The sequence below is a fragment of the Clinocottus analis genome, unplaced genomic scaffold, assembly GCF_023055335.1.
Source record: "Clinocottus analis isolate CAN_PGR_092001 unplaced genomic scaffold, fCliAna1.0.p SCAF_21, whole genome shotgun sequence".
Taxonomy (NCBI): domain Eukaryota; kingdom Metazoa; phylum Chordata; class Actinopteri; order Perciformes; family Cottidae; genus Clinocottus; species Clinocottus analis.
Genome location: NW_027175943.1, coordinates 10502196 through 10790553, shown reverse-complemented (window position 1 = coordinate 10790553; position 288358 = coordinate 10502196). Strand labels below are relative to the sequence as shown.

Below are 288358 nucleotides of genomic sequence, written 5' to 3'. Positions count from 1 at the left end.
TATAGAGAAGAAGAACTTAACAGAAGTCTAATTTGCTCAACTGCAGTCATAGATGATAAAAAGCTCCTCAGTGGGCCCTTCTGGCGTCATCTGTCTCTACTGCTGGGAGTCATTCTTAGGTTTTCCTCCTCATATTTCCATATTGATCATTTTCCAGTTTACATTCTCAATCACTATAAACTGTTAATTATCACCATCTTTCTCTACAGCCCTCTCAGTCCTCCACCAGGGCATCATCCTTTTCTCTTAGTCTTCTATCTTCCTCCCTCCTGCACCAGACCCCTTGGCTCTCCCAATTCCCTCTCCTGCCACCCATTAATCCTGGGTTGTTATGCAGAGATGCCAGCCACCAGCAGGCCCCAGACCGAGTCCCAAGGCTTCCGCCACTTTTTCTGACTCTCAAACAAACAATGCGACGTGTGAATGTGTTAGTGCAGATATGTGCCACTGATTCCCTGCCAATTGGTGTGGAGTCCAGAGCGAGCCGAGGCTGCAGTCTCCACGTAAATCAATGGGTTTTAATTACAGCAGAGCTCTACCCTAATTGATGTAATCAAGTATTAGGAGGATGGAAATGTAATGATGGTGGCGTATAAAAGGAGACCGAAATCTTTGTAAACACAACCGCATAGATGGCTGGGAGACAAGGAGGCTTTTCACTTTTTATGTACCACTCTCAGACTTTAAACCTATTTCATAACACGTTACACTGACGCCACTACCTGCCCACCTATATCAGGGTATTATTTATGTTTTTTTCTTGTTGGTGCAAAAAAAAACATTCTTTGCAGTATTAAGACTAAGGTACAATGATAACCTGGGTGGTCGAAGGAATCACAATGACAAAATTCCACTTTGAAAAGTGACATTTTGTTCTGTTCTGTAGTGTGCTTTGTCGCAGTACAATGAGTATTGCCTTATTGACTTCTTGTGAATAATATTTAATAGAGTTTTCTAAAAACAAGCTTACATAAATCAGGGATTGAATCACAACAGGAAGGTAACAGGAAATATATATTGTGTTTTGAAAATGCCAAAGAGTTTGGATTAAATAATATATTATATATGTAAGGGTAAGATAAAATGAAAAAAAAGTTGATTGTAATAGATACAACAGTTCTGTCTTAACTTCTTGGACGTCCAGATCAATACCGTAATAATAAAATCATTATTAATGTGTAATAGTTAATTCCTTCAGAGACAATCCTAAAACTGTTTTAATTATCAATTTTCTTCAATTCATTTGAAAATAGTGAAATTAAAGAGTAGAATAGTGTGTTGTATAATCTATTAAACCAATCACACGGCTGTCTTGTGCATAACCATGTTCCTACCCGCCTTTGTCTTTACTGTCAGGTTAAAAGGAACGCCTGGGGTACAACCAAGTACATGGAGCTGTACATAGTGGCTGACAACACACTGGTAAGCTGACATTACCTCTACACCGACTCATCCAACTCCACAGCAGAACATTTCTGTTCATTAGCGTGAGCGCCACATTTGTCCCCTGACGTCAGTCAGCCATTAAATGACGCACCAGGCCTGAAACACAATCCACATCTTAAATAATTATCTCATTTCATCAAATGGAGCTCTTTCATACTGAGAGCTCTGAATATGCTGATAGTCACAGTGATGCCGGAAGCATGTGGAGACGAGGCAGAAGGATTCGTCTGCTTAATGGCATGTATTTAGGTGGAATCTAAAGGTGGAAGGGCTTTTAAATAGACACTAAGCTGGAGTGATGAGAGGCAAAAGTCTTCAGGTTTTTTTTATGGGTTTTGTCTACTCTATTAATGCCATAGTAATGGCACATGGTAACAGCACATGGTAACAGCACATGGTAACAGCACATGGTAACAGCACATGGTAGCAGCACATAGTAACGGTCTGGTCCACTCTTCCTGTAATTGGTATAATTATAATAATAGAGCAGGGTAGAATTGGTAGAGCAGGACCAGTTGCGTTATAGTTATGTTTTCATGGGACATTAGTCTCTGCAGGGAACTTCAGAAAGAATCGTCTTTCATATTTTATTTAATTTTCTGACCACTGACCTCATCCATGCCACTGATACTTCCCCGTCTTCCCTATCCTGCAGTTTAAACGGCAGAATAAGGACTATGAAAAGACCAAGGCGAGGATAATGGAAATTGCCAATTATGTGGATAAGGTAAGGCTGATGGGTTCTCTTGCTGCAGTCTGCAGTTCTCCATTCAACAAGATAATAGATTTGTTGTACAGTGGGCGCATATCTTGATGTCATCTATTACTAATAAACTCTGAGGTCTGTTGACGCGCCAAATAAATAATTAGTGGTTGAAAAGTACACACAAATGTCTACTGGTGTATGAAGCCTCATCAGAAATCAATCAATAGTGTCCTTCAATAGCCCTTAAAGGGAGATTGGAGGGAAAATTGCCTTGTGTGACCAGACTCTGTTATGGGAGCTTATGACAAGATTGTGTGTGTGAGAGAACGTTGTTTCGTTGTGTGTGTTAGTTCTACAGGGCTCTGAACATCCGCGTGCCTCTCATCGGCTTGGAGGTTTGGACCGACAGGGATCAGTGTATTGTCACCGAGGAGCCAAACGCCACCCTCTGGTCCTTTCTCCAGTGGAGACAAAAACTGAAGTCCCGCAAGAAACACGACAACGCCCAGCTACTGACGTGAGCACTGGACATTCACACACAATCACACAAAAGCTGCAGCGGCCATATCATTCTAGCATTTGCCAACACGTTTGCTATATCAGCTTAAAAGGTCAATGCTCTGTTGACAACTCAATTCTCTGCTCTGAAGTGGCAAAAAAAGAACCAAATCCTTTATTGCAGGTCTTTGCTCTGAGTATATAACAGTAAAAGTAATAGAAATAATAACGAGCCTATAAGTGGGTGTCAAGCCAGGCCACGGCAGCAAGCACACAATCCAGCTGTAACCATGATACAACGATACCTGCGAGGCTAGAATGTACTATTTCAATTTATCAGTATAGCCTAAAATCACAGATTTTCCAAGGAGTTCTTTATACAGCATACAACGTCCTCTATCCCAGAACCTTAGCATTAGAAAAAAAAAACTTTAACGAGGGGATGAATCAATGTTGGTACTATACAGATGGAGAGGAGGAGAGAGGAGCTCAGTGTATCATAGGAAGCAGTCTAGGTCTATAGCAGCATTCCTAGAGGCTGGTCCGAGGTAAGCCTGATAAACCTGAGCCAGCCCTAACGCTAAACCTGAGCCAGCCCTAACTCTAAACCTGAACCAGCCCTAACTATGAACCTGAGTAAGCCCTAACTATAAACCTGAGCCAGTCCTCACTATAAACCTGAGCCAGCCCTAACTATAAACCTGAACCAGTCCTTACTATAAACCTGAGCCAGTCCTTACTATAAACCTGAGCCAGCCCTAACTATAAACCTGAACCAGTCCTAACTATAAACCTGAATCAGTCCTTACTATGAACCTGAACCAGTCCTAACTATAAACCTGAACCAGTCCTAACTATGAACCTGAACCAGTCCTTACTATAAACCTGAACCAGTCCTTACTATAAACCTGAACCAGTCCTACTATAAACCTGAACCAGTCCTTACTATAAACCTGAACCAGTCCTTACTATAAACCTGAACCAGTCCTTACCTTGAACCTGGTCAGTTCTGCCACCTGTTGCTGTGCTGTGGCAGGTTCAGGGAAACCAACTCTCTTATGTGACTTCATCTCAGGGACTTGCTCAACGATACTTGTAAAACATATCAAATTAAATATGTATTTAAAATCCTAATTTATATTAATCTTTATAAAGTGGAAACTTTAGTGGAAACTTAGCAATTAATTGTAAATTCTCTCCAGATTGCTCTTGAAATGCACGGCAGCACTGTGGCTGACTGACAGGACTGCAGCTGTTGCAACAGCTGCCTCCACTAGCCGCTGAACTGCTCATGCTTTACATTCTTATCTGTTACTGTAAACATTTTGAGTTCTGACTCAATGTAACTATTCAGCTGCTGTAATCAAGATGTTAGACTCAGTGAAAAACACAAACATGAACCCTGCCCCCGCCGTAGAATTTGGCCCTCTATTTACATTTATAAACACCTTGTTACATTTACATTTTACATCTTTGTGTCCAATCCTGACCGATGTGTTACGGAGTCGGTTCTTTGAGAAGGGCTTGATGGACATACTTAAACACAGAAAAGGATAGAAGTTGTAGATTCACTGCAAAATGCTGCATTAGAGTCGGAACACGGAGATAAAAATTAACATCTGTGTCTTGATGGATCATGCGACATTAAACACAGGGTCCATCTGAAGCTGTAAATGTGTCAGTTCTCAGTTAATTACAATTCCCACTAACACCAAGGGTGTACTAACGAGTTATATTTTCTCCTTTTTTGGAGTGTTTTGATTGTCAGAGTAGTTTTAATGCATTTTACTCTGACTTAAATTGAGCTTTAGAGAAAGAAAATCCTGACGTTTACTTTTTTACAGTTACAGATACATCCACTGCGCTACTTTTATTGATTTATTAATGTACGCATTCATGCACGCTCTATAAAGACGCTGGTGGTCTGCAGATCCCAGGTCTGCTACTGCTCTTGTGGCTAAACCCGCAGACGAGACGGAGCATCCGAGGCTTCGCTGTGATCTTTTTCCAGTGTTGCAGCAGTTTATATGAACAGACCACAGCAGAGTCTGGCGAGCCTGGATGTGATCTGTGACGGGAACTGGAAGGAACATCTATACGGGAAATGTCCCAATTTGAAGGACACTATAACATGTTGACACTCTTGATTTACTTGTTGATATAATAGACATGGCCCATGCACATCTGATTCAAGGATTTATTTGCCAAATCAGAATTTAATATTGGAGACAACAAGCAACGAATGTCATTTCTTTGCGTAGTGGTGTACTTTTAATACTAGTATCATAATAATAATATCCGCAATATTGTGGTGTGTTTGTAGCAGACCGGATCGGTTAATGACGTGATGTTTCATCACATACTGTTGTATGTTCACCACTTTACTATTGTCTTTGGAAGAATAATTTAGTGGCAAAGAGACGGTAATTTGCAGGTATTTTCTCTGTTACTTGCTAAGTTAGTCGCTGTTTGTAACATTCTTTCCCTAAAAAAGGAACAGTACTTACTTACTTAATACTCTACCAACCTCTGACTACACATGTTTTTTGTTGGGAGGGAGAATCTCCTGATGTTAACACACAAGTTAGTGAGTACACGGGTACACAATCATCACTGTAACAGCTCACAAGAAGGCTGATAACTCCACATCCTCCCTAAAACACCTCCTGTCCCCTGATGAGCCTCTGTCTGGCTCTGGTGGCAGAAACACTCCCAGCTCTGGGGTTAGGTAGTTTCATATTTTGTTAGTGTATAAATTGACAAATGATTAGTTAAACAGGGATTTTATTTAGCAAAAGATCTCGCTTCAGCCGGCTTTAATTGGGCTGAACAGCAACGCAGTTTGACTGCCGGCGTACACACACTAAATTGTTGGCCCCTCTTGCTCGATAATTAGATGTGCTGATACCAAAGGGCCTGTTTTGTTTTGATTCATCAGACAGGGCCTGATTTTGTTTTGGGATGCTAAGTGACAAGTTAACTGCCAGGAGACCACATGGGGAATCAGGGTTCTTAGCACGCCCTTACCCACATCCGACTGAGGGATTTTTCTTTATGTGTGTGTGTGTCTCCAATAGCGGTGTGATTTTCAAGGGGACCACTATTGGGATGGCACCGCTGGAAGGCATGTGCAGCCTGGAAAACTCTGGAGGCATCAACGTGGTATGTGGGAATATGATCCATCATTTCCTCTTCGTGCTCTGTTCATCAAAACTCCCTCTTTCCCCTCAATACTTCCTCCCAGCTTGAATTCATCTTCTATTGATTGTCTATGCTTTTGTGTCTGCAGAATGTCCTTGGAAATATAGACTTCTGGTCTCCACTTCTTTATGTTGTATTAGCTTTAGGTTTATATTTGGGGTCAAAGTTCAAATTGAAACCAGTCATGTTGATGAAGTTTGAAGGGGATCAAGCAGTGGTGAGAGGTTAAAGCTGCACTGATCAATATAATATAATATTAGTTTATTAATCGTGGAAGGGGTCAAAGCCACAGTTCCGTGCAACCCAACTCAGCCTTGTAGCTTCTTTCAGCTCCTTGTTTTGGTTTGAGAGCCACAAACTGGGCTGTTCTGGTTCAGTCCCACAGCTCTCATCCACATGCAGCTGTGTTCAGTTCAAAAGTTCTGACAAACCCACTGAGCAGTACATTCATTCCATTTTATTTCCATATATCAACAAACATAAACCAAAGTTTGAGTAAATCTCTAGTGACCAAATAATTAGCATGCATAAGCAAATAAAAAAAAAAAACGAAACAACTTCAAACCCCGAGAGGGAAATATGCCCAAAACTAATCAGCCCATGAAGTAGTATTCAAATGATCACTTTGAACATCGGCTACGCAGCAAACATTTGTCAGACACAGTGAAAGAAATGAGCTCAGCTGCTCAAGGACTTCATCTATTTTCTCATAATTACAATACATGATTCTTGTTTCACTATGACTTTACATAATTAAATACTTAAAAATGTGAAAAACCTTACTATAACACTACTTAATGATAATCTAATAGACACCACTTAGGAAGATAATAAAACAGTCCTCTGGTCTTCACTGACCCGGTCAAGAAAAAGACCTACAACGATGACAGCATTTGTATTGTTGTAAATAAATATAAATATATATCGAAGTCTACATTCTTATGAGATTACTTTTACGCAGCACCCATTTATTATAGTTAACTAAAATCTTTTGCAAACTGTAAACAACATGTTGCTGAAAAAGCAAGAGATATTTGCAAATATCAAATTATTAATGTAGTTGTGTTGCTGGAGTTTTGACCTCCTAACTATCAAATAAATAAAAAATGTGCCAGTGGACATACAATCGTCACAAACGGTGTACTCGACCGACATAGTGATAGTATCCATAATCTTAACTCAATCTAGCAAAAGAAAGTAAATCAGCATATTTTCAAAAAAGTCAAACTGTTCCTTCCCGAGCTGCCTTACAACGTAATAATTTTAAAAAAAAGTTGAACTAATGTCTGTGGCTGAACAGTGAAAACAGATTTAAGAAGACAAATCATTACCTCACCTACAAATGATGTCATAATATTTCAATGACTGTGATTAAAATATTCTAAAATAAGATGTTGTGACTTGTGTTTATGTGGAATCTATTGCTGTCTGTCTTTACTGTCAGCTTGTTTACAAGCACCTCAACAGAGCTTCAATCCATCTGAGTTGAATGGCTTTGTTCTTTTATCTATAGAACCACAGTGAACAGCTTTACACATCAGTAAAGGTTTAAATATTCTTAGGATCAACATATATTCTTTTTACCCAGAGGCAGCACTGCCTCTGGGTAAAAAGGACCGAGCAGCCGTCTTGTTTGGTGCAGGATTCAGATATTCACACGCTGTCCTACATCCACGATGTCGTAGCGTGCAGCCCGTGTAACTACTACTTCACGTGTGCAGCAGACTGAGTGGACGCAGCCGGAGAGATCGATAGCTTTTCAAGCTTGATTAGCTACTAATGGCCCGGCAGCTCTCCTGTGAACAGAGGACGTCTGTGGAATCCAGATGCGGCTCAGCAGCACAGGACCAGTACAGGCCGTGCGGTTCGGCCCCAGAGCGCTCAGTTGGATGTGAACGGTTGCACTGCAGAATGTCGGCATTTTCAGACAGTTAACGCGCCCCCGTTTCATACAGTATGCATAATTCAGAAGCAGAGCTAAGAGTGAATGACAGCTGTCAGCGGATCAAAGAGGAGCTAAATACATCTGAAGGATGTCTCTGCGGCTGTGTGCTCATGCAGCTCTGTGCTTGTGGGTTTGACCTTTTCACCTTCGTAACAAAGACATGGTGGAGTTTAGCTCCAACTTCACATCATGTATCCACTTCAAACACATGTACTCATTATGGGCTTCACTCATTGGGGCCCAAAGGACTCAAAATGATTAGAAAGTTGAAGGAAATAAAATAAAAAAGATCTACATAAAACACTAAGAAACAACAGATAGCAGAAATGTTTCCCTCCAGGTTCAGTCTGAGGCAAATATTATGCTAATTTATAATTGAACTGAAATTTTATATAAAACTGAAGTAAACTGACAATAAATGGAGTTTCATAAATCCTTTGCCAAGGGCAACATCTATATGGATGACAAAACTAAAGGCTGCGCCCACTTTTATAAAATAAAGATTTAAAATGTATTTATTTTATTCCTTCTGCCTGCTGATGTCTGATGAGTTTACCTATGTTTCCCTCTCTTAATTTGTGTTTGTAATTACATTTTTTGGTCTGTAGGAGGAATTTGACATCTTCTATGTCACTGTTTACTGTTAACTATACTGATTCAAAATACATTTTAAAAAACTAACAAATTAACCATATTTGTCGATACATTTGGGATATTTCTTCTCAAAATGTAACCAAAAAACCTTCTTTGCCTTTAGGATTTTGGTTGTGGTGTTGCGTTGTGCAAATATTCTAAATAGATCCATGTTTGATAAAGTTACCAAAACATTACTGCAGACTAACTAATACATACGCTGGAGGAGAAAGCTCCTAATTTGCCTGGCATGAATAAAAAAAAACATGCTCTGGTATGAAATATGTACCTAGAATGTGCATGTGTGCACCATCATGATGTGGTCAGTCCTGTAAAGTGACCTCCATCCACTTCCACTTCAGGACCACTCGGAGCTGCCCATCGGCGCCGCGGCCACCATGGCCCACGAGATCGGCCACAACTTCGGCATGAGCCACGACCACGACGGCTGCTGCGTGGAGGCCAGCGCCGAGCAGGGAGGCTGCGTGATGGCCGCCGCCACCGGGTGAGCCTCCAGCTCAGAGCTGCTTCCTCTCAACCGTCAGCCTGACATATGAAAGGGAACAAAACTAAATACATATTAATGTGGCTGCCTAGAGGACTTGTCTTGTCACTAGAAATATTTAATTTCTCTCAGTTATTAAAGCACAAACTGTAGCTTTATTTTTTTATAATCATCATAGATTTTTAATCACTAGTTTTCCCGTGTTGTCCTTTACAATAGCGCATAAATCCAACGTCAGTGAAAGCCTTTGTGTGTTGTACGACAGTACTTCAATGTGTCTCAATAGAAACACAAGGAACTAATGTTGCGTCCCAGCAAAGCAGAGCAAGAGAGGAATTTTCTTTAAATTTGGTTTCTGAAAAGTGAAAATGGCTCTTTCCAGGCATCCATTCCCACGCGTCTTCAGTCGCTGCAGCAAACGTGACCTGGACAGCTACTTCCAGAAGGGAGGGGGCATGTGTCTCTTCAACATGCCCAACATGAAGGACCTGGTAGGGGGCAAGAAGTGCGGTAACGGCTTCGTAGAGGACGGAGAGGAGTGCGATTGCGGAGAACCGGATGTGAGCATATTTATTTATTGAGTTGTCAGCACTAACCTGACTATAAATGACCACTTGGAATGGAATGATTGATTGCTGACCATACTGCTGTCTCTGTATGTTTTTGTCCATTTACTACATCCGATGGTGTTTTAGGTCTTAACATTAACTACCTGATACTCTGTTGAGAGCAACTTCACATCATTCTAAAACATAAATAAATACATGAGAGTGAAAGTTCAGTCCTGGCCTTGGAAACAGTCGCTTAATGAAATAGTTTTCAAACTCCATTTGGTGATGAAGACAGTGATGTGGTTCTCTGTAAAAAAAAAAAATTAAAAAATGTAAAAGCCAGTAAGCGGAGTTGGTGACGTTTACTCCCTGTTTGCATGACTCAAAGCATGATGGGAACTGCACAAAACATGGACTAAGTTCATCAGAGATAGAAAAGAGAAAATTAGTTTTAACATCAATGAAAGCTTCTCTTGTATAATATACAGTGTGTTAAGAATAACATTAAGTAAACAATATTCATTAAATCATGTTCTAAAGTCCCTGCAGCAGTTTTTACGCGTTCAGCTCAGGTTACAGGTGATGAAGAGCACTGTGGCGTTCCAGACTGTGAACTAGACGCAATCTTCTTTCTCCGCTTTCTGGGCTTCTTTTATTTTTTATTTTAGAAAGGATGTCAGAATCCATTCATAAAATGCACCTTTGAAAAAACAACTGGCATTATTTGGAAGTAAAGCGAGGAAGGCAAAGTTTATTATTTTGAAAATGTCAGTGTTGTCAGGAAAGTGTGTTTGTGGGAAGTCACAGAGAGACTTCACGCTTCACACAGGCCTTTTCTTGTTGTGTTCTCCCATCATCTCTCCGCTCGCCCCTCTGGCATACTTGGCTTCTTGTCTCTGGCTTGAGTAAACTCCCACATTGGTTTTGAGAAGCTTGGCAGAGGGCGCCATGGCAACAGTAGATGATTTCTTTCCGGATGTGGTGTGACAAAGCGTCAGAATCACATCTGCAGATTCTTCAACATCTGTTGTCAATGCAGATGATGGAGCTGCGGGGCATCTGGAAAGAACGTGTTTAACATCTACAACTAGACTCAAACCTTGTAACAACTCTTTCTGAATAACTTAATAACTGCTGCCTTAATGTGTTGTCATCTTTTATTTAAACCTCAATATTGTTTATTACCCTTTCAGATGACTTAGGAACATTGACCATCTAACTAATGTTCATAACTGCCGACTTAATTATTCAGTACTGTTTATTTATAATTTAGAAACATCTATAACGGCTGCGTTAATGTTGACTTGATATATATATTTATATTACTCGTCATAAGTGATTGCAGTCTATTTCATTTATTCTATTTTTTTTTTTTTTCTCAATTGCTGCAACCCTTTAAAATGGCTAACTCACATGTATAAATGTTAGCAAAACGGTTTAATACTAATTAATGTTTTAGCTTACTTGTTTGTTTTGCTAAATTAATTCCTTTCAAAAAGTAATAACTGCTGACTTGATGTTGGATTAATTTATTATTAGCATTCATAACGGCTGACCTATTATTAGCCCTTATTAAAAATGTACAAAGATGTCTAACTGCTAACCAGATGGTTTAATAACCTGAATTAACTGTTCCTTTAAATGGCCTCCACCGATATATGTTATTAACACTTTATAACCATTACATAACATATAAACCTTTGGCAAAGAGCTACATATAAGAAAGTGGTACTGTTTGATGTGTGATGCACTGTGTGTGCGTGCGCGTGTGTGTGTGTAACTTTAGGGCATTCTGCGTTTGATCTGTTTAACTTACTTGTGATAACACACATGTTGTGTGACAGGAATGCACCAATGATTGCTGCAATGCCAATAATTGCACCTTGAAGGAGGAGGCTCAGTGTGCTCATGGAGTGTGCTGCGAGGGCTGCAAGGTAAGAAACACACACACACACACACACACACACACACACACACACACACACACACACACACACTCACATGGCATCTCAGATCATTAGCTCCATGTCATTCAGCATGTCAGTGTGTTGACATACTGTACCCACAGCTTGTGTCAGGAGGGCTCACACCCCCTCTTCCCGCCGTGTTCTCGTCTCACTGTTCCAATGCAAATCCTGACATCCAATCATCAGACCCACAAGTGTGGACCCAAATCCTGCTGAGCTTGAACCTGACAGAATAGTCAAAATGCTGAAGATGGAATTAACTTCTGCGCTGTCTGCAGAAGAGGAGCTGCTCTTCCTCTAGTCTGCGTTGCAATATTGTTTATCTTTCGACACACATTTTGTATTGGCTGTTTATGGAATATATTGAATTAATAGACCTTTTCCATATTATTATATTCAAGAATATTTTTTATATTGTGTATACTTCAGTTTCAATTCAGTACTGCTATTTTACATTACATACTAATGTGTTATGTTTTAAAAGGCCTGTTTTGATTCCTTTAAAAGGTCCTGCACTCGTTAATGTTCAAGCATACATCAAATGACTATGACTAATAGGAAAAGTGTTGGTCAGAGTTTTTCTTTGCCTCCTTTAAATCAATGTTCTCTGATCGACCCACCGTCTCCACTTGCTCAGCAGCTAACTCAGCCAGAGACCAGCTGGTGAACACAGTGGAGTGTTTAGCAGCTAAAGAGGCAGATATAATCTCAGGACCAAACTAGAGATACCAGAGATAATATTGGACTTTTATTCGTCAAATTGATGTGGGATCAGTCAATTATGTCAATGTTGTCTGATTTGCTGCCACCAGGTGGTCAAACAATCTATTTTGCAGCTTTATGTTGGTTTAAGTTTAGTAAAAACCTGTGTGAACTGTACAGTATAACAATATTATATAATGTATGTTGTTTATCTATCTACCTAGTTGAGTGTACAAATAGAAATATACTAGATGTTTGAAAATCCTGACATGTTTAGTATCTTTTGAGGCTCTTTAATAGCTATTAAAGTTGTGCAAGGTTGAACAAAGCACAGCATGTGTAAGTTTGTTAAGAAATAACCAGCCACATAACACAACAAGTTGTCCTTTCCACAGTTCAATACTACAGTGCTTCTGTTGTCTCAGTTTTGTCCATATATTTCTACTTATGCTACTTATGTTATTTATCTTTGGCCCTTTATGCTCTGCCGTCTCCAAAAACATGCATACATGAGCTCTGGGGCTCTTATTGAGCCACTCCTTCTGCAGTAGTGTAGAATTGATCTTCATTTAATTTTGTATGAAAATTTCAACCAATAATTCTGTCCTAGAAAAAGACATTGTAATATCATTACTTTGCTCATTTTGAGCATTTAGTCCCTTTCTTCATGCACTATCCCTGAGATTCACCACATCCAACAGGGTCTTCCTGTTAAGTCAGGCGTCTTGTGCCCGCCCCCTCTCACTGCTTGTTCCCTGTCTCTGCCAGCTGAAGCAGGCGGGGACCATGTGCCGGGGGCCAGCGGGGGCCTGTGACCTGCCAGAGTACTGCACCGGGGCCTCTCCTTACTGTCCCTCCAACGTCTACCTGCTGGACGGTTCCTCCTGCCAGTACGGAGTGGCCTACTGCTACAACGGCATGTGCCTCACCCACGAACAGCAGTGCCTGCAGCTCTGGGGCTACGGTAAGGAACGCCTTCCAGCACGCAATGAGTCCACCCGCAGCCCATTTCCTCCACATTACAGGCGTGCATGCCCTCATCCCAGTGCTAAGCCTTTGTTTAAACAAAGCTTTACCAGGCCAGGGCTTTGCTTTCAATCAGTCTTGGTAGAAGCTGCTTCAGACAGCAGCAACAGATTCAAGGCAATTTTGGGGGAGCGTTCGTCAGAGTCTTAATACAGTAACAATACGAGTCAATAAAACACTCATCAAAGCCAGACGGATTTGTTCTTTATTATTACAGTGTCTGTGCTGCACAACAGACCAAAGCAGCACGTTGAAAATTCATGTGCATCCTCATATTTAATTGTTCTGCTCTTTTATTAATATGAGTTTTTCCCCTAAAGACTAAAAAAACACTATTATTAATGAATAACATTAATGAAGAGTGAGTTATTTTATTCCCAAAATAGTGCATTTTTTATTTTAAGATGACAATTTCTTTCTCACAATATTATTTTTTCAGCTTTGTTTTTGAGTTGTCAGATGTCTCCTCTGCTCTCAAACAGCTTCGGTGTGACCTCAGAACCGATCCCACTTCATCTTCCTTCATAACCACTCCTCTGTCGCCTCCCCAGGCTCACAACCTTGGCGCGATCCGTGATGCTACCCGCTCCCTGGAGCCCCATATCCGCCAAATCGTCAAATCCTCCTTCTGTCTCCTTCGCAATATTGCTAAGAATATTGCCCTCTCTCGCAGGGCCTGTGACCGTCAAACATTGATCCACACCTTCATTTCCTCTCATCTCGACTAATGCACTCGCACACCTTCACATCCAGGAGGTTGATGGGATATGTTGTGTTTCCAGGAGCCCAACCAGCTCATGACGCCTGTTTTGAAGATGTCAATGCAGCGGGGAACGCCTTTGGGAACTGTGGGAAAGATGAACACGGCAACTACATGAAGTGTGAGAAAAAGTAAGAGATTCTGCCTGTGACACTCGCACATCAAAAACATACCCCAAAAACGTTCTACTCTGTATAATTCAGTGTCGCATAGTGATTTTTGTTATTGCAGAAGTCATTTTCTAATAGACTTGTATACAACCAGAGGAGTTGCCCCCTGCTGGTCAGTAGAAAGAATGCAAGTTTTGAGACACTTCTGCATCAGCTTCACTCTGCAGAACTGGAGGTTGTTGCCTGGTTCCGAAACACATGGAACAACACACTTATGTATTGTTTAATAGTGTAATATAAAAGGTTGCTCCAAGTAATGAACCCAAAGGGAACAGAGCATTTAGTCTTTTTTAACTTAATGTTTTAGTTTTACGCACCACTTTACTGTTTGGTTTAGTCTTGTTGTTTTCATGTGAGAAAGCTGTGAAAAGCCCACAGTGCTCGATCTCTCAGCAGCAGACAGCAGACAAACCCCTGTAGAGACCAGCTGGGGAACACAGTGGGCCATTCAGCAGTTTAACAGAGCGAGAGTAGGAGGAGACCAAACCAGAGCTAAAAGTAAAGAGAGTGTTGGATTCTTAACATAGTGCAATTTTTTTTTCTTTTAAGATGACATTTCTTTTTCACAATATAATTTTTTTGGCTTTGTTCTTGGGATTTCTTGTGTTTATAAGGTTGATACAAATTCAACTCTAAATTAACAACAATGCTGGTCTGTGTTTGCTGGATGTTTAAATAAGCTGCTTGCTCACACATTAGCCCTCATGATTTTCTAAGGTTATATTCAGTTATCCGCTGGAGACATACGCCGTACTGCTGGGCCTGTCGGAGGGACGTAAGGCAGACTATCAGACCCTGCTGCAGGAGAATGGGAGGTTTTTCTCAGGCACGGGTCACTAACAGGCGGACCGGATCCGAACCCAGACACCGTTGTATCCGGAATTGGACCAATGACCGATCAATAATTGAGAATTATAAAAGTTGACAGAGTGCTAATATTTTAAGTGGCACAGCTTTTCCAGCCTTTACGGCAGTGGTACCCAACCACCGGGCCGTGGCCCGTTACCAGTCCGTGGGTCCCTTGATATACGTAGAGAAAGAATGAATAAAAAAAATAAATCAAGCTCGGAAAAAAGTTTTATTTTGAAAAAAGACTGGATCCATCTGTCTGCGCGTAACCTCAGACGAACCTCTTGACGCTTGTTACGTGATAGTTACCCCAAAAATGAAATTTAAAAGTTTCAACTTGGTGTTCTGGATTAAAATCATTGAGATCAACAAAATCCATTTTCAACATCCTGTCTTTGTGAAGCGGGTTTAAATTAAGCAGTAGAATGGACATAAAGGTCTAATTTACGGAGTTAACAGGAGTGTAAACACACGTTGGGTGACGTTTTCTCTGCTGCTTTACGGCACTAATTCAGCGGACCAGGAAACACACTGACCAATCACATGGATGTAAATCACATTACGTGATGTTACTCGGCCAATGAAATATGCGTATTCGGGTCAGCATCGCGGCTTGAATGAGAGACGGTCAACAGTCAGTAAAGTCAGCGAGACCAGAGTCTTTAACCAGAGTCTTTACCTGATTCTTTACCCACAGTCTTTAATCAGACTCTTCAACCAGACTCTTCTACATTCATTCTTCTTAAAGGCAGTTCAAAACTAGTATGTCTCTTATGTGTTCAGATGATTATTAAAAGCTCAATGTGAAGCTTGCTAGTAAGTGTTTGTTTCGATAAATGATGACACAATGATGGTGTGTCATCATTTATCTAAACAAACACTTACTCAGTCAGGCCCTCTGTACACTGTCAACACATGGCCTCTGAGTTTCCATGGCACCGCGCCAGAGATAATTAGGGAGCCAAATCAATGACATAGCTATGTAAATCAGGCTGTGGATAAAATGTGTTGACGACTGCCTCGTATGATCTACCAGTGCTCAAACCCATTACGTAGTCCCACAGGAGTCATTAGAGTGTTTCCTGGCCACTGAGATGGAGTTGATTAGAGGATATGCAAATGCACATAGACATGCACCTGTTGTCAAGACATCTACACAGAGCTGCTTGCTACCTGCCCACCATTTTGTTATTCTCTTCGTTTGTTTTCCGTTTCTCTCTGTGTGTGTGTGTGTGTGTGTGTGTGTGTGTGTGTGTGTGTGTGTGTGTGTGTGTTACTTACTTACTTACTTGAATCACCATTTTACTAAGACAGATGCATGTTAAGTCTTTTTTCCCTTCAAAGTTAAGGATGGATCTATGTTGGTTTGACAGTATCACCAAAATATAGACAATCCGCTCTAAAATGTTCTTTGTTGAATGCATGGTATTATTTAATTGAATTGAATTTAAAATGTAATTATTGCCATTAAGTGGAAATTAGGAAAAACAAATAGATTTTTTTTTTAAATGGACTTTCTAATCAAAATGATGCAACATCCTGAATATGCTGAAGTACATCATGAAAAAAAAACATAGATAAATAAGATAATGAAGCATGTGTCTATGCAAATTGATCAAGTTTAAACGTGAGTGACTCATCCCGTCACTTCATGACTATAAGTTCCTGGCTCTGAGGTCAGTAAGCTGACATTTGGACGGAAGCTACATTGGCGGTTATGGCCAGTAAATACTGACACAGTACTGGATGAATGCAAAGCGCCTTCTAGACACCTTCAGGACTATGTTAGTGATACTCGATGGTTTTCTTATTTCTAACCTGCTTGTGGCTCTCAGCTCCAAGCCCCTTCCGGTTCCTACTGAAGATCTACATCTTCAGAAATGCCTCACATTTAATTATGTTTGTATCATGTTCCATTAGGCTTTCAGATTGTCAGTCTATTATTTACACGTATGGTCTGGTTTATTCTCAGCCTCTGGTATTTTTTTTCAAATTTGGCACAAACATCCACATGAACTCAAGGATGAACTGATTAGATTCTGGTGGTAAAGGTCAATGTCAATGTGACCTCACAGACATTTTGTTTTGTTGTTTCGTTATTCTAGTTTTAAAAAGGCTCATTAATTACCTAAAACAACTGGACAAAATTTTGTATCAAACGTAACGTAAACAGGAAAAAATAGTGCATTTGTTGGGAACTATTTGCAGCAGCAGATTAATCCACATTTTTAGCTCTTATGAGAATTTGTGAGACCAAGAATTTGTGTATGTTGGATGAAGGAACATATGACCCAGTGTGATACAACAGCGTGGTTTATTGAAGTGTTTTCACTTTTTGGCAAAACAGTCGACCTTTATGGCACAGAGGCAGTAGAAATATCATTTCTTTTAAATTATGAATTATGGTTTGTTTGGCCCTCTTTGATGAGTCGTATAAACCTCAGCCTAAATAAAATAAAACACCTGCCATCATGTGCCTGGCAGAAGTCAAACTGTAGCTGATACTTATTATTATTATTATCTCGATGACCACGTTTCTTTGTGTGTGCTTGTTGCCCAGGGATGCAAAGTGTGGTAAGATCCAGTGCCACAGTGCTGCCAAGAAGCCCAAAGGCACCAATGCCGTGTCCATCGACACCACCATCAAGACGGGCGGCATTGAGGTGAAGTGCCGCGGCACCTACGTCTATAGCACCCAGGACGGCCAGGGGGACCTGCCCGACCCCGGCCTCGTCATGACCGGCACCAAGTGCGGAGAGGGCAAGGTTTGTTCAGTCACTGACGTGATTTAATCCATGTACATGTCTACATATGAACAATAGTAGGACATATATCTGTGGTTCTAAATGAATAAGTTGGGTTCCCTGCACCACAGCAGATAGGGACCATAAGATTAACACTTGTCCCTGTGTGTAGAGGCGACCATAGCGTAGCGTGTGCGTTTAGGTCAGGGCTTTGGCATGTGTAGACGTATAATGTGTGCTGTTTCCTGGTGACGGTTCCAAAGCCAAAAAAATCTATTGTTACATTTTTGTATCTCCCCCTCTGTGACGCAACACAACGCTGTTTGACGGGCATGACGTGCTACAACTCAAACTGGAGCCGAGTTTAACCAATCATATGTCTTTGTGTCACCATTTTGTGTCCCCATTTCAGGATTTTTGCGACTTTTGTGATCGGTTTTGCCAGATTGGAACTCAGCTGTGTCCACATAAGAGTGTCTGCACATTTTCTCGAGAGGTTGGACCCACAGACAGACAGAACTGCGTAGTGACCGCAATGCTTAAAGGGAACCAATCCAAACAGACAGTGTCGTTATTCTGGAGCTTTGTTATTGGGCATTTAGCATTTTTTCCATTTAGAGCTGAACATCCAACAGGACGTGGCACTCTTGATTCAAATGTTGGCTTTTTTTGGAGCCACTTTTAAAGCTTAACTCCGACATGTTGGTGTTGGGTTGTGTGGAGCTCAACTCTCCACTATTCTGACCCTTTGACGTTTTCACATATTCCAAAAAGATAAACCTGTGCAGAAATAATTTGATTTAATCCAAGTAGAGATAGTGGTTACATATATATGTTTCCAACTCTATCAGTGACTAATATTCTCCTTCTGCATGAATGATAACCTCTTCATATAAAACTAAATGTCACAGGGACACAGTAGGTCTGCTCTTTTTGTTAAGGCATTGTTTTTCTGACACTGATTTGGTTGCGAGCCAGATGCTGAGTGGAATATAAATTTCTGAGCAAACCCACCTACAGAAACACACAAAAATCATATAAAATATGGACGGAATTATGCATGTGAAATATATATGTATAAAAACACACACACACACACACACAGCAGTATCTGCAGTCTCCAGCAGTAAATTTTATTTCTCTGTCTATATTGCTTTCCCTCTGCAGCACACTCAACCACTTGGATTCCAGTCCAGCTATTGTGCGGACGCGCTGAAAGGACTGAATTGTGCTGCATGAGTAATATATTATAAATAGGCAGCAGAGAATATTGTCTGCCATCCAGCGTGATGAATTCTGAGTCATCATATTGAACGGGCCTCTTCTTAGCAATAAATGCACACATGGCACAAAGCTTCTGCCTCTAATCACACAGTCACACATTCACTTAGGCTTAAATTGATTTCTGTGCAAACAATAGTGAAGCTACAACCACAGGCGGAGCAGAGATACAGTGCTAATGCAAGTACTAATACCAGTAGTACAACTCAGGGATGGAGTTCTACACAGAAAAGTGCTGAATTATGACCTGCAGCTTTCTGGAGAAGACTCAAACAGTTACTGTTGTTGTTTACCTCTAACGCAGAACAATAGGCACAACGCTTGCTTGGAGGTTCACAGCCGGGGAGTTGATTGTCTCTACGACTACACACTGCAAGGTTTCAGTCAGGGGCCTTGAACCCCAGTGGAAAAATAACCTTATTTTGAGATGAACAGATTCATACAGGGATAAAATCAACCAGACAAAATAGTTTTACAGATACAAATATGTAGTAACAAAAACACCTCTCAAATGTCTTATAATTATAAAAATAAAAAGTGCAGAGAAATAAGCTCTTAATTCTTAACTTGGCCATCATGTTGTTGATCTGCAGTCATAATGTTGTCTGCAGTCATTATGTTGTAGGTCTGCAGTCATCAAGACACACTTGATCCGTTTGGCTTTCAAATGGTTTTAAAAAGCCAAACATTAATAATTTCTGTAATTGTGTTCATTATCTGTTACGTCTCTGAGCATTTTATAATGATTGATGAATGATTGAAATGAAATGAAAGAATAGGACTTGTGCGTTTCAGACAACATCGACCTCCTATTAGAAAAAGGATTCAAAGTTTGAGTTACTTTATGTAAACTTGTGTGAATTCCTGTCCAAGAAGCAGGGTGCTGATGTCACACCACAATGGAAGAATGTATTGTATATGGTACACCATCAATTAAAACTCAATGTAAAGTATATTTGACTGCATTTCATGAAGATGATATATACCATCATATCGTAAATCCTGTTCTACAGGTGCATTTATGCCAAAATATGTCGCAAAATATTTTCTCATGTTCTGTAGAGGCAAATCTGTAAATGTGCCTCTACTGCTTGTTTAGTGTGTTTTTTTAAGTTCACACTTTCATCCAGCGCTCCCTGTTGTCTACAGACTTTTACTCAGCAAGACATTAAGGATGCCAAAAAATGAATTGATGCTTTCATTTCAAGTAGATTGGACTACTGCAATGTTGTACAGGTCCTCCTAAAGCTCCTGTAAGAGGTTGTAACTTGTACTGAGATCTTTTTTTGGCTCAACACCGGCTACATCACGAGCCCATAGAGCTCCTACCGCTGCTTTCTGGATTCTCAAAACAAACAAAAAAATGAGACGACGAGATGTAGATTTTTCATGCTGTGCTCCCAAACTGTGGAACAGCTGGGGCTCCGATGACATTTGAAGACAGCATTTTAAAATATATGTCTTTAACTTTTTAAAACCTTTTCTTGCACCATTTCCTACAATGTGGGGTCTCACATGCTTCGGAATGATGGTCTATTTGTCTTTAAATGTCTTTTCATTAGTTGTTCTTTTTAATTGCCCTCTTTTTCTGCTACGCTAAGCACTTCAACCTCACCCGTTTACTTTTTATGTAAAGCACTTTAGCCGCATGTCAAATATGGAAGGTCCCATACAGATAAAGCTTTATTGTTATTATTATTTATTTAATCGTTTTTTGGATGGTTTGGTTTTATTAATTGTTGGCTCTTTGTTGGAATTAGTGTTTTTTAAGCAGGCTCAAAATCTGTGTTTTAAACTTCACACAGATGAGATTGAAAAACAATGAGCATCAGCTCCTTTCCAACCTGTCAGTCTCTGGCCTCAGATCAGTGTCTCTGACTCACCCTTCACACCCCCCGGTCTGATCTACATATTCCCTTTGTGTCTGTCCTAACATCGATTCTAACAAAGTTAAGGCTCAAACTTCTTATCAAACAAAACACCACTAAATGGTTATTAAAATGAGTATCCATCCGAGTAGCAGTAGACTGAATGTGTTGGCTAAAATCATCTCAATGAACATCAGTACATTTAAAACAGGAAAGTGAAGCTGCTCGGCCGATCTCCTCCGGCAGCCACGTTGTTCCAAAGCCCAAGGGCACTGGAGAAGGCAGATCAAAGTGTGTGTGTGTGTGTGTGTGTGTGTGTGTGTGTGTGTGTGTGTGTGTGTGTGTGTGTGTGTGCGTGCGTGCGTGCATTTGTGTGCGTGCGTGCGTGCGTGTGTGTGTGTGCACTGTAATCTCTAACACAGTTTGTGATCATTCTGCTTGTGTTGCCACAGGTGTGCAGAGACCGCCGATGCCAAAATGCCTCTTTTACAGAGCTGGAGACTTGCATCGCACGCTGTCACAGCAAAGGGGTAGGCGCACACACACACACACACACACACACACACACACACACACACACACACGGAGCCGTGCAACAGACTCAACTCACTTAGCTGCCGGGCACGGCTCCCTAATCTTATTGTCACACTGTGTCCTTGGGCAAAGGTAGAGCTTTGCAGCGATGTCACCCAGACTGTCGTAAAAAGGCAGGAAAATAGATGGCTCGAGAACAACGGCACCTGGAGTGATGAACTATTCATTGGTGCAGTACAAGCAAGCCTGAGGCAGATAAGGAGAAACCATACATAGTTTATGAGCCAGCAACCAAGCTATGGAGAGTCGTTCGGAGGCTGAAACACTTGTTACTTTAGGAGAAGACGAGTGTGTAGATAGGGGGTATTCATCACAGAACTCTGACTTTGACCTCTTGTCAGATTGTGGAGCTCCACGTGAAAGAAGTAGTATGAGGGAGATGAAGTCTGATAAATGTCCTCAAGTGATGTCGGTTTGGTCTGAAGCGTGAATAAGTGTGTAGGTGTGGAGTTAGAAAAGAAGTGATCACACAGGACCCCTGTAGCTGCTCTCTGCAAAAGGCCATGTCACATTAGCTTCTATGAGCTTGACACACCAGAATCACTTGCATTATGTATTACAACATTTTGCTGTAATGTAACTATGGTGACGGGCCCTGGTCCTTCACGGCTTCACCATCACTGCCAATCACATGTTGGGTCACGTAGGATGGAGGCGTTTTCTAGAAAATGCGTAGAGTTTTGTAGCTTTCAGCCAAACATGTTACCAGGTTCCCCCCGCGCCACAGTCCTTCACCTGCTGAATATACAGCAGACATAAGACGGAGGCTGGAATGTGCTGGTTGTCCAAGTTCCAAGTTCCACTGGTAAAAGAGACACCACCAGTGGGAGAGAACATGATCCCTCACTGACTTCCCATTCACTAACAGCCAGTTGTGCCTGTTGAAGCTCTTGGCCGAGCATTGAGCACCACCAGTAGTAGAAAGGCAGGTTTCCGCGGCAGTTGGTAGGAACTCAGAACTGAGATTTTCTTTAAAAGAAACGAAAAGACAACTCAGATAGCCGTGTGTAAAGCTTTCTTCCGAAGCACAGTGATGGCAACAGACTAGAATCAAGGTTCCTACTCACACTTCAGCCGTTCTCCCACCGCTACCCGGGTGCATATTGGAGAGATACACAATCACACATCTGTTGCAGCTGAGGTTAATGACACCTCATTCTAGCATTGTTTCCTGAAGCACTCCCCATTCTGTCCCCTCTGCAGCTGAGCCTGACGCAATCTTACGTTATACATGTTGGTTGCAGCAATACAAAATATTCTACTCTGGCAGTGATTTGCACTAAACCTAATAAGTCAGGTGTTTTAAACAAATAAACTATGTAGATTAAATAGCTACATAGGGATATAGTCTGAATATAATTCAGTACACATACAATACACTGCATCTAAACTTGACAAGCCAGATTGTGATTTATTTTGTCATTTTTCTATATGTAGTTCCACTGGGCTCAGGAAGAAACAGCAGTGTAATGCAATATAGCCGTTTCAAGGATGTCTTTTCTATCGCTGAGGGGTTTGTCTGCTTTTGTCTGCAGTGTATTATTTATGGAGCCACAGAAAAATCTAACCTTAAACCTTCTCCAGCGTGAACACACATGAACCAGGCTGAGCCACGTAAAGAGTTCCCTGCTGTAGTAGAGCTCCATCACAACAACCAAACTCAGAGTCAAGACCTTCAACATTAAAGTCTCACTAAAGCCCCTCTGAGAGACATTTTAAATATGTATCTCCTTTATTCAATCTGCATGTATTATTGAAAGGAAGACAACGGGTCTCTGGAGATGCATCAGAAAAGGTCCTTCAAGGAGTGTTCGAACCTCTGAGTAGGGAGACTATAGTATGTGATTGACAGCTGAGCCGACCACTCCTTCTAGCTGTAGCTTACGAGGACAGACAGCATGTGATGTTATTGATATTGAAGAACTAGGAGCATTTAAACTGGCAGAGGAACTAACATGCTATCCAGCCTGCAGCCTGATGTTCACATTGATAACCATATAGTGTGACTCCAGGCCACTCTCACACGCAGTGTGTAGTCGTGACACTCGTCGGTCTGGGTTGGGTTGGGTTGTGACTGCTCTGGGGAACCCAGCGCCGACTAAACTTCCACCTGTCAGCAGTGTTCAGCATATCCACTGGACTGTACAGGGAACGGGCTTATCAGGCTTTGTTATTCGATTAGGATTTGAAATATTAAGAACGAGAAGGAAGACATCAGCCGTATCCTTTCCTCCTCTAATCCCTTTCTCCCTCCATCTTCCCTGTGTTGTTTCCTGCTGTTTGTCCCCTTTCTTTTTTCCAACAGTTGATAGATAATGGAAGTGGCTTTGAGTCAGGATTATTCTAAATAGACAGTTCTGCCTTCTGCGAGTTTAGGGACTCTTCCTGTTTTAGGGTGTGTTTTTTAATTCAACATTATCATATGATTCATATTGATCCTTGGGCTTTTTGGAGTGTGCTGGGTGTCCATGCAAATAAAGGGGAGTAATGAGCAGAGGAAGTACTCAGAGCTACACTGGAATGCTTCTTTTAAAAAACAGGAGATTTCCATTAAAAAAAGCTTTGAACATACTAGAAGTCCTGGAGATTTAGAGGGCTGAAGGATATGTTATAAAATAATGATGGTTCAAATCCAGGTCATTCCATTTCCTACTGACTCTACCCGGTTATCCTTTGTCTCATATAAAAAATGCCTTTAAAAAAGCCCTCCAAGGACTGAATGCATGTGTCAGAGAAACCGTGTCTTCTGAACCTGACGTAAAAGAGCTTTTAAGAATCAGTAAACAACTGTGAGCCCTTCATGTCGAGTGCTAATGGGCTAAAGGCATATTAATCACTGATGGATAATTACATCTAAATGTTATTGAAGCATGGATGTAGTTTCTCTTTTATTTCGGGGTGGTGAATTACACAAAATGTCTGGAGATATTAATCAAGTTTTAATGCTAATTTTAAAAGAAAAAAGTTTATTAAAACTAATTATTGGACCCTTTCCTTGACTATTAGAGAATTCCTAACACCTTCCTTTTAATCTTAAAAAACATATTAAATTATTGAATTGGTGGAATAGTACTTTGTGGCCTTTTTGCACAAACAGCAGCTCTGTTTTTATGAAGCGTTGTAAGCTGTGTGTCGTGGACCAAAGAGCAAACCTTTGACCTCAGTAAACGTCATCTCACTATTGCGTTAGACCAGCGGAGTTCAACATGCGGCGTGAGGACCAGAAGCGACACGCCAAATGTCCAATCCGGCCCACGAGAGGACTTTCCCAAGTGTGAAAATGACGGCGAAGTAAATAATTCCAAAGTCTCAATAAAATGTACTGCATTTGCTATTTGTCCACTGGGGTCACGATGTCCTCATCAGAGTAGCAGGTCCGATACGCTTCCACAGAACCACACTGTTGCCTCCAGGTTACATGACACAACACTGTCAAGAGCAGGAGACTGTTCGCTGGAGGAAAATGTCTTTGTCACAAAGGAGAAAAGTGGACACAGTGTCAAAGAAAAATGGACTAGTTCCCTTTTCTTCACAGAGGTAAACGAGCCGGTGTGACACGTGTCTTCACAGAACCTTTCAGCGCTCACACAATAGAACCTAATATTTGCCATCCCTCTCACAAAAGATAAGAACTTGCAAGGACGATAAATGAATTACCACAGGCTGATAATCTGCTTCAGTAAATGGACAATTCATTATTTGTGAACATTTTCAGAATGTGATATTACTTCTTCACACTTAATGAAGGAGAATTTGATATTGATAGGTTATTGTGCAGTGGTTTCACTGGCCCGGCTTACTTACGATTAAACAAGGCTGTGTGAGCCAAAAGGAGTTTGGCTCATACGATTGGTTTAGTTTTGCATATTAAACAAATTATTCAAATAATCAAGAACTAATTGGCACACAGTGAAGCTGTCGACTTTGAGGCCCTGATGATTTAGGGCCCCGGGTTGTCGACCGTTTTAGCCCAGAAGAACTTAAATGAAAACACAAAAATAGAAAGAAACAGGCATGTTTATCGTGATGTGAGTGTTCTGCAGTCTGCTCCTTTTTTAGGTAATGAGTGATGGTAGAGGAAGGGAACTCCCATTAACGTGTGTGTGTGTGTCTGTGTGTGTGTGTGTGTGTGTGCGTGTGTGTGTCTGTCTGTGTGTGTGCGTGTGTGTGTGTGTGTGTGCGTTCGTGTGTGTGTGTGTGTGCATAGATGTGTAACAGTAATGGAAACTGCCACTGTAATCGCGGCTGGGCACCACCCTTCTGTGAGAAGCCAGGACTTGGCGGTAGCGTGGACAGCGGACCTATCCAGTATGACAGTGAGTATACACGCACACACACACACACACACACACACACACACGGGTGTGTCCTGCTGTTGTGCCAAGCTGTTTCTCCACCTGCACACCAACGAATGAATTTGAAAAGGGGTGAATGTGTACCATATCGCAGCTTTCCTTTTTATGAAACTGTGATCAGATTATTTTTAAACTGACACCAGACTAGCATCATGAAAGGAACTGGATGACAGGCTGACGATGGGGTTGTGTGAGAAAGTGTCACCATCTCATCGTGGATGAGAGCATGTCTTAAAGTGGACTTTGTTTTATGTTTTTGGGTGTAGATTTTCGATGTGGGTCTAAATTCTTAGAAATGAAATTTAACAATTGCAAAAAACTAACATAGAACTGACAGATATGTATCTCCACAGACAGTTATTGAAAACCTGATATTATGGAAACCATTTACAGATGAGTGGAAAAGACTACAGAAGCGATGAAAACATCCTATGTCTTATCACAAACAGGATATGACTCACTTCATACTAGTGCGCATGCAAACACACTCAGTGTGTGTGTGTGTGTGTGTGTGTGTGTGTGTGTGTGTGTGTGTGTGTTTCAACAGGTCAAGTGGGGCTAGTGGTGGGGCTGCTGTTTGCCTTCCTGTTGGTCCTGCCTGCAGTGCTGCTCCTCTTCTACTGCTACAGGATCAAGACATCATATTACCATAAGTGGCTTTCCCAGAGAGAGAAGAACAAGAGCAACAAGTACTGTGTCTGTGTGTCTGTCTGTCTATGTTGTTGTTTTTTTGCAACCAATAAACAGAAGTTGACATTTTCAGGATGCAAAGGAGTGACGTAGAGGTGCTGTATACGCAGCAACCTGTCTATCACAGTAGCCAAAAGCATAAGCATAATCCTCTTTATGGTCTGTTTGACTCTAAATGACCATCATTTACGAAAAGAACATCATGCTGTATTGAAGAAGACTTGAACTAGAGATTGAGACATAAACTCATGTTTACAATGTTTAATGGGGGAATAAATCAAGTGAGAAGTAGAGTCATTTTCTCATAGACTTCTATACAATCAGACTTGTTTTTGTAATCAGAAGAGTTGCCCCCCGATGGTCAGTTGAGATAATGCACGTTTTAAGACACTTCTGAATCAGAGGTTGCCGCCTGCCTGAAACTCGGTTTCCTCTGTTTTTGTATCCAACTGGTTAACGTGGATATCTTTTTAATTGACCCACTATTGAGCAAGAGCTGGGCTCTCTAACTCAGGCTCACTCAAGGAGAAGTCTTGTTCTAAAACTTTGCCAAAGTTGACTTTCCAGCAGACAAAATGTGTTGTGTTGGAGTACAGATAGAGTATCTTAAGTTATTTTAAAGATGATCATTGTCATAGCAGAATATCTGGCTGATTTCAACGATACTAATGCCGAAGGAGACTTCTCCTTGACAAAGGACAACAAACAGACCGGCTCAAGCAAAAGTAAAATGTTTTATTTCTTTCTAGGGTTCTTTCTATGTTGTTAGACACTCACATTATAATATCAATCCGAGTCCCCCAGTGAGAAGAAAGAGCTATTTTAGGGGAAGTACAGTGATATTGAATAGATGCCGTAAACGATTGCATTACAGCCCATTTAGTGTCTGACGTCTGCAGCCTACTCCCTCGATACTGGACTAAGTTTAAAAACTGTTCTCTAGTCACGTAGATGCAAAAAAAACACAGAGGTTAGGAAAGAAAAAGCAAGATCATTTGTGTAACTCTAATGCTTGATCCTTTCTCTATCTTAGAACTTGTTTGTTTGTTTGTTTGAAAACAACAGTGTATTCTGCAGTTGAGCCTTCACATGTCACACCATCTAAATGGGAAGGAAGGGAAACAAAAAGTAGAAAGGAGGGAATGAATTATGCATTGTGGGAGAAAATATTTCCAGAAAAGGAAGGAGAGAGAAAAGTAGAAGTTTAGTAGCAGAATGGATAAAAAAAAAAGGTCAAAGTAGGGGAAATAAATAAATGAGAAAGGGAAAGGAGGAAGAAAGGTGTTGATTCACAGGACTGAAAGAAGGAAGGAAGGAAGGAAAGAAGGAAGTGGGCACTGCCATGTATGCCAGCACTCCAAGCAAATCAATTCATACACCAGAACATCTTTACATCAGCATAAATGGCAGCACTTTGTACTGCAGCTCACTTCCATCGGAACAATATTAAAGCTGTCCCTCCTTTGTAAAGCTGGCATCTTGCGCACATGAGAGACGTCCTCGGCATAACACCGGCTGAGTTAGTGCCTCAGAAAATAGTCAAGCCTTCCACAGTGATTTACACAAATGTTTCTGGAAAGGATCCAGCTGTGGAACAGCCTTTGAAAGGCCCTGACCTTCCAAATAAAGACCGGAAGAAAGTATTAATATTGGTGAAATTGAGCCTCAGCTGGAATTTACAGTAATTGCAGCTAAACGGAGACAACTAAATGACTGGCTCATGCTATAGAAAACTGAGCTACTAAGATGATTAAAAAGACTCCTAACAGCACGAGCTGCCCTGCAAACCCTCTGCTTTTGTCTTTTTTTTCCCGTGTCCAATCTTTTGGGTTCATTTACAGTTCAACAGTGGGAGAGCGGGTGGCTCCAGCTGATTTAAGACCTCTCTAAGCATACAGTATAGACATCCAGTTTACTTGGAAAGCTGTCCAAACAGCTAAGAGCATGCATTACATACATACAACGACTTTACTTACCAGTTTATGAAGTGCAGTACACCTCCACGGTTCCATTTAATCCAATGCATGGACCCTGCAGAAAAGGCTTTCTTTCTGAAGCTTGTTGGTTGACTGTAGTCAGCGTGTTGTTACTCTAGATCACATGTGTCTGCAAATGCATGGTGGAAGGAACATGTACAAATCAAAGTAGAGGACTGTTGACTTTTAAAGCTGTACTAATCCATATTCCACATAAAAGAAAGAATCCACAGAGAATTGTCCCCATGGCTGCAGTCTTCTATCTTACTGTTCTCGTCAGCCTGGTTTCCAGCAGCAGCAGACAACTGTTTCCACTGTCTCTACCTGCTCAGCAGAGAGCAGACAGACACAGCTAGAGAGTGGAGCATTTGGCAGCTAAAGAGATGGATGTGTTTCGGTTATCCCATCTATTGGGATCACACCGGCGGCCGGCACACCAAAATCGGCCCCGGAGGAAGAGTTCCACTTCCAGCACTCTCGTTCAGACCACACCCATCTCCAAACTTTTTTGAAAACCTTCATTTTGATCTCTGTACGCCTGTGAAGTTGTGTAAATGCATCTTGTATGCCTGTGATGCTACCACAGTGACTCGATGTGTCGGACAGATAAAAAGAACTCACAATCTCTTCTGTGGTAGTCTCTGGTAGTTCCTGATAGTTCCTGATACGTGTCCATCATGACACTCACACACAGATTCAAGGGGAGGAAGCAACACCAGCATCACATAAAAGATGGTAAAGAGAGTGAATGTTGGATTTACATTCATCAGGTTGACACAACACAACTCCAGATGAATGTCATTGTTGCGTTGTGTGTGCTGAACTCCATGAGGTGACGCTGTGCCAGCTTCCTCCTCTCACTTCCTCCTGGATGAGAAACATCATGTTGACTTCTCTTTAGTCTCTTTTCCCTCCTGGCCGTATGATTAGATCAACATTTGGAAAAGCGATGGCTTATTGTCTGCCTGCTGTCATTTCTCTGCTCAGGACGGAGGCATTGGTGGAGAAAGGGAAGAATGGCCATCTGAACCCTGCCTTTCACCTAAAGGTGGTCGGACCAATCAACAAAGCCAGCATCCACAAGGGGGTGAGTGGTGTGTGTGTTTGTGTGTGTGTGTGTGTGGGGGGGAGGGAGGTGTTGGGTATAGAAATAAAATAAATGGAATAAGGGGAGAGAATGTAATGGTGGTGACTGTTTCTCTCGCTGTGTTTTAGTGAATATTAGAGCGTCCATGTGGTTGACCTTCATATTTAATGGCCTCATTTTACAGCAGCTTGTTATATTGTGTGACCAATTAGAGTCTGCTTCCTCCCACGTTCACAACATTCTCAACCACTGGTTTAATGTGCCTTCAGCATCATTTCATCATGTCGTTGTTTGCTTGTTTTTTTTTTAGCATTTATTTAATTGGATGTTAGCAGCTAAGGGTTATTGTCATTGGCATGAAAATATATACAAAAATAGAGCAAAGTAGAAGTCAGAAGATAAATACAAGAAAGAAAATAGGGAAAAAGAGAAAAAAGGGGAGGAAATAAGTGTTCAAAACAACAATAAGAGTAATCATTACTCATCCTGCGTCTTTATAGACAAATAGAGCTCAGTGGTATTTACAGTAATAGTAACTAATGACACAAACACTCAACTAAATATATAATATAAAGAGAGTTTACAAAAAATGTAAATACTCTTGTTTGCAATCAATTATTTGTTGTTGAGTAATGACCGAAAACATTACAAAAGAAAGAGCACACAATTTAATCAACAATAAAAAAAATCATAAAATCGATTAATAAGTAATTTAAAAATGATTGTTAATTCCACAATTTAGTGTGTAACAAGTAGTAGTAAGAAGTTGTAATCATACATTCTTAGTAAAAAGCAATTCTAAAGAAATCCGAGAATCTGTCAAGAATACTAAATTGAAGCTTTTTATAAGTGGCTAAGTGTCATAATGAGTGTCCAAAGACTGTAAACAGGAAGTGCATGCAGTGGACTGTGCACTGGGACCTTGAAGCCTCAAGATCGCATTTTGGCCATCGCCATCTTGTTGTTTTGCAAACAGAAGTGACAGGAGAGGGTCGAACTAAGTACAACCAAACTCTGAATAAGACATTGTGAGGCAAGCAAAATGTAACACTGTACATTCATAAACTGAACACAATGTGAAAGGGTGAAAGTTCTAAGACAAAATCAAACAACTTCCAGACTGGACAACAGTATGGTAGCAAACTGCCAATCACAAGGTCACCACAGCCCGCTTTAATGTCTATTTAACTCTACATGCTACATACTAAATTTACATCATTCTATATTGATAATATATTATATTATATACTACTGTTAGGGCATTTTCTAATAGACTTCTACAAGATTCAGTTTTTGAGGTAGTAAGGGCCCTGTGGTCATCAGGATATTGTTTTGCTCAAGCTTTCGTTGTGGTCTTCGTTGTGATTCCAGCTGCCTCACACCAGCAAAGAGGTCCTGCCTCTCCGACCGGGCCCTTCGCCGAATGGCACCCAGCCCGTTAACATTGTGCGGCCTCTGAGACCTGCCCAGTCTCCCCATGGTGGTCCTCGGGATCTCAAGGTGGTTCGTCCGCCTCTGCCAGCTGGCAAGCCCCCAGCGGCCCCACCTAAATCCCCCTCAACCCCACAGAGACTGAGCCCGCCCAAGAAACCTCTGCCCCTCAACCCGACACGGTCTCCACTGGTAGGGGCTCTTTTGACCCTTTTCTGTGCTGTAATTGACTATAATTAAATTGTAAAACTATAACATAAAAATCATCTCAGATGTAAAACGTAAAAGCCAGAATAGAGTTTAAGAATCCAGGCAGGGAGCCACGAAGGATACAAGCTTTAGGAAAGTAGAAAGGAATACTGATCCCGTTTCACATTAAACAAGAGACAGCTGCCTCTTGATATTAAGTGTAGAATGGAGGAAAGCCATCTCCATTTATATTGGTTTAATGTTCAGAGAAAAAAACTTCAGTTTTATTTCCATAATTTTGCTCACCAACACGACCTGACAGGCAGCCAGACAGTTGTTAAATTAATCCCCATTTCATCAATAGCTTCGACAGTGAGAGCTTCTTAAAAAGCGACTTCATGTTGTGAGCTCAGGTATAGCTGCACAGCGTGCAGGATCATTTCCATGATCTAGGTCTTGAAACAGCTCACTAGATGGGATTCAGTCAGATTCATACTGGGAACATTTGGGAATATGTACAGAAAAACATGATTTAAACTCTAATTGGATGAGATTGGCATAACAGGTGGGGTGTAAGATATGCACTGTTTTAATACATCACAAGGTTACAGGATGTGGGCTCTACTAGACTTTGTTGTTCAACAGGACGAGCCAAGAGAGAGAAGCAGAGCTCTATCTCTCTGCATTTCCTTTCTGTCGTCTTATCGGTTTCTAAAAGGCCTTTTTGTGTTTCTGTCTATCAGAGTAACACAAGCATTTTCCTCTATATTCATACAAAATAAAAATTTCAGAATGAGCTGATTTTTTTTTTTTTTTTGTAGTACAAGCAGCCCTTCATGCAGAAAGAAACTCAGAGATCCTCTTTGAAATAATTGGATGACATTCTGGACCGGATTTCACCTCCAGGGCTCTGTTCCTCATACCTGGTTCAACAAAGTCGATCAAGTGTTCTATTATCCATCTTAAGTTATCGAGATGATTGACATCAGGCTAACTCGGTTCCTCAAAAGCTGATGCTGCCTCAAACAGCCTCGTTAATTCTAACCAGATGTCAGTCATCTGATAATTATTATTAATAATAATAATAATTATTACATATAGTTTTAATTATAAAATAGCTATAACTCTATGATTCTGTTTTGGCCAGCAGAGAAGGCCGAGCTGTAATGATGAGTGGGGTGGAGGGGAAACATTACACAGATGTGCTTTGAATGGGATTAGAATCCCTGCCCAGCGCAGGTGATGTCCAAATCACTCCACCTCCTCTCGACAAATACATCCTTTCCGAATGGAGCTTGGATGCCAAATTCCTGAAGCACATAAACATAAATAGGACGACAACATCACGGCTTCTGTTCTCCGGTAATTTTCTCCAAATGAAATGTTCAGTGTTTCGAGAGCAGCTGCTTTACTCAGCAATCAATGCTCAGAGTAAGAACTCATCTTTTTTTAACTGTTTGTTCAGCTCAGTTCTAACACAGAACCAACATCTGGAAAACATCTTCAGAGCTTAATACACCCTGTGTTTACACAAATGAGGGACCTCTGCCTCATGAGTCAGTTCTTTGGTAAGAGAACTTCTCCTGACTTGTAGCTGATAGCTCATTTGGACATGAAATTCAGAGAAGTTGCCACATACACAGAGCGATGGAGGAAACGCTGGACTCTCTGTATCAGATACTTTATAGATGAATTTGATCTGAACCCTGAAGAAATAATGAATAGAAGTGTAGTGTGTTTCTTATCTGAATGCTTTCTTATTGATCTATCTTCTCTAATCAGTGCTTCTCTGTGAAGTGTAAAATGCCTTTAATACCAACTTCTGAATGTCATATTGCTTTTTTTCTTGTTTGTGTCAAATATCCAATATTTCATGTGAGTTGACTTTGAAATCTGATCGCTGTGCTATTGAGGTGATTTTACTCTACTGCCCCCGTGTGAAGTGGGACTTCTCTTATCAGCGCGCTGAACAGATTCTGAAGACCGCCTGGATCTAGTACAGGATCTTGAATGGAGTTCTCCTCCCTGCTGTGTCCATGTGCCAGGAATTGAGTGCTGCACACCGTGCTGGATAACCTTTTCATCTTCTTGTTGTGTCTCTGCCTTCTACTTTATCCTTGTTTTCCACAGCAGTTTACAACTGTATAATCATTTTGTTGACACCTAAACTGTTTGGTATGTCTTGGTGTCCTGTTGCATCTGAATGCTGAATTACAGAAAGGTCATCAATCCGTATTTCTGTTTGTTCTCTTTTAGTTAGTGTCTGAGCTCAGACCGTCCCCCTTCCCTCCCCAAAGGCCCCTCCCCCTCAGCCCAGCCAGAGGGGCCTCCCCCACAGTGAGTCCAGCCAGAATCCTGGTCGCCAAACCCTCCCCGGGTCTGCTGGTCATGATTCCCCCGGCAGTGGGACCCAAACCTGTGGGCAAAGTCTCAGCCATCCCCCCTCTCAGAGCTCTCAGGTGGGCCAACACACACACACACACGCACACACACACACACACACACACACACACACACACACACACACACACACACACACACAGAGTGTAGGTGGGTTAGGGGCTTCTGTTCTCTTTCATTTCTGTTATAAAATGAGAGGCTTTTAATGCAGCTGCTCAGGGAAAAGTGTCACAGAGGTAGAAAAGGGTCACATAAATTAATTGCTATGTAACACAGTTCAACAACAACTTCAATGCGTTATTGCTCTCTAGAGCAATTCACATTAGCAACAAAAGCCCCTTTCAGACCAGCTCACCTTTACAATAACCTGTTAGTCTCAAGTCTAAAAAAAATACACCGGTCACTTCTCTGGTCAACATTTCATCATCATTTCAACACGGAGAAGTTCACCCTAACCCAGCCCGGTCGCTAAGAGAACATGTTTGCATTGTACGTCTACAAACCACAGACACGGTGAATGTTACGAGAGCATCGAGCAACATGCCGAGCAACTAAGCAGCAGTGAGCATTATTGAAAGTTCCATGGCGTTAAAACGAGTCCAACCAGCAAGAGAGTTATTTATTCACACTAGTTATGTTACTTTGTTACGTTACTTTCTTACTTTGCGTTGATATATTGTGTTGTTATGTTACGTTGTTACTTTACGTTGTTGTGTTGCATTACATTATATTGTTACTTTACATTGTTGCATTGCATTTTATTATGTTGTTACTTTACATTGTTGCATTGCATAACAGTATGTTGTTACTGTCATTGTTATGTTGTGTTACGGTGTAACTGGAGGTGGGGCTGAGGCTTATGAAACGTTACATGAACAACATCAGGCCTGAGACCTCACCACACCCAACATCACACCAGGGTGTGAGCAAATGTGGGACCACACCGAGCTAGTACACTGCCATCACTGCTCAGGTTGAAGAGAAAGCGTGTTGCAGCAGCAATGAGGGCAAAATAGATGAGGAGACTCTTGACTGCCCGATTGCAAAAGGTGCAGCTAGTAGAGAATGCTTTGTATAGATAGATAGATAGATAGATAGATAGATAGATAGATAGATAGATAGATAGATAGACAGATAGATACACCCTCACAGTATTTTTATCTTTTCATTTCATGCTGTTTTCTGTTTTTTTTTGGGCGGGGTGGGGGGGTTTGGCACCTAAACGGTCTTAGTTTACAAACCATGTAATGCAATGACTCAGTTCTCCATCAGCAACACATTTTCATTTTATTCATGAGTTACATGACCTCGGTCGAAAAGACTGTCCTTACCTGTTTGAATGCAGAGTCTTCTTTCAATGCAGCTTTTCTGTTAATGCAGTAAATGTCGGGCAAGGAAACCTCGAGGTGATGATCGTTCCCCAGCTTTTTATGGTTACTCTGCTCCTGTAATCTAGCAGATCGATCAAAATGTCTCGACATCTGGTCTCCCTGGCAAAACCAAGATCAGACCTCACATTGAACGCCAGCTGCTGTTAGTTCAGACACTTGAGAGAAGAAGCAGCCCACATCAGACTTTACAAATCCCAAGCAAAGTGTGTCTTTGTGTTCAAAGTAGGAGCTAACTGTTTATGGAAAGCAAAAAAATGAGTTGAAAATTAATATCTTCGGAGCACACTGATTGATGACTGATTTGTGCTTATAATAACTGTTGATTATGATTATGGTTATGGGTATGATTATTTTAAGCCAGGACATTCGTTTGTGACTTAAAAGTCAGTGAAACGGCACTTTCCTGTTCTGTTCTCTGGGATAAAACAATCTTAGATGCATACTTGCATTTAATCTCATACAAATATTACATTACATACATTACATGTCAACCAAATTCGTCGCCTCCTGCTGGACATTACAGAGAACGCAGGTTTAAAGGCACTTCTACTTTGGCTTCACTCTCTGTCCTTGTTTCTGGCCTACCTCTATTCTCTCCTGTCTAATCAAAATACTGCCTCTTGTTCTTTTGAATATGTTATGTTTTCTTTGGATTTTGGACGGTATATGCGGAGTCAAAATAAACGATAGGTGTGTTCACGGTGAGGAAAGAACGACCCAGTGAAACAGCTTGGCTCATTGTTATGACTTAAGACACAGATGGAGCTCTATGGCACAGAAGAAGAACGCACGCATGCACACACACACACACACACACGCACAAACACACACACACACACACACACACACACACACACACACAATACTTGTTCTTCCCGATTCCAAAAAATGAGAAAGTCAGTATGCTGCACGAGTGTGACATTAGAATCTTTTCTTTTTGTCCTTCTCCTTCCAGACCGGTCCCAGGCGCCAAAGCAAACACAGCCTCGCCTCCGCCACGAAAATGACCTTCTCCGCCTCCCTCCTCCCCTTACCCTCTCTTCCTTCCTGCCTCCTCCCACCACCCTCAGCAGCTGACAGCCTATTTGCACTAAAGAGACCTTGGCCGGTAAACCACAGATCTGTCGCACAAACCAGAGGAGGACAAACGCAAAGTTAAAACCTGAGACACGAAAGAACAAACAGGAGTCTGTTCCATTTCAGACTTCAAAATGAACCCTCCCTTTGATTCTCTCCTTTGAACCCGCCCCCTCCTTCCTCTCCCTCCCCCCCTCCCAGCGCGCTAACATTCACCACAACGACGCGGTTTTGCACGGAGGCCTTGCAGACTGAGACAAGTGTTATCGCTGGGGGACGGTCACATTTGCCAAATGAATTTTTTTACGGATTATTGTTTTTGTTTTTTTAATATGTTAATGCTGTCTGTGTATAAACGATACATTTTGTAATGACTGTTGTTCCGTTTACAGTTTGTGTCACGTTTTATGATTTATGTTACGTACCAAAGAGGTCTCTTCATACCTGGGGTGTGTCCCGAACATTTGCAAATCTTCTTATGTCACCTTATGTTAACCTCAAGTCAACTCCTCCATACTTTTAGATTTTATAATTTATTGTGTTGTATGTGGAACGTGTAACGTACAAATCTGGAGATACAGTGGCCTATGGGGGGAAGGAGAGCCAATCACACAGCAGCTTCTTTTCAACACTGTTTACATGGTGGAGGATTTGACGGACGCGTGGGACTTGCAGGACACACCCCCCGGTCGCTCATGTTGATTTGAATGTCTTTCGCTATGTGTTATGACTTTTAAATTGTTGCATAAAATATTTTTACAAAACTATCAAGTTTCTTTCATTCTGTCTTTTTTTCATTCCAACTTCAACAACATTGAATGGAAATCTATTGCATGTGTGATGACATCTTCAGTAGGAGTGGACTACTGCCAGCTAAGCGAGCACAATGCCTCAATAGGTCACGCATTCTTAAGACCAAAGTCTTTCCAAAGGAGCACAAATGAAAGTTGTGAGTTTTTCCCACAATGGACATTAAAAACAAATTCTGTGTATTATGGGAAATGAACAGTGTTTTCTGAAATGTGACCGGTACTTTGGAATAAATAAACTCCCTATCCTTACAGAGTAACCTGACGCCAGGCTGAAAAGCAGCGTTTTGCTGCCGCTATGCCTGAAAGTCTCACGCCTGTTAACCTCTGACCCCAGCCAGCAACACTGTATGAAAGATTGGGCCATTGTTAAAATAAATCAGCTCCTGGTGAAACAAACATTCTGCATTCTCCAGAGTGTGTACCGCCTGTACCGGTGTCACAGGAAAACAGCAGAATGTTGGCCATTCAGAAGCGGCAGGGTTTTTATTGTCGTAATTGGGTTCAGTGTGGACAAATAATATGTCTTTAATAATGCAATCATCAAAATTAGTCTAAAATATAAAAAATCAAAATTTGATAAATTGGGATCCTCAAATTTAAACATAGCTTTTGGACTAACTGTGAAACAAGGTTTTTTTCTTATTTTGGTAAGAGTGACCTCGACCACCTGTTTTCTTACCTAAAAGAAGAGCAAACATTAAGAAACGAGAACAAACTAAAATTAGAGGGAATTTGTTCTTTTGTGCAAATTTCTGGGTTTGTGCCTCTAACCACATCCAACAGAGATGTCATGATGTACTGGAGTACACCTGTCCATCACTGCAGCAAGGTGATTAAACCACACATAGGTTTTAGTTGCTCTTTAGGCCAGAACAGATTAAAGAGGACAGCCGTTGAGTGATGAAGTACTGAACACTACCGCACTTTACTCAAAGACATCGTCCTCAAATGCAACTTTACTCAAAGACGTCGTCCTCAAATGCAAACCACTTTCTATTATCTTGTGATTGACATTCAAACTAACTAAACATGTTTTAAAGCCCTGAAACTTCAGCCGTGACAAACACAAGTAAGCACCATTATGTCATATTATGGACATGTTATGTAGTATGTTGTAGTATTTACAGGCTGTGAGGTGGCATGTAGCGTCTTCCTTGTCCTGAACACGTTTGCTGTGCTTGACCTCTTGAGTGTTGCCTTTTTTCTGACTTTGTATTTTGTAAATGACTCACGTTGCTGTTGATGCCGAGGTTCATCCTGTAGAAGCACACCTGTTGTCTGAGTTTAGAGGTCTGACGTGTCCACGTTGGGGAAGAGGTCTAATGAGCTCTGAGGAGCGTGGGCTTTCACTGTCTTGATCTGATCTTGTCTCACTGCCAGTGATTCTGATGAAAACAAAAAAATCCAATGTATTTCATGTCACAATGGTGCCACGATGATCTTATGTTTCCTGTCTGACAGGGCCGGTATGAAGTCTTTACACTCTCACCTGCCCGTAATAGATTCCACTAATAGAAATGAGATAGCAGCTCTTGTCTCACTGCTAATGCGTTGGGAGAGTGCACAGTTGGCGTGGAACACTCTCGGACAGCGAGGAGGAACGTCCTCGTGGGGAGACGTATGGATGGAGACATTTCCCCAGGACATAACCAGCGAGGGCAGCCGGTGTCCGACCAAAACCTGCAGGCTGAATTCTGCACCGAAACAGAGGACGTGATCGAAATGAAGAGAACTGAGTTTTTCCAGGACCGCTGTCTATAAAATCACGTTCTGTGCAGCCACAGGCCCGCGGGCGGTGAATACATATGTTAATGTCTTCCCCCGGGCTAGCCTTCGGTGGACCAGCTACATAAATGAAGTGAGGTTTGTAACAACAAAAGCCATTTTGTGTCGCCTTGGCTCCAACGATAAACTCCAGACAGCCACGGTCCATGGAAACTTGAGGCAAGGAAGCACAGAGGCTCCCGGAAAGGAGTAGAATTAGTTATGTGCATTGGAAGACAATAACTTATCCAGAAGGAGAGAAGAAAGGAGAGGGGAGATGAGAAAAGAAAAGAAAGAAGAAGAGGAAAGGGAGCTCAGTGTATCCTAAGATGCCACGAGCAGTCTAGGCATATAGCAGAATATCTAGGGGCTGGAGCAGGGCTAACATGAGCCAGCCCTAATTATAAGCTCTGTCAACACACTCATTTTTATTTTTTATTATTTATTTTTTTCAATTTTCCATTAACTTTTACAAGGCAGTGCATATATTAACCACCGGAACCAAAGCTCTCTTGTCACGTTTGAGCTGTAATCGCTGCGTCCCCGGACAACCTAGATCTTATGATAAAATGCTGTTTGCTAAAGCAGTCGTTTAGTATTTTGAGGATTTTGCTTGTTGACTTTCTTGCCGAGAGTTAAAATAGGAGTTTGATACCTCTCCCATGTCTTTGCGTTACATAGAATGCTGCTGGTGAAAACATTATTCCTCTGGGGAGCCCGTTGTGTAAATGTCACAGGTTTCTGCTTCTTATATTTGCATATTTTCTGTGCAGATCTGATCAATAATGGCACAAGATGAAATATTCGGGGTCATCAAAAGCTTTCATTACTTGTGGAGCATGGATATCCACAGTATTTTACTACAAGCATATTTTACTACAAGCTGGCCTGTAAATGTCAAGAATACACTGAGTTCCTGTCATCTATAGGCTTCAAGTATTGTTTGCAGGGAGACTAGCTGCCCCTTCTGCAAATGTATTACTCCATTGTAGTTTAAGGTTATTCAGTCTCTGCTCCATCGTGCTGTGCTCTTTGATATCACCTTTGAGTATGTTGGAGGAGCACCTTGCAGGGATAGGGTTCATGGTGGAATCCCTCACTGATTAAGCTGCTCGTGGGCCGAGAACGCTGACAAAGCTCCAAACAGAAAGTCTTTTGAAACCCACAGTCGCTCTGATTTAGATCAGAACAAAGACAGAAGCAGCTGCTCCAGACGTTTTTTTCTTTGCTTCTAGGCAGTACAGACTTCGGCTAATGCGCTGAGTGCACACGGGCACACACACAGAGCGGCAGCAAGCCGCCAGAGAACGCCCAGCACTTTCGTGAAACTGGTGGGATCCGCAAGAATTCCTCTCTGTAGTCGGAAACATTATAAAGAAAAGCTAGTTCTGGGTCATATGCTGGAAAACAGATGCTGGACAGGTGACAGACCGGGAAATACTGTCTGCCTCTAACTTGATAGAGGATTAGTTTGACATTCTGAGAAATTGGCTTAATTGTCTATAGTAAGATGAAAAGATTAATAAAATAACTAAGATTACTCAAATTTAGAACAATAAATCCAGGGCTAGCTACATTTGATGAGACTAAGGTTCCCATCATGGCCATTTTCATGAATATTTAGGGTTTGAGCAACATGGACGGAGTGATTAGATTCTACAGTAAAACCAACTCTTAGTGGGTAATTCCAGTATTTTCTTACACTTAATATATTTCACTCAGGAGAGACTTGTTCCGAATTAACCATGCATTTATTACATTTGATACAACCATGAAAAGTGCAGAGTCTTTTTGTTTGGCGATTGGACTCTATCCTGAACCAGGATGAACAGGGGGCAGTGACCTGGAGTTCTGACTCGGCAGAATCCCCCCTGGAGTCCGGACACTGGTGGTGGTGGTGGTTAAGAAGAGAGTTGCTGTTGTCCATCGATGACTGAGGATTATGACTGGCTGCTGCCTGGTGGTGACTGGGGTGGAGGAGGGTCGCCTTTGTTTGCTGAGAATGACAGCTGACAGCAGCAGAGCAGAGCACACATTTAAACTTTGACAGCAACGATATGATTGGCTTAGAGACAGTGACGCGTCTGGTTGATTGCTTACACGGGGACCAGCTCAGCTGCTACGTCATGCGATTCAACTGAGATAAATGAATAACCCGTAGTGTAGGGTATTCCTTCATGAACTACCGCTTAAGCTCCATTGAAATTTTAGTCCAGCAAATAAAAAACATTCACTCAGTACAGTTTGGCTCCTCACAGTGAGATTATAGCTTTGAAACTGCATTTAGTGAGTAATTAAAACCAAATGACCCTCATCATAGCTGCTCAGTAGCCAGAGACCTTTGAATAGACACACAGCTGTTAATAATACAAGTCATTGCTTCTGCGTGCCACGCCGCCACGCTGTGATGGCTCCCTGGGACTCTTGAATAGAATGGAGCCATCTTTCATGTTATTAGTAACACTTGCACATTTTCTAGTCAAAGTTTCTGCTGTGGGAAATAGTTTGACGGCTGAATAATTGTGAAAATAAAAATTCATACACTTTTTGGCGTTCGATTGAATTGGTCAGGGGAACGGTGCACATCTGTATCACTGCGACCTATCCGACGATGCAAACTCGTCACGTGCGAACTCGTCACGTGCGCCTCATCTCACCGACTGCTTGGCCTAGTGCATGATGGGAAATGCCTGGCTGTTGCCACATCAGAAAGATCATGATCTCTTAGATCTGACAACACCACGTGTTGTAGAAAATCCTTATTTTATGTCTAGTTATAATGCTTAACGCCTCTCAGGTTTAAAAACATATCTTGTGTGGTTTATAATACAAAATTGTATTTATACAACACCTATCAATACCAGTAGTAATGTATTTATATTTATAATCAAATGAATAAATCTTTAAACTACAAGTAGCCTGAAGAGCGAAACTAACAGAAAGTTGTTTTTTCTGTGACTTCCTGTGTATACTTTGACGGCAGCTGAAAACTGTCCGACTTGATTGCAGTTTTTCAGGAACGCCTCCTGCAGCGGCCGCCTGCTCTCGTCTGGGTTCCAGGCGAGGCGCAGCTCTAACGAACGAGCCTATTTTAACGAGCTGCAGAAGTCCATCAGAGCAGCAAAAAGAGCTCACTCACAAAAACTTGAAAGCTTCTATCTCAACAACAACACACGCAGTATGCGGCAGTGAATCCAGTCTGTCACAAACTATAGGAGAACCACAACAACCACAGAACCCGAGATGCCACCCTGCCAGACATCTTCCACGCCAGGATCGACAGGCTGAACGCAGACACACCCTCAAAAGCCCACTGTGATCCCACGGACATTGCTAGCTAGCTGGTGTGCATAGTGACATCTTCAACCTGTCACTATCCCAGGCTGTAGTCCCCCCCCGCCACCAGTATTTTTAATTCCACCATCATCATACCAGTCCAAAAAAGACCAGACACACCCACCTTAAATGACTTCAGGCCAGTGGCACTTACGCTATTTGTCATGAAGTGTTTAGAAAAACTTGTCCTCAGACACATCAACCACAAGGTCTTGGACATCGTCGACCCCCTCCAGCTTGCCTACCGCTTCAACCGATCAGTGGACGACGCGGTGGCAATAGCTCTACACCACATCCTGGAGAGCAGTAGAAGGTACGTCAGGATGCTTTTCCTGGACTACAGCTCTGCCTTCAATACCATCCGCCCGGGCAAACTGATCGAGAAGCTGTCAGACCTTGGCGTCCCAACTCCCACCTGCACCTGGATCCTGGATTTCCTGACAGAAAGACCACAGGTGGTGAGAATGGGAAGACGGGTGTCCGCTGAGCTCACAGTCAGCACAGGATCCCCACAGGGCTGCTGCCTCAGCCCCAAACTCTTCACCCTGTACACCCACAACTGTGCCTCCACCCAGGACAACACCATCTTCATAAAATATGCAGATGACAAGGAATAATACTGGACTTTAGGAAGAATTCTCCCCCCTACAGTCTCTTATCATCAAAGGGACTGAGGTGGAGAGGGCCGACAGCTGCAGATTCCTGGGACTGCAGGTTACAGCTGACCTAAGCTGGACTCTTAACACCACAGCGACAGTGAAAAAAACCCAGCAAAGGCTTTAGTTCATCAGGCTGCTCCGGAAAGCTGGTCTGAACCATCGCCCTCTCACCCAGGCCTACAGAGGACTGATGGAGCGCATCCTCACCGCAGGCATCACTGTCTGGTATGGTGACACCACACAGGAAGAGTCATAAAGACTGCGGAGAGGATCCCGGGTACAAAACTTCATTCCATGGACTCAATGTATGTGCAGCGCTGTCAGAAAAGAGCAGAGAGAATTATCAGAGACTCACTCCACCCAGCTCACTCCCTGCTCAGACACAAGCCTTGTACGTACAACCTGAGACGCAGCAGAGCAGACAGCATCATAACCCACAGAAGCCGCTTCTTCAACAGCTTCTTCCCTGCCACAGTCAGACTGATGGCAGAACAAAACTGTTGAAAGATGTGTAAAATACTCAAACACTACCTCACTTACTCACATACTATATGTGTGATATATATATATATATATATATATATATATATATATATATATATATATATATATATATATATATTGTATGTGAAATCTTGTCATATAGTCTATTTATTACTTATTAAAAATACAAAAATGTAATAATAAAAAAATGCACCTTTCATGTACCCTTTGCACATAATACCGTATGTATAGTGTTTTTATATGTATGCATTGTGTTTTCATATGTATGTATAGTGTTTTTCTCCATAGTTTATATTCTTTCTCCTTCTTATTATAGTGTGTTCTGACTCAGAGAGCCCCTGCGAAAAAAAATCCAATGTGTCTGGACTGTTGGTCCATGCACAAACAGCAAAATAAAAAACCTTGAACCTTGAACCAGTGTCTATTTGCTTTCATGCAAGAACAGCCACGTGGCTTGTACGTCAATTAAAGGCGACGGCGAAGACACTCATCGACTCGGCACCAAAGGTTCAGACAACAGAAAGTAGGCCACATTCGCAATGACGAGACCGTCTGCTCAATGGTACAATACAAGTGAAAATGGTCCAATCCACAGACTAGTTTTATGGTTAGCCGGCATTAACCAAGACCAAACAATAATATTGCTAACTTGCAGAAACTTAAATGGTAATACATAGATAGACACTTTATTATTCTCCCAAGGGGATTTTTTTCCCTGCTAAAAGTAGCATTTGTACATACAGGTTACGCAATAAAAAAAAATTTAAAACGCACAATACATTTAAAAAAAATGAACTACTGTATATCACTTTTCTTCTCTTCTGACCACTCAAAGCGCTTTAACACTACTTCTCATCATTCACCCATTCATACGCTGATGGCACAGTTTTACAGAGAACGCGTAACAACAATTTAAAGGTTCTGCAGATCCAAGTCTACAAGCAAGAATTCTGCCCGCAAACTTGACTGCACCATTGTTCGTAACATGTGCTGCTGTTGGGCATCAAGCTGCCCCTGGGTCACACGAGGAGAGCGCTATTATAACGGTGGAGCTGGAATACTCTCTGAGGCGTCCTGTCAGCTACAAAGGAGAGAGAGAGTTGGTCGGTGTGGTCAGGTCCATTTGGAATAAGAGACGGCAATCGCATAAGTTGTTATGGTTTAACTTTTCTTTCACTAAAAAATGTACATTCTGGTATCCTTTTTTAAAGTTGATGATAATTACAGATATTGGTGGTCTTCTAAAATATAGTTTAGTAGCAGTGTATATGAATTCACTCTTTGATCGTAAAATGTTAAATTGTGTACTTTTGATTAGTGCCTTTGCTAAACATCATGGCAGAATGCACCAAATTGCACTATTAAGAAGAAATTATCTAAAATAAAGTTGGAAATTATGCATCTGTTACACTTCTATATTTCAATTGTTAGCCTATGGCTTTGTGGTGTGACTTTTAATAGATATTCTACTTTAAAGTATACACATACACACTCAAGTAGCTGCAAAAAACAGTGAAGCTACAATGTGAACAAATGCTGCAGTGATAAAAGGTTTGATGATGCCAACAGTAAATGTGACTGTTATTTCCCCTTCTTCCCCTCCCATTCCTGTACACGGGCCGCAATGCAGCCATAAGGCCGTTTATAATGTAGAGTCAAGCCAGACAGCTTCTCCACAAAATGTTTGTGGTGGTTCTCAGTGACTGGGTGAGAATGAAGGAGAAATTTAATCTCAAACACTTCCAAATACAGTTGTACATCAAACGGTTAGCTGAGTAAATGTTGCACATAAACGGTTCTCCCAGTTGTCTCAGTATGGAGCTTTTTCCCCATCTTTTTTTTTTAAGAGGGTGTTCTTTCTGTTTGAGAGCATGACTAATTGATTTCACTTCAGATTTTCTTCATCCTCACACTGTATGTGTGTGTGTGTGTGTGTGTGTGTGTGTGTGTGTGTGTGTGTGTGTGTGTGTGTGTGTGTGTGTGCGCGCCATGCTTTTTTCTTCTCCTACAATAGCTAAACAGCCTTCTGGTCGTTGAAGGAAACCGTCAGTGGCACAGCAAGCCGCCGCATATGTTGCTGGTGGGGAATGACCAGTCAATCCAACACTTGCAGTTTTTTGTAGTTCATGAACGCAGCACCATGTTAGTACAGTAGTCAGTAGGAATACCACTGATGATCAATAACATTGTACACTACAGCACCCAGACACAAAGAAGAAAATGAAATCAATAGAGGGTCAACATTCGCTCTTTAAACTATTTAGGTCCATTCTTTTCTGGTCCCTTAATCCCTTGAATGCTATCCTTTTCTCCCAGCGCTGCTCATGGGTCCTTGATTTTAACCTTAGAAAATGAGTCATTTTTTCCATATTGTCTATTTCCTCAACAATGTCCAGCCACTGTCCTTGGCTTAGCTCCTTGTGATGGCCTTTTTAACTGCCAGTATCAAGATTTTATATAGATAGATGTCTTTCTTGGGTATTAGATCACCAGGTATTAGTCCCAGATAAACGGTCCGTGGGTCCCTGGGGATCTTATAGTTTAAGATCTCCTCCAAAGTCTGAATGACTTTGTCCCAGTATGTTTGAAGTTTTTAGCATGGCCAAAAAATGTGTGAGTGGTTGGCATTCATCTGCCCACAATCTCTCCAGCATGGCTGCTCTTTACCCAGTTCTTTGTATTTTGTGTGTGGTGTAATAAAAAAGCGGATTAAGTTCTTCCAACCAAATTCCCTCCATTTTCTAGAACTAGTGGAAGTCTGTTGCGTTGTACACATGGAATGCCAATCACTATTCGACAATTTGATATTCAGTTCTACTTCCCATTTCAGTTTTACATATAGTGTGTTACTTCTGTTTTGTTTTTGTAAACTATTGTACAGTTTGGGGACCAACTTTAAAGGGGTTTGTTTGTAGGCACCTGTCAACACTTCGATTACTTAATTACCTTCTGCTGATATTCCTTTTTTCATTTCTGTATTGTAGAAGTGTCTGAGCTGGAAATATCGGAGGAGGTCCCTGTTTCCTAAATTACATTTTCTTTTGAGTTTTTCAAAAGTTTTAAAAGTGTTTCCCTCTCTAAGTGTACATACTGCCGTTATTCCTGTTTCTCTCTAGCAAAGAAAAGTACTATCTATCTGTCCAGGTCTAAACCTGGGGGTCATCGAGGGCCAGAGGCAGGGATCTTTTAATTAAATTTCTATTGGTTGGGGAATTTTGGCAGGTGTGTTGCATCAAAACGATTAAAGAAGAGAAATCTGAGAGCAAAATTCACAAACTCACAGAATCAGCCTGAGTGTGAAGAGGAGGGCTGGAGCACAAGCGGGCTGGAGCACAAGCGGGCTGGAGCACAAGCGGGCTGGAGCACAAGCGGGCTGGAGCACAAGCGGGCTGGAGCACAAGCGGGCTGGAGCACAAGCGGGCTGGAGCTGGAGCACAAGTTTAAGTGAGGACAGGTTTTTTTTTCGACAGCTTTGCAAAATCTGAACAGAAATGAATAAGTCATGCTCTCAAATTGAACGAACACTCTCTTAAAGTGAGGGAGTGAGATCTCAATTGTAAAAGGTTTCTTGAACTTTTTTTCGGAGAAGGTGCCAGCTTGAATTCAACATATTATTTATCAGACACAGAATCTTATAACATCTTGTCAGCTATCTGCACCCATTAAAAAGCCCACTGCTCTTTTCTCTTTCAAGTTCTTCCTCATCCTAATTCATTGAATTCTTTGTGAGCTTGTTGCATTTGTCTGTTTGATTTCAGTGCGGTGCTCCATGTACAAAGACCTGGTTGTGCTACTTCAGAGGGATCAGTACTTGACTCTGAACTCAAATCCAAAGTAAATCTTTCCACAAGCGTTTCATTAACTAACATACTCCTAGTCCTTTTTTTGTGTCAACTACAAAGCATTTTGCTCAGTCTTTCTTCCGTTGCATCTTTATGTAAGGGGAAACATAAATGTCTGTCAATGAAACAAAGGCTGTGATGTATGTACACAAAAACTGTCTATACTTTGCTTTTCTACCATGTAAATAGAGGCATATTCTTTCATAGAGTATGTAGATATCCTCTGGCAGTAGTTGCCTATCATGGGTCACATGATGTATCAGAGGGATGAGTAAAAATGAGACTGTTCTGCATCACAATGTTCTGTGAAATACTGAATAGTTCTACTTTATATAAGGCTATTGTCACAAAACATCTACAGACCTTTTTAAAGGTAGTTCTGAACTAACTGAGTTTGTTGAAAGTCCCTAAATGCCCTCCTAAATAAGGAGTGTCTGTTCTTGATTTAAAAAAGTAATTGACAAAGCATTTAGGGCTGTAAAATTAGCTTTTGAATCAGTTAGTCTGAGCTGCTAAAAGTGGCAGCCATCCGCCAGCATAACTCACCAGACCATTTGCTCCTATTTGACCTCAATTATTTTGAAAGTTCATAAATGCAGCTATCAATATTTTTTACAACAATGGATGAAGGACATTGTGAAAACAAGGTGACGATGTGAAAGGCATTCCTCTTCGTGAAGAACCAACAGAACTATCATCTGCGGGTACCCTTGGCTTCACTGCGTTTTAGAAAATAGTTTATTACCTTGACTCTACAGTTGGATGTATAAAAATGTCATAGTATCAGTATGTAGAAGGTGTCTGTTATAAGATATTATCGAATTATACTATTAAATCATACAGTTTCATGTTTAGAACTCGACTTTTAAAATGTATAATTGGCTCTATCAATCAAACACTTAGTTGAATATGCATTCATATTGACTGATGCAGACCTGGTCACCTAACTAAACGCAGTGTCACGAAACGTGATGTAATCCTTAAGACTGGGGTTTATTTTTAGTCTAACCGCTTACATTTCTAATAAATGAAGACATGTGCTTGGGTTTCCTGAAGAAGAACCTCTGGTTTCCTCTGCTGGCACAGCAGACCTTAATGTCTCCCTTTCTGTGGTGTAGCGAGAGTTTTCCTTTGGAAAGGACGTCCTGGTGGAGGGAGCAGGTCAATTAGGATCCATGACGAGCAGCACCGAGTACAGAGAAGTCCGACAGTACCGCTCCGACCACCACCTGCTGTGTTTCTACTTCCTGACACGGATCTACTCCCCGTACATGAAGAGCATCCTGGAGGACTTCAGGCAAGGACTCAAACCCCATGTCCTTATCATCAGCTCTTGTTTATGGGACATCACCAGGTATCCAATCCTCACACGCTTTCTATTGTATTAAAAACTCATTGTAAGCATGGAACTTCAGCCAGGTAATGACAGATGGTTCTATGTGGAGGTAAATGGTAACCTTTGGTCAAAGATGGTTTCTGGTGTTGCATGTGACTGACACTGTGGTTGATGTGTTCACAGACAGCTGAGTAGCTGACCTTGCGTGTCTGGTGGTAAACGTGACAAACTGGCAAACTTGTCGCTCTTTCTCATCAATCACGTAAATCTTTTATAGAAGGCGACAGCAACAACTCCTTGGTAAATGTGTTACTCAGGGCTTCCACCAGTGTATGGTTAGCTAGGCCTGTGGCCTATGTATGTACGATGCTTTTCAAAGCTAAAATGTGTTTATACAAGTAGCAAACTCTGAGAACTCTTAAGTTGTCACCTGGTTGTTTTCATTGCTCACTTTGCAGCTCAGAGGTCTCCTTTCTAATGTACGTAGAATCAGGGCCTGAATGAGGCATATGCCTCTTCCTACTCAGGTTGACACACTTTGTATTCTGATGCACACATGAATATTGATGGCGTTCTCAATCATATATTATAATCCTGAGTGCAAAAATAGCCTCCCCACGTCTGCAGTCTGGACAGGGGCTCAGTGGGGGATACGGCTCAGAGGATTCGAGAGATGCTCGCCACAGATGCACGGCTCTTGGGATTTGTTCTGAAGTAGAGCAAAGTGAAAACAAAGAGGAAATAATTCTTTGAAAGCAATGGACTGTGGTGGTGGTGGTGCAGTTAATGTACTATAAAGGAATCCACTCACCACACAAACTCTCTCAGTCTTGGAAACTGCTCTGCCAGTGTCCTCATCTCAGCATCCCCATACTCTGCAGAGTTTGTCACAATCTGTCTGGCAGAGAGCCTTTATCTGACATCAAGAATGCATGGGTCTCATCCTGCAGAGGCTTCAGACCAGCATCTGACTGGAGCCTCGCCTGCCAGCATGCTGCTCTCTCAGCTGTGTCAGGGACGTCGTCAGCACTGACCTGAGGTCAAATGTGACAGCTCAGCTAGGAACATTATTCACTTAACTGTGGCATTGATCTCATTCCTCCTGCTCCACCCAGGAGAAGAAAAGGTTATCGTTCAGAAACCCAAAACCTGCAGGTGAATTGGGAACAGAGGAGGGGAATAACTGATCCTCAACAAATAATATACTCCTCATGCTGTTAATTTGAACTATAAAAAGATACATTTCATGTAACTCCACAGACTGTTTCATCGATTATCTGACTCCTTGTATATTTGTTGTTGGCGCTGACTGAGCGCCGGAAACGTCATTAGGATGGTATACTTGCTAAAATGATATAATGAAATGGAATTATTTCAAAGCATCAAGATAAGTTCATCAACTGGGCTACTTTAGCTGGAGGCATTAATATGACTACAGAGAGCCCTGTGGTCTGTGTCCACATGTGCAGCTATGTAGTGTTTTCCCAAACCACACCATGAAATCATTCTTTTGAAATAACAGGTTATAGATATTACATCTTTGTAACTTATTTGCAAAGCATGTGTTAAAGTGGTAGCTTCTTTGAAGCGTTTCTCCTCTTCTTCTGCCGGTTATGTGATAGCTGTCATAACGTTTTAAAGCATCCAGCCTGTGGTCTGTGGCCGAATGTCTCTGAGAGCCAGCAGCCAGCTGCAGCGTGGCGGCCCAACGCTTTTGGCATGTAACATGTCATCCACTAATTAGATACATTTGTTCAGCAGATGTAGGTCAAAACCACTGGCTCTGAGCTTTCAGAAAATCTGGGAGGATGAAAAAAATCTGGTGTTAAAATTACATAAATTATTTTTGCATTAACCTCCTTTAATGATTTGGCTACTAAATGCCCTCGCCTTGACTCCTCGTCCTGCACGGCCTGACTGATCATCTTCATCACCGGCCCCTTCTACTTACTGTGCTTGTGCACTACTTTCAGACCTGACAGATTTACAGCGTCTCGCCAGTAAGAGGAATTATTACTCTTTAACTGCCTGTAATAATCGGATGACTGCACTACCATCATGAGTTTTCTCCTCACAAACTCGCTTTGTAAAGTAATCGCTAATTCCACGTGACTTATCTGCAAAGCTGAAAACACAACACACTGATGGGCTGTAACTTAATTTTAGGTAAACTATCAAGAAATTGGACGTGCTTGGATGCAAAAATAAACTACATTCACCTGCTTGAACAACCATGACATTTTAGGGCTCTGTCAGACACATTTCAGCAGATGCTGGTGATGCACGGATTGCCGTTAAAACCACAGCCCTGTGGTTGATCCACAGGGTGGGTCAAAATAATGTACAGTTCTGATTAATATCTTGTGGGTGGAACGATACATAATTAATGAGAAAGCAGTTAAACAATGGCTTACAAGCTTTCCTAAAAACAATCCTTGTGTGTGCATAATGTCGCACTAGAGGCTCGTTCATTCCCAGTTCAACATCTGATTGTATCAGCCACACCACTGTCGTCCCACTGGGGTCCAGCTGCAGCAGCTGCGGCAGTTGAACGGAGCGCTCTCTGTTGACACCTTGTTGCCACTTGTCTACTCTCAAACAGACAATAAACGTAAAATGTGTCGCTAAATAAACTTGCGGTGTTTGATATATTTGGGTGATATATTGGTGTAATGTTTTAATCAGTTACAAATGATGGAAGTGATAGCGTGCAATGCTTAGAAACTGATGTTTTCCACGCGGTGGCTGTGGCTCAGGGAGTTGGGGACTCGACACAACAGGTGGTCTGGCTCCTGGCGGGTCCAGGCGGACTCTCCTCAGTGCTTAGTCTGGCAATCCATCCATGCTTTGTAAGTGACTTTTTTGATGTGTCAACATTAACATTAACCAATGTGTTAATGATTATATTTACGAGAGAACAAAGTATAATATTGTAAAGTAAGTCCTGTATTTAAAATATTAAAGTAAAAGTACAAAGGTTTTGGCATCCAAGTAAACTTTAAGTACCAAAAGTAAACTCATCATGCAGAATGGCCCATTTTAGATTTATTTGTGGTAGGTGTAATAATTGGATTATAATTATTGATGCATTTATTGTTCATAAATGTATGAATACAAAAATAAATATGGTTTAATATGTAATTAGGGGTGGGAATCACGAGCGGTTCCACGATACAATATTCACGATACTTAAGGTGCAGTAGGATAATATCACAAGACTGGGATATTATTAAAATACTGAGACATTGCGATATATTGAGTTTTTGCGATTTATCACCTTTTTTCAACTGCAAATTGTTCCCGAAGGAAAAATGTCAACATATTTCATCAATTCAATTTTTTTTTTTTGCAGAACATGGGACAAAACTGACCAACACTTTCATAAATGTTGCAACTGACAAACTGAACTGTTTGTGTTACAGTCTAGTCATCGTCACGTCATTCGAGCTGGACGTGCCGGAGAGGGGGCGGGGATTATCTCTGTGCTTTATGTCCGTGCAAAGAGTTTTCATTTCTGCCATCCACCATTAAAAAAATAACCATACAATATCTGTGGTGTCGTGATTCTGCATTGTTAACTTGTCAACTCGAGTCTCGAGAAAATTGTGTGCATGAAATCTCCTCATCCTAGTCACTAACATAGAAAACTGTAAAAATGTCTGAGAGAACCGACATTGCATCCCTATAATGCTTGCTCGTCACCGATCCCTGAGGATGTTATGGCGAACAACAAATGTGTTTTGAAATGTTCCAGGGAAGCTAGTAACGTTGTCAACGGCTAACAGTTGTAACCTACGACGGTTCCACTGAGTTACAATATAATTGCGTTTATGCTCCGCTCAGTCAAAATGTATATGTATATGTTGGTATATACACTACAAAGTTTTGGGGATATTTCACCTCATCAGACAGGGACAGTCTAAAAGGAATCCAATATTTCTTTACATCTGAAACATAAGCAATATCTGATCAAGTCAAATATGATTACCAGCATGAGTTCGCTCACACAAATGTTAAAAGATTGAGTCTAATTAAACATGAATGACTCTAACTGTTATAAATGTGGACTTCAGATAACTCATCACCACTGATGAATAAAGAATATTTGTTTTGTTTTTAAACTGTACTTTGCCGTATAATTAAAAGGCAAGTATATTTGTATAGCACATTTTAACAACAAGGCGATGCAAAGTGCTTCACATAAAACCATTAAAAGCAAAACATGCAGATTCAAAAACAGTTAAGAGAACATCAAAACAGTCACACAAAAAGAATAAAAGTTGCATTGCAGTTTAAGAAATAGAATGCAGTAGTGAGATGCAGCAAATGAGTCTGGTTAAATTAAAGGCAAGAAAGCAAACAAAAGTCTTCAATCTGGATAAAGGAGCTGAGGTTCTCTGAAGACTTGCAGCTTTCAGGAACCTTGTTCCAGATATGTGGAGCAGAAAAGCTGAACGCTGGTTCTGCATGTTTAGTTCTGACTCTTGGAACAGAAAGTAGACCAGAACCAGACGACCTCAGGGGTCGGGATGGTTCATAAGGTAGCAGCAGAAACAATTCAGTGCTTTATAAACCAGTGCAAAGACCTCAGAATTGAAGCGACGTGATCCACTTTCCTGGTCTTAGAACTCGAGCCGCCCCGTTCTGTATCAGCTAAATTCATAGAACCAGGTCAGACTTGGGCTCCCAGCACCTAATCAGACTCATGCCTCATATGAGCTGGTGAAGCACCACAGACTTTGTGAGGTTGGTCAGGCTATGGAATTTGGCTTGTTAGCTGTGCCTGCCAACGACTGCAGAGGGCGGACGAGGCCTTTTTCATGTACCTTGCAAATTGGTTAATAATCATGAAATAAAAATATACTGTTGTAACATTCTTGTTCGGTGGCTGGAGTATCTGCAGAAGAAAACACATGGATATATTTGCACATATCAGGCTTGTGAATAGCAGAATAATAACAATTGATTAGGAAATCAACATTTGCCTCCTAATCCCCTCCATATCCTTTTGGACGGGGATCCAATAAAAGATTCCTGTGCGTGTGAAAAAACACCCCCACAGCCTGAAGCTGTCAGCAGCACCATGCTTCAACAATGGGATTGCGGTAATAATGCACATGTTAGCAGTTCTTAGTTAGATCGCTCCATCACCGAGCTTGGATTGTTTTGCAGCAGATCTGAGTTGTCGTAAAATGTTAACGCACGTCACAACTTGTGTCCATTTACTTTGCTGCCATGTCAGACACAGTGCAGCAAAACTAGAGTAAAAACAAAAAATGTAAACGCAACCTTGCTCAAGCAGTGATATAAAAGCACTGTAGGTAGCATGCGCTACCTACAGTCCAGTACAGTACAGTATATAATATATTATATATACATATATATACATATATATATATATATATATATATATATATATATATATATATATATATATATATATATATATATTTGTATATATATATATATATCAAAATTGAGAGGCTAGTTCTATAAAGTACGTTCCTCTTGTACACACTTTTGTTTTGCTCTTACAATTGTGAAATGTAACTAAGTACATTCAGTACTGTACTTAACAATTTTGAGGTACATTTTATATAACTTTGTCCACTATTTCCCAGAGGTAAATATAGATTGAACCTAATTATTATTATTTTAAAATTGAACTGGATGAATTATACACGATATATAATCTCATAATAAATAAATGTTCTCTCATTTTAAGTAAAATAAGTGATGCATTAAATAATATATTCCATAATAAAGTTGTTTTTTATAATAAAGTACAAAATGTAAGAACAATAATGAATTATTTGCCCTGCAGTTTCAAATTCTTTTAAGGTGTGAAGTGATGTCCCCCAAAAAAGCCACGGTGTACTCTGAAATTTGTGAAATTTGTGAAATCTGGTTATTGAAAACACTTGCTTCAGCCTCATTCTCCTCTGTTCACATCATTATTAAAAACAGTGAATTGTTAGGATTTTGATCATATTGGGCTCTTGGGTTTATTTGTCCGAAACAGTATACAGAGAAAAACTAAACGTTTGTACTTTTTAGTAAAGCAGCGTTATTGTAATGAAGCATCACAGGAAGAGTGACTCGAAAAAGAAAATCTTTCACGGTCATGTTTGTCGAAGCGGGCGATGACTGCATATGGACACAGGATTAGTCCCATCCATATCTTTGTATTGCATGTTCAGATTTGCCAATTGTCTGACCCAGTATCGCAGTGATCTTTGCTCTGAAAAGCTCCTGGCACCTCTGCAGGCGAACCCTCTGTCAATCTTGCCATTTTTTCAGCAAGTGCAGCACCACCGCCTTGTTCAGATTTGCAATTGATCTTTTCTGTATTTGTGCCCCTATGTGACCACTGGAGATGCAGCAAGGCTGGAATGACCATGAGGCACACCAGACAGCAGCTGGAGGATTATGGCGGGTTCATTTCTGAAAGAAAAAACTTTGTCAAAAACATAACTGATAAATACTTGCATTTATTACTACAGCAAGGCATGTTCCATCTCTTATGTGAACGACTCCTTCAATATCGTCTGGCTCTTCCTCGAGGCAGGAGTCACCTGAATCTTGATAGTATAAATCTTCATCATTTCAGAGTGTTCTGTGTCTTTCACCCTTTGTTTTCCTCTTTTTAGATGATAAGGCAGCGTTACACCAAGACCTCCTGAATATGAGGTAGCTTCTCCCTCACAAGTTGTCAGAGGACAGTATTTTGTTTATTTTTTAATCCACACTCCCGAAAAATGCTTCATCAAATTATCCAAACCGTTACTTCCTCTATTGGACTTGTTGTAGATAAGGCGGAACAATCCTTGCAAAATTGATAATTCCCAGGCAACCGCTGGATCTCCTTCAGTATAATAACCCATCCGTTGTGCATGTGTGTGACGGGGAGGTCTTTTCAAGAGAGCACTTTTTGGTCTTACTCTGCTTCATGACTCCTTCCAGGATCATAAGGTTCTCCGAGCAGCAAAGGGAGGCAATGAACCGCTTCTGTCGCAGGTGTATAGGACACACTGTAGTCATCTTACCTGTCAGAATCCTCAGAAAAAGTCTCAAGATAGTAATGGAGCGCCATTGATTGATATCCCCATGTCTCGCCGTGTCTGCACTCTTGGGTATCAGTGTCGTCCGATAGGCAGGTCTTCATGTCAGCGTTTTGTGGCGCTTTGCTGACCGTGGACCTTTTTTGTGGCCATTGATGCACCATCACCCAAACCTTTGGGGCCCATTTTGAGCTATCTGCCAATGTAGAAGGATGTGGGCTCTGGCTATGCCGCTTGTCAAGAAGATCACAAGTGAATTCTTGGTGCCTCAAGTCAGTCTCAGTGGCAGGTCTTCATCCCAGCCGATCACCACACCATCAGATGTTTTCACCCAGAGAGCCGGGGGATGAGCAGCTTCACGTTGCAGTTGTGGAATTGGAATACAATTTCTTAAATATATATTTCCTCCTATGTAGGTTGAAATATATACCTCAATTGACATACGTTAACTGGATCACACAGAAGATGGACACACACATACAGACACACACACACACACACACACACACGCACACACACACACACACACACACACACACACACACACACACACACACACACACACACACATGGATTAAGCATATAAAGATATTTTCATCACAAAATATTCACCTTTTACCCTCAACTGATCAATTTCTTCAACATTTAGGGTTTCGAGTCATGAAACATATTTTTATGGCATGAGCCCACTGGCCTTGATCAAATGAATTAGTTGTTTTTGACCGGATTCATAGAAAATACAAACCGCCTCTATATATCGCTCCTCGGGGAAACAGGGGCTGGCGGAACGTAGCTGCTTCATCGAGAACGCCTTAACATGCCAAACTAAACCTGTGGTCTAGTGTTGGGCCGGGATTAAACGGGCACTTGTGCTAAGTATTAAAGAAACTGTAGTATTGATTAGCTCCAATATTATTGGTTCTTTTGTCAACACTCTTCAAAGGAGCTGTTCGTCATTCTTCAAATGACTGTTAGCTCTGTAGAGATATGGTGGAGTGATGTCACCTAAGCAGATAGAAAAAGTCACACTCCTTACTTTGATGACATAGCCAGTCCGGCTGAACACGCTTTTAGTGCATGTGACCGTGCCCTACTGGTTAGCTTACATCTGCCGCTCTGCACTGCGCTTACAGCTGATAGCACTGCGACTACCAACTGAAAACGTAGCACCCGGTCAGCACATTGTAATCCTGTTCAGAACCTAATCTGTTTAAAAGAAATGTATTAGGGCAACTGTGGCTCAGTGGTAGAGCAGAGTCGTCCTTCGATCAGAAGATCAGTGGATCAATGTGTCCTTGAGCAAGACATTTAAACCGTTGCTGGGCCTCGGGGGTGTGAATGTTGCATGAATGTTAGTTAGTCCTGATGGGCAGGTGGGGCCTTGTATGTTAGCTCCTCCTATCAGTGTGTGAATGGTGTGAATGATAAAAAGTAGTGTAAAAACAACAACAAAAAAAGTGGTTGGAAGACTAGAAAAGACGATACATGTTAAGTCCATTTACCATTTGAAATGCAATTTTTTAATGAACCTAACGATACCCAGCCCGTCATGTGGGCTCTGCAAAGCAAATTTTAATCACCTCACGACAGGTTTCACCCTCTGGTTGTCAAAATCAGTAAACTTGACTCTTTAGTAGTACCAAACTACTCTGACTTGTATGAAGACTACAAACCCTGTAAAGATTTATATGAGACGTGAGTTTACAGATCATTCCAATTTCTCCTCAGCATTGTGAGGGTTGCATTATATTTGTTTGTAGGCCTTCTGGCGTTTTGGAGAATACTACAACGATCAGCGTGTTGAGTATTAATGTCTTCGGACATGCTTGTAGCTTGAGTATAAACAATATACTTTCTTCAATGCAGGAAGAGGTCAGTGTCCACACAGCTGTTAGATGTCTCTACAGAGTACTGACTTGTTATTAGTCTTTGATTTTAAATGCACCATAGTTCATTTCAGTGGCTGCTGTTAGGACACAGTTTATGTTTACTGTGCTGTAACTCTGATCAGTGGTTCTCTACAGGAAGACTTCCTGGAGCGGATGAATTCATTCAACACAGGCTTCATACATGTACATGCATGTGAATATTTCTTTTTCATGCCTGTGCTCCTAAATAGTTCGAAAAGCTTTTACACCAATCACACTCAATACTTTCACTCCTGAAAACAGTCTGAACTTCCCAGCTACTCTCTTTGCAGCCAGAGTGTCAGGTTTGTTTTTATTCGGCGTTTCACCCGATGTGTCCTTGCAATGATAAAGATGTTTTTTTCTAGTTCTGGAAAAGCATGAAAAAAAAGATGATGCCAGCTACTGCAAAAAAGCATGTTTCACCTGCAAGAGGAAACGCAGAAACGGACACAAATGGAAAATGTTTGAGTTAGTGTGTGTGTGTGGCTGTGTATGTGGCTGTGTGGCGTAGTGCCTCAGGGTTACAGAGGAGACTTTGATCACTACCGGTTCAGACCTGAGAGGCCCCGTCTATGGCCGCTGCGTTCAGGTTGGTAACATCAAGTTTCTCCTTGTGACTGTCCTCCGATACTGTATACATATTCATACAGTGCTGTTTTTATCTCAGTACCTGTCCAGAGATGTGACCTGGTCCAGCACTAGCAGACGAACAGATCAGACAGTCTTCATTAGGGTAACAATTGCTCTCCATCTTTTCATGGTCCAGCGTGTGTTGCTCTTTGTGAACATTTTGGTTTGTGAAGTCACTACTTTGTACCAGAACATCAAATACATATTTGAAGCTGTACTTCTAAATCAGCAGAATTGGGCTTAAATATGAAACACATTTCATCAGCAGTGCTTTATATCTGTTAAATGAACTCTGCTGACTTATCCCACAATGTAAACATGTTTGGAAACGCATTCCTGCAACATTAGAGTGAAGGAAAGGAAAACTTGAAACTTGAAAACAGTTCACACTTCTGAAGTTCAATCAGTCTTTCAGTTTGATTTTTTTGCTGATTGAATATAAATAATTCATACTTGTTCACCATTGTGTGCTCCCCAATACACCCCCACCCTGCTCCACTTCCCCACTAGAGTCCATCTCACTAATTCCACAGAGACGCCTGGATAAACTAACGATTTCATTAATTCCCTCTAGTAACTGTTTCTGAAATACACAAGCTTACTGAAACTAGAGGTCGTCTAACTTTCACTTTACTCTGACTTCAAGTTTAGACTTCAGGCAGTTCAGCGCCCCCACACAGAGCACTCAACACACTGTTCCTGGCCTGTGAGCTGCCTGGCTGGTCACATGGTGGGTTCCAGTGTTGTCAAGTTCCTCAGAGGACTAGTTAAACACTGTAAACAGAAAAAGACCTAGAAACTGATACAAATTGAAGAAAAAATATGGTGTTAAACAATGAGCTGGGCAGATGGATGTTGGAAAAGATTCCTTGCATATTAAAAAGAAAAGTGGTTGTGTTTCAAAAGTTTTGGAACCATTTATTGTTTAGTTTTTTATTGTTTGTGAAGTTAATTGCTGAAATAAAATGTTTGATATATATACGATATGAAGGCCTTAATATGTTTATCTAAGCAATGAATGATAAATGTCAATTGTGGATTGCCGACCTCAGGCTGAAGCTTTGTGTTTTTGTCTTGTTTGTGGACGGTAGACAGAGCGGCGGACGCCAGCCCCCTGCTGCTGCCGACACAGCCGGCCAATCAGCCTGCATAGACCGAGGTGACTGATTGAACACATTCATGTTTTCCTCATCATGCTCTCCAACTGTGAACTCCTGCCTTTACAGACTTTCCCATTATCAATAAATAGCAGATTGAGTCAGACTTTTGAAGCTTTCTAGCTGTCTGCTGGTCTCCGCCTGTAATGCCTGACATTTACTGTTCATTTTTCTCTCCACATTACATCTCCAGTCCAATTTAATTTTTATTTGAAGCAAAAAGTTGTCTGTTTCTTTTCCATAAAGAGACACTCTTTTTCAAAGTAATCTATTTTCTAAATAATGAGATGTAGTGAGTAGGGACATCTGGTGGTGAGGCTGGAACACTTTCCAGCCTCACAAAACACCATAGCGTTCATTCCAGACTGAAGGCTCAAATAAGTGCTGTTTCCTCCAGCTCACCTGTTTGCATGTCATTTACAGATGAAGTTCCTGAATTCACAGTCAATGTCTGAGCAACAGAATCCTGCTCTGAAGTCCAATACAGTCTGTATGAGTGTGGACAGACTGTCGAGCTGAGGTTGGGTGATAGCCTGAAGGTTAGAGTTGTGTGATGAGATAGAGAGATGACTGAAGGCTGAGCTCAGTGGACAGGTGATGGTAAATGGGGAAGAAGAGTGTGTTCTTCTTCTCCCATCAGGAGAACAGTGTGGCAAAATACAATCTAGTTGGTTTACGTTGGAGTGAAGTCCATTAGTCAGCTGAAGCAGTAGAAGCCGAGAATCAGACGTTTGAATGAACGAGAGCGTAAAGAATCTTCCGCTAATCTTCATTTACATCCCCTGTCAGCCAAGATCAATCTGGATGTGGAAAGTGACAGCCACTGGCTCACTCCCACCACTGAAGTGCACATAATAATCTGCTCTAGTGGAGCCACTCAGTGGCCATCAGATCAGACTGTGCTTGTACTGGGCAGCTTCCAAGTGTGAGTACAGTCAGGGAATCCCTGTGAAAATGGGGCTTAGCTCTGGACTCCCTTAATAAATCAGGGGAAAAAACACAGACCAAGAGTGATTTCACAAATCCTGGTGGGAAAAGTTAGTAGAAGTGTAGTAAGAGAGACAAATAGCAGTCCTAGAAAATGGGGACTCCACAAAGAGCTGGTTGTTACTGCACAGCCACACTGTAACACACTCGGGTTGGTGTGTTAAATATGGTTCATCCAGCCAGTCAGCCCAACAACTAGCGTTAGACTACTATATATACATTGCTGAATTAAAGGAACACTTTGAAAACACATCAGATCTCAATGTGAAAAAAAAAGATGTTGGATATCTATACTGATATGTGTAGTTTAATGTCTTGGGAATGAAAGGAAGCCACATCTTTTAATGGAAATACAAGTTTCAGCCCACAGAGGGCTTGATTTCATAGATACCCCTGAAATCAAACTAAAAAAAAATTATAGGCTAGTCTTTTTTGGCAAAATTCAATTTCTGCGACTCAAAATGCTTCTCAATATCTTGTGTGCCCCTCACTTGCTTGCATGCATGCTTGACAATGCTCCCAATGAGACGACGGATGGCGTCTTGTGGGACGTCCTTCCAGATCGGTCTAAGGGCATTAGTGAGCTCCTGTTCAATTTAAATGGAATCATGACTCATGATAGAGCTCCAGAGTTCTTGGTTTGTTCTCAAAGACCTAATGAAGCATATGTTCCTTCATGTGTTTGTTGAGCTTGGTGATAAATATCACATTGCTAATATGCCTCATAGCCTGGTACTGGGCTGTTTACTCTTCCTTGCCATTTTGTTCTCAGAATTGGTCGTCAATTTTTGAAGGTTTTTTTTAAAGAGGAAAAGAGCTCGTAGCCAGTAAGGTACGATGACTACAAATTAGTGCATCCAAGTTCAGCAAAACCTTCTCTTTTGGCTCCCACCAGTAAAGCTGAGTCCCTCCCTGTGGAACGTACGGCTGCAGTGCCTCCGGTGATCGATGCTAATAAAACGGCTAATTTGTTTTATCTAAAAATGCTGCTGGAATGTCTCCATATGGCTTTCACCACAGCAGTTAGTTTTCTTGTAGACAGAACTTTTATGCTATTGGTCAATGAAGTACAAACATGGAGACATATTTTTGGTATCTCTAGACATTTGTTAAATAGGAATTCAATACATTTCTAAAACACAAGGCATTTTATCAACACGCCCCTCGTTTCCCACAAGCCCTGTGTCTGCTGTTTCCCCTCAAGCGTTTTATATTTTTTATTGCTGCACTTGCCGATCAGACACGTCAGCCCACTTGTCAGGGTCCACTGATTGCATCAGAGCAGTATTCAGCCCTCATTCAGAGCCTTCACCTGCTGGCCAACTCACAATAGCTAATAATGAGCCTTTAAGACTATAAAAGCATTTAATCAGCCAGAGGGTCGACTGGACCGACTCACGCTCTGATTTCTCAGCTGCTGTTCGAATTGTCTTGTGTTTTAGTATATTTTTAAATATTACTCTCTTTTTTTCATACATTCCACAATTCCACTGTTGCTTTTTTCATACATCTATCAAATATTTCCATGTTCCTGCTTAAGAAAGATAGATGAATAGAAAGATAGTTACTTTATGAGTGCCGCAAGGGGACATTTTTTCATGCCAGCAGCATTTATACATCCTACTAGAGAGGCACTAATTAAAAGCAAAACTTCTTTGAGCAGCCTTGTTGGAATGGAGTCCAGCAGACGAGTAAAAGATTTAGAAGTAGAAACCGTTAAAAACAATTGGTCAAGGTTGATGGGAGAAAATCCATCCAAAATAAATGTGCTAGTTGTGTTGGTGGTCGAGCAGTCAGCCCTATAAATTTTATCAATTCCTGTTGTGTTTCTCTACTCATTTGTATTTTAAATGAAACATTCATAACTTAATAATCAAAATCAAAGTTTTAAGGAAATATATTGCAGCGATATTTTTTATCGCAATATTTTTTATCCTCCTGGACCCCATTCTAACGAGGCTGCTTAAAGACGTTTTGCCTTTAATTAGACATCTATTTTGGTACAGACACACAATATTTGTAGTCAGAGGGGATTCATTTTGGGGAATCACACTACTAGGTATTATCAATGGGTCTTTACTAACGGATTATGTAGCACAGTTTTTTAAAGTAGCTGTCATTAAACATCTTCTTAAGAAGCACACTCTCGATCGAGAGGTGTTGGCTAACTATCAACCTATCTCTAACCTTCCCTACCTCTCTAAGATACTGAAGAAAGGTGTTTGACTTTCTTCATAACAATAGTTCATTTGAGGAGTTTCAGTCAGGATTTAGCAGTAGGAGCAAGCTGAAATTGTGGCTCTGGCTCCAGACAGCAGCATCTTAACTTGTCTCTGTACTTGTCCTGTTAGACCTTCAACATTAGACCTCCGTCATTAGACCTTCGTCGTTAGACCTTCGCCGTTAGACCTTCGGCGTTTGACCTTCGTCATTAGACCTTCGGCGTTAGACCTTCGGCGTTAGACCGTCGTCGTTAGACCTTCGGCATTAGACCTTCGGCATTAGACCTTCGTCGTTAAACCTTCGACACAAGACCTTTGTTGTTAGACCTTCGTCGTTAGACTTTCGACGTTAGACCTTCGACCTGTCCTGTTATACATTCGACACCATTGACCATGACATCTTATTACAGAGACCAATCGATTGGTATTGAAGGTACAGCAATAAGCTTGTTTAAGTCCTATTTATCAGATGTTTGTATAATTATGTAAACGATAAAGCCTCGATGACCACCGCCGGTCGTCATGGAGTTCCAGAAGGTTCTGTGCTTGTATCAATTTTTATGATATAGTTTATGTAGATGGCATTGCTCTGGCATCCACCACCACCACCGTAAGGAATCTCAGAGTTATTTTTGACCCCATCTCCTTTGGCTCCCACATAAAACAAAATCTCAAGGACTGCCTTTTTGCACCTACGGAACAGTTCAAAAGTCCGGCACATGCTGTCTCAAAGCAATGCAGAAACGTTGATCCACACATTTGATACTTTAACACTGGATTACTGTAATTCCTTATTATCAGGCTGCTTCGGTAAGTGCCTTGGGTCTCACCAGTTGATGCTGCAGCTTGTGTACTAATGAGGACTAGGACGAGAGATCACATTACTCCTGTAAAAGTTGCTCTCCACTAGCTTCCTATAAGATCAAGAATCACAGGCATGTCTTTTGTGTACAGATTGTAAAGCTCTCTGAGGCAAATTTGTCGTTGTGTTTTTGGGCTACATAAAATAAACTGAATTGAATTTAGTTTCCTTTTTAAAAATGTAACCACAAAATATAGAAGCCGGATGCCGCAAAGAGAACTGGAATATGTATGAAAGTGTGGTAAAAGAGGTACATGTAACACTACGATTCACATGAGCACAAGCACAGATACAGGAGATTATTCCTGCTGCAACAAAATCCCCTCCAGCCAATCAATCACTCAACTATAACATCGTTACACTGTTAGTTTGTCTACATCTTGCCTCGGTGGCCTTGGCCCTGCTGATGCCCCTCCTCTTCACCTCTTCCGCCCACATGGACTGTGGCTATTTGCATTGTGGTCCATGCCTACTACGGTACTCATTATATGAATAATTTCATATGAATGAATGTCATATTCATGTAATGTGCTGTAACTCTGTTACATTGCTCATTTTGGTCACATGACATATATTGCTTCTGTCCATCCGGGGAGAGGGAGCCTCCTCTGTTGCTCTGACTCCCTTTTTTCCCTGTGAAAGGGTTTTTATTATCTTTGTTTGTTTGTTTTTTCCTTCTCCTATGTGAGGTCCTGAGACAGGGATGTTATGTGTACAGATTGTAAAGCCCTTCGAGGCAAGTTTTGTATCAAGAGAGACAATGAGTGATTAGTAATTCATGTTTTTTATGCCAGATGATGCGTCATGGGTTACACAGAATATATTTGGCGCTTGAACTCCACGAGGAGATTGAGATCGTGCTGCGTTGCCCTGTGCGCCAGCAATCTGTAGATCCCCCGAGGAGTCCAGACACTGGTGGTGGTGGCTGAAGGTTCTGCTGAGGGTGCAGATGGGGTGCTGAATCTGAGAAGGTGGATGGTGCTGGGGAGGCGGAGGGTCGCAGGAGACAGCAGCAGGACACTAGAGGCGGGAAGACAGCATATTTAAAAGGAAACAGCATCAGATAGGCTAACAAGGAGGGCGTGACTCTGCACTGATGACTGGGGGCCGAGCTGTTAAACAGCTAATAGGTCAATGACTCTTCTGGTGATCTCAGGTATAGAATATGTGCTGCATGTAGGCGGTTCTCCTCCTGTCTGAACTTACACTAGAGCTTCATTTGTAATTTTGGGCTATACAAAATAAAATGAATTGAATTGAATTGAATTACTCCCCTCATCTTCATCGGTGGACAAACTTCAGGACTCACCCGTACCCCTTTCATCTTCATCGGGGGACAAACTTTTAGGAAATAAAGCAGGATCAGAGGAAAAGAGGTTAATTGACTTTGAAGTCGCAGGCTGGTTCTGGATGTTGATGGGATCTGTAACTGAGGTTGTTTTGACACATTCAGTGTTTCTACATGTTACCAAATCTGGTTTAGATTTTAGGTGGGTGAAGTTTTTACATGCATGTTTTTGACACACGATGGTTCTAATAACAAGATTTACTCTCTCTGGATCCAGCCACCTGTACACGGGGAGTCTGCTCTCCTGCTCTGATGCCGCGTGTCTCGCCTTGGGCAGCTGGCAGCCCACATCTGTACCGTGTTCCTTCTGCCAGCAGTGCAGGCAGCGGTTGACCCAGAAAAGCTGCTCACATGATCGCTCTGCAAATTGACACATTTTTATGACCAGAGATGAATGGTTCCAAAATGGTAGAAAAGGTGATTCTCAGCTTTCTCTAACCCACATTTGAATGAGGAACACAACAGAAAACCAGCAGAGGTAAGTGCTCGTTTCTTATTTCTGTAATTCTTTTTCTCGATCAAACTTAAATGATTTTACGTCATAGTGACGGAGAAGTAGTGTGTTTTCTGTGTTGTAGACACTAAACTACAACCGTTGGTCACATGCTTTTATTGTTGCCGATAGTACTTTATACATTCCTTTCTCCCCTTTCAGTTTTTTTTCCTGTTAAACATTTAAACATCTTAAAGCTAATTTATTTTACTATATTGCCACCAAATTTCACTTTTAATGTTTTAAACTCAACTCAGTGTCAATATGCCACTCGTGGTTATAATAAATAAATTGTTTATTAGTTAGTTGTGATACCTGTAAGGGAATCTTGCTAAACACTCTGTCACCCATGTCACCAAACAGTCAAATGCTTTTCATTTTAATTTTTCTAAATACATTCTTGTTCACTCTTCAGTGTCTATTTTAGTAGTGAGAAGCCTTTTTTACAAATATTTTATAAAGGTACACTTAGTCATTTTGAATAAAGTGCACTTGTGTTTATAAAGATCCGATGTTCATCTGTGCATTAGTTTTATCTTATGATAATGTGTGCCATACATTGTGAAGCAGTTGCTTATCACAGAGTCACAGATGTGTGAGTGGAGCCTGTGACCCCGCCCACAGTAAGTCACAGCACACTGACTCAGAGCCCAACTGGGAGCTTGTGTTTTATCAGTAGCTTCCCCAGTTAACAGTCACCTTCTCACCTCTTTCTCAGCCTCGTCTCACCGCGGGCTGATGGAGCAGGACGGATCCGCTGCTGGCTGATATCCATCTCTGTCGGAGCGTGGGGGTTCATACCCATCTTCAATTACATCCCATAAATGTCAGGCTGCCTCTTCAGTCGGTTAGCGGTGGGCCTCGCGGGGGCATCAGCTCGGACGTGACAGGAATTGGACCGCCGACATTTCCATGCACAAGTGCGAGCATTCATTAAGTGTGTGTCTTATCAGGAAGTGAGACGATAAGCCACAGCAGACGGTTCTCGAGGCGGCGCGGCATGGAGCAATTAAGATGATAGTCAATTAGGCCGTGCTGCTAATTGACTTGTGATTAAAACTGAGCTGATTAATAAAAAGGAGGCTGCTCTTCCTCCCGGCCTTGAGGAGGTGCGATTGATGATGCATAGAAATAATCAGAATAATGTCAAGTCATGTGCTGGATAGTTTAGATTATTTGCTCCCTAAAACAGTGGAAGTCAGCACAGTATTAACGTGACATTTTAAAAAGTTCCACAGCAACATTTCTCATTGACAATAGTGCTGAAAGCTGGGACACCAAATCATCTTGCTTTACAGACCAGGAACTGTAATGAAAATGATCTGATCCCTGGGCAGATACGACTGTCTGCTCAGAACAGCCTTCAGTGAAAAGTCACAATGTTGCTCAATGTACAGGGAGGTCTTTTCCCCAAGATGTTGACAAAGTGGGTAAGGTAGGGTCAGACACCTTTTCTGGGTTCAAAATACATTGATTTATAATCAAACAAATTGCAGTCCCCTTCAAACCTTACAGGTGACCAGTTGCCTGAGCAGGCAATTTCCTTTAAGCCTGATTTAAAATCTGCAAACTTCAAAAGTTATTTTTATTCTTTGGTGCCAAGTTCACGAATGAAATGTTTTATCAACATCAACTGGTCTCTCAGTCCCACTGTGTCCGAGCTGGTCGCCCAGCTCGTGTGTCTGCTGCCTGCTGCATAAAGAAGTTGCACTGAGCAGTGCCTCTCATTCATATCCTGCTTTGCTTTGCTACGAGCTAGCTTACTCATTCAACTTCACACAAGTAGTTCAACATTTTTTTAAATGCATAAACTGTTACTTTTGTTTTTGATACAGCAAAACCAGGTGTTGACTTTTGGGTTCCCTGCATTCTTCTGGTCAAAACTGGGCTCCTACATAACAATGCAATTTTCAGAGAGAGATTTAGGTGTGTTATGCTCGGCCATGAATTACATGACGTTTGTCAATTTAAATGATTATTTTGCACATCAAGAAAGTCATAGTATCATTTAGTTTTATCTGACTTGATGTGCCTTTACTGTGCGAGCTGTTTCCACCTGCTTCCAGTTTTTATGCTAAGCTAGGCTAACCAAGATCTGGCTCCAGCTCTGTACTGACTGACCCCCATGAGATGGATGTTGGTCTTCTCATTCAACTTGCATGTTGAAGTCTTCCTTAAGGTGTGTCATTAATTAAACTATGCAACATGAACAAAGACACAGCCAGGCCTTGAAGTCATTTAGTCTTTATTATTCTTACCATGTGTTTGATCTTTTGACACAGTATGTCTGACTGTACAGTCAATTTAATGAACATGTTAAATATGTTAAAAACAAAACACTGGCCCTAAGATGGATCTCTTTGGTGTGATACGGTTAAATCTTTGCAGGTGCAGCTGTGCTGTGTTAGCATTGTGTTGAGCCAGCTGACCCAGACAGTTCCGGTTTGGGGACACACTGGGAGCCGCCGGCTAGGTCGGCCAACACTTGGACAGTCTGGGCCAGACGAGTCAGTCCCTCGTCCTCCATGATGAGCTGGGGGGAACACAAGGAATCCTGGGAAAGAACAAGACATAGAGTCAGCAGCTAAGATACATTCATTTATGGCAGTAAACAGAATTTCAATAAATCAGATTAAAAAAGGACTTATTGATTTGGTATTTGGTTCCTCACAGTTGTCTTCATTGCCTTGTTTGTATTTCAGCCTAAATTGGTAGATGTATTTTTAAAAAAAACTTTAAACAGAAACACTTTTATGCTAAGCAAGGCTAAATAGGCCCCAACTCCAGCTTTGTATTAAAAGCTAGACTAACTTTTGCTTGTGGTACTAATCACAGGATGAAGATGTAGAAAAACAGACTGTTTCTAAAGTTGTCCAACATTCGCACACATCCAGCAACGTTACCTGTAATCTGGAACAAAATTGTAATAGTGTTGTCTTCTCTCCTGAATATAAAGGCCAACCAAGTGGCGAAGGGTTAACTCATTTATAAGACATGCTCACTGGCATTCTGTCTCACAGCAGGTCATTCCATTCTATAGTGGAATCAGAAAACATCCACACAATTTTGGAGTGTTTATTGCCTCCAGGGCTGAAAAGAAAATCTATTAAATCTGACTTTTACTTTCCCGTGGAACAAGCAAGCAGGCGCATCCGAATAAAAGCATGCACACAAAAAATTGTGCAGTAAAGAGATGTGATGTTATCCAGCTAACCTGTTAGCTAGCTAAAGTTATCTATTGACTTGTCTTTTATGGCTCATGTTACTAACAACAGTCGCCATCTTTGGAACCAGTCAAATGGCCACAGCAAATTCTGCAATGTTGCTTCTATGGTCTACACAAAGGAGGACATTTAAAGCCCAACATCTAGCGTATAAAGTCGTAATAAATATGTTCAGTCTGAGCACACATTTTGACATGCGACGCATGCATGTCATGTATTGTAATGTTTGAATGACGCATTTTTTTTAACAACGTGAATTCTCATCAGATGCAGCAGCTGTTCATATGTTCACATCAGGCCTTTTAAGAAATGGAGATTTACACATTAAGTCAAATGTGTTTTTATTATTAAAACCTTTGTAATGGATTTAGTTAGGTGTGAGCCAGAAGGCTTAGTTTTATTTAGTTTTATGTAGTAGTCTCGCTGAGACTGTCTTTGCTGAGGGAACTCTTTCAATGATCGTGAAGTAGCGAGAGCTAGAGAGACTATTCCTCCAGTGTCCCCCTGTGAGTGGTGCGGGATACAAACACACAGACCTGAGCTCCTGGTCCCAACACTCACCTGGTCCAACACGGTCAAGCTGAAGGTTACCGTAGTAAACCTGCTGTTTGGATAGCACACAAGCTTTGGAAGTGGTTAAAGCACATGGACAGACAGAGGATATCAGGGGACCTGCACGCCTACTCAGTTTGACCACATTTCATCACTTCGATTGTGAAATTGATTTGAAGTCAAATCAGAGTTAGTTAACTCGTGTCACATACTCCGTTCGGTGCTTATCTGTGAGTCGAATGTGCAGGATTTTCTTTCTCTCCAACTCCACTAATTACTAATAAGGCTGGTGTCATTCTATATTTGTCTTATTGACAACAAATCCCATTTTGTCTCTTATATGTCCACCCTGAACACCGAACAGAGAGGGGAGCAGTGGCCTCGTCACTGGCCTCGTCGCTTGTAAAACCAGAACCTGTCGTTTGAAAACAAGTCCTTGTTTCACCTTTTTGTGGCTTTACTAAGCTCACTACTGCTACCTTGTGGATGGTGAGGGGAAGACACTCCTTCAGTTGTTTATACAAATATACAGAGACTTATACTGTAAACATAGAAAACTACAAAAGTTGGTTTTAACAGTTTCCTTCACCACACCCCACATTTGTAAATGAGTTTTCTTCTCCGTTTGTTGTGCTTTGCATTTCAAATTGTGCAATTTTGATTCCTTTCTACCTGTCTGACTTAAGCCCTGTTCTAACCCTAAATAATAAAGAGAGAACTCCTGTCAGCAGGATGACAGTAGAGCTTAATGACATAAAGATTAATTTTATTTTGGTTCTGCACATAGGATTTGTTGACAAATGAAGAATATCACCAGACTTATCCTTTAATCTACTTTAATTTGAAAACAAAATCTAACTTGTCTTGACATGTTAAACATGGAAATATTAGCTAAATAAATATAATATTGTAATACATTGTAATACTTTACAACATGGCAAACTCAATATCCTTTGTAGAGCATGAGATGCGGTTGAAAGCTCCATAAAAAGCAAGTGGACCTTGAATTGATTCTCTCGTGGTCAACATGAGAGGAACGGCTGCAGGGGCCATGATCACATGACGTTCTGGTCTCATTAAGCAGAAGCACAGCAGACAAGCAGACGAACAGCACATGGTCGAAGATGGTTTTTAATGATGTCTTTACAGCGGGATGGAAAAAACTTTACATATAGATTTATATAAACTCAAAGAAAAGATTTTCAATAATACAAGGGCGTCATATAAATATAAAATACAACTGTATTTCTGTTCCGCTAACATTAAAGAATATAGCTTTGTCTAAACCAGTGAATGAATTACTGTTTGTTGCGTATCCAGTTTCATTTATAAAATATACATTTTGAATTGAAACGATATAACATTTCCTTTTAAGAGCAGGCTAATAAAAAAAAAAACTTGACATGGGACGGGAAACTTTGGACATTCAGACTGCAGCAGAGATCAACTGGACCAGTGTGCTGGTCATTTCAACAGATTGTGTGGGGCCTCAAAATGTTATATTATACAAACTAAACCCAATATAAAATTATATTTTATATTTTTTATGTCAGTTTTACCTACAATGTAAACTTTAAAAAAAAGCAATTTTAATTGTGGCATTATTTTCAAGTGATGCTTTTATTTATTTTTTTAGCGTCTGCAACCAGGATGCTAAAGTCATTCTGAATCAATGAACTGGAGAGTAGATGTACTACTGTAAATAAACAGTGCATACTCGTAGTACAGTACTTGTTGTTAGTTTGTCTTCAGAGAGAAGAGCTTAAATGAACAGCAGCAGCTAACTGGCTAACAGACATCCCTCTGTGCTGATGGAACATGCTGCTCTCTGGGGAACCGCTAGTTTGCTAAAAGCTAGCTATACATTTTCCAGCTATATGGGAAAAGCCAATAAAACTGCAACTGTGGGGAATTTCTTGATTCAATTTCCCCGAAACATTTTAAATATGAATAATAATTACGAGATTATAGTTTAAGTAGAAAGCTCTTTTGTCCCACTCTGGTTAAAATCTGGTTTGAGGTCGAGATAAAAGTAAAAAGAATAAATGATCTTAATGCAGTTTGAATCCCAAAAAGCTTTTAAATCCCACGTCCGTCCCATGAGCATGGTAATCACATTTAAACGCATTTCCCCGTGTAGCTGACCACTGAGCCAGACGACGTAGAGAAGCAGCAGGTCTCTGATGCTTTGCTAAACGTGGAGCCTCCAGGGAATCCATTGTTTACAAATCGAAGGAAGGGGGGAACTTTTAAACAATCAATGTTATTTGAACTCTGAATAATTGAACATTGATCTGATTTGCCTGCGTGTGCGAATTAAAGCACATACACTGACTTCACAAAGCCTCTGCTGCTCCACCTCAAACAAAACCGAACAGATATAATAAATTAAAAAAAGAAATAATTTAATAGCCTGTTTACATTTGTACAAACATGAAGTCAACTGGTCGAATAGACCAGACTTCAGAACCTCCTTGGTGGCGTACCGTTTGGACAGATGAAGTGTAGAGGGAGATTGAGGCAGCGACATCACTCCCCGCTTCTCAGTTAGCATAGTAGACGTATAAAAATAGGAGCAGTCTCTGCAGAGGTCTTAGCCAGCGATCAGTAAGAGGCACTGTGTCACTGTTGTGATCGGCAACGTCCAGGTTTCACATTGAGCAACGTGCACTTGTCTCAAGGCTAGAATTGACATTCACAGTTACGTCTGGGCTTTCCTCACCCAGTTGAACATTTCTCAGAGAGCTGATTTGAACGCAGAGAAAATCTCAAGTTAAAACTTGGGGAGCAGAGCTAAAGAATCAATCTGGTCTCATAACGTTCTCTCAGATATGGAGCTGCTTAGCTTTACTGCTGACATCTTTTTTTTTTTTTTACCAATTCCACCCATATAAAACGTCTGCATGTTGCCATTTTAGATATAAATATTTGTCATTTTTTCAGTGTACAATACATCGTACACTAACACTTCTAATATACTATCAATGAGTCACATCGATGTTTGCGGTCACTCATGGTGACAAACCCACAAAGAAATGAGTGCACATTGAAAAAAAAAAATTTGTTACAAAGGCGTAGCACATAATTTGGTTTGGGTTTCTTTGCTTCGCCCATTTAAGTCTCAACCAACGAGAGCAGCGCTGCCTCAGACAGTTAAAGTTCTTATCTCATCTAAATGAGCTGTAGTATACGCGTGAGGCTGAACTTGGCTACGCTCATGTAGTATTTATCAGTGTAGTGCTTCCTATTCCTGCTGTAGTGAATTTCTTTCTTAAAAGGTGCTCTATATGGCTCAGACATCCAACCAGCGCAGCGGTCGAGTGTCAACACACTCTGGAGATCTCGTGACATCGACTCAAAGGCCATTGAGAACACACACATGCGCACACGGCAAAGCATGGTCTGAGATGACGGCTGTGTGTGAGTTCAGAAGTAGAGCAGTTCATCAGTCACGTGGATTTCAAAAGTACTGAGCTGCTCCTCTAGAGCAGCAGGTAGCAGTAGAGGACGTAGAGCAGGGCCATGGCCACACAGTAGAAGAGCAGGAAGTCTGTAGACAGCAGTGAGGAAGATGACGGCCACGAAGGTGAGGAGTGGCTGGGGGATCGGTCCCCCCCACTGGCGTCCAACAGCGCCGTCACACAGCGCAGCACAGCGGCGAGCTTACACAGAAGCACATCAGAGCACGCACACACGTCCGTCTGGACAGGAGACGCAGGACGGACAGACACACACACACACACACACACACACACACACACACAGGAGGAAAATACAAGTAGTTATCCAGGAGACAAGAGGAGGACACAACAGTGTTAGGGTTGGACTGGTAAATTGTGTTAAAGCCAGCAGCTGGCCCATATGTATCAGTCCAACCCTGACAGGAGTAATGGAGCAACACAACTGAGCTTAAAGCACATGGAAAATTATATTTCAACTGACTACTAAGGATGCCTCCTGAAACCAGCTCTAGAAGAGTAATCCCCGAAGTATTGATGCAGTCCACAGCAGACAAAGATCAACAGAGCTACCAACTCTCACGGTTTGGCCATGTGACACACGCTCACACGCCACCCAACCAATATCTCACGGGGAAAAAAAGTCTTAGGTGCATTGGTTCCTTTTTAAACTCCCCGACAATAGATGGCGCTAAAAAGCCCCCCCACCCCCTACCCTCCTCTCCCCTCGACAAAATCTCACTGCAAGGTTTCTTGAAAAGTTGGCAGCTCTGGATCAAAGTGAGGCTACATGTAACTTCAGTAGACGCTGAGGACTCTGTGTCTAATAAAGGAGGGAGGAAACAGCAGCAGCTCTTTTTAGTGTTTGTGGAGTGGCCATCCGTCCTCGTCCACTGCAGGTAACGTAAGTGATGTCATACGGAGTTGGATCAGAAGAAAAGGATAAGTAATAAAGGAAAGATAATTACTCAGCTTTAGTTCAGAATGTAATTAAACGATTTTGGAAAATCTTTTCGAAAAAATGTTTTATCTCACAATAAAATCAAGAACCGATGAGCACACAAAAACGCCACCCCTCCTGACTCAAGTTATGAGAGAACTAGTCACACCATTTCTCCCTCCTGACTCCCGTATGAAAGAACTAGTCACGCCAACCCTCCCTCCTGACTCCCATATGAAAGAACTAGTAACACAACCCCTCCCTCCTGACTCTCGTTATGAGCATATCAGAGTGCACAAATTGAAATGAAGAGAGACGGCGCTTTACCTCAGGGACTCCCAGCTTGCGACAAGCAGAAATGAAGTTTTCCACGTTGAGTCGACACTTTGCTGAGCTCAGTTTTGGCTGACAAAAAAAAAAAAACATTTAGGGAACTTCTTGATGAAGCTGCATTATTGCTTTGCTTCGTGTAAACAGTTGTTATTAGTTGGGATTAGGAATTCTCGAATCATGTCTTTTTTATTAAGGTGAAAAATACTTTTGATCAGTGGAGCTTGTTTTGACTATTGTGGAACATGGACTTCATGTTGAGCAGACTTGATACATTTCTGTGTACATTTCCACAGATCTAATTAAAAACGAGTCATGTCAGTGGGCTGAAAGTCAAGAATTCCAAGTATGCTAAAATATGGCAATATAATTTAACACTCTTTTCAATGGATTTATGCTCACAAGCTATTCGTTTGAGTGAAATACCAAGGTTTTTTTGTAACAGTTTAAACGCCAGCTTTAAAATAGACATAATAAAATGAGATGTGACAGGACTCACCACTGCTGGGGAGGGAATGTGGATGATTGACACAGAGCGGGGTCGGATGTGATTGGCCAGCTGGCAGAGGACGGTGCCGTTGGATAAGGCCTCGCCCAGGTCCTCCGGTAGACTGATCTTCAGCCGGGATTCCAGAGTCTATAAATAAAGAACATTGCATTTGTTTTTTTAGATCAAAGTCTGCTGTATGGACACATTTGACATCGATTATGAAATACAGGTTTACCTTGCGTAGTTGTGTGATGTCGGCTCTCTCTTCTCTAGGAGACCGCAGCATTGTGCGAGACTCACTTCTGCCAGTCTCCCCAAGAGCAGAGCCCGACCCTGAAGAACAACAAGAGAGTGTTGGAACGTCTGAAGCGCTGAAGAGTGCAGTCTGTTGTTGTTGTGTTGTTGTTGTGTACCTGTGGGTTTGACCTGGCTGCGGGAGGAGGTGCGGAAAAGGAAACTGTTGGGTCTCTGGGCTGGACCGGGTGGAGGGGACGTCTTCGGGGAAGAGGGAACATCTGCAATAAAAATTCAGGTTACAGATGCGCTCGCACATAAACACATTTAGTCAAATGACACGACGAGACAGAAGATGAGCATTGAGGGTCGGGGGGAGGATACGAAGCAGGTTGAAAGGAAGATTGTGTCACATGATCACAAGCTACTGTGACTTTGTGATGACAACAGCAGTTTCCAACAATAATAGTTCCATATTTCTGTGATGTAGTAAATAACACAGGAGTTCGGGCACCTCTTTTAGCTCCTGTATTACGGAATGGAATGATAAGTAGTAGTAGGCTGATGGGAATTTGGATTCCTTCAGGCTAATTCAAGAGGTTTTTATCTCAGAGGTCTTCTCTCCAAAAACAAATGCCGATTAAAGCAGCATCATGTAAAAATCATGGATGCTATTTGGTGGACACAGGACTTTTCCGGGGGGGTCGCTAGCCAAGCTGACGCTAACATGAGCTGGTTTCTATGATAACTTAAGTTCCAGACATCTGATGACTGAAATCTGGGTTGAATACAAAATTTAAAAAAATACCAAGATCTAAAAAGTGCATCTTAAAATGTGTCTGAAAATTGTATAACAAGTCAGACAACCACAATGCTGGCACATGAATAAAGAGGATATGATGCCGCTGACAGGTGCCCAAATTAAACACATAATTACCATGAACAAAATTGAACAAGATTCATCTACGTTTAAAAATTGTTGGAAATATCTGGGATAATGTGAATAAACACCTCACCAATATTCATCCATGCATTATCCACAAGCGTGCAACAACATTGGGCGACACCCTGCACGGGTCACTAGACTATCACAGGGCTAACACATTCACATCTACGGGAGTCATCCGTTACCCTAAAGCACCATGTTTTTGTACTGTGGAAGAAAGCTGGAGAACCCAGAAAGAACCCACGTTGTCACAGGGAGAACGTATAAACTCCACAGAAGTACCGTCAAGCCCGGGAACCGAAAACCTCATCCCCTCTTGCTGTGAGGGGACCGTGCTAAAATAAGTCGATGAGAGTTATGTGTGTGTGTGCGTGTGTGTACCTGTTTTGCTGTTGCAGCGTTGTAGAAGTGTATAGGGAGACACTGAGCTCATCTGATCAGCACTCTAATGAAAATAAAAACAATTAAATAATAGAAGCACACAGTTCAGCTGTGTTCACTGGAAGAATAAGGGTGCATTACTCACTGCACATCGCTGCCGAAGACCGGCGTGGGAGCCGCTGTTCTCTGGAGATGCACCACTAGGGGGAGACACACATCCATGATTACTCCTGACAGAAAAACAATGCTTTCCACACCCTCAAACTTCTTTCCATTTGTAATTCACAGAGACTGAGGAAACATAAGGATGGGTGAGTAGAATTTGGAGAGTCAGTCTAAGTCACATGTCTCTGTGTTATTGCTCTGCTGCGTGTGCTGTTCTACAAGACCCACTTACGCTGAGCTGCTTCCTGTCTGTGGTGCAGTGGCCACAAGACTTCCTGCTTTGCTGGACGACTTCAGCAAACTGCGAAATTAGAGTTTTGACATGGAGAGCATATAATTAGAAATGACAGACAGAAGGGAGTGGCCTCTCACAGAGCTGTTCCTGAGTATTTATGGAATACACAGCTTTACACATGACAACTTATAAAAGCTCATATTCACACTGAAAGACAGAGTCACATTCATGTTGTTTGTCATGTGACCTGTGTCCAATCCATTCATGCACTTCCTCTGTCTTGAAGGACTGAAAGCTTCATGACACACTGCCCACAAACTTAAATGTAAATGGTGGATATCTGAAGAATAAGAATGAGTATTGACCTGGCCTTCTCTCTCTGCTGCTGCAGACGCTCCCTCTCCTGCCAAATGAGGAGGGTGCCCGGCCTCCTGCGCTCCTCCAGGGTGGGACTGGAGGGGGACAGGGGACCGGAGGAGGCCGATGATGATGGGGGATCCACCTCCACATGGAGGGTTTTGCTGGAGAGGAGCAAGAGTTGGACAATGACAATAAGGCCAATTCAATAATAAGATTCAAATATGAAACAGTTTAGAATAGCCCATCCTTGTCCCTGCAAAATCCACAACATATTATGAGATATAAACGTGCTGAACTTGTTGCACCTTTCAGTGACATGCCAACTACAATCAAAAGATTAATTAAAAGTTACTGTTGCTAGAGTTGACCGACTGAATACAGCCTCAAACACAATTATGAACTACTTAAACTGTATAAACTATTCAACGCAGATCAGGAACTTATGGTTATGTTATTGTTATGGCAAGGAAAAGAAAGCACTTTGTCCTAAGACACCCTGCCGGTTTTTCCAGTATAAGTTTAGATGAAACCAAACCAGTTACAAACAAAAGCTTTTCATACATATTGTCTCAGAGCCAAGTTACATAAAAGTGAAATACAATTTGGAAGTGCGCTGTCAATCTCTTCTTCTTAAAAGTTAAAGCACAGGATTGTCTCCGTCTATCTCCTTTCTACTTTTTTCACAGGGCTGTATGTCATCAAATGTGTTGACGGGAAACAGTCAGGGATGGAAGAGACTGATCTTGTATCTTTAGAAGCACTTACTTTTGGCCTTCTTAAAGAAATTCTTGTTGAAATTCTTGTTGTGTACTAATGCACTTATTGTAAGTCGCTTTGGATAAAAGCGTCAGCTAAATGAAAAGTAATGTAATGTGTACTTGTGTTGCTCTTCAGTTTGGGTCCAGCAGGGGTCTAATCTGGGCCACTCAGATATACAAACCCAACCTTTTTAAAAGCCAATGCCAAGGGGCTTTTTTAAAATTATTATCAACACCTTTCAATTCCACAGAAATTGCCAAACTAAGAAATTGTGGTTTGTTTTGTGTAAAGGATGCAGGGAGTCCAACTGGCATTGACTGAACACTTCCATGAGCCCAGACATAACATTCATCTTTATCATACCTATTCTGGGCTCTGACTCATGTGAATGCAATCTTTCACTTTTCACTTTTCAGGGGAAATAAATCACCAAATGGTACAAACGGAAATCAAACTTGTCACAGAAAATATCTTCACAATCAGGTAAAAAGTAAACAGCAAGATCACAAGTTATGGATGTTTTTGTAAAATGGGCCACCAAAGGGTGAGCTCGATATCAAACAATCCATTTGAGCAAATGTACATAAGGTTAGGGTAAGGGTACCATGAGCACTTTGTGTAGATTGTACATGAGCTAAATTCAGGTCCAAAGCAGATTAACAACACTAAATGGGTGGAGAAAACGGCTCCATACTCAAGTCTACTAAAACAATTTGATTCCTGTAAAATCATTGCATCACTCAAATGTAAAAGTCTATTTAAAAACTATGTGTTTAGTTTTTATTTTCAGTCTCAGTTTTCTAATTTTAGAAGTCCCAAAGGAAGTGTTGGAGGAAGATTTAGAGCATTCGTTTGTTCACGCTAATCGTACAGTGTTCGTAAAAGGAGTAACAGCACTGTGCCACAAATTATATCTTCCTTGGTACAGTTACGGGATATAAATCATGCCCTCGACAAGACATGCTACATGAATATTAGACATTTGAGAGAGTACAGTTAATAAAACTCAAAGTTTTAGAATGAAACCTGCTGCTCCAGAAGCTGGGAACAATGGCTCAGTGTCACATATCCATTTGTAGCCAATGGGACTGCTGAGACACAATGTAGTCCTCTCGGTAACAGAACAACAGAACAGCGTGATGGGAGCTGCCTGCTGGCTTCAGCACAGACAGCCGCATAAAGCCACAATAAGCTGTATGAAATATGCTTTTATAAGTCGCCATCACTGAGATTTTATATTATTAAGGAGTTTATAAAAGCTACAGGCTGACTGCGTAACTATCTCTAAAATGTCACTGCCTGTCGAAGATTCCCCACGGAGACCACAAAGAACTGTGGTTCCTCACATCTGTGAAGATTGAACCACAGAATTTATTTTTTTCTGGATAATTAAACAACTAATTAGCCTAATTCTAATAACTAATTCCCTCTGATCAGCTTTGTTTTACATCAGCTCTCCAAAGAGACAGACATTTAGACAATGCTGTTTTGTTGGCATAATCAGGCAGCGAGCCCCGACTGGGACGTCACCAGATAACAGCCAACCAACACTTAACATGCAGAGTTTGACGGGCATTGCAAGTTATGGGAACAGCAGTCTATTGACTTTTCCAAGCTCTTCAAATACAAGTGAAGTGACCTTGTAAAACAAGGATGAAACAGAGAGAAAAGGTGATAAAGCATCGTCTGTCTTTGTCCCTTAGAGGGACTGAATACATAGTTTCCAACCAGGGAAGCCGAGTTGAGATGAATAATTGTGAAGGAAACAGAATGAGTAGAATGAAAGGCTGTTCAAATATACTGGAAGACCTTGGCACAAGAACTGTAAACAAATGAGACCTTGGAGAGGTCATGATTGCCAGCTAACGCCAAGCGTGTTACAGGAAGCTGAGGTGCTTCCCTAAAGCCTCTGGCTTTATTCTTTACTCCCTGAAGAAGATTAACACACTTATTAAAACAAGGTGATTGTTTTGTGCTTTGCTCCAATATGTTTTCCTCATTTGCTCTTTAAACCAATATCAACATTTTGGGCTTTAAACTGATGTTCCAAATTTGCGAAGTAAACTATTTTTCCAGTTTTCACATCAAACTAATATTCCAGCTTTTAATTCAAACTGATTTTACAGTTTCAAACCAATATTTATACTTCAAACTATTAAACTGAGCATTAAAACAATATTTATTTTTCTTGTGCCACAAACAATATTTCTGTTTTGTGTTGTGAGCTTACTCAAAATGAGCAGTGCCATACAATGTTTACACAACCATTTAAAAGTTTGGGGTCACTTAGAAATGTCCTTATTTTTCAAAGAAAAATCTGAAATACACTCTATACATTGTTATTGTGGTAAATGAATATTCTAGGTGGAAACGTCTGGTTTTTAATGAAATATCTACATAGGTGTATAGAGGCCCATTTCCAGAAGCTATCACTCCAGTGTTCTTACGATACATTGTGTTTGCTAATCGCCTTAGAAGTCTAATGGATGATTAGAAAACCCTTGAAAATCCTAGTGCAATTATGTTAGCACAGCTGAAAATAGTTCTTCTGTTGAGAGAGGCTATAAAACTGGTCTTCCTTTGAGCTCGGACGAGTATCTGAGCATCACATTTGTGGGTTTGATTATACTCTCAAAATGGCCAGAAAAAGAGAACTTTCATGTGAAACTCGCCAGTTTGTTCTTAGAAATGAATGCTATTTTATGCGAGAACATGCAAACAAACTGAAAATTTGAAAACTTTTGAACGGTAGTGTATATTTTACAGTAGGTTTTACAAAACGTACCTGCGTATCAATGTGTCCTGGGTTTGGGATGATGAAGAGCTCTCTTTCTGCTCCTGAAAATCAAACAATCAATAAACGTGTTACAAAACAACATAGAAGGCAAGATGTTTAGCAACAAGACAATCTGACACGATTGCTGATCTGTCTGAGAATGAGGTACCAGAATAGTTGCTGTATCCATTCTGATCCCCTCTTCTTCGGTCACACTGCTGTCAATGAAGTCCACATGCGCAGCATCCCCATTCACTGCAAAGAGAACAATAGTCTTAAGAGTTCCTCTATATGTATAAACCAATCTATCTACATTTTATACAGAACAATACACCTAATGGCATGACAGACAGATTAGATTATGTCTGTTCTTCCTTACCTTCAATAGCTTTCACAGCAGATCCAGTCTCCTCTTCATCCTCCTCTTCTTCCTCCAGGTTCCTCTGGTCTCTGCTGACCTCAGCCATGCGAAGGGAACGCTCTGAGAAGTCGTCTGCTGACTGGACACAGATAGAGCAGGTCTGCTGCATTTGTAGCATAGGATGTTTTTTTTCACTTGTGAGTTAACGTCTCGAACGGTTCATGAGCATCATTTCATCTCAAACGCAACATGAGAACAATTACAAACTTCTGTTTGATCAATGTGCTTACTGCAGTGTAGAAACGACAAGTGTTTTACCTCATTCCCAGACCAGCGCTTGCTGCCACTGTCGACACTATTGAAGCCAGAATCCAATCCTCCGAACTGACCTGTAAACAGCTCCTGGTCTGACAGACTGCAGGGAGACATGTTGCACACACATTAGGATAGATAGATAGAGAGAGAGAGAGAGAGAGAGAGAGAGAGAGAGAGAGAGAGAGAGAGAGAGAGAGAGAGAGAGAGAGAGAGAGAGAGAGAGAGAGAGAGAGAGAGAGAGAGAGAGAGAGAGAGAGAGAGAGAGAGAGAGAGAGAGAGAGAGAGAGAGAGAGAGAGAGAGAGAGAGAGAGAGAGAGAGAGAGAGAACGCACCCACTATCTTTGTCCTTGGTCCTGTCTATTGCATGGAAATGGCTCACTAGGTAACTGAAAGGGGTCTATTCAAGTTTACCAATATTTGATAACCCTGCTTCCTCTCAGTTAACACTTTCAATTTGTATTTGCCTGGTCTACATGTACTGTGCCTCCTGCAATTCATCCATTCACCTCATGGCCACTTTGTTCCTGTTTATGTGTGTGTGTCCTCAAGTGCATTTTGTTGTGGCGAATAATAGCTAGTACCTCAACGGCATTATTCTCTAAAGACTAGATGCAGCAGTTACCGTTATCAGTAACTGCACTTATGTCCAACTGCCACTTAAATATATGACAGCACTGCAACAAGTTGCAATTACTGTCAACACTCTTTCTGAACTCTGTTCATGTTGCCGCCAGGTGTCAGCCACCTGTTTTACAGTAAAACACGTCTATCCAAATTAAATACAATACCTATAATACTGAAGCCACTTTCATTTTCATCATCCGTTATTGTCTGGAGCAGAATAGTGTGGACAGAAACGCGTCTCTCTAGAAACTGGTTTCTAAAGGAAAAGCTCAACTTTCTATGAACAAGCTTATTTTATTTCTGTTTGAGAGTGAGATGAAGCAACCTATATAAATGTATGTTACGTAGAGTGCAGGATAAAGTTAGCCTAGCTTAGCATAAAGACTGGAAGCATTAGGAAACAAACATATAGCTACCAATTCCTCTAGCTTCCTGATTAATACGTTGCTTCTCAGTTTTTTGTAATAGAACATTGAAGTAAAACATAATAACTGTGGTTGTAGAGGGAGTTCAGTGGGAGAACAGTTTACCCATTCATCCAGCTATAGTGCAAGTTGCAAGGCAGATTCTGTCCATTGGTTTGTTCTTTGAGAAGAACCCCCCACCCTCCTCTAGTTATTTGCTCCCTTCCTCCAGTCCTCCTCACCAGCTGTTGAATCCAGTGGGTCTCAGGTGCCTCTCCATCTCCTCCTGGCTCCTCTTGCAGGCCTCCATATTGAGGTACTTAAAGATGTGGTATTTGCCCTTGGAGCAGATTTGCGCAGGCGGCATTTGCAGCGGATTGTTGTCCAGCAAGATGCTCTGAAGGTGCCGGAGGTGGCGGTAGCACAGGGGCACGTGGGAAATGCGGTTGCAGGACACATCAAGCCGAACGAGGGGGAGCTCGGATATTTCTGGGTGGTGCAGAGAGAAGGGAGGGGTACGGTTAAGGCTCAGTGTTGTTTGGGCTTCAACTTCTTGACACTTAACACAAGCTTCATGTCTTTTACACAAACATAAAACCTTACAATCATGACGACACTTGACTCATCTTATTTCTGTGATTACACTCAAAAGAATATAATTTTGTTAATCTATGGTACAAATGGAATATATTCTCCATACCTATGTTTTCATTAGTGTATAATCACCCAAAATGAAGAATCATGGTTTGTTGAATAGAAGGAGCCCTTCACATTTACATAGCATAGGGAGTTGGTCCTATTCTCATGCTGCACCACTGTTTCGACAGTAGCCCAGAAAGGATAAACCGAACATTGACTCTGGAGAGAGCCTTTTACGTTTCTATGCTACCTGAAGGCCTCTACTACACACACAAAGGGAGGGATGAGCTGAGGGGTATTCTGCAATACGCAATCTGTCGCCTCACCACTCGATCACACTAAATCCTACACACTTCTCCTTGAAAAAGGTGAATTTTGGAGTTTTCTTGTTCACGAATAAAAGTTCTATTTGAAGTCAGTGTCTCACATTTATTGTGTATGCTTCAAGTTTAACGAAAATGTTGTTCTCTTTCAACTTTCCTACAGTGTTAAGTACTACCTGAGGAGGTCATCCATGATTAATAGAACCTCAGTTACATCAGATAACTACTTTTTCCTTCCTCATAAAACCTTTGCAATCTTTTTTTCCTACCTTTGCTGGCTCATTGCTACATTCCTTCGGCATTTATTGATCAGTGAAAAAATTGGTAACAGCCCTTGTGCACGATAAAAAAAACAACATATAAAACTTAAAGTTGTGCTGGTAAAAACTCTACAGCTTCACTTGAATTTTAATCTTAATTTCAATCTCTTCTAATAATTGTTCCAGACACTCCTGCACACGTTCCACATTAAAAGTCTTAAAAGTAATTTCCAGGTAGCCTAAATTAACAGAGAGGGTTGAGTTTCATTAACGGCAGCCGAAACAGGCAATTCTACTGCCCTTAATTTTTCATCACCTTTATTTGTATTTTAAGGCCTATTAATTTATAGAATTTTCCAACACGTGTCAGGTCAGATATGTCCAGCCTTGTACACAACACCTCTTAACATTTCACTTTGAACATGAACACATTTGTCTGGTGTCTCATTAACATTCCCTCCTCATGAGCTCCTGAGTGAGGCACCAATTGGGCATTAAACTGAGTAAGCCAGAGGCACTTCAATACTTTTGCATTTAAACAACTTTGAGAGGTTCTACATCCTACAAGCTACGGGCCTTTTTCTCCCCTTCAAGGGTTTTTTTGGGTAGTTTTTCCTGAGCCGATGTGAGGTCCCGGGACAGAGAATGTCGTATGTGTACAGATTATAAAGCCTTTTAAGGATAATTTGTGATTTTGTACAAAATAAATTTAGATGAATTCTATTTTTATTGATGCACTGACTCAATGATAGGCTGCGTTGCAGTGACGGTCCGTCAGGGCCTGCAAAGCCTTCTCTGCTGGCCTAAACAGAATCACAAAGTTATCATTATTATTATTATTATTTTATTATTTTTTTTTATAATTGAAAGTTATATCTATTTTATAATGTAATTGTTTTTCACACATACACTACATGTATATTTATACAATTAATGTATTTTTACCTATTAGCTTATTTTCTCATTGACCAGAGCAGGCTGCTCTTCAGCGCACTGCTTAACGGTCTTTGTCCAATGCACCTCTGTTTCTCTCTATGTTCCTCTCTATCTTTCTCCTTCTCTCCTTCTCCCTCCCTCCCTGCCTGCCTCTCTCCCTGCCTCCCTCCCTCCCTCCCTCCCTCTCTCTCTTCCTCTCTTCCTCTCTCCCTCTCTCCCTCTCTCTCCCTCTCTCCCTCTCTCCCTCTCCCCCTCTCTCTCCCGGTTAAACACATGCTGATGGCCGACTAAGAGGCTCCTGTACTGTGATTCCTCAAGCGCACGCTGAACAGCTGATCTGGTGAAGACGACGTAAGTACAATTTTAAGGAGCAATATGAGCCGAGTTGGTCACAGTGGGGGTTTTAAAGACATAACTAGCGCAGGTTTGAGGCCAGTGGATTACCTTCAGGCAAAGTGGTGAGCTGGTTCCTCCTGAGGTTCAAGTCCCTCAGACATTCAAGCTGCCCGAGTTCTGCTGGCAAACCCTTTAACTCGTTACAGCTTACATCCTGGGAAGAGGGGAAGAGAGAAAGATACCTGATGTTGCTGATGGAGTTCTATACACACAAAAGAAATATAGTGTTGATGAGAAACAGAAACTTGTGTGGGAGTGTGTGCATCCTACCAGCTGTCGGAGGTGTGTGAGGGCATATATGGAGGCGGGCAGTGAACACAGCTTGTTGTTGCTGACTATGAGAACCCGCAGGAGGGGAAGTTGAAACACTGACGAGGGCAAACAGGACAGAAGATTACGACTGTGGAGACAAGAGCACAAAGTGATGTCATTTACAAGGTCACATCCTTCTGGGTCGGATCCAATTAATTCATACTTTTTCAAAGTGAATTGTTTGAGATATTTTCTCACAGAGCTAGCCTATAAAGAATGTGCAGCTACATCTAGTTTTTGTTATTGCGCAGTGTATTTGCTTTAAGCCGACACTTTTGCTGCCTGTATGACCAGCCACCTGGAGGATTTCTCCGGTCTCCTAGCAACAGTGAAACGATAGAAACGTCAAACAGTGACTGAAGGATTTTTTTATATTTAATTTTTTTTTAATGGGTGTTTTTTTGTATTCTTTGTTTATATTTGTATATAAATTGCCAGTTGTCAGCTGTCGTAAGACAGTTGGGACAGGGTTTGCGTGGCCTCTCCTAATCTCCACCATAAACAAACACTGAAGTTCAGAGGCAGCTCTGGAGCGTTTGCAAGATGCAAACTGTGAAACTCTTTGCTCAAGTGCAACGTTTAAAGGAGAATCACATAGTACAACTTGTAATTTATTCACCTGAGTTTTTACTTTTTTACAAGTTTTTAAAACTATGACCTATATTTGGGATGAACTCATTTTCAGTTTTTTCAAGTAAAATATACATCCTACACTAGTCAGTCCCGACCACTTGCAATAGAACATGAACCTGGTCTACAGGGCCGTGCCCAATTAGAATTAAATAATAAATACCAAAACAAGTATAAGCTATGATTGTTTCTTTTTGTGTAAGTTACATTAACGAGGGTCTGTTGCATTTTTCCCTTATCATTCTCCACCCCACAAGCGCCAATAGAAAAGATGTGTGTAAGAGAAGTGGAGGAGAGTGTGTGATATGATGCTAGCTCTGGATCTTTTCTGTAACTACACACATACAATAGCACGAGGGGAATAGGCCTGGGCCGTGAGCATGGTGTTGAGTTACCTGAGGTTGAGGTAGGTGAGGGCCTGCAGGTTGCCCAGGCTGGACGACAGTGAACGCATCCCATTGTGGTAAAGGCTCAGCGTCTCCAGAGAGATGAACTGACAAAGCTCCTCCGGCAGTTCACACAGGCGGTTCTTCGACAGATCTGATGAGACAACAGGACCAAACATTAGACCGGTCCATCAGCATTAGACTGGTCCATCAGGGTCTCTCCAGTGTTCATATTGATTTTTCACAGTAAAAAAGAGACGTGTGCTCGTGGAAACTAAAGCGGAAAATAAAGATATCTAAAAAGGTACCAGCTCACACTGATTTCTGGTGATGGGAATTACCAGAGCTTCTGAACATAATTGTTTTGGGCCAGATTGTTTGCAATATTACCATTTTATATTCAAATTCTGGAAATAATTTCTTCAGACAGGGTGAAGCTGAAAGTGTTCTGTGGTGATCCAGCGGTCTGACGCACACCATGCCCAGTATATACCGTTTATACTTTAGTTTTATATTCTATGCATCCTCATGCTTAAAATGACCAAGCAGCTCGGGGCGAGGAACCCACACTGCTGTGGTAGAATGTTGGCAACATGGACACTCATCCAGCTCTGACCAAACTGGGTGTGTTTCAATGAAGTAGCTGCTGCTTCCTGTCTGCAGAGACACTGTATGTCAGCCATTCTTAAAGGAAACATGAACACCAGTCAACTGAGGATCAAGATGATGCACCGCTATGAGAGCAACAATTTCCCAAACTACTCGAACATGAGACTTTTGTTGGGAGAATTCTTTCCCTTTCTCTCCCCTAGTGGATGGTTTAAACCAGATCATCTGGGGAACATATATCCGGTTATGAAGTATTCCTTGACAGCCCTTATAAATTTATCAGACTCAGGTTTTTCTTGTTTGAACAAATTTAGAGATTTCATTGGTTTAGATGTTATCATAGTGAAATAATTTCTATCAACAACAATAAAGACCACAACAATTTGAGAGCAAGAAACATTTCCTTGCCTCGGCTACACAATAAATTCTATTCTACTCTATTCTCATTTATGATTTGGTGAATGCAACGCACTTTCTTACAGATCTGGAGTGAATAGTTAAATGCAATGTGACTTCAGTAAAAATGTCAGACGAAGTGATTGGAGGTTTATTTTCTGCCATTTTATACAGTTTGATTATTTGATTCATTAAGAAAAGTACTGAATAATGCTATGATAAAAAATTGTTTGTTGCAGACAAAAAACTTATCACAGAAATTGTCAATTTTGTAATTTCTTTGAGTTCAGTACTAAATCACTTCAGACGCAATACAAATTCTCTCTCGCTCCCTCCCTCTCTCTCTCTCTCCCTCCTCCAATAAATGTTCTATAATCTCTCAGTTATGCTAGATATATGTAATAACATATTTTTTCTCTTTATATCAATAGTTGTTCAGATATGTTAAATGGCTCCGATAAAACAATTCAATCAAATGGATGTGGGACTTCTAACAATGCTCAACATGCTCCTTAAGCCACACCTACTTTTGAACAATCAAATCCATGCCATTTTGATCAAATATCATCAAATTCCGATATTTCATTTCATAACTTTGCTAAAGATAAAAAGGTTGTAACTGCCATTGTACAAAGATTGTAATGTTCTCTATCTGGTTGATGTTGAACATCATCTTCTCTATTTTCTGCCCCGTAATTTTCTTTCCTCTCTGCCTCAACATTCTTCTACCTTTCTCCTCCCAAACCTCCCCCCTACGCTAATGACACTATTACGGCGCATGCTCAGTATTGACCCGTCATCAACATTTCCTCTCTGTATTATTTAAACTCTACTTCACGCCGCGAGTGGCAGAAAAGAGTGAGCATGGGGCAGCAGACACAATGGAGCGTCAATAGATCATCTATAGAGCTACAGAGATTCCAAAAAGCCCCATTAGCACCAAGCGATCACTGGCAGCCGGACGAGACACTAGTCTGTCGATGGCAGACAGCCCAATGGCTGTTTATTGATTGCTGTTGGCTGCAGGAGGAGGCACTTCCTCTCTTTGTTGGAAAGCACATATGGGGCTTTTATTTTGGAAGACTGAAGCTGATGAATTCACAAAGAACGAAATTTGTGAGTTTTGTTATCTTACAGTTAGATGCGCTGATAACTATGGGACCTGAAACGACTTCCAGAAACTTGGTGCAGGTTCATCGTAGAGATATGTATTGTACAGTCGAGTGAGCATTATCTCCTGTGTTTAAGTATTCTGTTAACTACCTTTTACATTTGAAATATATTTTCTTTGTAGCCATGATCCGTCTTAACAAGATTTACTCAGGATTCAGAAAGTTTCATCAACACTTTCCTCCGGAGTTATTAAGTTGTTCTTCATCAACGTTAGAGCTGAAACTTTAAATCCTTTAGTTGATTGACTGGAAATAAATTTGCATGTATTCTGATAATTGATTGATCGTTTTTGTTTTCTTTCAGCAAAAACGCCAGTTACAGTTAAATGTTCCTTGTTGTTGTTGTTACTGCTGCTGCTGCTGTTGTTGTGTTTTATGATGCACCCTCCGCCAAGACAAATTCCTCGTTTGTGATAACTTACGTGGCAATAAAATGTTTCTGAGCAATCTGAGGACATTTTGGGAATTATTCTACCTATTTCCTGACATTCTTTTTAAAAATCTTTTTATTGATTTTGCAAATACTTTATACAGGAATGGATTTCCTAATACAAAAAAAGAATCCAAAAAAGAATCAGCCGATGATTAAATAATTATAACGACCAGGTTTTGTTCAAAACTAAATAATGTGAGACGGAAAGGAGCGAGGACAGCGGATAACTTAATACTAATCCATGTTCTACATTAATGTAAGAGTGAATAAAGAAACCAGACCAAGAGTTCACATGGTCTAATAAATACAGACACGTGGTCTAATGTGTGTGTGAATTGGGTTTTGTGTGCAGTAAACGAAACGTGAGCGGCTGAATACTTTACAGTAGCTCTAAAGCCGGATCTCCCTCCTTCTCCACTGTCCCATAGCTGGAGGGGAGCCGTCTGAACAATAGATAGGGGGTGGGGGTGGAAGTAGTCGTGAGTGAGTGAATGTGTGCGCACATTCTGGGGGATGGAGATGTTATTTCTTGAGCAAAAGCAAGCCAGATATCTGGGAGCTCCAGTTTGGTGTGAAAAGGAATAGATAGTTGGGATAGAACTTATTTCTGCTGTAAAAATATTTGCTGCACAAAACGTGCACACACACACTTCTGATCCTATTCCTATGGGCACCTTCCAAAGTTTTTAGTCAATATTCTCACTTTAACCAGAAATCATGAATACATTTGAGCTCTTATCTTAACCATAAACCCATGCGTAACAGAACTGGTGGCTTACATTTGGTCTTAAAAAAACTATAAGAATGCAGCAGGACGCCGGCTTCAAACAGACACAAAACCGCATGAACAGGTAAAGAGCTGACTTACACGGGCCATTGCGTTCTGAGATTCACAGATTGCATCATAGCAGTGACGAACCATATGCAATTACTTTTGTGTTCCATGGCTTTGTTACCTCACCTCAGGTACTCTTCAGAGCCTGCTTTGGTTTGTCATAATCAAAGCAGGCAGGAAAATGCAAATATACAGGCTACTTGTTATCGGCTGAAACTATGGCCAGTTAAATGAACGAGATTTCCAAGAACTTGACTCTTATTCAACAAATAAGGGTGATGAAAACAGTCAAATGGGATATAGAGAGAGAGAGAGAGAGAGAGAGAGAGAGAGAGAGAGAGAGAGAGAGAGATATCTATCTATCTATATATCTATATCTAGATATATATATCTAGATCTAGATATAGATATCTATATCTAGATATAGATATATATACACACACACACAAACAAACACCTTAAAAGTTTTTTTTGGGGGGGGGTTGATGTGAGGTCCCGGGACAGAGGATGTCGTATGTGTACAGATTGCAAAGCCCTTTTAGGTTTTGTTATTTGTAATTTGGGGCTACACAAAATAAATAGAATTGAATTTATAAAAGTAAAACCCAAGATCTTAGAAACAGAAAGGCTGGAAACTTACTGGCCTTTTCCAGACCTTTTGCCTGCATCTCCAGGTCTTCATTGGGAATGTTCAGTTGTCGTAAAGAACAGCTTGAGCTTGCATATCAACGCGTTCATCTCAATGACAAATGCCCACTGATGACGCCCGTGCGATAAAGGAAAAAGTAAATCAACCTTGTTATTGGTGAGTAAAAACAGGAAAATGGAACTGATCCCACTGCAGATCCAACTGCCTCCTCTTTTTTTTAACCTTAAATGTGCAACCTATACAAACTGAAACCAACTGAAGGTGTATTAACCGTGGCAGTGAGAGCAGCTCATACAGCCTAAAAAAGTGTTGCAGGATTTCAAAGGATCAGCGATGCAAGCAGGATTGGCCCATCAGAGCACGGCACTGTGTTTAATTACAGGTCAGCATGGGATGGAGGAGGATCCACTTCAGCCACTTACGTCACTGCTGACCCAGTGACCCCAACATCTACACACGGGTAAGTAGGACTTTAGCAAAGTCTCTTAACAAGTAAGGAAACCCCCGTTCAAACCCGTTGGACAATTATGTGTAAAAACAAAGCAGACACAACAAAAGCAGTCTCATATTCCAGATTGCAGTGTTTCCCCTACCATTATATTAGGGAGGCGGTGGGCCCCTCTGAAGAAACCCCCTGCACCCTTGTAATTTTCTCTATATCTCCAGATTACAAGAAGTCATTTAAGGTTCTCTTTCCTATAGAACAGGTCTACACCTTGTTCAGTTATTAAACAAACTAAAGGCCGTATTTTATTGACGGGATCTACGCGACAGCTTGTCATCTATGTCTCTACATGGTCCTGCGTAAACACTTCTCCTCTGCGCTGCTGCTCTCTGTATCGTTCCGTTCCGATGCACAGAGACACGTGCGCGCACACAGGTGAGCGTTGAGCACCCAGCAGCGGGCAGAGAGCGCAGAAAAATATGTCGCGTGAAAAGCAGACAACTATATCTACGTTTTAAACGCTTCCAGGTTGAAGATGGCAACAGTAGCTTTCCTGCAAGGAGCACCGGAGCAGCTCTCTGAACCCAGAGCAGCTCTACTGCTCCAAGTGAAACGAGCCAAAGTGCTGGTGTCTTGTTCCAACAATGAGCTGCTGGCTTCACACATTACAAAGTACACGGAGATCAAACTAAGTCATTAATAAATACATGGAGAAATGCCCGTACTTTCGGGTAAATGTGCACGGTACATTGTTAACAGGTTACGTTGCGCATGCGCGACTCGGCGATTTGGGGCGTTTTGCCAAAAGCCAATCTCCGTAAAGTTTCCGTGAAGTCGTCTTTTCTGCTGTTTCGTCTCTCAAAACCGGAAAAAGATCTCATCTCATCATGGAGCATGAACTGAGACTGTCCGTATCAAGTCTACAACCGCGTTTTAAAAATATGTGTCGAGTAAAGCAGCTCACTGCAGCCACTAATACTGATACAACCTGATGCTCACATATCTACTCATTCTGTTTTGTTTTGCAATTTGCTTTTAGTTTTCCAAAATGAGCTATTTAGTAGTAACTACATATTTTTATTTTATTGTTTTAAGTGATTGAAGCTGTAAACCTAGGGGAAACACTGAGATTGAGTTGCATAAACTGGGGCCTCACTCAGTTCAACACACTGACAATCAGTCTTCAGCCTACTGCTCCCGAAGTCTCACTTCCGTCTGCAACCGAGACTACACATGTACAGTTTCACAAGTTTGAGGATTCTTTGCGTACTTATTCTTCCAGTTGGACAATACGTAGACTGACTGTTTAGCACTTGTTACGCACAATAACACAGAGATTATTTTCTAAAAGGAAGCATCACAAACCCGCTGTGTGCCGTCGAGACGATGAACACACTAACATGTCTGCAAACCTTATTACTTCCTTTGATTTCATGTCACAAGACTGCTCCTGTGAGCGGCCAACGCCATCAGAAGCTACAGTCTTTCTGTCTCTACGCGTCTCTGGAGGCCAATACAGACGTTCAACGGATCAACACCTTGTTGCCATGGTGTTGTTTGTGATTGGGTGTGGCTCAGTGCATCAACAGACACACATTGCATCACTGACACATTGCGGTGCTAATCAAGACACTTTAATGACCGAGCTCTGTGCTCACATATCTGTGTCATTGGGAAACATAAACTGTCTGAATTCACTAGACGGTGATCGGCGCTACTCCTCATCAACCTCGACAGAACGAGTCTGCTTTTAAATGTCCCCATTAGGCTTTATAGGTCTGAGCAGAGTCATTTAATATCTGATCATACCAACGCCGGTCCTATGTGGAATTAAATGACACAGCCTCACAATCAAAGTGACAACCTGACAAAGTCACAAAAAGAGAAATCAAAGAAATAGAACCCCAGAGGCTCAGTATAGTCAAATAATGATATACTGTACATAGCAGGACAAGATATGCAGTGTTGATTCAGATATTATCTGGGACATTGAAATAACATAAGATCAAATTGTAGCTGCGAGAGAGAAGACGTATCACTCTGTTGGAGATGTTGGGAGTACAGAAGCACTCGGTCAGCACAGAGGCTGCAGAGAGATCTTTAACTCCACAACATCCTCGTTGTATTTACTTCCGTCAGCCCAATGGTCGTTATCAGTCGGAGCAAGTGGAGGTTGGCTCCACTAAAGATGAGAAACTGCAACCTGAACCTCGGTACGCTGCTCTTTGTGGATGAGAAAGACAGAAGGTTCCATCATCACATCAAACTAAAAGGACATCAGCTTTGAATAGCAGTCTAAGGTTCTCAAGCTCTCTTAACACTACCTAAAATATACTGAAAATCGCAAGCCTAAAAAAAAGTTGCACTGAGCGGTGAAATACTTTGGACTGTTCTTGTTTGTCTCCTTTCCCCCTTGTGTTTTGCTGATTTAGAGTTCTGTATAGTTGTAACAGTTTAGTTTGTCTAAAATTTGACTGCACATAATTATAATTGACTGCAGTATAATAAATACATGTTTAATGTGTATATTACAATACATGAGAGGGATATGATAATTAATCTGGGATAATATGAAGAACATAATGAAAGTTGTAGTTGTATGTACAAGATGGTCACTGTATGTTTTGTATTACTGTATGATGATTTAGGAGTGAATGGATTTTAAAGTAGTAAAATTATTACTGCATGTGTTAGAATTGTATTATTGTAGCTTTAAGTGGTAGTACTTGCGACTGTAGAGTATTGAACACGGTGCAAAGCTTGGTGCTTTGCACCGTGCCTTTTTTTCTAAGACAGTTAACTGCTTGCAGGCTGTGGATTCTGACGAAACTTAGAGTAACTTGATAAAGTATTGTAATCCACAGCCTGTCATCACCTTTTCGTAAATCTTTTTTCTTTTTTTGTTATAACTCATTGGATTGTGGACGCCCACCTGGGATTTGGACATAAACCTTTACTGCTTACCCAAGAAATGGCATAAGAAACAAGAGGGTATCAGGTTTCTGAACGCCTCACCTGCTTTAGGGTTAGGGCTGACTTCTAAGGAGCCTTACGAAAACATTAACTGTCTGTATTTTTCCATGAAAGACAAAAAGGTAAAAGGAAAAAAGAAAAGTGACAAAGCGTGGGTGGTTTATGTTACATGCGAGCAGCTGATGAAGATCTGACCAGAACTGGAGAAAGACAAAGGGAAGCAAAGCCATGCTGCTAAACTCATGCTTTTCTCTGTCAACCCTGAAATGCAAAGAAGAAGAGGAAAGGGGACAAAAAGACAACCTCAAAAAAGACACCCCAAACCACAGGGAGCTGCTTACAGCTCCTAGCTAGAACGTGTTTGCACTTGCAGATTTGAGTACTCACTCTGTGATTTATCAAATAAAAACATTTGAAAATGACCTAATTTGGGTACGTTCGTCAGAGTTCATGAACTGAAAAAATGAACATGAAAACAAAAAAAAGACATGTAATGTAATTGTACCTCAATCTATCCTAATAAACGGTGGTGATGACGAATTTCAAAAGCATAAGCGTGAAAGTGTATTTCATGTCTCACTCAGCATGACTCTGAAGGAACAGGGGCCACGGGCCTCCCTGTGTGCACTGAGGCAAAGAAATGAGAAATGAGACTCCTATCCCGTTTTCAGAAAGAGGGGTGAGGTTCAGAGAGAAGAAGGCAGGGAAGGTGGGTGTGGAGGGAGAGGGGTGGAGGGGCGTAACGAGCAGATAATACCAGCAGGAGGGGCATGGACAATGAAGACATAAAAACACAAAGAGGCCGACCGAGAGGACGCCTAGACAACGAAACCCCCGAGAGCAGTGACTCAACAAAAAGGAGCACTTTTTCCTGGTTTAAATCCACAAGGCTGAAGGGGTTGCTGGGAAAAGACCCGACTCTGCAAAGAACTGAGTCACAAGGAGAGTGCAATAAGCGGCCGTCAGACACAGCCTGTCCAATAGATTCTGTGATAATAGGTAACATTTTTCAGATTCAAAACAGGGATGCACCGATTCCAAACTAATACCAAACCGATACTGTCTCAAACAGCTGGATCGGGTAGCTGTGATAATAGGGCCAGGTTATTACATTCATTCAATGTTATATTATATATTTTGAAGATGTTCTACCTAGTTAGATTTTGTGGAAAGGAAAGGAGTTAATGAAGCGCATATGCAGATCATTCCAATACCCTTTACAGCAACCATCTTTGTTCTGTTAGGACAAACAGCTTATGGTGGCAAACACTAGTTCATGTTAGATAGATATTGTGTCCACTTATTTAATTTACTTTGAGCTCATCATGTCGCTGCTAAATCCTAGTGTGTGTCAACTAAGGCTGTCAAAATTGCTCAAAAATGACATTCAAATATTCGCTTTAAAAAAAACACGTATATTCGAATATATTCAAATTTCTGGTTGTGCATGCGCATTACGCAATAGGCACGTCAATAACAGGACAAATTAATACAAGACTTAACTACTTGTATAGGTAATTTAATTAAGTTTAAACATATTTAACAACATATTACCGACACAAAAATAAGTAAATTAACTAATGGCCAAGACAGCAGACATTGGCCTCTCACACACACGCACTCTTTTTCTCTCTCTTTCTCTCTCTCCCGCGCCATCGCATAGCGGTTTGAATGAACGACAACAATAAACAAATGCTGATCAAGAATTTTGTGAAAGCAGACAACGAACTTGTGGCGGACGGCGAAAAATACGTATCCAGACGTGTTTGTTTCACTGAAGTTTCACATTTTATGCCTTGTTCTTTTTTGGGCACATTCTAGAGATGTAGCCTCACGTTGCTTGTCATTGAACAGTAAGCTAACTCTAGCTTACATAGTGAGCAGACGTCCTCTTTTTCCCGGACATGTCCTCTTTTCGAGACCTAAAAATGCGTCCGGCAGGGATTCCAAAAACATCCGGGATTTTGCCACGTTGGATATTTGTGTTTCCCTGAGTCTTTCACTAACTAGTTATTACGCCAAATACAACCATTTTGAGCCTTTAGTACCATACTACGCCATCACCAATCTGGCAACACTGAGCACCTTGTCACCTCGTGGTGGCTGCGGCGGGGGTTGCCAGAGTCACGATAATTATCCTCCAAAATACTTTTTTTTAAATTTTACATTTGAATATTAACTTTCATATTCGAAATTCGGTTTTTAACAACTATTCGATTATATATTCAAATTTCGAATATTCGTTGACAACAAGCTGGTTAGTAACAGCTAGCTGTCCGTCTGCTGTATGATCAATGCAACAATACAAACATGTTTGAAATCAGCATCTTTCACTTACCTGCCACACCTTAACATTACCCTGGCTCATTTCAAAAGCTGGAGGACTTCAGCTTGCAATGCGGTCTGAAGCTGTTTGGATTTATTTCACAGTGTTGCCAATGACAACACAACTCTGCGTGTGCTGTAAGACAGGATGTGGCGGTGTTGATTCCTGTTACAGTGTTAGTAATAGCGAGTGCAGATGCACAACAGTAGACAGAAGCTGTGCATGTGCGTGTGTGTGTATACGTGTGAGTACATTGGTGTGTGTGTGTGTGCAGGTGTGTGTTGCATGACCAGGCCTGAGTGAGAGAACAAGTGATGGCGATGTAGCTGCTGCTGGATACTATGAGATAGTTTGCATTTTAATCCGAGATACAAGTCGCCACTCTATATTATGACTTACAGATTGTCCCAATTCGATTAAAGGAACATTTGGTGAAATGCATCTTGATCTGATCAATGCCTTGATTAGACAATTAACATCAACGCAGATGCTGATTCTTCATGGAAACACATTATGCAACAGGAATTCAAACATTCAAAATGTAAAGTTCAAGTGGTATCTCATCTACCAACTCATGACTAAATAGAATACAATAAATAGAAAACCCTTTACATGGCTGGACTGCTTGAACATCTAATGAGTCTTACAGGTACCTCCCACAATCTATTCAGCACCTTCAGATCTCTGCTGGTTCGCAGCCCGCTGACTCACGGAGGTAACAAGACCCAACATGTGAGGGAGGAGGTTGGCGAATGTTTGGAGGGACATTCTATCAGTTTTGGTGGCAGATTCCCCACCCTTTGTGCTTAGCGCCGCTAACCATCTCCAAGTCTTAATGGTTGCTCACTTTTCGAAATGCAGATGTGCTCCTTTATTTCTTGATGCAGAGTATTGTCCAGCTGTCATGTTTGTTAAAACGATGGCATAAGTCTTTCTCCCAGCAGGTCAAATGAGTAAAGATGTTTTCAGGACAGATTAATTTCCTCAACAGATGATAGGGAATATCCTCCTCTTCCTCCTCATCCTCCAATATTACTGTAAGCTAGCAGCTAGCAGCATATATAACGGGATATGGAGGGATAGTCTGGAGCTGAAACTTCTCCAACTCTAAGCGCTACGGAGGGAGGTGAGAAACAGGCAAACACATTCAGCAGATGGTACAAGTGAAAAAGTGTTCAAATCGGCATGGCAACAGCTATGCATATACATTGCAGCAGTGTCAAATCCAGTTACAGTAAAAATTAAATAATACAGTAAATAGGCCTATCTACGCAGCTTCAATCAAATACAACACATTTGGTTTGGCAAGGAAAGGCAAGGCAAGTTTATTTGTATAGCCCATTTCAACAACATGGCGATTCAAAGTGCTTCACATAAAACCATCAAAAGCATAAAAACAGTTCAATGTTTAAAAAGTAAGATAAAAACTTGCAGTGCATTTAAAGAAATACAATGCAGTATTGAGATGCAGACCTGCAGCTTTCAGGTTCCAGATATGTAGAGTAGAAAAGCTAGATGCTGCTTCTTCATGTTTAGTTCTGACTCTTGGAACAGAAAGAAGATCAGTCCCAGAAAACCTGAGTAGCCGGGATGGTTCATAAGGTAGCAGCAGATCAAACATATTAAGGGCCTAAACCATTCGGTGCTTTATAAACCAGCAGCAGGATTTTAAAGTCAATTCTTTGTTTGACAGGAAGCCAGTGCAAAGACGTCAGAACTGGATCCACTCTCCTGTCCTGTATTTTCCTGAGGACTCTGGCTCCAGCGTTCTAAAACAGCTGCAGCTTTCTGATTGACTTTTTACAGAGGCCTGTTACAGTAGTCAAGTCTACTGAAGATAAATGCATGGACTAGTTTCTCTAAATCCTGTTGAGACATAAGTCCTATAACCTTTCATATATTCTTCAGGTGATAGGCTGATTTCGTGATTGTCTTGATATGGCTGTATTAGGTTGAGGTCTGAATCCATAACTACACCTAGATTTCTGGCTTGGTTTAAGGTTTTTAAAATCAGTGAAGCGGAGCACTCACTTTCAATCGTTTATCCCTGGGAGAAAAAACAATTACTTCTGTTTTATCTTTATTTAATTGAAGAACATTCTGACACATCCAGTTGATTTCTTCAATGCATTTAGCCAACCCTTGTATGGAATTATAGTTGTGTCATTATGTGTCTTATCTTAATTATGTAGTGTCATCTGCATAATTATGATAACACACTTTGCTGTTTTTCATAATCTGAGACAGTGGAAGCATGTAGATGTTGACCAGAAGTAGTGAGCCTGGGTATTAATGGTGAGATAAATAAGTTTAGTAAAACATTGAAATGGGAACCATTAGTTAGGTTATAGTTACAGATCAGTGCATTCTCTATGAGATATACGGGAGGCCATATGAAGTGGATTACATTGGAAGAGTTACTTCCAATTAAGTAGGAGCTGTCCCCTAACTAGGCCAAACTACACAGAAACATCCGGAACAAGATATAAATATTAAAAGAATCAGTCATCTCATCATGACACAAGCTCCAAGGGACATCATCTTAGGTCATCAGACCTAAGACAGTGAAGTTTGGTTTTAACAGCTAAGCAATGTACTTCATGGCTTTCACTAAGTTAAAAAAGATAAAATCATTCAACATCAAAGTGTCAGGACAAAGCAATTTTTTTCCCCACGATAAATTATGGTTCAAGCTTTTTTGATGATTTTTATAAGACCTGGTTTTTGGAGGTGCTGCAGCCCCCTCAGTGCTCCTACTTCCCACATTTATACTATATAATAATAATGAACAATGAATAATAACCATGTGCGCAGTATCGCTTTTAAAAAAGTCATAGAAAATAAATTATATTTGTATTAAACCATATTTGTATATGCTTCACACATATTTAATTCGTACCTGTACGTCTCGTGCTACAATTTTGAGGCCGGTGCGGAAAGACTTTTTTGTAACCTAAAAGATCTGAATTTGTGTAGTCAATACTATTGTTATAACTACTTAGTTAGTACTGCTAGTGCCCCTTCATACAGCTTCCGCACACAATGTAGGGTAATGAACATGCATTCAACTCTCATTTGACCCATTTTAGCCAGACTACCGTCATGGGTTAATCCCTGGTCATCACAGTTCCCACAAGTCTGCGCCACACATTGCTGCTCTATACCTTACCTTATATTAATTTATCATTCACATTTTTCACTTCATTCAAATGAGTGCCTGGACTTTATTTGGTATGTTATAGCAACATTGTCCGTCATCTGAGCCCGAGAGGAGCAAACTGTATTCACTGAAACGGTACAGTAATCTAATGAGCACTCTGAAGTAACTAAGTACATGCAGACAGAGACCATGTCAACCCCTTCGAGGCCTCATGCCTCCTGTATCGTGGTCCGACTTGCTTGGTGAATTGGCCATCTGGACACCAAACACTGAGGGACTTAATGGAACTGCTGGGTTACATAAGACAGGCAGGGCCTGGCCTTTCATTATTCACCAGGCAGTCCACTCCACACCATGGGATTATTTACACACACACTCTTATAGTGTTACATTGTGTTGCGGGACAAACACAGAGCCAGGAGGAATGGGATTGAGGCCCATTAACTAATGGCGGCCTGCTGAGCCTGGAGCACACAGTATCTACCAGATAAAAGGAAATAAAGGACGTGGAGCCCCTTTCATCCAACCATGTCCTGGTTTCAAACCCAGCCTGGGACCTTCGGTGTGGGTCAGCTGTTCCCCACCATCTCTATCATCCTTTCCGTCTACGAACCGTCAAAAGTTTATGACTGTGCTGTTAGGCTGGATTCCCTCACACATTATCCTGCTGCCAGACATTCTCACTAGACTAGAGCACCAAATGTGGATTGATCCGCTGCTGAGAGTAGTCCCAACGCGTGTTCAAAGCTGTAGACAACGACTCATAAGCCATGCTACGACATGCAGCTTTAATGATACCAAGAGCTCCGTACGTACTGATGTGGTTTAGTTTCATAGGTCATGTGGCCCTGGCCTTGCATGTGGTTCCCCTGCTAGTAATAGAGATAGAGAAGAAGCTAGCTTGTATCGGAACATGGAGCGTCTACACAATGTAACTATAGTTCATTGAATTCTGGATGTTTATTCTTCCCAGGTTTTATTTCCATGTTTTATTAGCAGGCCTAGCCCCTCTGGGAAATTGTGATGAGCAAACAATGACTGCCAGTGCCGAACCAATCTAACAGATTACAGCTCACTGCTTTCGAGGGTGATATTGAATGACGATATTGCTTTAAGAAAGACGAGGATTCAATTATCATTCCAAAAGCAAACAGCTGAAGAGGGAGACACAAGTAGATATAGTGCTAGAGTAGTAGCTAGTGTAGATAAGTGCTGTGTTACACAAACTGAACCATTTCTTTTCCTTGTACTTGCCAACTGCCCTGCCTGGCCGTATACTGTTGGATGGTGAGTTTTAAGACTGGAGCGTAGACTTGTGGTGCCTCCATCTTTAGTCCTAACTTGTTTATTGCACAGCTAAAAATAAAAAGTAAAGCACTTCGCTGGCTCTTCTTTTTTGTTCGGTTGAAAACCAAATAATCGTCAAAAAGACACATTTTCATTATTTTTGCTTACGAGAGTGAACATCTCTCCTGCTGGAGTTAGGGCTACATGGGTATTAAAGGATTCACGTGACATGTTTTGTTTTTTTATGCACTGCAACCAAACAGTGAAGCGCAGAGAAAGCAAGAACACTAGCAAAACAATCCCAGGAAAATAGCTATTGCATAAAACAATAACATTATCATAACCACTGTGTTGAAAGATCCATCCATCCATTATCAGCCGCTTATCCAGGGTTGGGTTCCAGTGGCAGCAGGCCCACCCAGACTTCCCTCTTACCCGCAACACTTGAAAGGATGTTGAAAGATAATTGCTCAAGCTCACATCCAGATGCCTGACAACATGCTAGTCACCTCATGACTTGCAAAAAACAACTGCTATGGCAACCGTGGAGCATCTTCTGGGCCATGGTCGCTCCTCCATATACATTCAGACTCCCAACCAGGCTATGTATGGCCCAGTGCATGTTTGTCGGCAGACTGGTCGTGTTGTCCTCCAGCCCGTCTATGCCTTCTCTCTGGTTACCTCCCATGGGACTGAGGAGGGATTCCCCCTCCCCACCAGCTGCTGCTGTGCTCCGAGAGAAAAAGAGCTTTTAGACGGAGAGAGGAACGCTCAGACATGAAACTCAACATACTGTAAATTACAGCGTATTGCAGCCTCATTTAGAGGGACTGGTCCCTTTTAATGCAATAAAGCATGAAGACGTACTACAACTTACTATATAATTACAAGCCGCATTAATTTGCTGACACCAACAACGTGTCTTGAATTTATCGGGTCATTAAGGATTCCTGATGGCTTCCCCATAAATATCTTTTTAGAGGAAATAGATTCATCCGGCATTCTATTTTCTGTGACATTTATGAAATGGATAGAATCGGGTAGGAACATGTTGGCTGACAAAGTGTGGGGCAATCAGAAAGTACTCAGAGACGAACACAGACAAAGCAGAAGTGGAGGCTGAGCCAACAGGCAACACCACATCCGCAGCAGAGAGGAAATAGAACACACACACACACACACACACACACACACACACACACACACACACACACACACACACACACACACACACACACACACACACACACACACACACACACACACACACACACAAGCAAAAGAAGGCAACAGCCTTATGCACAAGGGTGCGCGCACACAAAACCAGGGCTTGTTCAACCCGGTCATTAACTGACAGAACAGTGTAGTTGTGTAGTTTCTAGAAGCCTAACCAAAGACCTTTCCAGCAACAGACTTAAAACCAGGCCATTGGTTTAAATGAGGGGACTGCACAGGTCACTACAGTGTCTACAGATTTTTACCATTATTAAGGTAATACTATTAACCCACAGAAATCGTTCAAATTTAAATGTGTGTGGAATGTAGATACGATGAAGATGTATTTCCTTTAACACAGGAAGTCTCTGACTAACTTGGTTTCAAAACGTTACAAATTACTCGAACATTAGAGAGCAGGAAGGAGGAAAAAAGACTGGAGGCCCCATATTACACACAGCAGCGCAGACCATTTCAGACTGGCACAGTTGTCACTTTAACGCACAGTGCGAGTAGCAAATGTGCTTGGTTTCCAAATAAGGCGTGGTCAGCAGCATACAAGGTACATTGCTATCTTGAGGTAGCAGAAAGCCTTTGCAATATTGACCAACAAATTCTAGTCCAAAGTCAATGGTGCAGTACTTTCCTGTAATATAAAGGTTGTGTTATTAAGATTAATATTCAACAACAAGCTAACACTCTGCTTGTAACCCACAAAGTCGCACAGCAGCCCTTTCCTCTTCAGATTAATATGTTATTGATGTTAGTCCGATTGTTTTTTTTGTTGATTGGACAGAGGCTTGCTGGACAGCTGATGCAACTCCTGTAGATGGATGGCTTGCATGCTTTCACCACGTGTATAAGCAGATCTGCGTCATCAGTAGAAACCCACTTCTCCACTAAGCAGCATCTGCTATTTAAATAGTAATAAAAAGGGAATTGAGGGTGACATTGAGTGGTTTAATTCACATCACACTTACAAACTATGATCAATCAAGGGACTAAAAAAAAACATTGTGCATTACTACTATACCATTAACTACTATTTACCTAGTCGGACATGCCCTAAATGCACTTGCTATGATAGCATGCTAACATGCTCACACTGGCTGTGTTTACATGTTGATGCTCAGCAGCAGACATGATGTTTACTATCTTCACAATCTTTCTTCTTTCCTTCCTCTCCTTTATGTCTGGAGGTTTTTGAGTGTCCTTGTCCTTTGGGCTGGTTCCCTCACTAGCTCCACTGTTGGCCCAATCATTCCAGATTGTTAAATTACCGTAAAGACAAGCAGCTAACTTGGATGCTAACTAGCACTAAACACAATTACAGATGTGGCTGATGGGAATGTCATTGGTTTTTCAGGTATTTGGTCATAAATCAAAATATTGGAGAAATTGAAACTTTGCCCTGATGATTGTGTAAAAAGTCAGAGAAGGATCTAGTTATGAGAATTCATCCTGAAGTGGTTTGACTGGACGCTAGCATGGGTCAGATGTACCACAACAGCACACGATAAAGTGCTGACAAACTCACATGGTGACATTAGAAACTGGCAAAAAAAGAGATTCAGTCTACCATCCCTGTTGCTGAGGCTAATTTAATCTGGAAACATCACCAAATGTAGACCTCAATAAGCATAATCCTTGAATCAAACCGTAATAAGTCACAAAGAGGAATGAAGATGGAAATTGCATATACTCGCGACTAGCTTACAGATTTTGAGGGGGCAGTCCTGTCTCTTGGTTCTCTGTTGTCAAAGCTCTATTATGCATCATGTTTCCGTTTGTTTGCACTAAACTAATCTCTCGTCTCAACTACAACAGAACAACACATTTTGCCATGAGACTTGTCTACAACTTGAATCCATTGTAGCAGCTGAGCACAGGGAGCTGCACGCTTTTCAGAGCAACTTGCTGCTGAAGCGGTCATTAGCTACAGCTTTTCTGCGGAACTGTGGCTAAAAAGCAGCAGGAAATGATTTCTTTTTAGTGTTTTGTGCCATGACATTAACAGAGCTACCGTTGTGCGCGTGCGCGTGCGTGTGTGCGTGTGTGCGTGTGTGCGTGTGTGCGTGCGTGCGTCTCCCCTCCTGCTCCCAACAGCAAGTTCTTGTTTCTTACATCTCCAGAGGTTATACGCAACTGGAGGTCAATTTATTAACTTTGTGGCCGTGCAACAACAATTTTCATGCGGTTGGTCCCGGCCGTCCTTCTTTTATAAAGGAAGAGCTCAATATGTAGTTTATTACTAAGAGAGATGTGCCGATTCCAATGAGAGTTCATTAATATTGATGATGTAGACCTTTATTTTTCTCGGCCCAATTTTGAATTAAAAAAAAAAGAAGATTTAATCCATGAAGAGAGGAAGCAGTTCCATCATTCCTTTACAGTTTTTTTTTTTTTTTTGCTCTTAGAGTCTCTGCTTGCATTCCACCCGGGATGCTGTTGACGTATCATGAACTCTACGTTATTTTGTGTGCTCTACACTTCACTTACTCACAATGCATTATTACAGCAGATGCTCCCAAAGCTAATAAACAGAGCTGGACTGGGCTCAAGATAAGAAAAAAGACTGAAGCAACTATGTCAGGAATGAATAAAACTGTGTGAAGAATGAATAAAAAAGGAGAAAGAGAGGAGCTTAAACCCCACCTACATTCATAACACAAATCTGACCAATCAATGCTAAAGTGGCTGTCAAATTGTTTTGGAAAGTCACAGAAATCATAGGACACAGCATCACTTGAGGATCCTCCTGTATTTGCAGCTGAAAAGCCATTAAAGCTGTCATTAATAATCCACTGCCGACTTATCGTTTTCCCACTTAGAGAACAAAGCTCAGAAACTGGAGGCAACCAAGCAAAAAACAAAGAATGTCAATTATTGTATTGCAGGTAATTAGCAGTTAAATAGATTTTACAAATGTGGTCAAATCAATTATTTATATTAGTTAATAATTATAACTAACAGTCAATTAGATGTTTAAGTAAAAAAAAAAAGGAACCATATTTTAATATTGTTTATTGTCAATGCACAACCCCTCACAGTCCTCTTTGACTGTTTGACCAAACTGTGGACATTTGAAGTAAACTTTAAATTTACTGACTATGTCTTCTTTATAACAAAGCTTTCTCACATACTGTTAATAAGAACTCTGGACACAATACAGAACATCAACTTTACTGTACGAAGACACTGAATGTTTGTCAGAGGTTTTGATTCTTCTCTTATCGTAATTTTTGTAGGTCTGTTGTCAACAAATCATCTTCTAATTCATTGCATAGAGATATTGGTCATTTTGCACACTTATTAGCATCACTGGACTAAATAAGAAATGCAATGAAAGTATAAACATTTAAAGATGCAGAATATCAGTGCTCATTCCACAGCTTTAATCCAGTAACACAAATATCACTGCTTCAAAACCCATACTTGGCAAACCGTATCATTGAAGCAACGGCCTCAGGGTGATCTTTGTGTGTTCACTTGTGAGTCCACAAGGTGCACAGCACATACAATAGCTGGGCTTTGTTCCCCTCAAGCGCTACCGGGAAACACTCTGGGGGAGGCGAGCCAAGTCTCCTTCTTTGTGTGTGTGTGTGTGTGTGTGTGTGTGTGTGTGTGTGTGTGTGTGTGTGTGTGTGTGTGTGTGTGTGTGTGTGTGTGTGTGTGTGTGTGTGTGTGTGTGTGTGTGTGTGTGCATTTGCGTGTGTGTGTGTGTGTGTGTGCATGTGTGCGTGTGAACCTTTGACCTTCCTGAGGGAAGCTGCTCCAGTGGAGAAGAAGGGGGGCTGATGTTATCATAACACTGCTGGGTCTCCACAGGCTCATCTTATCCCAGTTCAACTATCATATGTATGTCTGTCTGTAATATCCTGCCCACTAAGACTCACTCTGGAAATAAAATAAGCAGTGTCTTAATTCGTTTCATATTTATTCATTTTTTTAATCCCAATTATTGACTGTTTGACCAAGTTGTGGACATCTGAAGTGAACCTCTAATTGACTGACCTTGACTGTTGTGGCTGCGCTGAGATTAATTATATCAAATTAACATGACCACGAGTACATGTCTGTAAAAGGTTGCTACAGCTCAGTGGTGTAGTTCTGTGGAATGCACATCGATGATGTCGACAGAGTCAACATTAACATCAACCCTCCCCACGGACAACCAGTTTTCATCCAACAAGCTCAGACAGGCTGCCTGTGTGCGTGCTGCCTGCGTGCGTGCTGCCTGCGTGCGTGCTGCATGCGCTGCCTGCATGCGCTGCATGCGCTGCCTGCATGCGCTGCATGCGCTGCCTGCATGCGCTGCATGCGCTGCCTGCATGCGCTGCCTGCGTCCTTCCTGTGGAGCACTAAACACCTGATAGGCAACAAAAACAGGTGAAGGTTGGAAGGAGAACATTTCGATAGATTTAGGGAGGTTTTCCTCAGGGGTCTGCTACAGTACTGGACATTAAAAAGCCTTAATTTAATGCCGTTGCTTATGGCAACAATTACTTTAACTCAATGTTACTAAAAAGCAATAATATCAAATCCATGTTCTACTATGATATAAAAATAACTGATCACAAGAGCAGGACATCCTGTTTACACTTCCGGTTTCCATGGACATGTGACACATGAGGTCATGAGGACGCAAAGTGAGGATGCAAAGACGGCATTGTGAGGAGCAGCTCTAAACAAATATGTGTTCAAATCAAAAGACATTAGGTTTGGGTGTTTTGTGTTGTATGATAGTAAAGTGAAGATTTTTGGATTGGAGAGAATGAGACAAAGCAACAAATTTGAGAATGTCATTGTGGGCCTTAGGGAACCCGTAACAGCCATTTGTCCACCATTTTATATAAACAAACGATTCATGATTTCATCAAGAAATGAATCAAAAAATGAATCAATACTTAGAATAAGGTTGCAATGATTCAAAAACCGCTAGCATTAACCTTCTAATGCTAGCTAGAACTGTTCTTACTACACCCATGGTTGGCCCAAGTTGAGCCATCTACTTTACTGCAGCTAAGATTTGGAGACAGGTAAAGAGTAACTGACCACCAGGGACACTCCTCAACGTGGCGGGGTATTTCATTGGTCAACATTACACCTGGTAGTCTATTGGTTGGGGAATTTTGACAGTGTTGTTGCACAAAAACAATCTGAGAGCAGACGTTTTCACAAGCACACAGACAAGTGTGAAAAGAGGGGCTGAAGAACTGAATATTTGTGAACAACAATGTATTTGTGGGGAGGCATACAGCTTGAGCAGAAGCAAAGCAACTTAAGGCTGAATTATACTTCTGCAACTCCAACTCCGGCTGGCCACGCAGTCGGATTGACGGACTCGTTTTGATTTTTAGTTCCCCTGCGTTTTTCATACTCCAGAACAGCAGGTGGCGCAACGACCGTTTAAGAGTCGACCTGCACACCGGCGTTCACCGATATCTCCCTCCAGGAATTCACCTCCATCTGCGTGTCCTTATACTCCGCCAGACGGGTTTTATAAATGCTCATATTAGTGGACCTCTTCAGCCAAACGTTCTTCAACAAGATCCATTGTTCGTGTTTCTGCTGTGGCTTATAAAAACAGCGGTATTATGCTATAAAACCGGAAATGAGAGGCTCATAAAGGATGCGGTTAGCGGACCAATCACAGCCTTCCGGGCTGCGCACGGCTCACGTAGCTTTGACGGATAGTCAGAAATTTGGGGTGACGCACGAAAGCACGCAAAATGGCCGATTTGACCACGCATGGTCGGCCATGCGTGTCTTGCGTGCTTATGTCTGCGTAAAACCCGAGTATGAATCAGCCCTTAGAGTACACAGACAGGGCATTACAAAATCTGAAATACAGGAAAAAAAAGCTCCATATAAATGGAAATAACATTAGTTGAGGAATTCATAATGTTTGCCGTCATATTGTCCAGTCCCTGTTATATTTAGCAGCCTGGTTAGAAGCTCTTCAAAACTTTACATTTGGAAACATTAGATATAGAGATGGTTAAGCCTATCATATTTAGCCTCAATGCAGACTGCACCAATGGAAACACAAAGCATCAAAGAAGCTACCTGCGCTCCAGTCAGACCAAGACATGACCATCCCTGGAGAGCTGATCCATTACCCAGCCTGCTCCTGGCTGAGGTCTGCCTACAGGAGGTGGGTCTGGATGAAATAGAACTTGCCTAGATCAGTAGACCAGACACTGATGAGCCTAAATCAAGCAGCGAACTAGCTCCATCAAAGCATCCCGGATTGCCGTTCCGTGAAAACAAAGCAGTCCATTGTTTCAAGAAATATATGCTTCAATTGCAAATTGTCTCCTGTCCTATTTTTAGCAGTGTTATTGTTTTAGGTAATTCAGGCTAACCACTGACAGCTTTTTTAGGTAAGAGCTTGATCTAATGTTATGCTCTTTGTTCCGTTCCAGCTCCTCTTGCCATCTCCCTAACTAAAGCAGGAGAAAAATAAATCACATCAAGACTAAAAGGACACTTTGTCATTACTAAATATCAAACTGAATGTAGCTAGCCCAAAACTTAAACATTATCTTCAGAAACAATAAGAACTTACGATGAGCTCGTAATGCGTCAGATTCTACTCAGGACTCTGACAGGTTAGCTGTATGTCGGAGGTGATATGATGTCTGCCTGGCGTAACGAGCAGGTATCTCAGAGAAACTGAGAGCACCTCATTACTCATTCTACATAGACAGCCCAGGTGCTGCAAAAACATGTATTCAAGACTAAATGTCTACAATTGTGGCCTATAGAGGAGCACAGACCTAGAATTAGAGCGGAATGAATAACGGATGAGTCACGATGAGGCAGTGTGAATGTCAGCCACCGCCTGGTTCAATTTGCAGAGGTAAAGCCAAGGCTGAGCAATAAGATAAACACATCCCATTCGGACATTTTTGTATGAATTCATGACTTTTGCTGTCTTTAAATTCAAATTCTACTTGAGAATACAATGTCCAGTGAAAAGCCTGGGCCAACAGGATCTGGTTCTTGTTGAAGACCTTCTTTTAACAATATTTCAACATGATTATTACCATTATTTTGATAGTCAGTCGTTTTTTTCAGTTTAAAACTAGTGCCTCAGTTGGGACGTTTTATAAACAAACATTACGTGATTCCGCGATTCCGGTTTGCATAAAATCTAAACTGATTAAAAATGTGTAAACTGGAGGAGCCAATCGAGAAATCAACCCAACTCTCATGAGTCAAGTTTAAAAGTTTTGGCTCCTACACTTCCCATAATTCATACCAAAAAGGCATCATTCCACCCCACAAATTCACAATGCGTCAAACTCCATGTCGCGAGTTTCTGACGCAGGTTTCCTAGTTTCCCTAATGATCTCAGTATGACATCATCCAGGTTATTTTGTAAGACAAAGCTCCTCCGCAGCCACAGATGACGATAAGCAGCCATCTCACAGGCTGAGTAATACACACAGTGTAGGCAGCTGTAGACCTCACTTTGAGAACAGTTCAGTTGTTCTTTTCCAGCTTGACTTGCCATCATTAGTTTATCACTGAACCTGCACTTGGACACACAACTATGGAAAGTATTCATCACCTTCATAGTTATTAGGGGTGGGTCGCTCCAGTGGCAGGTGCCTGTGTGTGTGCGTGTGCGTGTGTTTATGTGTGTTCAATGCCTTCTCATCCCACAGGGCCTGGGTTGTTATGAGCAGATGGTCATAATTACCAAAGCACCGAAAGCAGTAGCAGAGGATAGGGGGTGCTGCTTTAAAGCTCTGCCTAGCCAGATTGATTTCAGAAACCTGGATGGGGTAATCCTCTTTTCAACAAGGAGAGGCTAAGGTAGTTCCCTTTAATCCACACCTTTCTACAACGTCCTGCTCAGCCAATGAAGTGACTGACACACTCAGAGGCAGTCCAGGAAGCCGCTTGCTAAAAGGTTGCCATGTTGTTACACTTATCCATCAAACACAGAACAATACGAAGAGACACCAAAACCACGGTACAGGCCAAAACAGTACAAGTGAGTTCAACCCCACGCAGTGACGAAAGCTCTCACGTTAAATCCAAAACGCTTCACCCCTAAGTCGAGGTGTTGAGAAAGAGGAACTCTTTTTTGTGGCTTACTTTTTTCCTTTGAAGATCACTTCAAGAAAGAACGTCAAGCTTATTCTAAAAACTTGGAAATTCATGTGGATTTGCTTAACTAGAGCAATAAACAGCCCGTAAAAGAAGCCTCCACTCCAGAGAGTCCACGAGCAGCGACTGTAGTGTTAGAACTAGAAGTCTGCTGCGCACATGCTAACGGACACACTGCGGGTAAAACAGACTAACGGTATTAGCCACTGTGATGCATAATATTCTGACTGATTTAAGGAAATGCTGGAGGGTCAGCCACGTGCCGAAATAAGAGAAAGCTCGTGACGATTTAAAAGAAATCTTAAGTCATTATTTCCGAGGTACACAGTTGTGACAGTCATCGGGACCTAACTTAAGTGCGGAGTACTTGGGGGAGTCTTGTAAAACGTGTCGGGCGGAGAGACGACGTGCCTCCTCCGTTAGAAGAAAGAAGCAGGTGGCGAGAAAACAAAAGGCGGTTATCGTAGGAACAGCTAGCTCGGTCGCGCCGCTTTGAAAGTTAAAAGGGAAAGGGTGAAAAGGAAAACAGACCTGCGTGCGTAATGTCGGACAAGTCGTAGTTCCTGGCGCTGCGGGGAAACTCCTTCAGCTTTCGGTTGGACAAGTTCAGAGCCCCGCTCGCGGCAGCCTCCTCGAGCGCCTTCTCCACGCTCCGGCTGGCCGCTACGGTGGCAGGCAGCTGGGCTCCATCCCCAGCAGCCATCAAACGTGCAGCTCTACCACCTCTTTTACTTTGTTGAGGGCGTCCGCTCCACTCTCATACCCCGAAGATTGTTATGACCTCCACAACTGGCTTCGCTTCTCGTAAACTTCTTTCAAAGTCCAAAAGTAAATCCGAGGGAAATCAGTTGCCGTTGTGATTGTGTCTCTCAGACAACGGGACCTCTCGTTTCCACTAGTCAACGAGAGCGGCTCAAGCTGTCAATCTTTCAGGAAGTTACGTCAAGCTGGCAAATTTACGGGAACACTGTGGCCGTCCTTCAAAATAAAAATGCAAAACTTCAGAAGAACGTCATAGTTTTGATCACACTATTCCGAAATATTGACTACAGCTATGTATATCGGCATCTTAGGTAAAGCAGATGAAACATATGTTGATTTGGTTATATAGTACAACTTGATTCAACATATTGTGACCCAGTACCTAAAATCATGTTTGGTATTTAATGCCAATGCTGCGTAGAGCAGATTTTAAACTTGTTAAACTGTTATAATACAACAGGCAGGAAGGAAGAGGTAACTTTTTCTTTGTGATGTCCTGTGATGCACTACAAAACGTCTTGTTGGGTCAGTGTTTGCCTTTTGGTAATCTTTTGGGATCTCTCTAATGCAACTATTGCATTTATCCAGGATTTCTAATAATTTCCAAGGAAGTTTCCTTGAAATAACTATGTATTCTGGTACTCGTTATTCAAGTCAATTCAGCCCAGAATCACAAATTTGCCACAATCTGTATATAAGACATCCCTGTTCCAGGACCTCACATCAGATCAGAAAAAAATGTATATAATTAGCTAAGAAATAAAATTTCTCGGACAAAAACTAAAATGAATGCAATTTTAGGAAAATATAATCCGACAGTCGACTCAATGAAAAAATATGAAAATATGTCCTTACTTTCTGTTTCGCAAGTTTTGTTGCCTATTTTAAATTTTATTTTTGTAGTTCCAACCGGAAGTTGTCCTAAACTACCAGTTTTTTTATGTACCTGGCTTTCGGAAGGGTGCAGCCAGCGCGACGGAGCAAGTAAGAATGGGCGTGGTCACAACGCGAGTATTTTGACTGACGCTCATGGGGGCGGGGTCTCTGCCTGCATTTTTATTGAAGCTTGAATGTTTGGGAGAAACGGCGCTACAGACATAATTACCACGTGAACCAATCATGAAGCTGTGTGCATGGTGAGGCAGCGGCCAGGTGATCCAATCAATGTCTCAATTATATCAATGTCTCACGCTGTGTTTGTGTGTCTGAATACACGCACGTGTCTCAACGGACGAGTTCAAATGCAGCATCAGCAGGACTGCATGCCCCCTACCCTCCCGTGAGGTTTAAAACCCTTATTCGTATTATTCCATTCTTTCAGGAACAGCTGACTCCTCTCCTACGCGTGCGCACACACACACACGCGCGCGCGTTTGCATCCATTTGCATTGTCCCCTCCTCTCCATCCTGCATCCATCGTTTTCCTCAGCTCTTGTGTCCTCCCTCCCCTCTCCCAGTCCCATTGGACCATCTGTCAAAGTCGCACTAGTTGTCCAGCTGCGATTGGGGCAGTGTGTGTGTGTGTGTGTGTGTGTGTGTGTGTGTGTGTGTGTGTGTGTGTGTGTGTGTGTGTGTGTGTGTGTGTGTGTGTGTGTGTGTGTGTTGGAGGTGTGGGGGTTAACTTTCACCACATGCACTTGTAAAATCCATTACCATTCACCAGTTAACTCAATCTGCCCACTGTATTTGTCTGAGATTGTGGTGAAAGCATAATACCTCCCCCACCCAGTGGGATGCTGGGATATTGCCTGGTCGGCTGTTTGGTGTTCTCCTTTGTTTGTTGGTTTTCCATCTTATGAACCTAAGACGGATGAGCAATACAGGGCAGCAGATGCTGTTGTTGCTGTGTGTCGGGTAACTCATAATGCATATTCATTATTAAAGAACATTATTAAATAATCCATTAGGGCATACATATTGGCCATACATGGTAATACAGCACCATGGCAAGTACCAAAGGAAATAAATTGCATTGCTCAAATGACTCGTGTCATGCTTGAATGTTACAAAAGAGTTTGCCAGGTTTTATTATATGGGCCTCTGTTGATTGTCTCTTGATTTGCGTTGTGGAGGTATTCCTGGCAGCAGTGCTGCTGCTGGTATGCCACTTTTGTTGTTGTGGCATGTATCAAATCTGAGTGGTATGTCACTGTTGTCTTTGGTATGCTGCTGCATAAACCGACCAGATCTCACATGTGGTCTACCCAAGAAGAGCAAACAGCAACAGTGGCGGCAGCAGGATGATCCACCAACTAAATCAAAAAGAGCAGCAGTACATGTTTCCTGGACTTAACACTTCAAGCCAGGACCCACGTCAATTCACACACACAGAATACATGGATCCCACGCGGTAAGATACATTATAATTTGGAGGACACGGAAGAGAGAAGACTCACAAGGACCTCCAAGCCGTGTTACGTCACATTGTCTTTTCTGAGGTGCTTCATACTAGCATTTGGCAAAATACTGAAACCCACACAATTTCATTTTGATTGGTCCGTTTCCAAAACGCAGAAATGACCAACATCTTGTTTTTGATAAGAGGAATATTTTGTACAGATTAATCACTCACCTATTTCAAGTTTTCCAAGGGCCACTGAGCACTTTGGGAACCAAATGGTTACAGTATATATAACGACCGAAGAGTCCAGGGTTTGATTCCTGACATGCCTCTCAACTCCCCCATGTCTACACTGACCTCTGTCCAATGAGAGACAAAATGCCCCAAATGAAAAAAACAAAAAACGGTGACCTAGCACTAGCTGCATTAGATGGATAACATAAATTATAAGGCAACGCCACATGTGGAGATTTAAGATAGCAGTTACATTTTGAATGACTGCAAATCTTCCTTGCCGTTCGTCAGTAACTTTTTTTTAATAACCGATGACTGTAGATGTTGATTGTATGGACCCAGTAGTAGAGGTGAAGGCATGCCCCTTTTATTTATTTGGAGCATGTGACCAGTATTACACACATCACCTTTAAATACACGCATAAATATAAATAAATAGCAACCTTGCTAACTTGTTCATGCAGCAGCTGACCCGTTATTTAGAGGGTATGAAAGCCACTGAGAAGGAAATGCTATTGTTTTCAAATAATAATATGTATGTCAGAGAAAGACTAATGTTGGAAATGTTTGATAAAAAAATGTTTTGTTCAAGTCACAGAGGAACATTGTGAGTATTACATGTATTAGCTTAATTAAGAAGAGATGAGAAGATTAATATCAATATTATGCATGTATGTTCAGTGGTTTCAGGATGTGGTTAGCCTAGCTTAGCATAAAGACTGAAAGTAGGTGGAAACAGTTAGCCTGGCGCATCCACTAACACCTCTTAAGATCCTTCATTAACACTCTGTACACAAACAGAGATGTTAAAATGTCCATTTGTGTGCAACTATTTTCTGACAAAGCATTCCAATGATTGCATTACTTTCATCTGTTTACTCCATCCAGCACTTTGGTCCAGCGGGGTCTGATGGACAGAGCAGCTTCTGAGCTTCAGCATTTCGTATCCTCAGGAACTTCCAGATGTGGATCATCTGGTTTGATACAAGATGACCCACACACACTTGATCGCCCTCGTCTGCGGGACTAGACCCAACCCACACACACACTGGTTGTCCACATCTCCGGGACGAGACCCAACCTAGACACACTTTTTGTCCTCGTCTCCAGGACGAGACCCAACCCACACACATTTGATCGTCCTCGTCTCTGGGACAAGACCCAACACAAGCTTACAACAAAAGAAGCACCACCGTAAAGTAAAGCTTGCTAATAAGTGTGAATATTCATGCTCTTCATTAACCCACATGCCTTTGGAACAAGGTCATTGGTTTACACTATGGTTTGGTATTCATATTCACTTGGATTAGTGGATAGAATACATTGTATTTATTAGGGAGCCAATGTTTTCATTTGTTTTGATGTCTTTGCAGACCAGTGACCCAGTAATCTCTTCTCCATTTGAACAGCTCTGGAGTCTTTTCCCACCAAACCTCTTTTTTCCTTCTGTTTTTGTTTCTACTTAAGTTCTGGCAGCCGGAGTGACATCGCAGTTTCTCATGCCCTTTGTCCATCCCTTCTTCCTTTGAGCTCTCCCTCTCTTCCTCTTGTTTTCCCCAAGTGGGCTGTAGAGAAATCATTGGTTTCCTGTCACTTCTCTCTCAGGTGCAGGCAGATATACATCCGCTGATCCTCTCTCAACTTCATAAACCAGAGTCAGAGCTGTCATGAACATGTTGGACAAATGTCTCTACTCCACTGAAACCTTAGAGCACATGGATGTACCAGGATGTCTTGACTTCACAATAGTTTGAAGCCAATCGTGGTCCAGTGAGCGAGTAGAAGCCAAGCCATCTCTTGTCAAGCAGTTCAACGTTTAAATACATAGATGGATTCTGGATGTTTAAGGGCTGCATGAAATTTGAAAGAATTTTTAACATGGTATTGGTATTTTTTTTTAAAGAGATAGCAGCCTTTTGGGCAATATGCCAGTTCTTTTTATGTCGGAGTGACATGAGAAGCTCATTAACCAGCTCATGTCTGTGAGCTAGAGTCACAATGTGGCAAGATCATGTCCAACAATATTTTGTGATCCACTTTATCTAAAGAGCCTAGTGACTAAGAAGGAGAGTGAGCGAGCGAGAAAGAGGTCAGGGGAGAGAGTGACTGCTGAAAGGGGAGTGCGCCTGGGAATGAATGGTATGAGATTTAGATGTGACTAGCCACCAGCTGTGCATGTTGTCCACCGCCCCACCCTGTCCACACACGCACACACACGCACACACGCACGCACACACGCACACGCACACGCACACACACACACACACACACACACACACACACACACACACACACACACATATATTGTCTTATCCAGTCCTGACACCTCTGGCTATATATGAACATAAAACACAAAAACAATGACAAGTAAAATATTACATTGCATCTCTGAATCAGAATCAGCTTTAATGGGAGGTAATACAAAAAACAATGTGAGAAAAGGGAGTCACAGTAAACAAACTAAGCAATCTCCAAGTAGCCCTCAAATAAATTTAATTCAGGGGACCCGAAAAGAGCTTAGCTCTGCACCTCTCGAAATATGGATTTTTCTTTTGATTGTTTGGCTTTACATCGTGAGGTTGCTGTTTGACACAAGAGAACACATCCCACCTAATTAAACCAGATGAGTGAAGAAACAAAGCGTTTTCTGCATCTTAAACTAACCATGATGTTTGTCATTGTGACTAGCAGTGAACATACAGTGAGGTCCAGTCGATGGCTTTAGAGACAATAATGCACATACAATCTTAAGCAGTCACTGCCTACATGTGGCCTCAGTAAGGAACTACAACAGGACAATAACTAAGCCACCAGTTTCATATCAATGGAAGAGTTTGTAGAAGTGGAAACAGATAGTTTGGTCTCAGGGTTGTGACAGCAAGTGGCTCCTTTCAGGAGAGAGTTGCAAAATAAATTGAGAAACACAGGAAATGCAATTAACCAGCAGTTTTTTTAATATATGAATGCTGCATTTGTTTCAGATGTTTTTTTGAAAGGACATTTGATGAAGAAACTTGGTTTGAGTGATACAGTAATTGTGATAGTTGATAGTTGCTGACTTCGACTTTAATCGTTAAAAGAAAAATATATTTTCATTATGGGACACAATGATGTATAGGAAATGAACCACATGTCTATTGTGTCGTTTTAAATATAATTGTGCAGGCTTCATCAAGTAGTTCAGGTAATAGGCCCCATACATGTCCACACAAACTGTAGTTTCAACTTTTCCTTGTTTCTAAATCAAATAAAGGAATATATTATATCTGAAAGAAAACTGTTTGTAGAGTTTTCAGAGTAGACTATGTGTTCTTTCATTACGATAAAGTCGACGGTAATAGCCTGTCTACACTACATTACCCACCATTAATGGAACGAAAATGTACCATATTTCCCGAAAAGCAAGCTCTTTACTCATTTATTGGCTGAACTCCAAGACAGGAAACATATGCCGAAATATCATTGGCTTGGTCGCTCAACTCAGTTACCCGGATGACGATTGGCTATATATTTACTGGACAATCGAGGGCGGGGATTGTAATTCAAGCCACCGGTCGGTAGTAGTTAGCGAGACACTCGGTTTTGTGCTGCAGCTTCAGATATTATTTGTGGATTTTAAATATGGTAAGTGTACAATGTCTGTTTAGCGGCATTGCGGAACGGTAGACTGTGACTGCTTTAGGGTCTGTTGGGAATACATGTAGCTGTTTTGTAGTTACTAGCTTAGCATGCTAGCTAACTTATAGTCACCAGCTGCAATGGGCGAGCAGCAGCCCGGGTACCGAATGCAAAGAGGATTCGTCTAATTGTCCACTTTTTAAGGGGATGTCATTTCATGGTAATATGTTCCGATGACTGCAACTGTATCGGTGTGTTGCAGGCCGGTGGTAAGGCAGGGAAAGACTCCGGGAAGACCAAGACGAAGGCTATCTCGCGCTCGCAGAGAGCAGGACTGCAGGTTAGTCTGCTGTTGCTCACTATGTTGACGCTGCCCAGCAGGACGACTCAGCTGGCCGTGGGGCCGGTGAACCCATTTTGTTTCCCCGCACCAATATCCGCCATCCTCTTTGTCGCCACAGTTCCCAGTGGGTCGTATCCACAGACACCTCAAGTCCAGAACCACCAGCCACGGCCGAGTGGGAGCCACTGCAGCGGTGTACAGCGCAGCGATCCTCGAATACCTCACGGCCGAGGTAACTTCGAGCTCGCTCGCTACTCCTATTTCCGGGTGCTGCTGCAGTTTTCTGGCCCCGTGTTGATGGCAGTTTGTTCCAGGTGCTGGAGTTGGCGGGAAATGCATCAAAGGATCTTAAGGTGAAGCGCATAACACCACGCCACTTGCAGCTCGCTATCAGAGGAGACGAAGAGCTCGATTCTCTGATCAAGGCCACTATTGCTGGCGGAGGTAAGGAGACTGTTCTGCTTTGAAGTACAGTTAAGCTTTGAGCTCTACACATGTGTTATATTTTAGCTATGCATGAGTGTGAATCTACCCATGGGCCATAGTTATCATAGACTAGGCACTAACAGCCCCAAAACAATTACATTAAGTTGCATAGAAAGATGTTCCAACGTGTCATCCATCAACGGACTGGCTTGTGTTGCTACCTACATTTTTTAATATTATCCACTAAAACCGCTCCCGCTTTACTTGTCTACAACTCTGTTAATGCTGACTCTATTTCCCAGGTGTGATCCCTCACATTCACAAGTCTCTGATTGGAAAGAAGGGCCAACAGAAGACTGTATAACCTGAAGTTGTCTGGAGTCGCGCCGTCTCAGGAGGAAGTCTGCATCAAGTGGTTTAAATGTCTTTAGATTAGTACACAGTTCCAGTTATGTGTATGGTTGCGCTTGCATTCACTCACCTGGGGTATTTTTTTAAAAAGTGGCTTCAGAGAAGCTCATTTTTTTTGCGTTTTGGCTTTTTTTGTGTCTCTTCAGTTTTCTGGCATTCATATGTTCAATGGTGTTTTAATAAAGCTCTTATTGGGCATTTGCAGTTTGTTCTTGCGTTTTGTGGGTTTATTCCCGTTACTTCTACGCAGTAGACCTTCAGCTGGGTTTATTGTGGGTGGTGTACATGTATTTTAGTAGTTTTAATCTTCCCAGTTTAAAAGAATTCACCTCAATCAACAATGTAAAGGATGACCACAGCCTGACTGTGGACTGGGTCATCGAGAGGGAGCAAACTATTTTCAGCCATGTACTTGCATGAATTGCAAAAAAATGTTTTGATTCTGTTTACTGTCAGACTGATGTGAACTGGGAGAACCCTGAAGTCATTTCTCGATTCCCAAATAAAGACTGGACTGACGCAGTACGACTGTATCGCATACTGTGGTGTCTGGATGGTCATTGCATGAAGGCAGTGTGATAAGCTACCGCAGTGTATATAAATTCATTACGGACATGTTAGTGGATTTTGGAACCATCTTCACGAAGTGCTCATGGACCAAACCATGAGCTTGCTCTGGAGAACAAACGGACGCCCTGTATCTACGTAACTCAACAAATGGTAAAACCAGAGACGATTGTTGTGGAGCGTCTTTGGTAAATCAGATGTTCAATATAACTTTGTTTTAAAGACATGGAATGAGAGCCTGTAACGTTTGTTTTAAAAATAATTTTTAATTTCTGTATCCCCAAATGGAATCTCAACTCTCAAAGATTCTGTGTTAAGGCTCTGGCAGGAAAAGGGTGAAGGACCAGCTAGTTAAGGTCTTTGCAGAAGGAACAATGGAGTCATTCATGGGAAAGAAAACATTGTTTTACAAAAATCATGCTTCAAAAATGTATTTCTTGGGTGATCTTTTTAAAAAAAACACCAAATATTGCCTTGTTTCTGAAAGCTTTGCAGATTTTCAAAAGCAAAGGCAGATTGATGGATAATATCTGGGCATCTGTTAAAGCACTGAGCTGTAATACTGATGAATGGACAGAATTTACAGCTCTTTTATGTTTATTTTAAATTTTGTAAAGCTTCTTTTAGAATTTTTAAAAGCGCTATGTAAATAGATAAGTATACAGATGTATATTTTATTCATCCCCAATGGAAAATGAGTTTGTCACTGTAGCAAGCATGGTTACATGAAAATACTCAATATATACAACAAATTAGCGAAGCGTATGAATTTAGGAAAATTATGACGATATTTATCTGACTTATTTTCTATCAGTTTCTTCCAGAAATGTGCTCACAGCAGGTTCAAAATATTAAAGGACATATTATGTAAGCATTATAATTCTTAAAAGGGTGAATCTTACCTTAACCAACGAAAAACAAGCTTTTTAAAATGTAGCACTTCCTTCAGATCTATCACAACCTGGAGCAGACATCTTGAAATACACAAAATCACATGACCTGTCACATGACCCACCAAGATGATCAGTAAGTGTCACTTCCTAATGTTATTATTATTGTCCAGATTGGATAACCCGGAACACCCTCCACCACCTACTGCAGGGACAGCGGAGCACTTTCTCCAACAGCTCTGCTGTCACAGGGACCGATACAGGAGTACATTCCGGCCCACTGCTAATAGACTTTATATGAAATCACCTCTACCCAGATCCTCCGTCAGTTGACTCAAAAGCACCTCTTTTGTTTTAGTTAGTCACTGTACATACTTATATACACTTTACTGCACATACTTTGATTTTTGCACTTTCGTTATTGGTTAATTTCCTAAATTAATACACTCTACTGTTTTGTTGTTATGTATTGACTATTTTTCATTTCCAACGTTTTTTGGTGTCTTCTATGTAAGTTGCTTACGACTGTGACAAACTAATTTCCCCTTGAAGATAAATAAAGTATACATCTATCCATCCATCCATCCATCTGTCTATCTTAGGGACTTCATGAATTAAAATCAAGGATAAAGCTGTATATGGGACTTTCCAGAACATTTAAAGGACATGTGACACCTGTGTCACCATGGGTCCTTTTGGGAGAGAGAATAAAGACAACTCTCAAAGTCAGTATCTCTCAGGTCATTCTGCATGGATGACTGGTACTGAGAACTGAGACTTACACCAGTCATGAATATCTCAAAGGATATATTAATGAGACAGTACACCCCCAAAAATACACATTTTCTCTCTTACTGGTAGATTTTGGGGTGTGCTGTCCCTTTAAGATTTGGCAACTAGACTTGAACACGTGGGCCCCTCTGGGTGAGACTTCGGATGACAATAACAACACTAGATCAGAGTACATCATACATTAAAGGGAAATATGTCAGCCTGCTGGTGTGTTTCTATGCTTTTTGGAGGTATAGAATTGTTTCGAGAACTTTAATAAAAAAAATGTCATCATAAAAACCCTGCATGGGTCAAGACAGGCTTTAGATTTCCTCATTAACCATACTGTCAAAGCACCACTAGATGACACTGTAACACCACTACAAAGCTACCAGATGAAGTCCCCACCGTGACCTCAGTTTTTGTCATACATGGGGCCCTTATCAGTCAAAGCCTGTCAGTCATGTTATGACCCTCAGAAGCTGAAAGAGAAATTGTGGGTATTCAACAAACAGCCTACAATATTCCATCATCCAACATCTGTGGTGTGTCTGTGGAGATTTGTGGGACATAACCATATCCAGCTTATTGACCTAGAGGACTTTGAGTGTGGATTTCTGGCCCATTGGAAACAGTACTTTGAATAGACACAGAGTCGTCCGTCAGTCACGCTGCTTTAATTAACACAGCACTTTAACGAAACGTATTAAATGTTTTAATATGTTATCTGTATGATGTGATTTCTTTCCTGTTATTGGAGCTTTCTTTATTTAACTGTGCTTTGAGATTTGAGCAGGGCACGTGGTGAGGACAACGTCAACATACCCAAAAGAAAACTGAGTTGGTCATTTAAACAATCCTGACACCTTCAGTACCCACAATGCAACATGTCACATAATACGCAAGAATTCCTTGGTCACATATCACACATAGATCAGAGGTGTTCTCATGTTTTTATAGGTTAGTTTTCACCTAAATCGCAAGCAGCTAAAGTTGTGCTCCCTCTGAAGCATCGTACATCTTGTAAATATGTTTTAAGACAAATAGAAGAAAAATCGTAAGCCCCTTGTAAAATCCTTTTTAAAGAATAAAGTATACAGCCATCCATCCATCTGTCTTTCTTAAGGTCTTCATGAGTTAAAATCCCTCCAGGAACTTAAGGAGTTTACAAAGTCAAACGGTTTTCTTTTCACCCTTTATGTTTTCAAAATCAAATGTGACATATAAAAATAATGAAGAAAACTCTTCAGCGTGACACCGACTTGGCAGCATTGGAACTGGGCTGGCTGACTTGTCCAAACTAATCAAACAGGCAGGAAAGGCCGAGGTCCTTAACTGGACAAATGAGTCCAAACATTACCTGGGTGCACTCATTGTGCCTCATTTATGTGGAAATAATGAGAGTAATAATTAGTAAACTGATCCTACATGTAGCATCAAAACTGCTTGGTCGTTCTTAATGATGGGAACTTCTTCTTGCTCACAGTTGCATGCATGTTCCCATCATGCATTGGATTAAACAATATGGGATATTTCTTTAGTCCTTTTTTAAAAGTCTAAAGCAATAGCTTAGCAACAGGTGAAGCAGAGATGGTTTGTTACACAGGACCGTAAAAACTCTTTGGAAAAGGTTAACCACTTCCTGTCAGCAGCTCGGTACTTTAAAAGAACTATTCATTTAGGCATTTTACATTTATTCAAAGATGAACAGAAGACAGGAGGTGAGGGTAAGTGTTGACATGATACAACAAAGGGAATGAGCATATGTACCAGAATGTTTATCAAATTGATTATCCTTTTAAAGATATGAATATTACCTCCAGGTCTCTGTTGAGCATTTGCAATCTTACACTCCGGGTCAGGTCGACACGCTCCACCACTGAGCACAGCTTGACTGTGGTGAAGATCCACAGACCAACTTTGTATTTGAAGTCTCCCCTACTGGACGTACTGAGGCATTACTCGTGGCACATCAGGTCTCCCTGTCTTCTTCCCTTCTACTTCAATGAAGTGCTTTTGATAATCTGGAACAAAAGTCCAGCCATCATTCCATCTTGTCTAATTGTCTAACTGCTGCTTTGTTTTAGAGATGTTGCCGTATTAACAGATGGACCTTTCTCTAAGTTCTGCCCCTCGAACGCTGACTGACCACAAAACCTAGCTTAGCATAAGCTAGCTCCGGCCACGGTCCAACAGCCGTCCGGTTCTGCTCCCTCAACTGCTTCAGATTTCTTTTCCTTTTCAGGCTGGTTTTGTGGAGCTTGTCTTGGTTAAATGTTGTGAAATAGTGATGCTCGTTACAAGGAGAGTTTGGAGGGACATAAACGTTTCTAAACTGTTACGCTTCTACATTAAAAACCGTGTGGCGCTAAGATCAGCAGAGGAAGTTAGCACGTCATTAACTAGCATTAGCACCTCTTTGCTTTCCTAGTTACTGAAGGTGAACTGAATGTATACATGCTGCTGTTGCTTTTTAATGATTGTAAAAGTCAATAAAGATTTACCAGCTTCACAGAAACAATGTTCATTTCATTGTCTTTGGTCTTGATCAGCAGGTAATGTGATGGTTCACTTTTGAACTGTGATCTGTAGCTTTAGCTTCTGTCTTTATCTTTTTAACTTGTTTTTACTGCTGAGTCTGTTTAATAACCTGGATATATCCTTTCATCATGTGAGTAGCAGGGGGCTTAGCCAAGGGTCAGTTGCTTTGATGAGGGCAATATTCTCTCAAATTATAGGAATAACAGATCTACAACCAAAGTTGTAATAAATTGGAAAAAATATCCCAATAATGAATGAATTTTAGAGTGTTTTCTGAGTGTGGAAGTGAAATATAAATCAGTGTGAGTGCATTCTATAAAGTGCATACTGGTCTTTGACAGATATCACAGTGATTTCCTGTAGCCTCTCATAAGCTGCTTTGTTTTCAGCCTCAGCACAAAAAAAGTTCCCAGCATGGAATATTCTGTGCCGAGCGACTGTGAAAGCTTGTCCACTCAGCACCAAGCCTGCTACAAAGCTGCTACAAAGCCGGGTTTGATAACACAGTTAGAGAGAAAATGAGGCGGCCGCCGGGAGGGCTGGGAATTCAAGTGTTTTTTTTTTTTCTTTCCTTCTTGTTCAAGTTCACACACAGGTCCGTCTGGTGGCAGGTGGTTCAGAGCATCTGAATAGGGAGCGGTCCAGACTCTCCTCCTCACCCATCACACATGGCTAACTTATCAGAACAGACACAATGAAAACAGTAATGACACTCACCGCGCCTGTAATCTCTGTCAGGGATGAGACTTTGATTTATAGACGCTTTCAGCACATTTGTCGAATTTTTTCTTTCTTCCTCCATTTTCCCCTCCTTTCCTCTTGGGTTCTGCGGTGGCTTGGCATTGTCAGTTGGTGTGTGTGTGTGTGTGTGTGTGTGTGTGTGTGTGTGTGTGTGCTCACACAGACGGGGTGGGCTGGCAGGTGTCACGGTTCGCTGGCCCGCCTAGATCCATCAAGAGGAACAAAGCAGTGGGAGAAGGAGCAGTGCCAAGCCCCCTGAAATCAAAGACCAGGTTTGGGATTGGGATTCGCTCCAAAAGGCTGGACCCATTTTGGTAGTGCAGGGGGTCCCGGGAGCCAGGGGGAGGGGGAGGAGTAGAGTTAAAAACAATAATCAAATCCACCACAGTGTCTGAGGAGCGGGCCGGTTGAGTGAGCCGGCTGAAGCCTCTGCGCGCCGCATCCTTCCCCGTCCCTCCTCTTTGAAGTCTGCTTTGCTTTTGTTCTTTACATAACTTGATCTGATATTTGAAAGGCTAATTTGTATGCATTCTGTGAGCGGGGGTGCCGGGTGGAGGGCAGAACCACCAGCCACCCAGAATTCCACAGGAGAACTGACAGGAAGGTCAATACGATTGGCCACAGGGGGAAACGGGGACACACAAGCAACCCAAAAGCATATGATAAGTGCCTTTGAATTATTGCAGCTCTGTGCAAATTTGATGACAATGGCCAACTGGTCAGGGGGCTGAAATCCCTTTGCAAACAGGGGCCACGTATGCTTTGATGGCCTTCATTTTGTCATTGGCTTCTCTAACAGAAGAGACAGCAACAGGCAAATATGAATAAACACTTCAAAGGAGCTTGAAAAGCATGGAGTTACATGAGCAGGACGCCCTCCAGATTTTGTGCCTTTATAACATCGTTCTAGAAGGTTTTCTGATGAATCGGAATGAATAGAAAAATGGAAACAGATCTTTATCTTCAGGAATGAATTAGAAATACATCATCAGACTATTTATTATAAAAGGTTCTAAGAATGGGATTCAAAATATTACCATTACAGCAAAGTGTGTGTAAATATATAGTGGAGTAATGTCTACCTGGGTAGATAATAAAGTCTATAAACTATAAGGCGTTCAAATCCAGACTGCAATTTCTTTAATTTAAATGTTTTCTTTTTAGCTCAGGACAAAGCGTCCCATCAAACCCACCCACCGGCCTCACCCGTTTGTACATTAATCATATTGTTCCTTTCATATTCAGGTTAGGCTTCAAAAAAGGAGTCTGTGCGTGATGGAAGGTGTTGTCGTTACACTGTCCCAACATTCCCAAGGTCACCTATTCAATCAGAACTGAAAGAGCTGATAGAACCAGAGCTACACGGAATTTGAATCCACATTGCAGTAAACCGTTTTCCTTCAATGCCAAGCTCTCTAGTTTGCGATACATATATAGATAGGAAATTAAGTTTGGAGAACTTACTGCTCAACGTCAGTAAAAGCAAAGAGCTGTCCTCAAACATCTGAAGAAAGCTCATAAACGGCTGTATTTATTAAAGAAACTTAAGAAGGCTTAAGTCATGTGCACAAACATTAAAAACATGGGATTTGAACAGATCAGGATCTGAACTACAGCAGACCTCTAGGCTCCTATAGAGGTTAGCATAGCTGCTGCAGCATCACTTCTATCACAACTGAGGGCCCTTTTCATTGAAAGAAGAGCAATAAACGTTACTGAAGGTTATTTTCTCGATTGAAAAGATGTTTTCGCTCTTCCTGACTGGCAATCTGACGATGACCTAATGTACAGACAAGGCATTCTATCACCAAAGAGGTTAATGGGGGCCAAGGGTTCTGTGAAACAAAAGTTGTAGCTACCATTTGCTATGATATCGTGAAAATCATCAAAAACTGTTGTTGGGAAACCCACTAGTAAAAGAACATGGCAGCATGTCTGTTTTTCTACATGTGGTTGCTCAGCCATGAATCCACCACAGACTTGAATTTGGATGAGCAACTTCACAGCATCCAAAATATTACCAATCACTGGGCAGCAATAGAATAAAGCAATTTAACAGCACGAGTTATTGTATGAGGGCTTCTCATCAAGGTTATACTTTAGACCAGGGAGCAGAAGCAGAGTTGTAGTTTTACACCATTCTCTGCATTGTCTTTAGAGCAGTTGCCCACCTTTAACTCTTTAACTGTAGAGACTATGTCTGTCCAACGGCCACTTTAATTAAATCAAAAGTAACCAAAAGAGGAGTTATAGAAAATAACCTCATAAACGTTAATATCACGAAAGGAGAGCTAAGTGTTGACTCCCAAATATTAGATATTTGTCTTCTAAAGCTGTATTAGTAAATGAATTAATATCAGACAAGCATATTGATTTGTTCTGTCTTACTGAAACCTGGCTGAGACATGAAGAATATGTCATATTAATATGCACATTCCTCGAGGCATCGGCTGAGGATATCGAGTAGGTTGCCATCTTTGACTCGGGCTTATTAACGGGTCTTAAACCTAGATTGAATTACAATTTATTTGAAAGCTTTTTTCTTAGTCTTTCACATCCTACCTGGAAGTGCAGCCAATTCTGTTTGTTGTAGTACCTGGTCCGTATTCAGAATTTATATCTGAATTTTCTGAGTTTTTGTCAAGTTTGGTCCTTAAGATTAATAAGGTTGCAGGTGATTTTAATATTCATGTGGATGTCCGCAATGATGGCCTTACTGCTGCATCTGTCATTATTGAATTCAATTGGCTTCTGTCAGACAGTACAAGAACCGAGTTACTGCTTTAACCACATCCTCAACCTTGTTCTTACATATGACATCGATGTGGAGCATTTAATAGTGTTTTCACACAATATATTTATCAGATCATCAGATTATCAGATTTATCAGATCATCAAATCAGATTATTTATATATTTATCAGATCCTCATAACTTTTGAGTTTATTCTACCAGATTGTACGCCATTAGGCAAAAGTTTTTATACTAGATGTTTAACTGGCTTCCTTCTGTATTTGATTCATTACCATGTCTCAATATAACAGAGGACTCCTGTGCTAATTTTAGTCCGTCCCAGATCAGTTTGTCGATGGTGCCATTGGCTCACTGAGAGTGGCACAGGACTCGATAGCCCCTCTAAAAAAGAGGATCATTAAGCAAAGGAGGTTCGCTCCATGGTATAACCCTCAGACCCTCATATTGAATCGTAGAAAGTTGAGGGTATATGGCTTTCCAACGGTCTGGAGGATAGTTTGATGAGTAATCAGACAAGCCTATTACTCATCTTAAATAGAGAAAAACAAGAATATCCCTAGTTTTCTTTTTAGCATGTGTCCTGGCTGGCGGAATGGCCGTGGAGGCAGCTGTGAGCCCTGATGTGTCTTTGGATGGATTTTTTTCCCATTAACCTCGATCAATTGTCTTCAATGGGTTCTACTTCTAAATCTTCTACCAGTCTCCTGGATCCTGTTCCGACGAGGCTGCTTAAAGAAGTTTTACCTTTAAGTAGCATCTCTCTACTAGATATTATTAATGGGTCTTTACTAATAGGTTATGTACTACAGTCTTTTAAAGTGGTTGTAATTAAACATCTTCTTAATAAGCCCACTCACTATAAAGGCTCTTCTATTAGCAGTTTGTATCTGATATTGTCTGTGAACCTATGTGTTTGAAATAAACACTGTTTTGTACTGGAACCACATCTCTACCTAATTCCGTATAATGAACCTGAGTGTCCTCTGGGTCCTAAATACTGTGGGCAAAACTTAAGCTTTAGGTGCAAATCATAGAGTGCCATTATCGTGCTCTGACGATTGGTTGATATCCAACTTTAAACTAGATAGCTTCCTCCTATTGCCACAATGTCACAGAGACGGTACTAGTGACAATTACTAATGACCTTCTAGTTACATCAGGTAGGGGACTTATCTCTGTACTTGTCCTGTTAGACCTTTGTGTTGCATTCGACACCACTGACCATGACATCTCATTACAGAGACTAGACCATCGATTGGTATTAAAGTTACCGCACTAAGCTTGTTTAAGTCCTATTCATGAGATTGATCTCAGTTTGTATCAGTTTGTATATGAAGCCTCGATGACCACCGCCATTCGTCACGGAGTTCAACAAGGTTCTGTGCTTGGACCAATTTTATTCACTTTATATATGCTTCCTTTAGGCAATATTATCAGAAAACACTCTATAAACTTTCACTGCTATGCCGATGATACTCAAATATATTTGTCGATCAAGCCAGATGAAATCCACCAGGTCGCTAAACTTCAAGCGTGTCTTAAAGACATAAAAACCAGGATGACCTGCAACTTCCTGCTGCTGAACTCTGCCAAGGCTGAAGCTATTTTACTCGGCCCAGAACACCTCAAAAAACAATCATTTACTGATATGGTTTCTCTGGATGACCTTGCTTTGGTATTTACCACCACCGTAAGGAATCGCTAATTATTTTTGACCAGGACCTGGGCCTTATTTTTTGTACATGCTTAAATTACCGAGATGATTGACGTCAGGCTATGTCGGTTCTTCAAAGGGGGAATCGCCCTCAAACGGTCTCGTTGAAAATAAATTGTGTGTGATTCTCTGTATTCTTCTTATAATGAGTCTACCTTAATCATTTTAACCAACTTATCCAGTGAATTTTCACTAAACCTGCTTGAGACCAGGTTCAGGGATTTTGATGTGTTGCTATGGTGATTTTTCTAAACTTGCTTTGAAAAAAACAAAAAGCCTGACATGCGTCATGTTATCCTCAAAATTAACCAGCTTAGTGAAAGGGCCCTATGAAAAATAGGGCCCTTTCTTTTGGATCACATGTAAAATAAATCTCAAGGACTGCCTTGTTGCACCTACGGAACATTTGTTGAAGACTGGATTACTGTAACTCCTAATCAGGCTGCTCCAATAAGGCCCTTGGGTCTCTCCATTTGATTCATATTTTAAATTCTTCTCATTACCTACAAAGCCTTAACTGGTGATGCACCATCATATCTCAAGGATCTTATAGTGTCATATTACCCTATTGGAGAGTTGCGCTTCATTGACCGTTGGCTTACTTGTGGTTCCCAAAGTCTTAAAAAGTAGTTTGGGGGTTAGAGCCCAGTTCTCAAGCTCCTCTTCTGTGGAACAAGCTTCCACTTTCAGTCCGGGGGGCAGGCACGGTCACCTCATTTAAGAGTAGACTTGTAGTGTTAGCGTTGTAGCTATCTCTGTTATTACAGTCACCAAAGTGGTTAGCTACTAGCTCCTAGTAGCTAGCTTTCACGGGAGAAAAAGGACAGACAACCATCATCTCTTTGGTCTGGGAACCCACTGACCGTTCATTCAGCACATGCGCACAACAGCACCACAGTGCACACATGCACACACATGTTACATTACTGCACAGGCTTTCTCGCCTTCTGGATAAATTATTGTCTCTTCAATGCACATTACTTAGTCTCTCCTCCTTTGTTGTTCTGTAAAAGGGTTTTTAATCTTTATTTGAGGGAGTTTTTCCTGATCCGATGTGAGGTCCCGGGACAGTTATTATGTGTACAGATTGAAAAGCCCTTCGGGGCAAAATTTGTATTTGTGATTTTCGGCTATATAAAATAAACTGTTTTGAATCTCCATCATGTAACTCTGGAGTTAGAAGTTCTCCGAGCAGCAGGAAGATGAGGAAGGAGAGAGTTTTCATTAACCTTGAACTTTAATGACTTCCTTGAGGTGCTTTTTGACTACCGTCCAGCGGCTAGACGGGAGAAGGGGGGCGGGGGAGGGGCGACGGGGGGGCGTGGTTCGCCTCAGCCTTGGCCTCGTGCCAGGGTGACAATCAATGTCTCTGTGTCTCTTCTGTAGGAGATTATTTCGAAGGTCTCCCCCTTTTTATTGGAGGACGTGGCATTTGGAAGCTCAAACAGGATGTCGTGACTGGACATCCTGTAGAGACCCCCCTCTCAGCTCCACTCTCTCAGAAGAAAATAGTGTAAATGAATCCAGGAGTCTGAGCAGACGCTTTATCCTGTTGTCTCCATTTGGAATGCCAGTGAAATCATTCACAAGTGATATTTGTCGTGCTTGTACTGAAGCATAATGTCTGCTGTCCAGAGGAGAGGATGCCATCTGAACAAATTAATATAGGATGGCTCCATTTAAAGGTGCAGATATAATTTTACTGTCCGATACCACAGATAAGGGATACTGCCCGTCGAGATGTCCATTATCAGGAATTAATGGGCCGGTGACGTCCGCTAAAGCAGCACCCGCTGAGAGGAGTCATAAAGTCAGCACAATAACTCAGTAATGTCAGTCAGCTGACACGGTGATGTCTAATGTGTATCTGAAGTTAGCCTGCAGCAGCAAAACCCCCGAGAGTATTATAGGGAGCAGGGGTGGGTTTTATAGTTTATGAATTGCTTATTTTAACAATAACCTTGTCTTACTTTAATATTGTAGATTGGAATGAATTGTACATTATAAATCAAGGTGCGATATGTTGCAGTGATGTAGAAGGATACAAATCCTGGTACTCCATGAGTTCACATATATAAACATTCACTTAGGAATTTGGGAAGAATGTTGAGAGAAAATGTGCAGTTCAAAAGTCTGGGAACTATTTCTTGACAAACAACAGCCAGGTGACTTGTGTGCAGTCTTAGTGAGGTTACCAAGCCCGGACTCCCTGTGTCTGTACAATGTCCTATGTTTAATTATTTATATTATCTTCCTGTTTTTAAAAATGTTGTATTTGTGCTTTTTTGACTCACAGGTTTCCATGGATCATGGTTGTGTCTGGAGCCTCCTGGGTCCTGTCTCCTGCCTGTTGCCTCCTGCGTCCTACCTCCAGTCCAAGATGACATAGTCCATTGATTAAAAAAACTGCACATAAACAGTGGAGCTGATTGGCTGTTACTCTGCTGCAATCTGATTGGCTATTTGCCGAAAAGCCTACTGTTGTCCCCTGTGCTTGTAGTGTAGTATTTTTTTTTAAAATAGAATATTGGAACTTAGGTCACCATAAACAATATTGGTGTGAAGGGTGTAAATCGCTTTATCATGTTTTGTGATACTTTATTGACTCCCCAAAATAACTTGATTTGTTTCAAGTTTGTTTTAACAGTTTGTGAAATAGTATGTGATGTCAGAATGTTTAGTGTTCTGGTTTTGCATATGTTCAAAGTTCCTCCACTGAAAAAACAAAAACATGAAAGCGCAGGTGTAGTTTTTAGCAGGTTTTTATTATTTACTGAGGTCTTATTTTGTTCTATTTAGTACCGTTTGCTGTTTGAGTCCCATTGGATTCTCAAGAAATAATTTCTCAACTATTTTTTTCTTTTCCTGTAGCTATTAGTAAGATTTATCTTTTTGAGATGACAAAGAAACTCAAAACACAGATTCCTGGAGCAGAGGAGGGTTACGGCTTGTCCTGAGGGTAATGATGATGGAAAGGTCATGGGGTCAATTCAAACCAAAAGGAAATTTCATGGGAAAAGAACGACCTTTTAGATTTTTATATTTCTAGAAAGACTGCATAAAATCCTGCAACAGCAACGATTTCAACGGCTTAATATAGACAAACAGTGCTTGAGCACCTCCGACTCCTCCACAGAGACAGTTTTAAACGTGCATCCTTCAGGCACCAGGAACAGGCCTGGTAAGATCTGTGACATGGAGACTGAAGAAAGCATCCTCGCCCACAGGAAATGGGGAAACTGGATGACTTCCATCAGACCACCCACTCAGACGACATAAAAAGAACATGCACGGCACAGGTTTTTGTAATCCACTAGAGACGGGAGATCAGCATTTCGATCCCACAGTGCAATAATGACCAGTTTCTGACCCTTTCCCCCTGTAATCCTGCTAGGTTTAATCAGATCGCTTGTCATTGTATATTTAGGTTTTAAGGAGCTGCACAACCTGCAATAAAGAAAGAGGTGATATTTACCAAACTGTAGCTCTGAGTTTCTGCTTAGAAATAACATTAGTATTTTTATTTTGAAGTCTCTCTATATCTTAGACAGTGCTGTGTTACAGTTTAGGTGCACTCAGTAAAGTGCAGATCTCTGCCAGGTGTGTGTGACTAACACTGCTGTAATGTGTGACCGCGAGAGGTCTTCATGGTTTGTGCCCCTTGATCACATATACCCAGCCTCTGACAAAAAATTATTTATTGAAGAAAAGCATGATTAAAGCTCACCCACATGTTGCTTTATAGCTCATCTGTACATCAGAATGTTTATAATATGTCCTCAAATATACAAGAAACCATATGACAGAATGCAAGGTGAGAAGAACCTTTGGAAAGAACCTCCACTGTTTACCGTCCTGAACTTCAGGATCACCTCAAGAGACTTCTAGTACCAATCAAACGAAGGCATTCCCCTTGGAAAAGTGGAGGCTGAGCTTTGATTTAACAGCGCAAACACCCACAAAATAAATAAAAAACTTGTGGGAATTTTCTTTTACACCCGTAATAGTACCTGTCAGCGCACTGGCTGCCTGTTTGTTAAAATGTACCAGAAATATTTGACACGTTTTAGAAATGCAGAACACAGGAGCCGTCCCCTCACAGGGGGGTCACGTCTGTTCTCTAAATAAATCTCCCCTGGTGGAATATTGAGGATGACTTCCCTTCAATAGTATTTTGTAGATAAACATTTGTGTCCAAAACCAACTGGATCTAGTCACGATTCTGGCACAAAGTCACAATGTGGAAAAACATTTATTTTGTATTATTACCAAATGTATGAAATAATGTGCGGCTGTATGCATTAGTCCAGTGAGCTTACTTTAAATCTTTTTGTTTGCAGTTGGTCAGATCCGTCTTTGTCACAACCACAGTGTTGTTTTCCATCTGAACACTGACGGGGAGCCACAACAGAATTCCACACACAAGAGCTTTAAGCACTCACCGAAGAATCATCGTTTAAGCACTAAATCCAGAGCAGGTTTGTAGTACCTCCTGCAGACTGAAGACCTCAGCATGCTTCAAGCGACGCGCTGGTCCAATGATTAGTCTGAAACACCCTCCTCCGACCCCGGCGGCTGTGATCAGCACGGCCAGCCGTGAGGAGGCGTGGACAGCTGAGAGCGACACAACGTTGGCTCTGGTTTTAGTAAGAGTCAAATCTACATAAGCCATTAGGGGGCGACTCCACTGGTTGTATAAAAGTCCAAGAAAAAATGACTCTACATCTCTCTTGATTAATTCCCTCAGTAAATATTGTAAACATGTTTTTTGTATCAAGCTCTAGTTTCAAGTCTTCTCCAAAACAGCATAATGTCCATTTAGTAAATTATCGTCTATTTTTAGAGTAATATAGACCATAGAGCAGGGTATGCTTCAGGGCGGGCTTCCTGCGATTGACAGGTCACTATCAGAGCAGTATACTCCACCGCATTCTAAATATAGTAACTTCTGTTCATGAGTTGCAAAAAAAATACAAGATTGTGATGGCCGTAATCCAAAATGGCAACAGCGAAGTGAACTTGAGACATCAAAACGGCAGTCCACAACCCAATGGATGACGTCGCCATGACTACTTCCACTTCTTATGAGTATGAGTCTTGCGCAGTAAGACCACAAACACGGACTTGTTGTGCAGTTTGCTTGCATCTGGGATGTTTTCAGACAATTTATTAGTAAGTAAGATAAGAGTTCAACCAGTCAGAACCCAGAACCACAAATGTTTTCATTTTTTGGACATCCTCAACTCACGAGCGAGGAGGGCTTTCTGGGAGGCTGCTGCTTAACGGACTGGAATATGAAGTTACCAGCGGCCTCTTCGCACCTGCTGCTGTTCCCATTTGAATGATTCAGAGGAGGCATTCCATTTAAATTCCTATCCAGCGTCCTCAGCAATGCTCGACTGTCACACAGATCCAAAGGCATGCTGTGGGGAAGTGCTTCAACAAAGTCTCATTCTGCGGTTTCTCTCTTTTAGCCATTTCTCACACACACACACACACACACACACACACACACACACACACACACACACACACACACACACACACACACACACACACACACACACTTCAATAAATAAGACTTACAATGTTGTAAGGCAACCATGCATTTGTCATGAACAACAACTCAACGAACATACATGGTGACAATAAGCACATTCATTAAGAGCAACCACTTTCTTTTCTTCCCTCTCTCTAAGAAGTCAAGTGAAGTTTGAAGGCTTTCTGGGTGATCTCCTGATCCGCATGGCTCATGACCCACAACACCTGGCTCTGGGTCCTCCAGCGGGACCACCTCCTCAATCAGAGGGCCCAGTCCGACAGGCAGGCCGGAAAACACAGCAAACCGGACCCAGCCACGGTGGGGCTTTTGCATTGCATCCAAAGTTGGAGTTCATTCAAGAAAAATCTAAAAAGTCTACATGGAGACAGAGATCCAGCAGCCAGCTGCTCAGAGCCTCAAGACAGTCCCGAGGTGTCCAGGTAACTCTGAAGCTTTCTCACTGTACTTCTGTCCAACGAGCAAAGGTCAAAGTCAAAAGTAGTGTTTGTGATGTGGAAGTGTCCGGTCTCTTCAATGAGGTTCACAATCTGGAGAACAGAGAACACAATGAGGTTCATTAAAGAGACAATGTCTGAACTGAAATCAGTGCACAGTGAGCCTCTCTTACTGCAGTTGGTTAGCACCATAACATTTCCTTTCATCTTTACATAAACAGAAGAATACAGATACAGAAAGAGGTCATGTGAAGGCAGTGGGAGGCTTTAATATAAAACTACCACAGGAAATCTTAAAAGGGAACACATCATAGTCATTATCGGGCTCATACATATATTTTTATTTCTACGAGAACATGTTTACATGCTTTGATGTTAAAAAAAAAACACTTTATTTTTCCTCATACGGTCTGCCCTCTGTATGAAACGCTCCGTTTTAGAGCCCGTCTCTTTTTAGCCCACCTTCCGGATCAGAACGCATGAGAAATATGGTGTGCTAGTTCTCAAGCTGTGGTTATGGCTGAGCCAACAGCGAGACATATCTATAAGTAGAGCATCAGGCAGTGGACAAGCCTTATGAGAGGAGCCCTGCAGATGCAGCATTTTAACCGAGTTCACACAAACAGAAAAGAATCTCACGGGTGTCAGTGTTGCATACCCTTTCTCAGAACTTTGCAAAGAATAATCTGGACTCTCCTTTTTGTCTGGTGGGATAACCTAAATGGACATTAAAGGATACGTTCTGCACGTGTTATCACTTTAAGACTTGGTCCCCCGCTGGTGGAAACGGGAGTCCTGGGGATTACGAGGAACACCAACCCATATATCTTGGTGGAGGTACAGTTCTCAAAAATGTGGGAAAAATTACAAGCCTTTTTTTACGATAGGTCAGATCAAAGTCAGACGCTCAAGCGTCACCTCTCTCCTCCTGCGTGGCCCATTTCATTATTTTCATTGCTGTTTAGGATTCGTTTAAACTGGAAACAGCTCCCAAACACATGGAACTGAGCTAGATTAGCTTGATTACTGGGAGTTAAAGCTGTGACAATGATCAGACCCGCTGTGTTTTGGTTGGTATTTTGTCTCATCAGAGCTAGGTGTCTTGTTAGGAGAGCGAGGCACAACTTGGCAGCTGCCGCTGGGAGGATCCACCAACACCGTCACGCGATAGGCCTCCAGAATATCAGCCAGAAACATGCAATCGCTCAGGTGGAGAGGCTAACCAAATAATTCATTGCTGCCAGATGAAGAAGCAGATTACAGAGGACTTGTAACAGATCACAGCTCCTTTTCTAATCCAATAGAGCCGACTAATAGCACTGACGTGGAGTGATATTACACGGGGGCTTGGCAGTTCAGTGTACCCTTTCCATGGAAATGTAAGTGAGGATATCAAAGTCCAAACCTTGAGTACATTTAAGGTTTTCCTGTTGCCACTGGAAATGGATACTAAAGATTTTGAGTGCCCCTTTTCCCGAAAATGAGAGAATAGTTTTTTCAAAACTAAAATTGTGTTAACTCCTCATCCACAAAGTCGATTTATTTTATTTTAATTGTTAAAGTACCGTAACTCTTTTGAGTAGAGGTGTGTGGTTTTACATTTTAAAAAAATTGTTAGGTTTTAATATTTCCGTAAGCTCCTTAACATGATTATAAAGTTTTTTACTAACACTTAAGTTTTAGTAAAACGTAAGTTTTAGTAAAACTGTAAAAATATAAGTACCCATTACAACAGCGGATTTCAGTCAAAGACACAACCCTGTGACCGTACGGGCCTGTGAGAGTCTAATAAATCAATCCAGATCCTTTTCTGATATGCAGCTTGTTATGGTGCGAGCAAGGATGAGGTCAAAGTTGGTAATTTTTCAATTTCTGAACCAAAAAACACTTCTTTTTTTAAAAACTGAATATGCTCCCTAACATGTCAATTTTTATTGTGTTTATTATTGGAATATTTAGATGCATTATTTAGATGCTTTAGGTCGTAATCCTTCTAAAGCTGTGCAGTATTAGTATGTGGGTTGATGGCACCGAATAATATAATAAAATACTTGGGGAGCAATTGAGTAGTCATTTTTCCTCAGACTCTTGACTTTTGATCATATTTATGCTGAGAATAAGTAAAGGCAAGGAGTTGCAGAATTGTTAGAGATCAAGGACAATAGGGTCTGGTATTCATATCAAGGTCATATGAGCGAGAGAACAATAGGGTCCCCCGTTTTTGGTCATGTCATTTACTTTCCATCAGTTCATTCTTATTTGCTACTGGCCAAACACAACATGACTGTGTGTAATGTTCCTCTGTAAATTTTACTGGCATACTGGAAGAAATACATAGGTGTGTACTTCCACTTGAGGAAGCTTTAAACAGATAATATGAAATGATCTTAATCAAAACAATTATAAAAGAAGACGCATGGTGAATTAGAGTTCGGATATCTTCCGTGTTCAAAGCGCAGGAGGAGTTTTTTTTTTAATCACAGTCGTTAACGTGTTGCTGAGAGAACAAACAGAAAAAGGTGGAGCAGGTTATCTGCCGGTACATACACACCTGTTGCAGTATATGACCTTCTCTGAGGGTCATCAGCCGTTTGTGTAGCTCCACTAGCTCGTCCAGATATGCCTTGGAAGCACACAGCCACACTTTGTTACCTCTCACACGTGTCATTCACACCAGACTCCTCCCACTTTCTTTTCACATATTACATTCTGTAATATAAATCTATTCACTACAAAACCCTTGTTGTCCTTTTATAAACTAAGTTCTTAAATATGACATGTTATCTAGACACAAGGAGCTACATCTTGTAAAATTAGCACTTGCTAACCTGCTAACCCGCTGCAGTGTCCAAGTGGTGTGTTTCTAAATGCTGTTTTTTGTTTCCCCAGTCACCTTCCATCCTGTGATCAGCAGCGTGTCCCCTTGTAGTCCCTCATATCAGTCTCAAATGCTCTTGGTCAGCTTGTTGCAGCTTTTAAAATAACCCATACGATGTTATAACCCAGTGAAATAGTCAAACCCGAGAATTTGGGATCTCCACTTGAATACAGCACAATTCATATGAATTCTATAATAACTTGTATCAGTTACTACAGGTGTTGTATTGGAGCCATGTTAGACTCTGACACGTTGAGCTATCAAAACACAAAGTCTGAATAGTGTGACATGCTGTATGAACTACTGATCTACTGGATATGGGTGGATTTCTAGTGAAAAACAAAAGAAAAGCCTGTTGTACCTTGTCACAGTCCATGTTTCTGTTCTTGTCCTGCTTGTTCTGCTTTGTGGGACTCTTCACTTCCAGTATCTGACAGAGGAAACAGTCACAGTTACTCTGGGAGACTAAAGCTAAACACATGTGGTGGATTGAATGATACAAACATGTTACCTGGTTAGCAGTAGTCTTTATCATGGGCGGGGCTTCATTGCGGGATGGGGGGGAGGGTGAGCAGCTGTCACTCTCACTGCCATCACTCAAACTGACCCTAGGTAGTTCATCAGAAGAGGGGAGGCAACAAAAGATGTGTTACACGTGTTCAGTGAAGTCGCTATGGGTCCGACCACCGCAATCGGCACACGTGTCCAACACTGCAGCGTGATGCTGTGACTGTATTTTCAGTTCAAGATAAGAAAACCAACATAGTGGAAGCAGAACTAGCAGTCAACGCAACATCTGACATATTACCTTATCAAATCAGATATGGCTAACATGTTAGCAATCAGTTGATTATTATAGTTGAGCATCCAGCAGACACAAAGCATGTGAATGCTCCACTTTGTTCAACAACTAGTCTGCTGGACTAATTTTAGTTGCTAGGCAGGTAGTGTCAAAGGACAAGAGAGTAAAAGCTCTGTAGAGCTGAGGAAACTGCAGTTTAGTGAGAATTCTCATCACCACACCTTTTTTACTACATTTGAGTGTGAATTCAACAATATTGATTAGTGTGGCTTTAAACAGCAGAAGGAAAAATCCTGAGCTCTGGATTCTGTGCCTCGGTGTAAACGCATGGCGGTTTAAACCAGCTGATTTATGCCGTGTCTATTTAGTCTACTTGCTTCAGTTGTACAGCCAACCTGGCAGCATAAGTGCGTACTAGAGTCTGGCGACCAATGCAGTGATCAAAGCCCTCCGCACAACTTGTTTTTTACTGCATGGTTACCACACTGCTTGTGAGGACATTCCAAAATGCACTCCCTTGAGACATTACGCAGGACAATCACTAAACTTCTCCATAACACCTCACACAAACCGACAACCTCGGCATCCTACAGGTACTCCCAGCCTTTGTCTGTGATTACGGCGTGGTGTGCTACATAGGTCCAGCAGTATGCTCACTAACCTGCGTTGGTGGTGTGTATGATGCGCGTGTGCTGGCCGCTCCATGTCAGAGTCCATGTCATTGTCGTCGTCATCCTCTGAATCGTCATCGTTGTCGTCCGAGCGCAGGTCCTGCATGACCGACTGCAGCGGGCCCAGCACTGTGGGATTGTGACAGAGGTCTTTGATTATTATGTCGAGACCCGAGTGAGAACATTCACGAGGGAAGCAGGCCATGCTTGGAGTTGGAAGCATGGTGGGATGGTCTGGTGGCTGTACAACTGGTCCCACTAGGTTGACGGACACTTTTCCTCTTTACTTAAACGGACAAGGCTTTTTCTTTCATAACTTTCTTATTGTCAGCAAATCCCAGAAAAAGACCAAAACCACCGATGTGTTAGTCCGTCTCTCTGACTCTACCCTGTCAGCGCCTATCAGCTCATTGGATCCTACTTAAGAAATCTTTAAAAATGCCGCACACATACACACTTTAAATTTATGAAAAGCAAACATACTCAAACAGGAAGAAATCGGGCACATTTGTATTGTAACATTTGGTGCTCTGGTGAGCATTTCTGGCAGCAGGACAGTGAATGTGTGATTAGATAATAATAAAAAAAACACAGTGGGTGTGTCCATGATCATGAAAAGGCTGAGACATCACAGAGTGCGGGAGGACATATGTGCACATGTTGCTGAATCAGCAATGATGGGTGCTCTGGGGTGTGGTATGGCATCCACGATATCACACATAACCCTTACTGACTGCAGAAAGATGCATGTGTTTTCATGCACGGAGACGAGCTAAAAAAGAGATTCTCCATGCAGATGTAAAAGGGGGGTGGGGGGGCCTCACAGGAACGTTACCTGTGTGGGTGGTGGCAGGAATAGCCAACCTTTTTCTGATGATGAAGTCCACCACTGCATCCAGAGAAAATTACAAACACACAAGCAAAGGTCACCCTTAGGTAAAAAAGAAGAAGAAGTCCCACATTCTAGACTCACCTGACCCTCTGACACTTGTTCCAGTCCTAAAGGATTTCTAGAGCAATGGAATCACCGGACCTTTATACAGACCAATTCTGACTGAAAGAGACAATAACCAAGAGACCCTCTGAAAAGTATGTGTGTTCCAAATAATTACCTTGCCGTTTGTGGTGTGTGGGAGCAAAGCCTGAACTGGAGCTGGAACTGGCTGGACTGGGCTGTTCGGACTGGAAGGAAGAAGACAAAACAAAACGTGATGAATGAAACTACCAGGATGAAGCAGCCTGATGCCGGGTCAATACATGTTTTGAACAGCAGCATCCAATCATTTTAAAGATATTTGCAATGTTGACTTTTGACCACTTTCATGCGATGATATACATTAAGAAACGTTCCACGTTCTGTCCACCAGAAGTCATAGTTCTCATGGCTGATTATTTAGTGTGCGACTGAAAGACAACCTGCCTGTCAAACAAAGAGGACGAGAGTGGAGAAGGTAATGGCCTGTAGACCAGACCTGCACATGGTACTTTGCAAATCAAGGCAGTGCCTTATTGGGGGATAGAGATCAGAAGATCCCATCAGTGAGAAGGAGCTCCAGGAGTCAGTAAGTTGGAGGGAAGCCGAACATCTGGTATTTACACAAACCACCCACACTGCAACAATGGACTCAGTGTTGTCTGTAAATAACCAGCCTGTTAATAGTCGACTGAATTTAGGCGGAGATTTAGTTGAAGATGATGTCCTGATGCTGGTATATTTATGGACTGGACGGCATCACCCTCCCACTCGAGCCAGCTATCCATCAGTAGTGGCTGTCATTAGCATCATTTAGCGCTTTACCACACTGTTGGTGAACATTCACATCTCTAATGTGTCTCATATCAGATCTGGATTCACCTGTTTATGTTTCACAACACAACAGCTTTTGGGCTTCTTCCTGTATCTCCCGTTCCTTTCTTTCGTTATTTTCTCAAAGATGTGTCCCAGCTTGGCGATTGATGATTCAATGGCAGAATGGTTTATGGTAATGAAAAAGCCTGGTGATGTCATCAGGGTCAGTATAACAAAAAAACTGCATAACAAACTGAATTTCCATGTTTCCCATTAATTACTGAGGCTGTGGTGGCGCACTAACGTCTATTTTTGTCTCATATAGTTTCACAATGAACCAAATTATTTATTTTTTTACTTTCCAACACATAGTGAAAAAATGGGCGCAGTTGCTCAGCAGTGGATCGCAGCGAGCGGCTCTGGGAAGTGAAAGTGGATTCAAGCACCCAGCACCGGATCAGTACTCGCTATTGTCCGATACCTAAACTCCAGGTATTGCTCTATATCAGGCCCGAGGTCTTTGAGGTGTGTGCTGCTTTAAAAAAGTCGAGATACGGTGCAAGTCTTTGTTAGCATTAATACTTTGAAGTCATCGTGGTGTGTCAGAGCCTGAGGCCGACGTCTAACAAATCTACACACTGCTAGTCTGCTCCTGGCCTCGCCTAAATAAGCCAGGCCTGTTTTAGTGCTCGAGCCTCAGAACCCCATCAAGCATCATAAATCACTGAGTCATCTGTGGAATAAGCGTCCACTTTCAGTCCGGGGGGCAGACACGGTCACCTCATTTAAGAGTAGACTTAAGACTTTCCTCTTTGACAGCGCTTATAGTTAGGGCTGGGTCAGGTTAGCCCTGCTCCAGCCCCTAGATATGCTGCTAAATGCCAAGACTGCCGGGGGACAGCTCCTCTTCTCCTTTCCCCTGTCTTTTCTCCTTCTGAATAAATTATTGTTTTGTTTTTTTGCACATTACTAACTCTATTCCTTGTTTGAATTGAAGTCGAAATGATGTGCCAAAAACATGCAGCAAGCTACACACAAACAGTGCGAGAAACTGCTCATTACATTGACCATCATGCGTGTGACTGCCCTCAGATATTCCACATGTCCTAAGGGTTTTATTCCTGCTCCTCTGGCTTGTTGGAGATCCTAACACAATGGGGACTTGTTACAATCTAGTTCCGTTTTAGTAAATGTTTGGCTCTACTAATATTTACCAAGTTTTTATGACAAAGTACATACTACATTATATACATATATTGACTATGATATGGCTTTTTTTTGGCTAGCAGTGATGACAGTTTGCTACAGGTCTGTCTGATGGGCCTCCTGCAGCATAATCCATTGTCCGATACCATTTTTACTTTATAGCTGTAGATGAGCCATATTAGACATAATTAACTAATGTAATGAAAAAATATTAAAATTTGAAAAAAAACAAAAAAACATTTAATACTTTTTGGGACTTTCAAGAACAGCAGATATTTTCTTGCATATTAAAAACAGTCTTGTTCCATCCACAGCAAAAGGAGAACACAAAGTGTGGATGTTTCAAAGCTCAAGAGGTAAAATGAGCTTTAAAGGGAGCAGCTGTGTGGTCAGCTCTTATCACTTTGAGACAGTCACGTGTTGCTCTCTGTCCACTTCAAACAGAGCTTCAGATGTGTGGGCAACTCGTAAATGTCAACATGGATGCTCGGGGAACAAAGAGCTCACATCAGCCGACACGTGTGCAGATGAACTGGACACACCCAGAAAGTCCGATTGATTATCTGGCCCTTGATTTGTTGAACCCCTTTGAAATTGACCATAATTCTCTTAACTTTCCCATCGATGAAAAAAAGGAAGAAAAAAAAGAAAGAAAAAAGAAACTACAGAACAATACGTGTTTTCACGTCAGGCTCAAGTTGGCAAATCGTCTGGTGAGGCTATGAAAGCGTGTGCACCAAGATTAATCGCCTTCAAAGTAAAAGCCCCGAAAATAAACAAATAAATGCAAATAATTAACGCCGTTAATTGATCGAAAAGTTAACGCAATATTAACACGTTAACTTGCCCAGCCCTAATATATATATATATTATATATATATATATATAATATAGATATATATATATAGATATATATATATATATATATATATATATATATATATATATATATATAGATATATATATATAGATATATATATATATATATATATATATATATATAATATATATATATAATATAATAATATAATATAATATATATATATAATATAATATATATATATAATATATATATATATATATAATATATATATATATATATTATATATTATATATATATAATATATATATATATATATATAATATATATATATATATATATTATATATATATATATATATATCTATCAACATGCCGTATCATGTTGATAGATATATATATATATATATATATATATATATATATATATATATATATATATATATATATATATATATATATATATATAATATATATATATATATATTATATATATAATATATATATATATATATATATATATATATATAATATATATATATATATATTATATATATAATATATATATATATATATATATATATATATATATATATATATATATATATATATATATATATATATATATATATATATATATATATCTATCAACATGATACGGCATGTTGATAGATATATATATATATATATATAATATATATATATATATATATTATATATATATATATATATATTATATATATATAATATATAATATATATATATATATATTATATATATATATATATATATATTATATATATAATATATATATATATATATATATATATATATATTATATGAGAAAATAGATATTATAATATATATATATAATATATATATATATAATATATATATATAATATATATATATAATATATATATATATATATATATATATATATATATATATATATAATATATATATATATATATATATATATATATATATATATCTATCAACATGATACGGCATGTTCCTGGTTATTTAATAAATAATAATTTATATGAAATAACCAATACCGAGTTTAATACCGAGGGAATTAACTACTTTCCAAATAAAAAGAACTCTGGATTTTCTCATTTAGTTAACAGCTTCAGTGGAAAATGAAAAAAAAACATGAATAATGCCAGCTATACACTAAGCAATGCAGAAAAAAATGCAGAATGCAGAAAAAAAATGCAGAAAAAAGAAAATAGTTTGATTTAACTGCATTTGTCTGAGAAATCAGAGTCAGTTTATGTTTATCACAATTATATTAACTTATTGTCAGGCAGTAGTGCATGAACGTCAACTAATAATTTCAACAGCATTTCTTTATGTGCATGTTCTCTGTGTTTCTTTATGCCTTTTCTAAATGCTTCATGGGCGTTGTTTTATTTATTCTGTTGTTTCTCCCCCGGGGCACCGGCAGGAGGTGGCGCTCAATGCTAGTTTCAGGAGCTGTTGGCCGGGATTGGTCCATGGAATTTAACAAGAAGGACTACAACAAACACAACAGTCACCAATATGTTGATACTGTTTTTCCCATTACAATGAATACAACAAATACAAATGAACAACAATAAAGTACAGCTGCAACCAATTTTCTATGAGTCAACTCTCGTGATAATAATAATTCATTGTTTTGAGTCTAAATGGGAAAACAGTCCTGTTGCAGTGTGTGAATATTTTCAGGTTTCCTTCATTCTCTACGATAGTAATCACAATATTTCTGGGTTTTGGACTGGTTATTGGGATGAATGGGCATTTTTTATTATTTTCTGACATGTTATTGACCAAATAACTAATCAAGTAACTGAGAAAATAGATGACAGATGAATGGATACTGAGGTTAATGCTACTTTTGTGTGAAAGAGAAACAAAGAAGCACAGGCCTCGTTAGTATTCGGGGAGAGGAAGACATTCATCTCCAGAGGAAAGAGTGTCAGTGTTCTGAAACTACACACAACAACCAGCTAAACAGTGCATGACACAGACTGAATGGATACAAAAATTAACAATCAAAATGCACACAACGAACAAACATCAGTCATCAGTTCCCTGAATTCAGCAAAATCGTTATTATGATCATATATTTGATTATTGCCACTTTGTTGAACCCTGAAAATGAATTACACTAACTGAAGAACCTGCATTAGTTTAATGTTTTAAATAGGGCTGGGCAAAGTGAAAACTTTTGATTAATCGCATGATTTTTCTGCGATTAATGCGATTAATCGAATTATGCGGCAAATTCAAAAATGAAGTAAAAACTAGTGTATTGCGCGCTTTAATTTTAAAGTAACGTTATCAGAACATTATAACAGGTATTCTCGGCGCAACAGCAAGTTAACATACATACATAGTATATAAATCCTTTTGTTTCTGAACAGGTACCAGAAGAAACATTTGTATTTTTTCAGGGGACAACATAAACAGTGTGTTTAGAAGTAATGGTCCCTGTGAGAGACAAGCCACAACTACTTTTGTCCATGTTCAGTTTGGTGCTTATCTTAAATAATGTTTAAGACCAGCAATTGATCAACTTTATGCAAAAGAAAAAGTGCTTTTCATGTTGTCCAGTTCAGTTCAGTTTTTCTTACTCAGTGAGAAAAGTCTAGACTGTGTTGACTTGAACAAGTGCCCTGACGTCTGGTTGAATGAGGTGGAGATGTGAAGGACAGCTGAAAGGTATCAGCGGCGGTTTTGCGCATGCGCGATTAATGTTTTAAATGATTAATGTTCAATCTGCCGACATCGCCACAGACCCCTGACGTCCTTTATGTGGGCCGATCCCTGCCCTAGCGACGCGACGCGGCTGAGGCGCACTGAGGACGACAGTCGCGCCGGGAGCAGGGGGCTGACACCAGTGCACCTTGGCGCGGGGAGAGGCCGCAGGGAGAAGCACCAGCAGTCCCAGTGTCAAGCAGCAACAACAGTGCTGTGGCTTGTTTATGATTAAATATGACTGCAAATGTAAAAAACAGTAACATAATCAGCATTCCACTCACCAGACGAACATAAACCTCTGTGGGAGAGGAGTCATTAGAAAGTCCTGAAATTCTTGATTATAGGTTCGAAGCTACAGTGACCAATCACAGTACATATTAATGATCACGCGGGCCTTGTGACCAATCACACGTCCAGACCTTCGAGAAGACTGTTTCATGTATTTTAACTAGGCTACTCTTTCATAAAAGAAGACAGGTGAAATGTGATTGCATAAAAATGCTGTTAACCAGGTCCAAAGAATCCATATCAGAGGAACAGATGCAGACAGCTGTGCAATGAGAAAATAAGGTAGTAGGCAAAAATAATTATAATATTTGTGACAAAATTTGTGTATTATCATATATATTTGTGACAAACAATTAGCTAATAGCTCTAACATTTAATTATACAATAGCTATAACTGTAATTTTGTTTAGGCCCCCGGAGAAGGCTTAGAAGGCCCTGACGGTCCGCCACTGTGTGTCAGTCCTTCAGAAAATAGATGACACACTTCAATATCATTCAAGTGCTATCTGATGGGTGTTCATAGTTAAAAAAAAGGAAAAAAGGAAGAGTAAAACGGAACATAATGGATTATGGCACAATTAAGTCTGGAGCACAGCCCGTCTGTCTGCATCTCCACAATATCAATGACTCTGGACAGTACCCTGTGAAGAAGAAGATGACCACCAAAAGCTGCTGATATGTATATGGTCCCGTAGTACGTGTGATAATATTTGTGGCCCACATCGATCGACCGGAGGTGTGGCTTTAAAGCGCGTGTCATTCTAACGGGAGTTTAAAATGTGGTGAGAAGCAACCAACAGAAGAAACATGAGAGAAAAAAAGAGACGCAAGGACAAAAGGTAGAGCGACTTCAATGGCCGTCAACTCCCGCCAACAAACACCACACAGCTGGTCTGTTGGTTTATGGGACAGCTTCTTCAGAGGGCCATAAATCTTACCAGTGCTACTTTTAAGGGCTTTTGTCCGGCTTTGCTCAAAGCTGCCGAAGCTGCCCTCCTCAAAGACAATAAATAGTCTCGAGTCGGCATTGATCTGGCCTCCTCTCTTAACTCTTGGCACAGTTAGGATGGCCAACAAGAAATGCAAGCAAACAAGAACAAACTGAGCAACAGCATTTGGTTTGCTTGTGTAATTCAGCATGGGCGGTCCAAACAAAACACTTTCAGTTTGTCACCGGAGATCCATTCAAACACAGCCTACTAATTTATACCAGGACAAATGTGTCGACTTATTGTCAGACTTGTTGTTCACCCATTCACGGTTTTCTCAGCTGTGAGGTGATTGTTGCAGAAACCTGTGCTGTAATTTCCTGCACCTGACGGAGCGTTCTCTGTTACTGCAGTGAGCCCACAACCAGAGACACCTGGAGACATCCAGAAACACCCCAACACATCCAGAAACATCCAGGTACACCCATATACGTCGAGAAATGAATGACATGAACATATGAAAAAAACAAATTTCCATGACTTTTCCAAAACTGGAGGGTTTTTTTTTTTTTAAAGGAATTTTTAAGGCCTGGAAATAAACATTTTAGAAGTTCATGACTTTTCCAGGTTTTCCATGACCGTAAGAACCCTGCCCAAAGACACACCCACAGACACCTTTTCAGTGCAAGTTAAGGTCATATAACCGAAAAGTTATTTGACCTATTTTTTCAGCTTTGAAAATGCTGAATGTTCACATGATAGCTGAAGTTATTCATAATTTCTCTCAATAAGAATCAAATTTTCTTTTCACTGCAAAGGTGACTAATATATGCAGATTGTTAATTTTTACATTCACTTGTAAATGTTGATTTTATGTTTGATAAAAGGTACAAAAAAATCAAATAAAATGAAAATCAAAAAAATGTAAAGTAAAAAAAATAAATGTTTTGCTGTCCAAAGGCTTTGAGAAATAAAAAATACAAAAAAGACAAGTTGTTTCTCAGTCTGAGTGAAATATATCAAACTCCTCATCAACCAAACATATAATCAATCATCTTCAATACCACGAGCCTCATGAAATACGTTTCACCCATCTACAAAGCATGTATCGGTGAAGAAGTGAATTCGATCATACAAGGGCTTTTTTTAAACACAGACTTATGCAGGTGACAAATCCCTCCTCCGGTGCTCACATCCAGAGTGCTAAAGAGGTTCTCGTGCTGACGCTTCAGCCGGCTCTCCCTTCATGTCATCACCTACTCCACATTTCCTCCTCTCTGCTGTTTCTGGTGCGGTGCTCAGAGGAAAACACTAAGATCAAACAAGTGGTCACATGAGAAATGAGAGCGGTGCTCTGTGTCGGCCCGGCGCTCGCCCACCGGAGTCGCTAGCCTGGGGAGGATCAAACACCTGGCATTTGTCAACCCACATCCCCTTTACAACCGGCCCGACCCCCAGCCTCGGTATGGGAAAACTTAAAAGGCATTTACATACAGCGCAGACAAAAACACGGGTTCTGCTTGTGCTAAGTAATAACTCCCCTGGCTAAACAAGCTGCCCCTAAGGAGAAAGATACACAAAGACCCACGCTTTATACAAGCTTTAGAGAATAGAAATGAAAACACCATCGCATAAAAGAAAGTTGCTCAAAGCACAGGGATTTAGACCTTTCTCCCACAAACGCTCGCCCTCTTTCTTCTCTCAAAAGCTAAAAGGATTAAAGGGGAACTTAGTGCTATTCACTGCCAAGTCTCCTCTTTCTCCTCAGGTGTTGTAAAACCATAAATCTTTCTCGTCGACTATTTGGCTTTAAAACAGCCTGTCTTTATGGGGAGCTTCTCCACCAAATGTGGGTGGACAAGGCAACCCAGTCAAACGTTAGCCTATTTATGAGAGCAGCCACTGTAGACAAGACGCTCTCTAATCAGGTCTTGATGTGGAGCTGGAGAGGAATACTTGAGCACATTCCAAATCCATATTAAATTTTGCAAAACACAATGTAAGTGTAGACCATCCGTCAATTTGCTTATAATATGGCAACAAAACTGCATCTTGTCACTATCCTACTACAGTTTTGGCCACTTCCTATTTGGCCACCCAGATGAATGCAGCTGAACTAGTTAAAGAGACCACCCCTTCTTCCCCCTCCCAGCCCCTGGAGTCCACCGGACCCCCATTACAGAAGATTCTTTCTCTGTTGGTCATTTGAGTTTTTATAGCACTCCGAAGCCAAGGAAGGACTGACGACCAACAAACCATCCCGTCACTACTTTTACAGTAAAAATGTCTTTTTAAGAAAGTATACCTTACTTTTTTTTGTTAAGATATACCAGCTAATTTTGAGCAAGAATGAACCAGAAACAGAGTATAAAAAGGTTTTACAATAAAACCCAGAGCAGTGACACGATTATTTCTCTTATTTTAAGAGTAAGACCATTTGCAGAAGTTCTCAATTTAAAAATGCCATGAAACGAAAACAATTACATTTTTTTTTAAAAATATTATTATTATCATTATTATTATTTTCATTGCAGGGCACAACCTGCTCCTTCATATCTGACATACACTGGATGGCCAAAAAAAAAGGCGCCACCAAAAAAAACGTTACACACTAATATTTGGTTGGACCGCCTTTAGCTTTGGTTAGGGCACGCGATTTATTTCCATCCAGTGTTGTTTCTATTTCTCACCAAGATCTTCTTGTATTGATGATGGTACAGTCTGACCGCTGCACAAAGCTTCTCCTGCACATCCCAAAGATTCTCAATGGGGTTAAGGTCTGGGCTCCATGTGTGAAAATGATGTCTCATGCTCCCTGAACCACTCTTGATGGAATAACCTGGTCGTTGCTGAACCTAGACCTGAGCAACTGCAGCAACCGCAGATCATAGCAATGCCCCCACAGGCTTGTACAGCAGGCAGTAGTAGTTAATTCCAGGTGGACACTTTGTTTTTGGCCAGGCTGTGTATTAAGATGATAGCGACTGGTCTATACAACACACAACATAATACAAATAACCATGCTGAAAGAAAACTGCATGGCCATTAAACAAAACAAAAAATGGACAAAATGATAAAACCCTTGACTCAATTGCATCGTAAAACACTGAACAATTGGAAGATCGGAGGTTCAAATCCTGGTTAGGACAGTCCTTTTTGTTGGAATTTGGCTTAATTTAAGATTTTCTGTCTACTTTAAAAGTCTCATTTTAGTCTTTCAGAGCCAAGAATTTTGGGCTTATTTTAAAAAAATCTTGTCAAGCAGAAAAGCTTACCCCATTGGCAGATTTTTTTGCTTGATATAGGATGATTTGATTGAATATAAGATGTTTTTGCTTCTTTCTAGAAGGGCTGTTTTTGCAGTGTATACTCTTGGATTGTGATAACAACTAGCAAGACTACTTACATCTGATTTGGTGGACTGGTCCTCCATATCTGAGTCATTGGGGTCCACCAGTTCCTGGAATGGCGGCAGAGTCGACACCTTCCTGCGGTCCCCCTCGTCACCTTCTGGTCGCAGTTTATTTGTTTGCGTCTGTGATCTATCCTTTAAGAGACTCTTATCCAAATGTTGAGATTCTGATCCCAATTGCTGCTTCCCTGATGGATCCACAAATCCTTTTTTACGTTTTTTGGTCACATGCTCGTCACTGTCAGGGGCGGACAGACGCTTGTTGAGCGCCGGTCCGTGGGTCGTCCCCTCAGTCCGATGCACCTTGGACAAAGACTTAGGTTCCTTGAAGCCCATTTTAGGATTGATATCTCTTAGGGGCTGGTTTTCTTTGGGTTTCCTGGAAGGTTCTTTGGGGGCTTTGCTGGGTTCCCAGCCAGAGTCTCTGAAGGCACTTTTGGGCTCTTTCAAATCTTTTGGAGGCTTGTCTTTGTGGTCCTTCGAGGGCTTGTGGAGTTTGGAGAAGCTGCTACTGTTGGTGCTGGTGGTTGTGGCAGTGGTGAGAAGGGTGATACCGCTTCCCTTGGAGCCGTCCTGTGAATCGAAGCCAACACGTGAGAAAGAGCCTTCATTGTACGAACACATTCTCCATCTCCAGAACAAAATGCTCAACAATGAGGAACAGGTTTAGATTCTGTGGTAGTCCAAATCACGACGTACAAACTGCAAGATGGCAAATTCAGTCAGGCCTGAAAAAAAAAACCACACAAGGCATTCTACCCAATATTTAGGGTGTTAGAGTAAAATTACACAGAATCATCTAAGCTACAGAAGAATAAACTTCAGCTCAAAAGGATTATGGTGCGGGGTAGAGGGAAATCCCACTTTAGGTCTGTGGGCAAACATAAAGGGGCAAGCCCATTATTTGCCACTGAGAAATTATGTTGTCTGAGGATGTTAATGGCTTTTTATTGCTTTGATAAAACTGATCACTCCTAGCTCAATAACCCCAGCATTCAGGAGGTAACAGGTCTCCTCAAAATGTTGTCCTGTGCTCTTTGTATTGCGTTGACTTTAAATTCCACTAGACTACATGTAGTACTTATAAAACGCATAGTACCAAACAACAAAGTGAGCAAAAAACAGGCAGCAAGGTCAACTGAAGATTAATCTTCTACTTTTTACACAAGAGAAAACACGCATGCCACCCTGCAGTTTGGCCTTACCGTCTGTGAAAAGCGGTCTATTCTTAAAAACATTTATGGGCTTAAAGAGCAAACTCAGGACTTCTTTTGAACCGTGCTGTTCAGTGGGGTGAGAGGGCCTTTTCAGCAGCCACATACGCACCCTTAAAAGTGGAGCGAAGGGCAAAGTGGAGAAAAAGAGGAAAGCATTTCTTCCAACGGTGGGGGCCGTTTGTCCCTGGCTCTCACCTCTAGCCCTCTTGTCAATATTTCATCAATGCAGTAAACCCATTAAAGCAGTCTAGACAACGGGGATGTGTCACATCTTTGGCAAACCACCTCTGAAACCTTTCATTTGGTGCGTTTGCTGGTGACCCCGGGATCTCAGGGCGTAAAGCTGTCGGCTCGTTTCTAAACTCCAGCGGACTCCTCCAATGCAGTGAACCCATCTCCCTCCTGGGGTAGCCCAACATGAAACTGCTTTAGTGCTCTGGAGGGGACGCAGGGCCTCTGCTGCCATCAACATGGAAGAGATCACTAAAGTGGCACTTTTTAACAGACTTTTCAGTACCATGACATTGGCAGGTTAGCAGGTGACCCAAGCTCATTTACACCACTAAAGGGGTTATAATAATAATAATAAATAATAATAATAATAATAATGCTGTCAGACCTGAAATCTCATCATAATTACAAACAGTTACTTCATTATTTTTTACTTTCTAGAAAAGCATTCCTTGCAAGTGAACAAGGGGTCTGGATATATTTTATTATGACTTTGCTACTGAGAATAGCAGTAGTTATTATTATTTTTAAATGACTTTGCTCAGTCAAATACCCGTGTGCTCACACGCACACACAAACAGCACACATCTTCCATGTAAAATGGGCCTCTTCTAACCTGCTCTTAGAGTTTAAAAATCTTTGAACCTGTCAAATGTGTGGAGGATTAGGGCCTGGATACTTCGAAGGGGTAGAAAGTTGCAGAGCTCGGTGGGGCCGAGAGTGGACACCGAGAAAACTGTTGACTAGCACCAGGCAAGTACATTGAAACAACACTGACCTTTGACCCATGGAAGCTTTTGCTCTTCTTTGGATCAGAAAAGGTGGATATCAGCGAGCTGTTTGGAAGCGTAGGCAGCTTCAGGTGCTGACCGAACAGGGAGGTGGAGCCCTCCTGCATTACCATCACCTGCCAGAGGAACAGCAGCAAACCAAAATTATCAGAGGATTCTTGGCTTTCAGAAACTTGTGATCGGGGTACAGTTTGAAAGCTGAAAAATGGGATAGGGTCTCGAGCTTAAAGATTTTTGGTACTGAACAAGATCCAAAAGGATAATAGTTATTATTGACTTGTTCTTTGATCAGATTGGTTTATTGAGAGGCAGTAGCAAAGACTTAAACCACTTTTGTATTTTATATTAATTTCTGACATTTCTCCTATATGATGTTCCAATTCAATTCTAAAAGGAATGCTTCAAAAATCTATGCGTATTCGAGAGTGAGGGAAGAGTTGATATTAAACTGTGTGTATGAATTGAGCTGGATTCAGGGTGTGGTTAGCCTAGCTTAGGATTAAGACTGACTCTTTAAAAGTTCAAAAACACATAGTACACCTCTTCATGGTAAGCTCTTCAATTACCATGGAACGTCTTTGTTTAATCCACCCAAAAACTGCTGTGTCTAACACTGTGCCCAGCACATAACTAAGCTAAGCTCACTGCATCTCGCTTCCAGCACTGTAATGAGCACATGGACGTGAAATTATTATTGATCTTCGTATCTCACTCTTGAAAAGAAAGCGAATGAAGCCACTGAGGCACACACCGGTAAGCCAGGATAAACATACTGGTATCATTACACAAAAAGCAATTTGTAGCCACTTTATCCATGAGCCCCAGAGCATGGTGGAAATCTTACTTTTGAGTCTTCTGAACTTCGTTTGTGAGGATCCCGTTGCTGTTAAAAAGGGGACGACAAAGGTTTACAGTTCAAAACTCTAAAATACAAAATCATTTTGGCTAAGCCAAATACTACATTATTAATATCCAAAACGGTGGAACAAGGTGTGGTCAAAAAAAATAGATTGAATGAAATTGCTCAAAGTAATGTTCTCGGATCTTTATGTGGTGAGACACGATAGAGAATGTGAGTTTCGAAATGGCCAATGTCAGCACTAAAGTCCTTTTTTAGGCTGAGAAGGGGGTGCAGGCCAATGTAAATAAAGAGCACTTAGCTCCAGTCATAAAACCTTCAACCTACAGGGGTCCTCTGGCTGAGGACCAACAGACTGACTGAACCCAACACTGAGGAAGCAACTAGGGCTGTCCTGAGCTGATCCTAAGGATCATACGAGGGCACATTTTAATGGATCGGTATTAGCTCAATTAAAGCCTCTCAAAACCTGATGGATCATTTCTTGACTGCACTCTGCTATTTTTTATCCACCTCAGCCTGCTAGTGTTTCAGCACTGCTCTCCTCTGGCACAGCAGCAGCTACACTGAGAGCTTTCCCCTTCATATGCAAGGGAAAATGTGAGAATGTGAAACATTATTTGGTCAAAAGGAAGCTTCAGTCGAAATCTTCTGATGTTATGATTTATAGACTAGTCTCCCTCTCTCTTTCCTTTTCAAACACTTTTTTTCTGCATATCTACACTAGACAAACCTTCCAGACCCACACAGATCTGCCTAAAGGCCCTTCAACTGAGCAACTCCACACTGCAAGAGCAGTCTTCTTCTCCTCCTTTAAGCTGCTACACATTTCAGCAGTGTTTTACCATGAACTACCAGATCCTCTTCTCCACCCTCCAAGAACTGGGAGTTTCAGACTTTGCACTCTCCCCTTTTCACATCATACCTCAAGGGAGGCACTTACAGGGAGAGCATCTGTGCTTGAACCCTATAGTCTCAGAAGTGGGGTCCCTCAGGGATACCTTCCTGGTCCCCATCTCTGTCACAGAGCTTTTCCTACTACAATCATGCTAATGGTTTCTTTCTCCGTTCTAAAAGACAGTTGACAGCACAAATCTTTGCGTGATTGACTGAATAACCTGCCTACTGTGCTGAGAATAGCTCAGGGCTATCGTAGATCAATGACATTTCTAAAACAGCCTTTCCAATACGCCATGCTACTAGCCCATTACTACTGAACCCCGACTGCTACTTAACAAAATTACCGGTTTGCTGTCCCGGCTCCCCATTGACATCAGGACAGCAAAAAACATCTGTTCACACGGCACGTTGAATTTTTGGATAAAATTGATGGATAAAATTTAGTTACAGCTGTTATCTAAAGGTGTATGAGACATATTTAATCCACATTTAGCATTGGATCAGACTTGGTATTGATAATATTATCAGGACATTCCTGGATGCAACTAACTAATGCAACTAATACTTACAACTACAGAGAGCTCTGTTGATTCGATCAGGTGATCTAAGTGATACTACATTTGTAGTTATCAATTCTGCCTCATATAGATTTCCAAAAACAATACTAAAGCAAGAAGATCATCGTGATTAAACAAACCACATATTGCAAAACAGTTTTAAAATCAAATGATAGCACACAAACATGTTCACAAAACAAAATCTTTGAAGCGTTTAAGAAGAAACGGCAGAGGTCCTTTTTTACACAACAAATACTACGTGTGTAATTTGTTAGACTGTCACCTGACCACCTTTCTTGAGAAATATCCTGGTGGAAGACTCTGGTAACAATTTACTTCCCTACAACATAAGACAGCTATAAAAGATTTAAAAAACAACCAGTGTACTGTATTTCACCCGTCGCCATCACCCATGGTTAGGTCATTTGAAGACAGGTTTGTAAAGTTTACATCTTGTCATGCTGTTGCTTCTGCTTCTTCTACTAGAAAAATGTCTTCTCCCCCTGGGGCTCCAATCAGACTTTTAGAAGTCAGCCGACATTGTTGCCTTGTTTTTCATTGGATATGTTGACGATAAGAATATTACCAGTCACATAATAACAATTACTGTAGTACAAGTTGCAGTATTGCATTGAGAAGTGTCCCTCAAGTCGCCATCTCCCCATCTGACTCTTACCCCTCCGGCTTTCAGCAGCTTCCTACGAAACTCCTCCGTTGGGTTGTTGAAGGTCAGCTTCTCGCAGCGGAGATGATTGACAGGCGGGTGGCCGTCCAAGTGGAGGAACAGGTCGTAATCAAAGCGGACTTTCTTCGGTTCTTCCTGAGGAGAAGTGGTGGTCCACCCAGAGAGGGAAAAGAGGAGAACGGTCACGGTTCTTGCATCAACACCACTATGCTGCACTGCTTGAAGGCTGCATTCAGGTCCAAACTACAATGTTGTTCTGTTCTACAGAGTAATTGAAATCAATGGGGAGACAAAAAAAAATTTAACAATGCCAATATTAGATATCTTTAAGCTACCTCTGTGAGATGAAAAAGGCCAAAATGACATGCTTAGATGTTCTAGATTTAATTTTTTTTTTTTTTTAACACATTTACAGCTCGGAAATATATTACAAGTGAAAATGTTAAATGGACTGTACTTGTATATACAGACTGTACTATAATACTTTTATAATGTTCTGACCATGCTTTACCACTCATCATTCACACACTGAAGACAGGAGCTACCATGCAAGGTGCCACCTGCCCAACAGGACTCTAAGATTTATACACTGCAGGAACATTTGGGGTTTAGAAAATAAATAAATACATTTATTGTTTATTAATCCCCTTGGGGAAATTCTTCTCTGCATTTTACTCATCCTTTGTTAAGGAGCAGTGGGCTGCCCTGTGAGGCGCCCGAGGAGCAGATCGGGGTTAAGTGTCTTGCTCAGAGACACTTCGACATGTGAACTATGGGGGGGACTGGGGATCAAACCAGCTACCTTGTGGTAACGGGACGACCACTCATCCCCGTAAGCTACAGCCGCCTCAAGAGTCTTGCCCAACGACACATCAACATGGACTCAGACGAGGATTGAACCGCCGATCCTCCGATTGCTCTACCACTGAGCCAGTCGCTCATGTATGCCAGTTGTGTTGCAAACACGGCAACCAGGCAATCCCTGCAGAGACCGACTGAATCGTAGATATGCTCTGAATTCAGTTAATAGCTTTTTAAATAGTACATCTGTGAATTATGTATAAACTATTAATAGTGCTTGTTAAAAGTGCTGCAATCACATGTTTACTTCAAGTCATGAGTAAAGACGAACATTATCGGCATAAAGTACTTAATGTCTGTTCAACGTGGAGCTTTACATTCTAATTTGTTGCTTGAGAGTTTCAATAATAATATATTTTAATTGTTATATTTTTTAAGTCATATCTGAATCTGCACCAGTAGCATTTCATTGTCAGATAAATGGAGTGCTACAATGTTTTCCGTGTGAAGTAGAAGTACACAGTAAGTAGAATAGAGTTTAGTTACATATCTCTCAAGTATGAGCTTATTGTGAGTTATTTTGGGGGGTATAACAAGTAAGAAAAAGTAACATAATTCCATACTTCTCACCTGTAACTAGGCGTGTCACGATACCAAAAATTCAGTAGATGGTGCCAATACCAGTAAAATAACATGATTCTCGATACTAATTTCGATATCACGATAAAAAAAAAAAATTACATGTACTTGAACTTGAAACATGAACTTCTTTATTAAAATATTTACAAAACACGCGACACGTTTGCTGCACCACACTTCACTGAAAGTTTTAGTTTATTTTCCAGATTTAGAATTAGCTAGGAGTGAGTCCCTTCCGCCTCATATTCACCTCTGTTGAGACTTGCGCATGCCCAGACCTGATGGTGACTAGGTCCGCCCACTTACTGTCAAAAAGAAAAGAGAGAGCGCGCAGGCAACAGACACGCAAGCGCAGTTTAAAGCTTCGCGAACAAGCAGGTTTTGCTTGCACAGGCGAGCGGGAGGGACTTTTGCTCGAGAGGGAGGGAGGGACTTTTGCTCGCGGAGTGATGTAAAAGTGCTTGTCAAAGTAAATTACGCTACCCTTTCTTGTCAACAAGTCACGGTGGGACGATCGCTGCAGCCGTCGTTGCCATCTCTGTTTTCTGAATGTAAACGTCGACTGGAACACTGAAGCATATACTGCCCCCATCAGTTCCAGAAGAGGCTCATGGTACTCACGGTGCTTCAAAAAAAATGGCATCGTCCGTGTTTTGATATTTTAGTATTGAAAGGTACGGTAAATATCGGTTCTCGTGACATCCCTACCTGTAAAATCATTCCATACTTCTCATCTGTAAGCACAATGATACATTTATAGCTGTTTGGGGCCCCAGGTCAAAGTAGAATAACTTAACAGCTAGGCTAACCGTTGTCGTTAGCTTGATAACTAGTCGTTCATTCCCCGTGTTTGAGCCGCCCTGTTGGGTTAGATAACGTCTTCGTTTTAAAATACAAAACAATGTTTGCTATAATTTCACAGAACATATCCTCATATTGCTCTTTCCAAGTGAATTGTCACTTACTTCTAGCTCTGATGACTGAAAATCAGGACTATCAAACTATACGGACCCTTGAATTGATGTAGTTCAACATATTTGAATTTAAATCATATTTTCCCCAGACCCATCGTGTCAGGGCTGCCTGGTGGTCGAGGTGATTCAAACTCAATAACACAACTGAGACGCAGGCAAGTAACAAAAGAAAAACAATTAAAACCCTGGGAATTTCTGTATGACAATTGCATCTGATTAAAGTTTGGTCAGTGGTCGCATAAGCATGTCATTCTACCGTCACACAACCGAAGCACACCCGGTGGAAGGCGCAGATTAAGGCTGTAAATTAACCCAGTGTTGTAACATACAGTTGACTGGAGAGTCAACATTTTTCAAATGTACCTTATTTTTGAAGTAAACTTCAATAGGCAAGATGAAGCCTGCGTATCCAGACTCCTCCACTTTGTACGGTGGATCCTTGCACACTGAAATGAAAGAAAGGTTTCCTGTTAGCGAGAGGCCATGGACCTTCAACACAAGGTGAGTAACGAAACAGAGGGACAGGCTGAAACCGTTTTAGTTCTAGAAAATCAGCTAACTCCATTCAAACACCGTTGCACAGCCGCGATGCAGAGTGTGTGTATGTGTGTGTGTTGGTGGTTGCTGGGGGACAGAACACACAGTCCTCACCATTATTAGAATGTTCACATTTTCTCAGAAAAACCCTGTTTGTGTATTAAAATATATATGCACCTCTGCTTCTGAAAGTCTCATCGCTTAATGAACTCAGCCACCAAACCTCATGAGATCTCATTAACCCCCATCTCCATTGTCTCTGTTGATATCGATGCAACAACTGTGGTTTGAATTAGGACCTGGGTCTTTAAATCTTGTGAATTCACCAAGCCCGAATTTGTGACAGGATGAAGCTCCCCCTCCCTCCCCCTATCCTCATGGGCCTTTAAAGACAAACAAACTACAAGAGCTCAGGTGTTCTTCCCTGGAGGTGTGTGTGTGTGTGTGTGTGTGTGTGTGTGTGTGTGTGTGTGTGTGTGTGTGTGTGTGTGTGTGTGTGTGTGTGTGTGTGTGTGCGTGCGTGTGCGTGTGTGTGTGTGTGTGTGTGTGTGTGTGTGCGCGCGCTTGTCAGCCTCTCCCTGTGGACTCGGCAGAGAAGTACCAATTAAGTGCATGTATGCAGAGACCGGAGTGTGTTTACAGTCAGAACAGAAGAAAGCAGGTCTTAGCGCAGTCCTTTAGATAATGCCACTCTGATGCAAAGCATGAATGAAGGTTATTTAAGATGTCACAAGACGTCTCTAGCAAACATGTGAGAAATGTCAGCGGGCTTTGCGAGCTGATGAGTTCTTTCTAGTTAAAAAAGAGAAAAAAAAGCATTGAGATTTGGATATCTTATTTTAAGATGCATGATAATATTGCCATAGCACCTTCAAAACATATACAGCCCATTATTATTATATTACTGTATCCAGGGAGCTAAGGCTATAAGTTAACACGATAGTCGGTTTCTCAGTTAAGATTCTCATGAGTCCTCATCTCATGTAGTGATAACACTTATCATCAGTGTTCGGAAGACTAGAAAAATGCTATACAAGTACGGGTCTACCACATAAAACAATCAGATCTCCAGCTAGTGACGGGCACCAAAACCCGGTGTCACACGAGCATCGTACTGAATTTATTAAGACCATAGTATTGACAGGCTCTAACGTTACAGGCTGTACTTTTGAACATTTTGTAGTCATTTAGGCGACTGTGGCTCAGTGGAGGCGAATGTGTCCTTCAATCAGAGGATTGGCGGTTTGATCCCCAGCTCCGCTAGTCCATGTCAACATGTCCTTGGACAAGACACTTAACCACCCACCCCCAAAAGTGCTCATATTAGCTGTGTCTATGGTGTATCAATGTAAGCTACACCTTTATTTTTACCCTGACAAGTCTAACTTGAGCTCAGTTTGCCACAAATATTAGAGAACAGAAGACAGGAGGAAAGAGGACAGCAGAACAGTAGACAGGATGACAAAGAACAGAAGAAAGAGCACAGGAGGACAGAATGACCAAGGACAGGAGGACAGAAGACAGAAAGCAGAGGACAGGAGAACAATTAAACAGAGGACAGAAGACAGAAAACAGGAGGACAGAAAACAGGAGAACAGAGGACAGGAGAACAGATGACAAGGGGACAAAAGGAGAGGAGTACATGAGGACAGAGGACAGGAGAACAGAGGACAGAGAACAGGAGAACAGAGGACAGAGGTCAGAAGAACAAAAGACAGGAGACAGGAGGACACAGAACAGGAGAACAAAACTCTGTTACGTTGTTCATTCTGTATACATGACATCTATTGCTTCTGTCCATCTGGGGAGAGGGATCCTCCTCTTTTGCTCTCCCACAGGTGTCTTCCTTTTTTTCTAAAGGGTTTTTACTATCTTTATTTGGGAGAGTTTTTCCTGATCTGATGTGAGATCCCCGGACAGGGATGTCGTATGTGTACAGATTGTAAAGCCCTCTGAGGCAAATTTGTATTTGTGATTTAGGGCTATACAAAATAAACTGAATTGAAATAAGACATAAGACAGAGGACAGGAGGACAAAATAACAGAACAGGATGACAGGAGAACAGAAGAAGGACAGGATGACAGACAACCAAGGACAGAGGACAGGAGAACAGAAGAACAGAGAACAGGATGACAGAAGACAGAACAGGAGAACTGAAGAAAGAGAACAGGATGACAGGAAAACAGAAGAAGGACAGGATGACAGACAACTGAGGACAGTAGAACAGAGGAACTGAGAACAGGATGACAGAAGACAGGATGACAGAAAACATAACAGGAGAACAGAAGGACAGAAAACAGAGAAGGACAGGAGGAAGGACCAATACTGACTGATGTCTGTGTTCTTCATTCTTTCTATGTTATTGACATTTTAGATTGTTTTCCAGAGAGATAAATTACTTTGTATTGTGACTTAGTTGTTGTAAAAATCAGTGTTGCTGCTTTAGAAATATTTTAGTGATGAAAAAAAATCCAAAACAGTATAAAGTACGGAACCAAGAGAAAGCAATGATGACATTTTTAAGATAACCATCCATAAGTGTTGCATCAATACTGATGGACTCACAGATATTGAGGCGATATGGGTTCTAAAACCTGGAATCAGAAACAATAAGGCAGATTTTTCTGTTTAAGTTTTGACCTGAGAAGTTGTTGCTGCATTAAAAAGGTTGTACACTTATTTTTTATTTTTTTTAACCAAGTTATTGGCATACAAATAATTATTTAGATAATAAAGAATCAATCCATCCATCCATTATCTTAACCGCTTATCCTCATTAGGGTCGCGGGGCGCTGGAGCCGATCCCAGCTGTCAAGGGGCGAAGGCAGGGTACACCCTGGACTAGTCGCCAGTCCATCACGAATCCAGTACGCTTATATTAGTGTATTTATTTGTTCTATTTTGTTTTACAAAGTTAGTAAAGAAATGGTTAAGTCAGGCCTGATGTTTCCTGACACAAAAAACAATGATTTCAGTAAGGCATACAGCTTGTTAATAAAACACTGGTATCAGGTGGATCTGGACTTGGTATCAGAATACACTCAAAACCCAGGTATTGCTATCGATACTGGGACTGTGTAAGTCACCCTACAATTGGTTTAATGTGTCGATACAAATCTAGTCAGTTGTTTAGTCAACACACCGAAAGCTGAATCAACTAATGATTTCACAATAAGTGCCCGGTGAAAGGAGGCATTCCGCCCACAATTCTCTAGAGTGTGGAAATATTTTAGACCCGACAACATAGTGCACTGTAAACTCTGTATATTGGAAAGCAGTAGCACCCTGTGGTGCATATCAAGTCTGATGCCTGCAGTGCGCCATAGGAACAACAACCGATGATCATCAAATGAGAGGAGCCTTTAATCGCTTTTAGTGCGTTTGGGCCTGAAGAATCTGACCAAGCATTATCTGTCAAACTTCAGTTCTGGACAGGTACTCAAAACGTGTTTGGTCCCACACTCCTTCCTAAAGTGGACTGGATATTACTGTAGCACGAACAAGGAATACAATAGAGGTCTCAGAGGAAATATGTTATTAAACTGACAACTTGGCGCTCTGTGATGCGGGAGAGACCTTGGAAATTCCTCGAGTCATCTTTAGCTTCGGCACAAATCTAATCATCACTGTGCTCCCTTGTGTCACGTTGGAGACCTGCCCCTTCAGAGAGCAACAGTGATTGATGGCTCGGCTGACTACGCTGAGGTTGACCTCACCGCTGGGGCCGAGCCATCCAAAACCCAATACCGCTGAACAAATATTATGGGTTAGAGGTAATTGTGCAAGTGGGTCAGGTTCAATTACAGGCAGCTAAAAGAGCCTATTCACCACCACCCTTTTATATAAACTGAGGTGGAGCGGGAGATGAGTCGAACCCCTTCCCCCCTCCCCCATACTGGAAAGAAAAAGGAGACCTGGTTTCTAACTGACCTCAAACAGATGTCGGGCATTTCTGTGTTGCCATTTTTTGGTTACTTATTAGCTGACATATCGGTTATAAGATGTAAAAATACAGGCACCCTGGTGGTAACCTGGTGCTCAGCCAATCATCAGTAAAAAATATGTGATCAGGAGATTGGCATCAATGCTTTCCAGTTGCTTTACGAGAGTTAATGGAGGTTCCATTGAGTTACATTATGATGCATTCAAGCTCTGTTCAGTAAAAAGGTCACTTATAAAGTATTCATGATGTGTTCAAATGTAATCTTGTAAAATTGAGGTTCTGGTGAGAAACTCAAATGAATCGGGATGCTTTCACAGTGACATAAAATAGATATTAGAGATGGAATTGTGACCGATTCCATTAGCATATCACTGTAAACAGATTATAATAGTTCACAAAAACTACTCATGCCAAGAATATAAATACAATCTTTTTATTCTAGTGGCTCGATGGCTTATAAACATTTGGCCATTGTATCGGCAGCAAACACTGTGATAGGGGCATCTCCATCTATGTAAAGTAGAAGCGGCTTTTATAACTATTTAGTCTCCACAGTGCTAAAGAAAGGTCTTGCTGCAAACTTTACCATTCTGGTAAAAGGGAAAACACTGTGGCTTGTTCATATTTCTCTAAACCAATCACAATTGTGTTGGGTGGCGTCAAGCCCAAGATTCAATTGAATTAATTTTAGTTTATTTTGTATAGCCCAAAATCACAAATACAAGATTTGCATCGGAGGGCTTTACAATCTGTAGACATACCATCCCTGTCCCAGGACCTCACATCGGATAAAAAAAACAAACTCCCCCAAATAAAGACAAAAACCCTTTCACAAGGAAAAAGGGGAAGAAACCTGAGGGAGAGCAACAGAGGATGCTCCCTCTCCCTGGGTGGACAGAAGCAATAGATGTCATGTGACCAGAATGAGCAATGCAAGTTACAGTATATTACATGAATATGACAGAAACTATTCAGGCATGGTAGGCATGCACCACCATCCAGATAGCCACAGTCCATCGTAGCATGCAGGTCCACTTCCAGACAGCCATGATCCATGGTGGGGGGCAAGTCCAGCTTCAGACAGCCAGATAAGCTGATTTTATTTATTTTCCATTGTTTTAAGAGGTTTGATAAACTAAACTTGTTGCAATATAACACTTTTATACAATAAAACTTTCACTTTCATTTGATATAGCAAAAGCAATATATTTAATGAGTTTGATTATGACTCAATATAAATTGATCTCGAGACAAAATGTCGCTTAACGCAGTAGGTGAACTATTTCCTGGGGGAAACCCTGCATGTTTAGCACTTCCCTGCACTGCCTTTTATTAGGAATGAAGAAAAAAATCAGCAGTAACACTTCAATACTAAACGCTGTCTGAATACTGTCCAAACTCTCCACAGATTTTAAGTGACGGGTCAAGTTATGGTTGAAACGAGACAGAAGCTGCTAGAGTAGTGTAGTAACGTGAAGGTAAAGTCAGGACAGCATCTGGGCTGGGGTTCAGTAGTTCAGTTTGAAAAGGTTACCATAATCCGAAGGAGCGTCTGAGAGGCAGAGATGCACAATGCGACCACTGACCTGTAACCGAAAACTTGCCTGTGGTCAAAAGCTTTCAAAGAGGGACAGAGCCATGCCGTTTATGAACGCGCCCGTGGTTTAAACCAAGATGCCAATCACAGAACAATGCCAGTCACTATGTATTTGCCCTTTCTACACAGACTGCTTTGTAATGAGGCCAGGCCAGACCACAGGCCGGACCATAAAACAAAAGACTGGACGTACGAAAGTCTTTAGCGAGGCTTGTGGTTCACTCGCCGATTTACTGTTAATCCCTCTGTCTCCCCTGATGGAGACATTTATCTCACCATCACTAGTCCAAAAAACGCCACATGTTTGTCCACATCTGCTGCATAGAAAAAGAACAAATCCTGCTTAACAAACCCAAAGACCGTCACTGTGATGAAACAAACAGCATGCCGGCCGCGTTCGTCCGGTTGAAAAGTAGCACGGCCGTTATTGTGAAAATGCAAAGTCAGGAGGCTAATTTTACCCCCGTCTTCCTGTATTGTTTCGGGAGATGTGATCAGAATTGACAAAATCAAATGCACACAAAGGTTGATATATTTATAAGTACTATGAAATATATCTGTTGACCCTTCTCATGCACAACAGCACGAGCTCCAAGTGTGCTTAAATTCAGTAAACACTCTGCATAGCTCAAGGTTTTGTCAATACTTGTAGTGGATTGGCCTCATCTCTGAAATATTTGTCCCCTGTATTAGATGAAATACATAGTGATACAAGGAACATTGCAAAGAGATAAAGAAACAATTATTTCCAGCATAAATCTGATGAAATGGTCTTGAAATACAAAACCAATTTGCTGAAACAAACCACAATCATATGACAGTGTATTACTCTCAAAACAGAGTGGCTATGATATAAGCTGCTCTAACAATGGCGGGTGGTTATTAGCAGCTCAGTAGCGTCTCTGCTTGAATGAGCACAGTCCCTTAGAAACAACGTCACACTCGAGTTTTCTTCAAGAACTCGGCTGACCCAATCGACCTCTCACTAATCGGCTAACAACAAGATCCTAGAACACAACCACGATGAAGATTAATCTGCTGAGATTAAAGAGCAAAACGCAAGAAACATTCAAGTTTGTGTCGTAAGCCAACGCACTAGATAAGTGGCCCAACAGGTGGCAGATCTGTGGCAGTTAAAGGTTAAACAGGGGTTGAATATGCACGCCTCACTTCTCATCACGTCTTCTCTTGGCTAAATCAGGTTATCGGCAGAATCCTCTTCCCAACCCACAAGCACCCAAACCAGCAGAGAGCCAAGCACAGACAGAAGCATGTTGGTCGAAAACAAAAACAAATTATACACAAACACCATCAGCACATCCTAGACTCAACCCAAATAGGTGTGCATGACCACAGTTTAACAAATTGATCCACTGGGCCGATTTAATAACTATTAGCTTGGAGTTAGTGTTGATTAGAGTTGGGTACCGTGAACCAATATGGCACTGATGCCTACACGACTGGTGCCTACCTCAGTTTGTAGAATCCAACCAACCGTTTCTGAGTCGAGTTCTGTACTTTTGTTAGATATTATTCATAGTTTAAAGTTAAAAAGTTTGAAGCTGTAGGTTGAAGTCGGGTATTTTGTATTTATTTATATGCATACTATACTTCAAACAGTTAATATATTGTTTAATTTGAAGAAGAAGAAAAAAATGCCATGGCGTTAAAAAAAAGCCTTTCTTTAATGTCGTCAATCTTCGTTTTGTGCACCGGTATCGTTTTAAAAGTATCGTTTTAGCACCGGTATCGGAGAAAACCCAAACGATACCCATCCCTAGTGCTGATTGGTCAATGGTGCTCAGGACATTACCCAGCTGTCCACGTTTTACAGCCAGAATGCTTGGTTAAAGTATTTCATACAAAAATGTTAAAAGGAACAACTAAATTTGTCTGTTAATGGAAAACGACAAACTGACCAGCTGAAAGAAATCTTCAGTGTTCTCTGGTATGCACTGGCGCTGATCTGGCTACAACCAGAGACAAATGACTTCATCAACTACTCACTTAATGAGTTCTCTGTCGATGGACTCATAGATTTGATCAAGCTGCTGTCACAAACTGGTACAGTAACAGCAAAAGTCTGTTGTGGTAAATTATTTCCTCTTTATTTTAGCTCACTGATGAAACCAACCAGAGCTCTTTTAGTGATTCCTGACTCAAATCCTCCAGCGCTGGTGTGTGTAGAGGTGCTGTAAATAAAAGACAAATGTTTTATGGCAGGGGCGAGTGAGAAAAGGGTGAAAGAGCCGCCGACAGACAGCCCTTATAAACCATGCTTCAATAAACCACTTCCTCCGACCTCCTTTCATTGACTAAACCAAGGGAGAGCCGGCATTTACAGCCCAGTTCCTGTTATTTGGTGGTCTATCTGCACCTCCTCCACTTCCCCGTCCTTTCATGCCAGCAGCAGCAGCCAGCCTGCAGCTTCCTTTGTGTTCAAGCAGGTATGATTGCTGAGAAATCGTAAAACAATTACTGGCAAATTCCTGCAGCTCTTTGGTTTCTGCCAGACACTGAAGGGGGGTAGAGAGGGCGAGGAGGGGGTCTTAGGAGTCTTTACCCAAAATGTTAGTTATTTTTATTCACATACAACCTGACGATGTTTGTCCCAAATGTACCCCGTCCAAGTGACTGCTGCCACTCAGAAATTATCTCAGAGAAGGCTCACAAATCTGCGTTTTATAGAAATTTGTTAAGCATGTACCATAAAAACAATTTTAAATCAGAAACACAAATCATACTTTGTCGTTAAATTTAGTTTGGGCCAATTGATCACTTGATGAACTCTTCAAATGAAAATTCTCTGACTCATTCAATATTTTAAAGTTGATGAAAGCACCAACTATAATTCCTCTATACATTTAAAAGAAACCAAAATACTCTAAACTATGAATATAAATATCTAAATAATCTGCATATTAATCAGTAGTGTAAATAATTGTTTAGTTGCAGTCCTCTTCTACAAGCCAAAGAAGGAGAAAATCTGGTTACTCTACTCCCCCATCGCACACAGAAAACATGTGGTTTTCGAAATCGCATATTGGCAGAGATTCATTATCAAAATGCACGTAAATGCGCTGACTTCTGCTGTTTATTGACCAGAAACTGGAAGAAATGAGCAGGAAAAAAATGCAACTCCTATCCAAGTTTCACTTTTCAGATAAGAAAATAAAAAGAGTGTGGATCACTTTTTTTGGACGCAGTCAGTCCTTTAACATCGTGTAACAGCTGATTCAGAATTGTCTGAACAGTAACAGGAGAGCTAATGGTGGCAGGAGAGCTAACGGTAGCAGGAGAGCTACTGGCGGCAGGAAAGCTAATGATGGCAGCAGAGCTAATGATGGCAGGAAAGGTGATGGTGGCAGGAGAGCTAATGGTGGCAGGAGAGCTAACGCTAGCAGGAGAGCTACTCGTGGCAAGAACTCACGGTGGCAGGAGAGCTATTGATGAAAGGAACGCTAACGGCTAGTCTAGAGGTTCAATTTAATTCAATTTAATTAAACTTTGTTTAGTGAAAGTGAGTATCGGGCAAAGGTACATTTTTACGTTAAGAATCTTAAATGAATATTGCTTGAAAGAGATTTTTTCACATAAATATACTAGCCTTAAACACATTAGCATACAGTATTAAAACTACTCAATTTCTTATTTCCTTATCATTTGAGTTGTGGTTTTAACCTTTTAGGATCAGCCCCCCCCCCCACCTCCTCCTTCTTCACCTCTTTTTCGAAGAAAAAAAAATTGTATCTTTAAAAAAGAATTAAACTTAATTATCTCTGCAACCACAACGTTTATTAAATTGCTACAATACTGTAACCCTTGTGAGAAGATACCTATATTCAAACAAAAAAATTAAGTAACTGTTAAATTTAGGTACTTACATAACTCTGTGAACTTGCTGCGGCAACCATAACGTTTCACTAAACTTTTGATGCGTACCCCTTACAAAGTCGGATTTCACAAACAAACACATCCACGTAACCGTACTGGCTTGTGCAAAAACAATATCTATATCCTTATAAATCCCCTATTTGTACCTTAAAAGTCACAAAACGGGTGGAGCTTTTTTCCTTTAGCGGCAGAGTTTTTTGAGGGCTGAGGCTTCCCTGACTGGCAGTTTCTAAAAACAGCATCACACAGCACTAGTGGAAGCTCCTGAACATTTCCGCAACCAACATGCCTGAAACGGACAATCTTTTCCCATAAAACAAGGATGCTTTCCATTTTTGAACCGAACACGCTTTATTAATTGAAACTCCCAATATGCCAAAGCTTTGTTATATTGTGATTTCCACCTCTATGCAGATTCCAAAAGTAGGTCCTAATCTTTCCAAAAGAAGCATTATTAGTATGTGGGATGTTGTTAAGGCCCTGAACTATGGTGTTGGATAAAACTTGTGGACCGCTCGAGGAAGGAAAAACAACCCCAATTGGGGTCTATGGTTTTCAAAAGATGAAGAAAAAAGATAATGAAGTTAAAAGGACAGTGGCAAAAATAAATATAAAAGAGAGCATCCAGTAATGTCAGAAGAAATCATTACATTTTTATGAAATATCACATCCGGTTGCTGCCCGTTTCTACAACACATGGGATGTATTGATAACTTTGTTAGCAAATTAATACATTTAGAAATGAAAAAACAGAAAGTATGTGGCAACCCTTCTTTAAAAGTTATGACTTCACCATCGTTACTGTATTCAGGCAAGACAAAAGTAACCGCATGTGCACACATGCAGTGGGAAGCATATCAATACTGGTATCATCCCAGATCACATTAGCAAAGCCACAGCAAAGAGCACAGGAATGCACTGCCGCTTGTGAGAGACAGTCAGCCTGAGGATGTGAATCTGATGTGTAGGTCACTGCAGTGACTTGACTTATGTGGTATGTGCACACAAGCCACAAATTAAGCCTGAGCAGAGTATGAGGGGAGTTAAAAGGCTTCATGGGAGCGTTCCACGGAGCCAGGGAGATGGCCAGAGGCTAACATGTTGGCCCAATCATTAAGGCATCAATCTGTGTGTGTGTGTGTGTGTGTGTGTGTGTGTGTGTGTGTGTGTGTGTGTGTGTGTGTGTGTGTGTGTACAATGTCAGGGGCTTATACTGTCGCCAATCTGGCTCACAGAACAGAACGCTCTTTCTCTAAGGAAAGGAGATACTCTGAGTAAGTGTGAGTGTAAGGAAGTGATTTTCTGTGTCTCTGAGAAGGCGTTTTGGAAAACAAGAGACAAACGTGAAGCTTCAGAAAGCCTCGTAGGGAAAAGGTTGAGTCACAGGGGCAGAAATGAGAAGTTAATGAGGTCAACGCGTCCACCTGAAAAGCAGCACAGAGCAGCCTCCCTGTGTGCAAGTCCTCTCATAAAATAAGCCATACATCAGATAATTTTCAGGGGATCACATAAATAGATCACAACAAACATCTTTATTGGGAAAACACACAAGGTGATGAGATGCGGCTGTTCAACAGATGTGCCTGAAGGAGAATAATGATATAAATATACCAAATACCAAATATTTACTGTAGAGTTAACCTCATGCACTCTAACTAGTTCTGTGACTTGCCACTCGTGGAACACATTTAAAAGGGAGAAGACCGCAGCTTTGGCAGTGGGATAGTTGTGATCATAACCATGTTGGGTTTGCCTCTGGAGGTACAGCTCACATGGAAAAACCTCTTATCGTAGGGTAGATGCCATTGTCTTAAGTTACAGGGGTGTGCTGCCAATGTCCAGAAATTATCCAGTAAAGTACAAATGAGCAGAAGCCATTTGTCGTACAGGAATTACACAGTGCCTGCATGCATGAGGACATGCTACTTCGGGTGCACCGTTACACAAAGCCACAGTTAGGTGGGGGCTTAGTACAGTTCTGGCGTTTCCTTTAAGCTCTCTATCGTGGGACTGACTCGCACACTAACTTCAGCACATGTTGCCTACGCTTCAAATTTCAACATAAATACTGAGTATTGTGCACCACACCGTGACTGAGGTGAAGACCCTGCACACAAGCACAGTCTACAGCAGAGGAGAAATCATCCACTGACCCAACAGTGGCTCTCACACCGCTGGACTGACGGTTTAATTTGTCATGGACCCTTAGCCTTTTGTTTTTCCTGCTGAACCAAAAATACACCAAACTGTGGCTTTTGTGCATCCTAGCACCCCTAGTTTAGAATAGTAGAGGTTCGCAGGTCCAGGCCAGCTCAAACAGCAACCCACTAGAAGCCTCTCTCATCTTCTCTGGAACAAAAGAGCACCTCGGTCTCCACCAAGACACAAAAAGAACCCCAGCTCGCGTGAATCTTTCCTGCAATGCACCGAGCGCAGATCTGAAGCTCTTTTCACCACCCTGGCCCATTTATTTCCCATTACACTGTCTGTCCATAAAAGCGCCAGTCCCCTGAAATATCACAAACATCTTTAAAACGACGCCGTCTCCGGAATAGATTAAATGGCAGCCGAGGCTCCAAATGAGGTGCTTAAGCAGCGTGAGCCATTGCCTCCTATTTCTGAAATAGCAGCCCCCTTCACTGGTTCCAAAGAGCTCCTTTACCTCCATTTGTTCAGACGGTGTTGCCATCGGGCTGTCACCGTGGTAACGCCGCGCAACGCTGGCCTGTTAAACCGCGTGGCCATAATGAAGCGCGGTGGCAGCTTTACGGACTGATTCGTCATTAATCTTAATGTGTTGTCTGGCAGCTGCAACAAATCACAGAGAGTGGGAGGAAGTTGCGCTCTCACCGCTCTGTGTTTTGGTGGCTGCAGCTCAGGCGATAGGAAGAACAGTCTTTGGAGCGACAGGCTTTGTGAAATCCTATCAGCGGGCCATGTGAGCCTGTCAGCATCGTTACAAGAGCAAATCAAGCATGGCTGACACTAAACTATACAATAGACGCCTCCTCCATTCGACCTGCGAGTGAGCCAAGTGGTGCTGACACATTTCACTTTTTTTCCACAGGTGAGGTTGATGTACGATTAGAGGCGATCTCTGGTCCACATAATAAAGCTGCCGGCACCCTGCTGGACAGTGTCAAACACAACTTGTTCGGGTCAGATGAAAAGTCTTGTGAACCATAATCATCGTTCCTGGGAACGATGTTTGATCATCAACTCGATTGAATGGTTAAAATCAATTCGGTTCAGTTTTATTTGTACACCCTAACCTCGACTCAAAGAGCACTACAATCTGTCGTATGTATGTAACATACGACATTCTCCATCTCTGGAAAGGAACAATGTTTTGTCAGTGTGATAATCTAATAATTGTCCAAAAAGGACAAACAATAGAAATAAAATGAATCTCTGGAGCATTTACAACTTGCTTTAACCCACCAAATGTCAAAAGAAGAACACCTGGACTGTAAAGTGTTTTCAAACAAGATATGTTTTCAAAAAACGGTAGACTTCACCTTTGAGATTCTGTATTCTTTTTTAATCTGGTCAGAGAGTAGGCATGTGGATGACTCTCCTGAACAGCTGGAACAAATGAAACCATCATTCCCTCGAATCTATTCCACTTTGGCTTCGACTGATCAGGAAACACTTTGGCTCACAATCTGTCGCCGTGTAGAAACACTCGGGGCCACGAAGGCTTCACAGGTCCTGGAGGGATCTCATGACATGTGTCGTGGCAGAGACTTATTGAGGGTTAGTTCTGTGCTGCTGGCCTCAAGTCTCCCAGCCACATATCACATTTATCAAGAAAGGAGAGGGAGCGGGATAAAGCCAAACCTCATCTGGTCACATGTCATTTAAAGGCCTTTCAGAAGAAACTTTACGCTTTGAAGGGTCCATATCAGCAGAGAGGAATTTGACTTCTTGTAGGCTCTGTGGTAAATTAATACAGGAGAACGATTCCAACTGCCTGTAAGCACAGAGTCTCAGAACACGTCCTCTTCCAAAACCTTTCCACAGCACAAAGGCCCATCAATTTGGTGATAAATCAAGGGGTTATACCGTCGGTGTACTATACAACGAGGCTGCAGGTGTTCACAGCAGCTCGAGTTGAGCCCTAAAATAGGTTCCGAAATCTTGGAAACCATCCGGGCACCTTAAATTTTGTTCGACGTGCTGATATTTTACCATACACAGTAATACAACTTGACTTATCTATGTATTTCATAAAGAGACAGGTTCAATGTGAGGGAACCCGCTTTCCTCTCCTCTTTCTTGAAAATGTACATTTTGCTGATGGGAAACAAATAACTCTGACTTTCTGAATCTTATAGTTTCTTTTTTTTATTTTTTTTTGAGTCACAAAGGTCTGTTTTGGTTTTAAATCAGCAAAGGATAAAAGTTATACAGACTGTATAATGAAAGTATTTAATTACATTTTACTTACATGCTTTATTGCTCTTTTGACTGATGGTTTATTCTATAAAATATCAGAAACTAATGGGAAAAATATAATAATAAAATAGTTTCAGCTCTTTATGGAATAACCAAACTATTCAAGTTGTCGACCAAAAACGCATCAATAGAGGCGGAGGTCAGTTAAAAAGAAGCTCCTGGTCAGCAGCAGCAAGACAAACTAGACTATAAAGATAATTTCAGTGTGATTTCACCAATAAAAAAACTTGTATTTCAGGGACACTTCCATGCAAACAGTGACGCGTTATGTTTTCCTCATTTTATGTTAGTATTGTGGAAAAAGCTGATGAGTCAGCATGACAACCATGACACGACAACATTCCCCACTGAAGTCAGGCTAATGGCTTTTTTTAAGCCAGACGCTGAGTGGATGCAAAAACGATTCATTAATAAGTTAATTGAACACTGTTTTCTTAAAACAAAGAGTTAGAGAAGCAGCCTAAATTGATAATGAAAATAAGCTGCAGCTCTAGATACATCTGTGTCAAGACTCATCTTACTGCAGATGTGTCCAGCATGCATTACTGACTTTTTTTTCTTCTAAAAAGGCATAAATAGACAGACATATTGCTCCTAATTAAAAGAAAAATGGCAGAGAGTTATTATTATTGGCAATGGTGGACTATAAATCAAATGTCTCTGTGCAACCTGACTCTGTAACTATGTAATTACACAAGGAGCAACAGGAGAACTCAACATTGGCTCGATGCCAAGCGTCAGTCTCATCCAACAAACCCCTGAACTCACAAAAGGCTGAAGTGGGGTGAAAAAAAATCCTGAAGCAGAGGAGATTTTAATTGATCCCTTCCGGGCCAGATGCTCCATTAGGACTCCTTCAGCTCACACGGCACGATGCATGGTTGACCACAAAGACTAAAGGCCCTCCCAGCACACCGTGTGGGCCGTCCGACAGGAAAGCTCACAGCCACGAGAGAAGAGAAGCATGGCGAAAAACCTCGGGCCTCAACCCAAAACAGCAGATTCCTAATGGCGGAAGGATTTAGAGCTGCATCAAAGACCCTAGCTGAGTCAGAAATGTGGTACTGAATTCACCCCATGTGACAACAGCGACAACCCATCTGTGCAAAGCAACCAATCAGAAAACAGCAGGAGGTTACGCAGAGTAAATTGTTGCATTGAGAACTGTAACTTCACAGTGGTGGTGCGATTCATTTCGGATTCTTTGAACACGCTGTCCCAGATCAGCCCCATCCAGAGCTGCAGTGATTTGTCAATTATTAAACTAATCTATCAAATTAAAAAGAAATCTGCAACCATTTTGGTAATAGATCAAATGTTTTAATAGACGTTCTCTCCCCCCCCCCCCACCCTCTCCTGCCCCGAGCAAAAATGACAAGCTTCTTGGATCGAGGACTTGATGCTTTGTCTCGTACAATTGGAAACGGGAGAGCTGGGAGTTCAAACAAAAAGATCTCATTGGGCTCAGGGACGTTGCATAAGCAGAGTGTGTGTGTCATGATGAACTGCAAATCAGCGGTCTAACCTTGGCTTTAAAGACTCCCTGTTTTTGTTTGCTTTGTGTTCCAGGCTCACTGGCTAGTTAGCAGAGGAGAGCCGGCAGCCAACCAACACCAACCTCCCGGGTCTCTGCTTCCTCTTCATAGAAACCCAAATCAAGGCGCTCTCACACCTAAAAGTAGCAACGGGCATCGAGCACATCTGTACAAAGTGGTGTTTTGAGGACACACTTAAGTGCCATTACGCATTGTACAGAAACGCAATGACATCTCTTACCTCTTTTTGGTTTGGGGAAGCTCTCGTGCAGGTGAAAAACCACTTTCTCCACGAAGTGCTGGATGTTGCTCTGTTCCGGTCCCCGGACAAACACCATCCAGTCGTGGGTGAAGCCTTCCACGGTGGGTTTCTTTCTCAACTGGGCACGATGACCAAGCTCTAGTTTCACTTGAACAGCACCCTGCCAAACACAGTGATGGAGGGTTACTACTCAAGATTAGTACAAGTTGAATAAAACTAATAAAATATACAGAAAAAATAATCTAGCTATTTGACAGAATGAGAAAATAATATATACATTAGGCTTCCATACTACACAATAATAATAAAAAAAGGAAAGCCGACTTTAAAATAAACCCTCTCACTTTCTTTCTTGAAGCGGCTCGTTATATATCCATGTAGAACTCCACAGAAAAAAAAACCAGCTAATTTAATGAAGCGTCTCTTTTCGCCACGTTTACTGCGTGAATGTGACTTTGAATGATTCCCTGCAGCAAACAGGTACGTTCACGACTGATAGAACGTTACCACCCATGGAGACACTTAACATTTCCAAAAACTTTATTTACTTAAATTTGCCCCCACTGTTTTCTACCATGGGGTATGGCTGTTAAATGATATTGCAATAAAAACTTAAAAAACACTTGAAAGTTGACCGATTATATCCCCCCGTTTACGTGCCACATTATGCACCGCGTGTAACATTATGCCGAATTGAAGAATGGACTGTAACCTTAATTGGAAATTGCCTTAATTTACGTAAAAGCGATCGCGTTTTTGGTGGGAAGGAGAAGCATAATAAATGCGCCAGGATTCTGGGGGAGGTTTGCGTTGCACTGTTCAGTCAGGACATAGCGGCACGTATCGGCTCAAGCTAGCTCTACGGCTTGAAAATCCTCGTTACGGAGTAAAAAGCACCAACTCCTCTGGTGTGCCAAACAGCAACATGTCCAAAAAAATATATACTCCATGAGACCGGACTGGCAAGCAAATCCTCCAACTGTCTACTCACCGAGTTGGCCATCCTTGAGGCCCCGCGTCACTGTTATTTCATTGAGAATTCGTTTTAAATGAGAGTAGAGGTGCATTCAGTTTGCCTATGACGGCAGACATGGTCTCTCCTGGACTGAAGTCACACTCAAGACTTTCAAAGCCTCGCCGGCTGTCAATGGCTATGTAGTACCCTGAAGAAGTTCCGCTGCAGACTTTCAAAATAAAAAACTCATCGCAGTGCGGTCATTCTGAGAATTTAGAGAGACCCATTGAGAAGTCTTATTTGCTCAAGACCATGGACAGAGTTTTTAGAAATATTTTGGTCATGAGTAGTCAGAATGCATGTGTATGTTTCCTAATATTGAATAACCAGCAGGGTTGAATAACAACCTCCTAAGTTGGTCAAAAGGCATCTTTAAGACAAAATGTGTTTTCTGGCCTTGCTATTGGAATTAATTTACATTAAATTATATTAATGACACATAAAGGAAAACAAGGATATTGTATCTGTACAGAACGACTGTAATACAATAGCTGTTTTTATGTTGCGCTCATGTAAATCAGATAATCACATATAATCAGTCACTTTACAACATCTGTCAGCATGTTTAAATGTGAAATAATTGAGGAATTGCAATAAAGCACATGTTTATTAGTCTACCTTACAATTCCCCAATGACATAATATATTTTCTGCTCTTTATTTTGACCACAAAATTCTCTCGCTTCCGTTACCTCTTTGCCACAATTCGGCAAACCTAACGATCTTGCGGGTTAAAGCGCACGCGCAACTAAGCGTACCCACTAGGGTTTGTCTGCAGACAGAGCCCGAGAAGGAAAGAGCCAATAAGAGAACAGCAGCCACTCGGGCCTCCAATTGGCAGGGGTGCAACTATCCTATATTTATGTTGCCTTCAAGTCCCAAGGGAAAACTGGCGAAATATTTTTTTTTTATTTTTTTTAAACAGTTTATACGAGATGTTCAAATCCTTTGAAAGCAGTCAAACGCAACGGTTAATGTACGACTGGTGTGATTCAAAATGTATTGTGACAACAATACATCTGACTTTCAACAAACACACTTTTTATGCTATTCTGATGAATATACAACACTTTAATGGAAAACATTTGAAATGGAAATTGAATGATCACACCTTATTGTATTCTAATGTTCACAAATATATTCTACTCAGGACACCCTTGACAATGCGATAATTATGACTAACATAATTGTTTACATTAAATGAATGAAGAAATCATATGCAATAATAATCACATTTGTATATCGGCATCCTCCATGTCACACTCTGTATGAGTCCATATATGATCTCATTATTATCACAGCTGTTATTAACACAGATTAAAAACTCTTGTATATACGTTTGTATACAAACATTAACAATAGAGTAAAGTATTAATTGTTACTTGAGGTTATTACAACATTATTTACAGCAAAAGGTTATTTGTTTTGCGCGTGTGACTTCTCGGGCTTCCTGAATTTCGGTCCTCGATACATGCCGTAGTTTTTCGCGGGTTCGCAAGATGCAGGATGAATAAGGTAAAGTTACAGCAGCAACATGCACAACTTTAATTTACTTTGAACCAAGAGATTGCTCTGCCCCTCAGTCTGCTGTCGGAGGAAAGGCACTTGGCGTCATTGTTATAAATGCTCGGCCAGCTGAATCTCTCCAGCTGTTGTGTTTATGACCCAATTGTAGCTCATATTAGCCGGTTCAGCTAGCTGTAACTTAATTTACTAGCCGGTATGTTGTATTAAGTTTTATTATAACTACATAGTAGCTTTTTGTCTCACAAAGGTTTGTTATGAAGTTGCCCTACGTGGCTGGTTATGTACGACACGTAGCCCGCATCAGGACCACAACTAAGCTTGAGATAGCTCGATACAGTAAAGAGCCCATTGACAAATTTTTCATTTCTATTTTCACAAACATACCAGACAAATATTGTATCTCACAAAACACAACTGACAGCATTTTCTAATAAAGCAGCACGCGTCCTTTAATTCGGCACAAATATGATCTACCGCGCGGCAAAACTAAAAAACTAAAACTAACTGACTGCTAAAATGCACCACTGTGTGTGACAGCACAATCACAGACGCGACGCTAACACCTGCTGGACGGTATTGCAAAGTAACTATAATGCTGAGTAATGGCTCACATGGTGTGGAGGCAGGGCAGGCATGGAGGTAGAGAATGATGTTGATCATTATAGTTTAATATCTATAACAACTACACGTTCAGCAGTAGACAGACCACAGTACTCTGGTTTGATCTGAAAAACCCTCTAATTGTTGCATTGTTCATGGCTTTCTGTTGGGATAGTACTTTAGATCCTGATATGTATATATATATATGTATGTATGTATGTATGTATGTATGTATGTATATATATATATATATATATATATATATATATATATATATGTATATGTATATATGTATATGTATGTATGTATGTATGATTAGAGCCTGATTGAAGTGTGTGTATTGCTCTTAGTGAGTAATGAGAAGTTGGTATTTAACACCTTGTAAAATGTCAAAGACAGTGAAAAGTACCCATCAAAAAGCCCACGGTAGCATTCTTAAATAGCGTGTTTTGACAGTAATCAATCAAAGTCCCTCAAATCATTAATTTACTTAAAAAGCATCATATTTTAGCAATCCGTTATGAGCAGCTGCAACCAGACGGTGGGACCAGATTTGCTTGAGTAATGAAATCGTTAATGCATCATTAATTACTATGACTGTTGATCAAATGTCTTTTAATCGATGAGAATAAAACAATAATTTAATTATTGTTTCATTGTCAAATTAAAACTAGCTTCTATGGTTTGATATCATATGAGGCCTTCCAACATGGCTGTGAAAGGGTGTGTGTTGTGCCACCTGAAAAAGCCCATCAAAAGTCCCACGTGCCTGTCCGGCATGTGCGGCCTGCAGCGGCTAGCGTCACTCAGTAAAGCCTGAGTGGTGTCTTTTCTAAAGCACTGTTGGCTCAACACTGTCCACGCATTGTCCTCCCTTCTATCGCTAATGCAGACCTGGCAGTACAGGCCAGCCCATATTGTTTTTCTCCAAGGTACATATGCCATAGAAACCACTGGAACAGTTTGGTGTACAAACAGTTTTTTCTCAGTTTAGCTGAGCATCAACTTATCTTTTAATTAGAGAAGAAGCTAGCTTCTTCTAAATTATACCTGTCACTCAAACCATGACAAGTGATGACCTAGTCGTTATGAGTTTCACTGAAAAGTAAACCTGTCTTATACACTCCTGTCAAACTCCTCACACTCATTTTAAAGAGTGTTTAGCTAAAGTATGATAGGAGCACATGCCGCTATTCCATTATTAGCAGCATCGTTGTCCACAATCGTCGATAAGTATTCCCTTAATCGTCAGCGTAGTTGTTCAGCAGTACTCACCTGCTTATGTGTCAGTGGGAACCAGTGGAGAGCGAGCCAGAGCAGGGTGGTGGACAGTACAGCAAAGCAGGCTGGCTTATCAGTGAGATAACAGCAGGGGGTGGGCTGGGTGTGTTTGGGGTGGGGGTTGTAGAGGTCAGGCGCATGAGACACATGAGGTTCGTGTTCCCTGTGTTTATAGTAATGTTAAACCAATATATCGGTTTACAGATATTGATTAAATGAGAAAAAGAGGTGGTGGGAAGGAGCTACAGTGTTCCCCGTTAGGACCTCAAAGCTGTAATGTATGCTGTTGTCTCTCCTCAAGTTACGTCTACTTCATACTTTTTTGTTGCTTTTTTTCTCCCCAGATATTTAAAATATACCCTTTAAAACTACTTAAGATGTGTGAAAGGACAAAATATTACTGATCATAAAACATTCAGCACATGTTTCTTACAATATATATATATATATATATATATATATATATATATATATATATATATATATATATATATATGTTTTTGTTCTCAAGCATTAAAAGTTAAGTGGTAGTTTTCAGAACTAGCCGTCTTTCTAAAATCAGAAGTGAATCCATGATGAACCAAATTACAATCGGACCATTCAGAGCCAATAATAGTTTTTGATACCCAGCGGAACCACAAACATATATTTCCATAGCCAGCCCTAATTCATAAGCTGATATCTAAAATATTGACCTATAAAAGTGAACCTGCTTGGTGCTAGAGAGCAGTTGTGGTCTGCGTGCCTCTGATAGCTGGCAGTCAAAACCTGTACGGTGTATCGCAAGGCGCCATGACACAACCCGAGATGGGCCACTCGCGGGTTCGAGAGCAGAGCGGTAAACTGATGACTTGTGAATAATTGAATGCAAAATGATGTGCTGGCTGCGGTTCAATGATTTAATAACACATGGTTCCGGATCAGCTTTCAAAGGGACCGGGCCCCTGAATAGCTCCAAGCAGTGCTTCACCCTGGAATCGTCCTCTGCACTCTTTCTCTGAAGCAACAGGGGGCCGCAGCCCTTCGGTTCTGTTTCAAAGGCCGACTTCAGCACCATCGATATGTGATATTTCTCAGTTTCTTTGGCATTCTCATTTACTCTAATGGAGTTTCCTTCTGCTCTCAGGCTTGACCAGCAGATATGACAGAGAACTTGAAGATACGCTTTGACTTCCACAGCCCCGTCGTACAAGCCCAGGTAAGCCACTGACTCATCACGATGGACGGCACCGAATAAAAGTAGCAGTTGCCATGTGCGGGTGGACATTTGCTGTGGCAGATGAGGAGTTCAGCTCACCTGCCGGCATGGCAGATAGGTGTTCCTTTCAACAAAAAAATAGTATCTTTAAATCTATTCCAGAATTTAAAAAAGTCAGGAATTATAACTCCATGATATATTCCATTTTCCTACTGTCTGGTATCTTCGTATTCACTTCATTTATTTGCATTTCCATCCTCCCATCTCACAAACAACTACATTTACCAGGATGCTCAACGCTCATTCTAATGAAAATTCGTCGCACCGATGTTCTTGTCATGTCAGCCAATGAGTGAACTAGGCCAGCCATTCCGACCAATGGGAAGGAACATGGGCAACGGGCTGCTCACCTTTCAGACCAACAGAAGGGGATTGTTTGATACTGAACAGAGAGATTTAAAGAAAACCAATAGAACGATCTCTCTCAAAAAGACGGATCCTTCCTGAAATCAAACATGTACCAGAAGGCCTGCTGTTTGTCTTTCAGACGGTGAGACTTCTTGTTGCTGCGGTGCTCAAAGAGATAGGAGTAAATGGGAATATCACACAGTCCTCCACTCAGGTGAGTCACTGAAATGGTTTTGTTACTGCTGAATGTGTTTGGGTGTGATTTAACTAAGGAGGGTTAATTAGAAAGTGCGGACCAGCGAGCAGTCGTTGAAAGAAAGGTGGCTATTTGATTGGAGACGTGGGGATGTGTCGGAAACATCAGATGGTTTCACTGGTTGGAGTTTATGCCTATTAAGAAGGCTCCAATCACAGATCCATTGCCGCTGGAAGCAGTATCACCCAATACTTCTATTTATCTGTTCATTATTTATTCAACTATTGTGAACAACATTGAAACATAATATTAAAACATAGCAATATGTGCAACGTATTCCACTCTAAATTGGGAGAGGCTGTTGTAGTAGTGTACAGAAGAAATGTAGAGGCCGACACAAAATTGTGTGTTTTGCGTCATCTGATCTGCGCTTCTGATCCACCTGAACAGGGCACAGCTCCGCAACTGTGCAATGCATCAGCTGGCCTAGTTGTCTGTGGCCAATCCCTGCAGCAAACTGCGTGAGACGTTTTGACCAGTTGTGGTTGGAGGACTTCCCGTGGTTGCGGGGACTCTCATTTTCTTAAAACACCCTTTATTGCCTGTTTTTACTGCCGCTGCCTGCCTGCTGGCTCACTCACAACTGCTAACTGGCTTCTGGGCCCAAAGGGGCCGCTCGGTCCGTGATGACCCTGCTGAGTGCATCGCCAATCCCCAACGGCAAACTCTGAGACCAGAGACACAGTGGGAGAAACCCGATTGCACACTGTTATACCTTTGAATGGTGTGTCCGGCTAACAGCTAAAAAAACTAGCAGTCCACACACTGCTGTCCCTCTGTTTTTCGTTCCAGCATTGGTTGTATTCATCGAATCAAACACTCCTAGTGGGGAGCTGAACTCTACTGAGTGCACCCAAATCTGAATATGGTTTAAAAATGACATTTGGACTGTACATTCAGCACCTTCTTTATCATTGTTTAACAGTGTGTAAGTCCTATTTCATGAGACCTCTGAAGCCGAATCTGGATCCAGATCTTGATTTGTGTGTGTTGTCACTGTGTGCTAGGGCCCGGCGCTGGAGGCCCTGTGGCAGCAGTGCTGCAGTGACTGCACTCTGGTGCGTTCGGCCTGCTGCGATGCCCTCGTGCTGCTGGTGGACCAGGGCCACACAGACCTGCACTACGTCCTAAACAGTGTCCTCAACCTCTTGCCCTCGGCCAGGTACACCAAACACTGGGACGGCGTTCAATCACAGATGTTAAAGTAGAGTATTACTTAATCTAACACAGCATAGGCTTTCATTTGACCTATTTTATTTTCTCTACCATTCTTGTACCTACCCGTGACAATTCTGTCAATAGTAATAGGATTATACTTACCAAGCTTAATACTAAGTTCTGAGTCATCACCTCAGATGAGACTTGATCTCTCTAGGTGTTACTTGTATTTCCTAAGCAGACATCCAATAGTTTTGTTAAATTAGAATGTTCCCTTCAGTAGAAAACTAGCCAGATGCTGATGCTCCTCATAATTCACAATCCATGGTTCTGTATCATTTACGGATGAGACATTTACTGAAAAGTGCAACCAAATTCAAGGTTTAGCTATTATCCTCAGTCACTTAAGTATGTATATATATATTCAATATACGGTATATAATTTTTACGTTTGTGTGTGTGTCTTCTCTCCGTGTGGTTTGTAAATATGCAGTGGTTGAGGTGTACCTCTTTGTCTACTCAAGCCTTGAAAATCCCAAAATGTTGGACAGGAACAAGCAATAGTGTTCATTCTGTACCAAAAACCTAGACAAAATATATATTTTTATCAAAATGTTTCTCTTTGACAAAGACAAAATGATTACAGGCTTTACAGAAGAAACACTCTGTATAATATTTAATCTAACCCTGCGAGCTTTGCTACCTTCTCCTCTAATGAGTGAAAGACATGACTGCCTCGGCTTGATAGATATTATTCATTTAATGTAATTGTTATTATTTGTTTTTATAATGTATTTGTTGTTCTTATAGTTTATGTTCAATAAACATATCATTTTGTTATAGTTTGCTCCTAACAATTTCATCCCCTAAATAGCTCAAACCATGTATTTGGCTTTTCTGAGGGTGTATAAAACAAATGGCGCCATGTTGAGTCTGAGGTCCTAATGTACCTACAATGCTATATATACATGACCACAGAGCACCACAGTGTGATGTTTTGAAAAGTCAAATGAGCTTCATAGGGAAAAGAAAAAAATCTCAGATTTAGGGACTGCCTCCAACATGACGGTGACTGAGTTGAACTAACAGGGCTAATGCTGCTTTATTTGCCTCAACCAGGCTGAATGAACCACACCTTTTTCACATACATAACATTGGCATTGACATTCTCTCAATTATGGAATCCAGGGATGAGGCTTCAATAATCAGGCAAATGCGTAATAGCTGAACACACACCATCAGTTTATATTGATCTTCTTAACTCTCAGAAAGCAGAGAAGCTTATTTTTCTGTTTTTGCTCCTTCCTTGTGTGGTGAGTCCTTCTTGGTTATTTTCTGTGTCCTGATTGTGATCTGTGAACAGAAATGTCCAGGGCCTGATGAAGGTCATCGGACGGCTGCTACAGATGCAGGCAGACCGGAGAAACGGAGACGCACTCTTCACCTGCCCTTACTCTATCAGGTCCGTCTTCCTCACACACACTATACACAGCATGCATAGTGTTAAAACATGTATATCTATGTCTTTGTCCTTCCATGTGACTGTCGTGTATAATCTATCATACTATTAGGGTTATTTTTACAGTTGGTGGTGCTGAAGTCAGTCTTTGAGGACTCATCGGTCCTATTTCATATGGATTCTAGGATTGTAGGTTCAACTGTGTGTTCAAATGAATAGCAAATCACGCTGCTTCTATCTGCCTCCTATTGATGTTATCTGGTCACATCAAGACAGAAGAGATCATAGAATTGAGCCGTCATTCATGTTATCATCCGGTTTATTAAGATTTTGGAATCGAAAAAGGGTTTGTAGTCCAAGCAGTATTGACCAATCACGTTTGAGCAGCCTTTGGCTAAATGCAGGTAAACGGTCCATGTGGAGAACAGGTGGAACTCATTGGTGGAAATGTTAGCTGGGAACCCAGTGACCGTGCAGACTGGTCATTTGTGAAACAAGTCGGTTGGAGATGTCACCTCTCAACTCCATTGTCTCAACTCAGGTTTCTAATCGGACCTTGAGGAAGTCTTGGCTCTGGCTCCACTGAAACCCCAGTAACAAGAAATATTGTCCCAGAGAGTTATCGTCACCAGACCCATCGCCGATTGTGTTCTTATTAATTCTTATTAATACTGCCAAAACGTCCTCAATGAGTGGTTATCATCCACATTTTCGGTGGATTAGATCGTTTGGATGAACTGCTGCCTGATTGTCTCGCTGCTTGTGTGTCTTAAACATTTTCATAATTTTACAAAATCTCAGTGGAGATGCAGGTCAAACTTACGTGGAAGTTTTTTATTAGATTTTTTATTAGATTTTTATTAGGTCTTGATTTAATAATGCTGACGATACGGTTCCTATTCAGAAGACCAGTCCTCTGTTGTCCAGGTCAGTCAAACCGGTTAAATGTCCCCAGGCAGATATAGTGTCGCGCTGTATAGGGAAGTTACTCCTCCTCCTCCTCCTCCTCCTCCTCATCTTCCTCCTCCTTCTCTTCCTCCAGTCTTAGACCTGCACCTCTGCCAGGACCCTGGGGCCTCCTTAATCAGTTACAGCGAGGATAGAAAAGACTGTGGCGCTTTGTTGTTTTTTTCTTTTTCCTTCATGTTTCCCTTCCTTTTTCCCGCTCTCCATGTACCTTGCTCCCTCATAACCTCTCTCTCTCCATCGCTATCCCTTCTCTCCTCTCCGCCTTCCCATTGTTTTCTTCTGTCTCATTCTGTCTTCGTCGCTGTCTTTGCTGTCTGCGTCTGTCTGGCGGCCGGCACCTCCCCGGTGGGAAGATGAATGTGCTGAGGGCAGCAGGGTGGCGCCGTTGGCCCGGCGGTCTGGCCCTCTATTGGTCGTCGGGCCTGGCACCGCTGGGTAACTGTAAGTGCTGCAGGATTAATGGAGGATGCACACTGGCATCCATTGTTGACCGTCTGCTCGCCGCTGCCCTGTGCAATCTGCCACGGGGACTCTGAGCCACTTCGGCCCCCAGCAGGATCAGGGAGGGCTCTTGTCCACCACATCACCCTGTTCCTCATGGGATGTCTGGCTGTAGTGTAATCTGTCCTAGATGTCCCCACAAGCTTCCTGCCTGCTCAGGTAATCAGTAGTATGAGTCTATGTAAAACTCACATTGGAGGGGTGGTGATGCAAAATGAGTTAGCAATGAGTTAGCAAAAGGTCACAGACAGAAAGTCGACTCATCCGAGATCTTCACAGTAGCTTAGTTAGTTTTCAGATGTTTGAGGCCGATATCGATATGTAATAGTTACTGTCACAAAACGGTAAATCAGCTGTCTTCTTCTTTAGTCTTGAGGAACCCCTGAGAAGGATGTGTTCTAAATGATAAACCCATTAGTCAGTGCTCTATGGTGGACAACAACAATGTTTCTGAAAGACGGATCGCTTCTAATTATGATCACTCGGAATTGAGACATCAGTTGCCGCATGACAGTAACAGTCTATGCAACAGACCTGAGTGGAAACTATAGATTGAAAAAAAAAAGTGAAATATTGAAAAAAGGTTTTGTATTTGGCACTGAAAATAAAAAAAAAGATTCTAGTACCTCAAGATACACTTTGAGGTTATAATATCTGTTTCTGCTTCCTCTACTTGAAATGTCACGATGTTTCAGCATCATGGTGTCCGATTCATTTTTTGATCTTGTCTCAACCTTAGAAGTACTTTATAAATCCCTCTCTGGAACATTACATTCTCGCACTTCATTACCAAGGAAGTACTCGCAGAGTGATGGAGCAGCCACACGTCAGTTGTTCAAAGTGGTCAGGGGTTCAGTGCCTCGCTCAAGGGCACATCAGTAGCAACTGCTAGTCCACACATTTGTAATCATGGTCAATGCTGGACTTGAATCAGACATCTTCTGTCCCCCAAGCCATGTCCCCTACAGGCCCGTCTCCACACAACACTAGTCCACTAATGCCGACTCAGTTTAAATACAGAGTGATGTTTTGAGCCTTTCTCACAAATAAGAACTACAGTACTGGTAAAGTTCTGTATTGTTTTAGTCTACATTCAGTTTGGATTTTTCGTTTCTGGCTTATGGCTGATTCTTCTTAGCTTACCAGGGTATTCATGTCACACACAAGAGTCCTACACAAGAGACCGCCTGCCGCTTTCTCTCCACACCACAACATTTACCTTTTTTTTGACACCCTGTGATGTTAGTCTTGTCGTGTCACCCTATGTTCTTATTCTGGTCTTGTTTTCTTGTCTCTCTTATCTTGTTTCATTGAATAAAGTGATTAAAGTGAAAAAAAGATCATGTTCGATCCGGTAATTCTGGCAACACAGTTGAACGGTTGTTTGTAGTCAAGAGTGTGTTCAAGTGTTTCACTAGGTGCTGCTATGATACATGTGTCTTAGTACTGATACCAGATGTATACTAGATGAAACATCAGCATGCTTTTCTTCATGACAAGTAGTATTTCTCTAAAGGAACTAGAGCTTCTGGCCTTAGTTGAGCTTATTAATTACAGTCTGTGCATGTTTGGACTGCTGCCAGACACCAAACTGTTAAGTTACGAGAAGTGGGTTTATTTTTAACTTGTGTGAAAGCTGTCATATATTATCTCTTCAAGACAGCTTCAAAAGGAAAGGGATTTCTGAAAGGTAAAGTTTTCATGACGTTTGCCTGCCGTGATGCTTTCAGGTGGTAGATGAGGCTAACCCAAACTTCCCCTCAAAGGTTGGTGGATCCGGGAGACGTTCCCAAGGAAGCGAAGCATTCCAGCTCATCCCTGCCCATTCCTGCCCGTTTGTCTGCTAGCACTCTGAATTACCGGTGAACTTGGAGTTGCACTAAAAGGAGGACGGTCTCTGCCTTGACTTCCTGCCTCTCCCCTTTTGCGGATGTTGGAAAGCAGGGAGTACTGTGGAGGCTGATGGATGGGAGAGTGTCGAGGAGACAGACTCAGGGAACTCGAGAAGGGCAGCAGAGATGGTCACACAGATTATCAGAGCATGTGGAGGAGGGGCAGGGCCTCGCTCCAGTCTGCCACATGCACAGACATGCTCAGTCACTGAACTTCCTTCCTCCACTTAGCTATGTGATGGATGGAAGGTGCTGTTGAGTTGACCTCCGGCCTGTCTGTGGGCTTCACCTTGGATTTGACCCCGGTGTTTTGTCTGGACTTAATGGCTTTGCAAAGCGAAGAGTGATGGAGACAGTGTGTTTGCACTCACAGGACAGGACAGGTGGAGGATGGGGGAACTCGGTACCGAGAACCATGAGGCTTTAAACTGCTATTTTATGACAAATCGCAAGCAGAAGATATAATTAGAATATGAGAGATGGAGGCGATCCAGGCATATTTAATATGGATCTGTACTGCTGCTCTCCTTAATGACAGCCAGGCTCTCGAGTTGCAAACTATCATTCTTTCACTCTGTCATGAGCAGAAAGAAATATGCAAAACCTTCATGGTTGAAGTTCTCTCCGCAACCGGTTTTAGTGTTCGGCCAAAGTTCAGTTGTCAGGAGAAGAAGCTCCTGCTTTGTTTCCACACTGTATCAGAGGCTGCCGACCAGCGGCTTCACAGAATGAATCGTGGACCCTGACAGCACCATGAATTGCACATCAATTGGTATCTGTCTCAAGGTCGCAAACATTCCTATAAACTTTGCAGCTAAGTGCAAAAGGTGGATTTCAGTCTATATTTTGAGAATTACACGGTTCCTTTTAGCCTTTTTTTGTGAGACGTCTGCTTGACCAATTTCGGGGGTCACATTCTCCAAATAAACTCTGTCATATCTGTCAGTTGCTAAATATAATAGTTTGGAACCTGGACCTTCAGTGTTTGATTTGGAGTAGCTGGTAAAGAAATCCGGTCTTTGAGATGAAGTCGTCTCCAGCTGTTGTTTGACGTACTTGAAACACACAGAAGACCTGGGGCACAACTCCACATCAATGCAGCAGAACATTGAATTTCCCCGCTGGTTGGTGTTCAATGAATTGAAACCATGGCTTTACGGACAAAAATAAGTGATTGTTAAACTAAATCATAGAATAGTAATCATGAGTACCTTTAGCACGTAACATCTGTGTCACATCTGCGTTGTGAACTCTGCCGGTGTTGTCTTGCAGAAGCAGCCCTCACCCATTCATCACTGCGCTGGAGAACCGCGTGGACTGTTGGCCCACTCTGCTGCTGGAGATTGATGACTTCATCGGGCAGGCTGCTGACAGGTTAGCATGGTGACACAGAGGCCTTGAACCAACCATCCAATCCCCCCCCTCGCGCCATGAATTATAAAGCCATCTGTGGCATGCACCCTATACCAATAAGTCATCTCAGCACTGTCAGCTGTTATTTTGATGATGACAACACGGACACACAGCTTTCCGTTCAAGCCTGACATTGGATGTTTCCGCTTCACACCTGGTGTGGACCTTGTCTGTCTGCAGAAATGAACCGGCCTACGTCACCATGCTGGCCCCCTTTCTGCAGTACTTGTACTGTGAGCCTCAGAGGCAACCCCAGCACACCCTCCTGCGGCATAGACTCCTCAGGGTGCTGGTGCCCGTACACCCAGGGGCTGGATCCGTCCTCCAGGACCAGGAACACACCTCCCCAGTCTGTGACAGCCTGCTGCGCTGCCTTTGTCAGCTGGTGCCACACATGCAGGTGACTCACTGATTTTAGGTGATAAAGCATCAAAGGTTAGTGTCATATGGAATTTAATTTAAAGGGTGACCATGTGACTTCTAAAAGAAGGAACAGCGAATGAAAAGTTGGAACGTATAAGCAGTTAAACACACTTAAAAGCCTTGTGGGTCAGGTATGACCAGTAGCGTTGGGAGGCTAATGTTAGCTAGCTTTAGATAGATATCACTAACATCCTTGTCAGTTCAGTTGCAATAAAAACATTATGTACTTGTGCTAAAGCCGAGTTTATGGTTCTGCGTCAAGTCGTTGCCATACCTATGCCGTCGACGTGACGCCGTCGTTAAGCATTCGAAGTTCTGCGTCGAGGGACCGCTTTGCTCTGCAATTCACTGCCATGCCGCCAGGGGTGTGTGGCTGTGTGGTTTCAGGGGTTATAGAGTCGGAGCTCATCAATATTGAAGAGCAAATGCTTATATTGCAAATGTTGAAGCGCAGGCGACAGAGAAGACATTTGCGGAATTGGTCTGTACGACCACTAAAAAAAAAAGCAACTGCCGGAAATTACGTTCTGAGTGGACCAATCACAGCGCTTGCGGTCCACGTCGACGCGTAGTTAGGATTTTTGGGAAGTGCACGTTAAGGCTGAATTATACTTCTGCAACTCCAACTCCGGCTGGCCACGCAGTCGGATTGACAGACTCGTTTTGTTTTTTAGTTCCCCTGCGTTTTTCATACTCCAGAACAGCAAGTGGTGCAACGACCGTTTAAGAGTCGACCTGCACACCGACGTTCACCGATATCTCCCTCCAGGAATTCACCTCCATCTGCGTGTCCTTATACTCCGTCAGACGGGTTTTATAAATGCTCATATTAGTGGAGCTCTTCAGGCAAACGTTCTTCAACAAGATCCATTGTTTTATGTTTCTGCTACGGCTTTTAAAAACAGCGGTATTATGCTATGAAACCGGAAATGAGAGCGTCAGAAAGGATGTGGTTAGCGGACCAATCACAGCCTTCCGGGCTGCGTACGGCTCACGTGGCTTTGACGGATAGTCAGAAATTTGGGATGACGCACGCAAGCACGCAAAATGGCCGATTTGCCCACGCAAGGTCGGCCATGCGTGTCTTGCGTGCTTGCGTCTCTGCGTAAAACCCGAGTGTAAATCAGCCTTTAGGCTACGGCGTAGGGGTCTGCGTCAACGGCGTAGCGATGGCGTGGCGATGGCGTGGCGACGGCGTGGCGACGGCGTGGCGACGCTGTTGACCTGACGCAGAAGCATGAACTAGGCTTAATGCTACACTGTATTAGCTGGTCAGAGACACATAGTCACACTTTAAAAAAAAAAATTCAAGTCAAATATCCCTATAGACTTTTTTAATTTTCTTCTTTTTGCAGTGTTGTTGGATCAGTCAGTTGAACAAAAAGTAAAGTAGATGCAAACAAATACAAATAATGAAGTAAAGTATATTAAAAGTATTTACAACTCATTGGGTTCAACTGCTAAAAATGATAATCATAAAAAGTCTGTTATCACTTAAAGGTTGTCTAGATTATGAACATTAATATACCATCAAACAATGATCATTTCAGTAATCATTTCTATGTGTGAGATTTGAGCAATTTAGATTCTGTTTTTTTTTTTTGTCGTTTTAGAGAAACTAATCTTAAAGCACCACTTCCTCCTCTCTTTGCTGACAGGTGGACAGCGCGGAGGCTGTGCTAGAGCTGTGTGGTTTTGCCGACGCTCTGCTTCAGGGTCTCGTCCTGGCCCCCGAGGAGCGCTGGAGGGCCGAGAGAGTCGGGCTGCTTCTGCAGCTGCTCTGCGCCTGCCAGCGATGCTTGGAGTTAAATGGAGACTGCCGCCCTCTCCTCTGCGTGTTACAGCGGCTGCTCCCTGTCGGCCAGGAGGTGACCAGAGCAACACAGCCTTGTACTCTGGACAAGTTCATCATCAGTAGCTTGTCTAACCGTCACTGTTTATCCATGCAGGCGCTGCCATTGGACGAGCTGCTGATGGGCGTGGCCATGCTCCTGTTAGAAGTCCCTGCAGCTCAGCAGACCAGCCTGCTCAGTCTGGGTAAAAAGCGTCTTTAATACATCTGGTCAAAGGGCAGTTTTAACAGGTCCTTTTTCATAATGTATTACTACCTTCAGTAAATCATACGCTGTATTTAGAATATGTTCACCTCTTTCCCTTGCCGTCAGACGTCCTTTCTGACGGAAGAGCTGAAGCCGTTACTCAATCTTTTTCTCTCTTTGAAGCCACCAGACCCTCTGGAAGAACAGAGGGTCTGACTCCATCCGTCAGTTGGTGTCGTTGTGTGACTGGTGAACAAAACCTTTTCTAACACCAGAGTCCCATAAGGACGCTAACTAACTAACCGATGGAGGCAGCAGCAGACCAGCATGCCGACTGCCATCTACTAAGTTTAAAACACCGATTAGATGTACTAGAATAATATGTACTGCATATTAACCCACTTCTAAACATTCAATCTATTCCTTTAATGTCTAAACTGGTTGACTGGGATTCATCACAGACAGCTGCTTCTCTGCAGTATGACAATGTATGAGGACTACTGTTCTGTTAAACACATTCAATTAGATTTTTAGAAAAAAAGTGATAGTTTTATTAGAATAGGCTAAAAATTAAATGATATTTCTCGATTAATTGTAACCCTCCGTAAATAGGGGAGCGCAAACGTGGAACTGATCTGTACTCCAATTGTAGTTTCTCAGGGAAATTGAGCTCAATTTTGATGTGTTCCTCTTGATTTCTAGCTTTTTAGTACATGCACAGCATGTCATCTGAACATCCATCCATCCATTATCTGAACCGCTTATCCTCATTAGGGTTGCGGGGCGCTGGAGCCGATCCCAGCTTTCAAGGGGCGAAGGCAGGGTACACTCTGGACAAGTCGCCAGTCCATCACAGGGCAGACATATAGACATTCACGCTCACATTCACACCTACAGGCAATTTAGAGTCCAATTGACCTAACCTGCATGTCTTTGGGAGGAAGCCGGAGAACCCGGAGAGAACCCACGCTGCCACGGGGAGAACATGCAAACTCCACACAGAAGGACCTGCCAGACCAGTATCCAAAACCCGCCCAGACTGGGATCCGAACCCCAGACCCTCTTTCTGTGAGGCGTCAGTGCTGGCCACTACACCACCGTACAGCCTACACCACCGTGCAGCCATCTGAACATGCACACATTTAAAACGTGAAGAATAAAGTTTTGATATAATGAATTATATCTATTTATTTTAAATTCACCTCCAACTACATGACTATGAATAATTACATGGATCTCTTTTAACTTCAAGAATTGCATTTGTACTTAGATTTTCTGTTTCAGAACATTGTCTCTATTTTCCTTTTAAAATTAGTGCCAGAATACATGTCATACATGTTATGAAGGATCACCTACAAAATATCATTTACATTTAAATAGATGAACTGTGGCAAATAAAGTGTCATTTATTCATGCATTGTGATTTATAGTTAAAGCTACCATAATCTTTCCTTGCCACATAATTTCCCAAGATGGCATGTTCAAGTCCTCCGCTGCTGCTCTGTTCTTAATTCCATCTCTCCTACTTTACAACCTTGTGTGCTCGTATGGATTCTTAACCTTCATGGTGATTTGTTCTCGTCTCCATCTCTCGGTGACACAGCTCTGAAGTTAGTCCCGGAGGAGCCAAAGCTGTCGCCCTGGTTGAGTCCAGTTCTGGTTCTTCCGGTGCTGCAGCTGCTGTCCTGCTCGGACCTCACCGAGCCGCTGGCCGACCGGCGGACGCACACCCTGAACCAGGACCTGGCCCACAGGCTGCTCCGCCGTATCAGCAGAGAGAAGGACCAACCCAGACAGGTAACACTGAAGTCTTGTCACATCGTTGACTGATCCGGCTCTGATAAGCAGCCTGTGATACAAAATGAGCGACCACACTGAAAGTAAGCTCTTTTTAAACATTTGAGGTAGTTACATCTCAGAATCAGAATCAGAAACTTTTTATTGCCACGTGAGTAAGTACAAACGAGGAATGTGTCCTGGCGGAAGGTGCATCACAACACAAAATCAACAACAACAACAGACAACAGCAGCAACAACAGAGAACATTTAACTACACAAGAGAAAGTATAAAATAAAATTTGGATAAACAAGTAATAAGTAAGTAAATAAGTAAGGTTCAGTAAATATGCAGTAAATAATTTGCAATGCAATTAAAAAATGAGAAATAAAGGTAGCGATCAATAATAATAACAATAATAAGAGTAAAGGTAAAGTAAAGTGCACGGAATGAGGTTATGGTTGTAGAAAGTGACAGGTGATGGGTAAAGTGGCGAGTGACTTTGAATGTGTTGAGGGATGTGCAGGGGAGAGAAGAGAAGGTCCTGGGGGAGACAGAGTCAGTCAGTGTGTGACCCGGGCTCTGTTGATGAGCCCGTCTGCTGCTGGCTAAAAACTCTTTGTGTGGCGGGAGGTCTTGGTCCTGATGGACCTCAGCCTCCTGCCAGAGGGAAGGGATTCAAAGAGTTTGTGTCCAGGGTGAGAGGGGTCGGCCGCAATCTTCCCTGCCCGCTTCAAGGTCCTGGAAGCAAACAAGTCCTGGAGGGACGGCAGATTGCAGCCAATCACCCTCTCGGCACAGCGGATGATGCGCTGCAGCCTTGCCTTGTCCTTGGCAGTGGCTGCAGCGTGCCAGACGGTGATGGAGGAGCAGAGGATGGACTCAATGATGGCGGTGTAGAAGTGCACCATCATTGTCTTTGACAGGTTGAATTTCTTCAGCTACCGCAGGAAGAACATCCTCTGCTGGGCCTTCTTAGTGATGGAGCTGATGTTCAGCTCCCACTTGAGGTCCTGGGTGATGATGGAGCCCAGGAAGCGGAAGGACTCCACAGCGTCAACGGGGGAGTTATGCAGTGTGAGAGGGGCGGGTGGGGCTGCGCTCTTCCTATAGTCCACAAATGTAAAAGTAGCACCTGCGGTACAGAGGTGTGAATCCCTGATGGGCTGGAGGAGGGTGGGCTGGGGGTTTGTGGCTGGACGATGGGCCTGTGGAGGATGGCATCAGGACTGCTCCATTGACTTTCAAAGCGGCAGTAGAAGTCGTTCAGCTCGTCTGCCAGGCGGAGGTCGTTCATGGAGTCGGGGGTTTTGGGCTTGTAGTTGGTGATCTGCCTGAGACCTCTCCAGACAGAAGCAGAGTCACTTGCTGAGAGCTGATGTTGCAGCTTCTCAGAGTACAGTTGTTTAGCATCTCTCACCGCCTTGCTAAACCTGTATTTTGACTCTGTGAACAAGTCCTTGTCCCCACTCCTAAAGGCCTGGTCCTTTTGCAGGCGTAGCGTTCTGAGCTCTGCTGTGAACCAGGGTTTGTCGTTGTTAAAAGACACCCTGGAGCTGGATGAAACACAGCTGTCCTCACAGAAGCTGATGTATGACGTTACAGCCTCTGTGTACTCATCTAGACTGTAAGTAGCAGTCCTGAAAACGTCCCAGTCAGTGCAGTCCAAGCACGCCCGGAGATCCTCCATAGCCTCATTGGTCCACTTCTTGAATTTCCTCACCACAGGTTTGCAGAGTTTTAGTTTCTGCCTGTATGAGGGAATCAGGTGGACCATGGCGTGGTCAGAGTTTCCCAATGCAGCACGAGGGACTGCATGATAAGCCCTGCTGATGGTGTAGCAGCAGTGGTTCAGAATGCTCCTCTCTCGAGTCGGGCATTTTATTAATTGTTCGTGTGTGATGTTTCCTTTGTTAAAGTCCCCCAGGACAATAACTAGGGTGTCCGGGTAGGTCCGCTCCACACACCGTATCTGCTCGGCGAGTGTCCGCTGTGCATCCTGCACGTTGCTCTGCGGCGGCATGTAAACACCGACCAGGATGAAAATGACTGTTGACTGGACATCTAATGCGGTTGTAATTCAGCGTTTTTAGGAAATGGCACTTTCAGGTTCCGTACCCCCCATTGCCTGGCTGTCACTGTTGTCCACCCTACATTTAACTGTAACTCAGCGCCCATGAATACATTTACAGACTCATCGTGTTGCACTCATTCGATTGCGTGAAAAGTAAAGAAATTAAAAGCAGCGTGAGATGGAAGAAGCCCAGGCTCTTTTCTGACCTTGACAGCTGACCAATCAGTGTGCTGACAGCTGATGGGAACACTTCTGATGATCCCCAAAGATCATTTTTACTCCCTTTCAATAATACCAATTTTAATAACCGTTAAATTTGAAGGACACTTTTGACTGTGACCTAAAGACCTGTATAGCGTTTTGTTGAGTGAAAAAGATTACATGCAATTATCTTTTAGTCTAACACACAATAGGTTAGTGAGGAATATTGTATTCTTCTTTTTCAGTTGTTAATTAGTATATTCATGGGTTTTTTATGATAGATTTGCGCATGTAACAGATAAACATTTCTTCACCTCTTTTCTTCTACTCAGCCAGAGCCACCGTTGGCTCTTCCTCTCACTTCCTGGTACAGCGAGCTCAGTGTGGCTCTGTCGACGCTGCGTAAAGTGTCAGGCGACCCGGCGGCAGCAGCTGACTGGCTGCTGTCGGTCAGCGAGGCGCTGTCGTCCAGCCAGAGCCGGCTCTGCTCCCTGGCCCTCATTGTGTCCCACCTCATCATCACGGGTCGGGAAGACGTATGCCAGCTGGCCTTAACAGCGAGCCAAGCCATCGCCACAGCCGACCCCTGCCAGGTAGTCCAAGTTCAGTTTGTTCTTCACATTTCACCTAAAAGCAAAAGTAAAGCTCGCTCTGCCTTCTTCAAGTGGCATCAAAGAGTGAAGACAGACACTTCCCCAGTTAATTACTTACATTAAGACAATCCTTTTTTGTATTGCAAGATTTATCAAAATGTACGTTTAAATATGCAATTTCTTTTTATTATCTTATCAATTATGTGCGAATTTGCATACGTCACCATAACAGAAATCTGAACATTCAAAGGTCTAAAATTATTGTTTCATTTTTTAACCATATTAGAGTGAAAGAGTTTTACGAGGGGAGTATTGAATATCTCTTTTTATTGCTCCATAAATCAGAAAATACAGTTAACAAAAAGTAAAAAAAACAAATCCTCATGATTTTATATGTATGTATAAATGTCAAACTTAAATGTTTTTAAAGATCAAATTTTTAAATTAATAGATATCACCATGAATATTACTTGCATTAAGATAATAATTTTTCGTATTATAATTCCCCCGCCCCCCAAAAAAATTACAAATGACGTATTAACAAATTTGTGGTGATTTTAGGAAAAATCTAGAGACCCAAATATACATAGTAATAAAATAAACACCTGCAAGTGTGTTTTGATCTGGAACAAGACAGTTAATAACGCAACCTGCAGATGTTTCACATTGAAAGCTTATTAAAGGGACGGAATATTCCCAATGAGCCACTCGAAGAGCTTTATTTTGAAATGGATGTGCAGGAAGTCTTGTTATCAACGAGAGAGTGGAAAATAAAGAGAAACAGGAGAGCGCGGAGTAAGACACGACTCTGTTGCTGTACTGATGAAGTTAGTGCTGTTTATCTGCATTATGCTGAATTTATCAAGACAACAGGTAAACATGGACATAATAAGTTTGCACTGACTGGAGAACAGGTGAAACTAGAAATCAAGGCCTGTTTCCAATAAAGCTCTGGTTCTCTCTGCACCTAATTATAGAGACCTATTATAATCACCAACCACATCCCAAATGTGATCAGCAATTCAATGAAACCAGACGGTCGTCTTTACAACTTAATTTTCCTAATAGGTGGTAAAAATGGGAAAGCAATAGCGTAAATGTTCAGAAAAGGTTTTTGGGCTGCTGGATTCTCTGCAGTCGCATGAAGAGAGCGGTTTAAAGTGACAGATCCCCCCACCCCAACCCTCTGGGACTGTAAATGGAGTCACTAGCTCCAGAAGATGATGTGAAATACCACACTGTGTTATAGGCTCCTCATTACTGGCACTCGTTAGAGGCCTCCCAGTATTCCCCTGATGCTCTAATTGCTCCCAGAGTGACAGTAGCGCCGGCCGTTTTATGCGCTAGTGGAACGTTATTGGCATATTAGAATGCATTGGACTTCCTCCCTCCTTGCAGTATCACATCACCTCGCGTCTGTCTGTTCAGTCTGTCTTTGTTTCAAGATGAGGCAAGAACCAAACGAATCATTGTGCCGATTGAGTAAAAACAGATTTACTCAGTATTACTTTATATTGATTCATCTATTGAAGTTTGTGGTTTAGACTCTTTCAGGGATTCAACTTGAAGGAAAAAAAAACATTTGCCCCCCTTCCAACATCCTCTCAAGCAGGTGAAATGGTTGCTATGCTACAGCCAAGGTGCAGGGCAGCAGTAAGTGCTTTATGTTAATTAAAGGCTGTTACACTGCAGAGCTGTTGACGACATGCGTCCAAGGACCGTGACTAGTTCCTGTTTGACCTCCGCACTAAAGGGAGTGATAGACCGTTAACCCTGCACTGTCCTTCATTCTCTGTCTGACTTGTGTCCATTGAATAGAAATGAGCTGGGACTCAGACGTCCATGACCGTGGAGAGGACAACTGGTTTCTGCAGAGACGTCACCTGCTTCTCTCTGCAGCCCATACATTTTCAGTCTCAAATACTATTCTTTATAAAGCTTATTGTCATCAATCATTTGCAACATCAGCCATTCTAGGCTCCTATCTCTGAGTGACTCCTAACAGGTCAGGACTCCTAAATATCAGCACAGACAGGAGGGATTTCCTAAAATGCTTACTTATGCTTTGTCCTACACTCTTAAGCCTTGCTTCTACTTTTCACAAGGTTCGCTCTGGGCACATAGACCTGTCAATCACAGGGCGCCCTAAAGCATCCCCTTTTATGGTCTATTTGACTCTAAATAAATCATAATTTACTAAATGAACATAACGCTGTATTGAAGAAGACTTGAAACTAGAGATTGAGAAAACTCATGTTTACAATGTTAACTGAGGGAATAAATCAAGAGAGTAGAGTCATTTTCTTATAGACTTCTATACAACCAGAGGATTCACAGCCTGTCATTAGAGAGAATGCAAGTTTCAAGACACTTTGCATCAGCTTAACTCTGGTGGGATTGTGAAAAGGAAATGCGATGATCTTTTTTAGTTCCTGCAGAACTTTTTGTAAGGTTTTCACCTAGAAACTTCACAAAAGGTTTTACCTAGAACCCAACTTTAAGAGTTCTACCCAGAATTCTACAGAAAGGCTTCTATAGAGTAATTGTTTCACACAGAACCCTCCCTGGGGATTCTATGCAATCCTTATCTTCTTAGGGTGCTTATAAAAACACAAGGGTTTCATCTAGAACCCACCGACAAGGCTATTAAAGGACCGGGGTTGATGTGGTCCAGCGCAACCCACAACTGTCATTGTTCACAATCAAAGATTTTGGAAATATGGGTTGGGCTGATCTTTAAACACCCATGTTTTCAACAACCATTAAAACACTCTTTATTCCAAAAAAGGGTTCCTTGGAAGCTAAAAGGTTCTTGGAAGATCCTCAACCCTTACTCCTAAGAGTGTTGAAATGTGTCAATCGAGAGACATTTAAAAAAAGTCAGGACTAATTTCCTCCCCAAAGTCACTTGATAAAAACAGATGGTGTGTGTCTCCAGGTCCCCTCCCTCATTCTGGTTCTATTGTATAAACTGGGGAAGGAGAAGAATCCGGTTTTGGCTCACGATGTGCTGAACTGCCTGCCAAACCTTGGAACTCACAAGGTACTATGCACCACTGCAATGTTTTGTTCTGAAATGGAATACAAACCACTACAGGTCACACTTTGTTTCAAATCACCACCTTTGTGGGTTGTTTTTGGGAAAGCGTGATTCGTGTTCTGAATGTGTTCGTGCAGAGGCCTCATGAGCAGGTCGGTAAGAATATGCAGACCACTTATTTCAGTTGAGTTTAACCAATAACACATGCCATGTGCTTCAATGTTCCAGCTCTGTGTCCCCATGGTGCTTCAGACTCTCCACATGCTGGCCAGCGCCCCCAAGCTGAGAGCAGTGGCAATGCGCCTCATGACCGCTCTTTGGAGGAAACAGGTCCGTGATGACGGTCATCCCATTTTTCCGCGTTGTGTTCTTGTCCGCCTCCTCCTCACAGCTGACTTTGTTCCTCCTTGTCAGGATCGAGTCTACCCAGAGCTGCAGCGTCTGCTGAGCCAGCAGGACAGCAGGGTGTTGGTGGGGAGGGACGCCCAGTGGGAGCAGATCCTGGCCAGGGCCGCATGCCTCAGGGACATCTGCATAGAGAGGTCAGGGACAGTGACGTTTTCTTTGAGGGATGCCATTAGAGTCTGATTGATTTAATACAAAGTATGATGCTTTTACTTTGGTCATTTAAATTGAATTTGACATTTCATGATTGTGTATCAGGCCTTACCAGCACGGAAGTGACATGTTGGCTGTCATCACACTAACTCTGAACCAGTGCACCAGACCAGACATGGCAACCCCTGCTGCTCTTGCCCTGCAAGGACTACGGGAGCTGTGCCGAGCAGAGGTCACACACACACAGAGACACACACACACACATACACATACAGTAAACCTAGGCCCTGACTTGCATAATCTTGTCTTGCAGGTGGTGGACATTGTCTCAACATGGAGAAGTCTGGGACCTGAGCTGAGCTGTGACTCGCGTCCACTGATGATCAAAGTAATAGCGGAACTTCTGGCCTTGGTTCCGCAGCTCACTGTCAAGTCAGATGAATACAAGGTACTGATCGGTACTGCGTGAAAACCTCTGTTTGATGCACTCGAGCTAAAGTTTTACTATTTTGCGTCGTTTCCAATCGTGCTGTTCCCAAAATACAGCTACCAAGTGTAGAACATTTCTACTTGTAGCTCCCCCAATGGTGGCATCAAAAAAAGACAAGAGAAATAGTGACCACAATATGTCTTTAAATAGATAATAACATATACAGAATTATGTGGACATAAACATAACCAACTATCTTGATGTGCCTACTTTTTGATTGATTCCGCAAGTTTATGTGTCTATTCTATAAGTTTACAACTTGAAAAAGTAAGACTGATGTACCAAATGACCCTGGTGGTTAGCCTAGCTTAGAATATAGACTGACAGCAGGGTGAAACAGTTAGCCTGGCTCTGTACAAAGTTAAAAATACCTGATTAGTTTAATATGTACTCCAACAAAAGTGCAAACCGTTCTGGTTTCCTGTGACTATGTCTTAGTGAGCTGGGAGCAGCAGCTGTACCCACCACCGGACAACCTCCTCTTGAAATAGAGACTCGAGACAAAAGTACGAGGCTGAAGAATTCCTGTACGCAACTTCCACAAACCATTGTTTTGTCTTTCTGTTTGTGAATGGCTTTAACTAACAAGACACAACATGTTAATCTGCTTTAGACAGTTGGTGCTTTGGACATAGCTAGCAGTGTCCACCTGGTTCCAGTCTTCATGCTAAGCTAGGCTAACCCTGCACTAGCTGTGTATCACAGACATGAGACTGATATTGACTTCTCATTCTCAGATAGAAAAAAACATTTCCCAAATTGCTGTCCTGTATCTTTGAAGAGTAGAGCTGAAACATGTTTTTTATCACTGTTGGGTGCTCGGACATCACCAGTGAGCGTATTGTGAACAATTTGCAGATGGAGTTTTAAACATTACAAAGTTACTGTTGCTTTACAAATGCTCTGTTTTTCCAGAAACTGATGGATGAGGTGGTCAGCTTCCTCTGGAATTATGCTGTGAGCAAGGTGTGTGTACTCAAGAGGTGTGTGTGTGTGTGTTTGGGTGTGGGTGTGTCATCATTTACGGTTCCTGTCATACTGATTTATAAATTATTGCTTGTTCATCAAATCGTTTCTCTCATGGAACTTACAAAATGAGAATTAAACCAAATTGACTGAAATGAAATGTTAATAGTTAGGGAAGGCTGTTGCTGAACTAACGAAACACTGAATACATTCTGAAAGCTGCTCTTATATGTATTTTTACAATAACAATGGATCAACTATGTCTAATGTGAAATGGGTCTCTCTTGTGGTTACGTTCCCTCAAGAATGATCATTATTAAGCTTTACAGAGCCCTGTAATGTCTGATAGTCATCTGTGTAGAACATTGTCTACTTCTCCTGCAGTCGGCTTATATGTCAAATGTTCCGTCATCTATGTATGTACTGAGGTAAAATACTGTGTATGTGTGTGTGTGTGTGTGTGTGTGTGTTTGCTGTAACAGGATCCAGAGGTGGCCAGCTGTGGCTACAGGGCTTTGGCAGATTTTCCTGAAGTGGTTCACACAATAAATCTTCTTCCTGAGGCAGTAAGAGTCTATAATGTTACATTCCACTTTGAGTAGTTTTTCACCACACACAACCTTCTATTCATGGATTTTCTTTCCAAGTATGTAATGCAAATGATTTCGTATGGTATGATAATGGAAACTTAAGGAGAAAATCAGCCACCTTTTTATCCAGGCGTCCAATCAGTGTGGATGGTGAATGTAGTCAATTGAAGCAATACATTCCTCAGTGCTGCAAAATCTGGTGAACTTCTTGCTTCCAGTGCCATCATTTAATGTGACGATGATGCAGTTGGAAGTGAGGAAGAACCACCGACCGTTTCAGCTTGGATTTGCCTCTGGTTAGACTATTAAAAATAGAACTTCCTAATTTCCTTTCTTGCAAAAAAAAAAGAAAGAAATCTTAAGATTTGAGAGTAGAGGGTGTTACATTGGAGGAAACATTTCGCAGTGTATTTGGCTCACTCGAGTAGTCGGTTATAATAATTGGCTCTAGTATACGGCTGAAGAAACACAGCGAAGAGTTCGAAGCTGTGCGTGGAGATATGGCCAACCGGCGGGAAACCTCCAGGCTCCGCGAGAAGAGGAGGACTCTAGAGTAATCCATCACACACTGAAATATGTATTGCTTCAGTTGTCTACATTTACCTTGGCAAGGGTAGACCCACTTTGGTCCACCAATATCCTATAAAGTATTACATCATTTCTACATCGCTTGTGAATGCACCTAAAATAAAATTGAAATGAACTGTAAAATTAGACAGATTCAATAGATTACTGATCAGTTTTCTTCCAATAGCTCTTCGAAGCTTGTATTACACTTCTTCTGTTGACTCCACTTGTTGGTTCTGCGGCCTCTGTTGTTGCTGCTCTGCAGGCCAGACCAGCTCCAAAGGCCCCTGAACATGAGGAAGATGATCCAGTGCAGGAGGAGGAGGAAGAAGAAGAGAAGGATCTCTCCATCCCAGGTCCATCTTATGTGAAGCTGATGGTGCTCACCCCCTTGCCTGTTCTACCAGGTACATCACAGTACTTACAGCAGGCTTCATGGTGGCGCAATGCCGCTTCCTACTGGGCCAGACCAACACAATGGCCAGTGTTTGTGTTGGAAAGCCAGTGATGGATCATGTTGGAGGACAAACCTCTTTACAGACTCTCGTTGTTTCTTCTTAGCCTTTGAGCTCTTCCTGACCACTTTGGTGAAGCAGGAGATGAGTCAGATGCCACGGGGGGTGTACTTTTCTGCCCTGAGGGGGGGCAACCTGCGATCAGACCAGGGCAAAACGATGGCTGGGATTCCATCCTTTATGCTGAAAACCTATGAGAAAAACAAGCAGCCCGGGCTGAAACCTGGACTAGCAGGTGAGCAAATTCATCCTCCAATTGTGTGAAGCTTTAATGTGACATTTTTATGCCTCATGGATTTAATATCTCAGGAACGCTTCATTATATCTGGCACAAACATTCACCTGGACTCAAGGATGAACCGATTACAATTTAACGGACAAGTCGCCGAATGTAAAACCATGGTCACGCCTTTTGCCTTGCTCAGAGGCCATCCATACCATAATAACACTGCTGGAGGAACAACGGAGATCAGACACTGGGAGCGGCTCATGTTACCGTAGTTTTACAAGCCAGGGTGGCCTTCAGGTAACTTCTTCAGGTCACGCAAAAGCCAGTGCTTGGTTTGTCCACTGTGGGCTACTGTAGAAACATGGCGGTTCATTACTTTGGACTCTGTGAAGAGGACCTGCTCCATATATGAAGGACTCATTCTAAACTAAGGAATACTGAATGATGCTTAGTCTCAGGTGATTATACACTTCTGTAAACATAGTCGTGTGTGTGCGTGTGTCTGTAGCTGGACTGCTGCTCTGTTACGAGCTGCCTGTGCAGACGGACCGTGACGGCAGACGGATCAATCGTTTCCTTGTCAGTCGCAGCCGGAGCTACCAACAGACCTTGGCAGCCCTCATTCATGAAGTAGGTCTTAACCAGTTCCTCTCTACCTCTCACGCTGCTTTTTGGTTTGAACTATTTCAAACCAACCCCAAAAAAATCTCTTGTTGTTTGTGATGTGCAGGTGAACATTCAGCCGTCCGAGTGGCACCGCGCCCTCCTGCTGCCTCAGGCCTGGAGAGGTTTCATGAGCCGAGTTTTCCACGGCGTCCTACAGGTTTGTACTTTTGGCAGCTGACGAATCGACGACATGTTTCTTGAAGAAATGATGAGTACTGAGTGTGGTTCTAGAGAGGAAACTTTCTCCAGAGACTGTTATGTAGACCAAATAGATTTTTAAGACCTGTGTACTGAACTGAATCCACCAGAAGTTAGCATGGGTATGTATAAAAGTCTTTGACTCTCAACACTTAAATATCTTTACAGTTTGCATTTGATTTAATCTTGATTTATTAATATACTTTTCATTTGTGTCTATATGCTGTAAACATGTAACCTGGGAAGGTAAACTAACAATCATCATCACCCAGAAAATAAGAGTTTGTCAAAATAGTCTTGACTCAAGGTTTACTTAACAGCTGTCAATGACACCTCATGGCGTAGGTTTATTCTCACGTGACCCACCTATGGAAGGGTGGTCACATGATGACTAATGGTCATATAGCAAGAAGACCGTAACGTAAAGCCAGTAAATGGACTACGTTTAGGATTATTTTCACAAAGTGCATTTTGCTATTTTTCGCTTATACTAGTCAGACATGGCGACTCTGGCCGGAATCCAGAATCTCTCCATCTGATTGTTGGGTTTTGACCAGGAAGAAGTTACGTCTTGCCCTGGTTTTGAGGCTAGCCTTTGACAGATTTCACAAGGGTGGACCAGGAAAATCTAAAATAACCAGGGAAAAGACGATTCCCATCAGGACGCCAGATTTATTGTACATAAATTAGACAAATACCACATAAACCATAAAGTCCTGGGAAACAAATTAATAAGGAATAAGAGTTTGGCCACATCTGAAAAAACAAGGTTAAAAACTCTAAAATTAAAGTTGTCCTAAGTCTGAGATCAAACTCTGTCATGACATGAAGAGATAATAAATTAAATAGTAAATTAAGGTATAATATTATTATTATCAATATTATTAATTTGTAATCTTGTAGAGTAGGTTATTTACTTCAAATCATATGTATACCACATTCTTTAGTTGGCTTAGTCTTTTGGATGTTAATTTATTAAATGTGGATTTTGGTCTCTCAAATGGTAGCATGTGAGAAAGTAGCATCAACCCGAGCCGGACATTCACCCGTTTGCTCTCCATGTGTCCTATTAGGGACAAGGGAAGCGCTGTACATACCTTGACTGATATTTCTCAATATTTGTTATATTCTTATGTCTGTATATTTATAACTGTGAAGTTTTAATATTCCATAGTCAAATGAAACATGGCTGTGTTTTGTGTCTGGCTTCAGGGTCGCCGTGCTGATTTGGAGATGCAGCAGAAACAAGGCAAAGAGGAGCCACAGGAGCTCCAGTACAAGCAGCACTGTGCCTGGCTGTGGTGCGAGACACACGCACACATGCTCCTACCATTTACTTATTAAAGGGGCTTTAGCTTTATTATCGCATTAATAATACTTTTCTTTCTAAACTCAATTTCAGGACATTGACGTTAAAAACAAGAAAGAATGAAAATTTAAAAAAGGAAAAAACATATGTTTGTTTGTCAAGCTGCAACTTTCTATGTTTTTATTTCAACCTGCTCTTATTTTTTGCTAGCAACTACATTTAGTAGCTTTTCAGTTTTCTGAAAGATTTTTCATTTCATTCATGTTACTTTTGACTTCATTTGAAACATCACGCTACTCAGGTCCCGGGGCGGAAATCAAACCTGGGACATGACAATTATGTGGCATGCTCTGGAACCACTGGGCCACAATGAATAAAATACATATAGACACTAACCTCAAACTTAATCAACTAAGAAGAAAAGTAAAGTAGACTAGTTGATGCAGCCATTAAGTGGAAGGTATCAAGTACAATGTTCTAAACTCACTGGTTCCCAATTTGGGGGCTCAGACCCCCACTAGAGGTCACCAAAGCATCACAGAGGCTTCACATATTCTCTATAATGTCTATATTATCTGCAAAACAGCCTTGTCCTGCGTTAGAAAAGTATTAAAACAACCAAAGAGCTAATGAAGCATTGGCCACGCTTCAGGGAAAAGAAAACACAGAGTTTGTCAAAAAAGAATCCTATTAGATATGTGTGATTGTTAAAAGAGATATAATAACACTAATACAAATAGAGAATTGCTTTTAAATGTATACAAACATCATGAAAAGTCCTCTATTGTACAATATTCACAGGAAATAATCTGCTTGGAATTCATCAAAATAGATTGTTTCACCACGGTTATTTAGTTCCCTATTTGGCTCAATTGGACAATTTGTTGTTCTGTATTGTTATTGTTATGCATTCAATATTATGAATTGTCTATAAAACATTCCACTTCATCAGTTTACACAATAATGGAAATGTTATTGTTAAAGACTGATAATCACTTATCAATTAGTGTGTGTGTGTGTGTGTGTGTGTGTGTGTGTGTGTGTGTGTGTGTGTGTGTGCACGTGCGTGCGTGCGTGCGTGTGTTTGTGCGCTTGTGTGTGTATATACATTGCATTAGCAGAAGCAGGGTCCTTGGTTCATGCTGCGTTACTCATCTCTTCCTTTCAGGGCCAGAGATCAGCTGGCAGACGTCATCAAAGCTGCTACTAAGTGAGTCCTGCCTCACAACATTTTAGTTTCACAGGAAACACAAATGGTTGAGTTCACAGCTTGGCGTATGAGTTTGATGAGACGTGTGATGTGTTCTCTCTGTTGTTCAGGGACAGTCCTGTAGTTCAGGGGAACTCCATCCTGGCTCTGAGCGGCCTGGCTGCTGCCCTGGCCAAATATGAGAGCAACCTGCCAGCGGATGGAGACGGCGGCCTCAGGGTAACATGTTATTTAATATGTAATCTATAACGTCATTACTGTGTGATACAGTATGTAAATGTGTCAAATTTAATAACTTCACCGTTGGTTGGCTTCATGAAAGTAATGCTGACGCTCGGTTTATTAAGTTATTTTATTTCTTCATTTAGATTTATCAGATTTGATATACATGTACTTTATAGCTTCATTTTGATGTGATCTTATTTCAATTAGATACAACAATGTAATAATTTATTTAAATATATTTAATTACCACAATTAGTGTTATAATTAACAGTAGCATTCATACTATTATTCGTCAAAAATTATAATATTAATCTTTTAATAAGCTAAGAGATGCTATGATGATGTAGTAATCTTACATATGTGTTATCAGGCACACTGACTTATTGTTATTATTAAAGAATTAAAGAAATAGTGTGGCAATAATAATCTTTAAAACACGCTGTTACAGTACACTAGAATCTGAACTGACTTCCAGTCAGGTACATGAATGAGTCTCCTGCAAAGGTTTGCATTGTCAACCTTCAACTCATGTTTAATAATTATGGATGTATAGAAATCAATATTCCTCACTGACTTCTAGGCTGGACCAGAGTTTGTGCCAACGGCCAGCTGGTTGGCTATGGTTGTGAACACCCTGCTCAGCATCAGCAGCAGCAGCTACAAACCCCAAGGACAAGTCTTCCCATGGTTCCTACACGTACGTTTCATCTGCCTTCTTTGTTTGTGCTATGATCAATATGCCGACAAAGAAAGGTCCCACGCTGTAGAAATAGACATTCACAGAATATTTAAAAAGAAAACTGAAAAATCACATCATATGAAAGTTATACATTTATTTGCATTTGATTGTGAGAAATAAGCATTTGATCCCCTCACAAAACATGACTCAGTAATTGGCGGAGGAACCGTTGTTGGCAGCACAGAGGTTTGACACTTCTTGTAGTTGCTTACTAGGGTAGCTAATCCTTTGTTGCCTTGGCCATATGTTTTGTGTCATTCTCGTGCTCGAGGAACCATTACCAGTGTCGAGGCTGAGGGAAGGAGGTGGTTGACCAAGATTTCCTGGTACATGGCCCTGTCCATCTTCAAGTTGTCCTGTCCCCTCAGCAGACAAAAAAAAACAAGTATAATGTTTCCTCCTCCATCTCGACGTCGGGATTGGTGTTCTTGGGGTTATAGTCAGCATTCCTCTTCCTCAAAACACTGCGAGTCCAGTGGATGCCAAAGAGCTGGAGTTTGTTCTCATCTGACTACCTCACCTTCTCCGAAGCCTTCAGGTGTTCATTGGCAGACTTTATTGGACATGTGCCTTTTCTTGAGTACGGGGGCCTTGCGGGCGCGTGTGTTATTAATGGTTTTCTTGGTGACTGTGCTTCCAGCTGTCTTGAAATCATTAATAAGTTCCTCCCGTGTAGAACTTCCTGTAAGTGTCCTAGTTTCTATTCTATTTTCTTTTCCATCAGTCCGCTCAAACCCAGCCCTCCTTCCCTCACAGCGTTCCTACTCTGGTGAGAACACAGCGAGTGCGATAGCTCGCTCCTGTGCCAGCCTGGCGCTGTCGCTGCTGGTCCCGGTGCTGGTGGTGTGGCAGACGGACGGTCTGGGACAGGTCCTGTCTACACTGCAGGCCGGCCTGCCGGGATTCCCCACCGCTGACGACTCCCAGGCTGTCCATTTCCACTCGGGCGTGGCGCTCGGCATGGTGCTGTCCAGTTTGCACCACCAACGCCTCAGGTAGAGTCTCAGTCCGTGGTCATGACGCCAACATGCGCTGTAACCCATCATCTATTATTAACTCTGATTCTCTCTCCCTGTGATACAGTGATGTCTCAGTTCAGAAGGACACTGATCTCATCCACAGCTCTCTAGAGGCTCTGGAAAGTTGCTCATTCAACCCAAACCTGGAATACAAGTAAGTGCTTACAAGTGAGTGCTTACCAGTACTAACCAACAAGTACTAACCAGTAGGGGATAAAACCATACGGTACGATTTATACCAGTGACCTCAGTGGCTTTTTTCCAACCGGTGGATCGTGAGTATGAGAGCCAACCTTGTCATAAAGAAACATTTGTGTAGTGTAGTGAATTCATGGCATTGTGCTATTATTTTTTATTTATTATTTCCCACAAAGTGATGCAAAGAAAGCCCATTTATGTCAGTTTCAGTGGTCTAATGACCCATTTTCCTTTCCCTCGTCGCCTTCCTCACCTGTGCTCTCTCCCTCAGTACCGGCTGTGTGTTGGGTCTGGGTCTGGTGCTCACAGCGCTCTGCAGCAGTGGACAGACAGATCAACATGTGCACATCACCCTGACTCTGGACAAGCTACTGTTCAGCCTGCAGGACAGCAGTGGGCAGGGACGCATGCTGCAGGAGGTACAAACCACAACTCTGAGACATCTGACCTCTGTTTCAGAGGTCTCAAAAATATTCTGTCCAATGACCTGAACACTAATAGGAAAACTTTGCCTCAGTTATTGGCATTATTTACCTCTTATGGGGCCGTTTCTCGTGGGTACATTATATCAATATCAAACCTGAACCTTAATTAGAAAATGTATTGGATGGAATGATGATTCTATTTTTACTATGCCTACCTGCGCAGGTCTTGGCGTACTCTGTGGCGTGTGTGGGTGTCTCGGCCTTCACCGGAGGACTTATAGATGCTGACAAGGCAGAGGAGGTCATGAACACTCTGCGTACCCTGACTGAGGAGAGCCAGCAGGTCAACACAGTTCATTACTACGCCAAGTCAATGTACTAATTGATAAGTGATTAAGAAACAATAAAACATGAGATGATGTCATTTTTGTCCTAGAGTAGGCTCAATACATCAATACTAGGTAACCAGGCCTCTGTTGAAGTTGGTCTATTGTTGCTGTAGAAGAAATCATATTTTGTACTAAGCATTATTCTAACTGCAGTCTAACCACTTTATATGTTGTTGTGATGCTTCTGTTCAGACTCCAGGCTTCTCCCTGGCCCTAGGGTTGGTGGTCCACGGCCTGTCGATGTCCGGCCATGGTAAGGCACAAGACATCCATCCTCGTCTGCTAGCTGCTTGGATCAAGATCTTACTGGCTGAGGTACCACGTCTACATTTTCTCTGCTGCAGTAGTAACATTAAACTCTATAAATAGATTATGCATTCACATGTAGAATATGCAAGCAACATACCAAACTACAAAATTTCGCAAGAAATTTTGAAAGTGTGGCTACTACTGCCGTCAGACGTCGCAATATATAGCTTTTGTTTATGACGCCCGTCTCTCCTCCAAAACACTTGAGTTGGTGTATGTGTTAAACTAATTGGCTGATATGAAGCACCTGTGTGCTCTCATCGTCATGGTGACCAAGTGAGATCCAGCAGACTGATTAGAGGCAGACTGGCCTGTGGACTTAAGGAAATAAACTACTGAACGTACTGAACACACGCAAACGTATATGAAATATATGACCTTATTAATGATCACAGTGTTGACAACTACAGTATAAAACAAAAGTAAATGTGTGTGTGTGTGTGTGTGTGTGTGTGTCTTTGTGTGTGTGTGTGTGTCTGTTTGTCTGTGTGTGTATGTGTGTCTGTTTGTGTGTCTGTGTGTGTGAGACAAACATAGAGAGAGACAAGTCATTTGTGTTGTGTGTGCGTGTGTAAGTGTCTGTGTGTCTGTTAAACTGCCCTAATGAGAACACCTGTGGGTTGCTAGATCAAAGGTTGCCATAGTGATGACTTCAAAGGTCTTCAGTTAAACAGATTTCAATGGAGGTAATGCTGGGGAACACCTATCCAAAAATCCCTCAAAAAAGATACTTTAAAAGCCCCTATTGCTTCGATATTGCATATAGAGCGTTAGGAAGACTTGATAAACAGATACTGTGACTGGCGAGTCTGTATGATAAAACATGTGTCTGTACGGGCGATTTACAAATCAGGTACAAGCTTCAGGGGAGAAGTGGCTTTGGAGGGAGATTTAACATGGCGGCGGATGGCAGAGCGAGGTGGACTTGCTCTCACAATCAGTCGGATTTCAAGACGTCTGAATCTGTTGGATTCCTATCGACCGCAGTTTATGACAGATGACAAGATTTCCAACGTTTTGAGCTATAAATTATGCCCAAAGAGTATACGGTACGGAGTTAACGGCAAATAAAAAAAAAAATTCCACAAGATCTGACGTCGCTCTGCACTCTGAGTATGACATCACGCACTCTGAGCGGCCCAATACACACCATTGTTAAAGGGAGAAAAGGCGGGGGGAAAAACAAAACTAAAACAATAACTAGAAAGAGCATTTCCTGCAGAAAATGCATTGGAATGCAAAAAGCTGAAGCTTATAGCTGAAATATTTCAAAGAAATAGCTGAATATAGCTGAACATAGTGGAATATAGCTTAAATTAGCTAAATATAGCTAAATATATTTGAAAATGAAAGAATAGCTGAATATATGTAAAAATAGCTGAATATATGAATATAGCTGAAAATAGCGGAATAGATGAATATATAAATAATTAGCAAATCATTACTGAAAATATAGAAAAGGCAAAATACCTGCTGAAAAATGTTACAGTTCAAAGTCATTTAATTGAACTGTTAAAAATCCTTGTCGTTTAAATGTATAATTGGAAAAGTTGAAAGGAAAACTGCATCATCTAAATCAGGGGTGTCAAACATACGACCCGGCCCGCCACAGTGTCCAGTCCAACAGAAGAAAAAAAAAGTTTTTTGTTTTTTTTTAAGTTAAAGTGTGCCATAGGTGGGGTTTGAACCACTGATCCTTTGCTTCTAAGACAGAGTTGCAAACCATTGATCCACAGGCGCAGTTGGTGGGACACCTGATATTATTGGGTTGCAGAGTGTCTACAAAACCACCTGTTAAACCTCAGAACGTGAACGTCAGTGACGCTGTTAATCCTGACGTCTATAACCAAAGTGACCTGCACATACGCGCGCACACACACACACGAACGTGCACACGACCATAATAACACGTTAATGCGGCCGTTCGCGCACGAGCATGGCCGTTTACGCGCGCGGCTGTTAAGGCGCGGGCGCACCCGTTCGCGAGCGTTTACACGCGCGGCCATTTCACGTTAGTGGGCGTTCACGTGTGCTGCCGTTCACGCGCGTGCACGGCCGTTCACGTGTGCTGCCATTTACGCGCGTGCACGGTCGTTAATGTGCGCGACCGTTCATGTGCGCGACCGTTCATGTGCGCAACCGTTCACGCGCGTGCACGTGCGCACCCGTTCGCGTGTGTGGCCGTTTACGGGCCTGCAGCCTGCAGATGCACAGACCAAAGGGCTGCTGCTGGGGACGGACTTGCTCTCACATTCAGTCGGACTTCAACACGTCTGAATCTGCTGGATTCCTATCGACGGCAGTTTACGGCAGAAGACAAGATTTCCCACGTTTTGAGCTATAAATTATGCCCAAAGAGTATACGGTTTGGAGTAGAGAGCAAGTTTAAAATATCTGTATCGCCAGGTCCTCTCGGTCTGAGTATGACGTCACTTGCTCTGAGCTGCCCAACACACACTAATGATAAAGGCAGAAAAGGTGCGGAAAAAACATAAAACAAAAACGCAGACAGTTAAAACACTATAAAAGATATCAAAAAAGCTGGGTAATACAGTAATAGCTGAACGTTTTGTCAACATTTTAAAGGTGGAAAGGTGTCTCTAGCTGAAGGCATGACAGAGCATTTACCTTTTGAAGTTGAGGAGTTGAAAGCGGATTTGAAGATGTTCTTCATTGGAAACCATTCATTTTTATTTTGATAAAAAGCTGAATAATTTTAAAATTTGAGAAAATATGAAATTTGTAAAAGCGTAGATTAATAGCTGATGGTTTTGTCAACATTTGAAATTTTAAATATTGTCTCAAGCTCAACGTACGAAGAAACTGTAAACGTTTGAAGTTGAAGATGATTTGAAGATTTCCCTATTGGGTGCCATTATAAAACAAATCATAAAAAGCTTAATAATTTGGAAATTTGAAAAGTCAGAAATATGAAAAGTCATAGCCATCGTGTCCTTAAGTAGCTGAATATTTGAATAATTGAACTTTTTTCTGTAGCTGAAAATATGAAGGAGTAGTTACGGTCCAAAATACGGATGGAAGAAATCGAAGAAGAAACAGTTTAATAAAGATTTGAACAACAATAGTTGGAATGCTAACTAATGCCAACTAATAAGCCCGCAGGAGAACATGAAGTTGGCTTGCAGCATGGGGTCTATGACCCCATGCGGCTGAAGCCACACTTAATGAGGCATCAGAAGCTTTCTGGTTTCCGGTTGTAGTTCAAGTAGTGACCAATCATGTTCGAGCAGGCTTTTGTTGAATGTCTGCGTGGAGAGCAAAAACGACTGAATGCTTTGGCTGAAGTTTTCATGTAACCTGCAGACAGTAATAACACAAGTATAGTAATATACCTCACTATGTTCAAGCTTTCATGATACCATCAAGTCTGTTGAATGTTCAGTCGATGACTTTATGTTTCAGGGTTGTCCCACTATGCAGCGACTGGCTGCCGTTAACGGCCTCGTGGCCTTAGTCGGCTCTGAGACGTACCTCATTCAGGTAAGAAGACTACTCATGTGCGGAGACCGCTAACCGCGAGGTGGAGGTCCTGGAGCAGCATCATGCTCTCCTTCCAACAAAGTAGACCCCTGGTGGCAATGAGGATAAAATGAAAATGGGAGTCATTGTCTCGTTTTAAGACTTTGGATTGAATCCATTAAGCAAACCATCAAAACATAAATGGACCCTGCACCTAGCTGTACTTCTTCATCCTCTCAGGTTGTACGTCACAGGTGGGCTGTAAAAGAGACTCAGAAAGAATAATTTGTTATAACCAGATGAAAAATGTTGAATACCAGATGAAAAATGTTTGTATTTCATTTCATTATGTATTTTTCTCATAAATTGTTGCAAAATCATCCAGCTAAACAAAATAGTCCCAGCCAGTTTTATCGTTAGCAGGGGTAGCATGCAACAGTGGTGCCGGCTGGAATTATTCTGAGGAAGTTGAATTGAGTCCTGTCCGAGGGGCCTTAACCATGACGTTACGAGGGGACTCTTTTCCAATGAAAGCAGCGAGCAGCACAAGCTCTAAAGTCCACTAACTCTAGTCCGAAAGTTGCTCAGTCAGCATCTCTGACAGCCCATCCCTTCAGGCCTCAATTCACTCCCTCAAAATTAGTCAGAGAATTTGATTTATCGATTGCTGTTGCGTTATCCCTCCTCGCTTTAAGTACTTTTTTGTTAGGCAATCAGGGCTGAATATTGTTGGTGAAGTATTTATTTTTCTACATCATAAAGTTTTGCTTTAATGAGGCCTTGAATGTTTCTGTGATACAGCAAACAAGTGAGTCAGAGCTTTCCTCCCAGCAGCAGAGCCGGCTGAATGAGGTTATCCGAGCCATCACACAGGTATGTCACAAGACGCATTTCATTCTCCATACTGTTTTTCCACCAGTGAATATATGACCCATGCTTACCTAAACTCCCGCTTGCAGTATTTCATATTGCAGTGTCTGTTATTACTGTATTATTCTCTGTGCATGTTTCTATGACATAGCCTTGCTCACTCTGATCATGAAATCAACACATCGCTTGTTTTGCTCTCTTTTGCAGATCATAACATTCTCTGGAGCCATCGGTCTGCAGTCCAACAGTGCTTGTTTGGTTGGTCATTTGCATCTGGCCCACATGTCGACCAGTCACAGTCACACAGCAGGTAGTAGCCTTCCCACTGTGAACCTCCCGTTCTCACAAGTGACCGGGATGGTGCCTACTGCATTAGTGTCCGTCATCTCAATGAGAAGCAACATGATGTCATATGTCGTTGTGTACTCTTGTCATGTTCTCAGTCCCCCAGGATTTCAGTTACCTTTCAGAGAAAAGCGTCATCAGATCTATTGCTGACTTCATCACCGAGGCGGGAAAAAAAGGTCAGTTGTCACGTTCATCAATGATATTTTCAACGACATCACAAAGGTGGAACAAATGTCACAAATGTGAACATAAGGTATGAAAATATATGATATAAATTGCCTGTAAATGCTTGTATTTTACTTGTCGCTCATTTGCCCCGTGGACCCAGGCCCAGAGTTCGCTCATCCAGCTGTGGTTAAATCTGCACTGACCCCACTGGCAGCAGTTGGAGCCAGCTTCCAGTACCCACCTGTCAACTGGAACGCGGTCCTATCTCCTCTGATGAGGCTCAGCTTCGGTGAGCCTCACACATGTGTCTCTCTGTGCCTCGGGGCTCGCAGAGTCCAAGCTCAGCATCTTGTTTGTCCTCAACAGGAGAGGATGTTCAGCATCAGTGTGTGCTGCTGGCAGCGTGTCAGGCTCAGTCCTCCCAGAGCGCCTCTCTCTTCCTGGGCCCCTGGCTGTCCCCGCCCCTCGTGCACAGTCTCAGTGTAAGTTCCTTTTGAGTGTTGAGCCAAATGTAACCACAGCATCGAATTCTCGGAAAGTGTCAATTAACGAATGCTGGCATCAGCCCAGAATCACAGGGTGGAGGGTGGAAGAGTCAACCGCTTACCCTGTTCAGCAGGGGGTGTCTGACGCATTGTGGTACTGGCGGATATTAGCTCTTTTAAGATATATTAGCTTTTGGATATATGTTGGATGATAATTACCAAAAGTGTTAATGCAGAAAGATACAAGATATAAAATAGGAAATGTTTGAGGTCATAAAACAAGAGCTACTGCACAGCACATATTTTGACCACCAGTCTTTTATCATAGCTGCAAACTTGTCACCTTGCGGAAAGATTTCCCATCTTGTCAAATATGGTTGTGATTTATCTTGAGCCAAAGGGTGTTTTTATTTGGGGCCGTGGGCGTGGCCTTGCAGCCAGAGACAGTTTCATCGACGCTCAACTTTAATGCGGTAGAAGCAAATCGTGGCACCTCTCTCCTTTAATGCTTCCCCACATGTTTGTAATGGAAACTCTTTTGGTTGCTGTAAGGCGACAGCTTTCTGTTTAACTGAGCTACAATAACGTTACTTTACTGAAGTGGGTTAACTTTATGGAGAGGAAATTGTCTCAATATTCATAATCTACAGATAAATATTTATTTTATGACAATTAGTAATAATATGATGTTCATAAATGCATTTTAAATCTAGTTTTAGCAAATGTAAAACAATTTTAAAAATATAAATGCATCCCAACTTGAATTCCTCTTTTTTTTTAACTTCATAAATCTTCCAACATTTGGTTTTGAGAAGCTTCCTATAGTTCCATGTTGTTAAAGCACCAACAAACATATAAGATCTTTGCCTCATGAAATGCTCTTTAAAAAGGACTGATTTCTATTGAAGGAAATAAATAAGTAAACAAGGTTTCACTTATGACCAGATGGTCACTGTGTGTGTGCTTGACAGTTAGTGCTATAGACAGTTGGTACCCAAAGCATTGAGGTTGACTGCCAAGCCCTACTTATATCTCTTCTCCAGTACCAGACTCGGGCCCACTTGTTGGACAGCCTGGGCTTATGGATGAAGCACGTTGCTGAGGACAAGCTCCAGATCCACATGGAGAGTCTGGGCCTGCAGCAGTTCCAGGAGGACCTCCGACCCCAGCGTCTGGTTCTGTGCCGTTCCCTCCTGCAGGGCCTCGCTCGGGCCATGGCGCTCCCAAACCCCCCCAACAACTGCTGGACCATCCTCTGCTCCACCACAGAAAAGATCTTCACCCTGCTGCCCAACCAGATCCAGGTACCGAGCTGTCAGGACACTTCAATGTATTTCTGTTCTTTAACCAATTTTTAAAGTTTACAGTCTTTCAAAGGGACCTCCTCTTATCATGGAGTTTGAGGGGATATTGGGTCACTGAAAATAAAACAAAAGTGTAAATATTTGTTTTACTAAAATGTGCGTCACACCCTGTTACGTCACTGTCTTCCCCTGGCGGTGGCTACTCGTGATTCACAAAACCCCACCGTCGCTAAACTGTCGACAGATAAATAAAAAAAGTAAAGTAGAGAGTTTAACTGAGCGTGTACGTATTAAATTGCTTTCACTGCTGTCGGACATGTCTGCTTGATATGTGGCGAGAAATTAGCGAACAACAAAACATTTAATGTTGAAAGACTCTGATAGAACAAACACACAGGATCTGATGAACAGTATCAAGCTGCAGATGAGCAGAGAAGAGCGATTTCTCAACTGCTGCAGCAAACTGAGCAAAATGAATATACTTACAGGAAGTGGATCACGTCTCCAAACTCAACTACTGTTGCTGGTTCTGCAGCTCATGAGACAGCGAAGCGTCCGTTCTTCGTTTGCGGTGCTCTAAAAGTCCGGCGTTGTGTGGACGCACAGTGTGAACGTAGCAAAAGATATGCGTTTAAAATAGAAAACCTCACATGGAGATTAAAACGTCCTACCTTGCGGTTTAAGGACAAACGCTCTATCACATCACCCAGAAACATTGATAGGAAGCAAAGTCCAGATAGTCGTCATCATAATTGACTTCAATTTAGCCGACACATTTGAGTTTGATAGTTCTAACAGTTAAAATAAAAATGTCAACAATTGTCTTTAACCTTGCTCTATAATTTCATAAATATAACAAACTAAGTTTTTGTACATGTAATAAAAGTGTCAGCTCAATGAATTGTAAAAATAGCAATACTATACACATTTTTTGGGGGGGGGGGAAGAGCAAAATGGCTCTTTGGCTAGGAAAGGTTGCTGACCCCTGGCATAGGGTCAATAGGGAGTTGTCACGACCAAAGTTTGGGAAAGACACAATTGTCCCCGCTAATATTGAAAAATGTATTGCTACACAAGTACATTTTGACAGTTCATGTTCCTCTTCTGACATTCCAGCTGCTGTCACTGTCAATACTTTACTTCAACTGTTAACAGCACTCACACTTTCTGGCACTTCAGCATCAGCTGCTTAAATCTCCCACACATCAACTGACAATTTGACTGCTTTTGTCTTCTACACATTAACTGACTAAAATATTTTTTTCTCTTCAACTGAGGGTTCAGACATTATTTTTCAACATTCAACCTGCTTTCAGTTTAGACGTTAAAGCTGGGGAAGGCAGGGGTAGACACCAGAGCTACATTATCGAATTGTCCACCTGAAGAGATGGCACGCCCATATGTACTGCCAGAACAGCCAAGAGGAACACAGAGCCAAGAGGCGCTGCAGAAATCACAGAATTACAGCTCACCTGCTTTCGGCTTTTACTCTTCATTCAGCAATCTAAGTTGACTGTTTACGAACAAACTCGATACTCAAGTGTTTAACATGTAAAAAAAATTGATTCCAGACCATTCACCAAGAGTATTCACCCGTTTCTTCTTCTGCTGATTTTGAACTCCTGTGTTGTAGGATAATGAGGTGGATTTGTACGTGGGAATCGCCAAATGTCTGTCTGAGATGTCTGATGCAGAGATTGACCGAATCACACAAGTTACAGAGGTAGAGTATAATGTGACAAAGAGCCAATTAGTAAACGCTATATTGAAAAAAAAGAGTTTGGAGAGCTAGACCCAATCAGCTGGATTTAAAGCTATTATTAATGAATTAAATACAAATTATTTTAGCCATTAGAAAATCACATATTTGCCCCAGAGGGCTTTAACAGAGAGAAAAAAAGGAAGAAACCTTTATCAGGTCAGAAGTATGAACAATACATGCAGTAATGATATCGGTAATAGTAATGTGTCTAATAATAATAATGATTAGATAGAGTTGAAAGACGGTAATTTGGATGGCATACATGCATATTAGTAGAACACAGAGATGATCCAGATAAAAACAGGTGCAGGCTAGTGGGTAGCAGCATGCTAACACCTTTCTGTGTAAATGAGTGAAAACGTTAGTAAGAGAAGCACTGTGCTTTGTAGGCTCAGATGGAGAAGACCTGCTTCGTCCTGGCTTACTTGACATCCCAGGGCCGAGTTCCCCTCCTGGGGCTCAATGACGTCATTGCCGGGGTGCTTCGTGGTTGGCCAAGCTGCAGAGTTGGCTGGATGCTCCTGCAGACGTTTTACCAGTGTCGCCTGGCCGCCAGCCGCAGTACAGGTCAGGAGCCGCTCCACATCAAACAGGAACTGCAAGATGGCGGTTTCCACTAGGTGGCACCATAGTCAAGAATGTTTTATTTCCATACAAATTGATTTTAATGATTGATTTATAAGCAAGACAACACATATCTTCTTGATATTTGTTTTTCTTTATCTTTCTTCACACACAGCACAAAACATGTATGTCATAGTTTTACAGTATGTGATCTTCAGATGGTTTGCTCTCCGTGACAGGCGTTTCTAAACGAATGGAGTGGCTACTGGAGCTGATGGGACACATCCGAAATGTGGCCTACGGAGCAACCTCTGTCCCATGTGGAGACACCAAACTGGTATGTGTCTATAAGAATAATAGCTATAACATTTATTGAGAAGTGGCAACACAGTTGTTACAATGAAGTCCGATGGTGCAAGAAACACGAGCAGTCAGACAATCAGGCTGTAAACGTTATTACCTTTGTGAACGATGGCCGGTACAAATAAATTACACCCAGGTTTGTAGCATACCAGATTAATATCTAAAGTATCCACCTATGCTGGGACACCACATCCTGTATGTCGGGCTGAATAGGGCATATTGGATCTTTGCATCCTCCATTCATAGTGAATATTTCTATATTAGTGGCTGTTGGTGGCTTCAATCCAACAATGTTAGGAGTAAGAAATAGTTTAGGTATATTGGTTGATAACATACACATACTACGGTACACATAATCGGATAATACTATTTTAGTACAAAAATCAAGAAAAGTAAATATAGCTCAGAAGAAAATTTAACTAAAAAAAATAAAAATACCAAAAATTGTACAACATTTATAGAAGAGAATTGCAATGAAGATGTAAAGAAAATAAAGTATAGGAATATTCACAGAATTGTCTTACTCCACAAATTCTTTCTCCACTTGTGGACATTTCTCAGACTTCACACGGCTATTACTAATACTGCTATTACTGTGTTATAAGCTCCCAAAGGAGTTTTGGGTCTCAAACTCATTGAAAATCCGGGAGTCAAAAGAGTGCTGAATATTTCCCTTTTTGTCCCGCAGGCCACCGACTTCCTGTTCCAGGTATTTGCTGCCGCTGTAGTTTCCTGGGGCGACCACTCCATGCCCCGCCTCCTTGGCATCAGGGCCCAGTGGTTCCCGTGGCAACCCGGCTCCAAGCCGCAAACTCTGCAACACGGTCTGTACGGTGAGGAGTCGCTCACGGACCTTGCCCTGCCGCAGTGCCTGCTGGGTATGTCTCACAGCCTGGCTCTGCTGCTGGACAAAGAGCCCTGGAGCAGCCAGACACACAAGGTTAGAGTGTTTGATATTCTGTACTTAAAAAAACAATCAATAGGTGTTTTTAGAGCCCAACAAGAAGACGACAACCTGAGCGTGTGTTTGTGTCTCTCAGTTTATAGACTGGCTTTTCAGCATCACAGAAGCTCCTGAACAGAGTCTGTCAGCCACCACCGTCAGCACAGCCAAAGGTAAGGAAAGCAAACACAGCAGCAGACAATACACACGACTAGGAGCTTTCTGACATATCGGCCTCACACATTTTCCACAGAAGGTCTCTGGCCCGGTAAAATTATTCCAACACTCTCCTGGACTAAGATAATAGCAGTCATGTCAGAAAAAAAACTTTTGTATCCAAAATATACAGTACAACAATAGCAGAATGATGAAGAGAACGATAATATTGCAACATCTATTCAACATAACAAGGATATCAGTCAAATTGTTTGTGAGTTGTTTTGAGTGCAGAGAGGAGAGTCTGCAACCATTATAATTTAAGAGGTGCTGGATTATTAACACCATATTATTTATGTGTATTGTTAACATAAGCAACATAGAGTGACATCCCAGAAAAAGGGGTTGTTGGCAGGTGATGGATAAAAGAAAAGACAACAATGAAAATATCCATGAAGGTCTGCACACAACACTTCTTAAGGGAGCTACAGTATGCATACTTGTATTCATATGCTCATTATTAATACAATATAAATATTTCATCCTGTACATATCTTGATTAACCTGACTAGTGGTGATTACAATACCCAATGTGCTGAATATAAACAGATGTGTTTGAGAGAAAATCCCACAGGGGAGGAAATACTGATGCAGACTGCGTTGGCATGGCAACATAATGGGATACATGATAACAGAAACACATTCACAACATTCTTGGCCCAAGTGTTTGATTCTAAAGTGGAGGTGTTTCTGAGCGGTTTGTCTGACAGTTGTTGTTGTTTCAGCCGGCCTGTTGGCCCTGAAGTCCTCCGCTGAGTTCAAGAAGAAGGCTGTGTGGACCAGAGCATACGGGTGGTAGCCCAAAGACTGTCACCATGGAAACGCACACAAAGGTTCTTCACAAATGACAGCTGGAATATGTTTCTCTGTGGCTGCTGGACTTTGGTGCTCACTGCAGCGACACAGACTCTGTGCTGCACTGTCATGGTCGCTCTTCAGTCTCAACATGCCGTGCCAAAGACTATACATGCCTATTAAAAGTTACAATATTTTATGATGTTGAGAGTTAGGTTCTTCTACAAAAAGTACAGGTTTTATGACACTGATGCCATCAAACTCAAAAATTTGTAAAAGTAGTCCCAGATGAACTTCAGAGAAAGACTTTCAAACATTCAGTCTCAAAAGGTGTTATTTCCGTTTCATCTTCTTGCTCCATTTGTCTAGGTAATGCTGTCTCTCCTGCAGCAGTTGCCACACAGTCACAGAGGCCCCTAAAACATACAGCACTGTTAGAAAGTCCCAACAAATCAATTTATAGAACAAATCTAACAGCTGCAAAAAGATTAATAACTGCTGACGGTGCAAGACATTAAAATATATACTTATATTATATATAATATTTTTGTGTTTGCAACCCTCGTGAAAAAAGTTTGGACACCCCTGCACGAGAACAATAGTTCTAGGATCAAAAAAGCAATGACGCGAGCATGGCTAAAAACAACAATGCTACGTGTTGGAACAATTGTTGTTGTTGTTCACAAACAACAGATCATCCATTGGCTCAGCACTTCTATGCAGCATCTCCTGCTGGCTAAATCATGAAGGTGTAACCTACCTCTAATTAGGTAATACTGGTTGCTTTGCTTTGGATTGGTTAGGTTTGGTCATCAGGAGTAAGATTAGTTTGGGTATGAATATCAGGGGAAAGCCAATCAGAGGGAGGTGGGCGGGGTCATGCCATCGCTATTGTAGGGTGTGTAATTATGAGTTGCCATATTTCGAGTTTAAGCACAGGGTTTCATCTCTGCACAGGCACAATGGCACCAAACCTGGCAACCTGAGAGACAGGAAGAAGCTGCAGCTAGCTGTTCACCAAAATAGTTCCAACAAATAACTCCCCTAAACCTCTAGATAACACATGATTAAAGTGTCGGAAAAGAAAAGGGTAAATGTTTTCCTTTGTTAGAGCTCCTTAATGAGTTTTTTCTTCCCCCTTTCACCTTACAGGTGAGAAAAATAAAGTCCTCATCCAACTTCGCAGCCAATACAGAGTTTTTTGTTAAAAACTGCAGGATAATTATTTATAGATTATGACCTATCAATCATTATGACGAAAGACAGAATAACTGTTAAACCATCATGTTCAGTGTTTTGGCACCAGGTAAGCCTTCAGACGCCGTTACTCAAACCGACCTTAGCAGTGAAGTCTGAATGCCAACTAACATCTCACCAATTGCCAGGACGGGCAGGTAGACCATCAGGGCGAAGGGCAGGTGAGTGATGCGCGTTGACACGGTTGAGTTCAGAGAGCAGTCTGGACCTGTTGGGTCCACATAAGGCAGCGCCTGGTACAGGAAAACACCTGCGGAGGAGATGGACAAATACAAGATGCTGAACTAGTCTTTTCAAGTTTGAATTACTTTACACAGTACTGCTGTTCTCTAAAGCACTGGTTCCCCGCATGGGGGTCGAGACCCCAGTAGGGGTCGCCAATTTTTTTTAAATATTACATTTTTTGAAAGTTTGGATTACCATTATTTGAGAGTGAAACGCAATGAAATGTTTGCGTCTCCGTAAACAGGGAGCTCTCAAAGCGCTGCAACAAACCGGCAAACTCCAGACTTTTCCCTCATCCTCTGTTTTGTGCTTCACGGAGACGTGGCTGTGTGAATCGAAACCGGACTCTGCCTTCCAGCTAGCTGGCTGCTTGCTGTTCAGAGCGGACTGCAACATGGAGCTCTCCGGCAAGGCGAAGGGTGGGCGAATCTGCTTCTACTCCAACAATGGCTTGTGTAACGACGTAACAGTGATTCTACAGCACTGTTCGTCGGACCTAGAATCCTTCATCATCCACTGCGGTGTATGGAGCAGACCTACCTGGACTCTTTCGTTATTGTCCTTGGGGACTTTAAAAAAGGAAATTTCAGTCACGACCTCCCTAAATATAGACAGTTTATTAAATGTCTTATTCGAGAAAAGAGCATTTTGGACCACTGCTACACAACAATCAGCAGGACATATCACGCCCTCCCTCATGCTGCACTGGGAAACTCTGACCACTTCATGGTCCATCTGATTTCCTCATATAGACAGAAACTAAAGCTCTGCAAGCCTATGGTGAGGAAGTTCAAGAAGTGGACCAGTGAGGCTCTGGATGATCTTTGGGCGTGCTTGGACTGTCCTGACTGGGATGTCTTCAGGACTGCTACTAACAGTCTGTATGAGTACACAGAGGCTGTAACTTCCTACATCAGCTTCTGTGAGGACAGCAGTGTTCCATTCAGCTCCAGGATGATTGCAACAACGACAAACGATGGTTCACAGCGGAACTCATAAAGCTAAGGCTGCAAAAGGACCAGGCATTAAAGAGTGGGGACAAGGACTTGTCCACAGATTAAATACAGGTTTAGCAAGGCAGTGAGGGATGCTAAACATCTGTACTCTGAGAAACTGCAACCTCAGCTCTAAGCAAGCAACTCTGTCTCTGTTTGGAAGGCCTCAGACAGATTACCTACAAGCCACAAAGAAAAAACGCTCCATGAATGACCTCCGCCTGGCAGACGAGCTGAACAAGTTCTACTGTTGGTTTAATAGACAATGGAACAGTCCCGACGCCATCCCCAATAGCTTCATCAGCAGCCCCGGACCATCAGCTCCCCCAGCCCACCAGGGGCTCACGCCTCTGTATCACCCCTCAACGTGTTAACTTGCCCAGGCCAGCCATTAAAAACGTGTTAACGCAGCAACCCTTTAACAGTGTTAATTATTTGATCATGCGTTAACTGCACTTTTTTATTTTTTTGCATCGGGAGGGTCTTATCACTGCCGCACAAAGGTGCTGCACTTTAAATCTTTCCCAGACTGCTTAGTTCAAACTAGGACGTCTTACAGCTCTCCCAGTCCGGCCCGCATGAGGTCAATCCAAAATGAAAAATAAATGAATAAGATGCATGCCATAAATGCAATACAACAACACTGCTTATACTTTGAACTCTGATAAAATACCAATGTTTCTTCTGGTACCTGTTTAGGAAAAAAAAGGAAATCATATTTATATACTGAATTCTCATTCATGCCCTCATAACCTCCATGCTCCTCCAAGAAAACCCTCAATAAACTAATATGTTCAGAACTCTGCGTGTTTTTTGCTGCTAAGAATAAAAACCAAAGAAAAGGAAATGGAACGGTCTCCTGTCATGCACGTGCGAGAGAACTCCCTGCGTCTGCAGCTCTTTAGTGGCTTCATGAAAACACCGACAGAACGCCGCTACAATATATATAGTACAGGATTTACTTACAAATATTACTCACCACTTACAAAGGCCTAAAAAACTTGGCCCCTCCCGACTTTTAGACCTCCTTCCCTCCACGTCCCAACGCCCTTGCAACCCACCGATGCATCAAGGATCCTGGATCATCAAGACTAAACGCCGGACCTGGTGTGACAGGCGCCTTCTTAGCTGCGCAGCTCCCCTCTGGAACGCCCTTCCCATCCACACCTGTCAGCCTCCCACCCTATCATTATTCAAACAAGCCCTCAAAACTCACCTCCTCAAACTTGCCTTCATTTGCTAACCCCTGCACCCTACCCTTCACCTACTAACCCCTGCTCCCTACCCTTCACCTGCTAACCCCTGCACCCTACCCTTCACCTGCTAACCCCTGCACCCTACCCTTCACCTGCTAACCCCTGCACCCTACCCTTCCCCTGCTAACCCCTGCACCCTACGCTTCACCTGCTAACCCCTGCACCCTACCCTTCACCTGCTAACCCCTTCTCCTGATGTGTCCACACGAGTTCACTGACTCTGCGGCCTGTGTGTTACTGATACACTGGAGCGTTTCAGCTGTTTGCACGCGTGAACACGTGTTCTTTCCTCACACACTTCCTGCCGTTTTATAATCGGCTCTGCTTTGCCAACTCGTTTCCTGTACGCTCCCTCTACTTCTCTTCTACGGAAACCTGCCTTTTGAGACGCTGAAGCAGCTCAGTGATCCCAAATGTATCGTGCAGAGCCATTTGGTATTCTTTGTAAATTGTTTCACAACTTGATGTGTTGATGTGAAGTTCATAAAAGATGATTCACCTTCAGTGGCCACAGACAAGATGTATAAGGGGATGCAAAGAGTGTAGCGGGTCCACAGCATGGGGACTGAGGGAGTGTCCATGACACACAGCAGCTCATGTGGGTACCTGTCATCACACAGCGACACAACAACACACTATTACACAACAACCGACACATAGTTGTAGAAGACACACCTCTATCTGTATCGGTGGAAATTGTATTGAACCCTGGATTAAGACATTTGTCTCTGTGCATTTCTCATCTGATTTAAAATATTGTTTTATGTAATGTATTTTATATTGACAATGGATTAAATGACAAACCCACAAATAATTATCACCAGCTCTACTGACCCTAAGCCTCTTTCTGCACAGATTTTAAGTATCAAGGTTGTATTAAGGGAATTGAGCGTTCAAGTGGTTGAGATGTATTATTAGAAGTTATAGAAATAACCAACTTTGTTACTGTTCATGCATTTGCTCCGTCACAGATCTCAGCTGTTAATTTGATGAGTCCAATGTTATTGTTTTAATAACTGATAGGAGTAAGAGGACAAAACTATTAAACAGATATCAGAAGCTTTACAAAGGAAGCATCTCCTGCAGGGCTTTCCTATAGGACTGAATGAGATTACAGACGTGTACTTATTAAATTAGTTAGTCAGGTTGAGTCTCAAACTGTTCAAAGATGCATAGCTGAAATCCCAACATTGCAAAATGAGCGACAAAAACCTCAGGGACTCTTCTTTTATTGAGTTGATTACTTAGTACAGTTAAGGAATCTATACTGCAATATCAACACAGGGAAGTCAAAAATTAGTTTTGAGGCCTTATCAACTGTTTATATTGGGTTCACTTGAAGGAATATACCAAACTAATTATGTGTGGGTGGAGCTGATAACAGGCTACTAACAGGTTAACCCAGCTGTGCCTAGTAATAGTGGCACAATGACACACACATGTGTGTCATTGTATAAATGTGTATAAATATTCACAGAAAGCATTTCTAAAAACGACCAAGTTGTCAAGATACCTGGCTTTGGACCAAACTATATAAACGATTAATAGACATACATCATTATGCCAGTTTCTCCCCCATACAGCCTCAAATGTTCAACAAAATCACAAACAGGATGGATGGAGTGAGATGAAGTCACATGCTCACCGTACGAGGTCCAAAATGTTCCACAAGAAGAGCTGTGCACACACCACTGGTTTACTCTGGATCTCCTCCAGCATGATGACCATGATCAGCAGAAGGTTCTTCTCCATAATCTGAGAAACAGAACCACCAACTTCACGCGCATGTGGAACTCGTGAATACTTCTGTGCATCAGATAACATCCACTTGATTCATTTCTGAGTTTGATACACACTTGGACGAAGCGCGGGAGGAGTCTGGCTTTCTCGATCCCATCTGCGATATGGAAAAGCTCCAGGATGGAGAGCAGCTGGCACAGACTCATCATGAAGCCAACTGAGTAAAATGTGTCTGCTAAGGCATCTGCAAAGTAAAACAAAAACTAATTGCATCATACAAACATACACCATTTAGAATCAGCCTATTCCTGCTCTCCTGAGCTTAAAGCAGAAATGAGTTTGCTTTTCATGATGAGCTCAGAAAGCTTAAAATCCACATCATGCTATATTGAATCCTTCTCCCTTTTATTTATGTGACCTTACCTTGACCAAATGTGAGGAACCTGGCTACAGTATTAGCCAGAATCCATGTGTGTCCACAGAACTGGAACAAGTTATATGAGAAAATGTAGGCGAGCCTGAAACAGAGCCTGTAATAGAAAAAACAACAACAGGATTTGTTCATTATTGGCCTTTTCTCTCTGAACATCCTCCCTCGTAACCGAATATTACCACTGGCTTCCTGGAGCAGCACCCTCGCTAATGTTATTAGTTACACCTCAGCTTTTACTGCTGTAAAAAGTCACAATGTTAGACAGATCTGTTTACATTTGGACTGGACTTTGATTGTATCATCTAACTGGAATTATTTGACTTAATTGGATGAGATGGAGACACAGATGACGTTAAGGTGCTTTCATTAAGCATATTTACTGCTCTATTTCTGAGGAAAATACTATACTTTTTAATTGCATTCATTGATCTAGTTAGTTAGGCTGAAGGTAACACCATCACAACCCGAGAAATAATTGAAACACGTGTGGTTTTTACTTCTCTTTTTTTTAGAATGGATTAAACAAACGCGCTAATTAGCTTTCGGTGGTAGTTGTATTTTTTAAAATTAGACAATGTCAGGTTATCTTTTTTTTCCCCCGTCTTCCAGACTTTATGCTAAGCTATGTTCACAGCTGCCAGTCTTCTCCTAATGCACAGACATCTCACTCTGCAAGAAAGACAAAAATGAACATATTCGTCATATCGCCACTAATACTTCAGTACTTTAACTTAAGTACATTTTTGTGTGCAGAACTTTTATTTTTAATATATTTACATCATTGTCCTGGTACTTTTACTCATATAGCATCTGGAAACTTATTTCATCACTGCAAAGAAAATAAAAGCGCTTCTATCTTGAGGATACCAAGTACTCTTTATGTTACCCATACAATTATTCTGAGAATAGCTCTAGTACCCGTGAGCACCCAGAAAAACTTCACTCAGACTTAAACCCCCTTAGAGCCCATGGCGGAGAAACTAGCTTATTTGATTAAATATATTTGAAATGTAATGCTTCAAAACAAAACAATAAGCTAAAAGAGACTAACAACTTTGTTGAGCTGAGGAGAACTATAAGGCGGTGATACTTCTCTGTGGGTTTATCACGACTAGTGTCCCCTTGACATTTAATCTGCTGTTTATATGTAAATATTGATTACGGCAGCTAAAAATACATTTAACTGTTTTTAAAGGCTAAAATGAAGTCCTCCAAGGAAGTTTATTTTTCATCTTTTCTAATGCCTAAAACGTAATATGTTTATTACTGTAAAACTGACTTCCAGTTCAAATGTAATCCGTCAGATACATTTGAACTCAAAACCAGTTTTACAGTATTTAGCTGTTAATGCTTAGAAAAATGACATTAATTGAGCTTTGTATATCATGGCCTGACATTCCTCAACACGCCCTGTCGAAGGAGAACATTCCTTCCCAGCCAGAACTCAGACTCTGCTGTTAAACTGTCTGCACTGACTTACATTCTTCCTAAGAAGTCTCCTGTTGCTCCTTTTGTTCCAGGTACAGGAAGGTTTCTGCTCATAGTCCCAGAATCATGTTGTGTGGCAGTTTGTGGCTCCTTGCAGCAGTTTCCTCCCAGTTCACTGAGACCTGCCTCTTACTTGTTCCTTCACAACTGGAAGCAGAAAAAGATGTTGCAATATCTGTCTATAATAAGGAAGTGGACATCCCACGTGCGAGTGTGGAGTCGGATAGTCCCAGCCCCTAAAAGAAGGATTACGAGTTGACTGAGAGGGAGCAGCAGGAGCACAAACAGCCACACTCGTACTCCAACGCCACATAGTTTCATCACGTCAAACTGTACTTTTGTGTTTTCTTCTTTAAAAATTCTCAATATTTTCTGAAAACTGTATTTTGTATTTGTTTAGGGACAACAATGGTGCTCTACTGCAAAGAGGAATATGAAATATGACACATATGTCGACCGAATACAACAAAGCATAGCCAACCAAGTCTGCTTTGTCATTTTAGTAATAACCAAAGCAGCAACAGCCACTTTAATTTAATATGGAACCTGTACATTGGTGTTGTAATTGAACAGTTCTTAAACATACTGACTGAGAGAGAAAATTAACATTTCTAAATTCAATTTTTTGAGGATTTACATGCACGTTCTCAAGTTCTGCTCTCAATAAAATACTATGCACTGCTCTCTAGTGGTGGAACAAACAACTACCTCCTGCAGAGATCAGAATCAAGTTCATAGGTCATCAATCTTTGATAGCAAAGAGTTCGTAAACAGAACATGTGTGTTCTATGTTGTCCCTCACAGTTAATAGGGTCAAAGGTCATGGCAGATAGGAGGGATATATTACATGTCTGCTCTGGTTAACTCTATTGATGATGGATAAACTTACTTTGCATATGACACTTCAATTAAGATGATACAAAGTAAATAATACAGTGAAATTGTCTGTTTTTCAATGAAGCTATTTCAACCTCATTTGTATATAGCGTGAAGTAGTATATGTCATTTTACAGTGTTTGTTAAATTTACTAAAAAGATCTCCATTCTGATAAACAGACCAGGCTGGAATGGAATTCTGGCCTGGGCAGTGAAGTACGTTAGGTTGCTAACTGACAAGTTTTTATTTAATTTTATAATACGGGCAGATCAAATCAAGCATTTTGATTGTCTGAGAGTGAGTCACAGGGTATAATTTATTCAGCCATAAAATACTGTATAACCTGTTTACATTTACCAGAGGGTTCCATATCAGTGCGCACTCAAAATAACAGGTAGATTTAAAATTGTGTAGCTGGGGGTTTCTCTTGCGTCTATAGTTGTTTAATAATAATAAAGTAACAACATGCTGCTCCGTTAGGTAAGACAAGACGGCAACCACTTTATTCTTGTCTCCCTTTTCACTCGAACAAATTCTCTTCTCCCTTTCCGTTTCCCCCTCCACAATAAAAGCCCCTGCTGTTTACTTACACAATATAATAGCTTACACATGTTTCGTGTATACTTTGATAATTTGGGGGGAATGACTTTTGATAAGTGTCAGCGGTCACACGTTGATACAGCTCACTATCAGCAGAGAGAGCAGTTAACTGTCTGGGAGCAGACTAGTTAGTGTGGAGCAAGTATGTAAAACAAGAAACTAAGATGAGGAATGAAAAGGGTTTAATCACAACGTCCCAGGGGCCGGTCTTTCAAAAGTAATCTGATCGGCTATCGAATTCGATCAAATCTTGAAATTGGGTTTTTCAAAAGAAAAAAAGGATTCAGAAATTGGATTGGATCATGTAATCCAATCTTGTTGTTGATCCGGATCAAACCATGAGTTAGGGTTTTTCAAAACTTTGTGGTATTATTGAGATCATTTTGATCCCTAAAATCAGGATCAAACTGATCCCAGCAGGAGGGTGGATTCATGGTGGATATCAGTAATACAACTAGGTATCTAAAAGCGGTTAGTTAAATAATACAAGATTTATATCATGCATTTTACAGTATTTATAGTTATTCATCAATTTCACTTGAATTTATTCTTAATCTCAGCCTTGTAATCGAGGAAGAAGGTCAATCACGGGTGCAGCCAGAAGGCCTAGTTCCACAGGACCCCCAGAGAGAGGCTCAAAACACCCAAAGAAAGATGACGCCTATAAGGTACTTCTGCAAAAAGAGACTGAAAGGGCAGAAGTACAAATACATCTAGCAGAGGAACAGCTTATTCTTGCCAGTTCAATTGAATAAATCTTTGTTTGAAACCTGTTTGAAACATCAATAATGTATTTGTTGTAGGTCTCAGGTGAGCGGACTGCCTGTTTCCAATAGTGTTTGTTTGCTGTTCCGATCAGTCCTTTTTTCTGTTCAAATAAAGCATATTGGAGTGACCCCCACACTATTCTATCTGTTGTTCTTTACATGGCTACATATATATATATATATATATATATATTCCACAAGGCATTACTGTATTTCAGCAATGTAAATGTAGCTAATCAACGTTGTGGTTTCGGAGATCCTGTAGGAAACGTCGCTTAACTTCTTTTTTTATTTTAATTTTTTATCATTTCCTTGTCTGATAATGGGCTCTGATGGGCTTGGGGTGCACGGGGCTAGCACCTTCACTCTCTGTTCTTAGAAAAATCCCTCCACGGGGAACATTATTAAGCTTCTTCCACAGGCTGAGTAGCACTCCTGCAGAGTGTAAACTGATCTTCATGTGTAGAATCATTTATAGTGGCCCTTTGATCATAAGTCATGAATTTACATGAATGTGTCTTAATGAGTCTGTTAGCTGCTAAAGAAGACGTCTTGCTGTGAGACACGGATAGCTTTTACAGTGTATTTTTATGACATCTTTGAGCTCCAAACTGTATATTACATATATGACCTAAGTGTTAATGATATGTTATGTAGGTTAGCTGCCATGGATATATACTGTCAAGTGTCACAAGGGATGTACTAACTGCGGTAGTGGATTCTGTTGGAAAGCACGTATCTATTTATCAGTGCACTCTTCTTGTTAACCACTTATGTCACCTTCTTAATCCTTCTTGACTAACTGCCCAACATGATTGACCGCCTGCTTTTTTAATGTGGACTCCAGAAGTAATTGTATCTCCTCAAGACCTGCAGTCACCGGGTCGTCTCACTAAAATAGTACTCTAAAAATATCCTGTTAGTGCGACTGGGTTTTCAGTAATTCGGCTCAAGTTAAAGTTTGGAGCAACAACCGAGGTGCTCAGACAGTTTGGGCTGACAGACATTTGGAATTCCAACCAGACGTGTGACTGAAAATCTTTTTTAGCATTCTGGAGATGAAAAAACACTTAATATACATCTCCTTTACAAAACTCCTATATTTAAGACAGACTGAGGCTGCATTGACAACTGGTTTCATTTCCTCACATTATGACACAGAATGGAGCATTTTGTAATCACATTTATCTTTTGCCACTTGCATTGTATGGATATTTGTATACAGTATACACAGCTTTGAAAGGCAATGTTTACAGTGTTGCATGATTACTAAACATTAACGTGCAATTTTTTAAATGTTGGATAATTATGTATTCACTGTGGCACAGTCAGATTAACCTGCTTAGAGGCCCAGGACCTCTGATTAGACCACCCTGCTTTGTGGTAATTTGATTCAACACATAACATTCAGCATATGCCCAATATAAGCAGAATATAAAATTAGATCACAAACATCATGGGGGGGTTCTATCTCAACCCTTTATTTTGTTCGTGGCACAACTCCATTTGTCTCAGAAAAAAAGGATCTTCATATTGATCCAAACATCAGTCACAGGAAGCAGTGTACTCCACAGAGTCCCGGGTGTCGTGATAGGATTAGTGTGAGTTTCAGAATTTCGAGATGGAAATTGATGCACAAAATGGGAGGCACGAAATGAGAACAGAGTTAGTAATGGGGGAAAATCTTGAGGATGATAGTGTAGAAGAGATCTAAGGTGAATGGACAATGTTATTGTCAATTATAATACGGGTCGATCAAATCAAGCATTCTGATTGGTTGAGAGTGAGTCACGGGGGGTACTTTATTCAGACAATAAAGTACTGTACAGCCTATTTACATTAACCAGCGTTCCATATCAGTGCGCACTCAAAATAACAGGTAGATTTAAATTGCGCTCCCGTTAGTTGTCATTTCAAGCTTGACATTATTTTCTCTTGCGCCTATACTTTTATAATAATAAAATAACAACACGCTGCTCCGTTACGTAAGACAAGACGGCAACCACTTTATTCTTGTCTCCCTTTTCACTCGAACAAATCCTCCTCTATTTCCGTTTCCCCTCCACAATAAAAGCCATAGCTGTTTACGTACACAATATTATAGCTTACACATGTTTCGTTTAAACTTTGATAATTTGGGGGGAATGACTTTTGATAAGTGTCAGCGGTCACACGTTGATACAGCTCACTATCACGAGAGAGAGCTGCGCGTCGGGCCTAACAACACCCTTGAACAGTACATTATTGAACGATACAGTACTGCCTCTCGGACCTTATTGCTTAAGTAGCTGCCATTCCTGAATTCTTGGATTCCAAGAAACGGCAGTTGCATGTTTGAGCAATTTTTTGGGGGGACAAATTTTTTCGCCAGATTTTACTCGCTTGACACTTTGTGGTTAATTTGCTTTTTCGCAAAGCAGTTACAGCGGAAAGGGGGTGCGGCTTGAGCCACGTTACCCCTAGTTCCCAGCATATAGCCTTACTAGCTAACTAACTAGCTAGCTAAACTAAACTGACCCGGTCATGTTCCTGTAAAACAGTTTTCATTTCCGCTATTAACCAGGAAAAATTAACAACTTTTACTGTGTTATACTTGTTGTGGAAATAACACAAATGTCAGAACATCAAACGACCCCCGTGTCTGGGTTCATAATATCATCCGTAGTCACACACATCTAAGGCTCCTTCAGAATGAGTGTCTTAATGAAGCTGCTTCCAGTGCTACCTCAGGCGGACCAACTCTGGCAAAAACGTGAAAACGCAATAGAGCGAAAAAGCGAATATCTTTTGCGTCATTCGCGCCGCCCGGTGAAACATTTGTTTTTTTGCAACGATTCGCATCTGTGCATTGACTTTACATGTAATCTACCGGCCTGAATATTTCGCAACTTTTTCCGTGTGAACACACCATCAGGCAGTTCATAGATTGGTTCAATCAGAAAGAGTGGGATTTTGCTCTGTAGTTTTGCTTGCATTCAATCAGTATATGATAACAGAAGAGAAATAGTTTTAGGGGCATTTCAAAACATTAAAAACAGGCCTAACGAAGCCTTTGCCTGAACTTCACAGACATGGTGATCGGGATAGAACAGGGTTGTATCCCATGTGTGGGTACGTTTATGCTACAACAACACTCATGACTAAAGGGTTAGCAACGTTAGAGCAAGGGACCGCTAGATTCTAAAAATGATACAACTGAAAGCCGCGAGCAGCATTAGCGCCAGGAGGCACTAAACTGAAAGAGATTGACACCAAGGCCTTCAGGCCACCCTCCAAAGCTACACCCTCAAAACTGGCATTAAAACAACCAACATGGCTACTGTTAGAGCAGGTAGTCCGTAAAATCATTTAATTCTCACAGAACGTCTTGTAGCCGCCCCAAACAACCAGGTTTTTACTTGTCTTTGTCACAAGCTTATTTACACTGTCTGGATATAATTTCAACCAGTTCAACAAACATAATAAAATAATTTTCAAAAGAAAATTACCCACCCTAGCTTTAAGGGAAAGCAAAAACGTAAAAACAGAGAAGTCTATTTGTTGTTTTTCAACATCCAGCATGGTTATGAGCAAGATTTGCCAAAAATCCCTCCTTGAGCAATTACTGACTTTTTCAAACTCCATAGTTCAAGGAGTTAACAACATCCCACATACTAATAACCCACCTTTTTGGAAAAGTTAGGACCAAAGGCATCCGCAACAAAAATCACTGCAAAACAAAGCTTTGACATATTAAGGTGTTTTAGTAAAAAAATAAAACGTGTTGTTCGATTCAAAAATAGAAAAGTTACTTGTTAGAAAACATTGTTTGATTTTTTAGTGCTATGGCTTTAAATCTTCAGGAGCTTCTGCTGGTGCTCTATGACCCGGATGCAGTAACGTCCGAAGTTCAGTAGTCCGTCGGCGAAAAAGAAGAAGTAGCTGCGGCCGTTTTGTGACATAACATGTACTAATAGGGGGTTTATGAGGACATACCTTGTTAGATTCCCACAAGCCTTACAGTTACGTAGATGTGTTTGTTAGTGAAATCCGACTTTGTTAAGGGGCACTAAGGGGGATTTATACCATGTTATGTTAACATGCCATGTTTTTTTTCTTGATTTATACCTTGTGACCTAATGTAAAAGGTCCCCTATGGCTCAACAGGAGTGCTGTGAGTTTGTTAGCCATAAATATAAAACTTGAATCATGCTTAAATGCTATCATGAATGCACGATGTACAGATACATTCAACAAAGAATATCTCTCTATTACATAGATTTAACAACTCTGGGTTGGTGGCATGTAACCCTCACTTTTCAAAATATTGTTCTATTGATGCCCTCCTCACTTTAATAGTCTCGGGTTATCACATTATCAGTCTATAATACTATTTAAAGTGTGTTTAATGGACAACTGCTACTTTGGAAAGCTGGATAACAATTTCATTACAAAATATATAAACGTTTACATATTTAAAGATTTTGTTCAAGACAAAAAAACACTTTGACCCAGATAATGTATCATGTTAGTTGAATATCAATATCAATATTCCCTACCAACATTATCATTAATCATATCACCACAAAGCAATAGACAAACAGTAAACGTGGTGTACTTAAAATAAAATATAATTTATTTTAGTTGTAATTTATTTAAAATGTTCATAATTGGCAGCCATAGCATCACTAGAGAAGATATTAAGACAAGACTCATACACCATAACTCAAATGTGTTCAGAACCAGTCAAAGCAGAGAATATCTGCTTTAGTATAATATAGCTTTAAATCCACAGCTCACACTGGATATGACTGGGACACTTCTTAAGTCGTTGACACCAGTAGAGCAGAGTTTCTTCCAGTTAAGTGCCGGGTCGTCTTTGGTTTCTAACTCAGTGTCAGCTGCATTTACACTGTTGGCATGCGGGACTGGGAGATTTTGTTGCCTCTCAACAGCAGACAAAGACCTGAGTCTCATAGTCTGGTGGTGAGTTCAGGGTCCCTGCCATTCAACTATCAGCATACCCACTTATTCTTTTCAATAGACTGGACTCCTTTGCATACTGTAAGCTACAGATCTTAAATATCTACATCTCATGTTACTGACACTGAAGTCATTCTTACTCTAATATATTGTTCTTATCATGTATTTGTAATTGTCTTCAATGTAGCTGGTAGCCTAAATTGGTGAAACTTGTGGTTGAAGCTGCATTTAAAAATGCAGCTTCAACCACAAGTTTCGTCAATTTATGCTCATATTAACAATGAATCATGACTGTGTAATGTGTCACTCACAGTGAAGAACTGACAGAAAAATATGCAATACTGAGCTTTATTATTATTTAAGGCTAGTCTCCACTAAATGACATATTTTAGGGGGGACCTTTTGCATTTTCATGTTTTTATCAGGGTGTACAATAGTGTAGTAATCTACTTTCCTCCGACAGTATAATATATCATTCAGTGTCTCTGGTGTCCACGTTTGAGAGTATAGCTGAGCCTCAAGTCCACATAGATTGTACCAAACACAAGACTTTCACCCAGGAGACCACTATTTATGTCCCCTGCAGTAACCTCCTCATTTAAACCCGATCCATAATATTTTACGAAGCCTAACCAAGTAGTTTTGTTGCCTAGACCTACACAGAATTGAGAATGCAGTTTTAAAACGGTAAAAGCCCCACAAGTAGTTAAAACACTATGTTGATGGACACGTATGGAGAAATATTGATATGAACTGTGTTTTTGCTTCAGATATGTCGAGATTTAACATATTAGAGTTATGTAAAGTGTAGGGTCCAGTTCTGAGCTTGACCTGGAGACCAGTTTCCTCCTCAATGTCATTGAAATGCAATCCTAAATTGACAGAGTATCGCTTTAAATGTTGTGAGAAAAGCCATTTTGCCTCACTAAAGGGGGCAGACCCAACGTGTTGGCCAGCTTTAACTGAAACTTGCTGTACATACTAAATTTAATTTTATGAATTTTTATTGAATTGAGAACTAAAACACTTTCAGTGGACAAGCGACCACATGAGGTTTCACAGAGATTTGTTAAGTTCGAGCTCTCTAAAAAAAAATGAGTAACCAAATCTGAAAAGATTCTGCTTGTGATTATTCCTTCATGAATGTGACCTGTATGTATTCCTTTACTATACCATCTTCCAGAGGCCCCTGGTGGTGCCTGGACCCTAGACGGGCACAGACGGACCAGCTTCAAACAGGCAGAGTGCATGGCTGATGGGGGTGTGTTGTTGCTGAGTTGTTGTCACTTGGGTGTTTATCTGCCAGACAGCCTTCACCTGAAGTGTGACACAGCCCTGCATGCATCCCCTCCTGTCAACTGCACTTTTCACATTTTGCCTTGGTGCCTATATTTGAACTTGCCATGTATTTATAAAAACAGCCAAAGTCTGTCGGTCCGGCATGACCAGGCGGGGCTGGCAGTGGTGTTTCTTGTCTCTTGACTTCAACCTGTTTTCAATTTCAATCAACACACAATATTTCCCTCTGACATGTGGAGAGGAAGTAAAATATATATAATGAAGGAAATTAATAATGCCTCACTAATGCCTCAATATTGGTTCAGTAAATTGGTTTTTACTCTCCACCTGGTTACCATTGTGTAAAATGTTAAAGGGACAGTGTGTAGAATGCAGTGGCATCAGTAATGACATTGCAGATGGCAACCAACTGACATTCACTCCTCAATGCCCAAGGCGTGAGCTAATGAGTGCATGGTGACTTCGTTCGCCGAGCTCAGAAGCCATTACATCAATAATTTAGGATCAACAGGAGTCATGTTATGTTTATTATACTCCGTTTCTGCTACAGATCCCACTTAATGATGCACTGATGCATCTTGCTTAAGAATGAAATAGAAATGTAATCATGTAATTGACATAAGATTCATGCACCTCATTAGTTATTATTTATTGCACAGTTGATATTTAGTTTGGGGCAACCATTTAGTAATAATGATCATATTTAATTAACTAATTTGGTAGGGGAGTCCTCTCAGTGACCCTTATTGGCCAGCAAACCCTATCTTGAGAACCATGTGGCAGAGAGACAGTTGGTTAGTAATGTCTCTGGTCCTTTTTAGATACTCAGATAGTTCGCGGTGACCCGGAATGTGCGCAGCGCTCCTCTGTCACCAGAGGGTCTAGTCTGGCACGGAGCTCTGCGCGCAGCGCCATCTCAGCCTAAAGATCTGAGGAACCCTGGCGGGCTCCGTCTCTGCCGGTTCTTTCAGACACCAAATGTCAAACCTTCGTTGAGCTATGAAGACAGAGAAAAGCTGTGTGGAGACGCCGGCGACTTTCCAGGAAGCCAAAGACGTACTCCAAAAAGAAAGCCATTACGTGGATTTGAAATTAGTGGACGTGAAACCAGGTGGGACAAATGCGAAGAACGACTGTGGCTTTGATGTATCTGACGCCGGAGGTCTGCGCGCAGCTGAACCAATCCAGGAGGTGGCGAATAAAACCATCATTGAAACTAAGACAAAAAAGTATTCTGGTATTAAGAAATGTGTTGAAAATGTCAAGGAGGGTCCTTCTGTTCTGTCACACCTGCCCTGTCTTAACGCAAAGTTAGAGGTTTGCTTAAAATCTGGAGACGAAGGTGAGCGCGCCATTACGCAGCCTGACGTGTCTAAAAGAGAAGACAGAAAAACCCCTCCTCAAGGTGAGGGATTACACTGTAGTGATAATTATCTGAGCAGCAGAAGTGAGTCTGATGATTTTGAGGAGGATGATGATGTTAGTTTGGTGCTTTCCGACGACTGCGTCCCGTGCGTAACAGAGGATGAGTCCCATTACATCACCACGCACGAAATCCAGCTCTCGGAGCTCTCTGACCACGAAGAGGACTATGACCTCGGGGTAGGCTCCTCCACCAGCTGGGACGTCGAGAATGACAACCAGGTGTACTCATTTGTCGCTTACGCCTCATCGGAAGGTGACGCGGCGGCGGGGGAGCGGGGAGACGCCCGCCAGCCTCGCGCGCAGATCGCAGCGGCGGTCAGCACTCTGCTGGAAAGTGATCCGTGCGACGGGGCCAAGTTCACCAGCTCAGATGAGAGTGTGTCAAAGCCCAAGCAGCAGCAGCAGCAGCAGCAGCAGCAGCAGCAGCAGCAGCAGCAGCAGCAGCAGCAGCAGCAGCAGCAGCAGCAGCAGCAGCAGCAGCAGCAGCAGCAGCAGCAGCAGCAGCAGCAGCAGCAGCAGCAGCAGCAGCAGCAGCAGCAGCAGCAGCAGCAGCACAGCGGCAACAGTGCTGGGCAGATCCACCTGTCAATCAGCACCACTTCTCGAGCTATAAATGACCCTGGCAGCATTCAGGAACAGGGGAATATCCTTTATCATGCCAGGCGCTCCGGGGACAAGAGTCGCTATGTGCTGAGGGGGGTCGGTGGGAAGGGGTTGTGTGACCGGGCCAAGTGTTTTATAGCCGCGCCCGGACGCTTGCACTTTGGCCGCAAACTGAGAGGGAAAGAGGTCCCCGGGTATTCCAGCGGTGCGTCCAGCGAGCCGGACGACGCGGACAAGGAGGTGCACAGCCTGACGGCAAAAGCCTTCAAGAGCCTGGCCTATCCTTACTTTGATGCCATCAATTTCAGCACCTCCAGCGAGTCCTCTACGTCAGAGCAAGGGAAAGGCATCAACGGGTGGGCCACGTTTGTTGACCTGAAATATGGCAACATGAACATGTCACGGGGACTGGACCAAAGTGTGGGTTCCCATCAAAACTCAGCGGCGTCTTTTGAAATGGCCAAGACTACAGATAATAAAGGTTATAAAGGCGTCGCTTTGGCGAGCATCAAACCGCCCTCCGGCAAAACCTTCACTCTGAATGGCGACCCCTCCCGCGCATCGTCATCAAAACAAATCGAGCTGATGGGGGACTTCAGTCAGGGCCACAGCGGAGTGATCACGCTCACGGAGACTCTGAATTTTCGTTGCAATGTCAATTCAGGAATGTCTGGGGGAGAAAGGATCACTAAGTTTGCACAAAACGCTGCAGGATCACGTTCCACAGATGAAGTAACCCACAGTGTACCAAGCGGCCAGAGAAGAGGGGCCAGGAAGTCGCCCTCTAACATCATGGAAGACACGCACAAGAAAGCCATCTTCGCCTCCAGCTTGATCCAGAATGTGATTTCTAAAAAGATGCAGTTCGAGCAGGAGCGCAAAATGGAGCGAGGGGAGATAAGCGAGCGGCATCCCGTGCACCAGGAGAGCGACTGCCACATGGAGCAGGGGAGCCGGGAGCTGCGCAGACAGAGCTCCAAGTTCTCCGAGGGCAGCGCTGAGTACGCCGTAATGTGCGTAGATGAGTTGTGGGACTTGGTGGACAGTGGCTCGTGTGATACCAGGAGTGAGTCCCGGAGACGCGATGAGATGGCTCACACACCTCAAATTCATTTGGAACCGGCCAATGAAGCTGCGATCGCAGCTAAAAAAGGCGAGTTGGAAGCGTCCAAAATCACGCTGCACCGCAGCCAAAATAGCGCCTTCAGATGCTGGAAGGACGAGGAGCTAGAGTTTCCGAAGGATCATAAAAACGATCAAACTCCGGAGAAGTCGCCTTCTGCTGACGGCGAGGAGGAGGGGTATTCAGTGGGAAGTGGCAAACTGACTAAAATGTCACATTTGTTTGTGCCAAGTATCCAAATGATATCTGGTGACGGAGAAACCGGACAGCAGCTGCAGAACAGGAATTATTCTCCATATGGAGACGGAGGAGAGATCAAACTGCGCTCTGACAACACGTTCTACGTCGCAGACTCTAGGAGCTCGGCGACATCTAAATCCCCGGAAATTAAAATTAATTTAAGGAGCAATAAAACGGAGCATTTTGGCGTCTCCAGGCTGCGCGCACCTAATATAGGCTGTAACACAGCCAGCCAAGTCAGAACGGACGACCTAAAGTGCCAGGCGCTGACTGCAGCTCTGAAGGGTGAGTCGACAGATAAAGTGCCGCATTTCATGGTTAGAGACATTAGAGACAATAAAGGGAAGCTGCAGACGCCCATTTACCAAGTGAGAGACGTGCGTAAATTGGTCAAAAGTTCCTATCACTTTGTGTCTTTGGATAACAGAGAAAATAAATCCGACAGCCACTCAGATCAAAACAAGCAAATGTCCTCTCGAAATCCCAATTCTGTGTCCCCTATAGTGATCAAATGTCAGTCTGTGAATACAAATAGTAACGGGAAACATTCGGGAAATCTTCTCGAGTTATCTAAACAGGAGCTGTTTGACCGGTCGTCTCTAGAGGGCGACAGAAATGCTCAGCTACAAAGGATAGCAGGGAGAGCCCCCATTAGAAACTCCAATGAGTCATCAGATGGAGACATTGGATTGAGAATTGAAAGCAGAGCGGCTTCAATAATGCAAGAAAAAATATCGGACATCGCAGAAAAGAAACCAGAGTCAAAGATTGTGAACCAGCGGGCTTTGGAAAAAATCCAGGCTGCGGTGAAAACCATGGAGCAGCTGTATAAGTTTGAAAAAAATGAATGGAAAAGGAAGAATGAGCCCCATATCCTGACAGACAGCCACGTGCTCTCCCTGATAGCAAGTGAGGAGCATGGGGGACTTGAGGAGGACAGCGGGAGAGTGTCCAGCATAGAAAGGACAGCCAGAAGAGACTCCTATCTCAACAACGACAAGACGCCACCAGCACTAGCGGTGTCCCCGGGCACTGACAGCCTGCTGCGTCGAGAGGGCAAAGACCGCACAATGGTCTTTGAGACTCCCGCCAGCCAAGAGGACAGGCTGGTTGCAAGGTCAATGCAAGCTGCAGGGAACAAAAACATGTTCAGCCTTAGGTCTAGCCTCGAGCCCCAGCCAAACATGATCACTCCGACACCTTTCAGCACCAAAAGCTTTGTCCCCAAGTCACCCAAATTGCCCGTGTCCTTAAAAGTAACCCAGACAAAGCCAAGTGTAAATGAAGGATCAAAGTCAAAGGAGGTCAAGCGGTCCACACAGGAGCTATTCAGGGCCCCAGCTGACAATGAGAACTACCTAACCATTCCGGTAAAGTCTCACGCCAGCAGCAAAAAACAAGCCTCATCTGCTGATCAAACATCAGTGTACTCATTTACCACCCAGACTCAACCAACCACTCCTTCAAGCCAACTAGGATCTGGCGCCAGGCTCTTTGAAGACCACAACCAGCCCCCTAAACGCTCCAGCATTGTGATGGACACACCTCCTGCCACCATCTACCACTCTTTGCCATTGGGCGCATCCACCAATCAGCCTCAGGTGTACTGCTTCTCTCCGGCAATCACCCCCGCTCCCTCTCTGGACCCCTTCCAGGCTACCCAGAGGAAGATGCTCCTAGATCCCACCACTGGGAGCTACTACCTGGTGGACACTCCTGTGCAGCCGGCCACCAAGCGCCTGTTCGACCCTGAAACAGGCCAGTATGTGGACGTGCCCATGCCTCCCATGACCCCAGTTCCCATGCCGATCTCTCCTTTGGCCCTCAGTCCAGGAGCATACGGACACACCTACATGATCTACCCGGGCTTCATGCCGACGCCGTCTGTGATCCCGGCCCGGACGCTGGTGCAGTCGCAGATGGCGAGGCAGTCAGATGTGGAGGGCGGAGGGAAAGCCCTGTCACAGCAGGCCGAGAGCATGTGCATGGAGAGTCCCTTCTACATAGCCACTGGGAAGTCTCCGCAGGGGGCCTACGGGGCTCAACAGCAGGCCAACGCTAACAGGCCGCCGCAGGGCTTCTCCAGCATCAAGCAGCCGGTCATCAGCATCACCTCCCAGCAGAGGTCCAGGATCATCGCACCGCCCTCATTTGACGGAACCACCATGAGCTTTGTGTTGGAGCACATATGAACGGCAACTTACCTGGGCAGGTGAGTAGTTCTGGTTGTTAAGCTTGTGCATGTATAGTATAATGTTTTAGTAGACCTGAGAGATCCATTTGTTTGTATTAATAAGAATAAATGCATTTTGCCATTTTAAGTCCATTAGAATTATAAATAACCTTTTCTGACAAGTTATTCAAACTTGAATGTGCTTTCATTTAATGGTAACATTCATGCATTCTTTTGTCTCCATCAAATCTAGATACGATGCACAAGTGAACAGCACATGCTGTGTTATTATTTTATGCTTTTGATATCCAAGATGGACATGGTACTAGTGTAATAACAATCACAGTACTTATTTACAGGATTAATATGAATAAATACAGACAATATACTATCTATAACAGTGGTTCTTAACCTGGGTTCGATCGAACCCCAGGGGTTTGGTGAGTCAATCTCAGGAGTTCGGCAGGGGTCAAGACACACACAGTATAGCCCAGTTCACATGAGCAACGTCGTACCGCAACACACAATTTTTCTTCTCCCCCTGCAGCTTTGCAGCTGTGCTCAACTGCAACGAAGTCCGTATTAATCCTTCATACTGTAATGACTGAGTGACAACTATGTCAAGCAAAATAAAAAAGTGGTTGGACGAATACATACAATATGGATTCACACTTATAAAGGAACGTGATGAGAGTCAGCGTCCCCAATGCATGATGTGCAATGACAAGTTGAGCAATTCTAGTCTAGCACCGGCAAAACTAAAGAAACACTTTCTAAAGCTGCAATGGAGATGGGATAAAATATGATTAATTCAGGTATATATATTTATTAGTGACTTATAAAATATATACTTATGTTTTGAAGAAATCATATTTTATTTTTCCAATTACAAAAGATTCTGTAAATGCACTGATGAAGCTTGCAGGGTCCAATACCTCCAATAAAGTTTAGAACCACTGATCTGTAATATAGCCATAAAACTGACAAATCCAATACTAATTAAAGCTTGCTATTATTATTATATGTTAGAGTTTATTTCAAGTGATTTAAAAAAAAGAAAACATAGTAATTACGAAAGATAAAAGGTGCTCTACAAAATCACTTGGTGTAAACTGTAATTTTAAAAGTTGCAGGGTGAAATTATATTTTATAACAGCAATCTGTTCTAAGACTGTATTAGTTTACAGTTGCATTGTAAGTCTTCATATGATTAATCATTTCACAATGCCATATTAATTAATTCTGAACACCTTGTGTCTCCTAGGCCCTCATTAACCTCAAACACGCCTGTAAGTACATAATGGATTGGTGGCACACTCTCCATGTGACAATTTCACATCTCCCCTAAATGCAGGTTAGTTGGTCTATTTATGAATTTTCTAGTAGTCAGTTGGAAAAGACCATTAAGAATGTAACCGATCACGGACAACGATCCAACGAGCTGCAACAGGAGAAGACACCATGTGATTGTAAAGTTTGCAACTGAGCACCTCAACGAGGCATTCATGCTCACAAGTTGTAAATTCTGATACGGCAGCAGCGATGCAGAGGATTATCTTGATATAAGATTATTCATGGGCGAAGTGTTTGAATGTGCATGGTGGCCATCGTCTGTGCAGGAGTGAAAGGTCAAGCGGTGGCAGGCATTTGTTATGTGTAAACTCGCACCACTTCAGCTGCTGCTGGACATCAAGAGCCTACATGGCAGCTCAGAGTCAGCTGGCTTTTTATAGGACCAGTCATTTAAAGACAGAGAGAGTGAGAAGCCAGGTTCACATGGCCTCTGATCAGCAATTACATAAACACAACATGCAACATAGCAGCAAGACGTTTGGAGTTCCCCTTCCTATTTGGGTGAGCCACATACTTGAGGGTTCAGTTTTGTTTATAAAGGAAACTGATAGCCTGTAGTCTGACAGTCGAGAGGCTGAAGAAGTGGGCTTTGGAAGGTAGTTTAAATTATACAAACTGGATGCAAAACTGTGTGTAGGGAATTGTTTGCAAACATGCAACATTTTGAAAGGTGCATATGAGGCTGTATATTTTGTATTTCTTCAATTGCAGACTGCAGGGAGAAATTAATTGTTGTGCAGGTTTTTCATCTAAAGTCGAGGGGCCCTGATGGCAAAAGCACGGTCACCCTTTGATTTAAGCCTCGACTTTGGAATGGCCACGAGGGCCCTACCGGAGGATCTAAGGCTGCGCATTGGCTCATATGGTGTTAACATTTCAATAATATAGCTCAGAGCCAGACCCCGGCAGGCCTTTAAAGTGATCAATAAAATCTTAAAATCAATTCTAAAACCAACCGGGAGCCATTGGAGAGAGGCCAGAACTGGAGTAGTGTGATGTTGTCTGTTAAAACCAGTAAGAAGCCTGGCTGCTGCATTCTGGACTAGTTGGAGGCGGGAGATAGATTTATGGGGAATGCCTAAGAGGAGTGAGTTGCAATAGTCTAATCGGGAGAAAATGAGTGCGTGGATGACTTTTTCCAGATTAGGGTGTGACAGTATTGGTTTGATTTTGGATATGGTTCTTAATTGAAAAAAAGTTTCGAACACGCCTGGACTTTTTTTTTAATATGTGATTTGAAGTTTAATTGAGTGTCACGTATAACTCTCAGGTTTTTTGCATGAGGTTTTATGAATGCAGACAAGGGACCGAGTTCACTCTGAATGAGGCTGTTATTGTTTGAGGACTTGAATAGTAGGACTTTCGATTTGGAGTGCCATCCAACAGTTGACGTCAAGAGAGACAGTCTAGGACAGCAGCTTGGCTCTTTGGGTCACTAGGTCTCAGCGGAAGGTATATCTGTGTGTCGTCTGCGTAAAAAGAGACCTTGTGTCGTTGGAGGACTTGGCCGAATGGGAGCATGTATATGGAAAATAAAATTGGACCTAAAATTGAGCCTTGCTGTACACCACAGGTAATGTGTGCCGTGGAAGACGAGTGTTTATCTATTGTGACTGAAAATGTTTTATTTGACAGGTATGAGTAAAACCAGCTAAGTGCAGCGTCCTTGATGCCGATCCAGGTTTAAAGGCGATCAATAAAATGGCGTGATCTACTGTGTCAAAGTCTGCACTCAGGTCTAAAAGAATTAAAACTGCACTCTCCCCCTGTCGGCTGTTAAAAGGAGGTTGTGATATCCTTGTCCTTATAACAAATGACATCTTATTGCAATCCTATTGTAGTATTAAGCCACATCTTAGTTTTATACTGAAGCAACATGTTTGATACCAAATATCATAATATTCTGCAAGACTTTCCGAGGATAACTGATGATGTTTTTGTTACGTATCTAGGTGTTTATTCTTTGTTTCCATTGTTGATGAAGTGTACGGTTGTGCATCCCTGCCCTTTGGAGTTCCTCAAGGGTTATTTCTGGGACCTGTTTTATTATCCGTTTACATGCTCCATTAGGCCATATTATCCAGTCTCTTGTAATTGTTACTGTCTCCACAAAATGACACCATTTGACACCAATTACTCATTTACTCACATATATATATATATATATATATATATATATATATATATATATATATATATATATATATATATATATATATATATATATATACACACACACACACACATATACATATACATATATACATGTACACATACATAGATACAAATACATGTGGATTTCAGCTGATTATGTGTTTTGTTTTCTTGGTTCCCAACAGGGCTGAGCTCTGACTGGATGCTGGGCTGCTCTGGCTTTTGATCTCTTCGTGCTCTACATGCATATTATACCAGCTTACATTTGCTTACCATCTCTTGTGTGTTGGATTTGAATTGCTTCACAAATTAAGAAAAATCTGCATTTACTGCATTGTTTATTTTAATTATGCACCTGGGAATATGATTAATAAATCAATCGTGCGGAATTTATAAACATAATATGATTTATGCAATGTGTGTTTGAACCTCTACAATAAGACGCCTTCTGGTGATTGCTGATCATGCATTTTTCCTGCAGACATCAGAATGTTCAGTTCAGTTTAAACCTGCAAAGTCATGTACCTTTAAGCCCTGTTTGACATGTATTTCTAGGTGTATCACTGTTTAGTAATTTAGTATTTTGACATTGACTTACTGTTTTATACTCAAAATGGTTCAGACTGTGGATCTGCTGGCCAGTCCATGTTTTTCTTTTGAATTAACTGTGTGCTACTGTACTATCTTTGTGGAAACCCTAGTCCAACGCAACATCAAGCTTTCTTTTGTAACTGCAGTTACAATGACAATGTTGTTATAAAAGAATACCACCTTATTTGTGAAAGGAGCATAGTGTTTGTTGTTAGAAGTCTAATAAAGATGTGAAAGATATTGTAATATATTGAAATCAATGGATTATAAAGGTATTTTAGTTTTAATTGAAACATTTTCTGTTTTATGAGCTGCTAAAAAATGGTCAATCATGGTCACTGTTTTGGACATTAATGTGGCTTCATTGATGCTGCAGTCTATCAACATATTATGACTGTTAGTAACATATTGTACCTTCTGATTGAAGAAAGTCTAAATTAAAAGGTCAGTTCCCCGACATTCAAAGACATTTTACATTGTCTTTACTCGTAGATAATTTGTTAAAGGTGCTGATAGCAGACAAAAACGAAAGATGAATAAACATATTGAATATAGCAAACAAATAGATTCCTAAACCTAATCAATAACCTGAGTGCCTGGATTGATAAACCGTGCAAAAACAAACTGTAAGGCAAAACAAGATTCCAGTTATGGCTAATCAAAACTTGGTCATGGGGTCAATGCGACTTCTGATGATAAGTGTCATTGTTGAGGTAAAGTGACTTGTTATTTGCAGTATGCTCACTGACTCCAAAGCATGGATTCATAATCAGCAAACATATTATGATGTGTGTCCTCTTGCATGCTGCACATGAGGGACCACGATAGATTTGACACTGAACAAGTCCTATTTGTCATTCATATAAAGTAGAAACCAGGCTTGTTTTTAATTGCCTTCTCATCCACAACATTTTCCAGCTCATTCTGGGGGATCCCAAGTTGTTCATAGGCCAGCTAGGAGATATAATCCCTCCAGCTGTTATCCCCGGGGGTCTCTTCCCTACGGAGGAAACTGCTTTTGGCTGCTTGTATCCGCGACAAATCTTTTACTGCCTTGTTTTGGGGTTTGTCGCATCACTTTGCAAGTCATATTGTAGCAGAGTGTTGTATATAGAAATTAAGTTTTGCACAAATGGATTACCTAATTTCACAGGTTTCAAAGAAGAACTGATGTTCTGATGCATCTCTGAGTCAAAGCCCTAAACAGGACTTTTAGACTATGCGTTTTATGGACAGACAGGATGTACTGTGAAGGCAAAAGAATGTTGAAAGTTGGGAAGTTTGTGAGTTTTTGAGAGGACTTTTATTTGTAATAAAATGGTGAACACAATTAAAACTATAATCCCACTTGAAAGTAATGCTCAAATGAAGGCTTTGTTTAAGTTTGTAATTTTAATATGTTTTGCAAATGTAAAGTTTTGTTTGAAAACTGTGTCCTGAATACCGTCACGAGGGATGTTTCATCAGATGCTGATGTTAAATGTGTGAAACCCTTTTGCAGACCTTTCGTTTGTGTGTTTCTCTCGTGGATATACATGAACCAGGTACATTAAGTCTAACATGGACACAGGCGTGTGGCTTTTTCATTCTGTTTCTCCCCAAAGTGGCCAAACAGCAAAGAGCAGAAAGTCTGCTGTTAAAACAGTACAAAGCTTTAATTAGTTTAGAGAGTATCCGTGTTATGGTATTATGATCATATTCAGGGTTAAGATGTTTATATACTGTACTCAAACACAAAAACGTGATCCTTCAGAAACCCGAACTTAACCGGGATAAATCCTGACAGTGGATATTATGTTAGAACCTTTATTCTTATTTGCTGATTTTAATTTTAACATATAACCAGTTCTACAAGATCTGCTGGACAGGTTTCTTTACTTAAAAGTGGAGGCCTTTTATATACTGTACCTTTAAGTGTTATACAAAGATTTACAGGTAATCTGCCGTTGCCTCCACCTTGGATTTGAGTCAAAGTAGCTCAAAAGTAGGCTCATAGTTCCCCATGAAACCACAAACATATAGTCGTTGTTGCCCATATTAGCTATTATGTAATCTTTATGCTAAACTAGGCTAACCACGCCCTGATTCTGGCTCCAGGCCGAAGACACAATATAAAAATATACATTTTTTCATCTCACTCTTGTAAAGCAAGCAGGTGTATTTCCCAATGTGTTAAACTGTTGCTAAATGTGAACTAAATGACTGAGGGATAAGCACTTTCCGGAGACAGATGTGGTGTTGTTTTCATCCACACTGAACAAAAAATTACTTACAAGGGCTGTTCAACAGCAACAATTTACCGGCGTCTTTGTGAGACTGACAACAAGCAGCGATGATGTTGGAATGTGTGCTAAATAAGCAGTTGGCATTAAAGGTTTCTCTGCTGGCTGTGGGCGCATACACGCTGGGTTATGCGGGGGTGCAGGTGGATGGATCATGTTGCAGAGGCCCAACTGTGGACACACAGAGGCACTCCCAGTGGGGCTGCATTCTATTACAACCAAAAGCCAACACGCACACACGCACACTCGCACACACACACGCACACACACACACACACACACACACACACACACACACACACACACACACACACACACACACACATATAATTAAGCCAATGCCAAAGCAATGCACTCTTTCAAAGTCAACAAATCAACATCACAAATGTATTGATTATGAACATATACCTGTTGGTGACTACAGATTTTTGTTGGGCCAACTGAATATGAATCTGAATAAGTCTGGATGATCGAGTGAATGTATAATACCAAGGGCTTTAACAGCAGTGAAATTATACCAGATTTCCACACAATGACAACAGCTTGTCTGTAAATTCAATTTAGTTTATTTTGTATAGCACAGAATTACACATTTGCCTTAAAGGGCTTTAAAATCTCTACATATTGAACATCTCTGTCCCAGGACCTCACAGCACAACGTCTTTTCAATTTCATTAATGTGTTTCATTACTTCATGTCTTCTCTATGTACATGTGTGTGTGTGTGTGTGTGTGTGTGTGTGTGTGTGTGTGTGTGTGTGTGTGTGTGTGTGTGTGTGTGTGTGTGTAATATCCATACCAGAGATGTATAAATATGACCTGAATAGGATTTGAATTATGTTTGTATCATGTATTAGCTTTGGATTTGAGCAGTAGGAACAGAAAGACAGACACAATAAACAACACACGGCTGTGATTGTGCTTGTATATCAAGTTGTTCTAGGAACTGAATAGCAACGACCTCATTCAAATCTTTTCGACCGGCTTCGATAGCATTTGAAGGCATCTGGCGCGGTTAAATGACGTCACATGCGCGCCACCATAAATACATGTGGAAATTGTGTGTGGCGAAGTTTAACAGCTCATTTAGCTGTTTGGTTTCTTTTCGCTTTGTCTGACTGTCTGAGGTTGTCTATCAGAGTACACGAAGCACTTATCTTCGTTCGGTGTGAAAAAAAACAACGAAGAGCATCGCTGTTAAATGCTCCTAAATGCTCTGAACGGATGGCCGAGGAAAGCGAGAGCAGGGAAGCTCCAGCCCAGCGGGAGAACGATGCTGGAGGTACCGGGAGCAGTCAGCAGACAGACCCGCCCGTGTCCAAAAGGCAGCGGAAGAAGCTGCTGAAGCAGCAGAAATGGGAAGGAGAGAGGGAACTCCGGAAGTGAGTGAGCTCATTCACCTGCCTGGCTCATGAAGGCAGAGGTTTCTTTAACGACATAGTCAAGTATTCTTTGACACGGGGGCTCCAACGCCGTTATAGGACATGATCACGTGTCGTGGGGTTCTGGTGGCTTTGCTGCTTAAACAGTGCATTTCCATGAACTGATTCTCCTGAGGAAGAAACCGTGGGGTCAAAATTAGTTCATAGTCAGGTTTTTAACATAGGCTGTTTAATTCTGCTTCTTGTCCTGTCAAACCATCTTATGCTCATGTTGGTCCTCCACTTGCCTCACCTAAAACTGTTCTTACAACAAAAAAAAATGTTTTTTTTCGTAAGAACATGAATGCCCATCTTATTGGTATTATTCTAAACAAATACTGAATGGATCCAAGTATTTTGTACTCTATAAATACTTTCTACAGCACCACATGTATATTGTCTTTAGATCTTAGACAAAAATACCAGAGTTTCGCACTATGGTGTCATAAACGTATGTGTCCTGTGCTTTTTGTTGCAGGCAGAAACGGAAGGAGAAGAAGCAGCAGCGTCGGCTGCAGAGGCACAATGATCCTCATCAGGAGGAGGAGGAGGCGGGAGAGGACCAGAGCGCCAGGAAACGTCTTCGCAGAGAGGTGACGCCCAGCTCACTGAGGCTGGTGGTGGACTGCAGCTTCGACAACCTCATGCTCATCAAGGTAGAAACACTCATGGAACCATAGTGGAGGGACATCCACCATGTGTTCAGTAGGAGACGACCTGAGGTTCAGACTCTCCTGACCGATAATGTTGTTGTTCTTCAGGATGTCAGGAAGCTTCACCGACAGGTCCAGAGGTGCTATGCTGAGAACAGACGGGCCTTGCATCCAGTGCAGGTTAGTGGCTGCTGACTGACATGAAACAGGAGAGATAATCCTGTTGGACCTAAAACCACATCTCTTGCCTCCCCAGTTGTATCTGACAAGCTTGGGGGGGCAGCTAAAACAGAGCATGGACGAGAAGGACAAAGGATGGGTCAACTGGAAGGTAAGGTAGGGGTGTGTGTGTGTGTGTGTGTGTGTGTGTGTGTGTGTGTGTGTGTGTGTGTGTGTGTGTGTGTGTGTGTGTGTGTGTGTGTGTGTGTGTGTGTGTGTGTGCGCAGATGAAAGTGGATGCAACAGAACAAGAGATATAGTCTTTCTTTATTCAAATTCCCATAATACTGGTCATAAGGGCAAACAGCATACATGTGAAGGCCAAAGCTAAAGTCCTTTTAGTCCCTAGTGGTTATTTCAATGGTGAATGACAACGCTGGAAGAGGTCGTCATCCAGATGGAGTTCCTGGAGAAGTCGGAGCTCTGTGCGGCTACGGATAATATAATGAACCCAGACGCGGGGCGTTTGATGTTCTGACATTTGTGGTATTTCCACAACGAGTATAATGCAAAAATAGTTGTTAATGTCCCATAGTCGATAGCGGAAATGAAAACTGTTTTACAGTGACCGGGTCAGTTTAGGTTGGATAGTGAGGCTATGTGCTGGGAGCGAGGGGTAACGGGGCTCAAGCCGCTCCCCCTTTCCGCTGCAACTGGTTGCGGAAAAGCGAATTAACCACAAAGTGTCGAGTGATTAAAATCAGGCGAATATTGTTGCTGCCAACAATCCCATTAGATTGAACTGGATTTCCGTTGCCTGCTTTGCAGACACACTCCAGTTGGCCATAAATGACGGATTTGCACTTTATTTATATCGGGTAATATCAGCGGCAAGTAAACTTGTTAATGATTAATCAAAAATCGATTGTTAATTCTCCCGACGATCGATTAAGACAATTTCATCGAATGCCCTTCCCTAGTCAAAGCATATAACCTTGAGATAAAAGAACCTTGACTGTTTTCTGTGTCTTAATATAACTGCAAAATGATAACCCATGTAACCTGTTGGTAAAAACACAAATCCTCAGCTTATCTCTAAATGGAAACATCATATCTAAAGATACTTTTGTTTATAGTTTTCCATGCAGACATTTTATAGTTTATTATTTGGTCTTTGTACTTGTGGTGATTCTTGCAAGTAGGAAGCAATTGAATTGATTATTGAACATCAATGTTCTTGTGGATATGGTCATCGCTCACCCTGCAGTATTGCATAACTGTGTGTGCGCTCGCTGCTGTTATGTGCAGGACATTACCATTAAAACGGAGCACTACAGTCAAGTTGTGGCGCAGGAGGATCTGGTGTACCTGACGTCCGACTCTCCCAACGTGCTGGAAGAGCTGGACCACAAAAAAGCCTATGTGATAGGAGGCCTAGTGGACCACAACCACCACAAGGTCTGGCTGACTTCACGGCGGCAATACCCCAATGGTTGTAGTTCCTGCCTGCTAAATCAAGCTTCTTGTCTGGGTTTTGTTTGCAGGGGATCACGTTTGAGAGGGCGAAGGAGCTGGGGATTGATCATGCTCAGCTCCCTCTGAGCAATTTTGTCAAGATGAACAGTCGGAAGGTTCTGGCAGTCAACCATGGTAAGGGCAAGTGTCAGTATGGTCATTGACCAGTTTTACTTGGATCGGATAGTGCCCAAAAATAGCTGAGCAACCATGGTTATGCACGGAAGGTCTTCTTTACATGATGTTAAGGGGGTCAGGATGCTAACTCTTTTCTGCGGCGTTACAGCACTTCAGTGTTCGTGCATTCACCAAAGTACATAGTGACATCATGATGGCGAACACTTTGGTGTAAGGGCAAAAAAGCAAAAAGTGCCTCCATCCATTATCCAAACCGCTTATCCTCATTAGAGTTGCGGGGCGCTGGAGTCGATCCCAGTTGTCAATGGGCGAAGGCAGGGTACACTCTGGACAAGTCGCCAGTCCATCACAGAGCAGACCTAGCGACAGACAACCATTCACGCTCACATTCACACCTACAGGCAATTTTAAGTCCAATTGACCTAACCTGCATGCCTTTGGACTGTGGGAGGAAGCTGGAGAACCCGGAGAGAACTTCCACGCTGCCATGGGGAGAACATGCAAACTCCACAAAGAAGGATCTGTCAGACCAGTATCCAAACCCCGCCTAGACCAGGATCTGAACACCAGACCCTCTTGCTGTGAGGCGTCAGTGCGAGCCACTATACCACCGTGCAGCAAAAAGTGGCTATTTGGCAATGTTTTGGCGTTAAAGCCCAACGTTAACAGGGGAGCTAATAACAATAATGAGGCAATCTGTAAACTTTGTCAGATCAAGGTGTCACTGCTGGAGGCAACGTGTCTAATTAACGAACATCTTCAAACGCACCACAACAGTGAGGTCATTGTCCCGGCTAACAATGGCCGCATTTCCCATTGTCCCGGCTAACAATGGCCGCATTTCCCAGATTCGTTAAGATGCTCTTAAGCGCAAAGAGCGTCTTAGGAGCGCTCTAAGAGCGCTGTGAAAGAACGTTTTTCCCAGAGTCGTTCTTAGCTTAAGACGCTCTTTCACTAAGAAGCAAACGTATGATCAGTCTGACCCACTCTTGCCTTCTTAGCGACCAACGCTCACTGCAGCCGCGTCAGGGAAAGTTATATATTCCTTATATCAAAGGAATACTAAAACCATGCGTAATGATGAATGTGCGCCCACAGCTGCAGAACACTGACGCAAGAAAAATAATTGCATAAAAAGAAAAATGACGATATAAAAATAAAGAATTGCCCATGTGTTACTGTAGTTGCATAAATAAATTGAATCATCATTACTATCACTCATTACGTTTTCACACACATTCGTCATCTGCATATGAGTTTACGTTAGCTATAAAAACATCAACAACCCTGTGGTATTTCACAGATATCAGGGAAACTGAAAGGTGCAATTGAACTCAGCTGGATCCTCATCAAGAGATGCTCCAAGACGTTGCTGAAGTCCACGCATCAGAGACACCACGGCTGCAATACAGCATATTCTCGCTGCTAACCAACAGCATCGCCGTGCGCGAAGCCAGATAGTTCACATAAATGCATATGAGCGTCAGCACTTCTCCCCACGTAATGTGCTGTCGGACCGGGTGGTCCAGTCCAAGTACCGGCTTCCCCATGTGGAGATCCGATGCCTCGTCAAGCTAGTGTCACCACACATCCAGAGGCCAACCCACTGCAATGTTGCCTTCAGCCCGGAGGCGCATCTTCTGGCCGTGCTGCGTTTTTACGCATTGGTGTGCTTCCTGCTTCCTGGAGGTGGTGGGGCACGGCACCGGTCTCAGCAAGGCATCGGTTTCACAGAGTGTGGGAGCCGTGACACCGATCCTCGCGCGCCATGCCCGGAAACACATCAGAATGCCGACCACACGGGACGAGGTCCGCCAGGTCCACCGTGGATTTCATGCCATGGCTGGGATCCACCGGGTGATTGGTGTCGTGGATGGCACACACACACGCACGCGCATAGCATAATTGCACATGTGTGTGGGGACCACGGCGTGTTGAGGGTGTGTGTGTGTGATTTATGCGCTGATAAAGTGGTGGGTGATCGATTTGTCTTGCATCGATTTGATTTAGTTTCAGCAACACGGCGGTGGACAGCTCCCACTAAGAGCGTCATAAGAAGCTTCTTTGACGGGATCTTAAGAACGCGTCTGGGAAACACTCCTATCTTAGCGCTCCTTCTTAGCCGAACCTTCTTTCGAGCGTTCTTTTCTTTCGAGTCCTTAAGAACGATCGAATCTGGGAAACGTGGCCAATAACTGTACATGTGCAACCTTGGATTGGAAGGCTTGACGGGTGAAGCTGCAGTACCGGAGGGGCAAAAGATCAATTGACCGACTGTTCTGTGTTGGTTGACTCTAAATCTGCCACCGCCTGCATTTTCAAAGTGTGCTTTGGTCTCTCTGTCAGTGTTTGAGATCGTCCTGGCTTACCTGGAGAAGAGCAGCTGGCAGGAGGCCTTCTTCACTGTACTGCCCCAGAGGAAAGGAGCGGTGGCTGTCGGCCAGGACGGGACAGCTGTCCAGGCAAAAGAAGAGGAAGATTCAGACTCTGACCCCGACACACCGGATGAGACCGAGAAAAGAACCTAAAACTCAAAGTTCACAACGTGTGGATGTATTAATGCTGAGTCTCTGACGAGGGATGTTTTTCTTCACAAAACATTGGTTTCTTTGACATTTCAAAATCCTTTTTTTTCTCTTTTTAAAAGCAGCTGAGTTTGAATTTGAGTTGTAGCCTCCTGTAATGGGTAAAAAATGTAGTTGAACAGCTAATGGAAATTTAAGTTTTTGGCAGAATATATAGTTTGTTATAATAATTTCTCCATGAATCGTTCTTTTTTTTCAGATTAGAAGCAAGAAGAGATCTGGTGCACTGGCTGACCAGTAGCATCAATTCTGACTTTATGAAATGTGGTAGAATGTAGAAGTTCTGTAGCCTCACCACTAGATGCCACTAAATCCTCCATGACAACCAGGTCTGGAGACTCTGGTGCATAAAGGTGTAATGTCTTTATTAAGAAAGAAGATCACAGGAACACTAAGGATTAAAGATGGAACATAAAAACACATAAAATTAGAGGATATGTATAAATTTCCTTTGGTATATATTTTATTCATTGAAGCCATTTTGACTAAAATATTTCCTAGATTATTTGACAAACCTCTTTTCTTGTGAGGAAAGAGCCTGGAAGACATTCAAAGCAGGGAGTAAGAAGTAGGTGATAAATAACCACCAAGGTCCGTCATATTTCCTGGCATCATTGTCAGTGGCAATCCATTCGTAATTACAGTCTCTCACACTTTACCAGGGGATGTCAGTGAGTCCCTGAGGGTTCAGGGTTTAATGCCTTGGGGGGACACGTAGGTCGCACATAGAGTTTTGACCCTCCGCAACACCAACAGTTGATTGACAGATGATCTTTCCAGAACAATTCCCATTGGTCTTTGCTCTTTTGTGGTCACATGGTTCCACAACGTTTGTTGCTGTGGCACAGTGATGTGAATACATTTTAGCATTTACATCAGATGAGCTTTGATTTTTATCCCAAAGGAGCTTTTAACTTCATGTCAAACTTGTCACTGTTCAATGAATTCTGTTGGCATACATGCCGCTATCGTGCTGCTCTGCCTGTATGGAGGGCCAGATGAGCCCACGCTGGGGGCCCTAATGTCCCTTCTGTAAACATCACATTCTAATTATTAACTTTTTAAAATTAGTTGGCGCTTCACCTCCATCTATCTTCATGTTAGCCACAAATTTGAAAGGGCAACACCAAACTGAATCCCAATGCAGGCGATGGAGGTGTGTGTGTGTGTATTCATTCATTCATTCTTTGTTTGCATTCCACTGGTTACCTGTTTAATGTCACCTTGCAATGAATTATGGGTAATTCCCTTGGATAAAGTCTGCATCCAATGCTGATTTAGGAAAAGGGTTCACAAGGGCTCAACATGACGTGTGACTCAATTACTCCATGTTGTGACAGGGGACAGAACTAAACCCTCGCGGACCTCAAAGACTGTGGGTGGACACTGAGATCGGGCTATAAAAATGACAAGGGACATTCTTCTCCAGCAACGAACTCCGGAAGTTGTAGTGTCCATGGCAACAACGGCAACGCTAAACCCGGAGTAGAGTAAGCTGATCCTGAGTCCGATGTCCAGAAAAGCATTGAAGGTGTTGGTCGAGTTAAAGTTCCACGCGGTAAGAGCTGCATTTTAATCTAGTTACTTTATATATATATATATATACAGCGACAGATCGTAAATATTAATATAATAATTGTAAGAGCCATTATGGATGTTTGAATGATGTTAGAACTCCCACCGCTGGGGGCGCAGGGGATCCGACTGTCGGCCCTATATAATTAGGAGAGGTATTGGGAGTCAGGTGTTGCTTATTTTAGGAAAGCAAACAGTTTTTGACCGTTTGATGGGACAGTGCTGCAACAGAAAAGCAACATTGTTTATGGTTTGTTTTATGATTTGAATACCGGCAACTAAGTTACGCCGATAGGGTTACTTTGGTTTTGTAAGAATAAACATGATGGACTTTACCACTGGACATCGTCTTCAGTTAAACGCGTCAAAACAACCTTAAGCGAGCAGCCAAGTAGTGCCTGGTTGAATAGGCAACAAGGGCACTACGTCAAAAACTTATTGGAACGCGTATGGACCGGATCTGATTGAAACGGCTGATGCACAACACCAGCAAGACATCCTGGAGTGAAACAGCTGAGCAACGTGGCCGAGCGACCTCATGACTCCAACAGCTGATCGCAGCCACGGGAGTCGACAGCTGAGAACTGAGCGGAGCGGCCACAGTGCGTTGGAGCGGCAGAGTTTGATGGTTGATGAAAGTTATGTCGAAGAGGTAAAAGGTACATTTGAACAATTAAATGTTTGTGGTGAAGCAAAGGTTAAATCTGAAATGTTGATGCTGTTGTTGCCTTAAGAGGAAACGTGGTATAATCTAAAAATGCTCAGTATCAAGCTCTTCATTGGGAATGTAAAAAAAAATGGTTGCTTGACAATGAAAGGTGCCCGGTACTGACTGTTTACAATAATGGGTTTAATGTGGAACCTTAGGACAGCATTTTAAATGTTTAATCCAATGCTTCAAGCAGAGCCACCAACTCTCACGCTTTCGCCGTGTGACACGCTTTTTCATGTTTTCACACGCTCACACGCCACACAAATATCTCACGCCAAAAAAAAAGTCTGGGGCGCGTTCGTTCCTTTTCAAACTCCCCGACGATAGATGGCGCTAAGGAGCGCATCTGTAAACCTATTCGCTGCATAGACATCCTGTTTACCATAAACCGACAGGCTGCATCTCGAGTCTCTAAATTGTCGTTTCCTCGATCCTCGACTGAACCGGAAGTGGTTCTGCGCCGCCATATTGAAGGCCATCCCAAAGCTCTTATTCGGCTCGGAGGATCGAGGAGGGAAATCGGAGGAGTCATGATCGAGGAGCCCCGAGGGCAGACTTCCAGGAAGTGTTTTAACGCCGGACACGCCCCCTCAATGTTCCTTTGTCATCTGATTGGACGCTGCAGCTGAGCGGACTGATCGCTGGAGTTTCATTCCAGAGTGAAGACTATCACAAAATAAACGTTATATATTTTAGTGTTTTTTTTATTCACCATCTGGTTAAAATGTGTTCAGTCATTGTAGGTCTGAACAACAAAAGGACTACAAACTATTTTGTTCAAATATTTGATCTATTTCCCTTAATAACTTATGTATGTGATTAAAATCAGAGAGCTGGAGAGAGGAAACACGTTTTACAACATGTATGGTTATTTTATAATGTCACAATTAGAAATTCAAAACATATCGACGTAAATAATTAATAAATAAGACTCGTTCCGCTGGTAATCGATCCTGCGTATAAGCAAGACCCTGAACACAGCACAGTATATAAATAGTCAATGCAGTTTAACAGACTACAGAGAAAACATCTCCACTCTGACACTGATGATAGCTGTGTCTTTATTTATATAAGTTGTAGTTTAAAATCAATAATTCAATTGAAAACATGCAACAACTTGTATCAATATTTTAAGTGCATTTTTATTGAAATGTTCGCTAAATCCGGTCCGGACCAGAACACAACTGCAGCCGACTGACAGCTTATCAGCTGTCAGTCGGCTGCAGTCATCAGAAATCGACGTCGCTTCACGTGACTCATCAGAGGAAAGGACGTCTCATGTCTGTTAAAACATGTTTCCTCGTGTCTTCTCTCCTCGCTTGTTTTCCTTGCGTCTCTCCGTGCATCCCTGGTGGGCGGGACTAAGACGCAAAGAAGGGACGCAAGTGAGGGAAACGGGGATGCCATTTAGAGACTTGAGATGCAGCCACAGTCGCGGGACTGTGTCCGAGACTGTGTCCGCAACTGGGGGACCGCCGGCAGAGAGGAGCAGAGAGACTGAGGTATCGGGGCTCAAGTCTCACGCCTCACGCATTGAACGTGCCTGTCACTCATTGGTCTTAAGTCACGCCCTCCCGACACACAGCTGTTTGCTGCGGCGCGTATTTGTCGTCGTCGTCCCCGCCCCCAGTCGACAAAATCTCACGCCATGGTTTTTTGAAAAGTTGGCAACTCTGTACAAGCAAACTCTCCTCGAACAAGTAATGCTTCAAAAGGCAGCAGGTCTCCAACATCGGCCACACGGCTACAAGCAGAGGCAGAAAGGGCTACGCTCATGACACGTGCTGCAGAAGAAGCATGCTTTGGAGGAGCAAGAGAAGCAATTAAGGAAGGAAAAGGAGCAACTCGAAATGGACACTGAACTAGCAGCATCCACAGCAAAACCTGCAGCCTCAAACCGCGACAATGTCTCAAAGGCACATTCAGATGGAATGGATCCTATTTCAAAAAAAGGAACAGCACTCGATCTTCATGCTGAACAATACCAACCACAGCAAAAATAATTAGGCTCGTTCATGAGAGCTCGCCTGGAATCAGACGAGAGCAGGCGCCCGCAGCGGGAAACGTTGACAGAAAACTGCGATCAAGTCGGACAGTTTTCAGCTGCCTTCAAAGTATTAACAGGAAGTTACAGAATAAAATATTTCCTTTTCGTTACGATGTGTAGTCTACTTGTAGTTTTCAGCTAAAGTTTGAATTTATTCATATGTGACTATGACTATATATTCATGTAGAAATGTGTGTCGCTGCGTCCTTTGTTGTTTTTTATGTCTGCCTGTGAAATATATTTTTTACTGGTTTTGATGTGTGTTATATGACTACGATTTTGTATTATAAACCACACAATATGTTTTTAGATTAAACCTCCTTTTGGTTTATGGATGTGAATATAGAATCTGTCCTTGTCAGCCTGTCTGAGGCCAAAAATCATCATCCTCACCTGTTGATCTATGCAGAAGATTTTACCCATCTCTGGAAATTGACACCATCCTTGATCAGTACTAAAATATCATCTGTATAAATAAACATGTTGTGTTCTTCTTCCCCTCGTACAACTCCCTTAATACCTCCTTCTGTCCTTATTGCTATAGCCAAAGGTTCCAAGAATAGTAAGGGGCTTAGAGGGTCTCCCTGTTTTGTACCTCATTAGATTGAAAAAGGTTGATATCGTTTCATTTGTTATCACTGCTGCTTGTGGATTTGAGTAAATTATGTTCACCCATTGAACAAATGTTGCCTCAAAGGTAATATTATTTAAAACATATAAATAAGAATACACAAATCTGTAATTACATTGTAAAATTTACATATTTGACATCTTAATTTAATTTAGGATGACAATTAACCATTACAATAAATTATCATTTGCTTACATGTTTAATTGTGTGTTCATACAATTCCTTTTGTCCCTGAAAACCTTCCTTACATAAGAAGACATAGAAAAAAGGCTGGTACATTGTTCTTGCATTGCAAAGTGCAATGTCTTCATCCAGTGGTTCCACTTTTTTTTTAAAACCTGAATCAACATCAGAGGGAAATAAATATTTGAATAAAGGGAGAGACACTAGTCCAACTCGACCAGAAGTGGCCTTCAGTAATAGATCACTCTTAGTGAAAATGGCTCAGAAAACGTCCACATTTGACTTACAGTATAACTTATTAAATCCTCTATGTTCCTCCACTGCTCTCAGGTTTCTTGTCCTGGAGTCTATCTGCCAGCCAAGGATGAGATCTACCTCAGCATGTGCTTCATGGGGCAGTACTCCATGTCTCAATGTCTCCCTGCTGTCTTTCCTCTGTGGATTCATGAGAAGATGACCTTTGAAAAGGTATGTCATTACTTCTGAAGCGATTTGAAAACTAGCTTACGTGTAATACATGAAATGTAAAAAAAGTTAGATATTATTATTCTTCATAAAGTTAGCTGTATTCAATACCATAAATTAACTTAACTATTCTGGACAGCACTTAGCAATAACTATAGTCCATTCATATTGTTTGTAAAATAAGAAAGCTATAGAACAAAACATGAATATTTATTTTTTGGTTTAGATTTTCCGGCATGCAGTTGACCCTGGAGACATCGCTGTCATGCTTAAATGTAAGTTTATTAATATTTTGTTGTAAACAGCTGGGCTGTCTGTGTGGCAGATATTTATATTTATTTTTCCGACATTATCCCATCTCAGATTTCTATCTTCATATATGAATTGCCAGCCATGTATTTGCTCTGGTTCTTATGACACTTGACACCTTTTCTCGTCAGATGAGACGGTCACTATTGAACTGGTGCAGCGGATTCCTCCAGGTGAGGTCATTAGTCTCGATATTCATACTTACTTGTTCCACTACAAATATACCGGCATGTCACGCTGCAGACACTTTCAACCCGAACGAGCAGGTTCAGCCTGGAGAAAGGGGCTGTAGCAAAAGTGTGTTTTTGTTTGCAGTGGCGAACCTCATGGCCTGCTTTGAAGAAGATGCTCGAAGTTTCTTATTTCCAGAGCCCAAACTGGTTCCCTGCTCCTCTGGAGTGGACCGAGAGGTTCTGATGACTCGAGCACCTCACTTTCCAGTAGGTCCAACCCTCCGGCATGTGGCTTAAAGTTACTATTTGGAGCCTGTTCACATGGATGCATCACAAGCACCATTATTACATTTCCTTGGCCACAGTAGTAGGGACATATACAAGATGAAGACGGTCTATAAGTGTGATGTTTGCAGCAGTGGGTGGGGCCATGAATTTCCTACCTCTGCCTACAATGAAAAATAATTCTAATACTTATAATGTATTTGTGAAAAACAATTAAATTATAAAATAGCTATAACTTTGTGATTCTGTTTAGGCCAGCAGTGAAGGCTTGAAAGACACTGATGGCACACCACTGGTTTTGCAGTTATATCTAATTATGGCATACATATTTTTTCTCCTTTTTTTTCTTTTCCAGGGTATTGCTCCAAGGTTAGAGTTTTCCACTAAAACGACCATCATTGAGTGCTCAGCTGATGCAAAGATCAACATTTACCCCAACGTACTCATGGTAAAGACTGCATTACATGGCTCAATATTTATGTTGATGATGTGTGATAGTTAAAAACTGCATCATACAATATCTGCGGTGACAAGATTGGACCCACACATGACACTAGTCTTTTACAGTTTTCTTGAATTCAAAGTGTGGCTTTTTTTTTTTTTAAAGGAGATATGTCATGCTCATTTTTAGGTTCATACTTGTATGCTGGGTTTCTATGAGAACATGTTTACCTGCTTTAATGTTGACAAAACGCATAGTTTTTCTTAACTGAATATACCTGTATTTGGCCTCTGTCTGAAACGCTCTGTTTTAGCGCCTGTCCTCTGATTGGCTTGTGTGAAAAATATTTTGCACATTTGCAAAGGTAGTTCAAAAGGTGTGCCACTCCAGACACCCACATGTCGGTACATGTGGGTATCTAGAGTGGCACTGAAAGAGCAATAATACTTATAAATATTCCATTATCCAAACCGCTAATCCTATTCTGGGTCTGGAGCCGATCCCAGCTGACATTGGGGGAAGGCAGAGTTTACCCTGCAGGTTCAGAATCAGAAACAGTTTATTTCCGTGTTTCACGGATTTGTTTTTGACGGAATATGCATAACTTTAGACATAAGATGAGATAATAAACAATCAACGACAATAACAGTGCAATAGATATTAAATTATAGTATAAGATTAAATGCTCAAACAGATAACAGTAATGTAAACTGTGTGTGTGTGTGTGTGTGTATTTAAATATGAAGTATGAAGGGATGTGCAGTAAATAGTCCTGGGGTGACCGGGTCAGTTAGTGGGGGCACAGGCTCTGTTGATGAGCCGGACTGCCGATGGGAAGAAGCTTGGCAGTAGTTTGCCAGTTTCTTAGGGCTTAGAGACAGACAACCCTTCATGCTCACACCGACGGGCAGTTTAGAGTTCAATTAACCTAAGCTGCATGGCTTTGGACTGTTGGAGGAACCCAGAGAACCTGGAGGGAACCCACAAAAACAACATGAAGTTGAGCAGCTATAAGGAACCCTTTTCTATGATTTCTATTCTCTTTTTCTCAATGAATGTCAGATATAAAAATGATACTTTAATATGTCCAAAACTCTGCCGCCCGACTGCTCACCTCAACCCGACGCTACAATCATATCATACTATATATCAAACAAACAAAAAGACTCAAGATTTAACAATTTGTACATTCTAAAGCTGAACTTTATGACAGTAACTGGAAAATTCAAAAGTGAGAAAGCTAATATATTACATAATACAGATAAAAACAAAACTTGTGCTGTTTACAAAAAGTCGGAGAAGGCCACTTAATATCCCTTCGGTGGTCACCCTTGAAGGAAATGAAATTGTGGTTGTTGACTCTTATAAATATCTGGGCTTCCTGATTGATGACCCCTTCACTTTTCAGCCACATGTACAGTACCTAATGAAAAAGTTGGTCAAAACTGGGTTTTTATTTTCGAAATAAGCCGTGATTTTTTTCAAATAATGTAAAAAAGCGATTAGTTGCTGCTACTTTTTTGCCTGTGTTGGATTACGGTGATCTTTTTATATATGCATGCTTCTGCTAGCTGTCTTTGTAGAGTGAACGCAGCTTACCATGCTTCATTGTGGTTCATAACAAACTGTAAAGCTCTGACTTGCACTGTGAGTTATACTTTCGGGTGGGATGGCCTGCTTTGGCCACCCGGAGGCTCTCCCATTGGTACACTTTTATTTATAAGGCAATTTTTGGCTCGCTCCCAAACTACCTGTGTGTTTTTTTAATGCAGAGAAGTGTCGGACAACACTCTTTGCATTCTCAGGATGTTTTAATGCTCACTGTCCCGTATGCCAGAACGGAAATGGGAATAAGGGCCTTTGTGTACTCTGCCCCCTCAACATGGAATATGTTGCAGACTGTTTTAAAGCTTAAAGAACTGTTACCACAGACCGCTTTCAAATCTAGAATGAAAGAAATAGAGACAGGTTCCCTAAAATGTGAATGTTTCTTACATTGACTATTTTCACTTGTCTTGTTCTATGTTTTCTGTCTGTAACTATGTGTTTTTTATGCTGCCTGTCTTGGCCAGGTCTCCCTCAAAAAAGAGATTGTTTTAATCTCAATGGGACTTTCCTGGTTAAATAAAGGTTTAAATAAAACGAATAATAATATCACCCCGGTCCTACACAACCTCCACTGGCTTCTAACCATGTATAGGATAGACTTTAAACTGCTACTCATCTCTTACAAATCCCTACATAACCTAGCCCCTCCATGCCTTGCAGACCTCCTCCCCCTCCACGCCCCAACCTGTTGCCTTAGTTCCACCGGTACAACCACTCTCAAAATCATTAGGACCAAGCGCCGGACCTGGGGCGACAGGGCCTTCTCAGCTGCTGCACTCCCCTTCTGGAACGCCCTCCGCATCCACATCCATCAGGCTCCCACCCTACCATCATTCAAGCAGGCCCTCAAAACACATCTCTTCCAACTCTTTCACCTGTTAAACCCCTGCACCTACCCTCTGCTATGCCCCACGCAGCCTCTTCAGTTTGCTTTCCTTTATTTTGTTATCTAAAATGTTCTGTTTGTTTATTTTGTTTGGTTTGTCTTCCCATTTTTGTTCTGTTTCGTTTGGCAAATGACAGACAAGAGACAGTGACATAGTACGAGAAACCAATGTAAGGATGGTGCTGGGATAGGTGGGATGTCACCCTTTCAAAGCCCGGTAGCTGAGTTGTGAACAGACATATTTGACAGCAGAAAGCATAATTGGATACCTCCATTGACTTGCATCTCAAAATTAATATTTGATTAGAATGTTGCAGCTATGATTCTAGCAGAAAGCCCAGATTTATGTTATCGTTCTGACACATCCACTCTTCTGTTTACAGCGGCCAGTGATAAAGAGGAACAGGAGACACTCCAGCAGACCCAGGAGCTCCTCCCCTAATAGGAGCCAACCTCTAACCCTTGGAAGGAGGCAAGAAGACCGATGCAGCAATGCCAGGAACCCGTCAGAGGCCCATAGAGCCCAGTCCCTGTCCCCTCTGAGAGATGCAGACACACAGCGCCTGGCCCGGCTCAACCTGGACTCTGCAGCTAACTGGGACACAAGCAGCACCTCCCTGCCTGTGAGCACAAACGGCTTATCTTTCATTAAGAATTCACAATTGATTTTTTTAAAACGTTGTGGCTATTTACAACCACAAGATGGCAGAGAAGAGCTAAGCTTCCTTGGACTTGCACAGAATCTATTTCAGCACTGAGCGTCTCTTAACTTGTCTAACCCAAATATGACCTTTATTTTGCTCCTTTTCCATGTTATGGGATGTTTCACCGTTGAGAAGGTTTTACTGTCGGTTACAAAAGCATAATATGTCTGGTTAAAAACTGAAAAAGATCATGGGTTTGACACCATTGGAGTGTTATAAATGTTTTCCAACACGGCAGGGCTCCTGTCACGCTTTGGCCGAGCTAAATCGCTTAGTTTTTCAAGATCAATCACGTCTCTTGGTTTTCACCAAAGTTATACCTGACTGACGTCCCATACTGAGGTCAGGTGACGTCGACTGAGCCATCTCCAAAAGTTTTGCTGATAAGGAACATGAGATGTGGTTGAAAGCTCTGGGGTAAAGTTATAGCTTTACCTCATTTTATTTTGTCAAGAAGCTGTAATGTCGCCATGGAGACAGTTAGTTCACTGGGGGCTCTACCTTTTTTTTTATTACCTTTTCATATTGTGTATACTTTTCCATCAACGACCAACAGTTCCAGTTGTGTCAACAGAATGTGTATGACTGGTGTGTTCTGGTTTTGACATTGGGAAGAGGAGCGGCACCAATATCTTTAGTTAGACTGAAGGATTAATTGAGACGGCAGACTGTACGTACGCTACAGAGACAAGCATTCTATCAACCAAAACAACACACGTTACGGGCTCTTTAACTCTTTAAAGATTCGCTGTGTGCTGAGATATTTAGGAGCACAGGAGGAAAAAAAAGCTGATGGTTAAACTGTTGACATGGGTTCTGTCATTTGTGCTGTTTGGGGATTGGTTGGTGGTATTAAATCTGAAATCTGTCTTCTTAGCTAAATGTATATCTTTCAGGAAACATATTTCCTGCTCGTAACAGCAGTAGTTGTCTACCATTTTCTTATCCCAATAAAATGGTCCAAACTTCTTGGTTGTGAACATCCGGCTCATCGTGTCAATATCACTCTCCCGTGTAGGTGCGAGCTTCTTGGCCTGGAGCCTGTCTTTTTTCCTCGCCCCAGTACTCTGCAATGTTTACCAACTCCTCTTCATCTTTGACCAGGTCTGGATCCAAAGGTATGATGTTACTTTAACTGCACATGGATTATAGTCCCCAACAACTGACCATAAGAGCTCGTAAAGTGTAGTGTTATTGTTATACTGCTCTGCTCACATGACTGATAAGATGAAACCTACTTGAAGTCATCTAGTTCTGTTCTAATTTGTTGTGACTCAAAAACGTTTCACCCTCTTTTTATTTTAGTGAGATTTTCTCCAACTGGCAGGCAGAAATCCTCCAAGGTAGGAAACAATGCGTATATTTTATTATTATTTTTGACTTTGGCTTCTTAGACAGTAAATTATTGGGTTTATCACATAAAGTACAGAGCTGGTGTCGGGATTAGCTTAGCATAAGACGGGATGCTTAGGGAAACAGCTAGCCTGGCTCTGTCCAAACTACCAAAATGTCTAGAGGTCGTTGAATCTCATTTATAAAAAAAAATCAACACTCAAACTGAAATGTATAAACCTTAATTGGTACTTAAAGAATCCCTCCAACATCTCAACTAATTGGGCGGTTGTTGCTCATTAATCCACAAGGTAGCTGGTTGGATTCCTTTCTCCCCATAGTTTGACAGTGAAGACACTGAACCCCCAGTTGCTTCCTGGGCACTTCACAGCAGCTCACAGCAGCCCACAGCTCTTTATTTACTGAGGATGGGTTTAAATGCGGAGACCCAAAATTTCACCTTTTTATAAATAATGTAAAATATGTTATATGATGATTCTATTTTTCACTGCTGCAGGACTGATTGCCATGGTGCTCTGATAGTCCATGTCGATGTGTCCTTGGGCAAGGCACTCAACCTGTAATTGTGTTTTAAATGGCTCCCGTAGCTGTGCCTGTGGTGTGTCAATGTTGTATGAATAAATGATAGTTAGTCCTGATGATAGCCCCTGTCATTGATGTATGACTAGGTGAATGATGACATTGCACTTTGAGTGGTTGGAAGACAATTCAATTACATTTATTTTGTTTAGCCCCACATCACAAATAATTCTCAGAGGGCTTTACAATCTGCACACATTGAACAATGTCTGTCCCGGGACCTCATATCGGATCAGGAAAAACTCTCCAAAAAAACCTATAATGGGAGAAAAAAGGAAAGAAGCCTTCAGGAGAGTAACAGAGGAGGATCCCTGTATCAGATGGACAATAGATGTTATGTGTATAGAATGAAAAAACTAACAGACTAGAAAAGCACTTTATATATACAAGTAGCACCATGCTGTACCATTAAGTGTTGATGCGGCACAAGGCCCTAGGAAGATCCACCCGGATGCTGGAAATAGTTCCAGCAGGTTAACTTCCCCTCAATCACAAATACTTGATTCAACCTTTATGTTTGTTTACGGATTAAATAAATAGTTTTAGAAATGTTAGAAATTGTATTGTTGAACTTGGCTGACTGTTTCCCCCTGTTTTTAGTCTCAATGCTAAGCTAGGCTATAACATACTGACGTGGACCTCAGTCCTTTTCTCATCTTGCTCTCGGAAAGAAAGCGGATTATCAAACTACCAACAAGTTGACCAATTCCTGAAAGGTACAACATAGGACTTCTAATTACGGGATTGGAACCTGTAATGTTTGAATGCACGTGCCTACATTCAAATTATGATAAGTTGAAAAACACAAGTATGTAGATTTGGTATCTGTAACAATATATAATACATTTATGTTGTCAAAAATCACAAATGTAGCCTTTAACTGCAACTTAGACCATATTTTAAGGGGGAGGAGCGGTGGGGGGACATGAATCCACTGCTGAGGACTAGATGAATTAATGTGATGGTGAAAAGAAACTCCTCTCTGCTTCCATAGGTTGGAGGGATATCAGAAGACAACTCCAGTTCTTCACAGACACATGACCCTCTTGATTACCAACAGGGTCCTGAACCTTCAGGGCACTCATACAGGCAGCAGACCAGTCACAGCAGGTCCTTTTCCTTGACATTCATAATATAAGCATGCACCTTGTTACATAGGTGGAGAATATTATCACAAAATATCAAAATGAAATGAAAACCTATCGGTATGATGTGCAGGTCTCAGTCCAGCTCTCACAGAGAATGGGAAAAGGTCCAAGCACGTGTTCGGGGACTCCTTACAACACCAAAAGCTGTATCCAGACTTGCCTACGTAAGTAATATATCGTCGCAAACTAAAAACACATCTTTTTCGACTACACCTTGACTAAGGAAGGTAGTGCAGTAGTAGCATTTTCGTAGCACTTACATGGCACTGATAGCACTTTGTAGTGTGACTTAAGTTTGAAATTGTACTTTTCCTTGTTCTGAGTTTCCCGGTTGAATGCACTTATTGTAAGTCGCTTTGGTTAAAAGCATATAGATAGATAGATATAGATAGAGATCTAGATAGATATTGTCACAACCCGGCTCCGACAGAGGGAGACAAACGAGCAACGGCTAAACAAAACAATTTATTCTCAACAGTCACAAAAACAGAACCAACTCAAATAAAGGCAAAGGAACAAAACGACAAATCAAAAGATAACCGGTGGCAGAGTCCGTGACACTCTGGACGTCCTTCTTCCAAACGCGAAGAGCCCCCTTGCTACCAATTGCAGACAGTCTTATATCGCCAGGCCACTCCAACCCTGGTGTTCCTCATGCAGGCTGACGACACTCCAAAACCGCACCTGTAGTAGATTTAAAACAGTGACACCTAGGGTACGGGAGGAGGAGGGTCGTCACAAGATCTAGATCTCTCTCTCTCTCTCTCTCTCTCTCTCTCTCTCCTCTCTCTCTCTCTCTCTCTCTCTCTCTCTCTCTCTCTCTCTCTCTCTCTCTCTCTCTCTCTCTCCTCTCTCCTCTCTCTCTCTCTCTCTCTCTCTCCTCTCTCTCTCTCTCTCTCTCTCTCTCTCTCTCTCTCTCTCTCTCTCTCTCTCTCTCTCTCCTCTCTCTCTCTCTCTCTCCTCTCCCTCTCTCTCCTCTCTCTCTCTCTCTCTCTCTCTCATCTATAGCTATCTATCTACAATACCACAAAGAAAATATGACATTGTGTTTTAGGGGGCCACGCACTCCGAGGTAGACAGGGCTTTAGCCCGGATGTCCATCTCTCCTGGTACACCATGACGACTTGTCCAGGCTCTGGAAAGGTGAGGTGGTTCCAAGACTTTTACTTTTCACTTGAAAAAATGCTGGCCCCTTGAGTGACATCATGCTTAAGATAGATACCATGTAATCACGACATGGTAAAACTGCCTTGTGTCATTTATGTCAACTAAAATAAGCCTGAAACAAGACTGCATCTCTGTAAATCACACGTATTGTTGTACGTGTGTCATGTCTGTTTTTTTTTTCCTTCTTTCCTTTAGGGAAAAAGACTGTCACCTTGCCAAGGAAGTCTTCAGCTGTCAAGACTCTCCTGATGTGTACGTTTACAGAAAGGAATTTGACTGCTTTGATTTGATAAATATCCACACACAAACATTTAAATGTCTGCACAGGAAAGCTGTGGTAATGTGTTTCATGTTCAAATATACCGTGAAGAATTGAAGTTTATTGCTGCATCTCAGTTTGGACAGCAGCCAGTAGTGAGGTTGATTGTGGTACTCTTTCAATCTGACATTATGGAGTCCTCAGGTAAATCCCCAGAAGGTCAAAGCAAACTGTGTCTATTGCGATGCAGCTCTGTGTGAACTACTGCTGTATATCAGAGAAATAGCAGCTCACCCTGACTGTGTGGTATTAAACACCGGCTCGATCGGGAACATTGTGATCTATTATGGAATGGCTGCTGAAACAGAACTCTTTATTTTAGTGTAATAAGCGGTCAAATGTTTGGCCTCAGTGCAGTGCAAATTTAACAAAAGTCCTAATTCTGCAAATAACTGTTTTAAACTAGCAGGGGGTAGAATGGTTTATTCCTGCGCTCTGGTCAGTCCACTTTAGCCCCTTTTGAGTCAATCAACAGATGATTTACTGCAACAATAACTCAGCAATGTTCATGTCATTTTCTTCCACAATGCAATTTTCTGTGTAAAATCTCTGTGAATTTCATTAGAAACAGAGTACACTATATACATATGTGTGGCAAATCATCTGAAATGCAAAAAGTGTGTTAAATGTATCAGGTACACTGAAATCATGATTATAAAAACTGATAAAATAATCAACTATTTTAAGCATAAATATATTTTAATACTTTGTCTATTTGCATCTGTAGATTTCTCCTAAATTCACCAAGATAATGCCTAATTTGCATATTTAAACGTAACGATTTGGAAAACTTATAATACAAAAAAATATTTACTCAATGCAAGTAATTAACTGGGAAAATATATTAATTACTTATGTTTTCACCCTATAAAACAAGTGTCTTGCAAAAAGTACACTGCTCAAAAAAATAAAGGAACACTTTGAAAATGCAACAGGTTTAGTATCATTGTGAAAAAAATTATGTCCACTGATATGGATAGTTTAATGTCTTAGGAACAAAAGGATGCTACATCTTTTGATGGAAATGTAAGTTTCAGCCGACAGAGGGCTTAATTTCAGACCCCCCCAGATATTAAAGTGAAAACATTATGTGCCAGGTTAGTCCATTTTGCCAAAATTCAATTTCTGCAACTCAAAATGCTTCTCAATATCTTGCCCCTACGTGCTCGTATGCATGCTTGACAACGTCTGCATGCTCCTAATGAGATAACGGATGGTGTTTTGTGGGACGTCCTCTCAGATTGGTCAAAGGGCATCTGTGAGCTCCTGTAAAGTCTGAGGAGCATTCTGGCGGCGTCTCATTGTCTCAGGTGTTCTATCGGGTTTAGGTCAGGTGATCGTGAGTGCCATTCAAGTGCATCAATTTCTTCACCGTCCAGGTCCTGTCTGCATACTCTTGCCACATGAGGCTGGGCATTGTTGTGCCTCAGGAGGGACCCAGGACCTACTGCACCCATAGTCAGACCGGTCTAACTGTGGGTTCAAGGATTTTATCCCGGTACCTAATGGCAGTGAGACAGCCGTTCTCTAGCCTGTAGAGGTCTGTGAGTCCCTCCATGAATATACCTCCCCAGACCATGATTGACCCACCACCAAACTGGTCATGCTGGCAGCATAGCGTTCTTCTTGGCTTCTCCAGACCCTTTCACGTCTATCACAGGTGCTCAGGATGAACCTGCTCTCATCTGTGAAAGAATGGCGAATAGAAGAAAGAACATACACTTTTAGTAATCCCCTTGGGGAAATTCTTCTGTGAGGCGCCCGGGAAGCAACGAGGGGTTAAGTGTCGTGCTCAGAGACACTTCGACGTGTGAACTGTGGGGGGGACTGGGGATCAAACCGGCTACCTTGTGGTAACGGGACGACCACTCATCCCCCTGAGCGACAGCCGCCCAGAATATGACATTCTGGTGTTCTATAGCAAATGCCAATCAAGCTCCATGGTGCCGGGCAGTGAGCACAGGACGTCGTGCCCTAAGACCACCCTCATGAAGTCTTTTTCTGATTGTTTGGGCAGATACATTCACACTAGTGGCCTGCTGGAGGTCATTCTGAGAGTAGAGAGTATGCAGGCAGTACCTGGAGGATGAAGGCATTGATGCACTTGAATGGCCCTAACGCTCACCTGACCTAAACCCGATAGAACACCTCTGGGACATTATGTTTGGGTCCATCAAACGCCGCCAGGTTGTTCCTCAGACTTTACAGGACCTCACTGATGCCTTTTAGACAGATCTGGGAGGACATCCCTCAAGAAACAATCAGTTGTCTCATTAGGAGCATGCCACGACATTGTCAAGCATGCATACAAGCACATGGAGGCCACACAAGATATTGAGAAGCATTTTGAGTTGAAGAAATTGAATTTTGGCAAAATGGACTAGCCTGCCACATCATTTTTTCACTTTGATTTTGGGGGTCTATGAAATCAAGCCCTCTGTAGGCTGAAACCTTTTTTCCATCAAAAGATGTGGCATTGTTTAGTTCCTAAGATATTAAACTATTCATATTAGTATAAATCTCCAACATACTTTTTTCCCACATTGAGATCATGACTTTTCAAAGTGTTCCTTTTAATTTTCTTTAAATCTTCTTTAAATAAGATTTTTTTCAGACTCTGAACCAGAAGTCTTCCTTTAGCACTTAAACTTATACACCAAACATTCAAGTTGAATTCCTTTCTATATTCTGAAGATTTTTACATAAGGTTTGGTTCATATATCATTCATAGTCCAATATATAAAATATTGTATTCCTAAAAACATGGTTATGGCTATTAATAGTATTTTTAGATTCATGAAGTGATACAAAATACCCTGTAAAAGAAACTTTGAGTCTGTGTCAACAAAATGAAACGATACATTTTGTCAGATTTGTTTTTATTATTATTATCTAGATATTTATGTATAGTATAAACCATATTTAATGAGTTCTTGTACTTGTTTCAACCACATGAACAACTCAGTTAACTTAAAATATATGATAAAAACAACAAAATCAGAAAAATATTGAGCAACTTTTCTTTAATTTGCTTGGAGTTACATATACATGTACATGTTGATTTACATACTGTGGGTACTCAAGTAGTTTGAGTGAAAGGGGGTTGGGTTGATGCCAATGTGCTTTTGAAATGTAGAATACAACCTGATTTACTCGGGCTTATCATTTCTGATCAGTATGAAATTACAAACAAGCGCCTTCATTCACCTATGTCTTATTTCAAATATGGCAGTTTATGACTATCAAAACCTAGATACTGAGAATCCCTTCAATTACAACACTATAGATCTGGAATTTTGTCGTCTTGGGGTAAAGTAATGGAAAGTGTCATGAAGCCCAACATACCCGTCACAAGATGTCATCATGGTCCAATGATGTACAATAGTCATCTAAATTCACACTGAACCTGACAGCACTCGGTGAACACCATTAAGATACTCGATTGACATTTATATTATTCTGAAAATAGAAAGCATTTACTCTTTCAACTCTCTATGACCTCTGAACAACCGCATGATACTTTGTCAAGGACAAAGCGGATTTTTTTTCTATGCTACATAGCTGCTAACACTGCAAAGACACATGGTTGTTGCTTTTGGAACTGTTTTGAATATCTAGCAGAGAAAGTCTTTCTTCTGGGATTTTTCCCAACTTGACCACTTAAATTAGCGTGTCAAACTAGCGCAGACTTTTTAAGAGTAGTTTATGCATTTGCTCATTTTCTACGCAAGCCTAGCTACGTACGTGGTTAAGTATGGACACATTAGCTTGGTCAATGTCACTAAAGTGCTTTTGGTGTCATCAGAATCACTCAGTAATTTTGAAAATGTAGCAAAATAATGAAACTCTGAGGTGTTTATATAAATGACAAAATATTTACACACATATCAATACAATGAGTCTCTTAAATGTGTTCCCTTCATTTTATACCGTTTTGTTTTATTGGCTGTTTTGTGATTTTGGCATGTCCCACACACTGCTTTGCTAACTACAGTGTGTAAATGATATTAAATTTCCCTCCAAAATGATATGGTTGTATTGTCCACAAGTTATTTGATGAAATGAGTCATTTTGATTATGTACATTGTATTTTCATAATCATATTGAACATTTTTCACATTTCCCTGACATTGATGTCCCCCCCCCCTGTCATTATAGGGTAACTTCCCCTTTTAAGAAAACCTCTGTTTTCAATGACATTACTGCCACCAATTTGTCTTTCTTCACTGGGGTCTGAAACGGTGGCATGTTGCAGACTAAGTATTTACACTTATATTTTGTAATTTTCATCATATTATATGTGTAGTGTTTTGTCATGCTTATCATGCCCATATTTCACAGTGAAATATCAATTAATATAAAAATCTTTCAGAAATTCAAAATCCATTTGTTAAAACCCTCGTAAGGTCCTCCCGTTAGCCATACACCTGCTGTCCACTGGGACCAAAATGACCCTAACTGGTTTGACCATTATTTAAGGCATGAAGTATAAATTGTCAATCAATTCTGTTTTACACCTTTAGTCTTACTTCAGTCCAACCCTTTACCACATTTTTATCTTTCTTTTTGGAATTTAGGGCCAAAAGACCTTGTTTATAAAAAGAAAGTATACCCTGTTTTTGAGTGGAAAATAAATTAAACCAATTAATTATTTTGACGTTATATTATTTTGACTTCAATTTATTCGCAGACTGGTATACATCAAAGTTTAGTGCAGATGCTGTTTTTGAAACACTTCAATTTTTCTAATGGCGGCAAATAAACACACTTGCTGTCCTCTGGGGTCAAAATGACCCCATCTGGTTTGACTCTTATTTAATGAATTTAAAGTGGATAATTCCCCAAATTCTGTGTTACATCTCAATAACGGCTTCATTCAAACACAGTGACAGCATTTCTTTATTCCATTTTAAATTTAAGGCCATTGGGACCTCATTTACATGAACCTTTACCTTGTTTATGAGTAAAAAAAACATTTAATTATCAATTGTACTGACTATAGTTAACGATCATGGTCACGTGTGTTGATAGATCATCGCAGACTGGCATATGTCAAAGTTCAGTGAGGATAATGTTTTTAAAATACTTCAATTTTTCTTATGGCAGCACATAATTACACCTGCTGTCCTCTGGGATCAAAATAACCCCGTCTGGTTTGACTGTTTAAAGAATTTTAAGTGAATACTTCCCCAAATTCTGTGTTACACCTTAACAGCTTCATTCAAACACATTCAGACCATTTCTTTATTCCATTTTAAATTTAAGGCCATTGGGACCTCATTTACATGAACTTTTACCTTGTTTATGAATAAAAAAGAAATAAAATGATCAATTATTCTAACGACAGTTGACGATCAGAGTCTTGTGTGTTGATAGATCATCACAGACTGGTATATGTCAAACTTAAGTGATCATAATGTTTTTAAAATACTTCAATTCAAAATGACCCTGTCTGATTTGACTGTTTATAAAGTATAAATTATCACTCATCTCTATGTTTCAACTTTTTGGTCAACTCACCTGACATATAAAACGTCAATATTATTTTCCAAGACATCTGAAAACTATATTTTCAAAATAAAAAACGTTGAAATGTGCCATTAGTTGCATGTGAGGCAAATAGTAATGATGTGATCTTTGCAGATTGCATTTTTGGCATATTTTCCATGTTTTGAGATCACTCTGGCGAAGGCAGAATTAGCCCCTCCTAATTCTGAGTGACGGGCTAGAGGGGCAGCTGCTGCAGAGGTAGAGCTGAGCAAACCTGCTGCAATGTGGCAATCACCAGAAGAACACTTCTGTTTTTTGAGGCGATAGGGCACCACAGCATGGCTCTCGGTGAAGGCAAACTTGGATAAGAACCGAGCCCCGTCTGTTTTTGACACTAGTGCAGGAGAAAGCTCAGCTCAGTCCTCAGTACTGTCCCCACCATGGACAGCTTTCTTTTCAGCAGCTGCAGGCCGAGGGCATGTGAAGTAGAGAAGTTGTCACAAGTGATCACCATGTTCCTCATGTTCCTTCACTACCTCATCACCATGTTCCTTTACTACATCATCACCATGTTCCTTCACTACCTCATCATCATGTTCCTCATGTTCCTTCACTACCTTATTACCATGTTCCTTCACTACCTCATCACCATGTTCCTCATACTCCTTCACTTCATACCTTCAATTTGTGCAGCATGTAATGTGGTGTTTCTTCAGAGGAAGAAGTAGCATGTGGTTGCATGTTGGATCGCGTGGATCCTGCCTCCTCATGCTGCCCGTCTCTCTCAAAAATGGGAAAGGCCCAACACCTGTGAGAAAAGACCTGTTTGTTGTTCATGTTATAACCATTGCTTGACCCCACACATCAAACATCCAAGATCAAAGATGTTTTGGAAAGCAGTATGGGGGACAAGTTGCCCCATTGTTCCACTTTGTGCTGCGGGGTAATTTTGACCCCAGAGGACAACAGACGTTATTAAATTAAATAACTCGCCCATAATTCGATCAAATTACTTCAAATTACTCATAATCATAAATAGCATAGTATTAAACAACACCCATTATTTTCATTCCCTCTAAAGATCAAAAAATATATTTTGATGGCAAAAGATTTCATCTGATTTCATCTTGGGTCAGAATGACCCCAAGGACAACACAATACAGTCAGCTTGCAAACTGAATCATGTTGATAACTGAAGGTCCACCGTGTGCTCATTAAACGCTAGCCACAAATGTCAACTATGTAATTGTCTACTCTGTCAGCAAGTTTTCCATTGCAGGCTGGATATTATTTGTATAACTTCATTATTATCCAATTACTTTTCCCATCAAATAAAAGCTATTGTTGAGAGGGGACTAAATATCTTTCTGAAATGTACTTTTTAAAATCATATAATTACAATGCATTTACTATACTTTGCATTTGTCCAGGACAGGGTATACATATTTGGCTGTTTGCATGTACATGTTTGCGGTTAATTTATAAAAAGGTGTGGGAGCTTGACCAACATGCATTTCTAACAGCATGTACTTAATACAATGCATATGAAGTTCAATGGAAAATCTTAGCTTTTTGGGGCAAATGGGAAGTCTCAAAGGCACCTTTTAAGACTTACCATTTTTTGACACAGCTGCAGAAAATGTCACAGGTGTTTCTTAGGTGATATTTTCACCCAAGCCAGACCACTAAAATTAGCATGTCTAACGAGCAGGGAATTCCAGCATATAACTACAAATAGAACACGTCCTACATTAGGATATTGTGCTTTAACCTACTGAGATAGTTTTATTTCAACCAGAATCTGAGCAACAAACAACCAAGAGGCTTAATTGTTGAGTGTAGAATGTAGATGTGCTGGGTCTGTAGTTCTATAAAATACATCCATATGTGATGTTATGGGATAACATGAGTGTCATTAAGTTTAATGTTGCGATGGATTATTGTATTTCCTGCCAGGAGATGGTTAAGGTATTTGGCGCAGACTCTTGGCACTATGTAAAATAAACCAAAGAAAAGAATGACCACTTCTTCAAACTAGAGACAATGGTATTGATTATCATGCTGGAAACATTGATTACGGACCATCACTGGGCATATAACATAATTAGTACAACAGAAAACCCTCAGCAACACCACTGTTGGTCCCAGGTTATGTTTTTTAAGTTGACTTCACCAAACAACTTTACACTACTTATTCCAAGCTTAAGTACTGTACAGTATGTACATGTGCAGGCGTCATAATATTCAGCTGCTGCTTTGAGTCAAATAAACATCTGGGTTACAGACATGGGTATACATTTTATAAAAAGAAACGTTAGACCACAAGTATCACACGCAGTGAGCATCACAAATAACAATACAGCCAAGGAGCATTAACATAGGTACAGACACTTGTATCATTTGTGGCATTTACGTCAAAGGATTAACTGTCATTGACATTCTCAGGAAGGTGAGGCCCATTGGTCGGTCTGTCCATCCAACACATTTGTCCATAGTATTTTAAAAACTACTGGTTAAGTATGTGTTGCCACCATTTCCCCTGCCCACAAGAACTATCAAAAGGTAATTATTATATTGGCATGAAATTGACTAAACAGATTACGTATGTTTCCATCCACCCGTTTTAACGCACATTGTTTTTTCTCATGAAAATCCTGCGTGGAAATATTGAAAAGGGAAATAGGGAAAATGTTGCAAAAATTATTTGTCTGATGCAAAAAACAATGCCAAAACAATGAAAAAAAGATTTGGTGTATTAATGATGAAGTATATGAAGCCTGTGACTTCAACGTCCAAAGAATCTCATCAACCCACAACCTCATCAACCCTCTCAGACCTGATGTAACCTTTCTTATTACAATGCATTAAACTAACAGAAATGGCATATTTCCATTGAGTTTTCTAAATAGTTTTTTACAGTTTGAGGTTCAAAGTGTTAATCTAGATGAACTAACTTCTAATAATTGCATAACGGTAGTGGATGGAAACAAGCATTCATTCATTTTGATTTGATTTGCAGATTTCCTTCAAATTCAGTAAAAATTTGCAAAATGGAAACCTGGTTAGTGTTGCTCTTTTTAACTCTCCTCTTGCTCCAAACTTAGCCCTTACTATCAGATTTGTACAAAATATATTTCATAGCTAAATTTAGGCTGCAACTAATGATTATTAATATATAAATAATATTAGAAAATAATTTAACATGTCCATTACAATTTCCCAGAGGCCAAAGTGTTTATTTTTTTGCTAGATAACTATTACAGCAGTTTCTCACAATTTTTTTTGTTGTCTTTGGCAGCAGTTTCCAACCTTTTCTGCAACTGGACATTTCTTATACTGACAACGTTGTTGGAACGTTGGGTTTTTAATCCCCACTACCACTTCAGTAGAACATCTCAAGCTCTCAAAGTCTTTGTTCCTTGCTCATGCTAACTAACGTGTTGTAAAAGTTACACAAATATGGCACATAGCTAAGCGGGTCATGGCCGGCAGACTATTTTATGTACTGTCTTTCAGTTGTTTCAATTTGGTATTAGAGGCACAAAAGATGCAGATAGGACAAGCTATGTTAATACAGCACAAAGTTTGGAAATGATTCACTCAGCTTGGTATTTTTCATGGTGCCGTGCCAGTTTGCAGCTTTATAGCATGACTACAAACCAGTTGATGTCAAGGGCTGGCTGAGATGTTATGAATGAATTTACTAAATCCTGGTCAGCATTTGATCAGTTGCTTTGGTAAATAATAAAACAATCAAAGACAAAGTTGTCGTAGCTGTAGGTGACAATCACAGTAACTTTGTGTGAGATGGAACAATTTGTGGTATCTAATGTAAAGTAATGTTGTAATGTTTCGTCACACTGCCTAAACACAGACACTAGTTATGGTCATTATACTTTGCAATAAATGTTAGTGATATGTTTCTGGAAAAAAAATACTGAAGTTTCACAGTGTTAAATGACTTTATAAGCCTTGGTTAATCACTCCAGTCTCTGGGTGGTCTCCATAAAAAAAATCAGTCTGCAGCAAGCGATTAGCATTTCTTTAACATAATGCGTCATGCAACTCAGTGAAAAACCTTTTTATACGTTTGGCACAATTTAGATATACAGATAGATATACAAGCAGTGCATTATGGGACATATAGTTTTAACAAACACGCAAAAAAGATCATTCAGACATGTCAGAATTATTGTCTAATCAAAGAGCAAATAAAGTGGGAATGGAGTTTCAAATTTAGATTATTGTTTTGTTTTTACTTTTGTTAAATGAAACATTTAAATACATACACATACTCCAGATACGTCCAAAAGACACATACAAACAGCTCTTTTGAACACTTTCATTCGAAAGAAAACTGATTTTTTCTTTTTTAAATCTTGGCACAATTTTGAGTGTAAGAAGGAAGCACTTTAATCTAGTCATGGTAGTAAATGTCCAACATGAAGGGTGATCATCTTGGATAAGCTTAAGGGAGGCTGCTATTGCTGATGTCTGAGCTTGGATGGGTCTAGTTGGATAGTTTTCCTCTCTCGTCATGGTGCTGATACATGATGGAAGGTTTTTCGTTTTACATCCATAGCAGCATGGCACTTTCTCTGCTCCTCGGACCCCGCACAGGCTAAAACTGAGAGGTTTCAGTAAAGGAGATCGCATCTGTCTTGTCGACAGTGAAACCTCCGTTGACATAGGATTTCTTCTCGCACTCTTCGTCATCTAAGGTGGCCTCCAGAGCAAAAGGGTTGGCGACGTCCGCGTCCGAAGTCAGATCCATCCTTTCCAGTTCCCTCTTGGATAGTTTCTGGACTATACCGGCTCCGTAAGCATCGCCAAGAACATTGATCATAGTACGGAACCGGTCTCTGAAACATACCAATTAAGTAAATCTACAGCACCGTAGGAAAGGTGGGAGAAACATTCAAGATTGAAAGTCAAAGGATAAACTTACAGCAGCCAATCCACAGCGACTATCAGAGTGACATCATTAGCAGGTAATCCAACAGCTGTTAAGACTATCACCATGGTGACAAGGCCAGCGTTAGGGACTCCTGCTGCTCCAATACTGGCAACTGTTGCTGTTATACTGCAACACACAGATGCAATGTCATCAATATTCTTCATAATAACATGCAGAAATGAAATGTGAGAAATCTGGACAATGGTGGCTCCAAATGGCAGCAAGAGGTTCTGTTACACCATCAGTAAACTAAGTGTGGGCAAGATTGACTGTGGCAGATATTGTCACGGTGTTGGGTGTCTTCCTGTTTTATTTTGTAGTTTGTCCTCTGTGTCCCTGCACTTCCTGCTCCTGTATGCCTTGTCTCTGATTGTGCATGTGTGTCTCCTGATTGTTTGATTCCCTATACCTGCCCTTAGCCACTCACATGTGTGTCCCCTGTTTGTTTATGTCCTACACCTGTTTTTCCACTCTTGTATATACATTGCCTGGCCAAAAAAAAGTCACTCACACTAATATTTTGTTTGAGTGCCTTTAGCTTTGATTACGGCACGCATTCATTGTGGCATTGTTTTGATAAGCTTCTGCAACGTCACAATATTTATTTCCATCCACTGTTGCATTAATTTCTCACCAAGATCTTGTATTGATGATGGTGGAGTCTGGCCACTGCGCAAATCCTTCTCCAGCACATCCCAAAGATTCTCAATGTTGTTAAGGTCTGGACTCTCTAGTGGCCAATCCATGTGTGAAAATGATGTCTCATGCTCCCTGGACCACTCTTTCACAATTTGATCCTGATGAATCCTGGCACTGTGATCTTGGAATATGCCCGTGCCATCAGGGAAGAAAAAATCCATTGATGGAATAACCTGGTCATTCAGTATATTCAGGTAGTCAGCTGACTTCATTCTTTGAGCAGATACTGCTGCTGAACCTTAACCTTACTATTCAATAGGAGGCTCGTACCTATTTTCTTAGTTAAATCCAGGTGGCAACTTTTTTTTGGCCAGGCAGTGTATATACTCCCCTGCTTTCCCTTAATAATAATAATGATAATAATAATAATAATAATAATAATAATACATTTTATTTGGAGGTGCCTTTCATGTCACCCAAGGTCGCCTTACAATAAAATAATAAAAGTGAAGTGCAAAGGGATCAGTTATAAAGTGTATGCCAGTTTGAACAGGTGAGTTTTGAGTTGAGTCTTGAACGATGTGATAGAGTCTAATTATCTTATGTGTTGGGGGAGGGAGTTCTAGAGCCTGGGTGCTGAGCAGCTGAAGGCTCGGGCACCCATGGTACTGAGGCGTGGGGATGGTTAGCAGTCCAGAAGAGGATGAGCGAAGAGTGCTGGAGGGAGTGTATTCCTGAAGGAGGTTGTAGAGGTAAGTGGGGACTAGATTGTGGACAGCTTTATAATAATAATAATAGTTTCAACTTATATAGCGCTTTTCATAGTACACAAAGACGCTTTACACAATAGACAATAACAGACGCTACAGAACACAAACGTGAAGACAAGAGCAAACAAAAACAAACAACAAAGTATAAGTGAGGGGAAGGTTTTTGTAGTCAATGCGGTATTGTACAGGGAGCCAGTGAAGTTGGATGAGTACAGGATTGATGTGGTCCGATGATTTGGTACAGGTGATGATCCAGTGGCCGAGTTCTGAATGATTTGCAGTCTGTTGATGAGTTTGGTGGGTAGTCCTGTAAGGAGGGCATTGCAGGAGTCGCTGGACTGGGTCAGTGATGGGCGCAGTCTGGAGATGTTGCAGGGAGGGAAAAATGCACTCCGGGTGATGTTTTGAATATGGGGTGAAAATGAAAGAGTGCTGTCCAGAATGACGCCGAGGCTCTTGACTTGGGGGGAGAAGTGTACAGGGAATCTGTTGACGATGATGGGTGGAGCTTGCGTGTTGGGATTTGGTGATGATGGATTTGGAGCTGATGAGCAGGGCCTCAGTTGTATTGCCGTTTAGCTTTAGGAAGTTCCTGCTCATCCAGCTCCGGATGTCATCAAGGCAGGTGATAAGGGAGGTCGGAGTGATGGCAGCAGTCGGTTTAGAGGAGATGTAGACCTGTGTGTCATCGGCGTAGCAATGAAAATAGATCCCATGGTGACGGAGGAGTGTGCCCAGTGCAGCACCAGTGATTCCAATGCCAGCCAGGCGGTCCAGGAGCAGAGGGTGCGAGATGGTATCAAATGCTGCAATGAGGTCGCGGAGGATGAGAATTGTAAGGAGTCCGAAGTCAGCTGCACAGAGGAGGTCGTTGGTGATTTTGACCAGGGCTGTTTCAGTGCTAAGTTTTGGACGGAAGCCAGATTGGAATGGTTCATGGAGGTCGTTCGTGTCAAGGTGGGAGTGTAATTGTGCTGCAACCACCCTTTCAAGTGTTTTGGAGATGAAGGGGAGGTTGGCGATGGGCCGGTGGTAATGGTTAAGGACAGCTGGGTCAGCAACGGGTTTTTTCAGGATAGGTGTGATGGCAGCCAGTTTGAGAGTGAGGGGCACAGTACCAGTGGTGAGGGAGCAGTTAATTATGTTGGTGATCATGGGTGAAATGGATGGCAGACAGGCTTTGAAAAGGTAGGTGGGAAGAGGATCAAGCTGACAGGTGGTGGTTTTGGCTTTATGGATGAGTTCCGAGATGGTGTCCCCTGCCAGATTGTCTTTGTCTACCGGTATGTGCATCACCTTCAAGTGTTAGTTTTCTAACTACGCTTTGTTGCCTTTGTGTTATCTTGTTTGAAGAAGTAAAGTATTTATATTTCTTAACGTGCCTCCTGTTATGATTCCTCTGCACCTGAGTCTCTGTCCCTCCACACCCGGTCGTGACAGATACATGCAGTTTGTACCAGAACATCAGATGATAACAATTCAAAGGGCACAATATCAGAATAGTAAAAACTACATTAAAAAATGTAACATTTACAAAGGGCATGTCGAACTCATTGAATGTTGAGTAAAAACTTCATCAGGAGTAGGTTGTAGGTTGTTTTTGTATCAACAGCCAACTTTGATTTATTGATTCGATGATCACGATTATTCCCTGGCCTTAACAAAGCAGTCATTTTTTAAAAATGTATTTTATAGTTGACCACAAAGTTTCCTGACCTTAACCACTCGGTTAGGTCTGAGTATTGGTACTCAATACCTTAAGTCAGACATAACAAACTCAATGTATTATTTATTATCACGGTCTGAAAGATGTTTTATTTAAAAATGTAAAATAAAAAAAGGCTTCTTGACTTCTGAAAAGGCGCTTGTCTCGGTAACATGATACGTTACCCCAAAAATGAATGCCAATAAGCTAGTAAAAAACAAATGTCTTTGGAGAGCTTCTTTGGAAAGGGGGAAAGGCCAACTGAGGGGACAGAAGAAGAGCCTACAACTTCCAAGAAAAAGAAAGCTACATAAAATCCTACTTAGAATACAAGTTTATTGCTACAGGTGATTCTCACTTCATAATACAGCAATAATTCAGCGTAATGAGTTTTTTTTATGCACTATACTTTTTTTTATGCCGTTCATATCATTTTATTTTGTCATAATCATCCCCCACACCTTCAAAGCTGGACGGTGAAAATATTGTCTAAAACTAAACCGGTCCGTGGCGCAGAAAAGGGTGTGGACCGCTGGCTTAAATCACCTACAATTTTAGTCTTTTCTTGAGCAAAGGTTTTTTTTTTGTTACATAAGAAAATCTTCCAGGTTTTGGAAAGCAAAGGGAGAGACACCACATAGCACTGAGTCCAAAATTTGTGATGTGCGTTCGCCTTTTTGTGAAGCATCTCACTGCACTAACCCTCCAGCTTCATACATGTCTGTGTGATCACAGACATGTATAATGCAGTGAGAGCTTTCCGAGCCAAGCTGCGCCTTCGGGAGACTCCGATGCATCAAGGAAACTTGAGTCACTTTCCGTGTTGTCAAACACTGACAAACCATGTCGCTGTGTTCCTGATTGATAAACTGGGCACAATTGGTCAATGAGCAATTTGCCAACTTTGCAATCAGAAATTGTAATTTGAACTTCTCAGCAATCCATTTGCAGTGGACGTGGAAAGCGCGTCTGTGAACATCCAAATGGCGCTGATAGACCTCCAATGCGATGACACACTCGAGGCAGTACGACCTTGTGGGTGCTGCAAAGTTTTCAAGCTTCATCCCGAAGAGACTTCACCACCATCCTGCTTGAAAGCTCTGCATCTTTGGAAGCACACCTGTGTGAGCAGCTGTTCTCTGTGATGAAGATGAACAAAAACCCATACAGGATACACACCTTCATTCCATCTTGAGGGTTTCCACAGCACAGAACATAGTCCAAATATGAATGAACTGGCAGCCAAGAAAAGATGTGAAACATCTGGTTCTGGCAACGGAAAAAGGTTCTGTTTTTGCACTTTATCCAATATCCTTTCTATTGTGTTTAATATCCTGTTCAGCCCTCAGCCCAGTTTTAAATTTTGACCGTATCTGTTTTTGAGTTTGACACCCCTGCTTTAAGGTATTGACCACAAAAAACTCCAGTCGCAATTAGTATCGCATCTTCTCTAGTCAAACAATGCTTGCAGGCTATCCGTTTTGTGTCCATTTGTAAACCTGGATTGCCGGCCTGCACATAGCTTTGAACACGGAGATGTCTGAACCAGCATCTAACAGTGCTAACAACTAACAGTGGTAGCAACTAACAGTGCAAACAACGTAAATTGTGCAATCAACGTGAATTTACAACTGCATCACATGGTCTTCATCAGTATGGTCAGTATTTTTTTTAAAGTATTTTCTGGACAACAGTTAGCAAGAAATCTTGGTCAACAATAGTTGCATTTTATGGTATCATAAGTTGTATTTTATAGTCTTTTATAGCCTTCAGTCAGAAGTGACCTTAAGTGACTATGATGTACCTGATAGTAACAATCTGGCCCACATCCAGAGCGTAGTCATTCAGTTGGGCGATGAAGATAGCGGCTACCGCCTCATACAGCGCTGTCCCGTCCATGTTAATGGTGGCACCCACTGGCAGGACAAAGCGGGTGATTCGCTTGTCAATGCGATTGTTCTCCTCGGCGCATCGAAAGGTGACAGGTAGGGTGGCAGAGCTGAAAGACAAGACAACGGTTGGCCCACAATGATTTTGGTTTACAAATATTAAATTGTATTATTTGCCTTTCCAAGCAAAGTTAGGGGCTCATTAAATTCTGACCTGGAAGAGATCATAAGTGCTGTCACCAGGGCCTGAGCCATTCCCAAAGTGAATGTATATGGGTTCTTCCTCACAATGACAAAGAAGATCAGTGGCAGACAGATGGTGGCGTGGATAGCTAGACTGAGGAAAAAAACAGACATTATTAAACAACAATGTTTATGTTTTGTATTACAGAAATAGATACACTTTCATATGATATTTGGGGTCGTGATTGGGTTGTGTTTTTAAGCTCATACTTAATTAAAATAATGTTTTTCTCATTTATAGACAACAAACTCTACTGTTGCCCTGGCTTGAACAGCCCAATGGTCAATTGCAACAGTCAATGCAGCCCAATGGTCAATTGCAAATATAATAGTTCAACTGGAGTTAGCCTTTTCTTTTAGAGACTTTTTTTGCCTCGCTTATTAAAAAAACTAGCAGGAATACAAGTTCTTTCAAGATTAGAAAATAAATGCCAACCAACAATCAGTGTTAATTCCCAAATTATAAAGGTTGTCCATTAGTCATTACAATTGTTTCTCGGTGTATTTTTTTCATGCCAATCTTCTCATCTTACGCTCAGAAAAAAAACAATCAAATATGTTTCACAAAATGTTACAGTATTCCTCCAAAGTGTGAAAAAACAATTGGATCAATTCAAGGATAAAAATGTACTTCAGCTTGCCTATGCCTTTTGTAAGGCTCAAGGATCAAAGAAGCAGTCAGTAAACCAGGTAGAAAGTATAATCTCTTTTTCTCAGCAGGCTGACAACCTTGTGAGCTTGGGGCCTGAATAATTACTCCATTTGATTTCATTCAAACTCAGTGAAAAGCTGTAATAGAATGATGTTCCTCAAAACTAAAGCTGGAGCAACATTGGCAAGTTGTACAATGCACAATTTTGTACTTTTTGGGAAACAACTATTTACCAATAATGGCTTTTTCACGTGACATACAAACATGTGATTAAGTGTCAGGTGTAAAGGTGTTGCTGTGATTCAATGTCATGAAGCAATAATACATGAACATTTTATCGGCTTTGAAAGCTGAATTCAGAACATTTCAACAAAGTGTGAATGTTGCAAGCAAATGTTGTTACAGGAGCAGTAGGAGCCTTGGACTGACCTCGTGACCTAACTGGAGGGGATTTACTGTACAGTCTTTAATGGTGTCGCTTAGATTTAGTGTCATGAGCAAAGCTTTCATTACTGCAGCTGCAGGTTGAGCAATTTTAAATGTCCTTGGCCCTTATCAGTACCTATACAGAGCCCTGCTTTTACTGTATCACTGGAGGTTGAATTGGCCCAAATGTCAACCATAAATCCTGGTGTCTGGAACAGGCGGATACAGAGTAATGGGACAGCTTACCCACTCAGCACAGTCACCATATAAAGACCCATCTTCTTGAAGATCTCCCAGTCTTCAACCTCGATGATCTTAGCTGCAATTAGGAACAGGATCCCTATTGGCATGTAGCTGAAAAAACACATCAAGTTTGGAGTCATTTGGTGGCATTGAATCTAAGATGGTAGCAAATACTGTGCATTTGGACGACAGATGAAATGCTAACTTGATTTAATCACAAGTTCCAGCTTCTCAAATATGAATACATACTACTGTTCTTAGTGTTCTACGGTAAGATAAATAAAAATACTTATAGTTGCCTAGAGGATGTTGTATGTGTACAGATTGTGAAGCCCTCTAATCTGTGATTTGTGATTTTGGGTTATATAAAAAGAATGTTATTAAATAGATCAGTCTTTCATACATACCACATAATGATCTGGACCAGTTTCATGGTTGCTTCATTCAGCGCATCAAAAAATTCTAAGAGGATACGTCCCTTTTCGCCCATCTTCCCAATTACAAGGCCAAAAGCAACACAGAACACGATAAGCCCCAATACGTTGATTCCATCTGAATACGTCCCGATGATTTTATATTCCTTGGTTATGTTCTGTCAAGACAAGGAGGGGATTCATTCAGCTACCCATATGCAGGTCAGGAAGCTGCTTTCACAACCACATTAGCTTACTCTAAAGAGCCATTGATGAGCTGTGCAAATGTATCCGACAGGATCACAGCCCAGTGACTCGTGGCAACTTTACTTCTGATGCATTTAGATCAGACACTGTTTGCCAGGTGCAGAAACATTGACACGTGAAGTGTAGCAGATGGATCCACAAGGACACACTGCAAATGTAAAGATAAAAACCCCAACAGACATCCCAGGAGAAACTACTTGTAAACTGTGGTGCAAGGTAGTGGCTTCTCTAGAAGAACAGAACAGAGTAATGTGCACACCTACCTCTACCACCGACATCAAAGTCGTGGCATGTGGTGGAATTGTAGTGGTGTTGGCGGAAACCTTCGGAGGCTCCAATTCTTGGCGCTTGGTCTTGTACTAGAGTGTGGTTAAATTTCACAACATCAGTGTTACTTCAATATGGCTACATACTTGAGCTCACCAGACCCTGATGGAGGCTGACATGATAAACATGGGTAGAAAGTGCCACAGAGATGAATGATGGACATGCAAAGCCTCTTACCTGCTGAAAACAAGCCTGCACCAGATTTTCAGGGAACATGTTTCTGTTGAAAAACAAGATTGGGGGTGAGTGACATACACTCAATCATGATGTGGATTACACATTTGTAAGAGATGGCTCATTGCAAATACTCTTTATGTTGATCAAAACCATTCTTAATCATTAAGAGGATGTAAATGGAAATTATTGAAGCAAGGGAGCTAAAACACTCAAATTTGCAGATACCTTCTACAGGAAAGCTATAATTTTATCAACAGAATGTTGTGGGTGAATTGGATTTCCAGGTCATTGTTTTCAACAAAAGCCATTGTCAGCATTTCATTAAACTGAAGGTTGGATATGTCAACCTCAGAGCTCTGCAAAAGGCCACGCTGTGCTACCAAAGTACTTGGATCAGCAGCTGACTCACAGCAGCTGACCTGCTGCTGTGAGTCAACTCGTCTGTCAATGTGGCGGTACATTTCTGAGTTTACGTAATTTGACCAAAGTTTTTAAGTTGGTGTCACCTTTCCAAGTTGACGTAACTTTTCAAGTAAATGACTCAATGAAACAGACCGTTCTGTGACCATGAACATTTTTCCGGAGCGATTGGCCCGGTGTGCGGAGGTGTTAAAGTAAGAGGTTTAAGTCACTCAAGCTCTTTCTTTGATCCTTCACAGAACTACTTATGTCACATTTCATTTGTATGACTACTTTTGCGCAGAAACCGTCTGAATGTTTTACTACAATTAACTGCATTCAGACAAAGGCCCAAGACTGCAAAAACATGCACAAGACACAAGAAGGACATTAGAAGGAGGATATGTTCGCTTCACCCTGCCTTCGACTGCGAACATCCAGAACAAGTGTAAACACTTTTGATGTGGTTGAACGACATCTAAAGTGTTCATACTTGTTCATGATGTGAATTTAGCTCATTTGAAGCATAAAGGCAGAACTGAGGGAAAAAAGTATAACGGACTGGTCACCACAAGTCAAGTATTTCTATTTTTAAGCCTTATCAGGGAAAGACCTACATGCAGTCTCTGTCATGTCAACATCAGATTGACTGGACATTTCATAGTTATGATACATTTGCATCACATGGCTTTGTATCACCTGATGAGGTCCAAGAGTGTGTCAACTGTTGTCACGTTGGGCGTTGTCCCCGCTCTGTCAATGTGATCAGCTGTCTGAGAGACTCCCGGTTTGATAGTCATTACCAGAATAATTCCTGCAAACAACAACACCCTGACTTTCAGGTTTCATATCCACCACTTTTTTTTCACACATTTCAATGACTTAACTGTAAAGCAACTTTTGTGCTATTAAAAAAAAATCAACTCACCAAGAACAACTGCAATGATGGTTGTTGAGAAGTAATAAATAACAGCTCGCAGACCTATTCTTCCTGATACCTCAGAGTCCAGGGCTGCAACACCTGAGGACAAAAATCACAATACTGAATAATCATTTTTGAATCTCAAAGCAAAAGCTTGTTCTCTCAGACATCAAAAGAAAAGATTGAATATTTTGATCCAATTTCTGTGAACCACCTCTTATTTGGTTAGACTATTTACCCTTAATTGGTGGAGGACAGAGCTCCTAGGCATGTAGATACGTGTTTTACTTCACATGTAATGTTGAAAAATAATTTTAAAAAGGAGGGAATGTGACAGTAGTTTTCTGCATATCTATTTATCTCTTTATGTATGTAGACATACATTTCCTGCACATTTCATTGTAGATTCTTTAATTTACTAAAAAGCCTTGTAATTAGTATTATGATAAAATGATTACACCTCCAGGGTCAACCAGATTATTTCAACTGCATCTCACGGCCTTCATCATCGGATATGGTGAGCAAACTTCCTCAAAATATTTATCTCACTAAATTCGCAACTCTGAATTATTTCACCTCTGATGGAGTTGACAAAGACTAAGATGCTGTTAAAGCATCAACAAAAAAGGTAAGTAAACCTTGAGATAGGATTGTAAGGATGATGAGCCTTTATTTGGCAGCCGACAGTGCAGAAATTGGGAAGGACGTGCAGCAAAGGTTCCGGACGTGAACCTTGTGGTGCATGACCCGCACATAAGAATGAAACACCGCCTAAATGAAGAATTCCAACATGTTTCCATGGCTTCTTCAATCAATATGTTTGGACATGAGCTACTCTCTCTCAAATCAGGAAACTGTGTCATCTGGTTGTTGTTGTTGTTGTTGTTGTTGTTGTTTTTATGCACGTACATAGCTGCCATTGCAGTGCCTCACTATGACTAATAGTACAAACAGAAAGAAATGTGTTGAAGTTACCTGTTATCATGCTTGAAATGATGAGCGGGAGGATGACAAGCTTCAGCATTCTCATGAGGATTTCTCCTGGGAAGCCGAAATACTGCTTGTGAAGGTGGGAGAGGGATGCATACTCTCTGACCACGACACCCAAACTGATCCCTGATCCGGAGAAAGACAAAATCCCATTATAAAGAATTCTCAACTGAAGAAAAAGGATGAATCATTGGCTGGATATTCAGTAGTTTTCACAAGTTTACATACCCTGGCAGCATTTGTGAAATATTAGCCATTATTTGGACAATTATTATGATTTGGTGCCCTTTTTAAATCATAATGATAAATGAAATCATCCAGACGGCCATGATCAAAACATTAAATACTTTGAATATTTAGCCTGATAACATACACACAAGACAAACAGTTTAAATGGTAATTAAGGGTAAGTTTCCCCGCCTATGACTTGTTAGACTGTAATTACTTTCTGTATAAATAGTTCTTGAGAGACCCCTGCACATTTTCATCCAAGTACAGGCTTCTCTGAAAAAAAGGTGGCTTTTTCAAGACACATCGTTTCGGATACTAGTCTGGCAGGTCCTTCTGTGTGGAGTTTGCATGTTCTCCCTGTGTCAACGTGGGTTCCCTCTGGGTTCTCCAGCTTCCTCCCACAGTCCAAAGACATGCCACTTAGGTTAATTGGACT

At 41.6% G+C, this 288358-nt stretch overlaps 10 protein-coding genes and 2 pseudogenes across 16 annotated transcripts in view; 8 read left to right on the top strand and 4 right to left on the bottom strand.

The window, feature by feature from the left end:
* Positions 1–36813, top strand: part of adam19a (ADAM metallopeptidase domain 19a) — a 145928-nt gene extending 109115 nt beyond the window's left edge. The window contains exons 7-23 of the mRNA XM_068587854.1: positions 1357–1422; positions 2102–2173; positions 2503–2669; positions 5728–5812; positions 8792–8934; positions 9317–9494; positions 11330–11419; positions 12923–13118; positions 13963–14071; positions 17520–17724; positions 21305–21382; positions 25654–25762; positions 26349–26490; positions 29455–29554; positions 30926–31177; positions 33431–33633; positions 35921–36813. Coding sequence (XP_068443955.1) covers positions 1357–1422; positions 2102–2173; positions 2503–2669; positions 5728–5812; positions 8792–8934; positions 9317–9494; positions 11330–11419; positions 12923–13118; positions 13963–14071; positions 17520–17724; positions 21305–21382; positions 25654–25762; positions 26349–26490; positions 29455–29554; positions 30926–31177; positions 33431–33633; positions 35921–35972 — 2247 coding nt within the window. The 3' untranslated portion in view covers positions 35973–36813. The remainder of the gene's footprint in view (positions 1–1356; positions 1423–2101; positions 2174–2502; positions 2670–5727; positions 5813–8791; positions 8935–9316; positions 9495–11329; positions 11420–12922; positions 13119–13962; positions 14072–17519; positions 17725–21304; positions 21383–25653; positions 25763–26348; positions 26491–29454; positions 29555–30925; positions 31178–33430; positions 33634–35920) is intronic.
* Positions 36814–67234: 30421 nt separating this feature from the next.
* On the bottom strand, positions 67235–109931 carry lrch4 (leucine-rich repeats and calponin homology (CH) domain containing 4). 4 transcript variants are annotated; one of them, XM_068587754.1, is made up of 18 exons: positions 109557–109931; positions 85411–85555; positions 84344–84473; positions 84122–84227; positions 81762–82008; positions 80495–80591; positions 80195–80339; positions 79985–80070; positions 79825–79877; positions 76286–76441; positions 75918–75986; positions 75666–75720; positions 75521–75584; positions 74373–74474; positions 74195–74292; positions 73969–74106; positions 73467–73544; positions 67235–67519 (listed from the first exon to the last, which is right to left on the bottom strand). In XM_068587754.1, exons 1-18 carry the CDS (start codon positions 109726–109728, stop codon positions 67370–67372), a joined length of 2091 nt encoding a protein of 696 aa, XP_068443855.1. In that variant the 5' UTR covers positions 109729–109931; the 3' UTR covers positions 67235–67369. The 4 variants fall into 4 exon arrangements, with proteins under 4 accessions (XP_068443855.1, XP_068443856.1, XP_068443853.1 ...); XM_068587755.1 differs by having other exon boundaries at positions 80195–80315; XM_068587752.1 differs by lacking the exon at positions 67235–67519 and adding an exon at positions 69855–72442.
* Positions 109932–115851: 5920 nt separating this feature from the next.
* On the top strand, positions 115852–117698 carry LOC137792276 (histone H2A.Z). Its single transcript, XM_068587881.1, has 5 exons — positions 115852–115986; positions 116243–116320; positions 116442–116555; positions 116638–116767; positions 117052–117698. Exons 1-5 carry the CDS (start codon positions 115984–115986, stop codon positions 117111–117113), a joined length of 387 nt encoding a protein of 128 aa, XP_068443982.1. The 5' UTR covers positions 115852–115983; the 3' UTR covers positions 117114–117698.
* Positions 117699–122343: 4645 nt separating this feature from the next.
* Positions 122344–125924, top strand: LOC137792596 (uncharacterized; annotated as a pseudogene).
* A 91-nt stretch (positions 125925–126015) lies between these two features.
* On the top strand, positions 126016–127128 carry LOC137792595 (uncharacterized; annotated as a pseudogene).
* Positions 127129–130852: 3724 nt separating this feature from the next.
* mllt3 (MLLT3 super elongation complex subunit) lies at positions 130853–173671 on the bottom strand. Of its 2 annotated transcripts, XM_068587522.1 has the most exons (14): positions 173552–173671; positions 172540–172720; positions 156697–156779; positions 153911–154054; positions 151763–151801; positions 150906–151034; positions 148674–149252; positions 138598–138667; positions 138321–138374; positions 137476–137614; positions 136524–136620; positions 136374–136442; positions 135686–135757; positions 130853–133227 (listed from the first exon to the last, which is right to left on the bottom strand). In XM_068587522.1, exons 1-14 carry the CDS (start codon positions 173561–173563, stop codon positions 133096–133098), a joined length of 1800 nt encoding a protein of 599 aa, XP_068443623.1. In that variant the 5' UTR covers positions 173564–173671; the 3' UTR covers positions 130853–133095. The 2 variants fall into 2 exon arrangements, with proteins under 2 accessions (XP_068443623.1, XP_068443624.1); XM_068587523.1 differs by lacking the exon at positions 138321–138374.
* A 1373-nt stretch (positions 173672–175044) lies between these two features.
* Positions 175045–218480, top strand: focad (focadhesin). The gene is made up of 44 exons (XM_068587521.1): positions 175045–175089; positions 178109–178180; positions 178728–178802; positions 179852–180006; positions 181366–181464; positions 186096–186197; positions 186417–186636; positions 188318–188527; positions 188609–188696; positions 190302–190495; positions 193083–193343; positions 196282–196386; positions 196612–196713; positions 196798–196925; positions 197047–197173; positions 197255–197389; positions 198347–198397; positions 198880–198963; positions 199820–199961; positions 200116–200304; positions 200807–200928; positions 201029–201121; positions 202375–202463; positions 203640–203681; positions 203792–203900; positions 204487–204603; positions 205402–205640; positions 205729–205818; positions 206134–206281; positions 206511–206630; positions 206869–206991; positions 210409–210486; positions 211267–211338; positions 211543–211645; positions 211779–211859; positions 212012–212140; positions 212218–212333; positions 213380–213640; positions 215274–215363; positions 215792–215969; positions 216206–216303; positions 217018–217269; positions 217370–217445; positions 218214–218480. Exons 2-44 carry the CDS (start codon positions 178124–178126, stop codon positions 218285–218287), a joined length of 5424 nt encoding a protein of 1807 aa, XP_068443622.1. The 5' UTR covers positions 175045–175089; positions 178109–178123; the 3' UTR covers positions 218288–218480.
* On the bottom strand, positions 216920–225810 carry hacd4 (3-hydroxyacyl-CoA dehydratase 4). Its single transcript, XM_068587529.1, has 7 exons — positions 225670–225810; positions 224180–224286; positions 223873–224000; positions 223662–223771; positions 222516–222622; positions 219659–219790; positions 216920–218699 (listed from the first exon to the last, which is right to left on the bottom strand). The coding sequence occupies exons 1-7, from the start codon at positions 225729–225731 to the stop codon at positions 218617–218619; spliced, it is 729 nt and encodes a 242-aa protein (XP_068443630.1). The 5' UTR covers positions 225732–225810; the 3' UTR covers positions 216920–218616.
* A 9329-nt stretch (positions 225811–235139) lies between these two features.
* cunh4orf54 (chromosome unknown C4orf54 homolog) lies at positions 235140–244028 on the top strand. Its single transcript, XM_068587530.1, has 4 exons — positions 235140–236017; positions 236165–239785; positions 241011–241100; positions 243439–244028. Exons 1-2 carry the CDS (start codon positions 235182–235184, stop codon positions 239763–239765), a joined length of 4437 nt encoding a protein of 1478 aa, XP_068443631.1. The 5' UTR covers positions 235140–235181; the 3' UTR covers positions 239766–239785; positions 241011–241100; positions 243439–244028.
* A 3138-nt stretch (positions 244029–247166) lies between these two features.
* On the top strand, positions 247167–253742 carry trmt10a (tRNA methyltransferase 10A). The gene is made up of 7 exons (XM_068587527.1): positions 247167–247507; positions 248025–248202; positions 248308–248379; positions 248456–248530; positions 249667–249816; positions 249903–250008; positions 252358–253742. The coding sequence occupies exons 1-7, from the start codon at positions 247350–247352 to the stop codon at positions 252537–252539; spliced, it is 921 nt and encodes a 306-aa protein (XP_068443628.1). The 5' UTR covers positions 247167–247349; the 3' UTR covers positions 252540–253742.
* A 247-nt stretch (positions 253743–253989) lies between these two features.
* On the top strand, positions 253990–267194 carry spata6l (spermatogenesis associated 6-like). Of its 3 annotated transcripts, XM_068587524.1 has the most exons (14): positions 254053–254154; positions 254662–254823; positions 258075–258212; positions 258436–258484; positions 258650–258691; positions 258834–258958; positions 259332–259424; positions 262296–262535; positions 263635–263734; positions 263922–263959; positions 265543–265658; positions 265767–265860; positions 266751–266839; positions 267059–267194. In XM_068587524.1, exons 2-13 carry the CDS (start codon positions 254710–254712, stop codon positions 266814–266816), a joined length of 1215 nt encoding a protein of 404 aa, XP_068443625.1. In that variant the 5' UTR covers positions 254053–254154; positions 254662–254709; the 3' UTR covers positions 266817–266839; positions 267059–267194. The 3 variants fall into 3 exon arrangements, with proteins under 3 accessions (XP_068443626.1, XP_068443625.1, XP_068443627.1); XM_068587525.1 differs by lacking the exon at positions 254662–254823 and having other exon boundaries at positions 253990–254154; XM_068587526.1 differs by lacking the exon at positions 254053–254154 and having other exon boundaries at positions 254696–254830.
* A 7308-nt stretch (positions 267195–274502) lies between these two features.
* The window catches only part of slc1a1 (solute carrier family 1 member 1), a 19602-nt gene continuing 5746 nt past the window's right edge, over positions 274503–288358 (bottom strand). Inside the window, exons 2-12 of the mRNA XM_068587518.1 lie at positions 287677–287817; positions 286708–286800; positions 286479–286593; positions 285381–285423; positions 285140–285235; positions 284604–284788; positions 284200–284307; positions 282847–282969; positions 282548–282742; positions 277621–277755; positions 274503–277534 (exon numbers count right to left, since the gene is read on the bottom strand). Coding sequence (XP_068443619.1) covers positions 277294–277534; positions 277621–277755; positions 282548–282742; positions 282847–282969; positions 284200–284307; positions 284604–284788; positions 285140–285235; positions 285381–285423; positions 286479–286593; positions 286708–286800; positions 287677–287817 — 1475 coding nt within the window. The 3' untranslated portion in view covers positions 274503–277293. The remainder of the gene's footprint in view (positions 277535–277620; positions 277756–282547; positions 282743–282846; positions 282970–284199; positions 284308–284603; positions 284789–285139; positions 285236–285380; positions 285424–286478; positions 286594–286707; positions 286801–287676; positions 287818–288358) is intronic.

Bases quoted from the DNA above. Each gene is read 5' to 3' on its own strand.
- lrch4 (XM_068587752.1), bottom strand. From the start codon at position 109,728: ATGGCTGCTGGGGATGGAGCCCAGCTGCCTGCCACCGTAGCGGCCAGC. The intron at 82,009-84,121 runs GTAATCCACTGG...TGCACCACCCAG, and splicing joins GCTCACCACTTTGCCTGAAG to AAATATCCGAGCTCCCCCTC. The intron at 74,293-74,372 runs GTACACAACAAC...GTTGTTCTTCAG, and splicing joins CAGCCAGGTCAAACCCACAG to GGTCGGGCTCTGCTCTTGGG.
- LOC137792276 (XM_068587881.1), top strand. The intron at 116,321-116,441 runs GTTAGTCTGCTG...TTGTCGCCACAG, and splicing joins CGCAGAGAGCAGGACTGCAG to TTCCCAGTGGGTCGTATCCA. The intron at 116,556-116,637 runs GTAACTTCGAGC...AGTTTGTTCCAG, and splicing joins TCGAATACCTCACGGCCGAG to GTGCTGGAGTTGGCGGGAAA.
- mllt3 (XM_068587522.1), bottom strand. The intron at 151,802-153,910 runs GTAAGAGTCAGA...CCTTTTTAACAG, and splicing joins AGCTGCTGAAAGCCGGAGGG to CAACGGGATCCTCACAAACG. The intron at 133,228-135,685 runs GTGTGTATGTAC...TCTGTTCTCCAG, and splicing joins AAGGTCATATACTGCAACAG to ATTGTGAACCTCATTGAAGA.
- focad (XM_068587521.1), top strand. From the start codon at position 178,124: ATGACAGAGAACTTGAAGATACGCTTTGACTTCCACAGCCCCGTCGTA. The intron at 178,803-179,851 runs GTGAGTCACTGA...ACTGTGTGCTAG, and splicing joins TCACACAGTCCTCCACTCAG to GGCCCGGCGCTGGAGGCCCT. The intron at 211,646-211,778 runs GTAGTAGCCTTC...TCATGTTCTCAG, and splicing joins CAGTCACAGTCACACAGCAG to TCCCCCAGGATTTCAGTTAC.
- hacd4 (XM_068587529.1), bottom strand. From the start codon at position 225,731: ATGAGCAGAAACCTTCCTGTACCTGGAACAAAAGGAGCAACAGGAGAC. The intron at 223,772-223,872 runs GTGTGTATCAAA...TCTGTTTCTCAG, and splicing joins TCCTCCCGCGCTTCGTCCAA to ATTATGGAGAAGAACCTTCT. The intron at 222,623-223,661 runs GTGAGCATGTGA...GTGTGATGACAG, and splicing joins AACATTTTGGACCTCGTACG to GTACCCACATGAGCTGCTGT.
- cunh4orf54 (XM_068587530.1), top strand. From the start codon at position 235,182: ATGAAGACAGAGAAAAGCTGTGTGGAGACGCCGGCGACTTTCCAGGAA. The intron at 236,018-236,164 runs GCAGCAGCAGCA...GCAGCAGCACAG, and splicing joins AAGCAGCAGCAGCAGCAGCA to CGGCAACAGTGCTGGGCAGA.
- trmt10a (XM_068587527.1), top strand. From the start codon at position 247,350: ATGGCCGAGGAAAGCGAGAGCAGGGAAGCTCCAGCCCAGCGGGAGAAC. The intron at 249,817-249,902 runs GTCTGGCTGACT...TTTTGTTTGCAG, and splicing joins TGGACCACAACCACCACAAG to GGGATCACGTTTGAGAGGGC. The intron at 250,009-252,357 runs GTAAGGGCAAGT...TCTCTCTGTCAG, and splicing joins GGTTCTGGCAGTCAACCATG to TGTTTGAGATCGTCCTGGCT.
- spata6l (XM_068587524.1), top strand. From the start codon at position 254,710: ATGACTCCAACAGCTGATCGCAGCCACGGGAGTCGACAGCTGAGAACT. The intron at 254,824-258,074 runs GTAAAAGGTACA...CACTGCTCTCAG, and splicing joins ATGAAAGTTATGTCGAAGAG to GTTTCTTGTCCTGGAGTCTA. The intron at 258,692-258,833 runs GTGAGGTCATTA...TTTTGTTTGCAG, and splicing joins GGTGCAGCGGATTCCTCCAG to TGGCGAACCTCATGGCCTGC.